This window comes from Bos javanicus, chromosome 21, assembly GCF_032452875.1.
Source record: "Bos javanicus breed banteng chromosome 21, ARS-OSU_banteng_1.0, whole genome shotgun sequence".
NCBI classification, from domain to species: domain Eukaryota; kingdom Metazoa; phylum Chordata; class Mammalia; order Artiodactyla; family Bovidae; genus Bos; species Bos javanicus.
In genome coordinates, this window is record NC_083888.1 from 8852520 (window position 1) to 9140877 (window position 288358).

The window sequence follows — 288358 nt, forward strand, 5'->3', positions numbered from 1 at the left end:
CCTGGGTCGGGAAGATTCCCTGGAGGAGGGCATGATAACCCACTCCAGTGTTCTTGCCTGGAGAATCTCATGGGCAGAGGAGCCTGGTGGGCTACAGTCCATAGGGTTGCAAAGAATCTGACTTGACTGAAGTGAATTAGTATACAGGCATGCACTAGAATATTCTACATCCATAAGCAAAATATGAAGTCTTATTGATATCTCACACTATACGAAAAGTTAACTCAAGTGTATCATAGACCTAAATGTACCACATAACTATGACTTTTCCAGAATATAGGAGAAATTTTTATGGCCTTGAGTTAGGCAAAGATTTCTTAGCAATGACATAAAAAGCATGATGTATAAAAAATAAATTGATAATTGAGATTTCAGCAAAATTTAAACCTTCTGCTCTTCCCAATCTGTGAAGAAAGAAATGATCACAAGTTATATATTTCAAAGACTTTTACCCAGAATACATAGGAAACTCTCAAAAATTCAACAATAGGAAAAAATGCAATAAAATATGGGCATACAATCTGAGCAGACACCTCACTAAATTAGATATGGCTAATAGGCAGAGGAACAGTTACTGCCTATGATTAGTCATTTAGGAAGTGCAAATTAAACCCACAATGAGGCACTAGTGAACATCAATTAGAATGACTAAATTAAAAAAAAATATTAGTCATACATACTCGGTCTTGGAGAGAAAGTGGAGAAGTAGGAATTCTCATATGCTTTCTCATATGCTACTGATCGGAGAAGGCAATGGCATCCCATTCCAGTACTTTTGCCTAGAAAATCCCATGGACGGAGGAGCCTGGTAGGCTGCAGTCCATGGGGTAGCTAGAGTCAGACACGACTGAGTGACTTCACTTTCACTTTTCACTTTCGTGCGTTGGAGAAGGAAATGGCAGCCCGCTCCAGTGTTCTTGCCTGGAGAATCCCAGGAATGGGAAGCCTGGTGGGCTGCCGTCTATAGGGTCACACAGAGTCGGACACGACTGAAGCGACTTAGCAGCAGCAGCAGCATGCTACTGGTAGGACGAGAAAATGGTATAAATACACTGAAAAACACCTAAATCATATGCCTTATGATTATACAGTGGAAGTGACAAATAGATTCAAAGGATTGGATCTGGTAAACAGAGTGCCTGAAGAATTATGGATGGAGAATTGTAACATTGTATAGAAGGCAGTGACCAAAACTATCCCAAAGGAAAAGAAAGGCAAGAAGGCAAAATGGTTACCTGGGGAGGCTTTATAATTAGCTGAGAAAAGAAGTGAAAAGCAAAGAAGAAATGGAAGGATATACTCAACTGAATGCAGAGTACCAAAGAACAGCAAAGAGAGATAGGAAAACCTTAAGTGAACAATGCAAAGAAATAGAGGAAAACAATAGACTAGAGATCTCTTTAAGAAAATTAGAGATACCAAGGGAATGTTTCATGCAAAGATGGGCACAATAAAGGACAGAAATTGTAAGGATCTAACAGAAGCAGAAGAGATTAAGAAGAGGTGGCAAGAATACACAGAAAAACTGTACAAAAAAGGTCTTAATGATCTGGATAACCACGATGGTGTGCTCATTCACCTATAGCCAGACATCCTGGAGTATGAAGTCAAGTTCAGGAAGCATTACTACAAACAAAGCTAGTGGAGGTGATGGAATTCCAGCTGAGCCATTTCAAATCTTAAAAGATGATACTGTTAAAGTGATGCACTCAATATGCAGCAAATTTGGAAAACTCATCAGTGGCCACAGAACTGGAAAAGGTCAGTTTTTATTCCAATGTCAAAAAATGTTCAAACTACCATGCAATATACTCATTTCACAGGCTAGCAATATAACGTTCAAAATCCTTCAAGCTAGCTTAGGCAGTGTGTAAACTGAGAAATTCAAGATGTACAAGCTGGGTTTAGAAAAGGCAGAGGAACCAGAGATCAAATTTTCAACATTTGCTGGATCATAGAGAAAGCAAGGGAATTCCAGAAAAGCATCTTCTTCTGTTTCATTGATTACCCAACAGCTTTTGATTGTGTGGATCACAATAAACTATGAAAGAATCTTAAAAAGCTGGGAATACCAGACCACTTTACCTGCCTGCTGAGAAGCCTGTATAGATGTCAAGAAGCAACAGTTATAGCCTGACGTGGAACAATAGCCTGGTTCAAAATTGGGAAAGCACTACCTCAAGGATATATATTGTCATCCTGCTTATTTAACTTCTATGCAGAGTACATCATGAGAAATGCTAGGCTGGATGAATCACAAGCTGGAATCGAGATTGCCAGAAGAAATATCAGCAACCTCAGATATGCAGATGATACCACTCTAATGGCAGAAAGTGAGGAGGAATTAAAGAGTCTCCTGATGAGGGTGAAAGAGGAGAATGAAAAAACTGGCTTAAAACTCAACATTGAAAAAACTAAGATTATGGTCCCATCACTTCATGGCAAATGGGGAGAATATGGAAATAGTGACAGACTTTATTCTCTTGGGCTCCAAAATCACTGCAGAATTTAAAAGACACTTGTTCCTTGGAAGAAATGCTACAACAAACCTAGACAGGGTATTAAAAAGCAGAGACATCATTTTGCTGACAAAAGTCCATGTAGTCAAAGCTATGGTTTTTCCAGTAGTCATGTATGGATATGAGAGTTGGACCATAAAAAAAGCTCGAATGCCACAATTTGAATGCTCTCAAATTGTGGTGCTGGAGGAGGTTCTTGAGAGTCCCTTGGACTAAAAGATGATCAAACCAGTCCATCCTAAAGGAAATCAGTCCTGAATATTCACTGAAATGACTGATGCTGAAGCTGAAGCTCCAATAGTTTGGCTACCTCCTGCAAAGTGGCCACTTATTGGAAAAGACCCTGAGGCTGGGAAAGACAGAAGGCAGAAGGAGAAGGTGGTGGCAGAGGATGAGATGGTTAGATAGCATCACTGTCTCAATGGACATGAGTTTGAGCAAACTCCGGTAGATAGGGAAGGACAGGGAAGCCTGGCGTGCTGTAACCTATGGTGTGGCAAACAGCTGGACATGCCTTAGTGACTGCACAACAGCAGCAATAAAAAGGAGTGGACTATAGATATATGAAATGAGAGAGCTGGATCTCAGAATAAAAGAGTACCTATTTGTCATTTAATTTATATAAAGCTCTAGAAAATGTAAATTACAGTGACAGAATGCAGCTCAGAGATTGAGTAGGAGAGGAGGATGGAGAGATTAGCAAGGGGCAGGAGAGAACTCTTGGCTGATGTATATGTTTATCATCTTGGTTGTGGTGACCCTTTCATAGGCATGTAGCTGTGTCAAAACATAAAGTGATACCCTTTCAATACGCGCAGTGTACTGTACATCAGTTATGCTTCCCAACAAAGCTGTTAAACTAGCAAAAATGGTAATGATAATAAGGTATAAAATAAAATCTGAACGTGGAGTCAAGGGAGCCAATTCCCCAACGAGGAACTGAACCTGCGCTCTTAGCAGTGAAAGTACAGACTCTTAACCACAGGACCCCTAGTGAATTCTCGAAATGGAGTTCTTGCCTTGGCAAAACGAGTCCAAGGTGATGGCAGTCAGAGTAGTTCCTCCTTTGGGAGGGGGCAGTTGGGGGTTTGGGGGGGCAATGAGTGGGAAGGGACAGGTGGGAAACTTTTCAGGGCACAATGTTTGTATCTTGATCTATATGACGGTTAAAAAAAATAAAAGCATTTAAATGATAATTGAAAAATAAGAAAAAAAATCTTTTAGAAACACTAAGATGTGATACAATAGAATAGAGCACAAAGAATTGGACTTTCCATACTGTTTTCTATGAAAAAGTCAGTGCTTCTTGTCTGCTTTCCCCTCCCTTGGAGATTTTGATGCAGTTAGCATTTTAGAGGCTCTAAGGATTTTGCCGTATAGCAACTGGCTTAAATGTGTTTTAAACCAGAGTTTCTAAGACTTATTGGACCACTGAAACATGTTTTTTTTTTTTTTAATTTTTTTTTTTATTTAACACTTTTAAATATCTAATGGAACACGTGTTCCAAAGGGATATAATTTAGGAAACACTAAACAAACCAATTAAAAATATACTGTTAAAAATCTCTGGCGGTTTAGAGAGGTTAATTGTTTTTGTCAGTGCTCACACAGCCAGCAAAGGGCAGAGGCAGGACTGAAAACACAGGGAAGACTGATTCAAAGGCCAATCCTCTTTCCTCCAATCCTCACTTACCCGCCCCAGGCCTCGGTTTTCTCATCTACGGAATGAGAAGGGAGAGCCCATAGAATGTGAGACAGCAATCAGCAGGTAGCTTCCTTCAGGTGCATTTTGGGTAGCTTGCTTAAACATTCTAAACTTCAGATTCCTCAGCTGGAAAATGAGAATAATAATACTGTCAATGAAATGAGAATTAAAATAACTTCTATAAAGCATCTGTGTTTTTCTTACTTTTTAATCTAAAAAATAACCTGATAAAATAAGAGATATTTTAATATATTGTAAGACCCGGGCCTGTCCCTGCTGGGCTATTCTGTGTGTGAAAGGTCAGCAATTATTCTTCTGCTTTAGGTTTTCATCAATAAATACCAGGCTTGGCATACAGAGATACTTATTAAATATCCCACCTAGCCCATCTGGCTTTTAAAAAGCATAATTTAAATGTTAATATTTGATGCATTTATTAATAAGAAGAACAGACATCATTTATGATGTAATATGCCTAATGATCATCTACTAATATGTTTCTATAAAATATTATTTCATTTAATCATCATAAAACTCTAAGAGAACAGTATTATGCCCATTTACACACTGGAAAATTAAATTCCAGGGTAGTCAATCAAAGGCCAGAACTTTGAAGGTATTGAGAAGTGGAACCCCAGTTTCATTCAGATCCCTCTGCCTCTCACCTCTGTTTCGCTCTAGGATATCACTGGTCTGAGTGCTTCATTGTGGTGGATCAGGTATCTGTTTGGAACTTATTGCTCTATTTTATTCTTTATATCACAGAGAACAGAACTCATTTAAGGCACCTCTGTACTTTAAGATGGAAAATGCAGTGTTTTTCAATATACTTGTCATTAATCAAGTTCTCATGCTGTCTCCAAATTTCTCTTTGAGAAAAATAACAATCAGTTTTGATATGGAAATGGATTAATAAAAAGAGTATAGAAACATGCCCCCACCTCAAAAAAAAAGAACCCAAACCATATAGCCTATTCTTTAAACATAATGGAAAATAATATTATTGTAGCATGTCCTTCCAAAATATCAAGAAATAAAGGTGTGCTTTTAACATTTTAATTTACAGTGAAAAATGCATTATGATGAGAAGGCAATATGTGACAGTTACATCATCTTAACATGTGAATAACCAGATGTTATCAAGTGGAAGATTCTCTAAACATTGCTCTGCCAACACTAAGTTTTTATATAAGCTAAATAATAATATTAGCTAGCCACTTTTCACAAGAAACTCATGCTTTTGAGTATCTACAATATATCTTGTCCTGTGGTAGATGGACCCAGGAAGGTAAAGTCATTCATGATTCTTCACTTACATAAATATTAATATTAAAAAAATTAAAAGCAAATGAGAAAAACAACTTCATTAAATAAAATAAATCTAAAAGGAAAAAAGTAAACTAAAATAATAGAAAGTCAACAGATTCAAACTGCCATGATGCAGATTTCAGCCTATCTGGTCCTTGTGGACTCTTCGAATCTCTCCCATTGCTATTGTTCCCTGCTGTAGCTTTCTCTGCTATTTTATTATGATTAATGTGGTATATTATATTTTAAAGTAAGCATAAATTATAGGCCTTGACCTAAGCATTTGTTGACCTAAGCATTTATTCTCTAAACATTTACTGAGAATCTGACTAGGTGAAGAGGCCAAATGAGGTGTAAGACTAAAGGAGATCTCTCTCTAGTTTAGTAAGTCTGAGGCTTCGTGTCAAAGATCAGCCGTTCTCACCAGCTCCCTTCAAGAGTACACCGATGAACTGATGAATGCCCTTACTTTTAAATATCAGCAAACATCCAGTCTCCTGAGTCATGCCTAGTACTTTGGGAAACCATTACATTTGGCATAGAATGAGTACTTTTAACAGCTACCATGTTGGTTAGAGTGATTGGTGCATTTAAGTCTATAATTATCTCCTTAAGTTTATTCTAACTTCCCAAAGCATACTGCCTCAAGAGTGTTTCTCCCTCCCTCCCTTTTTCCTTTCTTCTTATTCCCTCCTTTCTCCCCTTCCTTCTCTCCTTCTCTTTAATACTGTCTAAGATATACATTATAAGCAAGTAACTTACAATCCAGAGTGGCAAACAGACAATTCCAGAATTATAGCAATTTATGAAAATGTGAGATAAGGCTAAGAAGTAGAGGAATGTCAGTCTAAGCAAAGTTGTGTTCTTAAGATGTGATAGGCTTGTTTTTACGAGTACTATAGGCAATACTTGGCTGGCTACCATAATTTTTACATTCAGGAATCCATGAGTTCTGGTAAGGAGCATAGTTTCCAAGAGGTCATTGGCCCTCAATAACAGAGCAGAGGGAATGCTGACTGACATTAGATATCTAGCTTTTCAAGCAGAACTGACTGGTTGCTGGGCTGAGGATGTTAAGCAACTTATTGATCTAAAGTTCTGATTTCTCAAGCCTTTTCCAAAGAACATGACTAAGACACGATAAAGTGCTAAAACTGAAGGAAGACTTGCTGATGAGAAACAAATGATTCTACCATTAGCATTGATTGTTAATTGATTAAACAGGGAGTAAGTGCAAACCTACACAATCACTTCAGACAAGAGACACATTGACTAGCAGCCACAAAACGTCTGCTTTAATCTTCTTCTACAAGATGTTTCCCAGGAAGGGGTGTTTCCCAGGAAGGGCTGTTCTGGCAGGAGACATGGACCCTTTAGTATAAACAGAGATTCTAAGGAATGTAGACAGAAATACAGAAGAATGTTTCTTAGAGATGCTTCCCAGGTGTCTTAGTGGTAAAGAATCACCTGCCAAAACAGGAGACGGGTTCGATCTCTGGGTTGGGAAGATTCCCTGGAGAAGGAAATGGCAACCCATTCCAGTATTCTTGCCTGGGAAATTTCATGGACAGAGGAGGCTGGCGGGCTACAGTCCATGGGGTAACAAAGAGTCAGATGTGACTGAGTGAGCATGGCATGGCACAGTTCCCTATAGATTATAGGGTGAACTGAGCCTTCTTTGTTGTGGAACGGTATTAAATAGGTCCTTACCAAGCCACTTTCATTTCTGAAAGCTTCACTATGGCCATTACCCAAATCCTTAATGTATTTTTGAAACCGGACATCGGCTTGGACAATGTCATATAGAGCTGAAGAATGACATCTGACTTTTTTGATGTAGAGAGTTTGGCAATGGATTAAAACTAAAAAAGGAGGACCTGACATCTGCTATACATGGTTGCTTTGAGTGGGGAAAAGAAATAAACCAAACATTTGTGGTATGAGACAAGAGTGAAAATTAATATTCTCTTTGGTCTTCAGGAGAGTGAAGGACATAGCTTCTTCCTCATGCCCTAAAATTCAACGAGCTTACTTGTAAAAGACCAATGAAGAAGAGATGCCATCAGCTTTTAGAAAAGAATGTTATTTTTTAAAAAGAGAGTAGAAAAATAACCTTAGTTTCCAACAATAAAAGAATGATTGTATGGTAAAGAGAAAGTGAAATGCTGTAAAGAATGAGATATTTCTGGCAGAAATGAACATATCTACAAAACAGAAACACACTCACAGTCATAGAGTGCAGACTTCTGGTCACCAAGAGCAGGGGATGGATTCAGAGTTTGGGGTTAGCAGATGAAAAACATATACAGAATGAATAAACAACAAGGTCCTACTGTATAGCACAGGGAAATACATTCAATACTTTGTGATCAACCATAATGGAAAATAATCTTTAAAAATGCATATAATTTTGCTATACAAGAAAAATTAACACATTGTATATCAGCTGTGGAGGTGAAGGAATTCCAGTTGAGCTATTTCAAATCCTGAAAGATGATGCTGTGAAAGTGCTACACTCAATATGCCAGCAAATTTGGAAAACTCAGCAGTGGCCACAGGACTGGAAAAGGTCAGTTTTCTTTTTTTTTTTTTTTTGTTCAAGCTGGTTTTATTTATTTATTTATTTATTTTTCTTCCAATTTTATTTTATTTTTAAACTTTACATAATTGTATTAGTTTTGCCAAATATCAAAATGAATCTGCCACAGGTATACATGTGTTCCCCATCCCGAACCCTCCTCCCTCCTCCCTCCCCATACCATCCCTCTGGGCCGTCCCAGTGCACCAGTTTTCATTTCAATCCCAAAGAAAGGCAATGCCAAAGAATGCTCAAACTACCACACTATTGCATTCATCTCACATGCGAGTAAAGTAATGCTCAAAATTCTCCATGACAGGCTTCAGCAATACATGAACCGTGAACTTCCAGATGTTCAAGCTGGTTTTAGAAAAGGCAGAGGAACCAGAGATCAAATTGCCAACATCCGCTGGACCATTGAAAAGCAAGAGAGTTCCAGAAAAACATCTATTTCTGCTTTATTGACTATGCCAAAGCCTTTGACTGTGTGGATCACAATAAACAGTGGAAAATTCTGAAAGAGATGGGAATACCAGACCCCCTGACCTGCCTCTTGAGAAACCTGTATGCAGATCAGGAAGCAACAGTTAGAATTGGTCATGGAACAACAGACTGGTTCCAAATAGGAAAACGAGTATGTCAAGGCTGTATATTGTCACCCTGCTTATTTAACTTATATGCAGAGTACATCATGAGAAATGCTGGACTGGAAGAAGCACAAGCTGGAATCAAGATTTCTGGGAGAAATATCAATAACCTCAGATATGCAGATGACACCACCCTTATGGCAGAAAGTAAAGAGGAACTAGGGAGCCTCTTGATGAAAGTGAAAGAGGAGAGTGAAAAAGTTGGCTTAAAGCTCAACATTCAGAAAACTAGGATCATGGCATCTGGTCCCATCACTTCATGGGAAATAGAAGGGGAAACAGTGGAGACAGTGTCAGACTTTATTTTTCTGGGCTCCAAAATCACTGCAAATGGTGACTGCAGCCATAAAATAAAAGACACTTACTCCTTGGAAGAAAAGTTATGACCGACCTAGATAGCATATTCAAAAGCAGAGACATTACTTTGCCAACAAAGGTCCATCTAGTCAAGGCTATGGTTTTTCCTGTGGTCATGTATGGATGTGAGAGTTGGACTGTGAAGAAAGCTCAGTGCTGAAGAATTGATGCTTTGAACTGTGGTGTTGGAGAAGACTCTTGAGAGTCCCTTGGACTGCAAGGAGATCCAACCAGTCCATTCTGAAGGAGACCAGCCCTGGGATTTCTTTGGAAGGAATGATGCTAAAGCTGAAACTCCAGTACTTTGGCCACCTGATGCAAAGAGTTGACTCATTGGAAAAGACTCTGCTGCTGGGACAGACTGGGGGCAGGAGGAAAAGGGGACGACAGAGGATGAGATGGCTGGATGGCATCACTGACTCGATGAACGTGAGTCTGAGTGAACTCCAGGAGTTGGTGACGGACAGGGAGGCCTGGCGTGCTGCAATTCATGGGGTTGAAAAGAGTCGGACACAACTGAGCAACTGAACTGAACTGATCTTCAATTACAAAAAAAAAAAATGAGATATTTCTATTCTTACTGATATTTAAAGGTATTCAGTACAATTGCAAATGAAGAGGTACTACATAATTCCATTTTATAAAAGAAAAACATGCATACTTATTTGTCTATAAGTATAGACCAACCAACAATTCAGGGGCACCAAACTTAGTAAGGTTGGAAGTAAAGGGTGGAATAATTCCTGTGGACAGGGAATTGTACTTTATAGTTTCTCTGTGTATATGTTTGCGAATGTCCTTTTGTGTGTGTGAATGTGTGAGTGTGTATTTGTGTGTGTGTGTGTCTGCTTCCAAAAAGCTACTAGAAGTAGTTATTCTTTGATTAATAGTATAATTAAATAATTTTACATTTCAGTGTTCTGATATAAGAATAGCAAGGAGATATAAGAAAGCCTTCCTCAGTGATCAGTGCAAAGTAATACAGGAAAACAATGGAATGGGAAAGACTAGAGATCTCTTGAAGAAAATTAGAGATACCAAGGAACATTTCATGCAAAGATGGGCCCAATAAAGGACAGAAAAGGTATGGACCTAAGCAGAAGATATTAAGAAGAGGTGACAAGAATACACAGAGAACTATACAAAAAAGATATTCACAACCCAGATAATCACGATGGTGTGATCACTCACCTAGAGTCAGATATCCTGGAATGCAAAGTCAAGTGGGCTTTAGGAAGCATCACTATGAACAAAGCTAGTGGAAATGATTGAATTCCAGTTGAGCTGTTTCAAATCCTAAAAGATGATGCTGTGAAAGTGCTGCACTCAATAGGCCAGCAAATTTGGAAAACTCAGCAGTGGCCATGGGACTGGAAAAGGTCAGTTTCCATTCCAATCCCAAAGAAAGACATGCCCAAGAATGCTCAAACTACTGCACAATTGCACTCATCTCACATGCTAGTAAAGTGATGCTCAAAATTCTCCAAGCCAGGCTTCAGCAATATGTGAACCGTGAACTTCCAGATGTTCAAACGATTTAGAAAAGGCAGAGGAACCAGAGATCAAATTACCAACATCTGCTGGATCATCGAACAAGCAAGAGAGTTCCAGAAAAACTTCTATCTCTGCATTATTAACTATGCCAAAGCCTTTGACTGTACGGATCATAATAAGGTGTGGAAAATTCTTAGAGAGATGGGAAGACCAGACTGCCTGACCTGCCTCCTGAGAAATCTGTATGCAGGTCAGAAAGCAACAGCTAGAACTGGACATGGAACAACAGACTAGTTCCAAATCGGGAAAGGAGTACGTCAAGGCTATATCGTCACCCAGCTTATTTAATTTATATGCAGAGTACATCATGAGAAATGCTGGACTGGAAGAAACACAAGCTGGAGAGCTCAAGATTTCCAAGAGAAATATTAATAACCTCAGATATGCAGATGATACCACCTTTATGGCAGAAAGTGAAGAAGAACTAAAGAGTCTCTTGATGACAGTGAAAGAGGAGAGTGAAAATGTTGGCTTAAAGCTCAACATTCAGAAAACAAATATCATGGCATCTGGGTCCCATCACTTCATGGGAAATAGATAGGGAAGCAGTGGAAACAGTGGCTGACTATTTTGAGGGACTCCAAAATCACTGCAGATGGTGACTGCAGCCATGAAATTAAAAGACTCTTACTTCTTGGAAGAAAAGTTATGACCAACCTAGAGAGCATATTAAAAAGCAGAGACATTACTTTGCCAACAAAGATCCATCTAGTCAAGGCTATGGTTTTTCCAGTAGTCATGTATGGTTGTGAGAGTTGGACTATAAAGAAAGGTGAGCACTGAAGAATTGATGCTTTTGAACTGTGGTGTTGGAGAATACTCTTGAGAATCCCTTGAACTGCAAGGAGATCCAACCAGTCCATCCTAAAGGAGATCAGTTCTGAATAGGCATTGGAAGGACTGATGTTGAAGCTGAAACTCCAGCACTTTGGCCACCTGATGCAAAGAGCTGACTCATTTGAAAAGACTCTGATCCTGGGAAGATTGAACACTGGAAGAGAAGGGGATGACAGAGGATGAGATGGTTGGACAGTATCAGTGACTCAGTGGGCATGAGTTTGAGTAGACTAAAGGAGTTGGTGATGGACAGGGAGGCCTAGCATGCTGCCATCCATGGGGTCAGAAAGAATCAGACATGACTGAGTAACTGAACTGAAGTGTTCTGATACCACATCACAAGTGAAAATGAACTGCCATGAACTCTCAACTTATATTTGAGTTAACGGAAACTATTATCTGGAAATAAGTTACATCAGACCTAGAAATGTTTTTAATCAACTCTGACGACTGCATAGGATGTCTTCTGGCATCACTGTTGTCACAACAAGATTTCCTCTGTATCAAGACATTCTCTACATTTGTGACCTTAAATCAACTTTTACATACCAAAGTGAAAGCAGCTCTGAAAGGGAATCTAAATTCATTTTGTTTTAGGTAGAAGGTAAAAGGAGTCCTAGATAATATTTGTTAGTCAGATATAACAGAGACCATAGTATTTCGTCCTTTTCAGTTTTGCACCTGTGCAACTTCTGGTGCTGGACAGGATTCCCCACAGTGTGGAACTTTCTAACAGTGTTTGAATAAAATCAATATATAATATTGATTTGTTCCCAATCCCTGAACAATTGGTGCATTTTCCAACTACCTTCACTCCAGTCTGTCCTCTAATTTAACCACCCATTTCCCAGCTCTTCATGTCCACTTCATCCATCCTCCAGCTCACGTGTCTGGTTGTTGTTTAGTCACTCAATCATGTTCAACTCTTTTGCGATCCCATGGACTCCTAACTCATCAGACTCTTCTGTCTGTAAGACTTCCCAGGGAAGAATACCAGAATGGGTTTCCAGTTCCTTCTCCAGAGAATCTTCCCAACCCAGGGAACAAACCTACATCTCCTACACTGGCAGGCAGATTCTTTCCTACTGAGCCATCTTGGGCCCTGTGTCTGGTACTAGCCCTGATGTAGAGAACTTCATCACATGAGACTCTGAAGGCAGAGTAGAATTGGGTATGCATTGTGGTAGTTTTTTTATGGACCAGCTCAGCAGACCTGGAAATATGACTCCCAGAATTGCCTTCCTGTTATGGTTTGAGTTAAGGTTGACCATAGAGAAATTTGTGCATCATGGGGAAGGTGAAATGGAAAAGTCGTTGTGCTCAGAATTTGGAGCAAGGCTCCCAGCACCCCTGAAGCTCCTGTATGTTGTTGCTGTCTCACCTGTCCCTGTGAGGGGTCATCGAGGCCCCTCTCCTCTGCTCCCATTGTATCTCTTCCTTCAGTCTCATCAAGTCTTAGGCCAAGTTCATGGACTGATCTGTGGCCGAGGTTATCAGCTCGTTCTGTAGACCTCCTGTGCCATCGACGCTGCAGGCAGCAAGAAAGACAAACAGGAAGTCGTCATGGGTTCCCAGTCATCATCATGGTTTCCAATTTGTCCCGTGGATTTCAATGTGCCCTTACCTTCTTCCCCTCTAAGTTCAGTTTGCCTTCCCCACCACCAGTTATACTGACCTATGTGACTCCATGTCCATTGCCAGATCCCACAGTTTTGTCAGGTCCAGTGCCCATAATAATTTCCTTACTTTATATCACTCGATGGGGTTCTGTTTCCCTTATTGAAAGCTAAAGAACACAGTGGCATAAGCATTCTTCCTCTTCTTTGGTATATCAGGAAGTTCTGAGCAAAAGAATAGGAGATCTTGGAGCTGATGTTGCTTCATTATTTATGTAACTTATTTTCACTGCATGTGTAAGCATTTGACCCAACTGATGAAGTAACTCAGAGAACCCTTTGTCGGAAATAATTCAGAACACTTAAAAACAAGGCTTCGGACTCTGAGCAAACTTTTCTTTAGTACATCCTGATGAGAAAGAAAAGTTTTGTGTCCCGCCCCCAACCTTGTCATATGGGAAAACATTTGAAGCACCAAAGTGTATATAATAGTCTCATTGTGCTACGGAAGTTCTAACAGTATTTACCTGAAATGTTTCTATCACTCCCAAACTTTGGTTGGGGTTTCTGTTGATGATTGACAAGGAACAGATTGCACTGTCCTGAGCTACTGAAATCTAATGAATGCCACAAAGTGAATATGAACTGGAGACAGTCGAAAAAAAGAAAAAAAAAAAAAAACTCACTTCAAGAAATCTAAGCTTTTTTTTGCTTTCCCCCTCACTTGCAGCCAACTAATCTCCCCACGCATTCTGATCGGCTCCCGCCTGGTGTCTGCGGTGGTGACAACTGATTCATGTGTTCATTTGCATTTCCCCTGGTGCCAGCAGCGGAATACAGAACAGGCCTCCTGCTCTGGCAGCCGACACAGCACTGGCAAATCAGGGGGGCTGTCAGAAACAGCTGTCCATTAACAGAGTTGGTGGAAACAACCAGGAGCTGTTTGAAAATGCTAGGTGGGAGAATTTAATTGGAGTAGCAACTGTTCAAAATTAAGATTAAAAGGACCAGTCAGTCAGTGTGGATTTCATGACACCTTAAAAATAACGTTTCAGGTGTGATTAATGCTGCCTCAAGTTTGCACATTTCTCTCCTATGCCGATAGGGCCTATTTGCTGCTGGGTGATTCCGTGAGTGTCTGTAGCCATGAAAGCGCCGGGGTTCTCAGGGTCGGGATTTTATTCCCCATGCTGAGACCACTGCTGCTTTAAGAAAACAGGATTTTAATAAAAAGGAATCATATGCAGATTAAATAGGATGGAGTCTAGTGGCCCTGGAAGAAGCTAAGTGGCAAGTTTTAGGGACAGACTCTTCTCCTTATCCACTCTGCCGGGGGGCTCAGGCATGAACAGTCCCACCCCACCTACTAGGACCTCTGTGCCAGGAAGGGCACATGTCCTTCCTTCTGGCCCTGAGTTGTGCAGAAAGGGAGTCGGTCTCTATGGCCCATTTCATCTTTGGCTCTTCTGAGTTTGTCAAAAAAGGATATCATATGCGCCAGCATTGAAGTGAAGGTGAAGGGATGGGGTGGGGTTGGAAATGGGGGCCACTAATGGAGCTCTAAAAGCATTTTTTTTTCTCTTGAAAAAAATGTCAACTTCAGCATTTCATTAAGATTAGAAAACATCAATGACTTTAACATTCCAGAAATAGTTCCGTATCATTTGGAACATAATTCACCACTTCAAACTCCGATTTCTAACTATTTTAAATTCATGATTGAACTCTTAAGTACTCCAGTCAATACTCTCTGTTCCACTCTCATGATTCCTATTGTCGTTGGTGAAACTGGACATTGGAACTGGTTGTTTAGTTTATTTCTTTGACGTTCACTATTAAATAGATTGAATATTACATCATTGCCTTACAAGCATCCATTTTAAGTCACTTTGAAAGGGAGCTTATTGAATCTACTTGATAATGAAAGCAAGTGTATAGTATGGTTACATATGAAGTGATTTGTTCTTTTTTGCTGTTGTCTGGTTGTTGTGTTTTTTGTAGACTTACAAACAAACAAACAAATAGAAAACATCCAAGCAGCTATGCCACAGAGTAAGAACAATTGTGAAGCGGCCGTTCTGAATAGGTAGCTCATGGTAGCCAGGAGAGGAAGTGACAGCTGGTGGCTTAGTAAACAGATTTCAGTTTAGGATTTCCTGAATATTTTAATATGCGTCTCCATTGTATCTTTTGTTCTCAATTCGATAACAAAACCATTTTCTTTTTTTTTTTTTTGCCTTGAATTATCAAATCAGAAACCAGATATAGAGAAAGATAAAATAGGTGACACTAAAACATGTTTCTAAATGTTGGACGCAATGTTATAGCAATATTGGGAAGGTGAGGGGAGAGAGAGTTATCCAAAAGGAGAGAGCATGAGAGCATTTCTGGTGGCAAGTCATGTTCAGAACTTCATTCCTCCAAATATGTTTTCCTTAATTTATATTCTCTCTCTCCACATACTGAGCATCTCCCCACTTCGACCAAACTGATCAAGAGGCCAGTTGACTAGTGCTGGTTTGAAGGAAAAATAGAAATTGAGTAGTCGAACTGACCATGGCATGGAAGGCATTGCTCGTTTCAAAGATGTCAGACACTGAAGAGAACTCAGTACGTGCGGCATGCATCGGCTTAGCTACATGAAAGTGCCAATTTGTGTTTGTTGTAAAGATCTGTAAATACGGTCTTATGGCAGCTAGTTTTTAATCGTTGCCAGCCTCGGGGGAAAATGTGATTGAGATCTCTGTGCTGCTCGCACAGTCTGTATGCGCCGTAGTAAGGCAAGTAGAGCTGTTCTTTGAGCGGAAATGTGCCCCTCCGGTGTGAGGGAGGGAGAAGACTGCTTTAGAATTCAACACTCCCCCTTTCTATTTTCAGTTTAGTTAGCTTTATGTCCATGAGACAGGGCTGCTGCATCGGCCCAGAATATGACCAAAGTAAACTGCTAGTATTCCTGTAACTTAGAGACATTCTAAGTGAAGTCACTGTTGGGAAATCCTAGTTTTTAAGTAAAAAGATAACTGAAATCAAGTATTACCCATAGCTTGGAAGTTAACATTTCATTTCACTGCTTTCTACTGAGAATCATGGAAATAATTCATTTTTTGATAGTGTCTTGGTTTCAGTTTTCTCAATTCTAGTTTGAACATACAGGAAAAAAGTGCAGATTTTGTCAATGGATTTATATAAAGTAAGTTGACAAATTATCATCCAGTTATATGTCTATTAATACTATTTTTATTTAATTGCTGTCCCCTTCTAACTCTACACTTCTGGGCACAGTGCCTTTCTTCGGTTGCAGGAAATGAGAATGAGAACTACTCATGCCAACTCTGTTAAAGGGCAGCATATCAGGATTTTACGTCTGTTTTCTTCCACCCTGAATGACTCAACCATCTCTTTATGACTCACTGTAACTCTGGTTTGCAGATAGCTTTTGGTTTGGGTCTATAGCAGGTCATCAACTATTCTATTTCCTTGTCTTTCTACACATAGAGTGCTACTAATTTCTAAGCATCCTCTGCACTTAACGTCTTCTTTAATGGAATCTGAAGGGAAGCAACAGCTTCAAGCCCAAGCTTTTCAGAAGCCTATGTCCTTCATGTGCAATCCCTTTCTCTCTGAGGGATAGCAGGGCCACAAAGTCCTTTTAGCATGATAAAGCACAAGGGGAAGGATCCTAAGTCTTTGAGCCATCACTTGAGGAATGCCGTCTACTGATTAGAAGTGCCTAACATGGATTCTTATAGGAGTGATTCTTTCTTGTGTTTGAGGCACTAACAGTTTTCTCAGATGTTGCGTTCTGTCCAAAGTGAACTAATATCCATGATCCTGATTCTCAGAACACAGTTTCTCTGTAAGTCCAGCTCAGTTCAGTCACTCAGTAGTGTCTGACTCTTTGTGATCCCGTGGACTGCAGCACACCAGGCCTCCCTGTCCATCACCAACTCCCAGAGTTTACTCAAACTCATATCCATTGAGTCAGCGATGCCATCAAATCATCTCATCCTCTGTCATCCCCTTCTCCTACTGCCTTCAATCTTTCCCAGCATCAGCGTCCTTTCTAATGAGTCAGTTCTTCACATCAGCTGGCCAAAGTATTGGAGTTTCAGCTTCAAAATCAGTCCTTCCAATGAATATTCAAGACTGATTTCCTTTAGGATAGACTGGTTGGATCTCCTTGCAGTCCAAAGGATTCTCAAGCCTTCTCCAACACCATAGTTCAAAAGCATCAATTCTTCAGCACTCAGCTTTCTTTATAGTCCAACTCTCACATCCATACATGACTACTGGAAAAATCATAGCCTTGACTAGGCAGACTTTTGTTGGCAAAGTCTCTGGTTTTTAATATGCTCTCTAGGTTGGTCATAGCTTTTCTTCCAAGGAACAAGCATCTTTTAATTTCAGTCACCTTTTGGAGCCCCCCAGAATAAAGTCTTCCACTGTTTCCACTGTTTCCCCAGCCATGAAGTGATGGGACCGGATGCCATGATCTTAGTTTTCTGAATGTTGACCTTTAAGCCAACTTTTGCACTCTCCTCTTTCACTTTCATCAAGAGGCTCTTTAGTTCTTCTTCACTTTCTGCCACAAGGGTTCTGTCATCTGCATATCTGAGGTTATTGATATTTCTCCCAGAAATCTTGATTCCAGCTTGTGCTTCATCCAGCCCAGTGTTTCTCATGATGTACTCTGCATATAAGTTAAATAAGCAGGGTGACAATATACAATCTTGACATACTCCTTTCCTGATTTGGGACCAGTCTGTTGTTCCATGTCCAGTTCTAACTGTCATCTACCACTAATTCCTCTGCCCATCTATTTCTTACTACCACCAATCTCATTAGCCAGCTCGTAGTTGTGATTCAGATCTCATGGATGAGAGGTTTCTGACCAGCTGATACGACAGCTACAGTTGCTGGTCCACACATGGTCCAGTCAGCCCATTATTGTGGACAGCACAAACTGCTGTATCACCTGTGGACGCAGAGAAGGAAAATGGCTCCTGGGTGGAGATGCAGCAGAAATAGTGGAAAGCATAGCAGTAGCCCATCCTTGCTATAACTTTCAGCAAAAAATATCAGTCTTTCTGAAATCAATCTTTCCTAGTTCTGAGTATAAAAACTGAACTCAACACTAGCACTGCACGCATTTAACCTTTCCAAGCTTCATTTTGAACTAAGCCTGCATGTACTCAAATTGTAAATGGAGGACGATTGCTATTATCCTCAATTCTTTCCCTTCCTAATAATGACTCTTCTAAATGAAGGTAGACTTTTCTGAACACTCATTACTTTACATTAGGAATATGATCTTTTCTCTGTCATGCAGGTGTTCATAGTGATGAAGAAGGACATCAGAAGCTGAGCACTAGAGGTACAGAGAAGGGTGACACATCCAGGACTTCCATTCACAAATCTTTGCACAAGTCAGGCACCTACAGGCATGTGTACTCCACAGTCTGTACAAAATACTATGAAATCACATGGTGAGGGGGCAGCCACCTGTAGTTACAACTTATCAGAACCAGCCATGAAGACAAATCAATTCACTTGAACTTACGAATAAGAGGGTAGCAGGATACAAGGATATGGGGGGAAGAGAAGGTCTTAAGGACTTTTAAGCAGAGGGGAATATCAGATATGTTAGATTTTCAGTGATAACAGGAATAGCAAGTTGGTGACTTTTTGTTTTTCAAAAAATGGCACTTGGTACCACCCAAGAGACTATCTTTCAAAAGGATTAATATTTCTTTTTCAATTAATAGCTTCTTCTATTAGAATCTTTGAATTCTCAATAAAATTTACAGATTGGTTTTCATTTACTCTTAAATGAACGTGATTTTAAGACATTTTCAACTGAACCATCTCTACTGAAATACAAGGAACACAGTAGGCTTTTTCTCATGTGAATAGATTGGAACCCACAGATCAAGGAACTGTAAACCCTTATCGCTGAGATTCTTTAATCTGCCCTGTATTGTGTTAGTCCTAGCACTGCTGGAAGGATTTTGACATGTTGCTTTCAACAGCCACTGTTAGGGCTCCCTGTGCCACATCCTTGTATCACGTGTGTGTCAGCAATTGACTGGGAATCTATATTACCTAACTTTCCAGTAAAATCACCTATCTTGAGATTAAAGCTATCTCAAGATAGAATAATAAACTGACATAATTTTTTACATAGAGGATAAGAATACATACATGTTTATATATGGATGTTTACACAATGACATCTAACAATTTTTTTTTTTCAGCTTGTCTAACAGACTGTGACGTGAAAGTCCTACACTCAATATGCCAGCAAATTTGGAAAACTCAGCAGTGGCCACAGGACTGGAAAAGTCAGTTTTCATTCCAGTCCCAAAGAAAGGCAATGCAAAGAATGTTCAAACTACCGCACAATTGCACTCATCTCACACGTGAGTAAAGTAATGCTCAAAATTCTCCAAGCCAGGCTTCAGCAACATGTGAACCATGAACTTCCTGATGTTCAAGCTGGATTTAGAAAAGGCAGAGGAACCAGAGATCAAATTTCCAACATCTGCTAGATCATTGAAAAAGCAAGAGAGTTCCAGAATAACATCTATTTATGCTTTATTGACTATGCCAAAGCCTTTGACTGTGTAGATTACAATCGTGGAAAATTCTGAAAGAGATGGGAATACCAGACCACCTGACCTGCCTCTTGAGAAACCTGTATGCAAGTCAGGAAGCAACAGTTAGAACTGGACATGGAACAACAGACTGGTTCCAAATAGGAAAAGGAGTACGTCAAGGCTGTATATTGTCACCCTGTTTATTTAACTTATATGCAGAATACATCATGAGAAACTCTGGGCTGGATGAAGCACAAGCTGGAATCAAGATTTCTGGGAGAAATATCAATAACCTCAGATATGCAGATGACACCACCCTTATGGCAGAAAGTGAAGAAGAACTAAAGAGCCTCTTAATGAAAGTGAAAGAGGATGGGGAACACATGTACACCTGTGGCGGATTCATTTTGATATTTGGCAAAACTAATACAATTATGTAAAGTTTAAAAATAAAATAAAATTAGAAAAAAATTAAAAAATATATATTAAAAAAAAAAAAAAAAGAAAGTGAAAGAGGAGAGTTAAAAAGTTGGCTTAAAGCTCAACATTCAGAAAACAAAGATCATGGCATCTGGTCCCATCACTTCATGGCAAACAGATGGGAAAACAGAGGAAATAGTGGCAGACTTTATTTTGGGGGGCTCCAAAATCACTGCAGATGGTGACTGCAGCCATGAAATTAAAAGACACTTACTGCTTGGTTATGTGCGGATTTGAGAGTTGGACTATAAAGAAAGCTGAGCACTGAAGAATTGATGCTTTTGAACTGTGGTGTTGGAGAAGACTCTTGAGAGTCCCTTGGACTGCAAGGAGATCCAACCAGTCCATCCTAAAGGAGATCAGTCCTGAGTTTTCATTGAAAGGAATGATGTTGAAGCTGAAACTCCGATACTTTGGCCACCTGATGTAAAGAGATGACTTATTGGAAAAGACCCTGATGTTGGGAAAGATTGAAGATGGAAGAAGAAGGGGACGACAGAGGATGAGATGGTTGGATGGCATCACCGACTCAATGGATCATGAATTTGGGTGAACTCTGGGAGTTGGTGACGGACAGGGAGGCCTGGGGTGATGCGTTCCATGGGGTCACAAAGAGTCAGACACGACTGAGCAACTGAAATGAACTGAACTGATAGTACATAATAAACTTCCTGGAGAAAGTTAGGACTGTCGGGACAACTTGAGTAGCCCTAATCAATTGTATTGTGAACTTCTGAATAGACTGTCTCTGTACTTATTAAGACTGTTCTGACCACAACTATCCCAGAAATAGAGCTGAGAAATTTATCTGGATGGCAGTAGAGACAAATTTTCATTTCTGAGTAATTTTTATTTGTGCTGATCATGACTGTGCAGGCTGGCAAATCAACAGAATATCATGAAACAGATTATTTTTTGACACAAACAAAGAGGAATTTTTAAGTATATACCTTTTCAATGGAGCGAGAACACTTTAAGATTCAGTCAGTTCAGTCGCTCATTCATGTCCGACTCTCTGCAACCCCATGAGCTGCAGCACTCCAGGCTTCCCTGTCCATCACCAACTCCTGGAGCTTGCTCAAACTCATGTCTGTTGAGTTGGTGATGTGTACAAATATGGCATGATTCTTCTGAAATATATTGAGCTAAGTAAGTTTTTCTTTGTTTGTCTCTAACAGGCAGCTGTTTTTCTCAGATACATATCAGTAAAATCTCCCCATAGATTTGGTACTTTACTACTTACTATTTGTCCAACATTATTCTATTTAAAGATACAATGGAGTTTTTAAAATGTGAAGGGCCACAGGGGGAAAAAAACGATATTCATAGTATAAGGAACTAGATAATAGATTAGCTTTCAGATGTGATGTGACCTATTAAAAGCCATGCAAGGCTGAGTCCTGTTTTAATTGTCTGTGTTCAGTTTAATCCATGTAGTAATAATGCCAACCACAGAAAAGTAGGAACATAAAGAAGGGAAGAAAATTAGGAGGAGCAAAATTGTGTAATGTTTGAGAACTCTGACTCAGAAATCAGAGAAATAAAGAGCCGTTAACTGTAAAATCATAATCATGAATTTGGACATTTTGAACTTCCCCTCTGAGCATCAGATTACTCCTTGGTGAACTAAGAAAAATGTGTTTTGTTAGATCAGCAGAGAAGTTATTGCATGCTAAGTGCTACAGGGCACCTGGCATGAAAGTGGTCAGCACATCTTATTTGCTTTCTTATTGTAAACGGGCACCGCTCCTGTCATTTTCATTTCAATCTCCCACCCTCCCAGCTCTTGAAGATACTGAGATTTCTTTCTTTCCCATCCTTTATTCTGTTCTTATTTGTCTTAGATGTTTTTAATGTATCATATATATGTACCCCTTTGGGTGAAGCATTTTAAAGCTAATAGTGCTCCATTAAAAAATAGAAGTTTCTCGTGCTTTGTAAAATGATAATTTGATTACAGGATATATTAAGGAAAATGTAATACCATACAACTTTGTTTCAACACAAAAAATTTAACATATTTTATTATGCTATAGGACTTTGTTCTTATGTTCAGATGGAAAATCATTTGTTGTTGTTTAGTCACTTAGTCGTATCCAGCTCTTTTGCAGACCTAGGGACTGTAGCCCGCCAGGGTCCTCTGTCCATGGAATTTCCCAGGCAAGAATACTGGAGAGGGTTTCCATGCCCCCCTCCAGGAGATTTTCCCAACCCAGGGATGATCCCTTATCTCTTACATCTCCTGCATTGGTAGGCAAGTTCTTTCCCACAATTGCCACTTGGGAAGCCCTTCTTATGACGCACTTGCATTAATACACACGTGCATGCCTTATTCTGGTACAATTACATTAATGCACAAATATGCAACTTTAAAAAAATGATCCATTAAACCTATGCATACCAAACTTTAGGGTAGTTCCTATATCTAAGCTCCAAATTAAAATAAATAAATGATTGAAGATGCCATCTATTACATGGAACTGCATGGGTCGTGTTGCTTATCCTGACAACAAAGATCCTAGCTCGAGCTAAGATGACAATAAATAGAAATCCAAATTTTAAGAAAGAGACAGAAGCGAAAGCATTAGGAGGAGAGACAGGCTGAGAGTGAGCGGGGTTGTGGCTGAAATTGGAAGCTGCAGCAGGTCACATCACCTACTCATCTGTGCGTGCGTTTCGTGATCCTCATTCAGTTCGGCAAGATCCTCAAACAAAGTCCAGTGTCCTAAAAATATTTGGAACTATTACAAAGCATAAATTATAAATGTGTCAGGGAAATGGAAAAAGGTGTCTTGGGCCTACTTCAAGCACAAAATGATCTCAACCATTATTCAACAATGATATGAACATCTTTTATTTCATCTCTCCTTAACAGTTCCTTCTGTTTGCTATCATTTCCTGCTCAGCACCATGTCAATAATTACTAAATTAGTGGGACGCCTGTACAATTTCAGCTCAAGTGTTATTACTGACAAGTCAAACAATGGGGCTGATCGAAAAGATGGGACTCCATCTCCTTATTTAAATGGACTGTGTTCAGAAGGAAAGATTGAATCCCCCTTTTTCTTCAAAAGAGGGAGGGAGGGAATGGTTTACATTTTGTGCCACTCAAGGACATGGAGTCAGAGGAAATGTCTTTTTAATGTAAAGCTCTTTTCATTTCCAAGGGACAAAAATGAAGGTTATTGAAAAGAATCAGGCTTGGTGGAAGAAGTAATTACATTTTTTTTTTCAAATCTCAGAGGAATAATGCTTTTATATTTTCTGAGATGACCCAATTTGCACTGTGATATGCTCCCTTAAATGTAAGTGTGCAGATGTCTTTACCCCGCATTGTTTTTTACCAGTAAGGACACCCACGTCTCACCTCTGATTAATTTGAGTCCTGATTTCCCAAAGAGCAAAGGTGCCTGCACCAGAGTTGTCCCTCCTTACAATGATGACTTAAAAATGAAACACTCCTTGGCCAGTTGTTCCCTCCTCCACTTCCTAAAAGTCAGAGAGTCAAGTAGCTTCAGCTCTAAATCATCTTCTCAAACTTCTCAAACGTACACCTCGGCTTTCTCCTCCCACTTCAAGCAGAGAAGGGGTAGCCTGACATATTATTGTTCTGAAGAACCTAGGATTCTGGGTCCGGCAGCCAGTGAGTGGCTGTGGCTCCTAATGGGCAGGTTTCCTTAGCCCCAGTTTATTTTTCTCCAGCCCTACGTACATACGTGTATATGCAAAGGATAGTTGCTCAGTTGTTCAGTTGTGCCAACTCTTCGTGATCCCATGAACTGTAGCCCACCAGGCTCCTCTGTCCATGGAATTTTGCAGGCAAGAATACTGGAGTGGGTTGCCATTTCCTATGACACAGCATTTCAGGAATATCTTTTCTCTACAAGTAGTGTTTCTTAAACTTTATTGAGTATTTGTTAAAATGTGTATACCTGAAAACATCATTGCTAACAAAGCATTTAAAAAGGTTTAAAGTGAAAGTCGCTCAGTTGTGTCCACTCTTTGTGATCCCATGGACTGTAGCCTGCCAGGTTCATCTGTTCACTGAATTTTCCAGGCATGAATCCTCAAGTGGGTAGCTATTGCTTTCTTAGGGGATCTTCCTGATCCAGGGATTGAACCTGGGTCTTCTGCACTGCAGACAGATTCTTTACCAGCTGAGCTACCAGGGAAGCCCAACAAAGCATTTACATGCCTTTAAACATTCTCTGATTATTTCAGTTAAAATGCCTCAAGCACTTTCTGGAAATTGATTTGCATTTGGTAGAGATATGACCTCACTAGGCATAACAAAGCTTAGTTTTGAAATGTCAAGCAAACTTTCTGGGACCTCTGGCTTGCAGTGAGGTAAATATTTATTTAGGAATCAAATATGCTTGTTCTAGTGAATTCACTGACAAACTCTTGATTTCTGAGGAAGTCATCATTCATGGAGTCATTTTCCAGATCATGAAGCCGTAATCTTAACTCTTTCAACATCCAGGAAAAAATAGTTGGTCACTTCATTAATGTTGATCAGATTTCTGTCTTTCTTAAAGAAAGTTTTAGTTCTTTATTTTTTAAATTTATTTTAAATTGGAGGATAATTGCTTTTCAACATTGTGTTGGTTTCTGCCATACATCAACATGAATCAGCCAGAGTTATACACACATCCCCTCCCTGTTGAACCTCCCTCTCACCTCCCACCCCATCCCATCCCTCTAGGTTGTCACAGAACATTGGATTTGAACTTCTTGCATCATACAACGAATTCTTGTTGGCTCTCTATTTTACATAAGGTGGAAAGAAAGTGATGTGGACAATTTGGGGTGATTTATTTTGAAAGCTGACAGGGAACTGGGGTTTCTATCACCTGCAACAGCTCAAAGGTGTTAACATAAGCACTAAGGTGATCAGAAATTCAACAACCGTGTAGTGAGAGGCTCAGAAAAGAGAAACAGCTTCTGTCTCTCTAGTCTGAACTGGTAACACATTGACCTAAACGATCATAAACTTGGTGTTTAGTGGATAATGAAAGTGTTTATTTCCCTTTAGAAAACATGCAACATTTCATTACTTATGCTCAAGAACTCAATTGTGGTTTTTGGTGATTTTAATAATAATTTATTAATAAATTTGGTAAATTTAATACTAATTAATATTTATTAATATTAGATAATAAATGAAATATTACTATTTTCCTATGTTTGGAGTTTACTGGTGATCTCAGAGCCCTAGGCACTGGTTGAGAAGATTCATAAGGAAAGGGAAGAAGAGAGGAAAATAAGAAAATCTAAGGTTATTATTGGGCTTCCACTGTGGCTTAGCTGGTAAAGAATCCACTTAAAATGCAGAAGACCTGGGTTCAATTCCTGTTTTGAGAAGATCCCCTGGAGGAGGGAAAGGCTACCCACTCTAGTATTCTGGCCTGGAGAATTGCATGGACTGTATAGTCCGTGAGGTCGCAAAGAATCTGATGCAACTTTCACTTTCAAGGTTATTATTTGTAACATTTGAACTTAGTGATTTTATCTGGATTTGTGTACTGGTTGCCCATTCAGTTGAATGTTTTTTCAAAATTTTTTTTAGATTATATTTGATTTGCTACATTATTGTAGTTTCTACTGTACAGAAAATTGTATCAGTTATACATATACATATATACACTATTTTTTAGATTCTCTTTCCCATGTAGATTCTTCTTCCCACATAGAATATTGAGAAAAGTTCCCTGTGCTATACAGTAGGTCCTTATTAGTTGTCATATTGAGTGAAATAAATCAGAGAAAGACAAATATATGATATCACTTGTATGTGGAATCTAAAAAAAATGGTACATGTAAACTTATTTGCAAAGCAGAAATAGAATCACAAATATAGAAAACAAACTTATAGCTACCAAGGGGAGACTGGGATTGACAAATGCACAGTTGAGTGTATTTTTCCTCCCACAGAACTGACTGAGTTCTCTGATTGTTTTCACAAGTATCGACCCTCTGGAATCCTCCAGTGTATATTTTTTGTGTGTGTGCAGGATATGTGAAAACATTTTTTTGAACTATCAGCTATTTGAGTTGTTTTTCCAACTAGGATCTGATTCTTTTATTCGTTCAAATACTAATGTCTTTTGAAAAAAGGCTCTGATTTGTGAAGTGCTGTCTGAGACTTTGGATAGATTTGTAGTTAGAAACTCCATCGGAATATCATAGGGACTTGACTGTAAGAGGTATTTCATTTGCACTAATAGGGATTAGTGGTATTATGAAAATGTAAGTCAGCAGATTCATCAAAACAATGATTTTCAGAGAGCGTAATTGAAGATGCTGCTGTCAGGGACACATAGGAAGACTCATCTCTTTATGTGGGATTCCTCACCATTGAAAGTTTCACACACACACCCCCATTTCCTTCGGTCAGAGCTTGCCAAAAAACGTTTTCAAGTGGTAGCTATTAAATAATAGTTTAATTAGATAGTATTAATTTGGAATTTCCTAGAAGACCACATGTGTAAAACGAAGCATGAGCCTGCCTAGTAAAGTCTAAGTGTCCTGGGATGGTCTCGTGCAAAACCTTTTATTTCACACAATGTGACCAGATTTCCCAGCTCCCCCATGTCCTATCTGATGACTTTGATCCAGTTACTTAACAATCTTTCCTTCTGTAAAATAAGGATGATAACTCAGCAATAATGCCCACCTCATCGGGTGATTATAAGAGTTGGATCATTCTATGAATATAAAGAGCTCAGAATCATGATGAACACGGAGTATGTGCTTACCAATTTAGCGATTATTATTATTATTACCATCATGAGAAGTGATTTGAAAGACTGTCCTGATTACATCATGTTCTCCATGTATGAGTTTGTTCTTTCTAAATCAAGCTGAAATGGGCCTTTATCAGTTGCAGTCTCCACAAAGCAAATGATTTATCTCTAACACAGAAGCTGCAGAAAGTGATCCACTGACATGAACTAACACAGTAATTTATATACCATTCCCTATTCAACCCGTAATTACTTAGTGTTCATTATGTGCAGGACAGTATAGAAATGAGGATGCTCAAGTATTGTCAGCAGCATAAAGAAATGACATTTTAAAAATATGTTTATACACATAAACATATATGTATGTGTGTGTATAAATTACAGTATACATGCATACATATATGTGATTTTGATAGGGGAATGAAAATTTTTGAGGATCTTGTAATTTTCCATTGAAAAGGAAAAGAGACATTAGTTTGTTTGTAAATGTATTGGACATGTTTGTCAAACACCTAGAAGAGGTTAGTAATGGTGTTCTAGATGACAATTAACAACCCATTATCCTGGAAGAATGAAGAACAGACTAATGGTTGATGCAGACTAATGGTTGATGCATGTGCCCATGAGTGCACCATGCGCAAAATCAAAGAAACTTCTTTACAGTCTTTTTAAACTTAATCTTAAAAAGCGTCTATGAAGTGGCATAGGCAGGCAGTTAAACGATGTAGTTTGGAAAGCCTTAGAAGTCAAGGCGTTTCATATTTCCTTTGGTCATGGCAATGTCAGAGGACCCTTCCATATAGCAGCTTGTATCAAAAAGTAGTTTAAATGCATATTAATACTTTGAAGGTTCCTAGCAAGCCACAGGGCTTCCCTGGTGCCTCAGTGGTAAAGAATCTGCCTGTCAATGTAAGAGACACAGAAGACGTGGGTTTGATCCCTGGGTCTAGAGAAGGAAATGGCTGCTGCTACTGCTAAGTCGCTTCAGTCGTGTCCGACTCTGTGCGATCCCACAGACGACAGCCCACCAGGCTCCCCCTTCCCTGGGATTCTCTAAGCAAGAACACTGGAGTGGATTGCCATTTGCTTCTCCAATGAATGAAAGTGAAAAGTGAAAGTGAAGTCGCTCAGTTGTGTCCGACTCTTCGAGATCCCATGGACTGCAGCCTACCAGGCTCCTCCTTCCATGGGATTTTCCAGGCAAGAGTACTGGAGTGGGGTGCCATTGCCTTCTCCAAAGGAAATGGAAACCCACTCCATTATTCTTACCTGGGAAATCCCATGCTCAGAGGAGTTTGGCGGGCTATAGTCCATGGGGTCGCAAAAGAATTGGACACAACTGAATGACAAGACAACACCACAGCAGTCCACGTGTCTAAAACAAAGCGTTCCTGCTTCGCTTCTGACTGTTTCACATAGACACCCTTTTTCACCATTTACTTTCTCTTTTAGGGGCCACTGCGCCATCTCTGAATTTTATCTTTAGTGGTTATTTCTTGACACGTTATAGTTAGCCCTATGTATTAATTTCCTATTATCTTTTCCCATCAATTTTAGAGTAACTCCAGGCTTCCTAATTTGTAACTCCCACTTTTTCCTTGTCACCGCGTCTTACTGCCCAGACTCTATAATCTTATTTTCATTTTAACATTGCCAGGAAGGTTGAGCTTTATACTTTCTTGTGCATTTCTACAATAAAACCTGCTATGATTTCTAAAGATTGATTATGAAAGTTAAAAAACAGTAATAAATAAGATTTTTGACAATGTAAACTTATTCCTAGTGTGTATTCATATTTTTGTATTAATTTTTTTTGGATTTCTATTTGTATTTCTTGGAGATTCCATTTGTCTTTTTCTACCTTTAAAGTGATATGTCTTCTTTCAATATGCCAAGCATAATGTAATCCTGCTCCCCTTCCACTGCCACTGAGATATCAGCCTCTCTCCTGGAGCCATCCATCCTCCTGTTCTGACCTCGGACACTCTGAGGATCATGTTGAGATGTACAAAGGAAGTCAATATCAGCTTCATTAAAATCATTGCTGCTTAAGAAGCCTAATAAAACAACCCAAGAACTCTGTTCTTCCCACCATCTAAGATTTGTATTTGCCCTTTGATCTGACCTTCCATTTGCATGAGAGTAATATGATTAAATTAAAATACTAAAACTATGTGATAAATAAGTTTGACTATTTCAGATCTTTAAAAACAGTTAGGGTCAAACTGGGTACTTGCAGAAACCCTAAGGATGTATTCTAGAGTTCAAACTTTTGCAACACAACCATCTTCTTTCCAAAAACCATCATATCTCAACACACAGTACAGTTATTTGTGATAAGTTTCCATGTTGTCACATGATAATTAGAATACTTTCAAATTTAATAATTTTGTAAACCACATTATTCACTAAGTCACTGATTCAGCTCACTTTTTTTCCCCCAAAAAACACTCTCAAGGATGGAAACAGTGCTTTTTTGAAGTATCTAGTTGGGAAAAGATAGACAATAAAAAGTAATTAAATAAATTGCTAAATACATTAGACAGTAAGTGCAAAGTAAAAAATTAAGCATAGTAAGGTAGTTGGTGGTGTTGAGGCAGGGAATGGTATAGTTATTAACATTTTTATAAGGTAGTCAGGAAAAGCCCCCACTAATATTTCTCTTCATATGCGGGCAAAGGAGTCAAAAGGTGAAGGAAAGAGCCATGAAGCTATTTGAGGGAAGAATACAAAATATTTGGGGCAGAAAGGAGCTTGATATGTTTGAGGAGTAACAGGGAACCTAGCTTCAAGGCAGTGAGCTAGGGCGGGAGTAGTGTGGCCTTGGTAGGAGTGAGGTCAAAGAGGCAGAGCCCAAGCCTAGGCTCCAGCTGTGGACAGTTTGAATCAATAGATAGATGGTAGGAGGTCCCATGGATTTTATTTCTAAAGAGTTCACAGGGGATATCAGTGCTGCCAGTAAGAAACCACACTTTGAGAAACAGAGTATTAGTTTGTACAATCTAGGCTGTATAAATAAGATGTGTTCTCTTCTCATAGAACTTAAATGTAGTGACAGAGAATGAAACATTAATAGATAAATAGGTACATATATTCATCACTATAATATATTCAGAGTGATATCCTAGTGGTGAAAATTATGCAGAGTAAATTGAAATAGAATTGGAGAATATTTTTCATAGAGTGGTTAGTGAAGTTTTCTCTAGGGGGTTGGTATGTAATGTGAAACTGAGATATGAAAAGAAAGAAAGGGGTGTGGAGAAAGTAGCAGGTCATTCATAATAGGAAATATTCAGTGCACAGGCTATGGATGGGGAAAAGCTGGATATGTTGCAGATTGGAGAGTAGGCCAGTGAACTGGAGGGGAACATGAGAAATGAAGTCAGAGAAGGCAGGGGCAAATCAGTCTTGACTATTTTAGGGTTTGGAATGTGTTCCGAGTATGTTGGAGGACTGTAAGAAGAGTAACATAAACTTACTTTTATGTTTAAATGAACTTCTAGGTGTTATGAAGAACTAACCGTGGGGACAGAAGACAAAATAAAGGTGGGTTTTGTTTTCACATGTATTGAAATATGCAGGAGGTGTTTCAAATGTGGGGATCAGTCATGCTAAAACCACTTTGGAGCATCTTGTACCAACAGCTGTGAGTCACTTTATCACTTCGCATCTAGATCATAAGACTGTGACTCATCAGTGTTGTAATTTCTTCTCTGTAGAATATATTCCTTCTGTAATTGGATTTCATATCTAACTGACCTGTTTCTAATAAGAGCATCTTCCATTGATGCATTAGGGATAGTTTCTGTGTTGGCTGAAAATAGCGTCTTTGCTAGTTAAGACATTTTCTTTTTGGTGCTGACTTTCACATTCATTACTGGAGTTCAGCAACTATAATATTTCTAGTAGAAAGAAAAATCATGGCCAAGTTTTTGGTAAGTCAATGATTTAACCTGTTTGCTGCCTCTATGTCAGATAATTTAACAAGTACAAGGGGATGCAGTTTTTTTGTTGGAAATACAAACCCTGAAATTAGTTTCCAGCCTTCTATTCAGAACAAGGAAGCTAATGCAGGATGATAACGGGGCACAGGGTTTCAGCAGTAGAATGAAAAGGGCCAAGCTTCAGGCCACATCCACAGTTTTCATGTTTTAGTTTGATTCTGATTTAAAGTCAAAGAATACAAAGAATTAAGTCCTAAAAAATGACTTCACTTGTTTTAAAGAATGGAAAACTAAGAAGGGCCTCAAGTGCTCTTAGGATCAGAAAATTCAGATGATCTTTCACCTCTTTCACTTACTAATTGAGTTTTTTTGAGAAATTTATTTATCCTCTCTGCATCTAATTTTATCTTCTAGAAAATGGAGAAAAAAATTGTTCCTAAAATGTTACCAAAAATTAAACATATTAAAGAAAGAGTGAAGTAAGCTAGAAGGAAAAACATAAATACAGTATACTAACGCATATATATGGAATTTAGAAAGATGGTAACAATAACCCGGTGTACGAGACAGCAAAAGAGACACTGATGTATAGAACAGTCTTATGGACTCTGTGGGAGAGGGAGAGGGTGGGAAGATTTGGGAGAATGGCATTGAAACATGTAAAATATCATGTAGGAAACGAGTTGCCAGTCCAGGTTCGATGCATGACGCTGGATGCTTGGGGCTGATGCACTGGGACGGCCCAGAGGGATGGTATGGGGAGGGAGGAGGGAGGAGGGTTCGGGATGGGGAACACATGTATACCTGTGGCGGATTCATTTTGATATTTGGCAAAACTAATACAATTATGTAAAGTTTAAAAATAAAATAAAATTGGAAGAAAAAAAAAAAAAAGAAAGTAAATGCGAAAGTGCTTTATTAACAGGACACTTTATAGGGATATACTAATGATATACTTGTTATTCAAGTACAAGTATTTATAATCTTGAATGAATTTTAAAGTTCATATTTTGGGATTTGTTTCTCAGTTTAGTTCAGTTCAGTCACTCTGTTGTGTCCGACTCTTTGCAACCCCATGAATCGCAGCACACCAGGCCTCCCTGTCCATCACCAACTCCCGGAGTTCACTCAGACTCACGTCCATCGAGTCAGTGATGCCGTCCAGGCATCTCATCCTCTGTTGTCCCCTTCTCCTCCTGCCCCCGATCCCTCCCAGCATCAGAGTCTTTTCCAATGAGTCAACTCTTCACGTGAGGTGGCCAAAGTACTGGAGTTTCAGCTTTAGCATCAGTCCTTCCAAAGAAAAACCAGGGCTGATCTCCTTCAGAATGGACTGGTTGGATCTCCTTGCAGTCCAAGGTACTCTCAAGAGTCTTCTCCAACACCACAGTTGAAAAGCATCAATTCTTTGGCGCTCAGCCTTCTTCACGGTCCAACTCTCACATCCATACATGACCACAGGAAAAACCATAGCCTTGACTAGGCGAACCTTTGTGGCAAAGTAATGTCTCTGCTTTTGAATATGCTATCTAGGTTGGTCATAACTTTCCTTCCAAGGAGTAAGTGTCTTTTAATTTCATGGCTGCAGTCACCATCTACAGTGATTTTGGAGCCCCAAAAAATACAGCCTGACACTGTTTCCACTGTTTCCCCATCTATTTCCCATGAAGTAATGGGACCATGCCATGATCTTCGTTTTCTGAATGCTGAGCTTTAAGCCAACTTTTTCACTCTCCACATGCACTTTCCTCAAGAGGCTTTTTAGTTCCTCTTCACTTTCTGCCATAAGGGTGGTGCCATCTACATACCTGAGGTTATTGATATTTCTCCCAGCAATCTTGATTCCAGCTTGTGTTTCTTCCAGCCCAGCATTTCTCATGATGTACTCTGCATGTAACTTAAATAAGCAGGGTGACAATATACAGCCTTGAGGTACTCCTTTTCCCATTTGGGACCAGTCTGTTGTTCCATGTCCAGTTCTAACTGTTGCTTCCTGACCTGCATATAGGTTTCTCAAGAGGCAGGTCAGGTGGTCTGGTATTTGCATCTCTTTCAGAATTTTCCACAGTTTATTGTGATCCACACAGTCAAAGGCTTTGGTGTAGTCAATAAAGCAGAAATAGATGCTTTTCTGGAACTCTCTTGCTTTTTCTATGATCCAGCGGATGTTGGCAATTTGATCTCTGGTTCCTCTGCCTTTTCTAAAACCAGCTTGAACATCTGGAAGTTCATGGTTCACATATTGCTGAAGCCTGGCTTGGAGAATTTTGAGCATGTGAGATGCTAGCATGTGAGATGAGTGCAATTGTGTGGTAGTTGGAGCATTCTTTGGCATTGCCTTTCTTTGGGATTGGAATGAAAACTGACCTTTTCCAGTCCTGTGGCCACGGCTGAGCTTTCCAAATTTGCTGGCCTATTGAGTGCAGCACTTTCACAGCATCATCTTTCAGGATTTGAAATAGCTCAACTGGAATTCCATCATCTCCACTAGCTTTGTTCGTAGTGATGCTTCCTAAGGCCCACTTGACTTCACATTCTAGGATGTCTGGCTCTAGGTCAGTGATCACACCATCATGATTATCTGGTTTGTGAAGATCTTATTTGTACAGTTCTTCTGTGTATTCTTGCCACCTCTTCTTAATATCTTCTGGTTCTGTTAGGTCCATACCATTTCTGTCCTTTATCCAGCCCATCTTTGCATGAAATGTTCCCTTGGTATCTCTAATTTTCTTGAAGAGATCTCTAGTCTTTCCCATTCTGTTGTTTTCCTCTATTTCTTTGCATTGATCGCTGAAGAAGGCTTTCTTATCTCTTCTTGCTATTCTTTGGAACTCTGCATTCAGTTTCTTACATCTTTCCTTTTCTCCTTTGCTTTTTGCTTCTCTTCTTTTCACAGCTATTTGTAAGGCCTCCCCAGACAGCCATTTTGCTTTTTTGGATTTCTTTTCCATGGGGGTGGTCTTGATCCCTGTCTCCTGTACAATGTCACGAACCTCATTCCATAGTTCATCAGGTACTCTATCTATCAGATCTAGGCCCTTAAATCTATTTCTCACTTTCACTGTATAATAAGGGATTTGATTTAGGTCATACCTGAATGGTCTAGTGGTGTTCCCTACTTTCTTCAATTTAAGTCTGAATTTGGCAATAAGGAGTTCATGATCTGAGCCATATTCAGCTACTGGTTTTGTTTTTGTTGACTGTATAGTGCTTCTCCATCTTTGGCTGCAAAGAATATAATCAATCTGATTTCGGTGTTGACCATCTGGTGATGTCCATGTGTAGAGTCTTCTCTTGCGTTCTTGGAAGAGGATGTTTGTTATGACCAGTGCATTCTATTGGCAAAACTCTATCAGTCTTTGCCCTGCTTCATTCCGTATTCCAAGGCCAAATTTGCCTGTTACTCCAGGTGTTTCTGGACTTCCTACTTTTGCATTCCAGTCCCCTATAATGAAAAGGACATCTTTTTTGGGTGTTAGTTCTAAAAGGTCTTGTAGGTCTTCATAGAACCGTTCAACTTCAGCTTCTTCAGCATTACTGGTTGGGGCATAGACTTGGATTACTGTGATATTGAATGGTTTGCCTTGATAATGAACAGAGATCATTCTGTCATTTTTGAGATTGCATCCAAGTACTGCATTTTGGACTCTTTTGTTGACCATGATGGCTACTCCATTTTCTGAGGATTCCTGCCCACAGTAGTAGATATAATGGTCATCTGAGTTAAATTCACCCATTCCAGTCCATTTTAGTTTGCTGATTCCTAGAATGTCGACGTTCACTCTTGCCATCTCTTGTTTGACCACTTCCAATTTGCCTTGATTCATGGACCTGACATTCCAGGTTCCTATGCAATATCGCTCTTTACAGCATCGGACCTTGCTTCTATCACCAGTCACATCCACAGCTGGGTATTCTTTTTTCTTTGGCTCCATCCCTTCATTCTTTCTGGAGTTATTTCTCCACTGATCTCCAGTAGCATATTGGGCACCTACTGACCTGGGGAGTTCCTCTTTCAGTATCCTATCATTTTGCCTTTTCATACTGTTCATGGCGTTCTCAAGGCAAGAATACTGAAGTGGTTTGCCATTCCCTTCTCCAGTGGACCACATTCTGTCAGATCTCTCCACCATGACCCGCCTATCTTGGGTTGCCCCACGGGCATGGCTTAGTTTCATTGAGTTAGACAAGGCTGTGGTCTTAGTGTGATTAGTCTCTAAGAAAACATAAATCCTTTATTCAACAAAGCATAACTATCACTAAAACTGAGACCATGAATTATGCCAATTTGTTTATCCCTCTAAAGAAGATAGTATAGTATACTAAATATTACCTTTAACAGATCACCAAAAAAAAATAAAGAGTAACCTTTATAAGACTGATCCTTATCAAGTTCTTTAATGTTACAAAATATCTTAAAAAGAGTAGCTCTCAGTAGAAATCAATGTCATGGCATAGCCTACAATTAAAACTTTTTACTGCCCTTTGAATTCTTCATTAGTGGCATTTTGGTATCTTGGGTGAACACATTACTAGACTAAGGGTACTTTGGAGGAATATACTATGTATCTGACAAATACAATATATCTTATATATTTTAAAAGAATAAGTGAGTAAAGAACAATTTTCATGTATTTCTCTATTTGCGGTATGTATCAAGTTCCCTAAATAGATGTGTTCTGATTTTAAAATATCAATTCAATAACTTGGATCCCAAATTATTTCTTTTTGACTCATCACAACACATAATTTGTATTATTCATGGACAAGCTGAGTCATTCATGACACAGTAGCTGTTTTATTAAGACAATGATCTTCTAATTTCAAACATTAATTTTTAAAGAGGAGGCTGCTTTTTCAGAATGGAGGTGAATAAAACGATGAATATTGATGAGCCAGTAATGATTTTTTTCAATGTGAGAACCAAGTTACTTGGCACTGATTTTGGGGGCGAACCATTTTTTTAATACTTTTAAGCTGTATATATTTCTGTCCCTGGCCTCAAGCAAGAATTCTAAAGAGGGAAATGAAGCTGTTTCATATATTCAGTCGGAGGAGATCTCCAATTGGCTCATTTTAGAGTGGGAAAAATGGCATCTCATTCATATTTGACAAGTTTCAGTGCCCTATTTTATTGAGCGTCTACTATGACTCATGTCCTGTTATAGACATTAGAGATTAAAAAAGTAAATAATAAGTCATGAATAATGAGAGCAGTGCTTGGTGGTAAACATGCATGTATTAGTTCAGTTCAGTTCGGTCACATAGTTGTGTCTGATTCTTTGCAACCCCATGAACCGCAGCACACCAGGCCTCCCTGTCCATCACTCACTCCCGGAGTTTACCCAAACTCATGTCCATTGAGTCGCTGATGCCATCTAACCATCTCATCCTCTGTCACCGCCTTCTCCTCTTGCCTTCGATCTTTCTCAGAATAAGGGTCTTTTCAAATGAGTCAGCTCTTCGCATCAGGTGGCCAAAATATTGGAGTTTCAGCTTCAACATCAGTCCTTCCAATGAACACCAGGACTAATCTCCCTTAGGATGCACTGGTTGGGTCTCCTTGCAGCTCAAGGGACTCTCAAGAGTCTTCTCCAACACCACAGTTCAAAAACATCAATTCTTCAGTGCTCAGCTTTCTTTATAGTCCAACTCTCACATCCATGCATGACTACTGGAAAAACCATAGCCTTGACTAGACAGACCTTTGTTGACACAGTAATGTCTTTGCTTTTTAATATGCTGTCTAGGTTGGTCATACTCTTCCTTCCAAGGAGTAAGGGTCTTTTAATTTCATGGCTGCAGTCAACATCTGCAGTGATTTTGGAGCCTAAAAATAAATAAAGTCTGCCACTGTTTCCATCCATTTGTCATGAAGTGATGGGACTAGATGCCATAATCTTAGTTTTCTGAATATTGAACTTTAAGCCAACTTTTTCACTCTCTACTTTCACTTTCATCAAGAGGCTCTTTAGTTCTTCTTCACTTTCTGCCATCTGCATAGTGGAGGTTATTGACATTTCTCCCAGCAATCTTGATTCCAACTTGTGCTTCATCCAGCCTAGCATTTCTCATGATGTACCATGAATATAAATTAAATAATCAGGGTGACAATATACAGCCTTGATGTACTCCTTTTCATATTTGCAACCAGTATGTTGTTCCAAGTCAAGTTCTAACTGTTGCTTCCTGACCTACATACAGGTTTCAAGAGGTAGGTCAGGTGGTCTGGTATTCCCATCTCTTTCAGAATTTTCCACAGTTTATGTGATCCACACAGTCAAAGGTTTTAACATAGTCAATAAAGCAGAAATAGATGTTTTTCTGGAACTCTCTTGCTTTTTCAATGATCCAGCGAATGTTGGCAATTTGATCTCTGGTTCCTCTGCCTTTTCTAAATCCAGCTTGAACATCTGCAAGTTCATGGTTCACATATTTGCCAAGTCTTCATGGTCTTAATTTATTGAGTGTCTGCTATGACTCATGTCCTGTTATAGACATTCAGTTCAGTTCAGTCACTCAGTCTTGTCCGACTGTTTGTTACCCCACGAATTGCAGCACGCCAGGCCTCCCTGTCTATAACCAACTCCCGGAGTTCACTCAAACTCACATCCATTGAGTCGGTGATGCCATCCAACCATCTCATCCTCTGTCATCCCCTTCTCCTCCTGCCCACAATCCCTCCCAGCATCAGAGTCTTTTCGAATGAGTCAACTCTGCATGAGGTGGCCAAAGCATTGGAGTTTCAGCTTTAGCGTCACTCCTTCTAATGAACACCCAGGACTGATCTCCTTTAGGATGGACTAGTTGAATATCCTTGCAGTCCAAGGGACTCTCAAGAGTCTTCTCCAACACCACAGTCCAAAAGCATCAATTCTTTGGTGCTCAGCTTTCTTCACAGTCCAACTCTCACATCCATACATGACCACTGGAAAAATCATAGACTTGACTAGACAGACCTTTGTTGGCAAAGGTCTCTGCTTTTGAATATGCTATCTAGGTTGGTCATAACTTTCCTTCCAAGGAGTAAGTGTCTTTTAATTTCATGGCTGCAGTCACCATCTGCAGTAATTTTGGAGCCCTTCAAAATAAAGTCTGACACTTTTTCTACTGTTTCCCCATCTATTTTCCATGAAGTGATGGGACCAGATGCCATGATCTTCATTTTCTGAATGTTGAGCTTTAAGCCACCTTTTTCACTATCCTCTTTCACTTTCATCAAGAGGCTTTTTAGTTCTTCTTCACTTTCTGCCATAAGAGTGGTGTCATCTGCATATCTGAGGTTATTGATATTTCTCCCGGCAATCTTGATTCCAGCTTGTGCTTCTTCCAGCCCATCATTTCTCATGATGTACTCTGCATATAAATTAAATAAGCAGGGTGACAATATACAAACATTAGAGATTTTTAAAAATTAATTAATTAATAAGTCATGAATCATCTGAGAGCAGTGCTTGGTGCTGAACACACATGTATCGACATGTTCAATTTACTTTCTAAGAGTTCAGGTAAGTGTTATAGGGTGAGTTTCATTCTTGCACTTGGTAATCTGCAGGCTGAATTATAATAGCAATAATAAAAATAATAAACATTTATTAAGTGTTAACTGTGGGTAACTATATAATATATTATTTCTAATACCTAGAGTAATTCTAACTAGAAGGTGTTATTATCCAGTTTTATAGTTTCAGTAACTTAGAGAGATTTAGCAACTTGGTCAAGGTTCTATGAATAGTAAGTCTGAGAGTCAGATCTAACTTCAAAGGCTATTTATTTTCTTTCCTTGTTCTCTAAACATCATACAATCTACTGTTATGAAATGTCTTTTAGGAGTTAGGTAGTTTGGGTGAATATTGCATGTCACAGAAATTAATACAAAGCAATTAATGAAGAAGAAAAATATTCTCCCTCATGTGTTTAACTTAGTTTCCATTTTGTTCCCCTCAAAAACCATGTTTTATTTTCTACCTCATGTTACAGTTCTATCATACTGCTCCTAAAGTACTGAAGAAGAAAGTAAGGGCCAGGAAGATAATGTACCCTACTTGCCTAACTTCATACAACTAGAAATTTTCAGACCTAGGGATGATATTTTCCTTTTCACTCTTTCTGTTGCACCTCACATGTTGGATTATGATATTCTCCGCTCAGTTAAGGTGGGAAATACATATGAAAGCATCACTTTGTATAGTTCTCTGGATGGTTTTGTTGTCCAGAAGAGGAACTTGCTGAACTTAGAAGATAGAAGTGAAGTAAAAGGTTACACACAGCAGAAACAACTTCCCAATAATATTTTTTGTTAGCTCTCCCTGTATGATTCTAATTGGGTACTCCACATATGTGGCAACTCTGATTTTCCTTTCAGCTCCAATTTTTCACCCGTGCCAGCACTTCAGACAAATTGGTTAGTGACCCTCTGGTCTCTGACTATCCCTTCCAGCCATTCTTACCCCCGTTATTCCCTCACTTGTGTAAGCAAGGTGTAGTCCTATAACCAATCCATTACTCCTCGAATATTCTCCATGGCTCTACTTCCCTGAGTAAACTCTGGCTAGCACAGTTACTGTTCTTAGAAATGCTCCCATAGAAACAGAACCTTAAAGATGAGTTTGGTTCTCTGATCTAACTAAATTAAAAAAAAAAAAAAAGGCTTTGATGTCACCTGTAAATGGGACAGGGGTGGTTTATGGCTTGCAGTGGCTAAATATAGGTTATCATCTAACTTATCTAGAGTCAACTGCCCATAGAAGCAAAGCTTTCAGGAAGTAGCTGATAACAAATAGCATTTTAATAAAAATAAAGGGTATATGGCATTTGGACCTGTTATTTACAACAGATAATTTCAATAAGAAAATTCTAAGTTCAAGGCTTTAAATTCCGAACTTAAGATGTGGATAAGGAACCAAAAAATATTTATGACAAACCTACAAAAGGCCCTTGTCTCCTGTAGCCACAGATTTAAGATTCCTGAAAAGCAAACATCAAAGCTAATCCTGAAGGGGACTGAATAATATGGCAAATTTAATTCGTACTTTTTCAGGGCCTTTTACTAGGAAGAAGGGGGAACCTCAAAATTAGGAAATCAATCAGAAAATGTTGGACTTAAACCCTAATTAAATCAAATGTCCAACATACATAAAAAGGACACTCCATTCAACAGCAGCAGAATGAACATTCTTCTCAGGTGACCCACGAGCACCCACTCACGTTTATGCTCAGTGTTTAAGTCGTGTCTGACTCTCTGCAACTCCATGGAGCCCGCCAGGCTCCTCTGTCCATGGGATTTTCCAAGCAAGAATTTTGGGGTGGGGTGTCATTTCCTTTTCCAGGGGAATCTTCCTGAAGCAGGGATCAAACCTACATCTCTTACATTTGGCAGGCAGATTCTTTACTGCTGAGCCACCTACACAAGTCTTTAAAAATTCAGAAGATTTAAATCATACCAAGTATTTCTTCCCTGGTGGCTCAAACAGTAAAGAATCTGCCTGAAATGCAGGAGTCCCAGGTTCAATCCTTGGGTTGTTAAATCCCCTGGAGAAAGGAATGGCTACTCACTCCAGTATTCCTGCATGGAGAATTCCATGGACAGAGAAGCCTGGTGGGCTATAGTCCTTGGGGTTGCAAATACCTGGACCAGACTGAATGACAAATTGCACACAAGTATTTCTTATGTCCACAGTGGTATAAACTAGAACAATATACAGGAGGTAAGCTGGAAAACTCACAAATATATGCAAATTAAACAACACTCTCCTGAATAATCAATGGGTCATAAAGATGATCGAAAGAGAAATTTTTAAAATTCTGAAACTAGAAAAAATGGAAACAACTATATCAAAACTCATGGGATGCTGGAAAGCAGTTCTAAGAAGGAAGGTAATAGAGATGAATATCAACATTAAGAAAAAGAGAACCTTAAATAAATAAATAAAATTTTTACCTTAAGAAAATAGAAAATAAAGACCAAACTAAGCCCATTGTGAGAAGGCATACATTTAAAATATCAGAGCAGAAAAAAGTTAGAAACCAAGAAACAACAGAAAAATTTAGAAAAGCTAAAAGCTGGTGTTTTGAAAATATAAATGTGAAGTATCATAAGAGATTACTATGAAGAATTATACACTGATAAATTGAGTAACTTAGATGAAATGTATACAGTCCAAGAAATATGCAACATACAAAGACTGAATTAAGAAGAAACAGAAAATTTCAAGAGAACAATGAGTGAGGAGATGGAATCAGTAATCAAAACACTTCCCAGCACAGAGAATCCCAGGATCAGATAATTTCACTGGTGAATTCTACCAAATATTTAATGAAGAATTAATTTTTAATTTTTTTTTCCAAAAAGTGGAAGAGGATGAACATTGCCAAATTTATTTTACAAGGCCAGCATGACCCTGATACCAAAGCCAGCTAAAGATCCTACAGTTCTGTTCAGTTGCTCAATCGTGTCAACTCTTTGTGACCCCATGAACCGCAGCACGCCAGGTTTCCCTCTCCATCACCAACTCCTGGAGCTTGCTCAAACTCATGTCCATTGAGTTGGTGATGCCATTCAACCATCTCATCCTCTGTTGCCCCCTTCTCCTCCTGCCTTTAATCTTTCCCAGCATTAGGGTCTTCTCCAATGAGTCGGCTCTTTGCTGATGGTGGCCAAAGTACTGGAGCTTCAGCTTCAACATCAGTCCTTCCAATGAATATTCAGGGCTCATTTCCTTTAGGATTGACTGGTTTGATCTCCTTACAGTCCATGGAGCTCTCAAGAGTCTTCTCTAGCCCCACAGTTCAAAAGTATCAATTCTTTGGTGCTCAGCTTTCTTTATGATCCAACTCTTGCATCTGTACATGGCTACTGGAAAAATCGTAGCTTTGACTATATGGGCCTTTTCTGGCAAAGTAATGTCTCTGCTTTTTAATATGCTGTCTAGGTTTGTCTTAGCTTTTCTTCCAAGAAGCAAGGATACTGCAAGAAAAGGAAACTATAGGCCAACACCAGTGATAACAATAGATGCAAAAATTCTTAACAGAGTATTAGCAAACTGAATTTAACAGCATACTAAGATGATCATACATTATGGTCAAGTGGGATTTAACCCTGGCATGCAAGGATGGCTCAAAGCCACAAATCAATACATATGATGCTGCTGCTGCTAACTCACTTCAGTCATGTCTGATTCTGTGTGACACTATAGATGGCAGCCCACCAGGCTCCTCTGTCCTTGGGATTCTCCATGTTAATAGACAGAGAGATAAAATTAATATGACCATCTCAATATATTTAGAAAAAAATGACAAATATAACATCTTTCCATGAAAAAAATGGTCAAAAAGTAGGTATAAAAGGAATATACTTTAGCTTAATAAAGGTCATATACAAAAAGCCAATCAATGGTAAAATGCTGTAAGCTTTTCCTCAAAGATCAGGAACAAGACAAGGGTGCCTACTCAGACCACTCTGATTCTATGTAGTGCTGGAAGTCATAATCAGAGCATATGGCCAGGAAAAAAAAATAGAAGTAATCCAAATTTAAAGGTAAGAATTAAAATTTTCATTATTTGCAGAAAATATGATCTTACATACAGAATAACCTAAAGACCACCAAAAATCTATCAGAACTGATAAACTATGCAAAGTTGTAGGATACAAAGTAAACATAGAGATATAAGTCATATTTCTGCACACTAATAAAAAATACCTGAAAAAGAAACAAAAAAATTCCAATCACTATAACATCAAAAACAAACAAACAAAAATACTTAGGAATGAATTTAATCAAGGAGGTTTCACTGAAAATTATGACCATGAGGGAAGAAATTAAAGAAGACAAACAAATGGAAAGGTATCCTGGTTTCATGGGTTGAAGGAGTTAATATTGGTAAAATGTCTAGAAAATTAAAAGTCATTATTCAATTCACTCTATGTCAAATTTCCAGTGATAATTTTCACAGAAGTAGAAAAATTATTTTAAAATTTGTATGGAACCTGCAAAGAACCTGAATAGCCAAAGCAATTTAAATGCAGAGTATATCATGTGACATGCCAGGCTGCATGAAGGACAAACTGGAATCAAGGTTTCCAGGAGAAATATCAATAACCTCAGATGTATGGATGACACCATCCTTATGATAGAAAGTGAAGAGGAACTAAAGAGCCTCTTGAGGAAGGTGAAAAAGGAGAGTGAAAATCTTGCTTAAAACTCAACCTTCAAAAAACTAAGATCATGGCATCCAGTCCCATCACTTCAGGGCAAATAGATGGAGAAACAATAGACACAGTGACATACTTAATTTTCTTGGGCTCCAAAATCACTGCAGATGGTGACTGCAGCCATGAAATTAAAAGATGCTTGCTCCTTGGAAGGAAAGCTAGACAGCATATTAAACAAACCTGACAGCATGCAAATGCAGACAGTGTACTAAAACCCAGGGACATTACTTTGCCAACAAGGGCTGTATAGTCAAAGCTATGGTTTTTCCAGTAATCATGTACAGATATGAAAGTTGGACCATAAAGAAGGCTGAGCGCCAAAGAATTGATTCTTTCAAAATGTGGTGCTGGAGAAGACTCTTGAGCATTCCTTGGACTGCAAGGGGATCAAACTAATCAATCTTAAAGGAAGTTAACCCAGAATATTCATTTGAGGGACTGAGGCTGGGGCTGAAGCTCCAATCTTTTGGCTACCTGATGCGAAGAGTCAACTTGTTGGAAAAGACCCTGACGTTGGGAAAGAGTGAAAGCAGAAGAAGGAGATGACAAAGGACGATATGGTTGGATGACATCACCGACTCAATGGAGATAAGGTTGAGAAAGTTCTGGGAGATGGTGAAGAATAGGTAAACCTGGCATGCTGCACTTCATGGGGTCTCAAAGATTCGGACAGGAGTGAGTGACCAAACAACAACAAAAACAAGCAAAAGCAATCATGAAAAAGAAGACCAAAGCTGAAAATATGACATTACCTAATTTCCAACTACACTACACAGATACAGTAATCAAAAGCAGTGTGTTATTGGCATAGAAATAGACATATACATATTGGCATGCTGCAGTCCAAAGGGTGGCAAAGAGTCAGACATGACTGGGTGACTGAACAAAGAACATAAACATAACACCAATGGGACTGAACTGAGTTCCTAGAAATAAACCTTGTGCATACAGTTGACCAATATTTGGCAAGAAAGACATGACTACTAAATGGGGAAAGGATAGTCTCTTCAATAAATAGTGTAGTGAAAACTGGATTATCACATACAGACCAATTAAACTGGACCTGTGTTTTACACCACTCACAAATGTGAACTCAAAATGGATTAAAGATTTATACATAAAAAATGGAAACTGTAAAACTCCTAGATGAAAACTTAAGGAAAAAGCTCCTTGATATGGAATGATTTGGGTCTAGAAATGAGTTTTTATATATAACACCAAAAGAATAAACAACAGAAATAAAAATAAATATGTGGGACAACATAAAACTAAAAAACTTCTGCATAGCAAAGGAATCAATGAAATGAAACCTATGAAATGGGAGAAAATATGTGCAAATCATATATCTGATAAGTAAGTAATAAATAAATAATTCATATAACTTCAAAATCAATAAATAATTCATATGACTCAATTGAAAAAACAATCATTTAAAATGGGAAGAGGAACTGAATAGAAATTTTTCTAAAGAAGATATGTGGTGACATCTCATTACACTTTTGATTTGCACTGCCTTGGTGATTAGTGATATCAAGCACCTTTTCGTGTCCCAATTGGCCATTGGTATATCTTCTTTCAGAGAAGTACTGGAGTGGGGTGCCATTGCCTTCTCTGAAGGAAGATATACCAATGGCCAATTGGGACATGAAAAGGTGCTTGATATCATTAATCATCAAGGCGGTGCAAATCAAAAGTGTAATGAGATGTCACCACATACCTTTGAAATGGGTAATTTCAAAAAGTAATAATAAAGCACAGAATAGAAGCTAGCAAGTGTTGGTGAGAATATGGAGAAAAAGTTACCAGAGCCACTATGGAAAACAATATGGAGGGTTCTTAAAAAATTAAAAATAGAACTATTTTTTGATTTTGAAATCTCATTACTGTGTGTATATCTAAAGGCAAGGCAAATAGGATCTCCAAGCAGTATATGCATTCACATGTCCATTTCAGCATCACTTACACACCCAGATGTGGAAACAACCCAGGTCTCCATTAACAGATGGATGGATAAAGAAGCTGTCACTCACACACACAGAGGAATGTTATTCAGTCATGAGAGAAAAAAAAGAAAGTCTGACATTTGCAACAACATGGATAAACCTTGAAGGGATTTTGCTAAGTGAAATAAGTCAGACATAAGACAAATACTGTATGATATCACATATGTGCATTCTAAAAAAGCTGAACTCTTAGAAACAGAATGTAGAATGGTGGTTTCTAGGGATTAGTAGTTAGAGGAGGTGGAGATATATTGGTCAAAGGGTACACACTCCAGCTTAAGATGAATAAATTCTGGGGATCTAAGATAGAGTACAGTGTTGTATACATGAAAGTTGCAGTGAAAGTAGATCTTCAATGTTTTTACCACAAAAAAGAAGTGGTAATTATATAACAGAAGTGTTAGCTAATGCTATGGTGGTAATCATTTCACAATATCATATATACATATTGTATACCTTATATTTACACAATGTTATATGTCAATTTTATCTCAGTAAAGCTGGGAAAAAGGAAAAGATATAATAAAAATTAAACATTAACTAAACAGACAAATAAATTGATGGTTTATTCTAGGCCTGTTATTCAGCTTTCTTCCCCTGTCTTTGCCCGATGGTCTTATGATTTTTAGAGAAGTATTTGTGATTTTTCATGGGTTCATCTACATGGGAGTAAACCCACCAAGCCCAGTATAATTGTAGTTACTCTAGAGTTCCTAACTTGCCCCAAGAGTAACAGTAAGTGCTTGTTAATCCTCTGTTTTCTGAATGAAACTACGGTTTTTTTCTTTTGCACAGAATATTCTTCCAATGTTAATGACTGGAAAATATTATTTTGCATCTCTTAACCCTTCCAAGTTTTGGAAAATTAATTTATCTTAAATAATTACAAGTATTTTGAACTTACCAAAATGGAAGTAATTTTTAGTAGAAAGAGTGATAGGAAGTAATTTTTATCATTTATGTAACTACAACAGATAATTTTCCTACATAGTAATGCAAAGAGTACCATCAAATAATAGAAGTGTTCCTTCAATATCTGATGTTTTGGCCAATATACTATGGGGAACAGAAAGTAAGCAAGACTAGCTGATTTAAAGCTCTCCAGGGTCTAGAGACTGTCTTGCTAATCCTCAGGTATAATATTTATTCCCCTCGCCCATCATGATTTACTCTATAATTTATAATCACACTTGAACTGCCAGTGTTAAATCAAAGAGCATTTTTGAGATGGTAACACAATCCTAAATCTCTCCCTTAAGCATACTTGAACTTTCCGATACTCCTTGGGGAAGACTCATAAGATGCTGCACCATGGTATGTCATCTACTCATGTGAAAATATTATGATTTTTGCTAATTGGACCATTAAAATATAGGTTTCGATAAAATGTGAACTATTCCTTAAATAGGCTCAAGTGTGATCACGCTTTCCATATACCAGTCTCTGCAGAGTCAAACAGAGCAACTCATTCAGCTAAACAATAAACATACATTGGGTGGTCAAATATGACTGCCTTGTCTGGTCAAGCCAAACAGAAATGAATTCTCTGAGCACCAAACTGACTGGAACAATCAACAAACTAAGTAAATATACATTTGAAATTTCTGGACAAATTTAATGACATTGAGTAAAAAGGAAATTGGAACTATGTTTCTGAGATGAAGCCAATTGAATTTATCATCACTAGGTGTGGGGATATCAGGAAGAAGGAGCTGAGGATGACATCACTGCCTGTGTCATTCTCCATGAACTGATTGCACCTTTGGGATGCTTTCATGGCGAACTTTCTTTCTAGTTAGATCAACCTGCCTGGTCAGAATTTCAGCTACTTTAATTTGTGGAGGAAGAAGAAAAGGAGTCAGACATCTGCAAGCCTCCCCTTATTCTTTTCAACATCAATTTCCTTTTGAAACTTGGGAAACCCATGCTCAGGGTTGAAAAGCGAAGGTGCTGACAAGTATATCTAAATTGAAAATAATTGGATGCTTGTGGGTCAAAGCAGTAGGCACAGAAAGTCAAATATCTGAACATCAATGGAAAGGCAAGTGGGTCAGAAGATAACCTGTATCTTCTATATCTCTCTATATCTCTTCTAAAGGCTCACTTTGGGATTCATGGTGTTCTCTTGTAACCCAATGAAGTTAAAGCCTCTATAGTATGTTAATAGTGCTGGACAATTTAGCTAAAACCCTTGGAATGGGAAGCCTTTTAAGGCTCAGAGAATGAAAATAAACCTGAAATAAACTTGACAAATCCCCACATTATAAAATATTTGAAAATATTCCTAAACCATAAGGAGAATAAGGAACTTTTCTAAGCTATTAAGGTGGGAATTATTTTGAACAAGTTCAAATCAGTTACTTTCGTGTGGTGATTAAACAACAAAATTATGTGTGTAGTTCTCACAGAAGAGGGGAAAAAAAACAGTTAAATTTCACTCAAGACTTATTCTTCAAAAGATATCGAAGTAAAAGACTCATCCACTTCTTGACACACTTTAGTTTTTTATAGTTCTTTAGTTCTTTATAAGTAAATGTTATATACATTTTGACTGGAGTGTAATATTTTGACTTAAGAAATTCCTCTCAATAGGTGTTAGTCGCTGAGTTGTGTCTGACTCTTTGTGACCCCATGGACTGTAGCCCATGAGGCTTCTCTGTCTATGGATTTCCCAGGCAAGAATACTGGAGTGGGTAGCCTTTCCCTTCTGCAGGGGATCTTTCTGACCCAGGTATTGAACCCAGGCTTCCTGAATTGCAGGCAGATTTTTTACTGTTTGAACCACCAGGAAAGCCCTCAAGGGATAAATATATGTGATATTAACAGTCTTCACTTTTATTTCAAGTTTTTGATGACAACGAAGTCTGGTATGAAACATTACAGATCTTCAGTTCAGTTCAGTCATTCAGTCTTATCTGACTCTTTGTGACCCCATGGACTGCAGCACGCCAGGCTTCCCTGTCCATCAACAACTCCTGGAGCTTACTCAAACTCATGTCCATCGAGTCGGTGATGCCATCCAATCATCTCATCCTCTGTCGTCCCCTTCTCCTCCTGCCTTCAGTCTTTCCCAGCATCAGGGTCTTTTCCAATGAGTTGGCTGTTCACATCAGATGGCCAAAGGATTGGAGTTTCAGCTTCAACATCAGTCCTTCCAGTAGACATTGAGTTGATTTCGTTTAGGATAGACTGGTCTGATTTCCTTGGAGTCCAAGGGACTCTCAGGAGTCTTCTCCAGCACCACAAATCAAAAGCCTCTATTCTTTGGTACTCAGCCTTATTTATGTTCCAACTCTTATATCCGTACATGACTACTGGAAAAACCGTAGCTTTGACTATATGGATATTTGTTGGCAAAGTGATATCTCTGCTTTTTAATACACTGTCTAGGTTTGTCATAGCTTTTCTTCCAAGTGGCAAGTGTCTTTTAATTTCATGACTGCAGCCACCATCCACAGTGATTTTGGAGCCCAAGAAAATAAAATCTGTCACTGTTTCCACTTTTTCCCCTTCTATTTGCTAGTAAGTGATGGAACCAGATGCCATAATCTTAGTTTTTTTTAATGTTTAATTTTAAGCCAGCTTTTTCATTCTCCTCTTTCACCCTCATCAAGAGGCTTTTTAGTCCCTCTTCACTTTCTGCCGTTAGAGTGATATCAACCACATATCTGAGGTTGTTGATATTTCTCTCAGCATTTAAGCTTGAGCTTCATCCAGCTTGGCATTTTGTATGATGTACTCTGCATAGAAGTTAAATAAGCAGGGTGACAATATACAGCCTTGTCATACTCCTTTCACAATTTTTAATCAGTCCATTGTTCCATGTTCAGTTCTAACTGTTGCTTCTTGACTACATTCAGGTTTCTCAGGAGATGGGTAAGGTGGTCTGGTATTCCCTTATCTTAAAGAATTTTCTACAGTTTGTTGTGAACTACACAGTGAAAGGCTTCAGTGTAGTTGATGAAGCAGAAGTAGATGTTTTTCTGGAATTCCCTTGCTTTCCCTATGATTCAGTGAATTATGGCAATTTGATTTTGGTTCCTCTGTCTTTTCTAAACTCAGGTTGAACATCTGGAAGTTCTTGATTCACATACTGCTGAAACCTAGCTTGAAGGATTTTGAGCATTACCTTAGGAACACGTGAAATTGGCACCACTGTATGGTAATTTGAACATTTTTTGGCATTGCCTTTCTTTGGGATTGGAATGAAAACTGACATTTTTGTGTCCTGTGGCCACTGCTGAGTTTTCCAAATTTGCTGGCATATTGAGTGCAGCACTTTCACAGCATCATCGTTTAGGATTTGAAATAGCTCAACTGGAATCCCATCACCTTTGCTATTTGTAGTGATGATTCCTAGGCTCCATTTAACTTCACTACACCATCATGGTTATCTGAGTCATTAAAACCATTTTTGCATAGCTCTTCTGTGTATTCTTGCCACCTGTTTTTAATATCTTCTGTTTCTGATAGGTCCTTAACATTTCTGTCCTTTATTGCACCCTCTTTGCATGAATATTCCTTTGATATTTCAATTTTCTTGAAGAGATCTCTACTCTTTCCCATTCTATTGTTTTCCTCTATTTCTTTGCATTAATCACTTCAGAAGGCCTTCTGATCTCTCCTTGCTCTTCTCTGGAACTTTGCATTCAGTTGGGTCTATCTTTCCCTTTCTTCTTTGCCTTTTGGTTCTCTCTTTCTCAGCTATTGATAAAGCCTCCTCAGGCAACCACTTTGCCTTCTTGCATTTCTTTTTCTTTAGCACAGTTTTGATCACTGCCTCCTGCACAGCATTACAAACTTCCCTCCATAGTTCTTTAGGCACTCTATCTACCAGATCTATTCCCTTGAACCTACTTGTCACCTCCACTGTATAAATTGTAAGGGATTTGATTTAGGTTATACCTGAATGGTCTAGTGGTTTTCCCTGCTTTCTTCAAATAAGACTGAGTTTTGCAATAAAAAACTCATTATCTGAGTCACAGTCATCGTCAGGTCTTGTTTTTGCTGACTCATAGAGATTCTCCATCTTTGACTGCAAAGAATACAGTCAATCTGAGTCTGGTATTGACCAGTGGTGATGTTCATGTGTACAGCATTTCTTGTACTGTTGGAAAAGAATGTTTTCTATGTCCAGTGTGTTCTCTTAACAAAACTGTTAGCCTTTGCCCTGCTTCATTCTGTACTTGACAGCAAACTTGCCTATTACTCCAGGTATCTCTTGACTTCCTAGTTTTGCATTCCAATCACCTATGATAAAAAGGATGTCTTTTTTGTGTGTTAGTACTAGAAGGTCTTTAAGTCTTCATGGAACAGGTCAGCTTTAGCTTCTTCAGAATTAGTGATTGGGGCATAGACTTAGATTACCTGTGATGTTGAATTATTTGCCTTGGAAACAAACCCAGATCATTCTTTCATTTTTGAGATTGCACCCAAGTACTGCATTGCAGACTCTTGTTGACAATGAGGGCTATTCCATTTCTTCTAAGGCATTCTTGCCCACAGTAGTAGATATATGCCCATTCCTGTCCATTTTAGTTTACTGATTCCTAAGATGTAGATCTTCAGTCTTGATTCCACAATTATATGAACCAAATCATTATAAAAATGTATCTATATCTATATATCCATATCCAATCCATATCAATATTTTTAATCCATCTATACCTATCTATCTACCTATCTGTCTATCTAACTTGGGAAATATAGCTTCTCTCTATTGGTCATATATTCAACTAGAAATAGAATTTTTAATATATATATATATTTTTAATTTTATAAAAAATAGAGAACAGATATGATGGAAATTTCTACTCTCATATATTTCTCTCCCTCATTTCACATTCACCACCTGAATGGAGTCAAACATTTCAACTATGGAGCTATAATAAATATTTATTTCAAGAAGTACAGTTTATTTCTATAAAACCAAAGTATTCCTTCATGCAATGTTCTATGTGGAGTGGAAGATTGAATGAATCCATTGACTTGGCATTTTAAAGAGTAAATTCAATTGAAATTATGCCCTTTATTAATAATCCAAGGAGTTGATGACTTTATTTGTGTCTACATTGGCCCTATCTGCTGAGAAACTTAGAAAATAATGAAGAGATATCATTATAAATTCATATCTAGAGATATCAACTTTATAATAATAATAAAAGCTTTATTTTTAGAAGAATGAGTTGAGATTTTAATAAACAAACATCACCTTTTCACACATTTCCTCCAAATGAAAAAGAAAAAGCAAGATATGTCTTTGCACTAAGAATCTAATTAACAGATGAAAACCACCAACTAAATCATTTTTCTGCTTTCATAGGAAGAGAATTTCTGGATAACTGATTTAACTGTATGTAAGTGGGCTTGAAGGAAGTAAAAATAAATTTGGCAGGAATATATTTTATTCAGGGGTTTAGGTATGTAAGTTAGAGAAATAATGCTGTTTTGAAATGAAATTATACATACTTAAGAGTATGAATGTAAAAGGTTTGCATTTGGCTGAAAACTTGGAAATTTCATCTTCTTTGTCGTTACAGTACCTGGCATTTGACTCTTTGGCTTCAGCTTTAACAGGCTTGGATTAGCAGGAGTGGGTTCTAGGCTGGATCTTTCTCCAAAGAACTTGGCCTTGGAGACTTCCCTGTGAAATGACGAAAGAGTAGATTATTTCAAGACAGCTCTTTCTAGCTCTAGGATTCTTTGTGACTTTATGATTTGAATTTCCCAACAATTTACCCACTGTTTGGGGTAGGATAGAAGACTTTTATCCAAGGTGACACAGAGTCCTGTGGCATCTCTGCTTGGCGCAATCCTTCTAGCGTTTGAAAACCTGTCTGTCTCCTGTGCAGTGTTACTTTGAATTTGCAGGATTTCCCACAGCTACTATTTAAATGACAACAGCAAGTTCAAGTGATTTGCAAACTGTAATAAAAATGACCTCAGACACCCCCATCATTTTAAGCGACTGTAGATACACCCTTAGGCTAAAGCCACAGCAGAATTTTAAATAATGCAAGATAAATCCAAGCTAACTTCCTGACTTCTGACACTTCCAACAGTAAAGGTCCCATCAATCCCGCTCTAGTTGCTCCTCTGTTAGAAATGCCATGTGACCTGTGGAGGGACACCCAAGAATTTCCACCTTCTAAGGAGAAAAATGTATTAAAGTCTAGACTTTAAATTTTGATTATTAATCTTCATTCCTAGATATCTGACAGGAAGATATCCTCTTCCTGTCAGCTGTCCCCAAATATACTTAGGATATTACCAACATACTTAACAATTCTAAGTGGTTTAATTATTCTTTCTTTTTAAAATCTGACTTCCCTATGTTATAGAGTAGAACGTGTTGTTTATCCATCCTATATGTACTAGTTTGGGCTTCTCTGATGGCTCAGAGGTTAAAGAATCCACCTGCAATGCACGAGGTCTGGATTGGGAAGATTCCCTGGAGAAGGATATGGCAACCCACTTCAGTATTCTTGCCTGGAGAATCCCCATGGACAAGGTGGGCTACAGTCCATGGGGTCACAAAGAGTCAGATGCAACTGAAAGACTAAGCACAGCACAGTACATCTGCTCATTTGCATCTGCTAACCCCAGCCTCTCAGAGAAGTATATTCAATATCCTTTGATAAACTGTAATGGAAAATAATATGAAAAAGAATGTGTGTATATATATATATATATATATATATATATATATATATATATATACCTGAATCACTCTGCTATATAGCAGAAATTAATGCAACATAGTTAATCAACTGTACATCAATAAAACAAATGTTAAAAATCTGACTTTCCTACTAAAATTTCATCTTTCTAAAGGCCCATACCAAGATATCATTTGACCATACTTGCATTGATTCCTAAAACATAAACCATCTAGCCCATATAGATGGTCAATAAATATATGTTGAATCAATCAATCAGTACAAATTCAGAAGGAATGGCTTATGTAAAAGCCTGAGAAATAGCACAGTTAAGGTTAACAATCTATTTGATCAGTGTTACTGCATCATTCTGACATAGCCATGACCTTCTACCAAGCTGTGCAAATTTCTGCTCACAATTAAGTTCTCTTGTTTAATTTGGTTTCAAAGCACATCATTTTTCTCTCTGTGGTGTTATACTTTTTATTGCGCTATAGATTTTCTAAATGTATGCAAATGTAACCAAGATGGCTCATTTTGTCATCAATTCCCCAACTGCTGACTCCCTAATCATTAACTAATTGTCTCTGTGCTCTATTGACAACTCAGCCACCTTCTTACTAATTTTTGCTGACACGATGGAGGCCCCAAGAACTGGGCTAACCTTTGCCTGTTCACTGAAGAGCCACAGGTGGGATGATGATCGATAGGCCTGGCTTTTGTGTTCGAGAAAACCTCATCAGCGTTCCAAGTGATTTGTCTAATGAGGCATCGTTCATTGGCAATGAGAAGGTAGATGAAGAAGTTCCTTTACTCTGATAATAATTTTTCTAGAAAGGACCAGAGCTTACAGAGACAGAAGCATGTGTGAGAGTGGAATGAACAATGGGCTAAAGACTACATTTTTGGCTAAGGTAAGAAACAGGGGCAGCTTCCTCAAATTTCTGGTCGCACATGAAGTTTATACAAGATGGAGACAGAATACATCATAAGCACACCACCACAAGGATTTCACAGTTATAGTTTGTGAGGTGGCAGCACAGAATTAGGGATGTGGATGATTGTCTATTTCCTTAAAAATATCTTGGAGTTATATAGGCCTATAGCTTTGAAGTTACTAATAAGAGCTCATAGTGGACTTGGAAATGATACAGACCTTTGGACTAAGCAGCCAATTGTACTTTCACTTACATATCATCTTTTCTCATTATCCTGCTTTCCTAGTTGTTTAAAGATTTGGATGCAGTTAAACAATAAACCAATAAGCAAAGAGGCTCAGATGGTAAAGAATCCACCTGCAATGTGGGAGACCTGGATTTGATCCTTGGGTTGGGAAGATCCCCTGGAGAAGGAAATGGCTACCCACTCTAGTATTCTGGCCTGGAGAATTCCATGGACAGCGGAGCCTGGCGGGCTACAGTCCAAGGGATGGCAAAGAGTCAGACATGACTGATTGACTTTCACTTTCAGTCAGTTCATGAGATCGTTCTTTTCCTGACCTGTGCTGTCTTTTGGGCAGCCCCGGTACAGACTGATTAATACATATTAATAAATTCCCTTAAAATTTGGCTTTATTAAGTGCCTGAACTTGAAAGATAATTTAGTTTATATCTGAGAAAGAAAATGTGTAAATAGCTACTATTAATATTGTGGTTATAGACATTTATGTAACTGGAATTCAAATCCATAATCTTGCTATTTTCCAGTCAAGAGAAGGTATACTTCATTCAATAGAGAGAAAATAAACAAGAATAGATCTACCAAATAATGTAATATTCTGAAATTCAAGATTATTCTGAAACCACCAAAGCAAATAACAGAAAAATTGTTGACATAATATTATTGCTGATTGTTTTATATAGAAATTAAATCTATGTCTTTGTAACCACTTTCAGCTTAGACTCCTCACTGGAGTTTGACATTACGACAAAGGGTTATTCTAATTTTTATTTTTAACTTACTGTTAAGGACTCAAATCAGTTTCTGATCCTTATATGCCAACCCTGTGTAAATGACATTTTCTTTTCCTTTATTATTATTTCTCATTTTGCCAAAAGATAATTTTTACCTCTCCTTTAACAATTTTTTTTCTAATACCCTGATAACTCTCAATCACAGTTGGGATGATTTAGTTTTAAAATGTTTACAATGCAGTATCTTGACCAAAACATTGACAAGAAACTTCCACTGCAGTCCCCTTTATGTTGAGATGACTTCTATTTGGTTCTGTCCCTGGGTTTCCATGGAAATAATTTATTTTTGTCAACAATGGACAGTTCACATACATTTTAAACAAGGATAATGTAGAAATTTTCATATTAAAAAAAAATAGTTTGTCATGATCTTGAGAACCTAGCTCTGTGAAGCAGTTCATGACATTGGAGTTTAATTATGGGCACCATTAGCATGAAATTTTGTAAATATTTTCAAGGATATTTTAAAACATAATTCATCTTTTTGAAATCTTCTGCTTTTCTATTGCTTCTCTAACCAATTCAAGATGGAAAAAAGATAGAAGACTGAACCTATTTATATCTTATTTGCATTACATACTGCGTAACTCTGGGAGGTGGTGAAGGACAGTGAAGCCTGGTGTGCTGCAGTCCATAGGGTCCCTAAGAGTTGGGCATGACTCGCTGACTGAACAACAAACTATATAGATCAGACCATAGCCAAACACACACTCACATGTGTATTTAAATTAGATAATCAGCTGATTTCTCTTCTGGATAATATCTGGCTAGTAAAATATGGGACAGAACACAACCTGTTGTCTTACAAATGGACTACCAATAAGTGCCTATTTGTTATACGGTTCCTTCAGCAGTAAATATGTGTATCCATCTGTGATCACAAATTTTTAAGTGTGTTTGGTAACTTTAATTTCCTTATTGTGTGACCTTTTGAGGGTCTCTAAAACTGACTCATGCTTATACTTTACGTTGCCATTAAAATTGTTTCTCAGATATGCAGAATCTCAATAAACTGGCAACTGTACAAAACAATGCACATGGCAAGGGATGAATTTCCTTCTCTCTGGTTTTCCTGATCAAATGGTAGAGACCAAATGTTGCACAAGTCCCTACCAAGAGGATGTTATGGTCACAAAAAAAAGTTGTTCTCTGTTTTTTATAGTAAAAAGTAGGCAAAACAATTTGCTACTGATGGTCTTCCAAGCCCTCTCCATAATTAATATAAACTGAATTTTAAAATATCACTTCCCTGGAAAGGTGATAACACAGAAAGGTGACCAGTTCAACTCAGTTTGCCAGGACTATGCTGTTTCTAAAACTGAGAATTTCGTATACCAGGAACCCATCAATTCTAATAAACCAAGGTGGTTGGTCTCCATATAGCATAGTTGGAGATTTAATTATTTACCTGTATGTCAATCTATCTATTGCCTAATCTTTACTATGTGTAGTACGATTGCCTTAATACTTCTATTTATTATTATTATTTTTTAATGATGCCATATGACACTGTGATTCAATCAAGACTGCTTGTTTGTTTTGGAAAGAGCCTTTGAATTTAGATCTCCTCCTTTCAGAATTCTGGAGAGGCCAGTGCGGGTGGCCAGCATGGGGAAGCAGCACACAGAACAGGGTCCCTGTGGCCTGAAGCTGGCCTGCCGTTCTTCCACCCCAGAACCCTGTAGGTGGAGCCCTGTGCTAATTCCTGGGGTCTCTCCATGCAGACTGACTTCCTTTGGGTTGATGATGATTGATTATGGTGCTTTCTTCATTACTTTAAACCTAATCAGTGCTTGGAGTAATTTGAGTAATGATTGCTCATTATTGGCAATTGTGAAGTTTAAGTCTTTCTTTATTTTGCTCCACAAGGCAGCCAGTCAGGAAACACTGTGAAGCATCCTGGTTCACACACACTTTCAAGGAAAGAGTGGGAATAAATGATTCAGAAAGGTCAGTGATGGACCGGAAGCCACAGAGGTTTTGCAGAAGTCATATTACATATTTTCTTGGCAGGGAACAGTGACAGTTCCCACTAGATCAAATGTGATAATCAAAGAGACAGTTTTTACTGGATTTGAAAGCAATTCAGCCTCTTACTGAAATTCCCAAGTTCAATAAATCATGCTATTTCATATAATATTGTTATATCCCTCTGTCTTATAAATGAAGATCTATGATTTTCCAACCAATCTGTTATTGTTAAAAAAAAGATAATGAATGACACTAGATTATAAACTAATGAAGTTTTACCTTACAACTTATTAGATAGCCTATTTTTAAGATGCTTTCCCCACCCACCTCAGGTAAATCAAGTTTTTAAAGTAAGTTTTCTTATATTAGTTGATTGATTTACAGCCTTAAAATTAGCTACACAAGAGAGACATTTTAGGTTGTTCAGCAAATAAATAATTAGCAAAGTCATTAGATACCTAAAGTTATTACATGTAGTAGGTTTATTAAATTATGTTCCAATAATGCTAGAAGGCCCACAAATTCCCAAAAGAAACAAAACTTTGAGATACTACATTCACAATCTGAAATGGAAGGTGATGTTGCCAGTTTGTTGTGAACGAGGATGACGAAAAGCATCTTGTGGCATTGTAAAGGCATTTATAGTTTTAGACCACCATAAACAAAGTGATTATCCACTAGAAAGGTTTCCAGTTTGATACTTACATTTAAAGCATTTCTGTTTTAGAATCTAAGAAATGATTCAAAAATTCTTTAAACATATAAATATGTAATATAATATAATATAGCTATTTACACTTATTTATTTAGCAAGAACAGTTAACTATGAGATGTCCCCTCTTAACAATTTTATGTGTACATTACTGTTGCCTATAGGTATGATGTTGTACAGCAGACCTCTAGAGCTTATTCAGTTTGCTTAACTGAAGCTTTGTGTCCAGATAAGATATTCATAAAGATGTCAGCTCCTCATAACTTGAATTAGAAATTTAATACTATTTCAATTAAAAACATCATAGATTTTGTAGTGCTGGATTTGTTGTAAATTTTAATTAAAGAAGAGCTGAGCAAAAAAAAAAAAAAAGAAAGGAGGATGACTTCCCAGGCATTAAAGCGTATTATACACATTTTGTACCATAGTAGTATAGAATTGCTATACTGACAGGCAATCGAAGTAAGAGAATAGACAATGGAGAGCTAATTGTATATGGAAATTTATTGCACAATAAAATGTGACACCAAAATTAAGTAGAAAAAGGTTTTTTTTTTAATGATGTCATGGAATGTCTGGCAAACCTCTAGGATTAGATCTATTTGTCAGAACTTATGACAGGATAAATTCTACATGAATAATGTACTTGAGGATTACATGGTTGAATTACTTCATAACATATAAGATGGGAAAATTTTCATAACTAGGAATTTAAATCTAGAACCGATGAAGAAAAGCATTAGTATATGTACATTCATATTATATGCATATTATGTAAATATATATTAAATTATAATATGCAATACATTATATAATACTGTTGTTAGTATATATTACCATATAACATTGTTATATTAAACATTATATTTTATTATGATTACATATTATATAATATATATAATGCATCTCTAAATTCAGTTTGATAAAATATAATAGTAATTTTTTTAGTGTTTAGCATTTTGCAAGTCATTGGCTTCTTTTATTAACCCAGGTGGCTTAGTTGGTAAAGAAACCACCTGCAATGCAGGAGACCTGGGTTCGACACCTGGGTCGGGAAGATCCCCTGGAGAAAGAAATGACAACTCACTCCAGTAATATTGCCTGGGAAATCCCATGGACAGAGGAGCCTGGTGGTCTACAGTCCATGGGGTTGCAAGAGTCAGGCACATCTTAGCAACTAAATCACTACCACCTACCCCACCACTAAACCCAAATGTATGCAGTTACAGATCAAAGAACCACATTCTGTCAGTGGTTGGAAACTATTATCCTGAATTTTAAAAATGTTATGTTAAAACTATGGACTTTAAAAATCGTTCATAAATCAAATGTTTAAAATACAAAACACTGAGGAAACCAGAAGGGAAAGAGACACATGTACCCCAATGTTCATCGCAGCACTGTTTATAATAGCCAGGACATGGAAGCAACCTAGATGTCCATCAGCAGATGAATGGATAAGAAAGCTGTGGTACATATACACAATGGAGTATTACTCAGCCATTAAAAAGAATACATTTGAATCAGTTCTAATGAGGTGGATGAAACTGGAGCCTATTATACAGAGTGAAGTAAGCCAGAAGGAAAAACATAAATACAGTATACTAACGCATATATATGGAATTTAGAAAGATGGTAACAATAACTCTGTATACGAGACAGCAAAAGAGACACTGATGTATAGAACAGTCTTATGGACTCTGTGGGAGAGGGAGAGGGTGGGAAGATTTGGGAGACTGGCATTGAAACGTGTAAAATATCATGTAGGAAACGAGTTGCCAGTCCAGGTTCGATGCACGATGCTGGATGCTTGGGGCTGGTGCACTGGACGGCCCAGAGGGATGGTATGGGGAGGGAGGAGGGAGGAGGGTTCGGGATGGGGAACACATGTATACCTGTGGCGGATTCATTATGATATTTGGCAAAACTAATACAATTATGTAAAGTTTAAAAAAAAAAAAATCACTCAAAGAAAGTTTAAAAAAAAAAAATACAAAACACTGTGATGGGCTTTAAAGGGATTTTTGTTACTCATTTATACTTATATGAAAACCATTTAGGTAAATATAGATCAAAATAATTCACAGAGCGATTACATATTAAACTTTAAAAATAATCTTACAATTAAAGTTTCAGTGCATTTTATATTGAGACTAACTTGTTTTTAAATGTCCAACAATAAATGAACTGAATGGCTCCACAAATTGCTTAATGAACTTATTTATACCTTTTAAAAATAATAATTACATCCATATTGTCCATCAGTGGATGAATGGATAAAGAAGTTGTGAGATATAGAAATGTGTGTGTGTGTGTGTGTGTGTATAAAATCCAGCCAAAAAATGAGGAAATCCCACAATTTGCAACAACGTGGGTGGACATTGAAGGTATTATGTTAAATGAAATAAGTCCACCAGAGAAAGACAAATATTGTATTATCTGATTTACATGTGGAATCTCCAAAAATAAAAACCAAATAGAACCACCAAACTTATAGAAAAAGAGATCAGATTTATGGATACTAGAGGCAGGGAGTCGGGGGAGGGGAGTCAAGTGAAGGTACTCAAAAAGCACAAACTTCCATTCATAAGACAAATAAGGATTAGGAAAGTAACGTACTTGATGACCATAGTTAACACTGCTGTATGCGTACATGGAACTTGTTAAAACAGTAGATCCTAAGAGTCCTCATCACAAGGATAAGGTTTTTTTGTATATGCATGAAATAGTGGATGTTAAACTAAACCTATTGTGGTAATCACTTCACAATATATTTAAATCAAATCATTATGCTGTAAATCTTATACAGTTTTGTAGGTCAATTATTTCTTAATGAAACTGGAAAAATGTAATAATCATTAACATAGTAAACGTTTACAATGTGACAAATTTTTTTAAAAAACAAAATATAGTATAGTCAACATAATTATATAAATTTATAAGTATATTAAAAAACTAAGAATATATAAAAGAAAAACAAATTTTTCTACTATTTGGTAAATTGTAGCTACTTTTTGTGTTTCTTTCTCAAACTTGATTTAGTATTTGCTGTAGATTGAATGTTATGTTATGCAAATAACGTTTGCATCTTCACTATGTCAGTGTATTTCAATCTCCAGCACAGCCCTGGCTAGGTGGTTTAATCTGTCCCACTTGTGCTTCAAGAAACTAACCCACGTAAAATCTAACACAGAGTTCCTGAGCCCTCATATTTAGAGGTTCAGCACTCTCTTACCTTTACAGCTTGAGAAACACTATTTAAAACCACAGAAATGATGGTGGTTAACATCTTTTGTCATTGTCATTATCCGTTTACTATGATTATTCCTCAAAGAAAAATGTGGGGAGTAAGCGCACCCTAAGTAATAGAATCCTCCTGCAAATGAATATCCTGTTGTGACAACTGAAATTTGAAAATCAATTCACTCCAACAATTGTGGCTAGAGGTCTCATTGGGCATTATCACCTGTAACAAAGTTACAAGTGAGAGAAGATACTTCTTGTTCAGAGAGCAGATGTATATCCATTTCTCCCTCCAACATAAAAAAGAGCCTTTTCTAAGTTATACTCAATATAAATGTTTTAGCACTATAAAATCATCCTAAAGGGGGAAAGGTCTTTTAACTCAGCAGTCATGTTAGTTCATGCCCACATCCTTATCCAGGGAGGGGCCTGTGGAAGGACGTTTGCATTTCTGGGCAAGTAGAAGACAGTGGACTAAAGACTGGGTCCTAGTCATGCTATGTGAGACCTGAGTCAAGCCTTATTCTACTCATTCCTCATTCTGTTCTGTTTTTCCTTAGGCAAGAATATGGGGCACCAAATCAATGTCAGGTAGTAATGGCTCTTCTGATATTTGCAAGAAAAGAATCCTAATAGAAATAAGCATAGGAAATACACTGTAAGGAATATACCAGCCTGAGACCCAAAGTTACCTCAGTTCAGTTCAGTTGCTCAGTCGTGTCCGACTCTTTGTGACCCCATGGACTGCACCATGCCAGGCTTCCCTATCCATCACCAACTCCCAGAGCTTACTCAAACTCATGTCCATAGAGTCGGTGATACCATCCAACCATCTTATCCTCTGTCATCCCCTTCTCCTGCTTTCAATCTTTCCCAGCCTTAAGGTCTTTTCTAGTGAGTCAGTTCCTGGCATCACGTGGTCAAAGTACTGGAGCTTCAGCTTCAGCATCAGTCCTTCCAGTGAATATTCATGACAGATTTCCTTTAGAATGGACAGGTTGTATCTCTTTGCAGTCCAAGGGACTCTGAAGAGTCTTCTCCAAAACCACAGTTCAAAAGCATTAATTCTTAGGTGCTCAGCTTTCTTTATAGTCCAACTCTCACATCTGTACAAGACTACTGGAGAAACCATAGCTTTGATTAGACAGACCTTTGTTGGCGAGTAATGTCTCTGCTTTTTAATAGCTGTCTAGGTTGGTCATAGCTTTTCTTGCAAGGAGCAAGCATGTTTTAATATCATAACTGTAGTCACCATCTGCAGTGATTTTGGAGCCCCCCAGAATAAAGTTTGCCACTGTTTCCACTGTTTCCCCATCTATTTGCCATGAAGTGATGGGACCAGATGTCATGATCTTAGTTTTCTGAATGTTGAATTTTAAGCCAACTTTTTCACTCTCCTCTTTCACTTTCATCAAGAGGCTCTTTAGTTCTTCTTCACTTTCTGCCATAAGGGTGGTGTCATCCACCTGTCTGAGGTAATTGATATTTCTCCCAGCAATCTTGATTCCAGCTTGTGCTTCATCCAGCCCAGCATTTTGAATGATGTATTCTGCATATAATTTAAATAAGCGGGTGATAATGTACAGCCTCAACATACTCCTTTCTGGATTGGGAACCAGTCTATTGTTCCATGTACAGTTCTGTTTCTTCCTGACCTGCATACAGATTTTTCAGGAGGCAGATCAGGTGGTCTGGTATTCCCATCTCTTTCAGAATTTTCCATAGTCTGTTGTTATCCACACAGTCAAAGGCTTCGGCGTAGTCAATAAAGCAAAAGTAGATGTTTTTCTGGAACTCTCTTGCTTTTTTGATGATCCAGCGAAAGTTGGCAAATTGATCTCTGGTTCCTCTGCCTTTTCTAAATTCAGCTTGAACATCTGGAAGATCACAGTTCACGTACTGTTGAAGCCTGGCTTGGAGAATTTTGAGCATTACTTTACTAGTGTGTGAGATGAGTGAAATTGTACAGTAGTTTAAACATTCTTTGGCATTGCCTTTCTTTGGGATTGGAATAAAAACTGACCTTTTCCAGTCCTGTGGCCACTGCTGAGTTTTCTAAATTTCCTGGCATATTGAATGCAGCACTTTCACAGCATCATTTTTTAGGATTTTTAAATAAAATCCAAAGTTAGTTAGCTTGGTATTTTTCTATTTTTCCTTAGCTATTCAATTTATTACTATAACTGTGAATGTTTTTATTATTATAACTATAGTAATTATAGTCCATGAATTATGATGTAATTATTAAGATTAATTTTTCAAACACATCAAAGTCCTTTAAAGTCACAACCTAAGGAGCTTTGTTTCTGAAGCCGGAACCAGAGTTCCAGGGTTACCTGACAGGCCATTCTCCAGTTTTCAAATCTGAACTACACGAACAGATATTATAAAATCATTCTATTGAGGAGAGGGAAAACCTTTGATCCAACAGTTTGGGGGCTTCCCAGGTGGCTCAATTGGTAAAATACCTGTCTGCCAGTTCAAGAGACAAAGGATGTGCAGGTTTAGCCCCTGGATTGGGAAGATCCCCTGGAGAAGGAAATGGCAAACCACTCCAGTATTCTTGCCTGAGAAATGCCATGAACAAAGGAACTGGCAGGCTGCAGTGCATGGGGTCACAAAGAGTCAGACATGACTTAGTAACTAAGCACATATGCAGTATTTAAACTTCTTTTTCCTTAAAATCAACATTTCCATTTTCCCTGTAACTTCTTTTTTTGCGTTTATAATATACAGAAAATATTAAACAACTAAAATAGTAACTCATGTGCTATGAATTCAAAAGTTAATTGACTAATGCTAAATAAATCCATGTGCAAAATACAAAATGACTTAGTCACAATATTTCCTTTGCCAGCATGCATATCAGGGAATTTGAATATTCTCTCCTCCCTTTCCTTTGCAATCCCACACAATATGTAAACAAACTAGCAAATAAGTAACTTGCACAGAAGTTAAATTTTGATTCCTGCTCTAAACAAATTAAAGCTTCAAACTGTTGAACGTTTGTCTATCTCCCATAAGAATAAACTGTGGAAAGCAAGTTTTTTACCACCATATTTGACTATAGTGACTTAAGTCGTTTCTAGCACTATCTTTCTCAGCTTTAGCTGAAATTAGCTATTAGGTTGTGCTTCCTGTCAAGTCAAGGCAATCAGCCTCTAAGAATGACACAATATTACAGAGCAAGTCAGTAAAATTCTAGCCTAGAACTAGTTTGCAGTGATATCAAAATGGCAACAAAATTCTACAAGGTTCAAAAATTGTTCGGATTAGTAGAACTGTTATACAGTCTACCTTCTTGATTCCTAGTTGATTGACGGAGAGATCAAGTTTAATCCTGGAAACACTCAGAAACCTCAGGCACACTGGTTACTTCCCCCCTGAGAAAACAGGCATTTTTGCAAACTATTTCCAAATGGTGCACCTCAGTTAAACCTGCTTAAAATAATAACTGATTTTAGCAGGTGGGAGTGGTTTAGCACCACTGACCTTTGCTGTCAAGTGCCAGAAACATGATTTTGAAATTTAAGTGCCACAAGACACAGTGAACGTCACCCATTAGGGATTAAAATAGCATTCAGCAGAAGTCTAAGTGTTTGTTCAACAAGGACCCAGAACTTTACCTGAGAGGAAGTTTCAGTTTAATCTCTTCACTCTGGCCAAATAAAGTATATCCCAGCTTCAACAGAATGAGTGTTCAGGTTCTTCAGATTTCTGCCCTATTCCAACAATATTGCTTTCCCATATTTGCCAGGATGTAAGATTATTTACTGGAGAAGGCAATGGAACCCCACTCCAGTCCTCTTGCCTGGAAAATCCCATAGATGGAGAAGCCTGGTAGGCTGTAGTCCATGGGGTCGCTAAGAGTCAGACACGACTGAGCGACTTCATTTTTCACTTTCATGCATTGGAGAAGGAAATGGCAACCCACTCCAGTGTTCTTGCTTGGAGAATCCCAGGGACGGAGGAGCCTGGTGGGCTGCCATCGTCTATGGGGTCGCACAGAGTCGGACGCGACTGAAGCGACTTAGCAGCAGCAGCAAGATTATTTACATGGGACACTTGTGAATAAAAAGCAATTTCTCTGGATTTCTTGATTGAGAACTTCTAAGAGATGGACCAGAGAATCAGAATTCCAGTAGTCTCAGAAGGCACATTTGGGAAAGCTGCCCCTCCAAACTCAACACATAATTCCCCAAGGATTCCTAAGTAAAAGATAATGACTGTAATTCTAATCTAATCCTAGTAACAAGAAAGGAATTTTAAATTGTAGCAAAAGAAAAAGAAAAGTAACAAGGAGGTGAGAAAGAATGCCTTTAACATTATTTTTTTAAAAAAACAAAACATTGCATTTTTTAAATGAATAAGATAATCATTTCAATATGAACATTTTACATAATAGATGTCAGATCTTCAAACTCTAAGCTCATCAAACACAATGATAGATTTATCATAAAATGAAAACGATTTATTTAAAATGCAAAGGTATAGAAAGTCCTATGTCCTACCCACTGCCTTCAAAAAATGGCAAATACCAAAATAATGACAAAATCAAAACATCAAACACTGATAAATAAAAAAGGTAATCACAAGTATAGGGGGAAAATGCAACAAGTAGAACAACTTATGCTTAATAGTCTCAGAAAAATGGTAAAATAAGAATTTAGAGTAGGAATGCATCAAGAAATGCAAAATATTTTCCTATAAAATCACAAGAATTAATTTCAGAAATGAAAAAGTGAGCACTGAGATAAACACAACAATCTCAGAATTATTCCATAGTTAAAAGATAGTTGTTTAGTTGCTAAGTCATGTCTGACTCTTTTGGGACTTGATGGACTGCAGCCTGCCAAGCTCCTCTGTCCATGGGATTTCCCAGGCAAGAATACTGCAGTGAGTCTCCCTTTCCTTCTCCAAGAGATCTTCCTGACCCAAGGGTCTAACGTATGTTGCCTGCATTGGCAGTCAAAATCTTTACCACTGAGCCAACTGGGAAGACCAGTGAAAAGACAGAAGTGAATTAATTCTCCTAAAAAGCAGTAAACAAAAGCTTAAAAAATGGAAAATACAAAACAAATTGGGAGTTCATGAGGACATTTCTGACTTCCATATAACAAGAATTGCACAAAGAGAAGCTAGAGAATGAAGGTAAGGGAATGGTAAGATAATGATAGAAAAACTGACTCAGAACAGAAGCAATGTATGAATTTCCAGTTTAAAAAAGGGCATTGAGTACCAATGCAAATGAGTAAGCAGTTCCCTTTGACACAAACAAAAACATCCATGTGCTTAAATATATTTGGTAAAATTTTAGAGTACTAATTAAAAGAAAAGAGCTAAAAGTTTCAAAATGACAAAAGCTTATTAGCATCTTTTTTTTTTCAATTTATTTTAGTTGGAGGCTACTTACTTTGCAATATTGTGGTGGTTTTTGCCATACATTGATATGAATCAGCCATGGGTGTACATGTGTTCCCCATCCTGACCCTCCCTCCCACCTGCCTCCCCATCCCATCCCTCAGGGTCATTCCAGTGTACCAGCCCTGAGTGCCCTGTCTCATGCATCAAACCTGGACTGGCGATCTAAGAGAATTTGCTTGACATCAGACTTTAATCAGAATCACTAAATACAAGAAAGGAATGGATAGATATATTCAAAGTCCACAAGAAATGTAACTTGGAGCTTATTATTCTATATCCTGATGAGCAATGTATCAAATATGAGGGCAAAGTAAAAGAAAACAACCTGAGAAAATTATACAATCCAAAGAAACATTCATAGATGCTCTCTGAAGAAACAGTAGAAAATATAATCAATAAGAAGTAAATGGAGAGGAACTAGATGGCAGAGGAGTAGGTGGACGTGGAGTACATTTCTCTCCACAGATATATCAGGAACACACCTTCAGACACAGAAGTGCATGCCGCACACCAGCTGAGAACAGACAGGAGTCCCTGACCAGCAGAAAAGAGTATATAGAACCACATAAAACTCGATAAGACGAAGGAACTAGGGGGAAAAACAGGAGTGTTAGTAGGACTGGACCTGCCCTCGGCGGGTGGGGAAACTGAAGCAGGGGTCTGATGCCCACATCGGGGCAATTGTCTGAGTCAGAGGAGAGACATTTAAGGCTGAGAGCGAAACAGCTGATCTGTGGTAGCCTACATGAAATGAGAATCAGACAGTCCTTGCTGCAGCCATACATACACTGGACAGGGACGCAGGTCCCCTGGAAGGTGCAGTGGCTGGGAGCTGGAGTTTAGGGATTGTAGAGCAATCCCAGGGAAAAGGCTGCTGTTGACTGTGGAGAGATGGATCGAGGGGATGTGAGGGAGGAGACTGGTGGCAAATGCCTGTGGAGGAAAGCCAGGCAGCCATGGGAGCAAGGCGATACTGCTGAGTCACACGTAGGGGATAGATCCATCACCATAGGCTCTCTCTCCCCACCTGCCACAATCGGCAGCTGAACAACAGAGAGGCTGGCCCATCAAACACCTGACACACTGAACTAGAGTAGGACCCCACCCAGGGTGCTTCTATAAGTGACTGATGCCTCAAACTATATGGTAGGACCCCACCATGGGTGCCCCTTTAAATGACTGATGCACCAAACTACAGAGTACGATCCCAGGAAAGGGGGCCCCCTCTATGTGCCTGACACACAACAACAGAGAAGGACCCCAGGCAAAGGAGCCCTCTAAGTGCCTGAATGGGCGGAGCTAAGAGAAAGACTGGCCAAAGAGGCCTTCTGATTGCCAGCTACAAGAGGCTCAAAGAAAGGCTCTGATAGGGCCATAACTCCTGCAGCGGAGGCTGTCCATGTCCCTACACACTTGGCGTTGCCAGGGTCCCCGCAAGCCAAGCAGCTGTGCAGCCTTCACACTCAACCCTCACTGGGGCAGAGCTGCCAGAGGGGAAAAAAATCTTGTGTCTATGCACACAGGATTGCTTCAGTGCCTGCCAGGCTTCTCTGTCAGGGAGGGGGTTCTCCAGGCAAGAATACTGGAGTGTATTGACCAATACTGGTTGCAATACCCTTCTAAAGCGCTATATTTCTTGCTGCCCTAGCTGCCAACCCCCCTGAGTACCTGGTGCTGCCAGAACCCCTGCAACCCAAGCAGCTGCACCACCTCCACACCTGGCCCTCACAGGGGAAAACCCAAGTCCTCCAGGACAGCCTCAGGAGCAAAGCCCAGTGTAAGACCCACATATAGAGGTGGAAATAAAACCACAATTGAAACCCAGGGGCAATGTGGCTAAGGAAGAAGACCCAAAACCTTCCTACCAGCTGTACAAGCTACAGATTAAATCCACATGATCAACTAGGCAGACTCTGCGTCTATGGATTATATATAAAAGGTCGTTGAGAGCCCCTACAAAAGAAGACACACTAGGTCTGATAGCTGTGGGCATTGGAGGCAAAAACACACAGGAGTAGGGCCAGATCAGAATCTGAGCTGCCCCCACAGCAGGTCCAGAGATCAGCACAGTGTTGGAGGATGTGCTAGGGAGTTGAGGTGGACTGTGACTCCCAGAGAGGGAAAGGACTCTGACAGCAGTGACTTAAGAGAAACATTTATTATTCTTATGTGTTGACTTATTCTGTAGATTCTTTTGAATTTTTTTCTTTCTTTTTTCTGTTTCTCCCCAACTCTATTGTAGTTGTTGATTTTATTGGCACTATGAAACCTAACTAAGCTTTTGAACTGGTTTCCCCACCACCACCACCGCAGTCACATTTTTTATTGTTGTTACAAACCTCTGTTTCTACATTGGTTCTGTGGAATTTTCCTTTTTTTTTTAATTTTAATTTTTTAAACCTATTATTATTTTTTCTACAATTATTTTTTTGTTTGCCTTTCCTATTTTCTTTTCCTCTTGCAGTTAATTTTAATGTATATAAATCTTCTTCATCTACCTCTATTTAACTTTGCATATCTATTGTTTCTTTCTTTTGTTTCTTTCCTTTCCTCTCAACGTATTTGTTAGTTTTGCTTTCATTGCTTTATTCCCCACTTGGCACCTTGCTTTAGTTTTGTTTTCCAGTTTGTGTTTTAGTTTTGTTCTTAACTGGTAAATATAAGTTTTGATTTACTTTGTTCACCAGGTCAATCCACTGTACTTTATTTTTGTTGGGCTTCTTTGACTTTGCTCATGGGTATATATGTATATCAGAGAAGGTGATGGCACCCCACTCCAGTACTCTTGCCTGGAAAATCCCATGGACGGAGGAGCCTGGTAGGCTGCAGTCCATGGGGTTGCTAAGAGTCAGACACGACTGAGTGACTTCATTTTTCACTTTCATGCATTGGAGAAGGAAATGGCAGCCCATTCCAGTGTTCTTGCCTGGAGAATCCCAGGAGCGGGGGAGCCTGGTGGGCTGCCGTCTATGGGGTCGCACAGGCTCGGACACGACGGAAGTGATTTAGCAGCAGCAGCATATATGTATATGTGTGTATTACATTATTTTAATTATTATTTGCTTGATTTTGTAACTGCCATTTGTCTGGGGTTCATCTTTGATTTCTCATTTTTGAATATTTGTTTTAATCTCACTTAATGCCAGAACAAACCACTTGTGGTTTGTTTTTTCATTCCTGACCAGAGGTCAATCCCTGAGCCTTTGGAGTAGGAACACTGACTCCAAGACCCTAGACTACCAGAGAGCTAACCCTAGGGGGTATCAAATAGTGAGAACTCACACAAAGGAAACCACTGGAATACAAGACCCAGCATCACCCAACCACCACTAGCACCCTGTGCAGGATGCCTCATCTAAACAACAAACAAAGCAAAAATACAAACCCAATCCTCAGCAGAGAGTATAACCACCTCACTCAGCCTTGCCCATCAGAGGAAAAACAAACAAACAACACGCAAACAAAAACTCAGCACAAATCTCAAGCTTACGCAAACCACTGTACCAACCTTAGGAGGGCAGAAACCAAAAAGAAGAAAGAATTCAACCTTGAAGCCTGGGAAAAGGAGCCCTCAAACACAGTAAATTAAAAAATAATAATAATGAAAAGGCAGAGAAATACTACACAAGTGAAGGAACAAACTAGAAATACAGAAGTCCACATAAATGAAGGGGAAATAGGCCAACTACCTAAAAAAAGAATTCAGAATAATGATAGTAAAGATGATAAAAAACTTTGAAAACAAAATGGAGAAAAATGCAAGAATCAATTAACAAAGACCTAGAAGAAATGGCAACCCACTCCAGTGTTCTTGCCTGGGGAATCCCAGGGATGGGGGAGCCTGGTGGGCTGCTGTCTATGGGGTCACACAGAGTTGGACATGACTGAAGTGACTTAGCAGCAGCAGCAGAAGAAGAATTAAAGAATAAACATACACAGACAAACAACACAATTGCTGAAATTAAAAAATATTCTAGAAGGAATCAATAGCAGAATATCTGAAGCAGAAGAACAAATCAGTGAGCTGGAAAGTAAAATGGTGGAAATAACTTCTGAAGAGAAGAATAAAGTAAAAAGAATGAAAAGAACTGAGGATAGTCTCAGAGACCTCCGGGATAATATCAATTGCACCAACATTCGAATTACAGGGTCCCAGAAGAAGAAGAGAAAAATGTTATGAGAAAATTTTTGAAGAGATTATAGTTGAAAATTTCCCCAACATGGAAAAGGAAATAGTCAATCAAGTCCAAGAGGCACAAAGAGTCCCATACAGGATAAACCAAAGGAGAAACACACAAAGACTGATACTAATCAAACTAACAAAGACTAAACACAAAGAAAGAATATTAAAAGCAGCTAGGGAGAAGCAGCAAGTAGCATACAAGGGAAACCCCATATGCTTAACAGCTGATCCTTCAGCAGAAACTCTGCAGGCCAGAATGGAATGGCAGGATGTATATAAAGTACTGAAAGGGAAAAATCTACAACCAAGATTACTGCACCTGGCAAGAATCTCATCCAAAATTGATGGAGAAATAAAAAGCTTTTCAGAAAAGCAAAAGTAAAGAAAATTCAGTATCACCAAACCATCTTTGCAACAAATGTTAAAGGGAATTATATAGTCAAAAAATACAAGAGAAGAAAAAACATCTACAAAATCAACCCCAAACAATTCAGTAAATGGCAAGAGGAACATACATATCAATAATTACTTTAAATGTAAATGGATTAAATGCTCCAACCAAAAGACACAGACTGGCCAAATGGATATGAAAACAAGACCCATATATATTCTGTCTACAAGAAACCCACTTCAGACCTAAACACACATATAGACTGCAAGTGAGAAGATGGAAAAATATTTTCCATGCAAATGGGAGGCAAAATGGAGCTGGAATAGCAACCCTCATATCAGACAAAATAGACCTTAAAATAAAGAAGATTACAAGAGATAAGGAAGGAGGCTACATAATGATCAAGAGATCAATCCAAGAGGAAGACATAACAATTGTAAATATCTATGCATCCAGCATAGAAGCACCTCAAAACATAAGACAAACACTAACAGACATAAAAGGAGAAATTATTACTGGAGAAATTACTTTAATGTATCTCATCCACACAATAATAGTAGGAGACTTTAACACCCCACTCACACCAACGGACAGATCATCACAACAGAAAATTAATAAGAAAACATGAGTCTTAAATGATACATTAAATGAGATGGATCTCATTGATATCTTCAGGACATTCCATCCAAATGCAGAAGAATACACCTTCTTTTCAAGTGCACATGAAACATTCCACAAATCAAACCTCCATAAATTTAAGAAAATTTAAATTGTATCAAGCATCTTCTCCAACCACAGTGCTATGAGCTTAGATATCAATTACAAGATAAAACTCTAAGGAACACAAATACATGGAGATTAAACAACACATTTCTAAATGACCAACAGGTTATTGAAGAAATCAAAAGGGAAATAAAAAAATTTCTAGAAACAAATGACAATGAAAATACAACAAATCAAAACCTATGGGATGCAGCAAAAGCAGTTCTAAGAGGAACGTTTATAGCAATACAATCTTACCTCAAGAAATAAGAACAACATCAAATAGACAACCTAACTTTACACCTAAAACAACTGGGGGGAAAAAAAGGAAGGAAAAAACCCTCGAATTACTGTAAGGAAATAAATCATAAAGATCCAAGCAGAAATAAATAAAAAGAAATAAAAGAGACAATAGTAAAGGTTAATAAAACTAAAAGCTGGTTCTTTGAGAAGATAAACAAAATTGACAAGACTTTAGCCAAACTTATCAAGAAAAAAAGATAAAAATCGAATCAACAAAATTAGAAATGAAAAAGGAGAGGTTACAACAGACAATGCGGAAATAGAAAGAATTGTGCTGCCTTATGATCCAGCAATCCCACTGCTGGGCATACACACTGAGGAAACCAGAAGGGAAACAGACACGTGTACCCCAATGTTCATTGCAGCACTGTTTATAATAGCCAGGACATGGAAGCAACCTAGATGCCCATCAGGAGATGAATGGATAAGAAAGCTGTGGTACATATACACAATGGAGTATTACTCAGCCATTAAAAAGAATACATTTGAATCAGTTCTAATGAGGTGGATGAAACTGGAGCCTATTATACAGAGTGAAGTAAGCCAGAAGGAAAAACATAAATACAGTATACTAACGCATATATATGGAATTTAGAAAGATGGTAACAATAACCCTGTGTACGAGACAGCAAAAGAGACACTGATGTATAGAACAGTCTTATGGACTCTGTGGGAGAGGGAGAGGGTGGGAAGATTTGGGAGAATGACATTGAAACATGTAAAATATCATGTAAGAAACGAGTTGCCAGTCCAGGTTTGATGCACGATACTGGATGCTTGGGGCTAGTGCACTGGGACGACCCAGAGGGATGGTATGGGGAGGGAGGAGGGAGGAGGGTTCGGGATGGGGAACACATGTATACCTGTGGTGGATTCATTTCGATATTTGGCAAAACTAATACAATTATGTAAAGTTTAAAAAAAAATTGTAAGAGACTATTATGAGCAACTTTATGTCAATAAAATGGATAACCAGGAAGAAATGCAGATTCTTAGAAAAGTTCAATCTTCCAAGACTGAACCAAGAAGAAATAGAAATTATGAACAACCCAATTACAAGCACTGAAATTGAACCTGAGATCAAAAATCTCCCCAGAAACAAAAACCCAGGACCAGATGGCTTCATAGGAGAATTCTATCAAACATTTAGAGAAGAGTTAATCACTATCCTTCTAAAATTCTTTCAAAATTGCAGAGGAAGGAACACTTCCAAACTCATTTTACAAGGTCACCATCACCCTGATACCAAAACCAGACAAAGACAATACACACAAAAAAGAAAACTACAGGCCAATATCACTGATGAACATAGATGCAAAAATCCTCAACAAAATTTTAGCAAACAGACTTCATCAACACATCAAAAAGCTCATACACCATGATCAATTTGGGCTTATTCCAGGAATTCTAGGACTCCTCAATATACACAAATTAATTAGTGTGATATACCATATTAACAAATTGAAAGATAAAAATCATATTATAATCTCAATAGATGTAGAGAAATACTCTGACAAAATTCAGCACCCATTTATGATTAAAACTCTTCAAAAAAGGGGCATAGAAGAAACCTACCTCAACATCAAAAAAGCCATATATGATAAGCCTACAGCAAACATTATTCTCAATGGTGAAAAACTGAAAGCATTCCCCCTAAGATCAGGAACAAGATAGGGGTGTACACTTTCACCACTATCATTCAACATAGTTCTGAAAGTCCTAGCTACAGTAATCAGAGAAGAAAAAGAAATAAAAATAATCCAGATCAGAAAATCAGTAAAGCTTTCACTGTTTGAAGATGACACAATACTGCACATAGAAACCCCAAATATAGTGTCAGAAAATTCTAGATCTAATGAACTTAGCAAAGTTGCAGGATACAAAATCTACACACAGAAATCACTTGATTTTTATATACTAACAATGAAAACTTCACAAAGAGAAATTAATGAATCAATCCCAATCATCATTTCAACAAAAAGAATTAAGTATCTAGGAATAAACTGACCACATGGACATCACCAGATGGTCAGCACTGAAATCAGATTGATTATATTCTTTGCAGCCAAAGATGGAGAAGCTCTATACAGTCAGCAAAAACAAGACCAGGAGCTGACTGTGGCTCAGATCATGAACTCCTTATTGCCAAAGTCAGACTTAAATTGAAGAAAGTAGGGGAAACCACTAGACCATTCAGGTTATGACCTAAATCAAATCCCTTATGATTATACAGTGGAAGTGAGAAATAGATTTAAGGGACTAGATCTGATAGAGTGTCTGATGAACTATGGACGGAGGTTTGTGACATTGTACAGGAGACAGGGATCAAGCCATCCCCATGGAAAAGAAATGCAAAAAAGCAAAATGGCTGTCTGGGGAGGTCTTACAAATAGCTGTGAAAAGAAGAGAAGCAAAAAGCAAAGGAAAAAAGGAAAGATAGAAGCATCTGAATGTGCAGAGTTCCAAAGAATAGCAAAGAGAGATAAGAAAGCCTTCCTCAGAGAATGATGCAAAGAAATAGAGGAAATCAACTGAATGGGAAAGACTAGAGATCTCTTCAAGAAAATTAGAGATACCAAGGGAATATTTCATGCAAAGATGGGCTCGATAAAGGACAGAAATGGTATGGACCTAACAGAAGCAGAAGATATTAAGAAGAGATGGCAAGGATGCACAGAACTGTACAAAAAATATCTTCATGACCCAAATAATCACAATGGCGTGATCACTCTCCTACAGCCAGACATCCTGGAATGTGAAGTCAAGTGGGCCTTAGAAAGTATCACTATGAACAAAGCTAGTGGAGGTGATGGAATTCCAGTTAGCTATTTCAAATCCTGAAAGATGATGCTGTGAAAGTGCTGCACTCAATATGCCAGCAAATTTGGAAAACTCAGCAGTGGTCACAGGACTGGAAAAGGTCAGTTTTCATTCCAATCCCAAAGAAAGCTCAAGCTACTGCACAATTGCACTCATCTCACACACTAGTAAAGTAATGCTCAAAATTCTCCAAGCCAGGCTTCAGCAATACGTGAACCATGAACTTCCAGATGTTGAAGCTGATTTTAGAAAAGGCAGAGGAGCCAGAGATCAAATTGCCAACATCTGCTGGATCATCGAAAAAGCAAGAAGTTCCAGAAAAACATCTACTTCTGCTTTATTGACTACAACAAAGCCTTTGACTGTGTGGATCACAATAAACTGTGGAAAATTCTGAAAGAGATGGGATTACCAGACCACCTGACCTGCCTCTTCAGAAACCTGTATGCAGGTCAGAAAGCAACAGTTAGAACTGGACATGGAACAACAAACTGGTTCCAAATAGGAAAAGGAGTATGTCAAGGTTGTATATTATTTAACTTATATGCAGAGTACATCATGAGAAACACTGGGCTGGAAGAAACACAAGCTGGAAACAAGACTGTTGGGCGAAATAATCTCAGATATGCAGATGACACCACCCTTATGGCAGAAAGTGAAGAGCAACTAAAAAGCCTCTTGATGAAAGTGAAACAGGAGAGTGGAAAAGTTGGCTTAAAGCTCAACATTCAGAAAACGAAGATCATGGCTTCTGATCCCATCACTTCATGGGAAATATGGGGAAACACTGGAAACAGTGTCAGACTGTTTTGGGGGGCTCCAAAATCAGTGCAGATGGTGATTGCAGCCGTGAAATTAAAAGACGCTTACTCCTTGGAAGGAAAGTTATGACCAACCTAAATAGCATATTCAAAAGCAGAGACATTACTTTGCTAACAAAGGTCCATCTAGTCAAGGCTATGGTTTTTCCAGTGGTCATGTATGGATGTGAGAGTTAGACTGTGAAGAAAGCTGAGCACCGAAGAATTGATGCTTTGAACTGCGGTGTTGGAGAAGACTCATGAGAGTCCCTTGGACTGCAAGGAGATCCAACCAGTGCATCCGAAAGGAGATCAGTCCTGGGTGTTCATTGGAAGGACTGATGCTGAAGTTGAAACTCCAATACTTTGCCACCTCATGCGAAAAGTTGACTCATTGGAAAAGACCCTGATGCTGGGAGGGATTGAGGGCAGGAGGAGAAGGGGACGACAGAGGATGGGATGGCTGGATGGCATCACCAACTCGATGGACATGAGTTTGGGTAAACTCTGGGAGTTGGTTATGGAAAGGGAGGCCTGGTGTCCTGTGATTAATGGGATTGCAAAGAGTTGGACATGACTGAGTGGCTGAAGTGAACTGAACTGAAGGAGACAAAAGAACTGTAGACAGGAAATTATAAGACACTAATGAAAGAAATCAAAGATGACATAAACAGAGAGATATTCCATCTTCCTGGGTAAGAAGGATCAATATTGTGAAAGTGACTATACTACCAAACACAATCTACAGATTCAATATGATCCCTATCAAATTTCCAACGGCATTTTTCATAGAACTAGGAAAAAATTTCACACTAACATGGAAACTCAAAAGACCCTGAATAGCCAAAGCAGGGAAAGAAGAATGGAACTGGAGAGATCACCCATCCTGACTTCAGATTATACTACAAAGCTACAGTCATCAAGACCATATGGTACTGGCACAAAAACAGAAATATAGATGAATGAAACAAGATAGAAAGCCCAGAAATGAACTCATGCACTTATGGTACTTTACTTTTGACAAAGGAGGCAAGAGTATACAAAGGGGGCAAAGATAGCCTCTTCAATAAAAGGTGCTGGGAAAACTGGACAGCTACATGTAACAGAATGAAACTAGAATATTTCCTAACAGCATACATATAGATAAACTCAAAGTGGACTAAAGACCTAAGTTTAAGACCAGAAACTATTAAACACTTAGAGGTAAACATGGGCAGAACACTCGATGACATAAATCAAAGCAAGATCCTCTATGACCCACCTCCTAGTGTAATGGAAATAAAAACACAAGTAAACAAGTGGGACCCGATTAAACTTAAAAGCTTTTGCACAGCAAAGGAAACTATAAGCAAAGTGAAAAGACAACCCTCAGAATGGGAGAAAATAATAGCAAATGACACAACTGACACAGGATTAATTTCTAAAATATGCAAGCAGCACATACAACTCAATACCAGAGAAACAAACAACCCAATCAAAAAGTGGGAAGAGGACCTAAACAGACATTTCTCCAAAGACATACAGATGGCTAAAAAACACATGAAAAATGCTCAACATTGCTTATTATTAGAGAAATGTAAATCAAAACCACAATGAGATACCACCTCACACAGGTCAGAATAGCCATCGTTAAAAAGTCTACAAACAATAAATGCTGGAGAGGGTGTGGAGAAAAGGGAATGCTCTTGCACTGTTGGTGGGAATGTAAATTGATACAGCCACTATGGAAAATGATATGGAGATTCCTTAAAAAACTAGGAATAAAACCAGCATATTACCCAGCAATCCCACTCCTAGGCATATACAAATTGAAGAAGACACATGTATCCCATAGTTCATTGCAGCATTATTTACAATAGCTAGAATATGGAAGTGACCTAGGTGTCAATCAACAGATGAATGGATAAAGAAATGTGGTACATATACACAATGGAATATTATTCAGCCATAAAAAGGAACACATGTGCATCAGTTCTGATGAGGTGGATGAACCCAGAACCTGTTACACAGAGTGAAGTGAGTCAGAAAGAGAAAGATAAATATCATATTCTAACACATATATATATATATAATCTGGAAAAATGGTACTGAGGAACTTATTTACAGGGCAGCAACGGAGAAAAAGACATAGAGAATAGACTTATGGACATGGGGAGAAGGGATGAGAGGATGAGATGTACGGAAAGAGTAACATGGAAACTTACATTACCATATGTAAAATAGATAGCCAATGAAAATTTGCTGTGTAGCTCAGGAAACTCAAACAAGGACTCTGTATCAATCTAGAGGGGTGGGATGGGGTGGGAGATGAGAGGGAAGTTCAAAAGGGAGGGGATATATGTATACTTATGGCTGATTCATGTTGAGGTTTGACAGAAAACAACAAAATTCTGTAAAGCAATTATCCTTCAATAAAAAAAAAAGGAAGAATGGAGCTCAAATGACCTGATATGTGGGAAATGATGGGCATTAAAAATATAACTGTAAATAAACAGTAATTTTTGAAGAAGTAATAATTTCCTACAACTAAAAAGAGAACATCAGTAGGATAGGTGAGTAGAAATAAAAATCCAGCATATAAATTGGGGGTGGGGGGATTCTCTGCTGGCTCAGATGGTAAAGAATCTGCTTGTAGTGTGGGAGACCCAGCTTCAATCCCTGGGTCAAGAAGATCCCCTGGAGAAGGGAATGGCTTCCCACTGCATTATTCTTGCCTGGAGAATTCCATGGACAGAGGAGCCTGGCGGTCTACAGTCCACAGGGTCACAAAAATCAGACATGACTGAGTGACTAACACCACTGTAAATTTGTACTTAGAGTCTTGATTGATTCAGGGAGAATATTTGGCTAGATTACCTCTTAAGTTTGTGTAAAAATATATTTTCTTCTTAATCTCTGTAGTTACTAAAATAGAATTAAAATATTTCAAGATCAGCACTCATAAAATGAGAGAATAGGCTACATTCACCTACTTGAAAGGAGAGATTAAGATTATATCATGAAAAAATCCAACTACACAACAAACAGCTATTTACTATACATATAAGCAAAGTAAGGGGAGGGAAACACATATCGAAGACACCAAGCAGTCTAGAAAATAGCACTGCTTACCTCATAAAAAGTTAGAAGTAAAGATTTTGAAAGGGTGAAAGTGTAATATTTTAAAACTGGTGAAAAAGAAATATGCAGGAAGAAAACATCTTCATCAACAAAAATGTGGAAGAAGGGAATTTCAATCCCATGCATGTAAAGATATTCAATTCTAAATAACTATTGGATTAAAGACTATATCTTAAATGTAACTTAGAATTGCTTCAGGAATAAATGAAAGCACTCTCTGACACAAGTCTTTGGAATGAGGCCAAATTGTTACTCAGAGGAAAAGTTATAATCTTTCATATGTTTTTCACAGAAAGATAGACATTGGATGAATACCATATAGGAATGAAAACGAAAGAAAACTACACAGATGGATGACTCTCACAAACACAGTGTTGAGAGGAAAAACCCATATATTATGGTTCCATTTATGTTCTTCAGTAAACCAATTAAAAACAACTAAGTTACTAAAAGTCTGAATCCTGATTGCACACTGGCATGTGTAGGCATTGGGGAGAGAGTTATTAATGACTGGAATAGAGAAGAGGTAGGTAACATTTGGTTTCTCCAAGTTTGGACTGGTTAGACAGGTGTGTTCAGTTTTAAAGCAAGATCAAGCTGTGCACATAAGTCATGATGATCTTCTTCATATGTATTTTACTACGTATATTTTGTTTTTTAGTGATGTTGACATATCTTTATACACATACATATCATTAAAAAGTAATTAAGCTGTAAATCTAATTACTTTTCAGTTCTTGAGGCCAGGTAAAAATACAAGAAAGTATAAATTAGTGTTATGATCCAGGAGGACAGAAAGCAAAACCTGTAAAATTGAAGAAAAAAGTGTCCATTGTCATCATCCTAGTCATTCCATTTTTTGATATCTACTCTAAAATGCACTCACATACTTAAATAAGAAGTAGACCACAGATAAAATACAGTTCAGTTCAGTTCAGTTACTCAGTCGTGTCTGACTCTTTGTGACCCCATGAATCACAGCACGCCAGGACTCCCTGTCCTTCACCAACTCCCGGAGTTCACTCTAACTCTTGTCCATCCAGCCACCCAGCCATTTCATCCTCTACTGTCCCCTTCTCCTCCTTCCCCCAATCCCTCCCAGCATCAGAGTCTTTTCCAATGAGTCAACTCTTCACATCAGGTGGCCAAAGTATTGGAGTTTCAGCTTTAGCACCAGTCCTTCCAATGAATACCCAGGACTGATCCCCTTTAGGATGGACTGGTTGGATCTCCTTGCAGTCCAAGGGACTTTCAAGAGTCTTCTCCAACACCACAGCTCAAAGCATCAATTCTCCAGTGCTCACAGTCTTCACATTCGAACTCTCACATCCATACATGACCACTGGAAAAACCATTGCCTTGACTAGATGGACCTTTGTTGGCAAAGTAATGTCTCTGCTTTTGAATATGCTATCTAGGTTGGTCATAACTCTCTTTCCAAGGAGTAAGCATCTTTTAATTTCATGACTGCAATCACCATCTACATGATTTTGGATCCCTGCAAAAATAAAGTCTGACACTTTCCCCATCTATTTCCCATGAAGTGATGGGACTGGATGCCACGATCTTAGTTTTCTGAATGTTGAGCTATAAGCCAACTTTTTCACTTTCATCAAGAGGCTTTTTAGTTCTTCACTTTTTGCCATAAGGGTGGTGTCATCTGCATATCTGAGGTTATTGATATTTCTCCCAGCAATCTTGATTCCAGCTTGTGCTTCATCCAGCCCAGCATTTCTTATGATGTACTCTGCATATAAGTTATGTAAGCAGGGTGACAGTATACAGCCTTGACATACTCCTTCCTATTTGGAACCAGTCTGTTTTTCCATGTCCAGTTTTAACTGTTGCTTCCTGACCTGCATATAGGTTTCTTAAGAGGCAGGTCAGGTGGTCTGGTATTCCCATCTCTTTCAGAATTTTCCATAGTTTATTGTGATCCATGCCGTCAAAGGCTTTGGCATAGTCAATAAAGCTGAAATAGATGTTTTTCTGGAACTCTCTTGCTTTTTCAATGATCCAGCGGATGCTGGCACTCTCTAGTTCCTCTGCCTTTTCTAAAACCAGCTTGAACATCTGGAAGTTCACGGTTCACATATTGCTGAAGCCTGGCTTGGAGAATTTTCAACATTACTTTACTAGCGTATGAGATGAGTCCAATTGTGCGGTAGTTTGAGCTTTCTTTGGCATTGCCTTTCTTCAGGATTGGAATGAAACCTGACCGTTTCCAGTCCTGTGGCCACTACTGAGTTTTCCAAATTGGCTGGCATATTCAGTGCAACACTTTCACAGCATCATCTTCCAGGATTTCAAATAGCTCAACTTGAATTCCATCACTAGCTTTGTTCGTAGTGATGCTTTCTAAGGCCCACTTGACTTCACATTCTAGGATGTCTGGCTTGAGGTCAGTGATCACACCATCGTGATTATCTGGGTGGTGAAGATCTTTTTTGTACAATTCTTCTGTGTATTCTTGCCACCTCTTCTTAATATCTTCTGCTTGTGTTAGGTCCATACCATTTCTGTCCTTTATCGAGCCCATCTTTGCATGAAATGTTCCCTTGGTATCTCTAATTTTCTTGAAGAGATGTCTAGTTTTTCCCATTCTGTTGTTTTCCTCTGTTTCTTTGCGTTGATCACTCAGGAAGGCTTTCTTATCTCTCCTTGCTATTCTTTGGAACTTTGCATTCAGAAGCTTATATCTTTCCTTTTATCCTGTGCTTTTTTGCTTCTCTTCTTTTCACAGCTATTTGTAAGACCTCCCCAGACAGCCATTTTGCTTTTTTGCATTTCTTTTCCATGAGGATGGTCTTGATCCCTGTCTCCTGACAATGTCACGAACTTCCGTCCATAGTTCATCAGGCACTCTATCTATCAGATCCAGTCCCTTAAATCTATTTCTCACTTCCACTGTATAATCATAAGGGATTTGATTTAGGTCATACCTGAATGGTCTATTGGTTTTCCCTACTTTCTTCAATTTAAGTCTGACTTTGGCAATAAGGAGTTCATGATCTGAGCCACAGTCAGCTCCTGGTCTGACTGTATAGAGCTCCTGCATCTTTGGCTGCAAAGATTATAATCAATCTGATTTCGGTGTTGACCATCTGGTGATGTCCATGTGTAGAGTCTTCTCTTGTGTTGTTGGAAGAGGGTGTTTGCTATGACCAGTGTGTTCTGTCGGGAAAACTCTATTAGCCTTTGTCCTGCTTCACTCCGTATTCCAAGGCCAAATTTCTCTGTTACCCCAGATGTTTCTTGGCTTCCTACTTTTGCATTCCAGTCCCCCATAACGAAAAGGACATCTTTTTTGGGTGTTAGTTCTAAAAGGTCTTGTAGGTCTTCATAGAACCATTCAACTTCAGCTTCTTCAGCGTTACTGGTTGGGGCATAGGGCTGGATTACTGTGATATTGAATGGTTTGCCTTGGAAACCAATCATTCTTTCGTTTTTGAGATTGCATCCAAGTACTGCATTTCAGACTCTTTTGTTGACCATGATGGCTACTCTGTTTCTTCTAAGGGATTCCTGCCCAAGGTAGTAGATATAATGGTTATGAGTTAAATTCACCCATTCCAGTCCATTTCAGTTCACTGATTCCTAGAATGTCAATGTTCACTCTTGCCATCTCCTGTTTGACCACTTTCAATTTGCCTTGTTTCATGAACCTAACATTCCAGGTTCCTATGCAATATTGCTCTTTACAGCATCGGACCTTGCCTCTGTCACCAGTCACACCCACAACTGGGTATTGTTTTTGCCTTGGCTCTATCCCTTCATTCTTTCTGGAGTTATTTTTCCACTGATCTTCAGTAGCAAATTGGGCACCTACTGACCTGGTGAGTTCCTCTTTCAGTATCCTATCATTTTGCCTTTTCATACTGTTCATGGGGTTCTCGAGGCAAGAATACTGAAGAGGTTTGCCATTCCCTTCTCCAGTGGACTACATTCCGTCAGACCTCTCCACCATGACCCATCTGTCTTGGGTGGCCCCACACTGCATAGCTTAGATTCATTGAGTTAGACAAGGCTGTGGTCCCAGTGTGATCAGATTGACTAGTTTTCTGTGATTATGGTTTCAGTGTTTCTGGCCTCTGATGCCCTCTCGCAACACTTACCATCTTACTTGGGTTTCTCTTATCTTGGACGTGGGGTATCTCTTCACGGCTGCTCCAGCAAAGTGCAGCCACTGCTCCTTACGTTGAAGGAGGGATATCTCCTCACTGCTGCCCCTCCTGACGTTGAACATGGAGTAGCTCCGCTCAGCCCTCCTGTGCCCACACAGCCCATTAAATATGAGTTTTGGATACAATAATATTGTTTTAGTATAGGTATTTCCTTTCTATATCTTTATTTGCTAAACTTGGTGACTCTAAAGCCATTATGCATGAACATTCATTGTAGAGTTATTGGTAATAATGGAAATGAAATGACTCTAAGTGTCAGTAGCTGGATGATTATCTGGTATAGATGACATATCTATACCAGGAAATATTATGAAGTGATTAAGAAGATGAAATTGTACCATGGGCACCACCATGGACAAGATCATCCAGATATTTTTTAAGTAAAAACAAATTTAGAATAAATGCCAGAAGACAATCTATTTTGCATAAATTGGGGTTTATTGACCACATGTACATAGAAAAGAAAAAGTCTTGAAGGATATACACACTCCATTAGCATCAGTGCTCCTCCAGAAGGAACAGTGCCTGGGGGGAGGTGGCTGTGGGTGTCATAGAAAGAGTTCTCGGGCATTATTTGTAGTTTTTTTTTAATATTTTTTATATAAAGAGATGATATTCATATATTATTTGTGAACAAATGAATTACATATTGTTATTAACAGAAATAAACTATGACAGCCAGTACGGTATTCTCATCCAGTATTTCCATATTTGCACTTCATGTTTTATATTAAGAAAACTCAAAGCTAATAAAAGAAATGTGCTACTTTGAATGTGACTTAACTCATCAGGGAGAGTTCAATCTGCTAAAGCACCTTGTATCTTTGTTTAAGCTAATTTTGTTTTCAAAAAACTTTTATTGGGGTAGAGTTGACTTGCAATGTTGTGTTAGTTTCAGGTGTATAGCAAAGCAGAGTATTGTGTAGAATTCCCTGTGCTATACAGTAGGTCCTTATTAGTTACCAGTTTTATATATAGTAGTGTGTATATTTCAATCCCAATCTTCCAATATATCCTCCCCTCCATATCCCCTGGTAACCATAAGTTTATTTTCTACATCTGCAACTCTATTTCTGTTTTGTAGATAAGTTCATTTGTAACCTCTTTTTAGATTCCACATATAAGCAGTATCATATGATATTTAACTTTCTCTGACCTCACTCAATATGACAATCTCTAGGCCCATCCATGTTGCTACAAATGGCGCCTGGCATTGTAAATAGTGCTGTGATGAATACTGGTGTGCGTGTATCTTTTCAAATTGTGACTTTCTTCAGATGTATGCCTGGGAGTGGGATTGCTGGATCATATGGTAGCTCTATTTTTAATTTTTAAAGAAACCTCCATACTGTTCTCCGTAGTGGCTATGCCAATTTACATTCCCACCGAAAATGTAAGGGAGTTCCCTTTCCTTCACACCCTCTCCAGCATTTATTGTTCGTAAGGATTTTTTTGATGACGGCCGTTATGATTGGTGTGAGGTGCTACCTCCTTATAGTTTTGATATGCATTTCTCTAATAGTTAGTGATGCTGAACATCTTTTCATGTTCCTTTTAGCCATCTGTATGTCTTCTTTGGAGAAATGTCTGTTTAGATCTTCCATTTATGTTTTGATTGAGTTGTTTGTTTTTTTTTGATATTGAGCTGCATGAGCTATTTGTATATTTTGAAGATTAATCCCTTGGTGGTGGTAAAGCATTTTGTATGTTTTCCACATATTTGGGTAGTTATAAATGTTAGAAGAATCAGAAGTCTGGTAAGAATGAATTATCACCACTCAAAAGTAAAACATCAAATGGGGAGAAGATTTATGCAGTAGGTCGACTAGAGAAAACAAGAAGAATGCAAATTATATATTGAGAAACTACCTTGATTCAGTGCCAATGTTGTAAATAAGCAGGAAAGAAAAGTCTCCAGATTTGAAGGAACAAATTTGATGCCTGAAGGAACCATCATTTTCAAGTTGGGTTACGAACATGTGCAGGTTCAGTCTCTTATCCTTTCTTTTAGGAACAGTTTACCGTCAGTTCACAGCTGAGTGCTAGCAATTCTCTCTGTGCTATGGATTCAGCAAGGCACCAGTCAAGTGTATGTTTCCTACCTTGCTGAAACTACTGGTGATGATGCTTTTCAAGTAAATATTAAATGTGAATAATTTTTGTAAAAGTCTCACAACCTATCAGGCTGATTTCCCACAAAGAGAAAAACAAAAACCCCTATAGTTGAAAATACTATTCATGCTCCAATTGCTGGAATCAGTTAGGCGAGTCAGGATATCAGAGGAGTTAAGCAGAGATTTTTTAAATCCAAACTACTGTTCATGTGGTCTTGGCTTAATGCTATGGCAGAAATCAGTGGTCTTAAAAACAGATTATATTCAAACTGTCAATTTACTTCTCTTGACTTACTATCTGAGTAATATCTGACTTGGAAGGGATATTGTGAAGCCTGAAGTGTGATAATATAAATCAAATTACCTTAAAACAAAGAAAGAATATGGGTGTTGCAGTATTTTGAATATGTGAATTTTCTTCTTACTCTTTTTCCTATTGCAATCTCATGCTTTAATTCCTCTATGGGCTGTGCACATAGCTGTACCCATTACAGAAAAGATTTATAGAAGGAAAGGGTTAATTTTTAAACTTACCAGTTATAGCAAGAATTCTCTTAAGATGTAGTATCTTTTAAACTCCAGCTGTGAATTTATATTTAAAAGAAATCTGCCATGAGGATTGTGGTTACACAAGACATCCCATGTTTAATGCTTATTATAGTAAAGTCGCTCACTCATGTCCGACTCTAGCGGACTCTAGTCCCTCACTCTAGCGACCCCATGGACTGTAGCCCGCCAGGCTGCTCCATCCATGGGATTTTCCAGGCAAGAATACTGGAGTGGGTTGCCATTTCCTTCTCCAGGAGATCTTCCCAACCCAGGGATTGAACCCGGGTCTCCCGCATTGTAGGCAGAATGCTTTACCATCTGAGCCATCAGGGAAGTCCCAATATTTATTATAGGGTCTCGGCAAATTCTCATGGTGGTGGTGGTGGTTTAGTCTCTAAGTCGTGTCCAACTCTTGCAATCCCGTGGACTGTAGCCTGTCAGGCTCCTCTGTCCATGGGATTCTCCAGGCAAGAATACTGAAGTGGGTTGCCATTTCCTTCTCCAGGGGATCTTCCCGACCCAGGAATCGAACCCAGGTCTCCTTCATTGCAGGTAGATGATTTACCAACTGAGCTATGAGGGAAACAAATTCTCATAGAACCATTTTAATGCCAGTTCAAAATTGTTGAACCAAACGTTCATGAGGTCCTTAACATGGACAAATTGCATAACTCATTGGCATGAACAAGAAAATGTCCTTTCCAATTAAGTTATTTTAGGATGAAGTATGTATTTTTAAACCTCTAAAGCACCTGGCTGATTTTGTAAAGAACATTAATACTTCCTCTCACAAAAACATTACCAAACACATTTCCCATTGATTCAGGGTCCTAAAAATCCATTTATAAGAAAACATACCTAGGCAAGGGCAATTACTAGGTGGCAGAAGTATCCAAAGAGCGACCAATTTTTCATATTTAGCCCTGCTTTCTTTTTCTTCCCCTTCCCAGGAATGCCTGGGTATTATGAATTAAAGGAGGTAGGCGTCGCTTCTGGGTGACAGATCAGGTGTTTCCCCGCGGAGCCAGGGTGCCATGCAACACTCCTCAGCTGTGTAAGGGCAAGTTTGGAATTGTAGCATTTACTTTCTTGCAATACACTAGCTGCTCTTCAAAATTACTTTTCGACAAGGAGCCCAAGCTTCATAAAAGTTAAAGTGGAATGAAAGACTGAGGGTAATTTTGAAACTTGGTATTCACAAAATTAATAAAATTTAATATGGTTTCTTCCTGAATTCACCCAGTACCTGCTACATAAAAGGTGCTGAATATGCAACAGATGAACTTAGTGACTTGATGGTTTATTTAATACATATTGAATGCCTACTAAGTGCTATGGAGTAGGTCTTAAAGGATTTAAAGATGAATAGAAATGTTTAAGTATGAAATAGTGACTCTAACAAGAAGCATCGATAAAAACATGGCACTGGAATGTAACATGAATGATTTCAATTTAATTATGACATTAAGTGACTTTCAAAATGTTTTTTGCTTCTAACATCATACATTCCTACCTTAAGAAAGTGCTTTAAGGATTGGAGGAGACTTTCAAGTGTGCATGCAGGTGCAGACTCTGAAAGCAGAGATGATATTTCTGCTTCAGAAAGGCATGGCAGACCTCCTGCAAGTCAGTTGCAGGAGACACACTTGTTGCCTTCCCAGTATTACATAGGCAAAGCCTAATTTGTTTGAAACTTCAATTAATATTTGTCTTGATGAGTATTTGACATACTATTACTTAAACTAATTCCCCTGCCAGGTCTTTGGGAGAACTCTACTCAGTGCCAAGCAGTCTGTTAAAATCTTGCTTCACAAGCCTGCACTTCCAAACTGGGCAATGTGAGCAGCTGCTCTCCATGGCTCAGGAAAAAGAGCTGCCTTCTGTGTCCTGGCTGGAATTGCATGTTGTTTGCATGGACCTCCAGGCCCTCCTATCGGACCTGTCTACTTGTAACTTCATAAACCCTTACCTATCTGTAGAATCTTAACAGCACCTTAATCCTTATAACATAAATTCTCTCATTGGACTATCCAGCAAAAGTAAGGAAAACAGGTATTTTTATCTCCATTTAACAGTGGAAAAAAAACTGAGGTTAATGGACACTGACATTTTGCCCTGAAAACTGAGCTAAAACTCGAGCCCTGTTTCAGGGGTTGGAATCCAGGACCATTCCATTATACTACATAGCCTCTGCCTTTAAATTCAAGTTAGATTTTCTATAATACTTTGAGACTTGAGATGGAGTGCCAAGGTGATAAGACTTCAGACTGTGATTTGAATCGTTGTAATATCACAAAAATTTCCAGATCTTGTTTCATGTTGGAACAACCTTTAGTACATATACACCACTGCCGCACAGTCTGTCAGTCGTGTCCAACTCTTTGTGACCCCATGGACCGTAGCCCACCAGGCTCCTCTGTCCATGGGATTCTCCAGGTAAGAATACTGGAGTGAGTTGCCATTTCCTCCTCCAGGGCCTCTTCCCAACCCAGGGATCAAACCTATGTCTCCTGTGTCTCCTACATGGGCGGTGGAGCCTTTACCACTGTGCTACCTGAAACAGTATGTATATACATATATATGCAGTTTTATATATAAAATTTTAATAATTGATAATTATGGTACTAGTGATGGTAATTGCTGTATTTCTTTTTGATCTACTTTCTCTTTGCCTCTTGTATCTGTTAGTGATTTTGACAAAACAAAAAACCTTTCAGTAGTCCTGGAACAGAGAGAAATATCCTTGAAATGCTCCCTCCTCCTAAAGGAGCCATCTTGCTCTGAGTCAGGAAGATCAAATTTAACTGAAAGTTTGAAATCCATTGTGATCTGTTAGCTAATGGTTGCTTTGTGAATCACATTTTAATCAGAACTTTACTACTCATATGTATGTAAATTTCAACAATTAAAACTTTAATCTCTCCTGGTCCCAGTTCTGTTATTGTGATGGAACTCTGCCTTGAGTTTCTTATCTGCAAAAGGAAAAGACTGAGTTCGGGTTGGTAAGGCCTCTCCAATTGTTGCTTGCCTATGACTTTTGTGGTAGACACTGCTGCTCTACCATGGAGTATCCACAGCATACTGCGTTATAGACGAGCAAACACTATGCAATGTCCAGTAATGCCAAAAATGAGCTATCCAGGAAATCTTGTTTAATAGACAACATCTAAAACCTATGTGACTTGAAAGAACAGAGTCAGCTCTATTTAGGTTACCACAAATAACTCTAATAAATTCTAACTTGCATCTAAGCCCTACAGACACATAGATATTTATACAGCCATTATCATCTTCTACAATTTAGCTTATGTCAAGCTAAATAGCTCTTTGTTAACTAAGTAACCTCTATTAAAAAAAATATTGATTCAGGGTTAAAAATTGCCTTTCTGCTAAAACATTTATGATATATAGATTTAATGTATATTAATCTGTTCTATTGCTCATGTACTTAATACTATTCAAAGATGTAAAAATTTTTATACTTCTTGGCTTTCAAATCTTCAAAAGAAGGGGCCATATTTACTATGGATATTTTTCTATATTATGCTACAATTGAGTCCTATCCAATAGGGGAAACATACTCATGATACTACATAAGAAATAAATCTTAACTTGCAAAAAATACCATAACTGGTAGAACAAATATTTTTATAATCTCAATTCCCCACCAACAAAAATAACCCAGTATAATACGTTGATTTTGAACACAACAAAGTCTATAAGCGGGGTAGAGGGGTGGGGGTGGGGCTGGGTGGGTAAACAGACAGACAGACACCAGTGTGTAGTCACGTGGGTTGTCTTTTTCCTTTTTTATTTTAATAAAAGAAAGTAATCTATAATAAAATCTAAGGACATATTATCTCCAAAAATAATTTTGAATGTAGTATCTAGAAAGAATTGCAGTTAATATAGGAGAATACTAAGTAAAGATACATTTTATTGTGCAATTATTCTAAGTCCTAAATAGTGAAGTTATATGTGAAAGGAATATGCTAAGTTGATGGCAGGTAAAAAGACACATCAAGAAAATTCAGTGCTTTATTATGGAAAATAACCCTGCAAATATGGCAAAGTATATACCACCATTATATTTTAATTTCAAGGCTTCTTATTTATATTTCCAGGTAAGTATGACTTGCAGTAATGGGTCAAGGCTGCCAACCAGGACTTGAATTGTGAAAGATGCCTTCACCATAAATTTGTAAAGAATGGTTTCAAGACTGCACATACCTCTTTTGGGAAATAGAATTGGAAGTATCGGATGTGTTGTATTTATACCACCAGGCTTCTCTTTAATATTGTTAGCAATTCAGCATAGCATTTTTTTTCTACTTCACCACATTTATCAACCATAGTGCATTTTGGTGCCAGGTGTGAGGGAATTCCAACTCTAAGATCCAAGTCGATTTTTTTCCCCCCTGGCCAGTCCAAGAAACTAAATAAACATAATAATTCAAGAAGCTGGTCTTTTGGATCAATTTTCTTTAAGAGTGTAGTATATATATTACATAGGATAATGACTTCATTGTCATCAAATAGAATACAATTAATTTTATTTTTTAGTATGTTATCAGCAAGCAAACCACCAGTATTAGCTCGATACCATCTGGGAATGACAGTTTCCTTATTACAAAATATGTAAAAATATGGATTCCCTTAAGGAATCTGTTGCATTGCATCTGCTCAGATTTTTGTTATATGCTAATGGTTTTAACCCAGCATATGAAGCATGCAAAAAAAAAAAAAAAAAACCTGAAAAATTTCAGCTAAATTACTCGTTTCACATTTAAAGTATCTCAAAGATGGGGAAAGCTGCATATGCGGTTTTGCCTACAGAGGATTGAGCAGAAACAAAGAAGGAAGGAGCAAGCATCACTTCTTACCTGATGTTTAGTCATCCTCATCTTTGTCTCCAGAGAGTGTCTGACTGCCCACATAATTAAGGCCACTTGATATGTGAGGGAAATCTAGAGACTGGAGCTATACAATGCTAAATCCCAAATGAGCACTGGTTATAACAAAGAGATTGTGACTGATAAGACAATTATTATCCTTATAGCTCTGTGTTCATAATATATTAAACAATCACAGTGATTAAAATGAGCTATTATAATTATGAAACCATTCTCTGGGATAGGGTTTCTTTTATTTCAGTCCCTGGCCTTTCTGTATTTTCTCACCTTTACTTTACTTGGATGGGGAAAATTCATTTGAATGAATTCTGCCTATTGACTAAAAAGAGTGCTTGAGTTTGAGCCAAAAACATGTAGCAGATTTTAAATGCTGGCATCTGAGTATCAACCATTTAGGGAAAAGACTCATTTGTGAAGAAGACCATAGTAGCAAACAGAATTAGGTTTACAGAATAATTCCGGGGCAGAAGTTTTATGTTGGGGTGTTGCTTCTCCTGTGTGATTGTGAAGAGCTATTGCTTTAGGCTAACAGAATTTTCACACTTGTAAAACAATTTGGTATGAATTGCTTTTCCATGCATATATGTCCTCAGGCTCCTGGATGTGAAATATTGTAGGCATTATTTTTTTATTAGCTTCATTTCAGGATGTATCTAAGGATTAAGTTCTAAAATTATTATAAGTGGTTTGTAATGTATCTATATTCATTATAATCAGTATTTTTCTTTTCCAATAATAAGAATGGCCCCAAATCTTTTTGTAAGGAGCATAATGTATCTAAATTTTTTAGCCTATGGTAACTCTCCAGTTTCTTGATAATGTTGGTTTCCTATATATAAAATACTCTTCAAAAAGTTGGGAGGATTTGAAAGAGAGGCTTATATCATTAAACAAGTTATCATATATTGTAATATATGTAATAACTTCTTCTCAGTGAATAAGTTACCATATATTGTGAAATGCATCTTTTGCAATCCTTCCAGGCTCTGTGGAATGTCTTTTGAAAACTGCACCGATGGCAATGTTCGAAGCACCTTCATCAAGTAAATATCTCCAGCCTGAAAAAGATTCCCAAAATGTCTACTGCTGTAGTTTTATACATTAAAAAACACTTGCATAAAACAAAATACAAATGCATTTCTTCCTTAGCTGGCCATCATGGAAACTTTTTCTTTTTTTTTTTTTTTTTGATCCCTCATTCACCAGAACTGCTTTTCCTTCTGCCTGCTTTTCAGTCTTGTTTTACTGGGTTATATAGATTGACCTAGGTTAATCAGTGCTTTCATAAACACATGTGTCATAACAGGAAATCAGGAAATAATGCTTTATGGTATATTTGTAGATTAGTAACTACCAATATGCTCCCCCCAATAAGAAGGTGTTTCTGGTTTGTGCAGAGAAAAAATATCTGCTAAAATGATAAGGGATGCTGTTTAGTTGCCACTGAAATGAAGAATTTTCAGCCCTTCAGATAAAATAGCACTGAATCATCTAGAAGGAGTTCAGGGCAAATTAAAAAAAAAAACAAAAACATAGCCCAGAAAAAAGAAAAGAGAAATGGTGTGAATTCACCAAACATAGATTACTTTGGCTTTTTTGAATTAGTACACATGAAGAGCTGAGCCTTCCTTTCTCCCAAATAAACATATAGTCAGCTACTCATCTCCCAAGGAAGAATGAACTTATAAATATTTCATGTATAGCAACCTTGCAACCTATGTCTATTCTTTCTTTAGTATCTCTGATTTAACAAGAACTTGAACAGCATCAGGCTCCATGATAAATGCTTTAATTACATGTTCCCATTCAATTCTTGCAGTTATTCTTCCAGATAATATCATTTTCATCCCATTCTGCTGACCAGAAACAGAGTTGGAGAGTTGGAAAAAAAAAAGTTCCCTGGTTCAGTTAGAGTTTGTTTTTGCTGTTCAGTCATCCAGTCTTGTTCGACTCTTTGTGACCCCACGGACTGCAGCATGCTAGGCCTGTCTGTCCCTCGCTGTCTCTCAAAGTTTGCTGAAGTTCATGTCCATTGCATCAGTGATGCCATCCAGCCATCTCATCCTCTGGCACCCTCTTCTCCTTTTATCCTTAGTCTTTCCCAGCATCAGAGACTTTTCCAAAGAGTTGGCTGTTCGTATCAGGTGACCGAAATACTGGAGCTTCAGCATCAGTCCTTCCAAAGAGTATTCAGGGTTGATTTCCTTTAAGATTGACTGATTTAATCTCCTTGCTGCCCAAGGTAGTCTCAGAAATCTTCTCCACACCACAGCTAGAGTTGAAGGCTAGGAATTTACATGAGCTTCATTCAAGCTTTTAACCATGGCACGGTACAGAGGACCAGTTGAGAGTTTTTACTCACTTTTTCTGCTGGGAAGAATTGAGTATTCTAAAATGTTTGTTATAAAGTGTAGACCAATTCAAGACCTATTACTGAATGATAAAAATTCCATATGGAGAAGATTTCCTAGTAGTATTCATTTTGTGCTACACCTAGAGGAGTTACTACAGGGATACTTAAATCTTTGCTTAAACCAACTTCATACCAAATGTCAGTTCTCCAATGTGAATATCCTTTCAGGAGCATCTGTCTTAGAAATTTCCTTGCATTTCCTTGAGCCATGTCTTGTAAGTTTATGACAAGGAGCTAGGCAGAGTCAGCTTTATACTGCAGTACTACTCTGTTAATAATCTGTTGATTTTAGATGTGCATGCTAATTGGTAGGAACCAGAAAGGATAACTGTTTGTTATCTTAAAAATGAAGAATTTTGCATGAGACGGCTGCTTGAAAATAGGGCCATAGGGGAGTTTGTAATAATGGATCGCAGTGAAGTCAGAGTTAGATTGTCCTGCCAGTATATTCTTGATGAGGTATTCAGTAACAGATTTAAATGGTATTTAATGTTTCTTCACTGTCTGCTGTCTGTAGACTTTAAATAAAATCGACCTGGAATGTAGCTTTGAACTTGGTGAGCCAGGGGAGCTTAGTAGAACTTTACTGATGAGCTTGCAAAAGGTAGTTCAAGTTTGTGAAGCTATAATTAAAAACAGGGCTGTACGATGGTTGATAGGTCCACTTTGCAAATAATTCAAGAGATGAAATGTTACTTTTTTCCCTACCTATGGATGGTATATTCCTACAGATACTAAAGCCATTTGTGTATTTTACTGTCCTTAGAAAGCAAATGTATTCATACACTATTACAATATTATATTAAAAAGGATATTCTAGTGAGAACAAGCAGAATGAGTTTTGAAGAAAGTTAAAAAGTCCAAAAATTAACCTGTTTTGAAATGGTGTATGATGGACATGTGAAAATTCAGACAAATAATTTATTTGATTCTCAGTATCTGTAAGAGCACTTCATATTTTGTTTGAAAACTACCGCACCTCCTGTGCAGTGGTTCTGGAGAGGCAGGGTGCTGGTTTTATTCCCCATCTGGCCTGGCTCTCAGGGTTTGACCCTTGTCTGACCCAATGGTGGCTAGTGATGGGGACACCACCCATCACTGGTCCGGCAAAAGCCCGTTCTCAGGCTTCTGAGTAAACAACTGTAAGGAGCAAAAGACAGACTCCCTTTATCTGAGGTTACAGATTTGGTAGGATATCAGCTTGACGCCAATATCCAATCCAAGAATGAAGCCAATATGAAAGAAGGCAGAATCAGATGTTAGAGATGGAATCCAAATTGTCTTGATTGCTTGAAAACAGCCATATCTGAAACGTGTTCCTTAGGTTTTTTTTAGCTATGTGACTCCCCCCCTCAAAAAAAAAAACAAAAACAAAAAACCACAACCTATTTGTTACTTAAGCCAAGTTGGTTTGCGACCAAATAAATTCTGTCTACCAAAGCCATTCCTTTCACCCTTCTAGCTCTAGTTTCAGGATGAAATCTAGTCCATTCTGCTTGTATGGCTCTGCCGACCTCTTGCTCTATCCTACTCAGCCCCGTTCTTTCAGTGAGGGCCCTTACAGAGCGTGCAACTCATTTGACTGTTGCTCATGGGTACTTCCTCCATGGCAGGTTCATCATTCACAGGATCCATGGATCATCCCACCTCCTTTTGAGCACCTTCTCTGTGACTCTAATTAAAATGTATTCCTTCATTTCTCTAAGTGTTTCACACCATATTATTAGCAAGTAATTATCTACTGTCATTCTCTTAGTGATAATGATGATTTCATTGATAATGTTCCTCTTTCACTGAAGAGGCTCTTGTTACACCTGGGTTGAAGCATCCCACACTCACCAAAATGGTTCCACTTACATCGGTTTTACACATGAAAGAAAGTGAAAGTGAAGTCACTCAGTCGTGCCCGACTCTCCGACCCCACTGTAGCCTACCATGCTCCTCCGTCCATGGGATTTTCCAGGCAAGAATACTGGAGTGGGTTGCCATTTCCTTCTCCAGGAGATCTTCCTGACCCAGGGATTGAACCTGGGTCTCCTGCATTGTAAACAGATGCTTTACCATCTGAGTCACCAGGGAAGTTCTTTACACATGAAAATCATATATAAATGCCACTTGAATAAAACGTTTACAGCTTCTATGTGTAAAGGAAAAGTAGGAAATCCTTAGAACTAATTGTGTGGTTCTGTATTCTCAGGTCTTTATGACCTAAAGTGAAGTGAAAAACTCTTTGTGACTCCATGGAATAGTCCATGGAATTCTCCAGGCCAGAATACTGGAATGGGCAGCCTTTCCCTTCTCCAGGGAATCTTCTAAACCCAGGAATTGAACCCAGGTCTCCTGCATTGTGGGCGTATTCTTTACCAGCTGAGCCACAAGGGAAGCCCTTTTGACCTGAAGACTTTTGCAAAACACTAGACACATAGCAAGCAGATATTTATACTAATTAAACATTTGTCCATTATTTGTATAATTTCGGAATAAAAGTCAAAGTCCTCAAAAAAAAAAAATAAATAAAAGTCAAAGTCCTCGTAAGAACCACAAGTCCTTAATCTTCCACTCCTATTACCTTTCTGCTCTCGCTCCTTACCGACTATTCTCTCCATATTCAGCCAACTCAGCTGCCCTGGCCTTCTTGCTGCAGGGGGAACATGCCAGCTGTGCTTTTGTCTTGGGACCTTTGCACATGCTGTTTCCTCAGCCCAGTGTGCTCCTCAGATTCCTCTATCTGTCCCCTTTTCAAATTGTGTGCTCCAATATCACTTTCCTTCCTACTTAACATGGCATACTGCCTCCCTCCCTCCCAGTTCACCTAATCTTATTTATCCTGTTTTGCTTTCCCCCAAAGCACTTGTTACTTTTTGCATATCGTACAATTTAGTTTTATTGTATTCACTGCCACACTAACATGTAGGAGTAAGAGTTCTGTTCTCTGTCTTTTTTTTCAATTGCTGTAGCCCCATTCTTATAAAAGTGCCTGGTACATTGGGGGCACCTGATAAATTTATGTTGAATGAATAAAAAATGCTAATACCCTCAAGCTAATTTTTAGAGTTATCTTTATTCCACTTATCTTTCAAGGCAAATTGATCATTCCCTGGTCTTTCACATCTTGAGTGGCCTGTTTCCGTTCTACCATCCATACAGTTCCTCTTGCTTGGGAGGTCCTTCTACTTGCCTTTACTTAACTGTTTTAAAACTTTATGATCTACCACCATCCAAAAGTATGAAGGCATTTTCCTTCCTCTGAGTTGTACAATGTTTATGTTTTTTTTTCTTGAACACAGTAAAAGACAATTTGTCCTTAAGGTACTAAGGCCCTTCATAATTATGTTCTGGTCATTTAGCCATTCATTGATTTATTTAGCACGTGATCGTCAAGTACTTGCTATAAAGCAAATACTGTGTTAAGACTAAGTGAATACAGATCTTTGTCCTTAAGAGCCTATAGACTGATGGTGAGGAAAGACAGAAAAAACAGGCAAGTACAAATTACTGATGCAAGAACAGGGAGAATCAACAGAGCAAGAAGAGAGGGACTGTGCCAAAATTTGAGAGAATTCTTAGGAAAGGGATAAGTCAGTAAAGTCTTGTGAGAGTGGAAATGAGCATTAAGAGTAGAGATAATGAGAAGTATGTAACAGAGAAAAGGAATAGTATGTGCAAAAGTAGAGATAGTGTAGTTTATTTTTGTAGGGGGATGATAGAAGGGGAAAATGAGCACATGAGTTAGGTAAGCAAAGTAACCAGGAACTAATCCTCTCTCTTTATTGGGCTTCTGTTGTGGCTCAGCTGGTAAAGAATCCACCTGCAATGAGGGAGACCCAGGTTCAATCCCTGGGTTGGGAAGATCCCCTGGAGAAGGGAAAGGCTACCCATTCCAGTATTCTTGCCTAGAGAATTCCATGGACTACAGTCCATGGGGTCACAGACTCAGACATGACTGAGCGACTTTCACTTTAACATATTATGTATATGTATGTCTTTGTGTGTATACATGTAGGTATACATATATATATATATACACAAATGGACATTATATATAATTATATATAATTTGTAATATATATAAATATGACCTATAAGCTAAGACTGAATTGCATTGCAAAGCAACCTAAATGCCCATCAGCAGAGGCACAGATAAATATCAGATAAACCTAGAAACTGTCATGCAGAATGAAGTAAGTCAGAAAGAGAAAAAGAAATATTATACAACATCGCTTGTATGTGGAATCTAGAAATACAGTAGAAATGAACATATTTGCAAAACAGAAATAAAGACAGAGAAAAAGAGAACAAATGTATGGGTATCGAGGGAAAGGGGGAGTGTAGGATAAATTGGGATATTGAGATTGACATATATACATTACTATGTGGAACATGGATAACTAAAGAGAACCTATTGTATCACACAGGGAACTGTACTCAGTGCTCTGTGGTGACCTATACAGGAAGGAAATCTAAAAAAGAGTGGACATATTAATATGTATATGTATAACTGAATCACTTTGCTGTACAGCAGAAACTAGCACAGCAATGTCAAGCAATGATACGCCAACAAAGTAAGAAAAAAAAAAATCCCTATACATAGCAAAAAGTTTGGCTCAGCCATTATTAGGACCTAGGCTTCTCTTGGCTTTCTACTCTACCATCCTCTGTTTTCACCCTCAGGTTTTTCTCTTTAAAGTTGCAAGATGACTTGCAGCTCTGAGCATCACTGCTCCTGCTGCTGCTAAGTCGCGTCAGTCGTGTCCGACTCTGTGTGACCCCACAGACGGCAGCCCACCAGGCTCCCCCGTCCCTGGGATTCTCCAGGCAAGAACACTGGAGTGGGTTGCCGTTTCCTTCTCCAATGCATGAAAGTGAAGAGTGAAAGTGAAGTCACTTAGTCGTGTCCGACTCAGAGATCCCATGGGCTGCAGCCTACCAGGCTCCTTTGTCCATGGGATTTTCCAGGCAAGAGTACTAGAGTGGGGTGCCATTGCCTTCTCCGCTGAACATCACATTCTCACACTTTCAAGGGAGCTAGAAAGGAATGCTTAACGGCATTTTCTTCCACGAGGAAGAAAAATCCTTCCCGAAGCGCTTTCCTCCCAGCTTATGAAATCCTGTTGGCCAGAACTGTGTCACGTGTCTATTCCTAACCCAATCACAGGTGAAGAGAAAGGAGGTTACCATGCTTAGACAGATAGAATTTTAGAGTTTGATAGAAATATAAGAAATAGCTGCCAGCGACTTCCCAGTCACTCCAGTGGTTAAGACTCTGCACTTCCACTGCAGGGGTGGGTTAGACCCCTGGTCAGGGAACTAAGATGATCCCGCATGCTGACTGGTACAGCAAAGACAGAGCTACATCCATGTTATGGTTTCCATGTCTTTCTTTCTTTCTTTCTTTCTTTCTTTTAAGAAATAGCTGATGGATAGAAAATTGAAGTATCTGCCAAAAGTATATTCTAGGTTTTTCGATGAATAACAATTAACCTTCTTACACAGCCCTGAGAACAGCAAGGAAAGAAAGCTCAACATATATGCTTTTAGTTTTTTCCTAGCAACATCTCTTCAGAGAAGCTAATTTGCGTCATCATCCTCTCCATAACAAGAGAGGGTTGTGGACTATGAAAAGAGTGACCACTCAGTGCCTTAGTCCCAGATTTAAAGCACAGCTCACTAAATAAATAATTCTAGCCTAGTTACTGGTTCTCCTTCAAAGTTATTTTTTTCACCTCCAAAATCAAGGTGATGATAAATCTATCAGATTAATTTATTCTGCTTTGTGGTTTAGTTTATTTTATTGCTGTTATTGAGGTAGCCATTACTAACATTATATAATTTTCATGTGTACACACACTCTATTTCTACTTCTGTATGGCCTATAAGATACTCACCACCACAAGTTTATTTTTTATCCATTTGCAGTTGATTCCCTGTACTCATTTTATCCTTCTTCCACTTTTCCTCAGGCAACCACTGCTCTGTCCTCTGTATCTATGTGTTTTTGTTCACTTTGGTTTACCCACTTACTTTGTTTTTTTCTTGTTTATATTAAGCATGAGTGAAATCATATGGTATTTGTCTTTTTCCATCTAATATATTTCACTCATTACAATGCTCTCAAGGTCCGTCCATGTTGTTGTTATAAATGTCAAGGTTTCATCTTTTTATGGCTGAGTACTATTCATTGTACATATACATGTATGTATACCACTCTTCTTTATCCAATTATCCATTGATAAGAACTTAGATTTTTTTCCATGTCTTGGCTATTGTCAATAAACCACTATGAACATAGGAGTGAAGGTATCTTTGAGCGTTACTGTTTTCACATTCTTTCGATACCCAGAAGTGGAGTTGCTGGATTATACAGTAGTTCTGTTCTTTACTTTTTGAGAAATCTCCATACTGACTTCCATAGTTACTACACCAAACTCCATTCCCATCAACAGTGCATGAGGGTTCCCTTTTCTCTACATTCTTCCCAGCACTAGTTACATATTGTCTTTTTTTTTTAAATTTTATTTTATTTTTAAACTTTACATAATTGTATTAGTTTTGCCAAATATCAAAATGAATCCACCACAGGTATACATGTGTTCCCCATCCTGAACCCTCTTCCCTCCTCCCTCCCCATACCATCCCTCTGGGTCATCCCAGTGCACTAGTCCCAAGCATCCAGTATCGTGCATTGAACCTGGACAAAAAGCTGTTCTGACAGAGATCAAAGCAGTCAAATCCTTAAAGAAATCAACTCCGAATATTAATTGGTAGCACTAATGATGAAGCTCAAACTCCAAATACTTTGCAATCTGATGCTCACTGCTAATTCACTGGAAAAGACTCTGATGCTGGAAAAGAACGAAGGCAAAAGGAGAAGGGGCTGGCAGAAGATGAGATGATTAGATAGGATGGCTTCTCAGTGGACATGAATCTGAGCAAGCTTCAGAAGATAGTGCAGGACAGGGAAGCCTAGTGTGCTGCAGTCCATGGGGTGGCAAAGAGTTGGACGTGATTTGGCCAGTGAACAACAACAAATTCCGACAGATGTGAGGTGCTGTCTCACTGTTGTTTCGATTTTCATTTCCCTAATGATTAGTGATTTTGCACATTTTTTATGTGCCTAGTGGCCATCTATATGTTTTATTGGGGGAAAAATGTCTATTCAGCACCTCTGCCCATTTTTAAATCAGGCTGCTCTGTTGTTGTTGAGTTGTATGGGTTCTTATGTATTTTGCATCTTAACCTCCCATTGGATATACCATCTACAAATATCTTCTCTCATTTATTAGGTTACATTTTCACTTTATTGAGGTTTTTTGTTTGTTTGTTTTTTGTGTTTTGTTATATTTTTTGCTGTGCAGGTTTTTAGTGTGATGTAATCCACTTTGTTTAGTTCTGCTTTTGTTTTCGATGCCTGAAGAAACGTATCTTGAAAGATATTGCCAAGACTGATGCCAGTGAGCAAGAGCACACCATGTCTATGTTTTCTCCTAGGAGTTTTATTGTTTCAAGTCTTACATTCAAATCTTTAATATATTTTGATTCTGTGTTTGGTGTGAGATTTTTATTTTCTTTCTTCCTTCCTTCCTTCCTTCATTTCTTTCTCCTTTCCTTCCTTCCTTCTTTTCTTTCTTTTTTTGTATATTTTTCCTAACACCAATTTTTGAAGAGACTTTCCTTTCTCTGTCGTATGTTCTTTGTTCCTTTGTTGGTATCATAGTGATATTAGCCCTGTCAAATGTTAGGAAACTTTCCCTTCTTATCAATTTTTGGAAATAGTTTGAAAAGGATAGACATTAAATAATCCTTGAGTGTTTGGTATAATTCACCTGTGAAGCTATATGGTCCTGGATTTTTTTTTTTTTAAGAGTTTTTAAATTACTTCTTCAATCTCTGTTAGCAATAGGTCTATTTGAAAATTTTCTTTCCTTATGATTCAGTCTTAGAAAGTTGTAGGATTCTAATAACTTGGTCATTCTTCTAGGCTGCCCAATGTTTTGGTATGCAGCTTTTCATAACATTCTCTTATAATCCTCTGTTTTTCTATGGCATCTGTTCTCCTCTTTCACATCCGATTTTATTTATCAGGACCTTCTCTCCTTTTTCTAAGTGAATCTAGATAAGTTTATTAATTTTATTAATATTAATCTTTTCAAAGAACCAGCTTTAACTTTCATTGATCTATTTTCTTTTTAGTCTCAATTTAATTTATTTCTGGTCTGATATTTAATTTTCTTTGTTTTACTAACTTTGAGTTTTGTTCTTCTTTTTCTGGTTCCTTTAGGGGTAAGTTTAGATTGTCTGATTTTTTTTTTTTTCTCGAAGTAGGCTTGCATTGCTACATATTTCCCTCTTAATACTGATTTTGCCACATTCCATAGATTTTGGTATGCCATGTTTTTATTTTCAGTTGTCTTCAGGTAATTTTTTATTTCTCCTTTGATTTCTTCATTGACCCCATCGTTGTCCAGTAGCATGTTGCTCAGTCTACACATGCTTGTGAATTTTCTAGTTGTTTTGTTATGTTTGATTTCCACTTTCATTTCACTGTGATTGGAAAAGAGGTTGGAAATGATTTTGAACTCCCTAAATTTACTAAAACTTGTTTTGTGTACTAATATTTGGAATATTCTTGAGAGAGGCTCATGAGTACTTGAGAAGAATGTATATTCTGCTTCATTTGGATGGGACATTCTGTACAAACCTATCAAATCCATCTAGTCTAATGTTTCATTTAAGGCTGCTTTTTTCTTGCAGACTTTCTATATGGATGATATGTTCATTGATATAAGTGGGGTGTTAAAGTCCTCTACTATTATTGTGTTGCTATCAATTTCTCCCTTTAGGTCTGTTAATAATTATTTTATGTATTTTGGTGTTCCTTTGTAAGGCCACATGTATTAATCACTACTATGTCTTCTTGAAAAATTATTCACTTTGTTGCTATATGTCATTTTTGTCTCTTGCTACCTTTTATGGCTTGAAATCTATCTTGTCTAATATCAGTATGATTACATTTGCTTTCTTTAGGCTACTTTTTTCTTGGAGTATCATCTTCCATCCCTTCGCTTTTAGCCTCTTTTGTCTTTAGAGGTGCTGTGTGTGTCCTAGAGGCAGATTATTAGTTGAGTCTTTTAAACTCCATCCACCCAATCTATTTCTTGATTGGTGAATTCAGTCCATCTACATTTAGGCTGATTAATGATAGACGAGAACTCGGTACTTCCATTTTTTCTTTTGCTTTCTGGTTGCTCTGTATATTCATTGTTTCTTATTTCTTGTGTTTCTGTCTGACATTTTTGTTTGATGATTTTCTTTGATTTTTTTTTTTTTCTGTTTTCTGCTTTCTTTGTTTCATGTTTCTAGTCTGCATTTATGTTACTTGGTTATTCTGAGGTTTGCATATCAGTCACTTTGGTGATAGCATCTCATCTTCATTTTCCTACATGAATTCTATTGTTTTCCTCTTCCCCTTTTTAGTTTTTATTGTCTCAAATTATTTCCTTTTATGTAGTCATTTTGTTACCAAACTGAGATAGCTACAGTTATTTTTCTGCTCCCTTATTCTCTCCCTTTAACCTTTATACTATAAGAAAGTGTTTTAAAACCTATTCTAATAGTTGCAATTTTCTGGTTCTAATTATTAAGTTACTCAAAGTTTTATGTATGTTTGTCATTTTGTTTCTGGTAGAAGAGGTTCTTAGAATTGATGCTTTTGAACTGTGGTGTTGGAGAAGACTGGACTGCAGGGAGATCCAACCAGTCTATCCTAAAGGAGATCAATCCTGGGTGTTCACTGGAAGGACTGATGCTAAAGCTGAAACTCCAATACTTTGGCCACCTCATGCGAAGAGTTGACTCATTGGAAAAGACTCTGATGCTGGGAGGGATTGGGGGCAGGAGGAGAAGGGGACGACAGAGGATGAGATGGCTGGATGGCATCATTGACTCGATGGACATGAGTCTGAGTGAACTCCGGGAGTTGGTGATGGACAGGGAGGCCTGGTGTGCTGTGATTCATGGGGTCGCAAAGAGACGGACATGACTGAGCAACTGAACTGAACTGAACTGAGTGCTGATCAACTCCTTCAGCTTATGTTTTCTTGAGAAAATATTTATGTATTTTTCATACCTTAATGATAACTTTGTTAGATAAACTGTTCTTGGATGACAGTGTTTAGTCTATTAGTATTTTGAAAATGTCATTCCACTCCCTCATGTCCTGTAGGGTTGCTGTTGATAGCTTATGGGCATTTCTTTGTAGGTTATCATTCTTTTTTTTCTTTTTTTTTTTTCCTGTCTTTAAAATTCTGTCTTTGTCATTGAATTTTGAAATTTTTAATATAATTTCTTTGATAAGATCATTTTGCATTGAAGTAATTAGGTGTTCTCTTAGCTTCATGGACTTGTATATTCAATTCCTTCTGCAGGTTTAGGAAGTTCTCAGCTATTAGTTCTTTAAATAATCCCTCTGCTCCCTTTTCCCCCTCTTCTCCTTCTGGGAAGCCCTTTATACCAATAATACTCTTTCTAAGAGTCAAATAGATTTCATAAAAATTTTTAATTTTTAAATATTTTTCTTTCCCTTTCTCCTTGTACCATTTCTAAATTTCTACATTTAAGTTCACTAATTCTTTTATCCATGTGATCTTTTCTTTTGTCAATGCTTTCTACTGCTTTCTTCATCTCATTTATTGAGTACCTCAGCTCCAGAATTTCCTTTGGTTTCTTTCTCACTGTTTCATTCTCTTTGGTAAAGCATTCCTTTTGTTCATTACTTTTATTCCTGAGCTCACTAAACTATCTTTCTGAGCTTTTTCTTTTATCACATTGACTCTCTTCATAACAGCTATTTTGGATTCTCTATCAGAAGATCACAATAATCTGTGATTTAAAGTTTGGTTTCTGGTGAATTGTCACTTTCTTTTTGTGTTACTGTGGTTCTTCATGTTGCTTGATGAGTTGTTCCTCTGTCAATGCATTTGAAATTAAATAATAGGTTAGAAATTAGAATTCTTTCTTTTTTGTTCCAGTGGGTGTGATAGATAACATAAGCTTTTGGTTCCCCTTACTTGAGCCATCTCTGGTTATATTTGAGAATTGGCTCTTCCAGCCTCCACTCTCTCTGCAAGAGCTATGTCTCAGTGTGCTCATTGTTGCTTCTTATGTCTCTGGGGTCTTTTCTGCCTTGCTTCTACCAGAGCTACTCTCATCACTGGGTTGGTGGATTTTCCCTTGCATCTGGGGCTTCCTAAGACATAGGGTCCACTCTGGGTGGAGGGAGGTAGTGGGGAGCACAACCAAGTTCCCACAGGCACCTCTACTGTGTCCAATGTTGTGAAGTTCTAAGGCTCCAGAGCGAGCCTGGGGTTGCTGTGCCTTCATGACTGCAGGGACAGGATCCCGGGCCCTACTGATGCTGCTGCCCAGTTACCTGTGGTCATGGGTGTCAGTCAGGTTGAGAAGCCAGAGATGTGTGTTCTGCTTCCCTGGCTGCTACTGGATTCTGAAGCTGTGGGTTCAGATACCACTGCCAGAGGTCCAGAATTGCAGACACTGACTCTGCTTTTCCCTCAGTTATACCCACTCTGTGTGTTTTAGTCCACCCACCGTTAGGTGTACAGATGTCTGTTCAGGATTATACTGGCATCCTATTATGCTGGGGATGTTTTACTGGCTATGGATTGAAGAGGAGAGACAGAAGTAGCTTTTCATGCTACCATATTTCTGTATGACATAAATCCTAGTTCAGATTTTAAATATTGATGGTAATGGTTATGAAACTGTAAAACATTTTACAGTGTACTTGGTAATAGGTATTCAATTTAGAATATATTATTATTATTTAATTTTTTGTTGAAGGTTTTGGGAACTAACCTGAGTACTAACACTAAATATAAATAACCTGCTAAATCAAAATAACCCACCACTTCAAAGACTTAGAAAGGACAGGTTGATTTGTGTACTTATGGGCACTAAATTTTCAACCAGAAGAACTGCCTATATCATTAGCTGAGAAGCTATAGTCTTACTACAGTGTTTCTGACACTTTCTTGCATGAGGCCATATATTGTTCATTTCCTTCAAACTTGTTTTTATTTCACTGTATTATTTTTAAAAGTTTGATTATATTGTATCTACTTTGCTTAAAGGCACAAGGACCTGTAGCATGCACCAATTTTCACATATCATCACTACAGTGAAAAACCTTTTCAATATTGAGCACATGTTCATTTCCAATTTCTGCAAGTTGTCATGCATAGTTAGTGAGATCCGTATTTTTATTTACGTCTCTCTCAAAGCAAGGCAACTTGTGTATTCTTTTCACAGGATATGGTCTAACTCTAGCTACTATCTCCCTCAGGTACCTGGAACTTATATTGAGCATATAAGCATAGAAGGAAATCACAGCAAAGGAGACAGGAGAAAGCAACCCAAAGAAAGAAGGTGACTCCTCTTATGTGATGGTATAATAAAATTTCCAAGGAACAGAAAAGGCATTTTCACACGTGGGAAGTTATCTTTGGGACGGAGAAAAAGGAAGTGAGTAAATATCATTAGATGTCATCTGGTAGGTGAAAGACAAGCCTTAGAGAGTGTAGGGGAAATTCTGTGACTCAAGACTCCATGACTGCAAGCTTTAGTTGGCTTGAATTTTCTGAAAATCCTGCACCAAGCCAGAAACAGCCCTTTTTCTCAACTTCATTGTAGACTTCTGCCTCTGACTTTTAGAAATCATTTTTTATTTTAATCCTCAACTATCACTAGAATGTAAGACACTTTTCTCAAGAGAAAAGTTACTTCAGGGTGATATTTCTACCTTTAACTCTGGTTTAAAAGGACTTTAAGTCATATCTTTATTTAATTTACAGTATGGAAGTTCAATAGCAAAGAATTCTTACTATTGATTTAAAGCTTTTCCAGGTAATCCTCATGATGAAAGGAGTTCAATCAATGACTGTTTTAGAAAGGTGAGCAGCTTTAAGTTGTTTCTTAAAGGAAAAACGGGGACAATATAGATCTCAAAGAGTTGTTAAAAACATGTAGAAGCACCAATATACTACAAAATTGAGATTGATAATGTAACTCATAAAGTATATAAAAATAAGGTATCAGATAAGAAACAGAATGTTAAAATTTAAAGAGTTGATGTAGTACACATTTTTCTATGTGTAGAATTATTTATTATGATTTTTATTTATTTATTTTTATTTTTTTAATTTAAATTTATTTATTTTAATTGGGGGCTAATTACTTTGCAATATTGTATTGGTTCTGCCACACATCAACATGAAACCGCCACAGGCGTACACATGTTCCCCATCCTGAACCCCCTCCCACCTCCCTTCCGGTACCATCCCTCTGGGTCATCCCAGTGCACCAGCCCCAACCATCCTGTATAGAACCTGGACTGGCGATTCGTTTCTTAAATGATATTATACATGTTTCAGTGCCATTCCCCTAAATCGTCCCACCCTCTCCCTCTCCCACAGAGTCCAAAAGACTGTTCTATACATCTGTGTCTCTTTTGCTGTCTCACATACACGGTTATCGTTACCATCTTTCTCAATTCCATATATTTTTTAAAAGTTGAAATTTGACCTGAAAAAATTCCAAAAGACCTTATCTCCCTATTTCCTACAAAGATCAAAATTAACAAATTTAAAAAATAGTTCTGTCCACAGAATATCAACATATATTTGCTAAGAACATTATTCTTTTTTATTCCTAACACCAAGTGCTTCATATGAGCTCAATAAATAAATCTATTGAAGAAATCAATTAAAAGTACCTTGACGAAATAATCATTTGATGAGCTGAGGCATACATGACTTGGAAGGTGTGGAGGGGGTGCAAAGGATGATAGAAATAAATTCAGAGAATCAGATTACAACTATGCCTGTTTGTATGATCATGGGCATATCCATTAAAATCTCTGTGGCTCAGGTAAGCCCACTTGGTCATTATTTCTATACTATCACAGATCAGATTGGCTTCTTGGCTTCACCTTAAATTTATCTTCAAATGTCTCTTAGTAGTGCATAGAATATCTACTATGATCTCCTGGTAAGCTCCGTTTTCCACTTTAATATTATTCTTTCATAACTTATTCTGTCTTCTCAAGTCTTCGTTGCCCTCCGCACATTGCACTATAACCCAAGTCAAAGCATGCCATTGCTCAGTCTTGTAATTAACCTGCCTTGAAAGCAAAAACAACACCCAGTTGTGGATGTGATGGGTGATGGCAGTAAAGTCTTATGCTATAAAGAGCAATATTGCTTAGGAATCTGGAATATTAAGTCCATGAATCAAGGCAAATTGGAAGTGGTCAAACAGGAGATGGCAAGAGTGAACATCAACAATTTAGGAATCAGCGAACTAAAATGGGTTGGAATCGGTGAATTTAACTCAGATGACCATTATATCTACTACTGTAGGCAAGAATCCCTTAGAAGAAATGGAGTAGCCATCATAGTCAACAAAACAGTCCAAAATGCAGTACTTGGATGCGATCTCAAAAACGACAGAATGATCAGTTTGTTTCCAGGCAAACCATTCAATATCACAATCAGATCAGATCAGTTGCTCAGTCATGTCCGACTCTTTGCGACCCCATGAATCACAGCACGCCAGGCCTCCCTGTCCATCACCAACTCCCGGAGTTCACTGAGACTCAGGTCCATCGAGTCGGTGATGCCATCCAGCCATCTCATCCTCTGTCATCCCCTTCTCCTCTTGCCCCCAATCCCTCCCAGCATCAGAGTCTTTTCCAGTGAGTCAACTCTTCACATGAGGTGGCCAAAGTACTAGAGTTTCAGCTTCAGCATAATTACTTCCAAAGAAATCCCAGGGCTGATCTCCTTCAGAATGGACTGGTTGGATCTCCTTGCAGTCCAAGGGACTCTCAAGAGTCTTCTCCAACACCGCGGTTCAAAAGCATCAATTCTTCGGCACTCAGCCTTCTTTACAGTCCAACTCTCACATCCATACGTGACCACAGGAAAAACCATAGCCTTGACTAGACGGACCTTTGTTGGCAAAGTAATATCTCTGCTTTTGAATATGCTATCTAGGTTGGTCATAACTTTCCTTCCAAGGAGTAAGCGTCTTTTAATTTCATGGCTGCAGTCACCATCTGCAGTGATTTTGGAGCCCAGAAAAATAAAGTCTGACTGTCTCCACTGTTTCCCATCTATTTCCCATGAAGTGATGAGACTGGATGCCATGATCTTCATTTTCCGAATGTTGAGCTTTAAGCCAACTTTTTCACTCTCCACTTTCACTTTCATCAAGAGGCTTTTTAGTTCCTTTTCACTTTCTGCCATAAAGGTGGTGTCATCTGCATATCTGAGGTTATTGATATTTCTCCTGGCAATCTTGATTCCAGCTTGTGTTTCTTCCAGTCCAGTGTTTTTCATGATGTACTCTGCATATAAGTTTAATAAACAGGGTGACAATATACAGCCTTGACGTACTCCTTTTCCTATTTGGAACCAGTCTGTTGTTCCATGTTCAGTTCTAACTATTGCTTCCTGACCTGCATACAAATCTCTCAAGAGGCAGATCAGGTGGTCTGGTATTCCCATCTCTTTCAGAATTTTCCACAGTTTATTGTGATTCAAGTCTATTCCTCAACCAGTAATACTGAAAAAGCTGAAGTTGAACCATTCTATGAAGACCTACAAGACCTTCTAGAACTAACATCCAAAAGGTGTCCTTTTCATTATAGGGGACTGGAATGCAAAAGTAGGAAGTCAAGAGCTACCTGGAGTAACAGGCAAATTTGGCCTTGGAGTATAAACTGAAGCAGGTCAAAGTCTAACAGAGTTTTGTCAAGAGAATGCACTAGTCATACCAAACACCTTCTTCCAAGAACACAAGAGAAGACTCTACATATGGAATCACCAGATGGTCAATACAGAAATGAGATTGATTATATTCTTTGCAGCCAAAGATGAGAAGATCTAAACAGTCGGCAAAAACAAGACTGGGAGTCAACAGTGGCTCAGATCGTGAACTTATTGCCAAATTCAGACTTAAATTGAAGAAAGTAGGGAAAACCACTAGACCATTCAGGTATGACCTAAATCAAATCCCTTATGATTATACAGTGGAAGTGAAAAAGAGTTTCAAGGGATTATATCTGATAGACAGAGTGCCTGAAGATCTATGGACAGAGGTTTGTGACATTATAGAGGAGGCAGTGATCAAGAACATCCCCAAGAAGAAGAGATGCAAAAAGCCAAAATGGTTCTCTGACAAGGCCTTACAAATGGCTGAGAAAAGAAGAGAAGCTAAAGGCAAAGGAGAAAAGGAAAGATATACCCATTTGAATGCAGAGTTCCAAAGACTAGCAAAGAGAGATAAGAAAGCCTTCCTCAGTGATCAATGCAGAGAAATAGAGGAAAATAATAGAATGGGAAAGACTAGAGAATTCTTCAAGAAAATTAAAGATACCAAGGGAACATTTCATGCAAAGATGAGCACAATAAAGGAGAGAAATGGTGGGGACCTAACAGGAGCAGAAGATATTAAGAAGAGGTGGCAAGAATACACAGAAGAACTATCCAAAAATATCTTCAGGACCCAGATAACCATTATGGTGTGATTACTCACCTAGAGCCAGACGTCCTGGAATGTGAAGTCAACTGGGCCTTAGGAAGCATCACTAGGAACAAAGCTAGTGGAGGTGATGGGATTCCAGTTGAGCTATTTCTAATCCTAAAAGATGATGCTGTCAAAGTGATGCACTCAATATGCCAGCAAATCTGGAAAACTCAGCAGTGGCCACAGGACTGGAAAAGGTCAGTTTTCATCCCAATTCCAAAGAGAAGCAATGCCAAAGAATGTTCACAATTGCACTCATCTCATACGTTAGCAAAATAATGTTCAAAATTCTCCAAGCCAGGCTTCAACAGTACGTGAACTGTGAACTTCAAATGTTCAAGTTGGATTTAGAAAAGGCAGAGGAACTAGAGATCAAATTGCCAACATATGTTGGATCATCAAAAAAGCAAGAGAGTTCCAAAAATATCTACTTTTACTTTATTGACTACACCAAAGACTTTGACTGTGTGGATCACAACAAACTGTGGAAAATTCTTAAAGAAATGGGAATACCAGAACACCTGACCTGCCTCCTGGGAAATCTGTATGCAGGTCAAGAAGCAACAGTTAGAACTGGACATGGAACAACAGACTGGTTACAAATTTCGAAAGGATGATGGTATACGGTTATCCTGCTTGTTTAACCTATATGCAGAGTACATCATGAGAAGTGCGGACTGGATGAAGCACAAGCTGGAATCAAGATTGCTGGGAGAAATATCAATAACTTCAGATATGCAGATGATACCACCCTTATGGCAGAAAGTGAAGAACTAAAGAGACTCTTTAAGAAAGTGAAAGAGGAGAGTGAAAAAGTTGGCTTATAACTCAACATTTAGAAAACTAAGATCATGGCCCTGGTCATGATCACAGGTCCCATCACTTCATGGCAAATAGATGGGGAAACAATGGAAACAGTGATAGACTTTATTTTGGGGGCTCCAAAATTACTGCAGATGGTGAGTGCAGCCATGAAATTAAAAGATGCTTGCTCCTTGGAAGAAAAGCTATCACCAACCTAGACAGCATATTAAAAAGCAGAGACATTACTTTGTCAACAAAGTTCCGTCTAGTCAAAGCTATTTTTTTTCCAGTAGTCATGTGTGTATGGATGTGAGAGTTGGACTATAAGGAAAGGTGAGCACTGAAGAATTGATGTTTTTGAACTGTGGTGTTGGAGAAGACTCCTGAGAGTCCCTTAGACTGCAAGAAGATCCAACCTGTCCATCCTAAAGGAAATCAGTTCTGATTATTCATTGGAAAGACTGATGCTGAAGCTGAAACTCCAATACTTTGGCCACCTGATGCAAAGAGCCGACTCATTTGAAAAGTCCCTGATGCTGGGAAAGATTGAAGGTGGGAGGAGAAGGGGACAACAGAGGATGAGCTGGTTGGATGGCATCACGATGCAATGGACATGAGTTTGAGTAGGCTCTGGGAGTTGGTGATGGACAGGGAAGCCTGGTGTGTTGCAGTCCATTAGGTCACAAAGAGTCGGACACGACTGAACGACTGAACTGAACTGAGTATGTTTCCATCTTTTTCCTGTGATAGTACAGGGTGTGTCCCACTCTTATCTGCCCACTTATTTCCATGATCTTCTCAAATGCTGAGGAACTTTGCCTTTCCCCTCTCACTTTTGGGTGGTTGGTCAATCTCTCCTTCTCTCCCTAGTGTCCCATCAAAACCAAATAGGCCCTAGAAGTTCCTGTATTGAAAGTAGCTTTTCCTGACCACATATGCAGTTACTGTCTTCCCTTTGGGCAACAGATTTATATGCATATGTGCAATGTGCCATTCCCACTTGAACATCACAGTGTTGTCCTTATTAATATGCACACAGATATTTCTCCATCCTTCCCACCTCTGAATTATTGCCCTCCTCTCAGCTTTACCACAGCCTCCATAAGCATCATCATGCAAGCATTTAAGCCAGAAGTCATGGAATGATTATGAATTCTTCCCTTTCCCACATCTTCTTGACTTGTTATCCAAGAAGTACCTTTAATTTTCACAGCCAAAATGTATTTCTTATCCTTTGTCTTTCTTTCCATCCTACCAATATCATAATTCAAATTACCCTTTTATATGAGTGACTAAAATAACCTTTTAATGGGTCTCTCCACCTTTTTGATTGCCCTCAATCATATTATGTGTTCAACAGAAATTACTGAGAGCCAACAGTAGTTAGTAAAGAATCTGCCTGCCAATGCAGGAAACACAAGAGATGTGGGTTCCATCCCTGGGTTAGGAAGATTCCCTGGAGTAGGAAATGTCAACTCACTCCAGTATTCTTGCCTGGAGAATCCCATGGTCAGAGAAGCCTGTTGGGCTAGAGTCCATGGGGTCTCAAAGAGTTGGACATGACTGAACATGCACTCAAATAATATAAGACACTTCTAGAAGCTTTGGATAACCAGTGAAGAAAACAGCCAGAGCAATCTTATCCTCATGGACCTTACATTTCAGTTGGGAGTACATGGAGGGTATTATGCTAAGTGAAATAAGTAGGGCAAAGAGAAATAAATACTATCTGATATCACATATATATGGGAAATAAAAATTTAAACAAACTAGTGAATATAACAAAAAAGAAATGGACTCACATATAGAGAACAAACTAGTGGTTACCAGTGGGGAGAGGGAGTGGGGAAGGGGCAATATAAACGGTGAGGAATTAAGAGGTATAAACTATTAAGTATGAAATGAGTTACAAGGAAATATTGTACAATACAGGAGATATTTTATTATAACTATATATGGAGTATAAGCTTTAAAAGTATGAATGACTGTATTATACACCTATAACACATAATATTGCACATCAACTATACTTTAGCAAAAAAAATTAATCATAATAAAGAATCATACTAGAAGGGAATTAATTCTATGGCTAAAACAAACAGAAAGCTAGAGAGGGATGATGTGAAACCAAGATTTCTAAATGAAGACTATGTGGGGACTTTACAATTTTAAATATGGTGGTCAGGGCAGGCCTGGTTCAAAAAGTGAAATGTGACCAAAACTTGAGGAGGCAAAGTACTGAAGAACAACAAGGAGTCTACTGAGGCTGAAACAGAAGGACTGAAGGGAGATATGCTAGAAAGTAAAAGCAGAGAAAGGCAGAGGGAGTTGGAGAGCAATGACACCAGGTATGAAGTGCCAGAATCGTCGTTAGCTTTTTGTCTGATTAAGATGGAGAGTGATGGAAGGTTTTCAGTGGAAGAGTGTCCTTATCTAATATAACTTTAAATGTTCACTTTGGCTGCTATTTTGGAGTAGATTATAAGAAGAAAATTTCTAGAAGTAACACACATCACTCCTCAGATCATATACTGTCTTGAGGGCTGACTCAGGTCTTACGGTTTCACCCAGAATTAAGGGAAGCCATTGAAGGGATTTTTACCAGAATATTGACCTGATCAGATTGTAGTAAAAACAGTTTTCATGTAGTAGCTCATTTAATCTTCTCACCTGTGTGTGTATGTGGCGGCAGGTGGGGTGCCATTATTCTTCATTTCCAGAGCTAAAGAATCTGAGGGACAGCAATGTGAGGGAATGAGCAATGGCCTCCAAGCTAGCAAACTGTGGGTCCAAGATTGGAATCCAGGCAAATTGCCTGTAGGATCCCCTGGAGAAGGGAATGACTACCTACTCAAGTATTCTTGCCTGGAGAATTCAATGGACAGAGGAGCCTGGAGGGCTATAGTCCACGGAGTTACAAAGAGTTGGACATGACTGAGTGACTGACACTTTTTCCATCATTTTGAACATGTTGAATATGAAGGGCATGGGTCTCTGTGGAGACTTCTGCCTCAGGAGACCCTAATGGTTCTTTGCCAATTGGAAGTGAAGCTTCGAATGAAGTCACAGGCTTAGATTTAGGAGTCATCAATATATTGACGGTGGTTAAATAATTTTAACATGTGACAGTATCAAGATGGAATGTATAAAAGGATATGAGAGAGTTTGAAGCCAGAGCCATGAGGGATGCCAATTCAATCTGAGGAGGGTAAAATATGCCCACAAAGCTGAGGGAGAAAACTGGTCAGAGTTAGTCAGGAAAGCTGGAGATGATGGAGTCAGAACGTAAAAAAGAGAATTTTGCAAATTCTCCTAATCTTGAGTGCTTCTGAGAGGTAAGGTAAAATGAAATCAAAACTGCTCATTGGGTTTGACAACATGCAGTTTAGTAGTGTTCTTAGTAAGCGTCTTTTGGTGAAATGGAGGGAATTGAAGCTCAGTTAAAAGATTTCTTTATAGTTCTAAAAAATTCTGTGATTTTTGAATTTTAATTCTGTCCCCCACCTGAAGAAACAAGGTATGATAATCCAGGGTGCTAATTTAAATCACAGGGCCAAAGTGACTTAAGTTTGGTTAAATTTTGAGTAGAAAATCCTATAGTATCTCCAGATGAGCAGAAATAGTATTTTGTTCACTCTTCTGTCAACACTACCAATCTATATGCTGCCTGCCTTTACCTAGAAAATGCCAATGAGCATCTTGGAGGGTATAATGAGAAAGACTGGAGGTGTGGATGTCTAGGCCTCTAAAGGAGGAAGATTTTGAAAGATCTATTTTTCATACTTATGAAATAAATTTTTCAGATTATATCTGACCCTCTATCAATAAATGCACATTTATCAAACATGGTACCAGGAGCTTATAGAGCAGGACTTCTTTCAAAACAGGTGTATTCATGAAAATACACGTATAACTAAACACCTTTCATTAAATTGTTTTTTTCTTGAAGCAGTTTCCACATTCAGGGTGCTTTCAGTTGCTTCTGAAGTATTTCACAAATATCTTTTATCAAACTAATCAAAAATGTGAGACAAAATATTGAATATGAAACAAACAAAAGTATGAAACAAAATAATATTTATATTGAAATAAAATAATATTTTAATTGGTTATTATTTTCTGCCTATGTGGATAAAAACACTCTAATACCTTTATTAGAATTATTTTTTACTTAATTGACTTTTTTGGACAAATATCTGATAAAATAAAATTAATTTATGTCTATATAAATTCCTTTCATAGACATAAGTTGCTGTAACAGAAGATAAGAATAAGTATCATATTTACACAAATGGTTTTCATTGAAGAACTTCTTTACAAATGACTTATGTAATGATTTTCAAAATATTCTGTATATACAAGTTTTTTTGTGGGACCAAGTTTAATGTACTAATGGCTATCTTCAGAGGGATAGGTGATAGTTTTGGCTAATATTTTTACTTGTATTAGTTATAACAAGTCTAGCTTTTGTTTTTACTTGTTTTCTTCTTTTCTGTTTGTGTTGTTCATTAAGCTCACTTCTAAATCAATCAGGTGAAATGTGAGATGGCAAAGTGATTTCAGGAAACACAAGGGCACGCATTCCAAGGTGTTAAACTTCAAGAATTTCACAAACGTTAGTATTACCATATTAATTTCCTAGTATCAAATATAGTAAATGTTTAGACTGTTTGACAACAAGCTTAGCTTCTCTTCTTTTGATTCTTCTTCTTTTTTTCTTTTAATTTGTATTGTAATTTTCCATCAACATCTGGTCCATTATCTTGGGGAAACCAGAAACCTCCGAGTCTGGTTGATTGCACATAGGAATCTTCCCCCATCTTCCTCAATGAACCTTTTCAGCATCAGTGACTGCAATGACACTCTTACTCTTTGGGGACTTTTAAAAACGGGACAATCACGACACATTCCTTTTCATCTTTGCCTCCCATAATTTTCTTTGGCACAGGTCTTGTCAAAAATGCTTGATTTTTTTCTTCTCCAATTAGAATTCTTCAAAGGAGAGAAAATGAGAGTTGGAGCCCAGATTTTGTATCAAATGCTTCTAGGACCACGGCTGCTCCCGCTTTTGAAGTCCCTTCTGCCTACCTCTTGATGCTGCAACCCTCTTAATAACACCATTAGCCATTTCAGCTCCATTTTTCTGACAGGATTGGTGGAAAGCAAGGGAGAGCCTTTCATGTAAGACTTTGCTACTCTGCTGCTATGCCTTAAAGATAAAAATTACTTTGATTCATCTGGTCCTAGTGTATACATGTAGCTTACCCTCTTTGCTTAGATAGCAGTAATGGCTATCACTGGGTTTTTCCTGATTCCCTGTTAATTAATGGAGATTAGAACTCTATACAACTAATTTAAAAGAATTACTCAAAGATGTCTCTTCAAAGCAATGTAGACATAAGATACAGATTAAGCTCTGAATATTTGAAATAACAAATTCTATTTCTAGTCAGCTAATGACAGAGAGAAAAATATCTTAAAATAACTTCCTCTCATAGCTAGAGAGGAGAATAGTAGAATATAGTATATATTTATCTTAAAAATTAAAATAAGAAAAAAATGTATCATAGAATCAACCCTTTCCATTAGAAGAAGGCGATTTTAATGCTTATAATTTTTGCTGCATGTACCTTCTTCTTCAGAACAGACGAATAGACAAGCTCCACTTCTTGGTGAAACAGAAGTGGGTGAACTGGCTGAATAATATATTTGCATCCATGGACTTGAATGTGAGAATTTGAGAAAGAACTATGTTTAAGCACATGGCTTTGGCATATACTGAACACTGACCTATTCTATGAAGCTATTAAATACTTTTACCCTTTGCAATCATCTGACTTTCATACTTGACTATACCTTTTTTCTTCTAGAGGAAATTAGCATGCTTGTGCATAGAATAAAAGTAAAGCACTTTGCAGTCATGTTAATTGAGTGCATCTTTTAGCAAACCTATCTTTCTGCCGATTGCTTCTGGTAAAAATAAGATTTATAAGCATGCTTTTCAATCAGAGTTTGCACTTGTCCTTTGAGAGTTAAATAATATTTTTATTTTGAGATGTGTGTTATTATCTGAATGGTTGTAGCTGGACCTTCGGAGCAAGGTACTGGAGCAGTAGAAACTGAAAAAAAGAAATGAGTTGGGACTGGTATATGATAACCTCATCTTCTGTTGATGTCCCACTCATGGTGCTATTTGACACCCTAGGCAACTTACTATCTTAGGCAATATTTCTCCTTGTGGTTGATAGGGTTTGCTCTGAAGATTGTGAGAAAACTCAGTGTTAATCTACTGGGACTTGATGCATTGATGATAGGTAGGTTTAAGGGGAAAAAATTCCTCCCGTTTGTGAAAATCAGGAATTAGTTGCTGTATTCCAAGGTACTTGGAGTTCTCAAAGCTCTTCCAATGGTGGTGGATACGCTGTTCCTTGCTCATATCATATCCGGAAGTGTTCTGATACTGCCAGCAGAATTTCTGTAGGCTTTCTCTATCTTTTGGTGATCTTGTCTGACCATAAAGAAAAGTGTGTTGAACAGAGTTCTCCTACACCATTCTCACTGCCTACCCTCCACCTGCACATCAGATCAGGGGTGACAATGGGAAGGTGCAGAGAGCTCTGCTCAGTGGAGCAAATTTCCTTGGGAGTCTCAGTTTGGCTGCAGGGTGGCATGGTAAAGAGCACCCTGCATGTTGGCTGGATCCTGGGGAACCTAGACCTGGCAGTCCTCTAGGAATCTCTCAGAAACTGCTGCGGACCATCGGAGAAGAGCGTGAAAACATAGACACTCTAGGAATCTCTTAGAAACTGCTGCAGACCATCGGAGAAGAGCGTGAAAACATAGACATGATCACTGCCAGGTAAAAACTGCAGAGCAAAACTCATTCCCCAAGTCTCTCTGCTGGAATATCACAAAAATAAAATGGCAAATATGAAAACTATTTGCCAGCAAGAACTAATTAGAGCCCTTAATTGAACCCCCTTTTCCAAGAAGTGGCACTAGAGAGATAAATGAGTCAACAAAATTCTTTATTATTTATTAATATTCTGTGTTAAGTCTTTTCAGTCATGTTCAACTCTTTGTGACCCTATGGACTATAGCCCTCCAGGCTCCTCTGTTCATGGGATTCTCCAGGCAAGAATACTAGATTAGGCTGCCATACCCTCCTCCAGGGGATCTTCCTGACCCAGGAATTGAACCCATGTCTCCTGTGGCTCCTGCATTGCAGGTAGAATCTTTGTCACTGAGCAACCAGGGAAGCCCTTATTATTATTAATACCGCACAATTTGGAGGCAATCTAATTAATAATTAACATTTAATTGTAGGTAAAATAAGGAATAATTCTAGGTATCATAAGATATTGGTGAAGACTGAAGGGGTTTATTTGTATTTCCAGATCTGTGGTCAATTAGGGAATTAATCTGAATTCTGCTAGAATTTCTCCATAAAACTGTAGCAGCCACACAAAGAGGAGTGAACCTGGGAGAGGACATTAAATCATGTCTTAGATTTGGAGGTCAGCCAAACTTTGCTCTGTGGGCCTGTCATTTAACTTTGTGAGTAAAGTTTTGTTGAAACAAAGCTGTGGCCATTTATTTATGTGTAGTCCGTGACTGCCTTCCATCTAGAACTGCAGAGCTGAATGTTTGCAACAGAGACCGTAGGCTCACAACATTAAAAATGTTTTCTCTTTGGTTCTTTGCAGATAACATTTGCCCAGTATTGTCTTAGACAAAAGTAGGGTTTGGGGGCTTGCCAACAAAGAAAATCATTCTCAGATAAGATGGAGAGTGACAAGGAGACTTTACCAACTGCATTATAAAATATACAAACAACCTAAATAAAGACAACAGCACTAAGTAGAAACAAGATGAGGGGAAACACCATATTGCCTATGTAAATAAGACACATACATGCAACACACATATATGTACACACACACAAACACACACACACAAACACACAAATAAGGAAAGGACTATAAAAACTGTGGAATAAAATGTAACTGAAGGAAAACTAGAAATGTAGTCTCATAGTCAAAAACTAATGACTAATACTAATACTAAATACTAATGGCTAATACAAAATACTAATGAGAGTATGAATTAAGTAAATACTTCAGAGAAAAGATGATAAGCCAAGCTAAAGTGATGGACATTTCAGAGTTAGAAAACAAAACACACAAAAAAGCAGCAAACATCCTTACAGTGTTATTCAGTTCAGTTCAGTCACTCAGTCGTGTCTGACTCTTTGTGACCCCATGGACCACAGCATACCAGGCCTCTCTGTCCATCACCAACTCTCGGAGTTTAGCCAAACTCATGTCCACTGAGTCGGTGATGCCATCCAACCATCTCATCCTCTGTCATCCCCTTCTCTTCCTGCCCTCAATCTTTCCCAGCATCAGGGTATTTTCAAATAAGTCAGCTGTTCACATCAGGTGGCCAAAGTATTGGAGTTTCAGCTTCAACATCAGTCCTTCCAATGAACACCAGGACTGATCTCCCTTAGGATGGACTGGTTGGATCTCCTTTGCAGTCCGAGACTCTCAAGAGTCTTCTCTAACACCACAGTTCAAAAGCATCAGTTCTTTGGTGCTTAGCTTCCTTTATAGCCCAACATGACTACTGGAAAAACCATCAGATCAGATCAGATCAGATCAGTCACTCAGTCGTGTCCAACTCTGTGTGACCCCACAAATCGCAGAACGCCAGGCCTCCCTGTCCATCACAAACCCCTGGAGTTCACTGAGACTCACATCCATCGAGTCAGTGATGCCATCCAGCAATCTCATCCTCTGTCGTCCCCTTCTCCTCCTGCCCCTAATCCCTCGCAGCATCAGAGTCTTTTCCAATGAGTCAACTCTTCGCATGAGGTGGCCAAAGTACTGGAGTTTCAGCTTTAGCATCATTCCTTCCAAAGAAATCCCAGGGCTGATCTCCTTTAGAATGGACTGGTTGGATCTCCTTGCAGTCCAAGGGACTGTTAAGAGTCTTCTCCAACACCACAGTTCAAAAGCATCAATTCTTCGGTGCTCAGCCTTCTTCACAGTCCAACTCTCACATCCATACATGACCACAGGAAGAACCATAGCCTTGACTAGACGAATGTTTGTTGGCAAAGTAATGTCTCTGCTTTTGAATATGCTATCTAGGTTGGTCATAACTCTCCTTCCAAGGAGTAAGCGTCTTTTAATTTCATGGCTGCAGTCACCATCTGCAGTGATTTTGGAGCCCAGAAAAATAAAGTCTGACACTGTTTCCACTCTTTCCCCATTTATTTCCCATGAAGTGATGGGACCGGATGCCATGATCTTAGTTTCCATACATGACCACAGGAAAAACCATAGCCTTGACTAAATGGACCTTTGTTGACAAATAATGTCTCTGCTTTTTAAAATGCTGTCTAGGTTGGTCATAACTTTCCTTCCAAAGAGTAAGTGCAGATGCAGTCACCAAAAATAAAGTCGGCCACTGTTTCCACTGTTTCCCCATCTATCTGCCATGCAGTGATGGGACCAGATGCCATGATCTTAGTTTTCTGAATGTTGAACTTTAAGCCAACTTTTTCACTCTCCTCTTTCATTAAGAGGCTCTTTATAGTGTTATTAAATAAATTCAAAAAAACCAGGGACAAAATGGATATAGCTAAAAATCAAATTGTTGACATGGATAAAAAGCATGAGATAATTATAAATGAAAAAAATTAAGGGGTTTTAAGAATTAAAGAAAAGTGAACAAATATGTAAAACAGAGGAAGATAGTCTGATGATATGAATATTTACTATTCTTAAAGCAGATAACAAAATGCAGGGTACAGAAAAGAAAATTGATATAAAGGAAGAAATAACATTGCCAGCTAAATGAGTAGGCCACCTTCAAGGAAAACTTGAAACAGAGCAACAGGCATCTTATTTAAATTAATTATCAAACTTCTAGAATAAATCCGAAAAAATAAACCATTTGAAGTCATTTATAATATGGAAAAATTTGAGTTAGTCTCCGAATTATCCACAGTAACCTTTGCTGCCAGAAGACAACGGGAGACTAATTGATATTAATAATGCTGAAGCAGATAAATGGTACCTCTGTCAATGTGATCCTTAACAAGCTGTCCTTCATCAATGAGGGTGTTAGATAAATAACCTAAACGAATCATGAAAGAATGTACAAAGACCCACATAAACTTAATGAAATTCAGAAGAAAGAAGAAGCCCTAGCGAAACGCTGAGTGAAGCATTAGATGACAGACGGCAAGGGGGCGGCGTCTACAGGCGCCGAGGGAAGATGTGGGGGCGCACGTGTGATACGCTGGCCGTCCTGGAGCAACAGGCATCACACGCTCTCAGACACATGAGAATTCCAGAACTACCCTTTCCAGGTTAAAGCACAAACAAAATAAACGCTTAAGAATCAAAAAAAGAGAAAAATAAGAGCAATAACAACATGTAGCCAGTCAAGAATGAACAGAGAAGTAACTAAAAATAAAAAACTAAAAATAGATTAGCCATAAAAAAATAACTAGCGATAGCATTTGTAGCAATCATTAAAAAATAACACGGAGTTGTAGAAAATAATATATAAGCATCATCAACTTGGAAAGGGTGAAAATAGATGTTGAAACAAGAATTAGTGGTGGAATGCTAATTTTAAAACTTTTCATGGTTTGGGGTCAATAGACATTTTGTTTCAGAAAATCAGTATATCTATTTCTATCATCTTTAATATCTAACTAATGGTTCTTGAGTTGATAAAAATGTTTATCTAAAGTTGAGTGAATTAATAAGTTTTATCACAATTTCCATTTATTTTATGAACTTCAAATACTCTCAAACTTAAAAATGGCACAAATGCAATTTATGACAGTTTTGATATTCATCCATCTATACACACTGACCCGTTTTCCACCCATTTAGTCCCCCTTTCCTTCTTTCTCTTTGTGTGTTTACTCTTTTAATACTCTTTCTATTTAGAAATGTGTACACAAGAATTGATGTTTATACAAGAATTAAAATGAGAGAAGTGACATATACTAATATCAACAATAGCTATTTCTATGTAGCTATTTTATTAAATTATTTTATTAAATTATTTTATTAAATTAAAATTTTTTTGTTTCCTTATTTTCTTGTTATATGTTTCTTTATTGCTCTGTTAAAATAATAAATAAGTTATTATTCAAACAAAAATATAAATTAACTCATTATTCAAAGCCCTAAGAGCATTTGAATTATATATCTGAAAATTCTGAAAGATATATCAGGATCTTTTTTACAAACAGAATTCTGAACCAGGAAGCAAAGTAACTTTGAAACAAAATGTAGTAGTCTTATTTCAGTTCAGTTCAGTTAAGTTCAGTCGCTTAGTCGTGTCTGACTCTTTGTGACTCTTTGCAGCTCCAGGCCTTCCTGTCCGTCACCAACCCCTGAAGTTCACTCAAACTCATGTCCATCGAGTCAGTGATGCCATCCAGCAATCTCATCCTCTGTCGTCCCCTTCTCCTCCTGCCCCCAATCCCTCCCAGCATCAGAGTCTTTTCCAGTGAGTCAACTCTTCACATGAGGTGGCCAAAGTACTAGAGTTTCAGCTTTAGCATCATTCCTTCCAAAGAAATCCCAGGGCTGATCTCCTTCAGAATGGACTGGTTGGACCTCCTTGCAGTCCAAGGGACTCTCAAGAGTCTTCTCCAACACCACAGGTCAAAAGCATCAATTCTTCAGCACTCAGCTTTCTTCACAGTCCAACTCTCACATCCATACATGACCACAGGAAAAACTATAGCCTTGACTAGACGGACCTTTGTTAGCAAAGTAATGTCTTCTGCTTTTCAATATGCTCTCTAGGTTGATCATAACTTTTCTTCCAAGGAGTAAGCGTCTTTTAATTTCATGGCTGCAGTCACCATCTGCAGTGATTTTGGAGCCCAGAAAAATAAAGTCTGACAGTGTTTCCACTCTTTCCCCATCTATTTCCCATGAAGTGATGGGACCAGATGCCATGATCTTCATTTTCTTAATGTTGAGCTTTAAGCCAACTTTTCCACTCTCCTCTTTCACTTTCATCAAGAGGCTTTTTAGTTCCTCTTCACTTTCTGCCATAAGGGTGATAGTCTTATTTGGCTTAGCTAAAATTATAAAATTGACAAAGCTCCCCACCACCCTCCCATATGCATTCTTTCTTATGTTATGACTCTGAACCTAGAAATGGTAGAATTTTTTTTTTTTTCAAATCTATTATAATCTGTAAGAATCCCACCTGGGCACTACCCTTTGTGGTTTCCTTGAACAAAAATGTTTCTTTCTCGGTCTGGCCTATGTTCATATTCTAAGATATTTTTGCCAAGGCATTATTATCTAACTTATTGCCTATTATTTTACAATTTCTAGAAAACACTTGTGTTACAACACCATTCAAAAGAGTAATAACTACACAGAAAATGAGAATTGTTATGGACATGAATATGCTGAAGATCTCATCAAATTCTGCATCTTTTTCACCAACACAAAAGGAAGAGTTTGGACTACTACTTTAACAACCAGTATTAAGATCTTCTAATTTTTCCGTGAGACCTAAAGAGTCCTTGAATCACATGTTATTTACTTAGAGAGTCAATGAGTAAAGATCAAACTGCAAGCAGCTTAGAAAATATCCACTGACTTAGAAACTCTAAAGAAACTGAGAATTATTAATAAAGTCCATTGTTTTAGTCTTGGCAAAATATGATTGAGTTTTCTGATTAACCACAGCCCTAGAAATTAGATTTATATCTATTCTCTCTAGAATGTTGCCACATTTCTTAATGATAATCCAAACAGATAATCATCAGTACCGCAACGATAATGCAATCCTGAAAAGGCTGAAGGCTAGGACAATGAGGAGAGCACGGTTTGGGTCCCAGCTGTGTTTACTTTCAAAGGACCATGTGTTTCTTGTTAGACCATCTTCTCGCTCCTTCGCCTTTTTCCCTCCCCTCCACAGTTCAAAACAGGAGCCAATTAGGGGTCCCAGAGTGAGTTCTTTCGCTCCCCTCACCTTTACCCTAATCTTTCTTGCATGCTCTCAGCAAAGTCAGACAACTGTGACAACAAGCTTGAGGCTTTTTTTTTGTTTTTAATTGACCCACTAGCAGAGGCTTAAAACCAGCCTACAGCAGTTATATGTATGTAGAGGTTAAGTTTAAAAATACAATCCAGGGAAAGAGACTCGAATCTATTTCATCAGAGATTTGAAAGTCATTTTCAGGTAGGTTTTAAACCCGATCAGAATAAAAGTGCACATCGAGAAGCCAGCCCTCGGGTGTAGCCTTCTTCTACCCTGCACCTGTGAATCTCCAGGCTGGGGAGGTGTGGGCCATGTGGATGGATCCCTGTGACCTGAGCCGGCCTTTCCCCACCAGTGGAGGAAAGGCTAATCCTTCACTCCTCCTCCTCTGTTTCCTTTCCCCTCATCCTTACTGCCCCTGTCCCTCCAAAAGCCACAAGTGTGTGAAATACATTCATTTGCCAGGGGCTGTTTATTCTGTTTAATAGACACCTATTGCCCCCTCATCCTTTCTTTTTAGATTGTCTGGACAGGCACAAAGCAAATTAGTGCAAAATGCTTTCAGTCAAGTGTCGGGTGGAATCATGGTGATGAATGCTCCACTCTTGGGCTTTCAGATTCTCCCAGCACTTGTACTGACAGCATTGTCTCCCTCGATTACAGCCTTGCCCGTGTGTTCCCTGGAGCGCCAAAAACAATCTTGTAACTTTGGAAGGTTCTGTTCCAGTGAAGACATTTTGAACTCACTGTGAAAAAAGAAACTGAAAGGATTTGACATCAAAAGTTTAGTAAAGTCTCAAACATATTTCCCTTAATGGAGCATTTCCAGTCTTTGCTGCTTCTAGTAAAGATTAGGAAGTTACAAAATAGTGACACACAAAGATGCTAGGATATAGCCCTTGACGTGAGACTCATTAATGATCTTGGCTTCAAACAAAATGCTGGAATGATGCACTTGATTTCCTTACATCAAATGTGTATATTCAGTCCTTCTTGATATTTAAAGAGGCTCCTGGGTCTTCAACAAACATTCAACTACTGTTGCTGCTGCTCAGTCAAATCAGCCACGTCCAAATCTTTGCGACTCTATGGATTGTAGCCCACCAGGCTCCTCTTTCTCTGGGATTCTCTAGGCAACAATACTGGAATAGGTTGCCATGGCCTCCTCCAGGGGATCTTCCCAACCCAGGGATCGAATCCCGGTCTCTTATGTCTCCTGCATTGCAGGTGGATTCTTTACTGCTGAGCCACCATGGTAGCCCCCACTACTCTTACCCATCCCTAATGTTTGCAGTTCCAGCCCAGCCTAGAAATAAGTTAAATTGGAACAAGCACAATCATCTTCCAGGTCAGTCTCTGAATTCTCAATATTTAAAATAATTCCGCCCCCCTCTGCCTTTTTTTTTTTTCCAGAAAAACTTTATCTTTTGTTTTTTATTCCCTGCCCCCCACTTTGTCTTTTTGCTTGTTGTTTTGTTGTTGCTTAGTTGCTAAGTTATGTCCAGCTCTTTTGTGACCCCTTAGACTATGGCCCACTAGGCTCCTCTCTCCATGGGATTTCCCAGGCAAGAATGCTGGAGTGGGTAACCTTTTCCTTCTCCAGGGGATCTTCCTGAGCAGGGATCAAGCCTGCATCTCCTGCATTGGCAGGCAGGTTCTTTACCACTGAGCCACCGAGAAAGCCCTTTCTGTTTGTTAGAAGCAGATTAATTTTTCTCTGCTATCATCTGGAGCCTAAACTACCAGTTATTACCATTGCAACTATGATGGTCAGCCACTCATTTAACAAAACTTGCGGAAAATAATCCTCTTGGTAACTCAAAATGTGGAAAATACAGTAGTAAGTTCTCATCTACTACAATATTTAGGATATTGAAAAAAAAAATGTCCTATTACATTTTTCTCCAAATACCAATTTAGAATAGGTGACACCTCGTGAGTTGGCTTTCCAACATAATATCTCTGGTATCTCTAACTCCACCAACAAAATGGGTTTTTAAAAACAATTTGCTGTTTTGAGACCTTGATTCTTGGCAAATTGGCCCCAGGTTAGACACCAGGATACATAGCTTAATCTGAGCGAATCAGAACCTAGCAGAGCCAGGGATCTGAAAATCAGCCAGCTGTCCCTGGCAGACAGAAAAAACAACCATGAGGACCTGCCATTGAGGTTCCTGGGATTTCTCTGCATCTTCAATGTGCTGAAGTTGGCTTGTTCAACTTTTCCTCTAATTTCGTGCAAAGCTTTTCTTAAAATCTCTTGAAAACAAACTACCAGAGTAACTTGCAATGAACATAATTTAAATGTACGTAAGAAGATTTGGATGGCAAACTTCAAAAATGAGGGATTGGGTGCAAATCTGCACCAGTCTTTTACTCTCAGCAGAATCTCTAAGGCTTGACATGCGAGGTTATCCTTCGTTGGTTTTGAGAATGGCTGATGGTAGTAAGAGTGTGATTTCCCTTCTTTATCATTGATTCCTCTCTATTTATTTTTATTCTTTTAACAAAATTTAAAATACAGATGAAATAAACTGAATGCATTGGGGATATAGACAATTGATTCCTGATTATGGTTCATTTAAATGATTAGAAAACACAGTCAAATGAGGAAAAATATATTCATCCAGATATCTGCCAAACACTCAAAATGAAATACTGGAAAAGCTAAAATGTGTATTTCAGTGTATTGCTTGGCAGTTTGTCAGTTTTCATTTGGTTGTTCCATTCTATAACATACCTGCTTTTCATATTTAAAATGAGGTTACTTCACAGTTCTTTCAAAAATTTCGGAATCTGCAATTATATGACTACTTTAATTTTTATTCAACTATTCTCTTGCCTATTCCAATCCACAAAGTGTAATGAATTCTATATTATTACATCAGGTAATCCATAGCTTTATATTTACTTTCACCTGAATGATAGATATATGTTTAGTCACATAAACCTTGTATATAAAAGATGCAATATTATGAGGCAAGGTTATATTCCTGGAAACCCATCTCTTATTATAAAAATAAAGAAAATAAAATGCTAACACATACTTTAAGTTTTTAATAAGCATGTGATAATTCAACTTATAATGAACTGAAACTTCTTTTGGGAGAACATTTCAGCAATACCTGAACTTCCTGAAGACGTGCGAGGGAGAAGTACAGGGAAACTGACTTAAAGGTACAATTCTTTTTTTTCAGGAAGATTTCCTACAGCAAGTAGGTTTTATTGTTTTGAAAAGTTCTGGTAGCATTCAAAAGTAATATCAGCTGTTGCATATGTACACAGGGCACAAAATTCTATGTAGAATGTCCGTGTTTATGAATGATCTCTTGCTCTGTTTGTCTGATATGCTCTTCATTGCTGAACTCCTATGAATGGGAGTCTATAAATTCCATCACTTATTCAGAATACAATCTGAAACTAATCACTCTACCTCAAAAGTACCTGGGGACAAATAGAATATAGATAGGCATATATTAACATTCAAATGATGTATTTTACCTGCCTGCAAACAAATGAAGTGCCACATTTATTATTCCAAATGCAGATAAAGCAGATTTTAGTAAAGGCGGGGGGGGGGGGGGAAACAGTTGTCTTTATCTTTTTTAAATCAATAGAATAAAATATTTTCAAACCTTTTAACTATTACCATAAAAAATATATATGTAAGTAGATGGAATATATAATTTTAAAAGTAAAACTTCTAGGAAAAATAAAGCTAGCAGTTTTGAGGACATGTTACATGTCAAATCATTTTTATATATTATTTTACCTAATTTTTCCAAGTTTACCTACTCTTTACAATATCCAAGTGTAAGTATTATAATACTCATTTTGCAAAAGCTCAGAAACATTAAATACATTTTTAAATGCAATATCTAATAGGGAGAAAAGCCAGGAATTTGAACTCTGATTTGTCTGATTCTAAAGCTCTTAGCTACGTCCATTACAAGCTGCTTTTATTATTAAAGTCACATAGTAAGAAGAGAAAATGAGATAATTAAAATGTATCTTTTCTTGAACTTAGCAAATCCAAGCCATCTAATTTCTTCAATATGTGTTGAGAGTAATGCAGTTATTAATATAGAAAATAGCCTCATTTTCTTACTCTCATTAGCTAATAAGTATGTTTTTGCTAAAGCACTAACCTTAGTCTGAAATGAGAAAAATGAAAGTAGGAAGCGATTAAGAATAGGAAATGATATTCTCCTACAGTTCATGACAAAAGAGGTAGTGTATTTTGACTATATCACAAACTAACAGAACTCAATGAATGTTTATGCAGTGGACATACAGGCATTTATGACACCTTAAATCGTTTGTCCCAAAATCTTACATTTTCATGGAATATAAGGGAATACAAGCAGAGGCCCCCAAAGATGTCCAGATCTTAATTCATGCAGCCAAATAAGTTACCATCCAGGGCAGAAGGGCCTTTGCAAATGTGATGAAGGACACTGAGATGGGGCAGTTGTCCTGGATTATCTGAGTGGGTCCAGCGTAATCAAGAGTCAGAGAAGACGTGACAAGGGAAGCAGAGTTAGAGCAAGACCTGAAGAAGCTGCTGCCTTTGGAGATGCAGGGTGTGGCCATGAGTCAAGAACAACTGGAAGCTGGAAGAGGTAAGGGAATAAATTTCCGTCTTGAGCCTGCAGAATGAACACAGACTAGCAGTCACCTGGATTTTTATTTGCATGCTTAGTTGCTCAGATGTGTCCAATTCTTTACGACCCCATGAACTATAGCCCCCCAGATTCCTCTGTCCCTGGGATTCTCCAAGGGGTAGCCATTCCTTTCTCCAGGGGATCTTCCTGGTCCAAGAATCAAACCTAGGTCTCCTGCATTGCAGGTAGATTTGTTACCATCTGAGGCACCAGGGAAGCCCTAGACTTTTACTTAGTAAAACCAGTTTTGGGTTTCTGACCGCAAGAAGTTTAAGATAAGAACTACATGTTGCTTTAAGTCCTGTGTTTATGATAATTTGTTACAACGATAAGAAGCTAACACAATACGTGAATTGGAAAGACAAAAATTTTGTTCATAATGCTTCTAGTTAAAATAGTAAGGCTCTCAGTATAAGTAAAGGCATAATACAGGGTATTGTTAAATTATTTTTCAGGGCACTCAGGCAGTGCATCCTGAGACTGTATTTCAGTAATGTATTCAGGGATAAAAATTCATTTTGTGAATACTTGAAGTTTGAAATTAAAAAAAAATAATAACACAAACAAGCCTTTTTATTAATGACTCTGGTGTCTTAAGTTTCTGCTAAATACATGTAAAACTCCTTATGCTTGAGATAATATCTATCCCATTTTTTAAAAGCCCTGTTTTCTGTTTTTGAGAATCTCTTTTCCTGGACTCTGCTTCCTAATTTCATATGCTGATGTTGTTCTTTATGATATGAGCATCTTTGTCAACATTTCTAATATTGGGGATGCCACAAGTACTTTTCGAAAGCATGGTAATTAAAAGAGGAAGCTGTCATTTTCCTTTCCTACTGAATGAAGCATAGTCATGGTTTAAAAGTTAAGAGGAAATGAGAGTCAGAACAATGTTGTAAACCTGGCATTTCCATTCACTTTAGTTAAACTGTAAAAGTAACAGAAACACTTTGAAAAGCAGTTTGACACCATGTACAAGATCTTTAAAAATTATATGTCTTTTGTCCTGGTAATCTCATTTCAGAGAATCTAAGAATAATAATCAGTTTTGGTGGTGGTGGTGATTTAATTGCTAAGTTTTCTCCAGCTCTTGTGATCCCATGGACTGCAGCCCGCCAGGCTCCTCTGTCCTTGGGATTTCCCAGGCAAGAATACTGGAGTGGTTTGCCATTTCCTTCTCCAGGGGATCTTCCCCACTCAGGGACTGACCCCAGGTCTCCTGCATTGCAGGTGGATTCTTTTACTGCTGAGCTATCAGGGAAGCCCCCAAAATCAGTTATACACCAGAAAAATTGTGAGTGTGAATTTTGTGGAGCATGATAACAGTTATTTATTCTCCTCATTAAACTTTTATCAAAATTCTGAAGTATACACGATTTCTTGTATCTGTTTGAAGAGAGAAATTGGTATAAAATTTACTTATTTTGTATATTCCCAAAGTAAGAGGAAAAAAAAAAAACAAATTCATTCACTAAGAGCTGAAACAAGCACATTTGTTTTGATGTTAGAATCGTACTGATGGTTGACCAACACGAAACAAATTTTGTGTGTGATTTCTGTTTACTAAATGCTCCTGTGTAATGATAGCCAGAGGCATGCTGTGGCACAGGGGCAGGCTTACACTCCAAGCATCCACATGTAAATGGATATATATGACACGGTATGTCTGGGCCACTAGTCTGAATATATTTAAATGAATTGACTCATGCTTAAGTCAAGCAACAGATTTATTGTATTTCTCTACAAAATATATTTGCCTAACATGGCTAAATCAACAGTTATCACCACAGATAACAGCTTTTCTTTAGCAATCAAATTTCAGAAAGTGATACGGCTTTAGAATGGTGCCCCAGAGCCTAGCTTGGAAACTAGTTCATTCTGCTTCCTAATAGATATCTATTGAATAAATACATTTCTGGGTTTATTAATGTATATCAAACACTTGTCACTTTTTTTTAGTACTTTGACTTTTAAACAAGTACCTCCAGTGCATTAAAATTCCTTAGTCTCTTCTGCTATTATATTATACTGTGTGATAAACTCCCAGCTTTGTTCAGACTAATTTGTTATTATAATGGAAGAGAAATTATTGGAACCCAAGGTTGAAACCCTGCATATTGTTTGAACTACATTTACTCACAGGTTTCCATTTCCCTTCAAAGACCCTGTCTATGTAGACTTCAAGGCGAAACTGAAGGAAGAATGATATCTTCCTAACTGTCTTCAATACCATACAATAGTCAGCGCTTATTTTTCAGTAAGCCCCGAGTGCGTTGTGCTGTGGAGGCCGCATCACACAGGATCCTTCAGAGCAGACAAATACCTTCAAAGCAGCTAGAATGCAGTGCTCCAAGTCACGAGAGCATTAATAACTGCTGTGACTTATGGAAACCTTTGAAAGAGGAACTGCTCTGGGTAATAAATACCTCTAACTGCGGTAGATTTGCCTGAACACGAATCATTCCCCTTCTTTTGGAAACAGTGCCTCGTTCTCTTTGGGAAAACTATGTAACGCATGTGCTTTGGAGCCACATTGGCTCGCTTGAATGCTGACTCTGCAGCTTATTAGCTGTGTGGCCCTAGACAAGTTACGTACCATCTCTATGCGTATAGCTAATCATCTGTACAATGGGGATAATATTATAGTTCCAACATTATAAGGACATTATGTGGATCACTTGAGCCGCTACTACAATTGCAAATGCAATCAGAACAGTATTTGGCATGGAAAAGTGAAAGTGTTAGTCATTCAGTTGTGTCTGACTCTGAGACCCCATGGACTGTAACCCGCCAGGCTCCTCTGCCCATGGAATTCTCCAGGCAAGAATACTGGAGTGTGTTGCCACCCCTTCTCCAAAAGAGCTTCCTGATCCGGGGATCAAACCCAGGTCTCCTGCATTGCAGGCAGATTCTTTACCATCTGAGCAAAATAAATAAGCGCTATTTATTTGTTAGATTACTTGGTAAATAAACAGACAGCATCTTTCCTTTGCATTCCAATTTTGTGAGACTCTTACATATTCCCTTGGCCAAGGAGTAGCACTGTATCTAAGCCAAAGAAAACTGGCTCACTGTTAATAAACATTGATGTCATAGTTATCTTGTTAAATAAACCTATGGTTCTTTAGGGTGGCTTCTCTGAAATGAATTTGTACTGTAATGTTAAACTCCCTTTCAGAGAGTTTGTTACTTTCGTTTTATTTTTTCTTCCTTTTTTTGTTTTTTAACTTCAGAGACAAATTTACCCCATGCTGTAGTGAATTCAAAAATCATCTTTATCATTTCCTTGATGCTCTCCATTCTTTCCCTCCCTTTTTATAACTTTTGAAGCTCAATCGAAGTGCATTGAAAGGGATTCATTCTGGCAAGTAACCCTAGAAATATTCTTCACTAGCTGGAGACAGTCCAGCTTCTGCTACAGAGTCCTCTCTGGAAACCACAGAGTCGCTCAGGCTCCTAGTGGTAATCGGTATTTCCCTCATAATGACAAGGTTGATCCATTTGTGTGTCTTGTGTATCTTTCTTTACAATAACTTTTTATGTTTTTTAAACCTTTTGACCATTCTCTATTGGACTGTGAATCTTTACCTTACCAGGATCTATAAGTTGTTTATATATTAGACAGATTAGTCTTTTGGTCTATTATATAAAATCAACACACTCATGTGTAGAAGTCTTAAAATTTCTACACAGTCAAATTTATCGATATTTTATTTTATGGCTTTTGAATTTTGAGTCATTTTTAAGAAATCCATTCACACTCTAGAGATGTAATGCAAATTTCTCATATTTACTTAGGGTTTCATTTTTTTACATTTAGATATTGAGCCATTTGAGTCTTATGGGTTATGATGCCTGTCCATTTGGAGATACTTGTGAAAGAACTTTCTCCTATTTTCTTTTAGTGCTTTGATGTTTTCACATTTTCAGTCCAATCAGTGATCCACTTTTGATCCATTTTGCTGCACATCCCTATGCAGTAGACCTACCCCATTAGCTGAATAGTACAGGAGGCATAACTCAAAGATCCACAGTTCTGAATGACAAACCTTTTAATTACTTTGTTGAGGTATAACATACCATAAACTTAACTCATTGTAAATGTACAATTCAATGACTTTAGAATTGTTCAACCACCTTTATATCTTTTAAAAACTTTTCCATTTATTCAGTGATATTACTTTCTTTTAAATTATCATTCACTGAAATGGATTAATTTTGGTGTACATTCTCATCTATTTCAAAGTATGTATAGAGGTGTGGGGGCTTGCCAGGTGGCGCTAGTGGTAAAGAATGCTCCTGCCACTGCAGGAGATGAAAGAGACCCTGGTTCAATCCTGGGTCAGGAAGGTCCCCTGGAGAAGGACACAAGCCACCCACTCTAGTATTCTTGCCTGGAGAATTCCATGGACAGAGGTGCCCGGCGGGCTACAGTCCATAGGGTTGCAAAGAGTCAGACACAACTGAAGCGATTTAAAATGCACACAAACATAGTTATGTAACCTTCTCTGCAATCAGGACTCAGAATATAAAAAGATAAAAACATAAAAAGAGAGAGTAAAAGAATTTCAATTTTGGTAAATTTTCTATATCCTAAGCAGGCTATGCAAAGTTAAGTATACAAATGTCTATCAATAGATCAATCAATAAAATCTCTGCAAAGTAGTAATCAAAATAGATAAAATAGAATCAGAAACTAAAAATTGTTCAAACAATGTCCCTCCAAAAAAGAGGAGCACTATAGTCTAAATGTTTGTGTAACCCTCACATACATATGTGGAAAATCTAATGACTAGTGTAATGGTATTAGGAGACAGAGACTTTGGAAGGAGATTAATTTTTGAGGGTAGGTAGAAACCCCAGGAGTGGAACTAATGCTTTCGTAAAAGAGATCTCAGAGGGTGCTCTCATCCCTTATGGGGTCATAATCAGATCCTGACCCTGTCAGCACCCCAGTCTTGGTCTTCTAGCCTCCCAAATTATGAGAAATAAATGTACCACCCAATCCATGGTATTTTGTTATGGCAGCTCCCCTAAGACAGGTAGGAAAAGGGAAATAGTAATCAAAAGCAGAGGCAACAAAATAAATGAGAAAGTGGGCCTAAATCCAAGCCCGTCAACTGTTACATTTCATGCAAATGATTTTAAACACACTACTTAAACACAAATATTGTTAAAATGAGGAAAATAGCATGAATCAACTAGGCTTTCTACAAGAAACTTACTTCAAATATATAAACAGGTAGATTAAAAGTAAAAGGATAGAAGTACATGTACCTTGTCAACATAATCAAAAGAAAATTGGAACAGCTTTATCAGTATTGGATAAAATAGACTTCATGCGCACGTGTGCATGCTAAGTCTCTTCAGTACTGTCCGACTTTCTGTGACCCCATGGACTATACCCCATCAGGCTCCTCTGTCCATGGGGATTCTCCAGGCAAGAATACTGGAGTGGGTTGCCATTTTCTTCTCCAAAATAGACTTCATAGAGAAAGAAACTACCAAGGAAAGGAAGGGATGTGTGTGTGTGTGTGTGTGTGTGTGTGTGCGCATGTTCAGTCATGTCTGACTTTTTGTGACCCCATGGACTGTAGGCCACCAGGCTCCTCTGTCCATGAAATTTTCCAAGCAAGAATACTGGTGGGTTTCCGTTTCCTACTCCAGGGGATCTTCTTGACCCAGGGATCAAACCTATGTTTCTTGCCTCTCCTGCATTGGCAGGCAGATTCCTTACCACTGTACCACTGATAAGGCCTTAGAAAGGGATATTATCTATTAATAAATGGGTGAATTAACCAAGAATATATAGTATCCTTAATGTCTACATATCTATCAATACAGCTTTAAAATGGGCAAAGCAAAATCTGATAGGAAAGGAGAAATAGGTTCCTGTACATGTAGAGTTGAGAACCTCGATACTTATTTCTCAGTAACAGAACTCGTGGACAGAAAATAAGTAGACATATTGAAGGACTAAACACCATCATCAATGAACTAGATGTAACATTAATAGATATTCTACTGAAGAACAGTAGAATACATAATCTTTTCAGGTAAACATGGAACATACCCTGAGTCATCAAATGAACCTTTACAAATTAAAATAACGAAATCATATAAAAATATTTTCTCTGGCAATTCATTCTTAGAACATTTTCGTAATCCTATAAATTCTGAGAGTTCCATATGCGGTCACTTTCTTCTTCAAAACTCGAGCCAAAAAAAAAATCAATTATTTTTCTGTATCTCAATAAACTTGTCTTTTCTGAACATTTAACATAAGTGGAATCATACAAAATGTAGACATTTTTGTTTAGTTTCTTTCACTTAGCAAAATGCTTTTGAGGTTCTCTCATGTTGTAGCATGTTTTAGGATTATTTTTCTGTACTTTCATTGCATAGATATACTATATTTTTCATCCTCTCATTATGTGAAGTACTTTAAAACTATCTTCATCTTTTTTGTTATGAATAATACTGCTGTGAACATTCACATATACGTCTTCCAGGAACATATGTTTTTATTTTCTTTGTGTAAATTCATAGAAATAGAAGTGTTAGGTCATCTAAAAACTTCTGTTTCATTTTAAAACATATTCCAAATTGTTTTCCAAAGTGACTTCACAATATAGCATTCCCACTAGCAACATATGAAGGTTCCAGTTTCCCTGCGTCCTTGTCAACCCTTCATTTTCCCACTTTCGGATTATAGCATCTCAGTGGATGGATAGGGATAGGAAACTGTGTTTTAACTTGCATTTCACTAATACTTTATGGGATTGGGTTTCTTTCTAAGTGGTTTGTACATATTGTAAAATGTTTACATCTTTATCTATTTTAAAAATCGGGTTGACTTCATATTTTTGTTTTAAGAATTCTGTACATATAGACACAAGTGCTTTGTCAGACACATGATTTGCAAATATTTTCTGGTAGTCTGTGACTTAGCTTTGCATCCTCTTAATAGTGCTTTACGAAGCACAAAATGTTTAATTTTACTGATGTCTATCTGATTATTTTTATGGTTGTATTTTGATGTTGTTTGCCTAAGAACACAAGGTCATGGAGATGTTCTCTTATGTTCATTTTAGATATTCTATAGGGTTAGCTTTGTGTCTGTGGTTCCTTTTAAAGTTAACGTTTGTATATAGTATGAGATGGGCTTCCCTTGGGGCTCAGACAGTAAAGAATCTGCCTGCAGTGCGGAAGACCCAGTTTCGATCCCTGGGTCAGAAAAACCTCTGGAGAAGGGAATGGCTACCCACTCCAGTATTCTTGCCTGGAGAATTCTATGGACAGGCGAGCCTCGAGGGCTGCAGTCCATGGGGTCGCGAAGAGTCAAACACGACTGCGTGACTAACACTTTCACTTTCAGACTTTATCGTATGGGGTAAAGATTCACATTGACTTTTTTTGGTGCATATGGATATTCATGTTCCATCACTATTTAATGAAGTGGTTGTCCTTTCATCGTTAAATTATCAGGGCATTTTTCCTAAAATGTATTGACTCTAAACATAAATGCTAATTTGCAGTCTCTCAATTGTTTTCCGTGTATTTATATCACTAATTTTTAAATATTTTACATTTATTTTTAATTGAGGGAAGTTTCTTTACAATGTTGTGTTGTGTCTGTCGTATAACAACGTAAATCAGCCATAATTATATACACATCACCTTCATCGGGAGCCTCCCTCCCCTCCCCTCTCCCATCCCTCTAAGGCATCACAGAGGGCGAGGCTGGGTTCCGTGTGCTATAAAACAACTTCTCGTCAGCTATCTATTCTGTACATGGTAATGCATGTATGCCAATGACACTTTCCCATTTGTCCACTATTTTTATGCTAAAACCACTCTGTTTACTGTTGATTCAGGGAAGTCTTCAAACCACATATCATAAGCCATTCCATATTTTCTTCTCCTTCAAAAAAAAAATATTACGCTCTCTTGAGTCATTTCTATTTTCACATAAATGTTAGAATCAACTTATCAGTTTCTGCAAGATTTTTTCTAGTATTTTTACGGGAGCTGAATTAAATTTGTAGAACAATTTGGAAAGAATTGCCATTCAACCAATATTTACTCTTTCAATCTATGGGTAGGAGAGATCTCTATTTATTTTGATCTCTAATGTCTCCAAGCAATATTGCATTATTTTGTTAAGCTTATCCTAAGTATTTTATTTGTTGCTGATTTGGAATGGAACTATTTATTAATTTCAACTTAAAATTGTTTATTGCTGCATATAAAAGCACAATTGGTTTTTGCCTATCGATATTTTTTGTGTCTTTTGACTTTGTTAAACTTGCCTATTAGCTTTTCTGATCTAACCATGTATTTCATAAGATTTTCCAAACATAAAATAGTGCTATTTGTAAACAAAGACAGTCTTATTTCATCCTTACCTATCTGGATTCCTTTCAGTAATTGTATTTGGCGTAGAAACTCTATTACAACATTGAAAGGAAGAGGGAGAGTAGATATTTTGCTTTGTTCCCAGTTTTAAGGAGAAAGTATTCAATCTTTCACCATTAAATTTGATATCAACCAGAGGATTTTCATAGATTCTTTTTATCAAGTTGAGAAAATTTTTATTTTTAGGTTCCTGAGACTTATTGTCATGAATACCTCTTGTGCTTTATCAAATGCTTTTCCTATGTCTACAAAAAGAATGCTCTTCATCCTTTATCTTATTAATATGATATAAATAACATATAACAATGGCATAAAATGATTTTAGGTGTTGCTGAGTTCAGTTTGCTAAATTTTTAAACAAAATTCTTATTACAAATCAGTTATACTACAGACAGTGAGATTACAACCTTGTGGTATGTTTCCACAGTATTGAATTCTACTGAATAATTGTAGAGTCTTTACTTCCATCTCTGAGATAATAATTGTGTACACTTAAAAAATATCAGGTTTATTATTAATTATACACTAACAGCAGTCCATTTTATGCTACCATGAAGGAAGCGTACAGCTCACGTATGTGAAAATGGGTCCATTGACATAAACCATCCTCTTTCACTGCCTTAAATATATTAGAATAAGCTTAGATCATTATTTTGTTCTCCAACAAGGTGAAACTCCCATCCTTCTAACACTGAAACACTTAGTTCAATCTTATTTTTCCCTTGTGGAAAAAAAGTGTAGATTTTACTACCTACTCCATCACTCACCCAGTTTATAGCTTGCATAATTTTTCTGCTTTTCCTCAATACCTCATGATAGTCAGTTTAAAGATCTCATCACCTGATGTATTCTATGTTTGCAGCTTGTTAAAAATCTACTCAATAAACCACAAGTGGGCATAGAAGCCAGGGATATGCACGTTTAAAGATTAAACAACACCAACAAAATGTCTTGCTGACATGATTCCTTCCTGTTACCCTATTCTCCTATTTTTTCCTCCGTAAACTATATTTTGATGTCTGCCAAAATCTGAATAATCCCTAATTTTGGTTATCACTCTTAAGTTCAAACCAAATAGCTACCTAGGGTGTAGTTATCTGAATATTAAAAATGGATTATAATTCAGAATCTAGACTACGACTTAGAATTTTGAGAAGCACTGCAGTGTTATCCTGGAAAAATGACACTGCATCTTGTAGTAGGCCATAAGGGGATAAGGGGAGTATTGGCAGAAAGCCAGAGTTTTGTGTTCACTTCAAGAGCAGAGGTGATTTTTAATGCTTCAACATCATTCATGAAATATTATGTATATAATTTGTGCTCACAATAACAAGCATGCTCTCCAAGGAAACATTAAAATAAATAGCTTCTTTAACTCTTTTGTACCTTGGTCATATCTTATTTTGATGAACCCATAAAAAGGGAAGGTAAGATTGATGTTGGACAGATCAGTAGGGCAATCATGTAGTTTATTACATATTTATGACTCTGAAAGATCAAAGGATGTTTTTATGCATATAACTTGGCAAATGTATTTTGCCACGTTCAGATATGTTCCAAGTGACTTCAGTGGGGAAGTGAAAAGATCTGGCGCTCTGCCTGTAATGCTATTTGGCAAGACATTGAATGATGGTGGGATTTGAGAACACAGTAACATACTGTATCACATGTATATGTACACACACTCTATATATGTATGCATACATTTACTGGTATATAGGAAATGTGTGACTGTGTACACACTCTATATAAATATGTTAAGCTACATAATCAGAGTAATTAGATGAAATATTGGTATCAGTATGTACCAATAAACTATACGTTTGGAAGGACTCCATTATTCTTCGTGATTATAATATTTTCAAGGAAACTGTAAGAAAATGTTATCATTAATACCCTACAGATTTTAAAATGTGTATTTATTAACAAAGTTCTCTGTGCTTTTAGTTAGCAGTCTAACATTTTGAAGGATGTGCAACTTGAGTCCCTTTACACTGTAGGGGTAAGGGTGAGCCAAAGTAACACGTGGCTCCCGCCCCACAGAACAGAAACTCCCAACCTCTCAGAAACCAGTGACCTCCACCCACTCCCACTCCTGTCCAACATGATTTTCCACATGTGTGATGTGTGTGTTGCTCGTGTCTTTGTTATGGGTTGAGTCCGAGTGGATGTTCCTTTGTCATTATAAAGTCAATTATGGACCTGGGAGTATCATACTAAGTCAGACAGAGAAAGACAAATAGATGATATCACAGACACAGATTCTAAAACTATGGACACAAATGAATTTTTCTACAAAACAGAAACAGACTCAGAGAATGAACTTATGGTTATCAGGGGGAGGTTAGTGAAAGGGATAGATTGGGAGTTTGGGACTGACATGTACACGCTACTATATTTAAAACAGATAATCAACAAGGACCTGAATCTTCCCAACCCAGGGATCGAACCCAGGTCTCCTGAGATGCAGGTAGATTCTTTACCATTGAGCCACTGGGGAAGCCCCAACAAGAACCTACTATATCAGTTCAGTTCAGTTCAGTTCAGTCACCCACCCATGTCCGAATCTTTGCGACCCTATGGATCGCAGCACGCCAGGCCTCCCTGTCCATCACCAACTCCCGGAGTTCACTCAAACTCATGTCCATCGAGTCAGTGATGCCATCCAGCCATCTCATCCTCTGTCGTCCCCTTCTCCTCCTGCCCCCAATCCCTCCCAGCATCAGAGTCTTTCCAATGAGTCAACTCTTCGCATGAGGTGGCCAAAGTACTGGAGTTTTAGCTTTAGCATCAGTCCTTCCAATGAACACCCAGGGCTGATCTCCTTTAGGATGGACTGGTTGGATCTCCTTTCAGTCCAAGGGACTCTCAAGAGTCTTCTCCAACACCACAGTTCAAAAGCATCAATTCTTCGGCGCTCAGCTTTCTTCACAGTCCAACTCTCACATCCATATATGACCACAGGAAAAACCATAGCCTTGACCAGATGGACCTTTGTTGGCAAAGTAATGTCTCTGCTTTTTAATATGCTGTCTAGGTTGGTCATAACTTTCTTTCCAAGGACTAATCATCTTTTAATTTCATGGCTGTAATCACCATCTGCAGTGATTTTGGAGCCTCCATAAATAAAGTCAGCCACTGTTTCCACTGTTTCCCCATCTATTTCCCATGAAGTGATGGGACCAGATACCATGATCTTTGTTTTCTGAATGTTGAGCTTTAAGCCAACTTTTTCACTCTCCTCTTTCACTTTCATCAAGAGGCTTTTTAGTTGCTCTTCACTTTCTGCCATCAGGGTGGTGTCATCTGCATGTCTAAGGTTATTGATATTTCTCCCGGCAATCTTGATTCCAGCTTGTGCTTCTTCCAGCCCAGCATTTCTCATGATGTACTCTGAATATAAGTTAAATAAGCAGGGTAACAATATACAGCCTTGACGTACTCCTTTTTCTATTTGGAACCAGTCTGTTGTTCCATGTTCAGTTTTAAATGTTGCTTCCTCACCTGCATATGGCAGGTAATAATAATTAAAATGTCTGACAGCTTCTCCACTAAACAAAAACAAATAAATAAATTATTAGAGTTATCAAAGAAGTCTAATATCCCATTAACAAAGATACTTTTAATTTAAAATTAGAATAAAAAAATAACCTTTAAGTAATTTTTCTTATATTCAAATCTTCTTAGGTATCAACAAATCATTAAAATTATGTGATCCCAGGTTTTCTCAAAGTATGGGGCAAAGAACCCATGAATCTTTAGTTTACTCTGGGGGTCACTTTAGCAAGAGTGCCTCAAAGATATATTTGAGAAACACTGGGTTAAACATCTTTGAGTGGCTTTCTACAGTACAGACTGTATCACCCTTTAAAGCATCAGGAGATTGCTTTAGCTTTTCCTCCAAATGATCAGAGTCGGTGATTCCTTTACGCATTGCATCAGGGGCACTGTGCAGAACAGACCCTGGTGAGCATGATTATCTGACTGGGCTGCCATTGCAATAATTTATAGTTAATTTACCATTGATGTTGAGTGCTCACAGCCCTAGTTATTTTACTTAGTACTCATCTAAATACTCTTACAGTGGTCTATAGATGAGGAAGGTAAAACTCAAAGAAGTTGAACAAATTGAAGTTAAAGGTTATAGGAGCACATGGCTAATTACAAAATCAAAATTTGGCCCAGGTCTGTCTAGATCTGTCATATCTTACAAGTCTTTAACTCAAGAAGAAATACTGTAGCTGTGTATGGTGGTGGATGTTTCCTAGTTCATTCACAGTATATAAAAGTATCAAATAATTATGTTCTACATCTAAAACTAATGTAATGTTATATGACATATATTCCTCAATGGAGAAAGAAAAAATAATAAAATAAAATCATACCAAAGTTTATCATACTGAAATATTTTTATCAATGTCTGAGTAGTCACTAGATCAGGTATGATGAGAAAGCATCATTCCATCTACTGTCATATTCTATACCAAATCATACATTATTTGTTGTCAGTTGCCAAGTATTTCACTTCCAGATGTATTGTTTTTACAATTCATGCTCCAAGTATTGGCTTACATTTGCAAAACATTAATGCTCAAATAATTAAAGGGCAAACATTAAATACTGATCAAGAGTAAGAAATTTTACCTTTAGACCCTGTGACTGCAGGCTATTAGTACCTATTTGTGGATCTAAATTTCACTAAAGCAAAGTGACTTGGTCACATTAATCTTGACTTTTCCCACTGAGTAAGTTAGAGAATAGTTGAGAAGAAAATGTGGCGTGGCAACTGAGCACTGATATTTCTTGTCTTGTTTGTGAAAGTCACTCAGTCGTGCCTGACTCTTCGTGACCCCATGGATTACACAGTCCGTGGAATTCTGCTGTCCAGAATTCTGGAGTTGGCAGCCTTTTCCTTCTCCAAGGGATCTTCCCAACCGAGGGATTGAACCCAGGTCTCCTGCATTGCAGGCCAGTTCTTCACCAGCTGAGCCATAAGGGAAGCCCAAGAATACAGGAGTGGGTAGCCTATCCCTTCTCCAGGGGATCTTCCTGACCCAGGAATCAAACCCCGGTCTCCTGCATTGCAGGCAGATTCTTTACCAACTGTACTATGAAAGAAGCCTCCTTTGTGAGAGGTTTGTAAATCAGGTTGCCCCAAAGCATTTATCAAAGCTCCTCTCCTTTCCCCACTGTGTGTTCTTGGCACCTATGTCAAAGTTCTAGTTGATCATAAATGCATGGATTTATTTCTGGGCTATCTATTCTGTTCCATTGGTCTGCGTGTCTATTTTTATGCCAGTACCATGTTGTTTTGACTGAAAGCCAAATGAGAGGAGGGCAGCAGAAGATGACCTGGTTATACAGCATCACTGACTCAATGGACATGGATTTGAGCAAACTCCAGGAGACAATGAAGGACAGGGAACCCTGGCATGCTGCAGTCCATAGGGTCACAATGAGTCAGACACAAGTTAACAACAGAAAAACAAGATCTCTAGAGACAATTTTACTTCTTCCTTTTGATTTGTATGCCTTTTTTTTTTTTCTTATCCAATTGCTGTGGATAGGACTTTGAGTACTACATTGAATAAAAATGATGAGAGTGCACATTATCATTTTGTTTCTGATCTTAGAGAAAAAGTTTTTAGCTTTTCACAAGTATGTTGTTACTTGTGGGTTTATCATACATGGCCTTTATTATATTGAGGTGTATTCCTTCTACACCTAACTAGTTGAGAGGTTTTTTTATCATGAAAGGATGCCAAATTTTGTCAAATGCTTTTTCTCCATCTACTGAGACAATCACACAACTTTTATCACTCATTTTGTTAATGTTGTGTATCAGGTATATTGATCTGTGTATATTGAAGCATTCTTGAACCTCAGGGATAAATCCCACTTGGTCATGATGTGTAACCCTTTTAAAGTGTTTTTGAATTTGTTTCACTAGTATTCTGTTAAGGATTTTTGCATCTGTATTAATCAGGCTCGGAGAAGGCAATGGCACCCCACTACAGTACTCTTGCCTGGAAATCCCCATGGACAGAGGAGCCTGGTAGGCTGCAGTCCATGGGGTTGCTAAGAGTCTGACACGACTGAGCGACTTCACTTTCACTTTTCACTTTCCTGCATTGGAGGAGGAAATGGCAACCCACTCCAGTGTTCTTGCCTGGAGAATCCCAGGGACAGGGAAGCCTGGTGGGCTGCCATCTATGGGGTCACACAGAGTTGGACACGACTGAAGTGAATTAGCAGCAGTATTAATCAGGCTATTGATATAAAATTTTCTTTTCTTGTAATGTCCTTATCTAACTTTGTTATGAAGGTAATGCTAGCCTCCTAAAGTGAGTTTGGAAGTGTTTCTTTCTCTTCAACTTTTTGGAAGAGTTTGATAAGGATTTGTATTAATTCTTTTTAATGTTTGATTGAAGTCAACAATGAAGCTATCATGTCTAGACTTTGGGACCGTCACTGGTAGGTTTTTGATTACTGACTCTATCTTCTTACTTGTTATTGGTCTACTCAAATTCTCTATTTATTATAATTCAGTCTTGATAGATTGTATGCATCTAAGAATTTCCCTAGTTTGTCCAAATCTGTTGGTATATAATTGCTAACAATAGTCTCTTATTTGTATTTCTGTAGTATCAATTATAATGTCTCCTCCTTTTCACAATTTTACTTATTTAAGCTTTTTCTTTTTTTTTTCCTTAGTTATTCTAGGTAAAAGTTTGTCAATTTTATTATTTTTTTTATCTGCCATTCCAAAAAAAGAAAACTCTTAGTTTCACTGATCTTTCCTTTTGGTATTCTAATCTCTATTTTAATGAAACAATACCCTTACCTCATTCCATATATCAAATCAACTCAAAGTGGAATAAAACCTTACTGTAAGTTCTGAAACTATGAGACTATTAGAAAACAAAAAGAAAACAGGAAAAAAAGTTTGACATTTCTCTGTGCAAAGAATTTTGGATGCAATCCCAGAAGCACAGCAATAAAAGAGAAAATAAACAAATGGGATTGCATAACTTTGAAACACTGCTGCACAGCAAAGGAAACTTCACTAGAGTGAATGGACACCTTAGAGTGAATAGACAACCTAGGAGGAAATAATTGCAAACTTTATATGATAAGGAGTTAATATTCAAAATATATATGAAACTGAAACAGCTAAATAGCAATAAAACAACAATTTAAAAGTGGGTAAAGGATCTGAATAGACATGTCTTCAAATAAGACATATAAATGGCCAATAAGTATGTAAAACAATGCTCAACATCATTAACGATGAGGGAAATGCAAATAAAAATCACAGTCCCATACCTGTTAGAAATGCTATCACCCAAAAGACAAAAATTAGTCAGAGTTGGCAAACATGGAGAAAAGGGAAATCTTATACACTATTGGGAAGCACATAAATGAGCATGGTCATTATGGAAAACAATATAGAGAGTCCTTAAAAAAATAAAAATAGTCCTCAAAAAAATAAAAATTAAATTTAAAAAACATAATAAAATAAAATAAAAATAGTCTTCAAAAATAAAAATAAAATAAAAAAACATAATCCAACAATCTATTTCTGGGTATATATTTAAAAAATGAAACCAGTATCTAAAAGAGACATCTGTACTTCCACATTCATTGCTATATTATTCACAATAGCCCAGATATGTAAACAATGCATGTATCTGTTGATGGATAAAGAAGTAGAATGGATAAAGAGAAGATATATTACATTATAATTCTATTATATTACATATTTCATCGTATATTTTTGAAATGGAATATTTTCCAGTCTTGAGAAGGAAGGAAACCCTATCTTTTGTGACAATGTAGATGAGGCTTGAGGACATTTTACTGCTTGAAAGACAAATATTATACTATCTCACTTACATGTGGAATCTAAAAACAAATAAAATAACTCCATTCATAGAAGCAGAGAGTAGAATGGTGGTTACGAGAACATGGGGGATGGGTAGGGGAAATGGAGAGGTGCTGGTCAAAGGTACAAGGTTACACTGAAATAGGATGAATGTCTAGAGAGCTAGTACATAGCAGAATGACTATACTTAATAATATTATGTTCAGTGAACACCAGAAATATGCTATGAGAGTAGATTTCAAGTGCACTTGTCACTGACCTGCCTCTTGAGAAATCTGTATGCAGGTCAGGAAGCAACAGTTAGAACTGGACATGGAAAACAGACTGGTTCCAAATAGGAAAAGGAGTACGTCAAGGCTGTATATTGTCACCCTGCTTATTTAACTTCTATGCAGAGTACATCACGAGAAACGCTGGGCTGGAAGAAGCACAAGCTGGAATCAATATTGCCAGGAGAAATATCAATAACCTTAGACATGCAGATAAAACCACCCTGATGGCAGAAAGTGAAGAGTAACTAAAAACCCTCTTGATGAAAGTGAAAGAGGAGAGTGAAAAAGTTGGCTTAATGCTTAACATTCAGAAAACAAAGATCATGGTATCTGGTCCCATCACTTCATGGGAAATAGATGGGGAAACAGTGGAAACAGTGTCCGACTTTATTTTTTTGGACTCCAAAATCACTGCAGATGGTGACTGCAACCATGAAATTAAAAGATGCTTACTCCTTGGAAGGAAAGTTATGACCTACCTAGATAGCATATTCAAAAGCAGAGACATTACTTGGCCAACAAAGGTCCATCTAGTCAAGGCTATGGTTTTTCCTGTGGTCATGTATGGATGTGAGAGTTGGACTGTAAAGAAGGCTGAGCCCTGAAGAACTGATGCTTTTGAACTGTGGTGTTGGAGAAGACTCTTGAGAGTCCCTTGGACTGCAAGGAGATCCAACCAGTCCATTCTGAAGGAGATCAGCCCTGGAATTTCTTTGGAAGGAATGATGCTAAAGCTGAAACTCCAGTACTTTGGCCACCTCATGCGAAGAGTTGACTCATTGGAAAAGACTCTGATGCTGTGAGGGATTGGAGGCAGGAGGAGAAGGGGACGCCAGAGGATGAGATGGCTGGATGGCATCACTGACTCAATGGACGTGAGTCTGAGTGAACTCTGGGAGTTGGTGATGGAAAGAGAGGCCTGGCGTGCTGCGATTCATGGGGTCACAAAGAGTCGGACACGACTGAGCGACTGAACTGACTAATTGAAGCAGATGATATGTTAATTAGCTTGACTGTAGTAGCTATTTATACTTATATCAAAGCATTATGTAGTACACCTTGAATAAATACAATTTAATATATATATAAATAAAAAAGAGACTAGTATGATATTTCAAACTACACATAATTATATGCATAGATCTGAAGACTAAGACTTTTTTTTTATAAACTCATTGTCAAAATTTGTCACTTGACATGCTCAGTTGCTCAGTCATGCCCAACTCTTTGTGATGCTATGAACTCTAGCCTGCTAGACTCCTCTGTACATGAAATATTCCAGGCAAGAATAATGGAGTAGGTTGCCATTTTCTACTCCAGAAGTGATCCAGGGATCAAACCCACATCTCTTGCATCTCCTGCGCTGGCAGGCAGATTCTTTACCACTGAACCATCTGGTGAGTACTTGCAAGTTATTGTGTGATTAAATGATAATGGCAAGTCCATGTTTGAAATAAAAATACATTCTTCAAATAAGATAAGTAAGTATCAATATTTATACTTATATTTGAGCTTCACAAGCTTGAAAAGGATGAGTAAATTTCTGATTAGGATTTTCTACAACTTTATTGACCCATAAAGCTGAAGAAAGGGGATACCAAAATGTGCTAATATATATAGAAGCTGCCAACACTGTGGAGGGAAATATCAGTATTATTGCCTGGAGTCCAGGCAATTTGGAGTTTATCGCTGCATGAATGTTGCTACCATATATGTATATACACATGATATATTTAATGGATGTGTGTGTGTGTGTGTGTGTATGGTATGTGGATAATATGTGCTTCATACTCTATTTGTAGAATTATTGAATTATAAGAAAGAAGGCCTAGAAAAAACTTTCACTATTTGATATTTGAATGTGTGTTTTTCTGAAAAAATATTAATAAATATAAATTTGTGGCCGAAGGTTTATCCAATATGTATACAGGAACAGTGTGGTCCAAAATGTATGAAACACGTTTCTGTGTCTTCACAAAATTAATGTGGCATTCCTATAAGCAAAAGTTTGAACTAGAAAACTGCTGGATACTTTTAAATTCATATGAATTAAAATCATATTTTTAAGTAATTTTTTTCTTATGAATCTTTCCTAATTTTTTAAGGCTTACCTGATCTCAAGTTTGTCAGATTCCAATCAGATTTATCCACTGGGCACCACTAATGGATCTTTTAAAAGAAGATAGAAGCCTAGGCTTCAATCAGGAAACCTTGATAAATGCTTCATGTAGACATATTTTATCTAAACGGTCTTCAGCAGTTGAGGGAGCATAGCACTTACCAAAAATCCAAATCTTAATTCTGTGTTCATGTCTTTTGTGCAGTAGAGTACTCACTCCTGTAAGAGGGCATCTCTTAATAAAGATTTAAGAGTCTTTCCAAATCTTTCTAATAAAGATTTAGAGTCTTTCCAAGAGAGATCAGTTCAGGCCAGGTATTCCTGACTTCAACAAGAGCAGTGGGGATATTGCAATGTTTAAGAGGTTGAACTCTGGGATCAGACTGCCTGGGTTTAAATCCTAACTACTTTTCAGGTTTGCTTGGGTGACTTATGTAACCTCTCTGTGTCTTAGTTTCCTTATCTGTAAAATAAAAACAATAATACTTCTTACCTACACTGATTGTTATGAGGAGTTAATGAATACTAAATGTCAATACCTAGACCAGTGTCTGGAAAACTGTATTATAATTATGTCAAATGAATATAAAAATTAATTGCAAAGTTCTCAAGAGAGTGACACTCCTGGTCACTTCTCTCCCATGGGCCCATTAAACATTCGTTACTGCCGCTGCTAAGTCACTTCAGTCGTGCCTGACTCTGTGCGACCCCATAGACGGCAGCCCACCAGGCTCCTCCGTCCATGGGATTCTACAGGCAAGAGTAGTGGAGTGGGGTGCCACGGCCTTCTCCAAACATTCATTGAGTGCCTTCTATATGCTACATTCCATGTTAGATGATTTCCCTGCCTACAGACAAGCAGGAACCTTATACTCAGGAATGCTGTTGTGTTATACACTTTGTCTGAAATCTGAAACTTTTGATTACTGGTGAACCTATTTGCCAGACAGCCAAGGAGATGGACACAGTGGGAGAACGAGAGGGCTAGATGAATTGAGAGAGTACATTAAAACATATACATTTCCAGATGTGAAACAGATAGCCAGTGGGAATTTGCTCTATGACGCAGGAAGCTCAAACCCAGCGCTCTATGACAACCTAGAGGGGTGGGATGGGGTGGGAGATGGGACGGAGATTCAAGAGGGAGGGGACATATGTATACATATGGCCAACTCATGTTGATGTATGGCAGAAAGCACAACACAGTATTAGAATGCAATTATCCTCCAATTAAAAATAAATAAATTTTAAAAAGTGGAGAAAAGAGAAAAGAAAAAAAAAAGCACAGTGGAAAAACTAAGGAAATCTGAATAAACTGTAGACTACATTTGGCTAATTAATCTAGTCAGTAATAATTTGTCAATATTGATTCACTAATTTTGACAATGTGGACATACTAATTTAAGATTTTAATAGTAGAGGAAATTGGGTGTATAGTATGTGAGCACTTCCTTTACTGTTTTCACAATTTTTCTGTAAATCTGAAACATTTACATGTAAATGTTTATTTTAAAAAGTGCCCTTTCTACCTGAAAGTCATAGTCATGAAAATTATCTCAATTTCCCAGGGCCTCAGAATGGTCAAACTCCTAAACAAGCAAATAATTACTTTTTGTTCCAGGACTTTTCAGATAGAACAGAATAATCCAAACAAAAATCATAGTCATTGATACCATTTTAACATTCTCCTCTGAATTTTTAATGGATATGTAAATGAAACTAGATATTGCTTTAAAATTTTAAGAGCTGACATTCACTAAGACCATATTAAATGGTTGACTGTGCTAAATCCTTTCCAAGGATTAGCTCTTGAGGACTATTCAAAAACCTATGTGGTACATATTTTTATTGCTTATTGCTCCTATATGAGAAAACCATTTTCATTTGTGTCTGCAATGAGCTTGCCTTGGGATGGTCCAGCTTTGATTCAATGATATGCATGTAGAGTGCTTCCTGCTCTCCTTGAAATGAATGAGTAAATGACTGTCCAATAAAGTGCCTCCACTGCTTCCTGGCAAACTGGGTGGTCATAGTAACCAGGGATGCTACACCTATGATAGGGAATCGGTACAGTCATTCATAAAGGAAAGAGTGCACAATGCCATTGGCACTGCTCACATACCACAGGCATTTATCTAATGTCTGGGGTGTGCAAAGAGACAGCAGGGTAGGGTCTACTTATTTCTGAAATTTTTAAAGTGTGGTAAATAATCTGCAGACCAATGCAGGAGACACAGGAGACTGGATTCAATCCCTGGGTCAGGAAGTTCCCCTGGAATAGGAAATGGAAACCCGCTCCAGTGTTCTTGCCTGGGAAATCTCATGGAAGAGGAGCCTGGCGGGCTACTCCCACAGTCCATGGAGTCACACAGAGTTGGACACAGCTGACCATGCATGCACAAACAAAAGCAAAATAAAAGAGGCAAATCACTCGACTCGTTTTTATCAATCAATTTTATAGTCAGTCTTAGTTGGGTCTTCAGAAAACACAAGGGAGAAATGACCCCATTTAATAAATTCATAGATGTGTTAGAAGCAGGGCAACAGCACAGGGTCCCATGTTCATAAAGATCCTGTGACCAGCCTAATGTTCTGCTGCCACCATCTTTAAATTCTTATTGTTTTTTTGAATAACGAGCTCTGTCTTATCATTTTCACTGGGCACCACCAGTTATGTAGCCAGTCCTGTCATCAGTTTTATGTATGCTTTGCTTGAATGAAATCTCAGGTGCTGCTTTTGAAACTGCATCCCTCAGTGTAGCCTCACAACTTTACACTGGCTAAGTCTTCCTTAGGAAGACACAGTCATTCTTAGGAAAGTAGGTTTACCCCAGTTCCCTATATAAAATGTTGCAAATCAAGTGGGTTAAGTAAAAGATTTTGTGCTAATTTTTCTTTCTATTGCCTCTTTAGAAACCCTGAATCCAGTGCCCTGGACAAGCAGAAGCACTGGATGTGCAGTGACATTTTAATTGTAGATACAGATACTGTCACACACACACACAAAAAAACCACACACACAGGATAAAGTTATCAATGCTCTGCTACAGTACCACTTACCTACTCTAGAAACTGAAGACCCAAACAGTTGACCTATGATCACAGTGCATAATTCTGGAAATGAAAACCTTCTGAGAGAAAGGATATTATTGAACTATGTGGTAGAAACACTCTAAGGCCATTTATTTACCCCTGACTTAATACTCACCAGAGCCAGGCAATCTCTAATCTCTGAATTTAAAAACTGATGAAAAGAAAATGCCATTTACTTAAGAAACATGATAGCCAAACATTGATGAGGAACTAATAAAGGTCCCTTACACACAGCTTTACACACTCCAGGGGAGTCTGATCATAGTAGTTTTGAATTAAGTTAAGCAAATTCTCATTATGCTAATGAAAATGTTATTGTTCCTCCTTTTTATTTCCTACTGAAAACCTAAGATCTTTAACTTAAAGGGCTATTTTTCCCCCAGTCTGTTTGTAGTTCCTACTCATTATGTCCTAACATAAGAGAAATCTACTGAGAAACCCACAAGAGGAAATATCTTCCTTAAATGTGGATATTTTTTGAATGATGCTGGTAACTCAAAGCACCTGAAAAACTCACCCATTTGGATCCACCTGCTAAATCAGGGAGATTAGGAGGAGGGTTGAAATCTCTATTTTCAACTGGACCAGAGGAGAACTCCTCACTTTATAGAAGGCTTTAATTATTCTCTGTTTCTTCAAATATCCCTACTGCCTTCTTGGGTCTTCTCCCCTCCTTCATAATATGTCTTTTGAGATCCTGCTTCCATCTGGGAAATCCATGTCCCAAGTCTTGCTCTGATAGCTGAAGGTCCCTAATGAGGGTGGCAGTGACCTTCCAACCTCCCTAGAGATTGCCTTGACCACATGGATACCCCCAGAGCATCCTGACGTGGGTATCTTCTCACCTCTGTCAAGCTCTTTTGTTAAGTTCAACACCTTACAACAATTAGAGAGGAAAAGCCTCACTGAGTTGTTTAGATGTTATCTTTGCCACAGAGAAATTTTCTGCAATATAGGCTAGACAATTTTTCTCTAAACTAAAATTAATTGGCAGAGAATCTGCTGGTGTTTGAAAGAAAATAATGGGACAGTGTAAAAAGATTTTCTTGGGGATTACAATGGAGTAATTAAAAAATCTGTCCTCTCTTTTTCCCTCTCCTCTATTTACCATAATTCCACCTATATGAGATCTTTTTAAAGTGCCAACACAGAATGAAAACCAATTTAATTCATTAGTAAGAAATATCCAGAAAGTATCAGGTGCTGTTTGTATCAGTTTGTCTGTTGAGCTTAGCTTTTATTTCTGGTTTAAACTGCCAAATTCACTCCTAGACAGAGAATCTCCTGGGCTGCTCTTTGCAAGTGGATGGCCACTGGTAAGGTCACAGGTTTGAAGAGAAATCTCATTAATAAGCTGGAAAAAGCCCAGGATATGAGTTCTTTACTAGAGGTGATGAGCAATGTCAATCAGATTTGTTTTATTGAAAGTTTGAATTAAAAGATGCAAAAGGAAACAGATTTGGGGGTATCTGAGAGGTTCCTATAGAGAACTAGGCCTGGTGGCCAAACGTATTCAGGAAAAGGGAAAGGATGGACAGCTGTGGGAAGAGTATCAGACACGCAAATGAACCTCAGAGACCAGAGGAGAGCAGTAGCTCTTACCATTACAACTGCGTGGTGCAACAGGGCCATCAGCCCTTTATGTTCCTCCATTCACGAAAACCTCTAAAGAAATAATGTAGAAGAAGCTCTTGTAATACTCTATCCTTCTTACATGAGCTTGTGAACCTTTGCTTTTAAATATTTGAATATTTAACCAGGGCACCAAGAAATAAGATGGGAGTGGAATCCTTGTCCACATTTCCTCTTGAGAAATACAGAAGGAAAATAGATACAAACCTATTGATTTCCTACTGGAAACATGGCATGTATCACACTATCAGCAAATTTGATTTTTAAACAACCTCAGAAAATAAGTATAATTACAAGCATATCAGAGGTAAGACAACTAGGAGCAAGAATGTCAAACAATTTGTCCAAAGTAATTGGGAGTCTAACATTTAAACTAATTTTTTTCTTTTTCCAAATCCCATATTCTTTCCAGTATACAGTGTTGTTTAACTATAACAACGTGGGCAAAACAAAAGAAAAGAAGGAAAGGAGGAAGGAAGGAAGGGAGGAAGGAAGAAACAGAGAGCAGCAGTTTTAATATCGACTACCTCTGGACACTTTTACATGAAATCATTCGGTCCTCACGAGCATGAAGAAAAACAGAACTTATATGTAAGTATATGTATAAAATATAATATGTGTGTATATGTATGTGTATTTTATATGTACATGTATGTATGTACATATATACATATATGCATGTATATATACATGTATATATATTTTATATGTATGTATTTTATACACAAGAAAATGAAGGTCATCAAAATCACACAGCAAGGAATGGAACCGGGATTTAAGCAGAGCCAAAGTGATTCTGGTGGAGAGGTCTGACAGAATGTGGTTCACCAGAGAAGGGAATGGCAAACCACCTCAGTATTCTTGCCTTGAGAACCCCATGAACAGTGTGAAAAGGCAAAATGATAGGATACTGAAAGAGGAACTCACCAGGTCAGTAGGTGCCCAATATGCTACTGGAGATCAGTGGAGAAATAACTCCAGAAAGAATGAAGGGATGGAGCCAAAGCAAAAACAATAGCCAGTGGTGGATGTGACTGGTGATAAAGCAAGGTCCGATGCTATAAAGAGCAATATTGCATAGGAACCTGGAATGTCAGGTCCATGAATCAAGGCAAATTGGAAGTGGTCAAACAGGAGATGACAAGAGTGGACGTCGACATTCTAGGAATCAGCGAACTGAAATGGACTGGAATGGGTGAATTTAACTCAGATGACCATTATATCTACTACTGTGGGCAGGAATCCCTTAGAAGAAATGGAGTAGCCTTCACGGTCAACAAAAGAGTCTGAAATGCAATACTTGGATGCAATCTCAAAAATGACAGAATGATCTCTGTTCATTTCCAAGGAAAACCATTCAATATCATGATAATCCAAACCTATGCTCCAATCAGTAACGCTGAAGAAGCTGAAGTTGAACGGTTCTGTGAGGACCTACAAGACCTTTTAGAACTAACACCCAAAAAAGATGTCCTTTTCATTAGAGGGGACTGGAATGCAAAAGTAGAAAGTCAAGAAACACCTGGAGTAACAGGCAAATTTGGCCTTGGAATATGGAATGAAGCAGGGCAAAGGCTGATAGAGTTTTGCCAAGAGAACTCACTGGTCATAGCAAACACCCTTTTCCAACAACACAAGAGAAGACTCTATACATGGACATCACCAGATGGTCAACACTGAAATCAGATTGATTGTATTCTTTGCAATCAAAGATGGAGAAGCTCTATACAGTCAGCAAAAACAAGACCAGGAGCTGACTGTGGCTCAGATCATGAACTCCTTATTGCCAAATTCAGACTTAAATTGAGGAAAGTAGGGAACACCACTAGACTATTCAGGTATGATCTAAATCAAATCCCTTATGATTATACAGTGGAAGTGAGAAATAGATTTAAGGGACTAGATCTGATAGAGTACCTGATGAACTATGGAAGGAGGTTCATGCCATTGTACAATAGACAGGGATCAAGACCATCCCCATGGAAAAGAAATGCAAAAAGCAAAACGGCTGTCTGAGGAGGCCTTATAATTAGCTGTGGAAAGAAGAGAAGTGAAAAGCAAAGGAGAAAAGGAAAGATATTCCCATTTGAATGCAGAGTTCCAAAGAATAGGAAGGAGAGATAAGAAAGCCTTCTTCAGCGATCAATGCAAAGCAATACAGGAAAACAACAGAATGAGAAAGACTAGAGATCTCTTCAAAATAGAGATACCAAGGGAACGTTTCATGCAAAGACGGGCTAGATTAAGGACAGAAATGGTATGGACCTAACAGAAGCAGAAGATATTAAGAAGAGGTGGCAAGGATACACAGAAGAACTGTACAAAAAATATCTTCACCACCCAGATAATCACGATGGTGTGATCACTCATCAAGAGCCAGACATCTTGGAATGTGAAATCAAGTGGGCCTTAGAAAGAATCACTATGAACAAAGCTAGTGGAGGTGATGGAATTCCAGTTGAGCTCTTTCAAATCCTGAAATATGATGCTGTGAAAGTGCTACACTCAATATGCCAGCAAATTTGGAAAACTCAGCAGTGGCCACAGGACTGGAAAAGGTCAGTTTTTATTCCAATCCCAAAGAAAGACAATGCCAAAGAATGCTCAAACTACTTCATAATTGCACTCATCTCACACGCTAGTAAAGTAATGCTCAAAATTCTCCAAGCCAGGCTTCAGCATTACATGAACTGTGAACTTCCAGATGTTCAAGCTGGTTTTAGAAAAGGCAGAGGAACCAGAAATCAAATTGCCAACATCCGCTGGATCATGGAAAAAGCAAGAGAGTTCCAGAAAAACATCTATTTCTGCTTTATTGACTATGCCAAAGCCTTTGACTGTGTGGATCACAATAAACTGTGGAAAATTCTGAAAGAGATGGGAATCCCAGACCACCTGACCTGCCTCTTGAGAAATTTGTATGCAGGTCAGGAAGCAACAGTTAGAACTGGACATGGAACAACAGAGTGGTTCCAAATAGGAAAAGGAGTACGTCAAGGCTGTATATTGTCACCCTGCTTATTTAACTTCTATGCAGAGTGCATCATGAGAAACGCTGGGCTGGAAGAAGCACATACTGGAATCAAGATTTCCGGGAGAAATATCAATAACCTCAGACATGCAGATGACACCACCCTTATGGCAGAAAGTGAAGAGCAACTAAAAAGCCTCTTGATGAAAGTGAAACAGGAGAGTGAAAAAGTTAGCTTAAAGCTCAACATTCAGAAAACGAAGATCATGGCTTCTGATCCCATCACTTCATGGGAAATATGGGGAAACACTGGAAACAGTGTCAGACTGTTTTGGGGGGCTCCAAAATCAGTGCAAATGGTGATTGCAGCCGTGAAATTAAAAGACGCTTACTCCTTGGAAGGAAAGTTATGACCAACCTAGACAGCATATTTAAAAGCAAAGACATTACTTTGCCAGCAAAGGTCCGTCTAGTCAAGGCTATGGCTTTTCCAGTGGTCATGTATGGATGTGAGAGTTGGACTATGAAGAAAGCTGAGGGCCGAAGAATTGATTCTTTTGAACTGTGGTGTTGGATAAGACTCTCGAGAGTCCCTTGGACTGCAAGGAGAGCCAATCAGTCCATCCTAAAGGAGATCAGCCCTGGGTGTTCTTTAGAAGGAATGATGCTAAAGCTGAAACTCCAGTACTTTGGCCACCTCATGGGAAGAGTTGACTCATTGGAAAAGACTCTGCTGCTGGGAGGGATTGGGGGCAGAAGGAGAAGGGGACGACAGAGGATGAGATGATGGCTAGATGGCATCACTGACTCAATGGACATGAGTTTGAGTGAACTCCGGGAGTTGGTGATGGACAGGGAGGCCTGGCACGCTGCAATTCATAGGGTCACAAAGAGTCGGACACGAGTGAGCAACTGAACTGAACTGACTGAGCGACTGAACTGAACTGAACTGAATGTAATTGCATTACTTTACCTTCCACTAAACTGACGGTTTTCCTGGAGAACCACACACATCAGAACAATTATAGCTGATAATTAAGTAGAAAATCAAGAATAGTGTAGACTTTTATATATATGAAGATCCAGATTCAAAAGGTTAGATTTTGATTCAAGAATTTGCATTCAATCTTATCTAATCCCTCCTTCTGGGATCTCGATAATGATAGCGATAAACATATTGATCTATAGGAATGCATGCACAGCTATGTAGTAACACAGATAGGGTTACATATAAAATGTAGATTTGGATTGGGCCATCAGAAGAGAATTTCAGCACACTTATGGAATCTGAAAGCACTGAGAAGGGTTGATCAGGAAATGATGGAGGAAACTGTGGCTGATGCTCAGAGGGGCCTGCAGGACACAAAGAGCCAGTCTCCCTAGCAGGATCCCCAAGATGCTGCAATATGGAGACAACAGGAACAGCACAGACTAAGTTAAAATTTGCTTAGTACTTTTACATGATATGGTGCATGAGTGCTAAGTCACTTCAGTTGTCTCTGACTTTTTGCAACCCTAAGGACTGTAGCCCCCCAGGCTCCTCTGTCCCCAGGATTTCCTAACCTAGAATACTAGAGTGGGTGGCCATTTCCTTCTCCAGGAGATCTTCCCAAACAAGGGACTGAACCTGGGTCTCCTGCACTGCGGGCAAATTCTTTACCATCTGAGTCACCAGGGAAGCCCACATGATATGGTACATTTTCCCCAATTTTCTATAAAATGGGCATGTTTGACCATGTTTAATCCAATGTGTATTTGAGGCTATCAAGGTCTGTTTCCACTCACAAATAAAGTTATAATGACCAAATAAATGAGGATTCGATGTTTTCTATTTGCCTAACTCTTTAAGCCTGATATTCATGGAATCCATCTGCAATTGTACATAGTGAAATATGTACCCTCATTTAGTTCACTAACTTTTATATACATGAAGCTATCTCTCATTAAGTCTCAGCAGGAACTTCTGTTGTTAATATAATGTCTTTAAGTGTAATATTCTTTTAAATTATAATGTATCTTTTTTTCCTATTTCTGAATGGATATGGATTTTTACTGAAATAATCCTTCAGAAAAAAGCTAAAAATGCTTTTGTAAAATTTGCAACCCTCTCATGGTCAACCAAATTGGGGAAACACTGAGGATACATTTATTTACAGGAAAAAGGTCTCCCAGGTGGCCCAGTGTTAAAGAATCCACCTGCCAATGCAGGAATGTGGGTTCAATACCTGGACTGGGAAGATCTCATGGAGAAGGAAATGGCAACCCACTCCAGTATTCTTGCCTGGGAAATCCCATGGATAGAGCAATCTGTTGAGCTATAGTCCATGGGGTCCCAAAGAGTCAGGTACAACTTAGCAACTAAACAACAATTCTTTAAGTACTTAATTGGCACTTGCTGCTGCTGCTGCTGCTAAGTCGCTTCAGTCGTGTCCGACTCTGTGCAACCCCATAGACGGCAGCCCACCAGGCTCCCCCGTCCCTGGGATTCTCCAGGCAAGAACACTGGAGTGGGTTGCCATTTCCTTCTCCAATGCATGAAAGTGAAAAGTGAAAGTGAAGTCACTCAGTCGTGTCCGACTCTTCGTGACCCCATGAACTGCAGCCCACCAGGCTCCTCCATCCATGGGATTCTCCAGGCAAGAGTACAGGAGTGGGGTGCCATTGCCTTCTCCTGGCACTTGCTACAATCCACTAACATTGGTATTATCTCTACTTTTTAGAAGGGAAAACTGAGGTTCGAGGGGGTTAGGGAAACAAAAACACATACCTAATATGAAGAGAGTCAGGATTCCAGTGTGATCAAATCAGACTCCCAATGCAGTACTCTTTCTATTGAACTATTGTTACTGCTACTAAGCCCTAACCTTATGATGGAAGTTTCCACTTCCTGATGTTCAGTGTAGAAACTAAACAATGAGATGAGGAGTCAGTTTGGTAGTTTTGCATTTCTAGGTTTATACTAAGATTGAAAACCATAGTGTTGTTCTACCATAACTAAGTAAATAAAAGAACGTGTGTTTATAACTTCTCACTCCCCACCAAAATTTCAGCTGCTGGACCAGTGCTTGGCACACAGTAGGGACATTATAATTACTTACTGAATAAATGCATGAACAATTCAGAGAACTGTTGATTGAATCTTTTCTTTCTATTCTTTTACTTGCCTATTTAGCATAATCAGGCAGATTTTGAGCCAATTATTAATGTCAGAAATGGAAGTTCATTCTAGAGAACAATGCTTTTGAAAATAAAGAATCATGTCACTTTGGTGTGAGTGGCAGAGCCTTTTGTCCCTTTGCAGCCAGTTTACTACTAAGCTTACTGATTAGCTGATCAGTGATTCATTTAATTATTAATGCTATTTACATATTTGGATTATTACAGCCACTAAGCAGTCCTGCTACCCTTCTGCTTCCTCTGCACTTTAAAGTAAAGTAAGAGGGTTAAGAAGTGAGAAGATAAGTAGCAAATTAAGCTAAGAGATGCACAAGGCAAACCAACCAGAAGGACTTGTAATGAGAGACTGCGCATGGGGTGAAAGAAATTACAAAGTAGTGAGCGAAAGGTGGGCCACTTCTCTGCAAGGACCCTCTAAACTTTGCAGTAGAGTCTATGTATAAATGCTCATCTATACACCATTTATAACAAATCATGGGAGCTTGGAGACCTGATCATACATTCAGTGACTGCAGCAGCTGGAGGAAGCTCACATGTCCCCATACCTCCCATGGAAGCTGCTGGCAGGAGGGGAGGAATGACAAAAGAAGTTTTAGCATCTTTCATCTCCGTGAGTGTTGTTTAACTGAATTTCGACAGAAAATGCTGCACTTCCCCTAAAAATTAGCATGCACTCTCCAGAAGGAATAAAAAAAGGTATAAATTATGTCTGATTGAACAAACACAACTCCAGCGTTGAACAGCCAGTCAATGGAGAGGGCAGGGAAAGGCAATGGAGCAGGGTAATGTGTAATCTCACCAGTCAATGGACTGTGGGCAGGCCCCCGTGGCCCAGCCCTGGAGGTGTCAGGGAGATAAATAGCAGAGTGTCCTCCTCAAAAATATGATTAATACCCTCCTCGGTCCACTGCTGAAGATGTAGTGGGTGCAGCTGGTCTGGACAGCAGTCGCATAGAGGGAAAACCCAGGACAATCGCAACGGAGCAGAGAGGGCAGAGGAGGACAAATAGCCACTGGAGAGGGCGTGCTGGGCCTGACAGCAGGGAGGGCATTGAGCCGGCCAGACACTTCTTAACCTGCAGCTTAAGTAACACTCAGGGCCTTCGAGGGACTTCCCTGCAGGTCCAGTGGCTAAGGCTTCCCCTTCCAAGGCAGGGGGTGTGGGTTTGATCCCTGGTTGGGGGGCTAAGGTCCACATGCTTTGTGGCCAAAAAACAAAAGCATAAAACAGAAAGGATATTATAACACATTCAATAAAGACTTTTAAAATGGTTCACATAAAAAAAAATCTTAAAAAGGAATAATCAGGGTCTTCTAGGCACGTGGACCTGAGTGCCAGAGGCTATGATCTCAAGGAGAAAAGACAAACCAAAACTGAATCTTTGAGGACATTTTGTGCCTTTCCACAAACAGTGAGTAACCTTGAAGAATTGTGGTACTTATGGAATAACTACTATGTGACTAACACTCCCTTCAGAACTTTAATTCTCACAGATTAGTACGAGGACATGGGGTTAATGTCTTCTTCTTCAGATGGGAAGACTGATGGCCTGGAAGTTAAGTTACTTTCTCAAAGTTACATAATTAACAGATGGTAAAAGGGTGCCATTCTCAGAGACTTCCATTTGCTTCACCAAACTAAACTGACACTCTAGAGGAAAAAAATTTAAGGGAAACTTGGTACGTTGTTCATCTCTGGTTGTTCACTCCAGTTTCATCCAACATCTCTTTTGTCCCTTATGTCAAAGGGTTTGGGCCAGACTTTTATTTTAGTGACGTTTCTCTTTCCTTGTATACACGGATGTCAACAGAAGACTCTCAAACATTCACAGTTATATTACTGCTGCTTACACACCTCACATACACGCACACATACAATGAGTAACCACAGTGATAAGCAAATTGTTATGCTCTAACATCTCTAATTTTACTGGTAGAAGTCAAGGGACCTTTCTTCCCTTGGGCAAATATGACTCTCACATTTTCTTTATTAGATGATTCTTTTTGTCTCAATGGTAAAGAATCTTCCTGCCAAGGCAAGGGTCACAGGCCACACAGGTTTGATCCCTGGTTGAGGAAGATCCCGTGGAAGAGGAACTGGCAACCCAACCCAGTATTCTTACCTGGGAAATCTCATGAATAGAGGAGCCTGGTGAGCTGCAGTCTGCAGGATGGCAAAGAGTCAGATATGACTTAACAACTGAGCATGCATACATGCACTCCCTCATGGTCAAGATATTGCAATGTTTATAAAATCACCAAAGAAGTCTTCCTAGCATACTATAGCATTAGAATATTGTTACATAAAAGGAGTAAACTCCTTATTGCAAAATTCAGACTTAAACTGATGAAAGTAGGGAAAACCACTAGACCATGCATGTATGACCTATATCAAATCCCTTATGCTTATACAGTGGAAGTGACAAATAGATTCAAGGGATTACATCTGATAGACAGAGTGTCTGAAGAACTATGGATAGAGGTTTGTGACATTGTACAAGAGGCAGTGATCAAGACCATCCTGAAGGAAAAGAAATGTAAAAAGACCTGAGTAGGCCTTACAAATAGCTGAGAAAAGAAGAGATGTGAAAGGCAAGTTGGAATCAAGATGGCTGGGATAAATATCAGTAACCTCAAATATGCAGATGACACCACTCGTATGGCAGAAAGTGAAGAAGAACTAAAGAGCCTCTTGAAGAAAGTGAAAGAGGAGAGTGAAAAAAAAATGGCTTAAGATTCATTCAGAAAACTAAGATCATGGCATCCCGTCCCATCACTTCATGGCAAATAGATGGGGATACGTTGGAAACAGTGAGAGACTTTATTTTAGGGAGCTCCAAAATCATTGCAGATGGTGACTGCAGTCATGAAATTAAAAGACGCTTGCTCCTTGGAAGAAAAGCTATGACCAACCTAGACAGCATATTAAAAAGCAGAGACAGTACTTTGCTAGCAAAGGTCCATTTAGTTAAAGCTATTGTTTTTCCAGTAGTCATGTATGGATGTGAGAATTGGACCATAAAGAAAGCTGAGCGCTGAAGAATTGGTATTTTTTGAACTTTGGTGTTGGAGAAGATTTGTGAGAGTCCCTTGGACTGCAAGGAGATCCAATCAGTCCATCCTAAAGGAAATCAGTCCTGAATATTCATTGGAAGGACTGAGGCTGAAGCTGAAACTCCAATTCATTGGCCACCTGATGTGAAGAATTGACTCAATGGAAAAGACCCTGACGCTGGGAAAGATTGAAGGCTGGAGGAGAAGGGGATACAGAGGATAAGATGGTTGGATTGCATCACCGACTCTATTGACATGAATTTTAGTAGTAAATTATATCCACTTACTATTTTCTGACGAATAAATACATGGATATATAGATCTTTCATCATCAAATTAGCTAAAGTGTTATGAACCCTATTCGCTTCTTGAAAATTCACAAAGGTCTGAAGACTCTTTTTTTTTTTTTCTCTCCAATTTTATTTTATTTTTAAACTTTACATAATTGTATTAGTTTTGCCAAATATCAAAATGAATCCGCCACAGGTATACATGTGTTCCCCATCCCGAACCCTCCTCCCTCCTCCCTCCCCATACCATCCCTCTGGGCCGTCCCAGTGCACCAGCCCCAAGCATCCAGCATCATGCATCGAACCTGGACTGGCAACTCGTTTCCCACATGATACTTTACATGTTTCATTGCCATTCTCCCAAATCTTCCCACCCTCTCCCTCTCCCACAGAGTCCATAAGACTGTTCTATACATCAGTGTCTCTTTTGCTGTCTCGTACACCGGGTTGTTGTTACCATCTTTCTAAATTCCATATATATGCGTTAGTATACTGTATTTATGTTTTTCCTTCTGGCTTACTTCACTCTGTATAATAGGCTCCAGTTTCATCCACCTCATTAGAACTGATTCAAATGTATTCTTTTTAATGGCTGAGTAATACTCCATTGTGTATATGTACCACTGCTTTCTTATCCATTCATCTGCTGATGGACATCTAGGTTGCTTCCATGTCTTGGCTATTATAAACAGTGCTGCGATGAACATTGGGGTACACGTGTCTCTTTCCCTTCTGGTTTCCTCAGTGTGTATGCCCAGCAGTGGGGTTGCTGGATCATAAGGCAGTTCTATTTCCAGTTTTTTAAGGAATCTCCACACTGTTCTCCATAGTGGCTGTACTAGTTTGCATTCCCACCAACAGTGTAAGAGGGTTCCCTTTTCTCCACACCCTCTCCAGCATTTATTATTTGTAGACTTTTGGATCGCAGCCATTCTGACTGGTGTGAAATGGTACCTCATAGTGGTTTTGATTTGCATTTCTCTGATAATGAGTGATGTTGAGCATCTTTTCATGTGTTTGTTAGCCATCTGTATGTCTTTTTTGGAGAAATGTCTATTTAGTTCTTTGGCCCATTTTTTGATTGGGTCGTTTATTTTTCTGGAGTTGAGCTGTAGGAGTTGCTTGTATATTTTTGAGATTAGTTGTTTGTCGGTTGCTTCATTTGCTATTATTTTCTCCCATTCTGAAGGCTGTCTTTTCACCTTGCTAATAGTTTCCTTTGATGTGCAGAAGCTTTTAAGGTTAATTAGGTCCCATTTGTTTATTTTTGCTTTTATTTCCAATATTCTGGGAGGTGGGTCATAGAGGATCCTGCTGTGATGTATGTCAGAGAGTGTTTTGCCTATGTTCTCCTCTAGGAGTTTTATAGTTTCTGGTCTTACGTTTAGATCTTTAATCCATTTTGAGTTTATTTTTGTGTATGGTGTTAGAAAGTGGTCCAGTTTCATTCTTTTACAAGTGGTTGACCAGATTTCCCAGCACCACTTGTTAAAGAGATTGTCTTTAATCCATTGTATATTCTTGCCTCCTTTGTCAAAGATAAGGTGTCCATATGTGCGTGGATTTATCTCTGGGCTTTCTATTTTATTCCATTGATCAATATTTCTGTCTTTGTGCCAGTACCATACTGTCTTGATAACTGTGGCTTTGTAGTAGAGCCTGAAGTCAGGTAGGTTGATTCCTCCAGTTCCATTCTTCTTTCTCAAGATCGCTTTGGCTATCCGAGGTTTTTTGTATTTCCATACAAATTGTGAAATTATTTGTTCTAGCTCTGTGAAGAATACTGTTGGTAGCTTGATAGGGATTGCAAATTTATTTAACTTGGCATTTCTACCAGTCATTTGAGTTTGTTTGTTTTTAATGTGTACTTCTAAAAACCCCACAAAATAGCATTCTATAGGCCATTGCTTAAGGAATAGGTCTTATGTCTTTGGGTCTAGTTCCAACTTAGAGTGGATATAATGCAGGACAGTAGACACACTTGAATCTGCTTTTCCTAATTCCTAATCTTTTAGATTATTGCAGCAACAAAGCATTTTATTTGCAGGAGTATGAAATAAAATGCAAAATAAATGTGCGTTAATCACTTAGTTCCTTTAAGAAATATCTAAAGTGTTTAAGAGGCATTTTAATTAAAGAGTAAGTCAACTTAGTTTCTGGGAATTGAGGCTTTATGTGTCCCATATATACACATACACACCACACAGATAAAGATGCTTTTTCAAAATGATATAAAAATGAATTATCACTTTAGAGCTTATAGGGAGAATTTATTTATTATGATACAATATTTCATATGAGAAATTTACGGAAACATTATCAAAACCATTCAGTGGATCTGTCTTCTTAACCAAGTGATAATTTAACCTGGGCTTTTAATTTATGAATGTCCTAAGAGCCTAGAAGTGACAGACTCAAAGTTATACAGCTGATGGGTGAAACAACTTTGGCCTAAACCCTTACTCTGATGCCTAAAGTTACCTTAGTTTCTTGTCTTATCTTTAGGCACTGATAACATAAGGCGCCCACATTGACTGGTTTCTGAAGCTCCTCAAAGCATATTTCTAAAGACATTGCTCTGTTTGCTTAATGTGTTCTTATGACCCAGAAGTACTGGTTGAAAAGTGTGTTAGCTGCTCAGTTGTATCCAACTCTTTGTGATCCCATTGACTGTAGCACACTAGACTCATCTGTCTGTGAAATTCTCCAGACAAGAATGCTGGAGTGGGAAGCCATTCCCCTCTCCAGGGGATCTTCCCGACCCAAGAATCGAACCTGGGTCTCCTGCATTGCAGGCCTATTCTTTACTGTCTGATCAACCAGGGAAGCCCTGGTTGAAAAGTTAATCTTAAATCATCCCCTAGTATTTTGATGGGACAAGATGTATATGGTTCCCAAAGACCAATTTAACATTTTTGCAGAAGCTTTACATAATTAAGTGAGGTGGAAAGGCCTACTATCTGAGTTATTAAAATAGAAACAAAAATAGATACTTTAAGGCCAGTTAATAAAAAGGGACCCATTATTTGACTTTTGCAAATGATTTTCTTGATCTTCTGTCTAAATAACCCACATGTATTAAAATGGCTTTCAGTATAGTTTTAATATTATGTATTTAGGACTCTAGGAGGGGTTCAGTATATGGAGCCATCACCGTTTTGTTAAGGAGATACTTCATGCTATATTGGAAATGAAGAAAACAAAGAAAATATGACATCATTCTTGTACTTTCTTCTCCTGAATACATAATCTCTTTTTAAGTAAAACACTAAATAAATTCATAGGCTCAGGACCCACGTAAAAACTAAATGCTTTCAAAGGCCTTGGTTAATGAGGAATCTTTTAAATGTCACATCTACAGTGCAAATTAACCAATACTGCATAGCAAAAATCCCTCACAAGAAATCTGGTCAATGGTTTATGACAAAAAAATTAATGCTTTCTGTCAAGAATAAGGGTTAAGTTTAGTATTAATCATAAAATGACCTTTAATTGCCAAACAAAAGCACTTTGTTATTTCACTACAATCCTGAACTCACCCTGAGCATTGAAAAAAACAGTCATAATTTGCTTAGTATAAATGTATTAAAGTATTAAGCCCGCTCTGCTACTCAATTAGTAAACATGTCAAGGGGTGGGTGAGTTATTCATGGTTCAGAGGGCCAGCCCCTTTTCACAGGGAACTTTTTTCACTCTAATGAAATGATGGATAATCTGGAAGTAGGTGCTTTAAGAAGATATTAATCATTCTCTGTGGTGATGTTAATCATGCGTCCCATCGTCTCCAGATGCTGTGGATCACCTTCCTTGGAGACAAAGGGCGCCTAAGCCAGGAAAGTCCTTTTGATCACCTTTCCGCAGAGACCCTCACTTGCAGCTGACATTAAAGACAGCTTTAGATTTCAGGCCATCCTTAATATAAAATGGCAAGTAGAGCACAAAACTCCATCAGCTGATTTCTGAGAAACCATGAGCTGGAGTCTCTCTCTAGTCCTAATTATTTACATTTTCATGTTGCTCATATGAGAGGGGGAAATGACTTACCTATAGGAGAAGATTCAGGCCAATCAAGTAAAATCTATAAACATACGTCCTGGAAAACTGCTTTTACAGGCTAGGTTTCTAATCTCACAAAATGTTAGCATTCCTTAGGTCAGATTTAGCTCTTAAAATGTCTCTGATGTCTCCTGGAGTTAATGAAACACTGAGCCTCCAGAGAGACTTCTAGCCAATTAAACATTTTTATGGCCAGTGTTTTTCAAAGGGAAAAAACGTTGAGTAAAATCCGAGGGCACATCTGATGAGGCTAAAATAGCTCCCATCACAGACTAATTTCAAATGCCTCATAGACCCTAGTGCCTGAGGAACAACGCTGGAAGCGTTCCTAGAGCTAAAAGGCTGTTCCATGTATTAATAAATTGCTTCAGAAAAATAAAACCAAGAGGAACAACTAAAGCTCCTGTCATTGTGCAAAAGTATTAAGAACAATAGGGATTGGATTGTATCTTCATGTAACGAGGCACCATTTTCTTAAATGGACATGTGCTGGGCAAGGTCTACAAATGGACATGAAGATTACTAATGAGGTTATGTGATCTCTATTTGGGGTAAAATTCTACTTAGAGACAAGTGCTCTCCTGATGTTGGCTAGTAATACTCAGATCACATCACTAAATGTTTTATATCCACATGTGAGTACAAAAGGCCTAGAACCTCACTTCAGGTCTTCTAAAGAAAACTAGCTGTTTCGTTATTCACCCAAATTTAGCCCTCTAATCACCCTCCTAGATGTAGTCGTTCAAACAGAGTGATGTATCTCAACAGCCACCAAATTAGCAAAACATCACCATGAAGGTGTGTCTGTCAGTGACCCAATGATTTACTTATTTATTGGGCTTCCTAACTCCGAATACACCCACCACCATTTTACGGCACTTCCCCTTCCTCTCTGCTCCACTCGGCCACATTTAAATTCTGTTATTCCCTACAGCACATTCATCTCAGACCTTCAAATTTTCAATAGCTAGTTGTTAAGACAAACAACTAATCTCAAAAATATACAAGCAACTCCTTCAGCTCAATTCCAGAAAAATAAACGACCCAATCAAAAAATGCGCCAAAGAACTAAATAGACATTTCTCCAAAGAAGACATACAGATGGCTAAAAAGCAAAAGATTTGGATGATAAGAGATGAATGTCATTTCTCATAACCTTATTTCCACTCATTTTTTTCACTGGATTCAGCAAGTGAAATCTATCTCTATTTTTGCTCTTGGAAAATATCCCTGTCTAGTCCACATACCTGGTCAGCACCCTCTACCTCTGTCCGCCCTTCCTTTGATGTCCAATGCAATGAGCTTTCAAACAAGGAGTGTTGTTAAAGTATGCCTTTATGTACTTTCCCTGGCTTGCACTGGGTTATTAAAACAAATTATCCACTCTGCAGCTTGGAGCGCTCTAAACATATGGTCTTGGATGTCAGCTGGTCTCACTAACATTCCCACTTCTTGGTCAACTCCTCCACATTCTTGCACAAAGCTTTTCCACCTCTTGATTTCATTCCCCCTTTGCTCAGCCTCTTTATTGAAAAGAGAAAGGCCCTCAAAAACATGCTCCATTTGTACTGCCTTCATCCACCAACAAATTTGTCCTTTGCCATGTCCTTCGCTTTTGTCTTCTCAAATGATGAAGTGTTTTTCTCTCCCTATTAAAAACTCACTTGTTTGAGCTCTTGATTTTATTCTCTGCCTTTTCTTCTGTGACTGCCCTCCTGTACTCAAGCTCTCTTGATCCAGAATCTTTAAATTATCTCAGACTATAAATAATTCCAAAGCTCTCCCTCCCTAAAATAAAAATGCTTAATTTATGTCAAGCCCTCTCAATGTCTCTCTCTTCCAATTACCATCTAAAATTCTTGAAAAAAGAGTCTATACTACTAGAGCCTTTACTGCTTCACCATCTGGCATTTGACCTCACTGCTATATTGAAATTTTCATTCCTAGAGCCATCAGTGACCCTCTAATAAATATTGAGAGCTTACTGGTATTGACCTAGGCACTTGGGATATGGCAATGAAAAAAGCACTTAGGAAGAGACTAGTATTGCAACACTTTGTATTTTATACTGTAATATGGTTAAGTGTAATTAATATTTTAAATAACTTTCCAGATATCTTGAGTTTCTGCTTCTTCCATTTGCATCATATTTGCAAACCTTTCTCTATTCCACCTTTGTGTGTTAGCCTGAAACACTGATGTTCTCTGGAGTAGGAAATGGCAACCCACTCCAGTATTCCTGTCTGTAGAATCCCATGGACAGAGGAGCCTGGCAGGCTACAGTCCATGGGGCTGCAAAGAATCAGACATGACTGAAGTGACTGAGCACAAAAGCACAGAGTTCTTGATTTATTCCACTGCTTTTTACACCCATGCATTTATCAAGTTAACTTTATCTATTTTTAAGTGTCCAGTGACCATCTACAATATATGCTGATTTCTCCCAAGTCTATCGCAGTAGTCTAAGCTCTTCCCTTCAACATCTTTAGACCTATGCAGTTCCCCAGGTCTGGATTTCTTCCTGAGATAGACCTCAGTTTTAGTGTTCCCAAACTTATCATGTCACTTTCTCAAAATCAGCTCTTCCTTCTTTTCCTAACTTAACTCTGGAACATCAGAAGCTACTATCATTTAAGCTAAAACCTGAAGGATCATCCTTGATTATTCTTTCCTTCTCTTGAAAGTGAAAGTGAAAGTCACTCAGTCCTGTCCGACTCTTTGCGACCACATGGAATCCTCCAAGCCAGAATACTGGAGTAGGGAGCCTTTCTCTTCTCCGGGGAATCTTCCCAACCCAGGGATGGAGCCCAGGTCTCCCCATTGCAGGTAGATTCTTTACCAGCTGAGCCACAAGGGAAGCCCTTCCTTCTCTTAGGGCTACCTAATAACTAGTTCTCAAATATTTATATTATTTCTTTATATTTTTCACTCTGCACTAGAATTTCATATCCTTCTGCTCTACTTTACACCCTTAAATAAATTTACTATTGATATATCAAGTCACTGTTTAGAAGTTAGTGAATGAGTGAATAAGCCAAATTCAATATAACATAAAACAAGCTTTGTGATAGCGATGCTATTAACCTTGCCAGCATTATCTTTTATCACTGCATGACTCTTTATATTTCAGCCAAAAAGAACTATTTTCCTGTACATACACATGATACTTTTGGTTGTTTTTCACCTTCGTGTTTTTGCTTACTCTTTCCTGTCTGCCTCTGTACTATGCAAGAAGCACAGAGGCAGTGTTTCTTTTTCAGTAGGTGGGGGAAAGAATCAAACAGGAGGTCATATTTGAGCAAAACCTTGAAGGGTCATTAAAAGTTGAACATACAATAATTAGGGAAAAAGTATTCTGGAAAATACTCAGTTGTATCTGACTCTTTGTGACCCCATCTGTAGCCCATCAGACTCCTCTGTCCATGGAATTCTCCAGGCAAGAATACTGGAGTGGGTAGTCAATCCCTTCTCCAGGCAATCTTCCTGACCCAAGGATTGAACCTGGGTCTCCTGCATTGCAGGCAGATTCTTTACCATCTGAGCCACCAAGGAAGCCCCATTCTGGAAAAGTCTACATACAGGAAAGGAAATATGAGAACATCAGAGGTAATTCAGAAAGTTTTATATGAATATACAGGGATTTATGGGAGATATCAACTAGATCTTTCTTTTTTTCTGAAAAGTTTCAAAAAAGTTGGTGTCAGAAGGGAGGGATAAATTAGGAGTTTGGATTTAACAGATACACACTACTGTATATAAAATAGTTTAACAGATACATACTACTGTATATAAAATAGATAACCTACAAGGACCTATTGTATGGGACAGGGTCAGGTGGTGTTGGCAGGCACACAATTTCCCCGGGTTAATCTCCCCCTAGCAACTACTCAGGCGTACTTAGTGTTGGGACACTGGTGAACCAAACAACTACATAGGCATTCTCCCTTATTTTTCTTTTGCCTGAAATATCCACCCTTGAACAGTCCATCTCCCCAGAAGGTCTAATGATGATATTACTGACAGCTCAGTTGTAGCCTTTTCCTTGTATGGCAGGGCATGTTCAGAACCGAAACTACCCCTGCTGGGGCCCTTTGGACTCCTGCAGTTATTTAGAAGCAAGGGCTGGGGTCCACCTTTCACTAACTTTTTTTTAGATGACCCCTACATGTAGCACACAAGCATTAGCTGTTCTCATTCTATGCTCTGGGTAAACACATTTGCCACATGCCATTTCCCAGGTAGTATCTCTCCGAAGAATCCCTGAACTAAAACAAACAGCTCATTTTCCCCACAGTGGAGAGTATCCAGCCGCAGTGGGCCGCCCATCACACCTCCTTTAAGGTCTTCTCACAGGAGCAAGCATCTCATTACTCTTTCTAGTCACAGTCAGTAACCACCAGAAACGCAAAAACACACCTGTCACAGGGGTAAATTTTAATATTTGGATCCGCTTTAAATGCATAAGGAGAAAAAAAAATCCAAAGGACCTCACAATTTGCAAAACTATCTCATTCACAATGGAGTCAGCGCTTCTGTTTTTTCACTTGAGCCATTGTATTTTCACAGCATAAAAATGCTATAGATTATCAATACACCATCAACGAAAAGCAGCAAATAAATACTACCACATTAAACACCCCTTTATCATTAAATGCTTCTTTTTATTGAAATTAAACATTTATTTTTAAAATATAAAATAACAAAAAAGCCTATCTTTGGACATCCCTGGTGGCTTAGTGGTAAGAATCTGCCTGGCAATGCAGGGGACACAGGTTCAATACCTGGGAAGGGAGGATTCCAGATGTTGCCACAGAGCAACTAAGCCCATGCACCACAACTATCGAGCCTCTTGCTCAATAGGTGCAGCCTACGAGCTGCAACTACTGAGCCCTTGTGTCACAATTACTGAAGCTCTCATGCCCTAGAGTCCATGCTTGCAGCAAGAGAAGCCACTGCAGTGAGAAGCCCTCACACCGCAATGAAGAGCACCCACATACCACAACTAGAGAAACCAGCGCACAAAGATCCAAAGCAGTGGGGAAAAAAAAAAGTGTAAACATTTGTAAAGAAGCCTATCTTAGAATTGTATTTTTTTAATACACAGGCAGAAAATTAAGTAAAAGAGGCATTCTCAAGTTAGCAAAGTTCTAACTCTTATAGTTTCCCTATAATGACTTGGCCTAAAGACTCACCATATTTTTCAGACGTTACTTTTCAGAGTTGAAATAATTTCATCATACCTTGATTTTTTTTAAATTTATTTGAAATTGAGCAGTCATTGGCAGGAATATTGGAATCCAGACACAACACAGGATCATACTATCTAAGAACTTAATTTTCTCCTGCTATAATCAATTATGTTTGCATTTTTAGGTCAAGATAAGTCAGTGGAAATAATTATTTGTTGCACAGATATTCATCAAAATATAGACTATCAAAACAAATTGTATAATACTGAGGATATGGAAAACAGTATTTTCTGAAATTGCAAATATAATTTGAAACAAAACCCCAAATTTACTAGTTTGTATTCATCCTTGTAAGTAAAGTAGATATGAAAAAGGTTCACTGGTTGACTAGAATTCACTGTAGCACAACTTATTACCCTAAAGATTTGGATAGGTCACAGGTCAAAGGATGTCCTGCAAAATTCCTTAAACAAAGATGTTACTTAAAATTTTCACATAATTTGCTTAAAACTGGGGATGCCTCTGCTCCCTTATACCAATGGTAAAATAATATTCTATTTAATTTTTTTCTTTGTATATTAAGGAATAGGTTTATCTTGTATCACCATTGAATAATGGAGGTGCCATCTAAGGATACCCTCTGAGGTCAAATTTTCAAGGACAAATTGCAAGATGCTGAAGGATCCACAACTGGCAAAGGTCCGTCTAGTCAAGACTATGGTGTTTCCAATGGTCATGTATGTATTTGAAAGCTAGACCATAAAGAAAGCTGAGAGCTGAAGAATTGATGCTTTTGAACTGTGGTGTTGGAGAAGACTCTTGAGAGTCCCTTGGACTGCAAGGAGATCCAACCAGTCCATCCTAAAGGAAATCAGTCCTGAATATTCATTGGAAGGACTGATGCTGAAGCTGAAACTCCAATATTTGGGCACCTGATGCTAAGAACTGACTCACTGGAAGAGACCCTGATGCTGAGAAAGATTGAAGGTGGGAGGAGAAGGGGACGACAGAGGATAAGATGACTGGACGGCATCACCGACTCGGTGGACATGAGTTTGAGCAAGCTCCAGGAGTTGGTGATGGACAGGGAGGCCTGGCGTGCTGCAGTCCATGGGGTCACAAAGAGTCAGACATGCTGAGCAACTGAACTGAACTGAACTGAACTGAACTGAAGGATCTACAAGTCTATTGTGAATCATGCTGGCCTTGTCAAAGGACACCAGGCACTACTTGGAACCATTTTTGTAGCAAAAGGAAAATAGCCTGATAAAACAATTGCCTATATTTTTTACATATTTTTTGAAATCAAAATATTTTAGTTGCTTAACTGGCAATAGCATACCTGCCCAATTTCCTCTTAGAACCAACCTCCCAACTCAATGTTTAAGTTCAATGCTCTTCTTGACACTGTTGTTTTTGTTAAATCTCTGAGTCATGTCCAACACTTTGTGACCCCATGGACTACATCCTGCCAGGCTCCTCTGTCCATGGGATTCCCAAGCCAAGAATATAGGAGTATGTTGCTATTTCCTTCTCCATCTCTTGACATTACCATGTCCTATAAGCTATTAGTATAATTTTTATTTGGCATGACTGCTTACATCCAAGGATTACTTACAAATTCAAACTTAAGTTAGATAAACTAGACTGAGAAAGTGATTACAGTTTTGCACTGGTATTTGAAATATATACTCTTAGATGTATCCATATTCATTGTCCAGCGACCTGCTGATTGAGCTTGGTAAGTAAAGGAAAGCTAGCATGGCATGATGAAAAGAGGCAGGCTTTGCAGTGAGATTTACTTAAATTTTACTCCATCACTTGCTATGTGGTTGAGTTTAGGCCAGTTATACGGCCTCTCTGACATGCAGTTTCCTCATTGTTAAAACAGAGATAATCATTCTTATAAATGACTGATTTATGCCTGTCCTGGGGTGTCTGCTCAATAATTTATAGCTTTTGAGTTTTTACAGAAATATAGAACAGGGGATGGGGAGTGTTAGTTACATTATACTGTCTTCCATTAGGTCACAACTAGATTTTTTATTCTTCATTTTTAGGGCCCACTTTTTAAGGAAAGGGGTTTTGATGGATGAGTAAATGCACAAGAAGAGAGCAGGAAATCTAAATTATGCATTGTGAACAGCAGCATGGAGAAGAGAATACATCACAGAGATAGGCAGTTTTGTAAAATAACTGCAGATCTATAATGTGAGAAATTTAGAACTATCTGTGTGATCCCAGAGAGCAAGACTAGATGGGAGAACTACTTAGGCAGATTTAGCTCAACATAAGAGAGAAGTGAAATTCCAGCCTCTGAACTAGGTGGGCTATGAGATACATCTGTTCTAATACAAGCTGGCTAAGTATCTGGTCAGGGCATTATCATCTCTATAGTGTGACTCGAATGGACTTCTGAGGTGATGTAGTGATAAAGAGTCTGCCTGCCAATGCAGGAGACACAGGTTCAATCCCTGGGTTGGGAGGATTCTCTGGAGTAGAAAAGTGCAAGCCACACCAGTATTCTTGCCTGGAAAATTCCACGCACAGAGGAGCTGGTGGGCTGCAAACCACAGGGTTGTAAAGAGTCACGTGTCTGAGCGACTGAGCATGCATGCATGTGGCTGGAATAGTAGTAAAGTGAATTATTTGATAGCTAAGGAGCTGTCTTATCCTAAGAATCTATTTTAATGCATAAAACATTATATAACTTAAAATGATGACTGTTTTCACACCAAGAAATAGAGTTCTGCCAAGTATAATGAGATAATAACCACAAGACCATTATCATATCCTCATTCTCTAGTTTCCCCAAGGTCCTTTTGTCACTTAGTACTCTCTCTTCCATCACCAAGCCAGTTTATACTCACATAATCTGGTTCCAATCTGCTTTTTCAGTCTCATATTTTGCTTCCTGCTCATCCTGGGTGTAACCACATCAGGCCACCTATTCATATATAAATGGGCCATGTCTCTCTATTCTCCATTCCTCTGTCCATGCATCCTGTGTCTCAAAGTTTCCTCTCCTCCTTACAATCTCTCTTCTCCTCATACCCTAGCAGTGATTTTAGGAACATGACTCTTTATTTAGAAATACCAACAGGCCTTTAAGGCCAGGACCATGTCTGCCAATATCTTGAAAGACTGTATGTAAGGTCTTTTGATAATTACACAATGTTGATTTATCCCAAGCATTTTTATTCAAAATAAAGAAAAACTGAAAAAAAATCTTTGTTCTTTGTAGGGATTTCCAGTCATTGTCACTTGGGCTACTATACAACTTGATATTGTACAGCAAAGTTTAAAGACACAAAAGAGATAAAAGATGCAAACCTATTTTTTTAATAAAATATAGACAATATAAAGACATTTCAGGCAGCAGATTTACTGTAGATGATAATTTTCAACATTTCCCAGAAAACTGTGACCACAGGCCACTCTGATTGATGGGGTCAGGCTCTGACAGAGAATCTGATTGGAGTTCCTCTTGGCTTTGACAAGGATGCCTGCACTCTTCCAAATTAGACGAGGCCTCTGCTCCCTGTTGGACACAGTCAAAGCCCACCCTGCCTGTTTAAAGAGACAGTGATTTTAGTTAAGATCCAGGACACAGACTTTGAGGATATGAACAAATCACTTTTCCCCACATCCTTCCCCCTTCATCTCTGCATTAGGAAACAAAGGTTTGGGGAAAGTTGAATATATTCAGTGTAGTCCTTGCTTTCTGACAATCTACTCATTGACGATGACATGAATATCTGGCAAGCTATACCAATTGTTTCCAGGTTATTCCATTTCTAAATTACCTTTCTCAATGAATTGAAGGCAAAATTTCCTTGAAGGTCATAGCTGCAATTTACAAATACTTCCTAAAACCGTCAAATCAACCAGCTGATCTTAACTTTATGGAGTGATTTAAACTGCAAGCTTGATCCTGCCTTGACCTTCACCTCCTCCAGGGGGGATGTAGGATCCTGCTTGTCGCATGCTGTTCACTGAGATGCCATCTTCCTTTCTCCTCCCAGAATCGTTTCTTTTCAGCATCTGAAACCAATCATATTTGGTTGCTGCCCTGATTTTGGTAGCTCCCTCCTCTTGGGTTCCAATCCCAGATGCTAGCCAAATTTCTCTTATGAACGGTCTCTACTGGAAATGCCCACCTGCCTTTGAGAGTTGATACTAATCAGTGTTGTCTTTTGACAAAGCATGGGTTCATTCTTGCCAGGGCTCTACTTCACCAAAGTACATGGATGATTCTAAGGTTGTGCCATCTTTCTCTTCACCCAATCATTAGAATGTAATTTTGGGCGATCATAAGGGAGTTGAGTGAAGTCAACATTAATTAATCAACATTAATCAATAGCATATTAATGAAAATACTGGATGTGAGTCTACTATATAATAGATACTATACTAAGCACTGAGAAGATAGTGATAGACACTCAGCTCTATAGAGTGCCCCTAGAATAAGATAAAGCTGTGTTTCCCCTTGCATTTATTTAAATGTTAATATACCCTTAGTGAAAGTAGTTGTCATTCAGTCATGTTCAACTCTGCAACCCCATGGTGTGTATGTAGCCCACAGGCTCCTCTGTCCATGGAATCCTCCAGGCCAGAATACTGCAGTGGGTTGCCATTCCCCTTTCCAGGGGATCTTACAAACCTAGGGATCAAACCCAGGTCTCTAGCACTGTAGGTGGGTTCTTTACCATCTAAGCCACACAGGGAAACCTGGTGAAGATGGTATCATTGCATAAATTTCCTCTTTTCTTTAGGCAAAAAAAAAAAAATGTAAGGACTGCTCATTGGTGTCATTATCTCCACCTGGATATGCCTTGTATCCCTGCTCCAGTGCTCTGGTTCAAGACAATTAATCCTAATATCCAGCCCTCCTGTGGTAATTTCTCATCTTGGCAGGTCTCTTTCTGTAATGACTAAAGGGGAGTGGCCGAGTTCCCAAAGCTTGCACTGAGCCAGATGTATGCTTCCTTCCAGACGTGAACAGCCTGTTCTGGTCTCTCCCTGGCTTTCGTCTTTCTCCTTCTTGTCCTTCCTTCCTTCCTATCACTTGGCCCATAAGTAATTTCCTGAAGCTGTTGGTAAGAAAAATTGAAAGGAACTTGACTCAGTGGTAAAGAACCCGCTTGCCAATGCAGGAAAGACGCAGATGTGATCCCTGGGTTGGAAAGGTCCCCTGGACGAGGGCATGGCAACCCCCTCCAGTATTCTTGCCTGGAGAATCCCATGGACAGGGGAGTCAAGGGGTGAAGTCTAGGGGTATCTCAAAGAGTCAGACACAACTGAGCACACAGACAGGCAAACACCTCAAGGCTCAAGTCTTTCCTTCTTCCTGTCCTCCCTCCTCTGTTCTTCCTGCTTGCCTGCCTGTCTTCCTTCCTTCCTCGCTTCCTCATTTCCTTCCTCAGTTCCCTGAAAACAGTTTGACTTCAAAAAACAAAATGAAAACAAAGCAAATGAGTCACACAGAAGCCTCCTCCAGGTTTTGCACAGTGAAGAGCTTTGGCTGGAGCCCCCTCTAACCAAGTGTAATTAGGTGCCTGACAAATGGCAGGTAGCAGCAGAGATGGAAATCATCTCTATTATCACACTTTCCTTACTCAGAGAACGAGCTTCAGTGCCCTAATTTTTTAACCCAATTCCAATTTCATGTTTATGAAAAGCTAGCCTCTGCCACTCCCCAGCAATCTGCTTATTGAGCATACTTTTCTGCAAGCATAATTATATCCCATCCCTTGATATGGCATCCTTTTATTTCATTTTCCTCTCCATCTCCTGCTGTGGGGACTGCCATCACAACACTTCCTGCTCTGACCAAGAGAATAGGTCATTGATTTTTTTTTTCCCTAAAGCCAGTACCACTCTGTGAATTGGTCTTGATCCCCGGAGACAGTGAGTGTAAGAGAGAGAAATGGTGAGAGCATGATAACACAGCCATAGGACCCTGGGTCAAAGGTCCCCATCCTCTCCAACAGAGCTACATTGTTTCCTCCCTCCCCTGAAGCCGTCTCGTCTAATGACAGATGCTGCTGTGTGAGTGCTTATACTAGAAATTGGATGTCATTTATGTGCGGGCATATGATTATCATATGTACACATGAGCTTTAGCCAAGATCTGCATTTGGAAAGCAGTAAGCAACAAGGACAATATCCATTAGTCTATAATTTTGGATTTTTTTTTTCACTAGCTTAGACAGACTGTGCATCTTTTGCTCACATAGGAGATAGTGTGGACAGATTGAATATTTACCAATAACTTTGCAAGCCAATACTCTGTGAAGCTATATGGCATTCCTAATCTGAAGGTAACGATTAGGACAGGCTGCTGAGTGTCTGGTAGGCACAGTACTCACCGCCACTCCGCTCTGTCCCCATGATTCCGAGAACTGTACAAGCTTAGAAACAATCAGTGAATTAATTATTGAGTGAGCTGCTATTCCATGTCAAGCTCTCATCTAGGCACAAGGAATATAGTGATAAGGAAAGCAGAGAGCACTATGTTTCCAGTAAAGGAAGAGAGGATGCAAAAAGATGACTTCACTTCACAATTTTAATCTAATTGTATGTGAGCTTGGTTTGGCTGATATCTTCAAATAATCACTGTGGTTTGATTTGAATGTGGAGAACATACTCTGAGTATACTTTGGATTTGTTTTACTATATCTATCTCTCTGACTTTATTTTGGGTATATGCATCTATATACTCTTTTCTTATTTGTAGAAACATTGGAAACTAGGTATTTCTATGATAGAAAGTGGTGAATGCCAAGGGGAACATCGCCAGACGTTTTGTGTAGAAAACATTAGATTTGTGTCCTCCCTTGCCTTGTCTCTATGTGTTTTTCCTTTGTTTTGTTTATTTGGTTTCACTTTTGATCCCCATAAAAATCAGCATCAATCTTCAAGATATTTTTTCTCAAGAATAAACTACATATTCCCCCTATGCATTGGTTTATTTTTAATTAGAAAAATGACATCCGTTCCTCTATGCCTAGAAAGGTATTGTTTGTGAGTTGTCTAAGTCTTCAATACATCAAAGATGCTCTGCACAAAGAAATATAACTGTCATAATTACTCTGACATTATAAACACAAATTATTTCATGTTTATATAACATCCTTTCCTTCCTCTTCAAATTTCCTCATATTTTCTCAAATTTGTCAAACTAAATTTACTTTATTTTCCAGTTTACCTTGAAAAATAGATGACTTTTTCTTCTATATGATTTTTATGACTAGAAAAAAATTTCATTCATAGTATTTTTCCTACTAAACATTTTTAATATAAGTTTTCACCTTTAATTTGAATTATTTTGAAAATGTAAGAATTAATTGCATACTTTCATTTGGCTGTCAATTTTTTTGCACGTATCGATTCAATACTTTATATCTTAAGCTGAAAATCTTAAGCGCTGAAAATCAAACTATGGATTTGGAAACTGCTTACTTAATAGATTACTTAATAGAATATTACAATGGTTATATATGGTAGTGGTGGCTTCCTTGCTAAGTCGTGTCCAATTCATAGGTACACATGATTCAAGATGATATGCTAAAAATGTGATAATGCAAGTCAGAATTAAATAGATGAAAAACTGTACCATTATAATTCATAAATTACCAAAACCTGGAAACAACAAAGACATCTTTCAATTGGTGATGCATAAATAATCTATGTTACATCCATACGATGGGATATTATTTAGCACTGAGAAGAAATGAGTTATCCAGCCATGAGAAGACATGGAGAATGTTAAATGTATATTACGAAGTGCAAGACAACAGACTGAAAAAGCCTACACACTGAATGATTTCAACTATATGAAATTCTGGAAAAGGCAAAACTATGAAGACAGTAGAGATTAGTGGTTGCTGGTGGCTATAGGGGAGCTAGGGAGGAATGAATACGTTTAGTACAAGGTGTATTTAGGGCACAGAAAATATTCTATATGAAACTGTAATAGTGACTACATGTCATTATACATTTGTAAAACCCAAAGAACTATGTACAAGACAGAGTGAACCCTAATACAAACTTTGATAAACACAATAATGTTTAAACATCCCTGCCTCAGTTGCAACAAATGTACCACTCTAAGGGCTTCCCTGGTGGCTCAGCTGGTCAAGAATCCGCCTGCAATGTAGAAGACCTGGGTTCGATCTCTGGGTTGGGAAGATCCCCTGGAGAAGGGAAAGGCTACCCTCTCCAGTATTCTGGCCTGGAGAATTCCATAGACTGTATAGTCATGGGGTCACAAAGAGTCAGACATGCCTGAGTGACGTTCACTCATTCACAAGTCATGAAACAGTAACAGGGGATACTATGAGTTGATGGGGAGGGAGTGCATAAGAAGTCTCTGTACTTTCTGCTCAATCTTGCTATAAACATGTAGCTTTTAAACATAAAGTCTATAGATAAAATGAAAAGCAATTCTTAACATCCGGTAGAAGGAAGCATCACAGTATTGTACTTACTACTTACATAAATTTAGAAAATTTATAAATTGAGGATAAGAATCAACTGATAGAGTTGCTATGATGATAGAATGACATTATCAATGTCAAATCCTTAATGAAATAGGTCATGAGCTACAGTACAATCTCAGTAAATACTAGTTATTTTTATCCTTGAAAGTCATAACTATTCAAATAGCATCAAAAACAGATTTCACCAAAAACAAGTATTCCTCGTAGGTTCACAATGCCTTTTGAACTGTCCAACATTTGGCATTCTACTGCTCTGTCAAATTACCACAGTACATGTACCCTCCACAAAAAAGGATACAGAAGACCAAATTTTTTCTCTGACTTCATTTCAGAAAATACCTTCTTGTCACAAGCTGACTGGACAAAGTCCTTCTCTCTGTCAGCAGCACTGCTTGGGGAAAAAAAAAGAAAGTCTGATGTTCTTTTTAATGTCACAGACTCTATAGACACCTTAATAAGATGTTAATTCCAGTCCCAGCATCTCAGCTAACGTCATTCTCTGTTGAGACGTTCAGGAGCAGTAAGAAGCAAGATGTAATCTACTAGAATCTGGTGCTCAACACAGGTAAAACTGAGCTATTCAAGAGCTATACGGAATCTCTTCACTGAATGTAAGTTTGAAGGGCAGTGTTGAGTTAAATGAATCTGTTACACAAAAAGAATGCCCCATTTCATTTGGATCAAATTTTTACTTTTGTTTCTTTTCAAACTGCATCAGAAACAACAGAGGCTGCCCAGGCAGGTGCTGAAGACCACGTCCTCCCCCTCCACTCTTGACCCACCTTGGCTTACCTGTTTCCTTCTTCTCCATCTCTAACATCAACTCTTTGTTGCTGAGATTTCCCAGTCAGCTCTTTATTTCAAGGACCTTTTGACATCTGCTGGGGCATAAAACTTGGTGTCCAACTCAAAGGTCAGCCATATTCAGCTTATTTCAGCACACTCCACTGGCTTTGTGTCTAGTTCACTAAAAGAGTTTTGCTTTCTCACTTCCTATTAAAAATGGTCCTGAGAGATGTCACCACCAGATCCCTTGCCTAAGAAAGACATTTTTTCCCTTCCCTTTTAAAATAAGTTTTGCTTTATATTTATTTATTTTTCACATGCTTAGATATAAACTCAGTGGTCTTAGACACATGATGATAAAAATTCTCAGGTCTCCAAACTTTCAGTGCTTATGCTCTGGGCAGAGATGCAAGTTTTTAGCTCCTGGTACATCCATTTGTTGTTGCTGTTGTTTAGTTACTAAGTCATGTCTGACTCTTTTGAGCCCCATGGACTGTAGCCTGCAGGGCTCCTCTGTCTATGGGAATTCCCAGGTAAGAATACTAGTGTGGGTGGCCATTTCCTTCTCCAGGGGATATTCCTGACTCTGGGATCAAACCCATGTCTCTTGCATAGGCAGGTGGATTCTTAACTGCTGAAACAGGGAAGCCCAGTATGTCCACTTATGGCCATCCAGTTATGCAACTGTTTTAAGAGCAATTTTGACAAATTATCACCAGGTTTCTTAAGAGAATCTTGCACAATAACAGGGTTTCAAGAATGTCTTTTATTGTTTATCTGTCCAGTGGATTATTCTACTATTCCACTTGGCAATCTGTGACTATATCTAAGAAAGCTTAATAGTAATACTCTCTTCTTGCTCAACTGGACCATATGCAGATCATGAATACAACAGACTTCCCCTCCCGTTCCTATATATCTTTTTCTTAACCTAAGTGTGGATATTTAAGGACCTCTCCTTCCCTTTTTAATTCAATTTCTTTTGGCCCTTGTCTCACCCTAGCTAATGCTTTAGGAATGATTCATGCCCATTTTGACAGTTTGACAGATTATTTTTTTTAGTGTGTGTTAAATAATTTTTTTTTTTTTTTGCTGTGTACTGAAAATTTCTGATACTGGGTAACATCAGTATGAACAATAAACAGAACTGGTTGAAAATGAGAGATGAATTGATATCAGAGAATGTTAAAAATGATTTCTTTCTTTGAACAAAATGAGCCCTTTTGGGGTAGAACTTCACAAATACAGTCCGCAGACTTAGAAAAAAGGCAACATATCCTTGATTATAAGCATTTCTTTCCACTGAGACTTTGAGAGCAGTACTATTACCATCTCAAAAATTTAACCAGGGATGAATTTGCAAGGAGGAAATTGCAGGAGAATCAATTCCGTGGTGTCCCACATAACGCCACATACCACACTTGAAATGAATTACTGTGTTCTCATGATGACTCTTCCTGAAAACCCTCTAACTGTTCTGGTTAAGACAATTAGGTTTAAAGGACTGAAAAACCAACACTTTTGTATCCTCATCCTGACTCTGTCCCCGGGTGACCAGATGAAAAAGGTACACCTTGGCCATTCTGGGACATGAAGATCTTTTTTGTATAGTTCTTCTGTGTATTCTTGCCACGTCTTCTTAATACCTTCTGCTTCTGTTAGATCCATACCATTTCTGTCCTTTATTGAGCCCATCTTTGCATGAAATGTTCCCTTGGTATCTCTAATTTTCTTGAAGAGATCTCTAGTCTTTCTCATTCTGTTGTTTTCCTCTATTTCTTTGCATTGATCACTGAGGAAGGCTTTCTTATCTCTCCTTGCTATTCTTTGGAACTCTGCATTCAAATGGGTATATTTTTCCTTTTCTCCTTTACTTTTCACTTCTCTTCTTTTCACAGCTATTTGTAAGGCCTCCGCAGACAGCCATTTTGCTTTTTTGCATTTCTTTTTCTTGGGGATGGTCTTGATCACTGTCTCCTGTACAATGTAATGAACCTCCATCCATAGTTCATCAGGCACTCTGTCCATCAGATCTAGTCCCTTGCATCTATTTCTCACTTCCACAGTATAATCATAAGGGATTTGATTTAGGTCATACCTAAATTGTCTAGAGGTTTTTCCCACTTTCTTCAATTTCATACTGAATTTGGCAATAAGGAGTTCATGATCTGAGCCACAGTCAGCTCCTGGTCTTGTTTTTGCTGACTGTATAGAGCTTCTCTATCTTTGGCTGCAAAGAATATAATCAATCTGATTTTGGTGTTGACCATCTGGTGATGCCCATGTGTAGAGTCTTCTCTTGTATTGCTGGAAGAAGGTGTTTGCTATGACCAGTGTGTTCTCTTGGCAGAACTCTATTAGCCTTTGCCCTGCTTCATTCTGTACTCCAAGGCCAAATTTGCCTGTTAGTCCAGGTGTTTCTTTATTTCCTACTTTTGCATTCCAGTCCCTAAAATGAAAAGGGCATCTTTTTTGGGTATTAGTTCTACAAAGTCTTGTACGTCTTCATAGAACTGTTCAACTTCAACTTTTTCAGCATTACTGGTCAGGACATAGACTCGGTTATCATGATATTGAATGGTTTGCCTTGGAAACGAACAGAGATCATTCTGTGGTTTTGAGATTGCGTCCAAGTACTGAAAGTCAAGTGGGCCTTAGGAAGCATCACTATGAACAAAGCTAGTGGAGGTGATGGAATTACAGTTGAGCTATTTCAAATCCTGAAAGATGATGCTGTGAAAGTCCTGCACTCATATGTCAGCAAATTTGGAAAACTCAGAAGTGGCCACAGGACTGGAAAAGGTCAGTTTTCATTCCAGTCCCTAAGAAAGGCAATGCCAAAGAATGCTCAAATTACCACACAGTTGCACTCATCTCACATGCTAGTAAAGGAATGCTCAAAATTCTCCAAGCCAGGCTTCAGCAATACGTGAACCATGAACTCCAGATGTTCAAGCTAGATTTAGAAAAGGCAAAGGAACCAGAGATCAAATTGCAAATATTCACTGGATCATTGAAAAGGCAAGAGAGTTCCAGAAAAACATCTATTTCTGCTTTATTGACTATGCCAAAGCCTTTGACTGTGTGGATCACAATAAACTGTGGAAAATTCTGAAAGAGATGGGAATACCAGACTACTTGACCTGCCTTTTGAGAAACCTGCATGCAGGTCAGGAAGCAACAGTTAGAACTGGACATGGAACAACAGACTGGTTCCAAATAGGAAAAGGAGTACATCAAGGCTGTATATTATCACCCTGCTTATTTAACTTCTATACAGAGTACATCATCAGAAATGCTGAACTGGAAGAAACAGAAGGTGGAATCAAGATTTCCGGGAGAAATACCAATAACCTCAGATATGCAGACGACACCACCCTTATGACAGAAAGGGAAGAAGAACTAAAGAGCCTCTTGATGAAAGTGAAAAGGAGAGTGAAAAAGTTGGCTTAAAGCTCAACATTCAGGAAACGAAGATCATGGCATCTGGTCCCATCACTTCATGGCAAATAGATGGGGAAACAGTGGAAACAGTAGCTGACTTTATTTTCTGGGGCCCCAAAATCACTGCAGATGTTGACTGCAGCCATGAAATTAAAAGACGCTTACTCCTTGGAAGGAAAGTTATGACTAACCTAGACAGCATATTAAAAAGCAGAGACATTACTTTGCCAAAAAAGGTTCGTCTAGTCAAGGCTATGGTTTTTCCTGTGGTCATGTATGGATGTGAGAGTTGGACTGTGAAGAAAGCTGAGGGCCGAAGAATTGATGCTTTTGAACTGTGGTGTTGGAGAAGACTCTTGAGAGTCCCTTGGACTGCAAGGAGATCTAACCAGTGTAAAGGAGATCAGTCCAACTGATCTAAAGGAGATCAGTTCTGGTTGTTCACTGGAAGGACTGATGTTGAAGCTGAAACTCCAATACTTTGGCCACCTGATGTGAAGAGCTGACTCATTTGAAAAGACCCTGATGCTGGGAAAGATTGAGGGCAGGAGGAGAAGGGGAGAACAGAGGATGAGATGGTTGGATGGCATCACTGACTCAATGGACATGGGTTTGGGTAGACTCCGGGAGTTGGTGATGGACAGGGATGCCTGGCATGCTGCAGTCCATGGGATCACAAAGAGTTGGACAGTACTGAGTGACTGAACTGAACTGAACTGGCCATTCTTGTGCCAACACTTATGGAAGAGAGTGATGCTCTTCAGGACTCCAGACACAATTTCAACAGGATTGGTTTAGTCCTTTCAAGCCATTTAAGAAGTTATTTTTTTCTGGGTGTTATGAAAACACACCTTACAAAGAGATCCTTTCATATTACACAGAGTGCTTCTCATAATCTCAAAGGCAAAATAAAGACCTAAAAATATCCAAAAACTGTCAGCTATATGCCAAATAAAACCAAGCAAGAAATGAGTTGCCAGTCCAGGTTCGATGCACGATACTGGATGCTTGGGGCTAGTGCACTGGGACAACCCAGAGGGATGGTATGGGGAGGGAGGAGGGAGGAGGGTTCAGGATGGGGAACACATGTATACCTGTGGCGGATTCATTTTGATATTTGGCAAAACTAATACAATTATGTAAAGTTTAAAAATAAAATAAAATTAGGAAAAAAAAGAAAAAAAAACAAAACAATTATACAATTAATAGGAAAAAATCAATAATAATAATAAATAATAAAAACTTGGTCAAGGAAATTAATGATCAGTTCAATCACTTGTTGCACAGTATAAAACTTGGAATGAGGAGGACTGAATTAAATCTAATAGGAATACATTTGATGGCATATATTGTTAAGTGTGCCTTTGGTCCCACAAGGATGGATGTCTTTATTTTCCCAACATTTATTTATGCATGTTTATTAGGTGTAGGTTCCTGCAACAAACAAACAGCCAGTGGGGGGAAATACTAGACTAAGCTTTGGAGAAATAAATGTCAACATTTTATACATGCATGCTAATTATAAATTAATAGATTCCACTTATGGAGTTTACTCATTTTAAAATATGATACTTATTTCCTCCAACAAAATAAAGTGTATTATTATTATTAACTTTTTTTTTAAGATGAAGAAATTAAAGTTCAAAGCTTTAGGTGACTTGTCCAAGAGTTTTCAGTCAATGAGTGGTAGAACTCCAAAGAAAACAATTTTTCTAAAGCTGATGGGCAACCAGTCCCTAAACTATGTCACAGGGACTCTTGCTGCCCAAACGTCCAGGGGCAAAGAGGGCTGCCTGTGGGGTGAGGAGGCGCCCTTTAAGACTAGGCTCTGCTCCCATTCCCTGCATTTGCATACCATGTCAGAAGTGGTGGCATGAACACTGGGCAGGCCCTTGGCAGTGACAGTCTAAGTTGCAGATTACTTGGAGATGGAAAGGACAATGGGAGCTTGAGTTTCTGTACCAGCCTCTCTTCCCCTACTTGCCTCACCTCCACATGGGACAAATCAACCTGGAATCCTACTCCTTGTTTGAGTATTAGTACTTTGTCCAAGAAAACTTTTCCTTAGAGAAATAGGTGACCAATAGTATCGTTACCGACCTTCTCAGATGGACTGGGACAGCAACTGAACCTTTTCTTGCCTGGTGCCACATGCGCCAATTGAATGAAACCAGGTTCAGGAAAGTGGACCAGAAACTTTACTTGTAACTGGCTGATGGGGAAGGGAAGGCTAGTCCTGTACAGACCCCTTCTCCCGAAGGAAGGAAGTGACAGACATTCTATTTGTAGCTCGAGGATGGAGAAAGGAGAGCTAGTCCTTTAAAGACCCCTCCCCCCTGAAAGAAGGAAGCGGGAAACTTGTAAGAAGAGGTGAGTATGCCACCAGCATTCTGGCAAGGGGGTTGAAATTTCCAGAAACAACCAGAACATGCACAGCACTTTGTACTCCTTTGCACACAGCACTAGTCGTGTCTAGGAAAGTGCAAGTCTTCCATTTGGGCAGCGATCTTAGCATGGTAATGAGGCAAAAATGCAGCTTCTGAACATTGAGTCTCATCTGCACAGGTGCTGGCCTCCTGGTCGGACTGGAACTGGTTCAGAGCAGTTAACTGTCGCCATGTTGGGCTTTTCTAACTCATGTTGGTTCTCTGATTTTGCGTCTGTGGCTTTTGTCTTGATTTCTGTTAAGCCAGCACAGCTGTGGGCATATTTAAGGGATTGTGATGTAGGGAATAAAAGAGAAAATAGGTTAGCCTTTGCACAGGTGTGGGTCTGTTCCCGGTGACACTAAGACCAGCTTATACACTCACCTAGATTGGAATAAACATGCTGACCACCTTGGACACTCGGACCAAGTCTCTTCCAGATTTACACATAGTACCTCCGCCTCAGCATGCCTGGGTCACCATGGTGGGTGCATAGAAGGGGACCAGAGTGAGACTGGTGGGCACCTCGTGTGCTCTACCTTCCAGCTTCTTCTTCTGTGTATATAGTAAATCCCTGAGGGTTAGCAGAGTCCAGTTGCTTTCGTGATAACTGTAGCATGAGGGTGCATCAGCATTTAGTGCTGACATGGAAATCAAGAATTTAATTTATAAGTATAGACACTGATTGATAATTGGTGTATGGTAGGTAGGTATTTTTAAATTTTTTTAGAATCATGCTTTTAATACCTTTATTTAAAAAATTTAAAGTAAATCTGTATATCACTTGGAGCATTAAATACATATCAACTATTGTAGATTTAATAAAACACATAAATGTGTTTAAAAAATGAGTGCATACCTCAGTTTGATACACAGACAACTTTTTGGCAGAATCTGCTTATATCTTTAAAACTGGTGTTTAATAAAAACCGTCCGCTGCATGTTGCTCTCTTGTGGATTTGGTCTGTTCTTACTGTTAGGAAGGGTTGTATTTGACAAGAATGAGGTTATAATTGTGTTCACAAATAGATGAACAAATAAGAGAATAATAAGTTGCTGTTCAGTTGCTAAGTTGTGTTTGACTCTTTGTGATCCCATGGACTGCTGCACACCAGGCTCCTCTGTCCTCCAGTATCTCCCAAAGTGTGCTCAAATTCATGTCCATTGGGTCAGTGATGCTATCTAATCATCTCATCCTCTGCCAGCCCTTCCCTCCTGCCTTCAATCTTTCCCAGCAACAGGGTCTTTTCCAGTGAGTCCGTTCTTTGCATCACGTGGCCAAAGTACTGGAGCTTCAGCTTCAGCATCAGTCCTTCCAATGAATATTCAGGGTTAATTTCCTTTATGATTGAATAATAAGCATAAAATTTTTATTAAACATGCTAGATCTATAAGAAAATATTATACCCCAGGTACAATGAGTTAGCATCAAAGCTCCATCATTAAGCAAAATATGAATTCCATCTATAAAACTGTGAAATAACCAGTTGAAAGATGAAAATATATAGAATTAAAATCTTACTTCTCCCATTATTTAATTTACCCTTGAAACAACTTCCAAATCTTAGATTATTCCCATCTCTGAGCATACAAATCTTCAACTTTTCTCCATTCCTTCTCCAAGACTTCAATAACTTGGGAGGGGATGCGTGCAAATATTAGAAGAGCCCAACATATTTTGAAAAGTTATGACACTCAAATGAAATTACATATACAAAGTAGTAAGTTGTAAAGTGTCATATAGGTATAGACTAATTCCATTGCTAAATTATCCTAACTGCAATTTAAAAAACAGATTAAGTAGACATAATAAAATAGTAATTATCTATGAAAGGAAAATATTCCAGAAAGTCTGCTTAGAATTAAAGTTCTAGACAAATAAAGTTGTGTTTACTTTATCTAGAACAAATAGAAACTCATCTAGCATCTTGTAGATCCTCATTATGAATGATAATGTTGTCACTAAAGGTTTTGCTCTACAAGACTCCACCACCCCTGAGGGGCAATTGCATAGAGATAGTATTGACATTTCTCAAAAGTCCACATTGATTATACAAGGCAATTGATCAGTAATAGCACCTTTTAAGGCCCCACTACTCTGCCCTCCAGCAAAGTAGCAGGCTCTGTGCTGATAGTCCTTCCAGATAGACTATCAATAAAAACAGTTGCCTTTGATTTTAGAAGCACACATTCCATTTTCTGAAGCTCAGAGAGATGTCCAAAGGTATATTTTACTCCTTTTAAGTCTCCTGATACAGCCTTAATCAGAAACATAACTCTCAGATACTAACTCTAAATATATGACACAGCTTCACTCAACTTTTCAAATATTTCCTCTTTTCCGCCATACAGTTTTATTGTATTTTAATGGTGATGAAAGATATATTGTCATAAGAGAATATATTTTCATCTTGCGTCATATGAAACCCTGGCTCTAGTATCTAAATGTTAAACACATCTGCTAATAGACTAAAGATTGACTCCTTCTCTCCCTCTCTCTTGCCCTCTCTCTCTCTACTTTAAATCTGTCACTTGACACCTTTTAAAAACAAAAATGTACTCAAATGTATTATTGGTTTGATTTTCTTCTCCCATCCACACAGGTAACAGTTCACACAAATATATACACTGGTACATACACAGTCCTGCTATAAATAAATGTATACCTCTGTGGAAGGAGGGAAGGAATCTAGCTTGTTCATTGTTAAGAAGACCAAGTGAGAAGCAGAAGGTTCTTCTGTTTAGTGGGACCTTGCCATCTTGCTTTGATCTATGTGGCTACAGCTGGTGAACTGATGCTTCTACTCCTGGTACTTCCCCTGTACTTTTTTTTTTTTTTTTTCCCCAAGGAGCATCCCTAACAGATTTTAGTAGGATTGCCTCCATTCAATTTTAGTGGTGCCATTCCCACTCTGTCAGATACAGAGCAGCCTTATTAATCACACTCAGGTCTACTAATACCAACAATCCGTCACCACAGTCGACCCAATGCATCATCCACGGTAACTAGAAAATTCACTCTGAGACCTGATGACTTGTCCTGACCGCGTCCTGGAGCACAAAGCAAACAGAAGCCACTAGTTATGCCTTGTTGTCTTTTACTCTTCTTCTTCTTTCATTTTCTTGGGGGGTAGGGAGTGACAGAGCAAAGCTTATTGGGTGTAAAAGGCATTTTCCCTTTAAAGAAGGATGGGGTGAAGGGAAAGTTAGGGAGTTTGGGATAGAAATATGCACACTGCTGTATTTAAAATGGATAACCAACAAGGACTTACTGTCTAGCACATGGAACTCTGCTCAATGTTATGTGGCAGCCTGGGTGGGAGGGGAGTTTGGGAGAAAATGGATACTTCTATGTGTATGGCTGAGTCCCTTCACTGTTTACCTGAAACGACCACAACACAGCCTCGCCCAACTTTTCAAATATTTCCTCTTTTCAGTCTCACAGTTTTATTGTATTTTAAGGGTTATACCTCAATACAAAATGAATTTTAAAAAATTAAAAAGTTTTTACTCCCAGTTACCTCCTTCTTGCTCTGGATTGAGCTCATCTGGCAAAGGCTCATACTTGAGCCCTTGATGATAATGTCAGTGAGTCAATATGAATTGGAAATTCTTGTTTCTAGATGAATTTTGACAACATGCTTTTGACTTTTAAAATAATATTTAATCAAATAATATGAATGATGTCCTCTGTTTACCTGCCAAGGTGAATTTTCCATTTCATTGCAGTTTTTCCTTTGTATGTGGAAAAATGTTGTAGCAAGATAGATGAGCAGTAGAGTTAGCTTGATCCAAACACAACATCTCATTAGAATATGTGGACCTGACAGGTTGACCATGGGGATATCAATCAATGCGACACCGGTGTTAATAATGGGTTTGGCGCAACAACTTACTTTAATAATGGTGGATATGCTAAATAAACAATACTATCGAGCACCTCCTTTTTTTCAGGTACTGTACTTACTATGTTGCTTGTTTTATTTGTACTTTTCTGTTTTATACATGTTGCAAACATGTATGGTTGGTGTGATCATTTTCATTTTACAATTGAGAAGACTGAGAGACCAGAAGGGACTAAGGAACTTAGTCAGAAATACACGTCTCAAAATTATAGAGCCAGAGTGGCACCCAGGTCCGTCTGCCACCAAAACGGGTGTTGACGCCAACTTTCCCCAACAGGTTACTTACACACAGAGTGAGAATCTGGCAAAAGATAAATGGTATTTTTGCTATTACTTCCCCCATACCATCCAAAGAACCAAAGAATTTAATAAAATAATTTGAGTAGATATTCTCAAGATGTCTTTCTAGATCTCTGACCACTGCACGATATTTTCAAGATGTCTTTCTAGATCTCTGACCACTGCAAGATATTTTTCAAGATGTCTTTCTAGATCTCTGACCACTGCAATATATTTTCAAGATGTCTTTCTAGATCTCTGACCACTGCAAATGCTCTGCTCCCTCTGACTGTCTGACATGTGTGTGAACTCACAGTTTTATGTATGTAATTCCACCTTACTCTACAGGCACTAGGCCAGTGCTGACTAGTTCAGGGGGTTTCCACCAGGGCCAACTTGGCTGAACTAATCAGTTAAATTCTCTGAATTGGGGGCATAGACTGCAGAGAAGATGACTTAGTCCTTTGTCTTGTGGTGAGAAACGTGCAATTTAGACATAGTCATCTTCTACCCTGAAGGCTGAGAAGTGAGAAGCAGAGACATTCAGTTTGCCTTGACAAAAGAAAAAAGTCGATGCAGACAACTGAGAGACAAGTAATAGGAAGAAAATGTTGTCTGGGTTTGCTGGTTCCCCATGGCAATCCCTTCTGAGGTCATATAGCACACAGCTTTGGGATTCTTTGAGATGTTTGAGTTCTGCGCTCAATATTCAAAGGTCATACCCACAATTGTTACTTTTATTAATGCTAGTTTAAGTTGTTTCCCAATTCTTAAAACCCAAAGAAGTTCAGCTAATACATGAAGTGTCTTGGTCTCCCTCATCCGCTCAGCTTACACTCTATGAGATGCTGGCACCTGCGGTGGTAAGGCTACCTGGGCTGCCCACGTCCATATTTCCCCGATAGAAGAGAAAAATCACCTCCTACTCTACACACCGTGCTCACAGCTAGGAGAGGGATACTCTAACCCTTAGAGAAACAGAAAGCTACCTCCTGGTCTTCAAAGACTGACTTACACTGAGCACAGCAGCAGATGAGTTCATTACTCTACAATCTCACCATCCTGAGGGACAAAGCTCTAGATTCAGTATCCCATATCTTCCATGAAGTGACATTGCCCACAGGCTTTAAGGTTCTGTCTGCTTGTTAACTCTCTCTGTGATCTCAAAATATCAAATCAGAAATGCCATATTCTGTCTTTCAGAAAACACAATTTTTTTGGAAAAGAAATATTTCACACAGAATGTCTACCTAAAGCTGTCTTTTTCATTCCTTAATAACAGGGGAAAGAATTATCTTTTAAAAGAGTTAAAATAATATTTCTCTCCTCAGGCATCAGAAATTTAACTTTTCAGTAGATTTTACTGCCTCCTGTCATCATTCTTTGCTTTGGTCACTCCACTTGGCATGCCTTGAACATGTCAAATATGTTACAGCCCTTGAGATCAAAAGTACCCTCTTCTACGTTTTTGCTTAATAAAATCCGAGTCACCTTTCAAACCTTGGGACAAATATCTTCTCTTTCCAGTAGCCCTCCCGGATAAGTTCTCATGTCCAAACTTTAGAGTTTGTGTTTCCACTGAACAATCAGACAATGTGCTTCATATCACAGATGAAAGCTGATGTGTTTCTCTCCTCCAGTATTACTTCTTATCTGCACACACGGACTATATCTATTACTGCATGTTAAAATGCCTAATAAATCGGTCAGTATGTGGAATAGAATTTTAACAATATTTGGTTGAGTTTAAATAAACACAAATCTACATTGTCTTGGCAGAAAACTTTGCAGACAGGTATGTTTTGAATTTAGAATATTTCGATTTTAGAAAGGAAAAACAGTGCATCTAAACTCTACTGTCCCTTGTATTGAATACATTAATATTTCAGGCCATGGAATATAATAGTGTTATTTCTAAGCAGAATAATTAAAGACAAAAAGTTGTCCAGGTTAAGTTCACAGTTTTATGAAAAACAAAAGAAAGTAATCAACAAGCTTTCACAACTTTTGGGGTTCAGAGCTGTTTAGATTTCAGAATTACAGAAGCAACTGTAGACTTGGAAATCCATAAAGACTTTCTAGGTAAGTTCATTAAAAATTATTCAAAATTATATTAGGCCCTTTGTGATGAACTTTTTCAGGCCATGATTTTGTTTTGTGAAAATTGTTCAGTCGTTTTCAACTCTGTGATTCATGGACTATAGCCTGCCAGGCTCCTCTTTCCATGATATTCTCCAGGCAAGGATACTGCAGTGGGTTGTCATTCCTTTCTTCAGGGGATCTTTCCAACCCAGGTATCAAACCGGGGTCTCCTGCTTTGCAGGTGGATTCTTGATCAACTGAACCATCAGGGAAGCTCATAGAACTATTAACATTTCCGTTATCCTATGCTTCAGTTTACCCCAGACATTTAGATTATATCATCCAGGTTAATTAAAGCAGTTTCATCCACTTTTACAGTTGAAAGTAACTTATATCATCACTCCAATAATATTAAATATCAAAGCTTAATCCAAGCTGGACACTGTCCTTAAGTGATTTACATGTTCTTACTCATTTAAACCACACCATCCAATGAGACAGCTATTATTTCCATATTTATGAAAATGGGAATTGAGGCATAGAGAGGTTAATTAACTTATTCAAGTTCTCATGGCTAAAATTGGGGAGCACATATTTCCATTCCCATAGGAGGGTTCTAGAGTCTCCCGAGTCCCCCAGTATCACAGCTACACAGTGCAGAAATCCCCTCAGCTGAGTTGGCTGCCTGTCTTTAATACAGAGTGTTAAGTATGGAATATTGGATATTTTGTATTAAATCCCATTGCTCTACGAATTATCATTCCAAATTTGTAAACCTGTGCTTTAATTGATTTCCTGATAATTTCCAAATTCCTAAGTGACATCAAGACTTACAAAATGGAAATGTGGCTTGTCTGAGTGTACAAATTATACTTCAGCCATATTTAATAAAAGACATTATTATATAGAATCAAGAACAGTAACGTCGTCTATTAGATTTTAGTTATTAGAGACAAATAAGAAATTGAAGACCATTGATATTTTCAGTTTTCAAGATTTTTCCCACAAAGAATAAGGAAAAATTTTGATGTCTTAAATGAGTACATTAGTTTCCCAGGGCCACCCACAAAAGTACCGCAAACGTGATGACCTAAAACAACAGAAATGTATTCTCTCACAGCTTAGGAGGCTAGACGTTCAGGATCAAGGTATGCACAGGTTGGTTCCTCCTAGAGGCTTGGAGGAGAATCTGTCCCACCCCTTTCTCCTGACTTCTGGTGGCCCTGCAATCCTTGGGTTCCCTGGCACATCCACACCCCCCATCATCCTTGCATGGCAATGCGCCCCATGTTCCCCAGTGAGGCAGGACATGCAGGTCACCAGACTCCTTCATTTCTCACAATTCCTGTATTTCATAGTTTTAAAAATATTTACTCTTCATAAACTGGTTTCTTTTCAGAGTCTATAGACTTGAAAAATAGTCTTCAAATAAACAAGGGTTCACTAAAGTACTTTGCTCATGGAAAATTATTTCCTTTGAGTAAAATGAGGGAAAGCTCTAATGGTTAAATTGAGGACTTGTAGTATTGCATTTATAATAGCAATTTCTTTAATACAAAATAAAGAGGCCTCACTCTTTCAGGGCCTTCGGCAAAGTTTTTGGCCTCAGAAGACTGCCTTCTTAGGCTAACTGTTTTCCAGGCAAAAGGCTTTGCTCTATTCAAGGCAGAAGGGAATAGAGTAACGGAAATCTCTTCATTTTTGTCAGACAATGCAAAAGGGAAAGAAAAAAAAAAGCTTTGGATGAACACCCTGGCTATTTTATTTAATAGTCTCAATAGAAATTTAATAAACTATTTAACTGGTTATTCTAGTTATAAAATTCTTTTATTTACATGAATAATGCAATCAAGTTTTCCAGGATTATTGGAAATAATGCTCTATTTACGGTAAGTAATTCCTGTTTCTGGGCATTGAAATGTCAAGTCCTATGACTTTCTAGGTACATGACATTGGCCAAGTCATTAATTGTTTCAATTTTCAAGTTTATAAAGCTAACGCTATATACACAACCTAAAAATACATTATATATATATGCATACACACAAACATGTATATAAAAAATATATATCTATACAGTGAACATTATGACCATCAAAACACAACACCAGCATCTACAGCATATGTGCTCTCTTCCTGCATCAGAACTGGTCTTTGCTCGCAGTGCGTACCTGGCCTGGACATGGAGGTGAAGGTATCGTAGGCTTTGGGGGTCAGAGACAAAATCTGTTTGGTAACATAAATAAATGAAATGTACCATCATGATTGTGTAATTTGTCATCATCCTTTAAATGAACCTATTTTCACATTTTTCCTTGATTTTCCCTTTAATATTTTATTTCAAAATCCCACATAGGATGTTTTACAGGTAGTAACACATTAAAAAAAAAAAAAACCTGACTCCCTTGCTTCATATAAATGGAGGTCAATTATATAGAGTACTACAAATAACACTGAACTTTCTTTACTTCTCTGAACTATATTTAATGAGCATAACTTAAGGTGAGGATTAGCTTTTAGGATTAACTTAATACCTAAGTGTTATTATTTCCCAAGACTCATATCCTTCAAATAGTTCTTTTAATGTGACATTGAAAATAGGGCTTGATTGTGTGACATAATTCTAATATGTTTAAAGTTCATTAATTAAAAATAAGAAATGTTGAAATCAGCACTAAGCCCAATGTTTGTACCAACGTATTCCTCCAGCAAGCACTAGAACACTACTTGAGCCTGAAAAATGATTTGTTGTCATTTATCTTTCTCTATTTATCTTAATTTGTGAGTGCATCCCAGTACTGCACCCACAGTGGAGGAACGCTGGGACTCATCTTGGACTCCTTTATTTAGACAGTTTCATTCAGGACTTGTAGAGGAGCTGGGGCTTCTCAGCTGGTGGCTGAGATGATTAAGATTTTGCTTGCAATGCAGGAGATCTGAGTTTTATATCTGGGTTCAGAAGATCCTCTGGAGGAGAATGGTTACCCACTCTTGTATTCTTGCCTGGAAAATCCTAAGGACAGAGGAACTTGGCAGATTCTAGTCCATGGGATCCCAAAGAGTTGGACACTACTGAGTGACTAATATTTTCACTTACTTCACTGTTACAGGATCTAAGGTCTCAAAAATAATGTGACTCTTGTCCTATGGCAAGTGGACATTTATGTTCCTTCTTTGGATGGAGATATGAACCTGAGACATTACTTTGCCAACAAAGGTCCGTCTAGTCAAGGCTGTGGTTTTTCCAGTAGTCATGTTTGGATGTGAGAGTTGGACTGTGAAGGAAACTGAGCACCTAAGAACTGATACTTTTTAACTGTGGTGTTGGAGAAGACTCTTGAGAGTCCCTTGGACTGCAAGGAGATCCAACCAGTCCATCCTGAAGGAGATCAGCCCTGGGATTTCCTTGGAAGGAATGATGCTAAAGCTGAAACTCCAGTACTTTGGCCACCTCATGCGAAGAGTTGACTCATCAGAAAAGACTCTGATGCTGGGAGGGATTGGGGGCAGGAGGAGAAGGGGACGACAGAGGATGAGATGGCTGGATGGCATCACTGACTTGATGGACGTGAGTCTCAGTGAACTTGGGGAGTTGGTGATGGACAGGGAGGCCTGGCGTGCTGCGATTCATGGGGTTGCAAAGAGTCGGACACGACTGAGCGACTGAACTGAACTGAACTGATGAACCTGAGAGGCAGCTGAGTCATTTGGTAAATGTAATTACATGTGGGATGTAGAATTCCAGGAATAATTTTTGAACTACTAGACTGAACTGGTGATTAGCTATGAGACAATTTACAGTGACTTCTGAAATAGAATTTTCTGCCCCAAATGGAAAATTTTACTATATTAAACAGATGCATATTTTTAAATTAATTAATATAGCAACAATCTTGTGAAAAAATGCCACTAACTCTATTCTTATATATGAGTAACTAAGGCACAAATATGTTTTAAAAAATGTCCAAGGCCAGCCAAGCCTTAGTAGAACCAGGATTCTAACCTGAGCTGTTAGACACCCAAGTCTATTCTCTTAACCTCTACACTGCTCACATAATGCAACCAATCATATTGCCACACTTGAGATCTTAAACCTTTGCAAAGGAATGATCAGGTTTATGAAATACCAGATTTATGAGCCACCAATAAAGCTATAATAATATAACAAAGATGTTAATACATAGTGTGTACAAAAAGGCAAGCTAGATCCTGAAGAATTTTAAAGTAAGGAGAAAAGTTTGATTGAACAGCATCAACAACACTAAATTACACAGAATGAAGCCCAATCCTTATCAGTTGCTGTAATTTTTTTTAACTACATTTTATGCTGTAATTTTTTTTAACTACTACTCATTTTTTTAAATGAGAAAACTACTTGTGTGGTTATATATATATATAATATATGTAATACTTACCTTACAGAGTTGTTGCATGAATAAAACTATATTAAGAAAATTTTGTGATATTGCATGTTTCCACTTACTTGTGAAATCTAAAAAAAAAAAAACAAAAAACTCACAGAAATAGAGTAGATTGATGGTTGCCAGGAGGTGGGAGGGTGGGAGAATTGGAGAAATACTGGTCAAAGTGTACAAATTTCCAGTGATAAGTAAATTCTGGGCATCTAAATGCATAGCTTGAGGACTATAATTAATAGCACTGCATTATATACTGAAAGTTTTTTAAAAGGTAGATCTTAAATATTATCACCACACACATATAAGTGATAATAATATAGGAAATGGAGGTTAACTAACCTTATTGTGGTAATCATTTCCCAGAATAGATATATCAGTTCAGTTCAATTCGGTGACTCAGTTGTGTCTGACTCTTCGGACATATATATACAATCAACTCTTCGTGGTTCTGCATTCATGATTTAATCAACCAAAGATCAAAAATAATTCCAGAAAGGTTCAAAAAGCAAAACTTGAATTTGCCACACATAGACAACATTTGTATTTGCAACTATTTACATAGCATTTAGATTTTTTCATTATTATTTTCAATCTAGAGATGATTTAGAGTATAAGGGGGAATGTTCTTAAGTTATATGCAAATAATGTGTCATTTTAAATAAGGGCTCTTTGCGGCCCCATGGACTGGAGCCTGCCAGGCTCCTCTGTCCATGGAATTCTCCAGGCGAGAATACTGGGGTGGGTAGCCATTCCCTTCTCCAGGGGATCTTTCCAATTCAGGGATCAAGCCCAGGTCTCCTGTATTGCAGGCGGATTCTTTACTGTCTGAGCCACCAAGGTGGCTCATATAAGGGATGGAGTCTCTTTGAATTTTGGTGTCTTTAGTGGGTCCTTAAACCAGTCCCCTGAGAATACCAAGGGACAACTGTAGATGTATCAGATCACTCCGTTGTACACTTTAAGTTATATGCCGATATGTCTCAATAAAGTTGGGGAGAAAAAGTAGAAAATTTTGTAGCATATTTTATGAATTGGCAAGCATAACAGTTTGTATAATACTTACATTTTATATATTTTCAAAGTGAATAACATATATATGATAGGATACTAAAACAGAGTCTTTACAAAGACTGATAAAATTGAGAATTTTTATAAAATAGCTCTAAGCATGAGCCTTATTTTGTTTAAAAACAAGTTATATATACTGTGTATTGTTTTAATGTCTCAGCCAAAGGCACAGGGAATATACCTGTAGTCCAAGTTGTATTAACTCTTTGGAGCACAGAGAAGCACACACAAGGCATTTCTTAGTGAGGGGGTGTTGAGCTAGGCTTGGGATAAGGTCTATGCTTCTGTTGGATATTGGAAAGGGATTAGGAAAGTGAGGGTCTTGATCTTGCATGCTGTCTTGAAACAGGGTCATTAGGGCATTGAATATTTTATTGGATTTTCTTAGGAGATGGAAGAAATGAAGCTGTGTTTCTTTCCTTGTCACTGATATTAACCAATAGAGGAAGATATTTGATTATTTTTGTGGCTGTATGATATCCTTGACTTTGCCATATATTCAGGCATAATTGGAGTGACCTTGCTTTGTCAAATTGCATCACAGTCTCATAGTGACCTTGTTTAATTATTACTGACACACAGCCCAGCTGTTAGCTACTAGTTTCCAGCGTCTTTTGGTTTGTTTGCTTGCTTATCAATATGTAGTGAAGAAAACAGCTGATTTAGTAGTTTTCTTCATAGGCATTCAATTTTCCAAAATCTCTATGATAATAGCTAATATTTTAATATTTACAAATCACTATTTTATACAATTATTTAAATAATATATAATTTAATATAATATTTATATACATACATATATGTATATATAGAGAGAGAGAAAGAGAGAGACTGTTCTTATCTTACTCATTGAATACATGCATCTGCTCCACAACAGGAACAGATTAGAATTTCTAACTCAGGTACCTAACTCAGTAATCGTTCTACTATTCAACGCCTTTAAGACTGGAGCTTTATATACTCCATTTTTTTCTAACTTTGGCCTTATTGCTATCTGCCTTGAGAAGGCAATGAGTCATTTCCCAAGAAATAGCTATACATTCTTTTTGACCTCTGACAAAATTACATTTACCTGAATTTGGGTAACATATTACTCATTGGCTTGCAACCAGGAAAATAACTTGTTGTAGGCAGGATTCCTAACTGCAAAGTAATTCTAAAGTCCTGGAGTTCAGGGCCATGATTCACATATTTCCATGTAATGCTTACCAATATGCCTGGCCAAAATCATATGTTCTCAGAAATGGCTGCTGGTAAGTAGATCTCTCTCTCTCTCTCTCTCTCTCTCTCTCTCACACACACACACACACACACACACACACTGGTTTCTCATTGATCTTGACATTTTCATTTAAAAGCATTTTTTGAGAACTTCTCAGAATATTCTAGATTCCTGTGTGTGAAATCATAATGAACTTAATTATCATGGAGGATTATAAAAGAGAGAGAAAGCTGCTCCGTCTCTCCCATCGATTGCTTCGAATACACATTCCAGGGAATATGGAATGGCTTCGGGTGTCAGTGAAGCTCTGAAGAGACAGTGAGAAGACTTTCAGGTGAAGGTTTCCATTCAAATGGGGGAGGGGATGCCCTGTGCTTCAGCAAGACAGAGGAAGCCATCAGTACGGACCAGGGAGACCTGTGGCTTCAGGCGCACAGGGTCCCACTGGCCCTTGACACTTTGCTGAGAATATAGGTAGAATAGATGCCAAGTGCAGGGTCTGTTTTAATGGACTAGGCGTAATCAGTGACTAGGGGACTGAAAGTTATGCAATTTCTGGCAAACAGAGAAGAGACATAAATACTTTTGTGTTTTTGAAGCAAAAACCTCAGAAACTGATGTTCTCCGGAGAGCAACTGGCAATACAGAAACCTTGTGCATTGAATGAAATATGAGAAAAATGAAACCATGCAAAGATGGTCCATTAGCCAGCTAATAAGCCCTGCAAGATGAAGCAAAGACACTGAGCTCCTTATTTTGAAATCAAGAGAAAAGAGAGATGACTTTACGTGGTAAACTAAGAGGTCCTTAGTCCATTTCTGTTGCAAATATCAAAGTGTTGCTGAATGTTAGTGCCCTGAACTTACCCTGGGTCCGATTTCATAATTTTCCTTGACTCTTGTATATAAAGAAATCCCACTGCTGTCAATTTAAATTGTGCGGTTAGGATTCCATGACTGTGTTCACTATCTACTAAGTATATTATTTTAATACATTTTTTATTTTTATAAAACCTCATTGTGAACCAAAAGGGAGAACTGAGGTAGAGACTAGGGAATCAAGCCTGGCTTCTCCGTTAAATCATTCTCTACATTTGCAAATGCAGAGAATACTGAATACTGTTTCCTGTAAGTGAAAAATGAAAGTAGGGTACCTACATCACAGTAAACATATTAGAGAATTAAATATGCACAGTCTTCGGGGATGGACTTAAATGAACATCTACACAGAAAGAAAAAGAACATGGCTTAATCCTGACAGATGAGTGCATTTTACTCTGAATTCAAAAACAGAACCAAACAACCAAATTAAACTAGGAAAGGAAATGCAGACCTCAAAACATAGGAAGTAAATTATTAAAATCTGGGATAGTCTACTTTCTAACTCATCTCCCTTTAGGAATCCCAGAGAAGATTGTTTCCCTTTTATAGGAAATCTAAAAGTCATTTGTCAATATCATTGGGCTGGCAAGAATCACCATGACAGCTACACCATATCAATCTAGGGTGGGATTTTTTTCTCAGCACTGAGTCTTGGAAAATTGGACATGCTGATTTCAGTAAGTTGTTACAAGGTAGCAATGTCTTTTTTTCCTTTCCTTTAACATTTACTAATTATTATAATTCTGACAGTCATTATTTCTTTGTGTAGAGCACTTTTAATGTATTGAGGACTCGTAAAATGTAGCAGCCATCTCCACCAACAGGTCAGCATGGGTTGTTGAGGTGTCTGAGTGTGCATATGTGTGACCATCTGACAGTGGATAGTGTTAATGTTTGCTCTATAAATACATTTAAATCAATAGCTTTTGAGTAAAAATGCTGGGATTTACCAATTTAACTCCGAATTGACATATAAACTCATAGGAAGATGTTAATTCTTGGAAAGGCAGTTGTACTTTTCCAGGGCTTTGTCAGATGGGCTTACCATAATTCAGAGTATCTGATGGGGCCAAGATGAAAGACGAGTCTAGGGTAAAAAGAGAAAAAAAAAAACTAGGACAGAGGTAGAAACAGGAATGAAAAATAGTATTCCCTTCCAATTCAACATTGACGCAGTCTCATTTCTCTCACAGATCTGTATAATGAAGTCCAGATATTCAATCTATGGTATACACATTTTTAATTGCAAGAAAAGGAAAGCCTTTAAATGCCATGGAAAAACACTAAATTTGTTCACTTGCAATGTCTGAATTGGTCCTAAGGGGGATTGAATGGAGATGGGGGTGGATGGGGTAGAATGTTATTTTCTCTTAATCAGTATAAAGTTATTAAACATAAATGGCTTCTCAGTGACCCAGGGACAGTAACCCTAGGGGGGAAATCACCCAAGAAAGCTCATCCCTTGCTTTATGTCTGGGTCAGTTTCTTAATCAGTTGCAAGGCATTTCTCTTGAAATGGCCATGAAAGCCTTTTTTTCGAGGAATAGCTCACTGTTCTAGGGTTACAGTGAAGCAAAATATGTAGAGTGTGATGCTCCTTGAGTTCAGGTGGGAGCCTTTCAACTTCCCCCTTGTTATGTGGGAAAGATGCCGTGATGAATAGAAACGTTCTTTTCGATTCAAAAGTTCTTCATGAAGGGCGGTCTCTTTGTGGGGCTGGTTCTACACAAGGCAGCTCCAGGTGACCTTTCCTGGGATCCCATGGTGGTTTTGTCTTGATCAAAATGGTTCTATTCACAGGAGGGGAAAGGCTGTGACATCATCCTGCAAAAGAAAATCCTGTAAAGAACAAGGTCGAAAAAAGATAACACCTTCTTTTGGGAAGGTGGGAGAACAGAGAGAAGAGAAGGCAGACGAAGATGAGAGATGCCACTGGCAAGAGGGAAGGTCAAACAAAGGAAATGCCAGAGAAAAGCTAGAGGCAAGAGAGAGAGCCAGGCCAGGAAGCCAACATCCTCCCGCTAGATTCGGTGTTCGGTTTCGTTCCACAACAAAGCCAGTGGGGGGCGCTCTCGATCCCATTTTTCAGTTTAGGAAACTGAGCTGCAAGATGAAGCATCTGGTCCATTCCCATGCAGTCCGCAACCAAACGAAGATTTAGTCTCAGGTCGACCTCATTTTGGCTCTAACCTCTCCCCAAGAGAATGCAAACCTGTGTTTCATTTTGATTAATTCTCACAATACCTTTTAAAGCAAATAGCTCATGTGCCACTCCTTGACCTAAAAGAGGGGCTCCTTTGCACTTTAGCCCTCAGATCTCCCAAAGAAACACCACGAGTATTATATCTCTGCTAACTGAACCCATTCATCTGTTTTCCCAACAATATCAAGATTCTTTACACTTTGAGAGGAAGGATAAAGGCGAGGGAGAATGATGGTGGGAATAAAACCAAGGTAATTCAATGCTGCCTCTGGGATTGATTGATTGATTGTTGATCGTGGCCAGGGAGTTCTTTGTACCTTACATATGTGCAGAGTTATGAGGGTCAGAGTGCCTATGCCAAAAGCGAGCTTGGAGAGAGGGAAGGCTGATGAATAAGAAAGAGAATTCCAGAGAACAGGATCGATGGGGTAGAGGGGGAATGTAGCATCATAGCAAAGAAATTGGAAGCTCCCAGAGAAATCTATAGCTATATAATCTGCACCCAAGGGGGGTGGGGGGTCTATGGAACACTCCTTGCCATAAAAATGTATTAGGTGGTAATGGTCCGTAATCGTGCTATGTTCGCTGCCTGAGCATGACACATCATAGTTTGAAAGAAGCAGAAGAAAGAGGAGGAGTGAGTCCTTGTAGAAAGTGCTCCCTGTGCAGCTGTTCAGGCAGTTCACTGTACTTTGGCACCCAGCTAAGGAGGAGGTGGGGCTAGAATCCAGCCTGAGTTCAGCTCACCAAGCTCTCAGCCCTAAAGAGGGCTGGGCTGGGCTCTCCTGGAAGAAGTGATGCCTTATCTATAAAGTTGTTTCAGCCCAGGAGATGTATCTTTTTCTAATTTGCATAAAGTGGACTAGGGTCTTCAGCCAAGGAACCCAGAAGTGTCAGGGATAGCGAGTTTGAAGGTAACATTTTCTTCCCTGTGATCACTTGCTATGTCAGATATTTTTCTCATTTACTGTCTCTTCTTGAAATGTATAAATGGTCAGACTCTGCCAATTTATAAGACTTTGATATGAATATTCTCTAAAATATCTGTTGTAAAAGAAAATTTTTCCCTTTGAGAACAGGATATTGTTGTATGCTTGTCTATTTGTGTTTTAATCTTATAGATTATGTTATTTTATATGGAATAATGATGTGTTTGTGAAAAATTAGAGCTGGTCATTGCTACTGATTTGGAGAACACTTGATTCCCTGCATCTGAAGAAGTTGCTATCAAGCTGAAGATATGTTCTTAAGCCCCCTCTCTTCAGAAGGCTCTCACTTTCAATTACCAACTGGTATGGAAGCTGGGAAGCAACTCCATTTCTTTACAGCATCTCAATTCCTTTTCAATGCCATCTTCTTTCTATGATTGCCTTACTTTCAAACAATATTTTGACCAAATTGAACAGACAGATGACTGCTAGAGAATTCAGAGTCAATATGGCATGGCATAGACTCTGAACTGAGAACCCAGAGGCCGGCATAGTGGAATCACTAATTAAGTTGCATGATCACGTGATTTTGAGCAAATAACTTACCTCCCAAGATTATTTAAGTTAGACAAACTCTTCATAGTCTGCATGCCTTTAATATTGGCAACATTTATTAGCATATTAAAGGCCTTGAGAAGTCCTACAGTAAAGAGCACTGTTTGCTAACTAGGGAATGTAAAAAAAAAATTTATTTCCCCCCATAACATAAATATTAATATACTAAGAATACTTCAGGCAGTGAGGAGAATGTCAGAGAAGACCTAGAAGAAAAAAAAAAGAAAGAAAGAAACACACAAACAAATAAAACTTATCATAGTAGTTTGATTTAGCAGAACATGAAACGATATACACAAAGCCTTGACTGGGCAGCTGACCTGTACAAGCTGCACAATTTTGCAAGCCACATTATGAGTTTGGTATACCTCCAAAAAACAGACTGCTAATGCGGAATGAGCATTAGTCTCTATTCTTGCTCAACTGTGTGGAGCTAGGCAAACTATTTGGCCTCTTTAATTGTCAGTCTCCATATTTATTTAACACAGGAATTCTCTGCATATGTTACATAGATTGAGCATCAATTAAGTAAAAGCTTGTGAAAGTGTTCTGTAATCTATCTTGAACTCTATAAAGATAAGAAGTACTCAAAAATATCTCAAGGATAACATTCTAGTGAATGGCATATTTTTCACATATCTACTTTAATCAAACATCAAAATGATGCATTTAATATTTCAATGCAATCTATTTGTTAGAAATAAATACACTAATTGACTCTGTACTATTAAATGGCACAATTGAACATTGGTTACTGCCAGAATCCACTGAAATTCATGATCTCTGGCTGATGGCTTTCAGAATCCCTCTTCTTGACAGATGGAGAAATTTGAAAATAATCTAAAACACATAAGCTTACTTACCACAATCAATTTGAACATACTTACCGGATTGTTTTAGCTTGAATAAAAATAAGTCAAACCTAAAGACTTTACCAATCACTATAAAAGTTTTGTTATGAGTTTGACTGAGGATGAAAACTTATATAAGAGCTAAGGGATATAGAATTTGAACCTTAAAAGAGAAAAGTTTTATAAGATCATTTAGAGACCTCAAGTGTTTTGCAGCTGGAGCCAGAAGATACTTTTCTTCCAACAGGAACAAGAAACATCTGAGAAATGACTGAAATGTTTTAGTGTGTCTTACACATATACAGCCCCCTTAAAAAAAAAAATTCCCTCACTACCCATTAGACATGCCAAGGGCATCTCGTTAGATGTCCTGACTTTAGAAACAGATTTGCAAGCCAGAATGTTCCAACTCTGCAGTTGGATTGTGGGTTTTTAACCTTCACAAGTTCGCCCTTTGAGCAGAACTTGAGAAAGGAAGAAAGAAAAGAGGTAAAGAATGAAGAAGAAAAGCAAAATAAATCAAAAGCAGCTTTCTTGGTAACACAGACATCTCCAAGGGCACATGAGAAAGGACTGGAGCTCTAATGATATCAATTAGGCCTGACCCATTGGGACACTGGAAATATATTGTACTCATGGACTCTGCTCAACTCCATATGTAAAAGGTCATTAACCGGGTACAAAATATTGCCAATTATTGGCCAAGGATGACTCCTTATCCCAAATACTTTTGAAATTCTGAAATAAATTATAACCAGTAATGCTTTCATGTTGACAAGCTAATTCTATTTAGATTTTCCTTCCTAAATCAAGGAAATTAGTATTTTTAAAAAACAGCATTACATGTTGAATGTGGATTCACACACACACACACACACACACACAGACTCACAACTACCTGTTTCTCCCAGCTTTGTTTCCCAGTTGAGATAGGGGTTGCAGAAGAGGTTGACTTCTCCCCTGGAATGAAGATTCCCCAAAACATTCTCTTCTTTGGCTAACCTTTTCATATCACTTTAAAGGCATGATGGGTATCTTCTCAGCGGTGGGCTGAATTTGCTGAAGCAGGAACTGTAAGCTATTTAATAAAAGCTCAGACTTCCATATTTATGTGGGAATATTTTGGCAGCCCTTCCAGGAGATGTCAGCTCTCCCAGGGCTGTGTTTAGGACGCAGTGGCCACCTGAAGGCGTTCTCACGGGCTGACGACCAGCGGCTCTTGCCTACCACCCTCCCTCTGACAGCAGGCCTCCTGCTGGAGCTGCAGAGATTTCCCAGTCCTCACAGAGAAACTTTGCCAACTTGGACAAACAAAGCAGAATCCTGTTACATAAAGCAACGTGAGCTATAATCCAACTGTGTCTTAGTTTTTTGTGGGAAAAAAATGGCAAATTGTCCAAGAGGGGGCTTCCTCTGGTAAGACTGCATCTCACCACTGCACCTCAACAAAACTGGGCTCAGAAGGGACTGACCTAGGGGGATGAGTCTTTCCTGTTTCCCAGGCATTAGGTTCTTGTCTAGTAAAAGGAAGTGGAGGAGGGAGGAGATTAAGAAGGCAGAGTAGGAAAACATGGAGCTCACCTCCCACTGTTCACACATCAAAAAACCATGTACATGTGCAGCAATCCTCACGGAAAACAAATAGAAGACTGGCAGAAAAGTATATCTACAACCAAAGGTGTAAAGAAAGATCCATGCCAAGTAGGGTAGGAGGGGGAGAGAAGCAATCAAGTTGGGGCCCAAGCTCCTAGCAGGGGGCACAGAAGAGGAAGGGGATATTATGGGCTTGGAGATCTTCCCTGGGGAGTGAGAGGTTCAAGCCATTTATGAGGCACCACAATCCTGGAGTCTGACAACAGGACTATGAGTCCTCTTGATTGGTTTGAAAACCAGTTGGACTTAGAGTTGTAAGAAACCTGAACTGTCCTCATGAAGAGGGTACCCACAGGCTTCCTTACTCCTCTTCTGAAGGTGGAGGGAGTAGACAAAGTTGCCCTGGGCCTTGCTCAGTTTCCCATGAACATCCCAGTGGGCATCCCTGCCCCTTTAGCTCTGGAAGAGCTCCCCATGAGGGTGAGGGCTGCTGTTGCTGAGGAGAGCACATACTTAGTGGGGATAGAGGCTGCTCAGACCTGTCACTACATCTTACTGGGTTAAAGGTTCCCACTGCTGCACTCACAGAGATGACAGATGAGGAGCTGTTTGGAGCTCTGTTTTCCTAGGACCATCCCGGTGTATGCTCCAGCCCACACAAGGTGCCCACTATGTGTCCACTTGCTCTAGCACTGATCCCCTCTGGGGCAAACAGCCATTGCCGGTGGGTAGAGAGCACAACCGTAGAGGCAATTAAATCAGCTTGGAACCACACCTCAGGGCTTCGGATCCAGCAACTTGGGACCTGACCACACCCAAATTATAGCAGTGATGACCGCTGAGCCTGGGAGAAGCCCCAGGTCACACTTGGCTCTGATACTAGCCCCTCTATCTCCAGCTTCACTTCTCACCAATGTGCTAGATGCCAGCACATCCTGGGGGAGATGTAAGCTGTGTACATGTCAGATTCAGGTCTCCAACCAAAACCAGCCCAGGAACACATGGGGACACTGCCTAGGGACACCCCCATACAAAGAGAACTCTTTGAGGGTTGTCAAAACAGCTAACTATTTCATCTAATTTCATAGAGAGAGAGGCAATTAAAGAAAATGAGAAGAAAGAGGAATTTCTTTCCAACAAAGAACAAGAAAAACACTTGAAAAACAATGAATGGAGTAGAGATAAGTTTCCAGATGAAGAGCTCAAAGCATTAGTAATAAGAATGGTAACTGAAATTGGGATAAGAATATATGAAAACAGAATTTTAACAAGAAATTGAAAACTAAAAACAGCAAGTCAGCACTGAAAAAAAGTGAAATAACTGAAATAAAATATACACTAGAGAAGGAATTAACAGGTAACTAGGTGATACAGAGAGGTGATACATTTGGAGAAGGAAATGGCAACCCACTCCAGTGTTCTCGCCTGGAGAATCCCAGGGATAGCAGAGCCTGGTGGGCTGCCATCTATGGGGTCACACAGAGTCGGACACGACTGAAGTGACTTAGCAGTAGCAGCAGGTGATACAGAAGAAAGCATAGTGATCTGGAAGATAGAATAATGGAAAGCAACCAGAAAAGCAAAAATAAAAGCAAACTTCAAAAATGAAAGCAGTTTAGGGGACTCTGACACAACGTCTAGCATTGCTGTCTAGTCACTAAGTTGTGTCTGACTCTTTGTGATCCCAAAGATTTTAGCCTGCAAGGCTCCATTGTCCATGGAATTTACCAGGCAAGAATACTGGAGTGGGTTGCCATTTGCTTCTCCAGAGGATCTTCCTAACCCCGGGATCAAACCTACATCTCCTGCATTGGCAGGTGGATTCTTTACCACTGAGTCACCGAGGAATTCCATACTAACATTCAAATTATAGGTGTTCCAGAAAAAAGAGAGAGAGAGAGAAAATGGTCAGAAATAGATTTGATGAAATCATGGCTGATCACATCCAGAACCTGAAAAAGGAAATAGAAATCCAGGTACAGGGATGAAAGAGAGTCCAACAAGCTTAACCAACAAAAGACCACACAAAGGCATATTATATTAAAATAGCAAAAGTTAAAGACAACAAGAGTATTTTAAAGGCAGCAAAAAAAAAAAAAAAAAAGTCACACACAAGGGAACTCCCAATGACAAAGAAGGCCATGTATAATGATAAAGGGATCAAGAATATATAAGGGCTTCCCAGGTGGTGTAGTGATAACGAATCACCTGCCAATGCAGGAAACACAGATTTGATCCCTGTGTCAGAAAGGTCCCCTGGAGAAGGAAATGGAAATGTGCTCCAGTGTTCTTACCTGGAGAGTCTGATGGCAAGAGGAGCCTAGCTGGCTACAGACAATAGGGTGACAAAGTTTTGGACATGCTTCAGCAACTGAGTACACATGCACAAAAAGATATACTATCCATTAGCATACATATGTACCAAATGCAGAACCACCTAAGTATATAAAGCAAATATTAAAATGCAAAAAGGGAGAAATTACCAATAATATAATAATAATAGGGGATTTTAACACCTTCCTTACAGTAAAGGACAGATCATCCAGATACATAATCAATAAGGAAATGGTGGTTTTAAATGATACATTAAAGTAGTTGAACTTACTAGATATTCACATGACATTCTAATCAAAACTAGCAGAATGCATGTTCTTTTAAAGTGCACATAGAATATTCTCTGAAATAGATGACATACTAAGGCACAAAACAATCCTCAACAAATTTAAGAGGAAAGAAATTATCTCAAACTTTTTTTACTAACTAAAACAGTATGTTGCTGCTGCTGCTAAGTCGCTTCAGTCGTGTCCGACTCTGTGCGACCCCATAGACGGCAGCCCAACAGGCCCTGCTGTCCCTGGGATTCTCCAGGCAAGAACACTGGAGTGGGTTGCCATTTCCTTCTCCAATGCATGAAAGTCAAAAGTGAAAGTGAAGTCACTCAGTCATATCCAACTCTTAGCGATCCCATGGACTGCAGCCTACCAGGCTCCTCCATCCATGGGATTTTCCAGGCAAGAGTACTGGAGTGGGTTGCCATTGCCTTCTCCTCTAAAACAGTATAATTTTATACTAAAAAAGAATTACATAAAGAAGAATGGGGAAACACAAAACCATTGAGAGTAAACAACATGCTACTAGGAAACCAATGTGTCAATGAAGAAACCAAACAGAAAATATAAAAATACCATGACACAAATGAAAACTTTCCAAAATCTATAGGATACTGCAAAAGCGTTTTTAAGAGGGAAGCATATAGAGATAGAAACCTACCTCAAGAAATTAGAAAAATCTCAAGCAAACAACCTGGACCACAATTTAAAAGAATTAGAAAAAGAACAAGGATCAAAGTCAACAGAAGGAAGGAAACAATAAAGTGAAGAGAGGAAATAAAGACCAAAAAAACATATAAAAGGCCAATAAAATCGAGTCATCTTTTTAAAAGATAAATGAAGCTGATAAACTTTTAGCAAGGCTCATTAAGAAAGAAAAGAGAGAGGGCGCAAATAAAATAGAAAATGAAAAAGGAAAAATAATAACCAATATCTAGAGATATAAAATATTATAACAGAATAAAACAGTTATATGCCAACAAAATGGATAATGTGGAAGAAATGGATAGAAGTATACAATCTTCCAAGATTGGATCAGCAAGAAATAGACAATTGGAACAGAGGAATCACTACTAATGAAACTGAATTAACAACAATAACAAAAAAAAGGATGGATTCACAGGACAATTTCAGCAAAAGTATCAAAAAGAGTTGTTGCCTATCCTTCTTAAAATATTAAAAATATTTGAAGAGTAGGGGATACTTCAAAATTTATTCTATAGGACTACCACTACCAACACCAGAAAAAGATTTTGCAAAAAAATGCCAGGCCAATATCTCTGATGACAATAGATGCAAAAATCTTGAACAAAATATTAACGAACTGATTTCAACAAGGTATGAAAAAGTTCATACATCTTGGACAGGAGGGAATTATTACAAGAGTGCAATGATGGTTCAACATATGCAAATCAATCAAAGTGATACACCCCATTAACAAAAAGAATAAAACTACATGATTCTCTCAATAAATACAGAAGATGCAGTTGACATAATTCAGTATCCCTTTATGATAAAATTCTCACCAAAGTTGGTGTAAAGGGGACATAGCTAAACATAAGAATGACCATTTATTGCAAACCCACAGCTACCACCATACTTAACAGTGAAAAACTGGAAAATTTTCCTCTAAAATGAGAAACAAGACAAGGCTTTCCACTCTTGCCACTTTCTATATATCATGGTATTGGAAATCTTATTCGTAGCAATCAGACAAGAGAAAGAAAGAAATAGCATCCAATTTGGAAAAGAAGAAGTAAAATTGCCACTATTTGCAGAGAACATGATACTGTATATAGAAAACCCAGAGGTTTCCACCAAAAAACGATTAGAACAAATCAATGAATTCAGTAAAGTTGTAAAATATAAGATTAATATACAGAAATCTATTGTTTTTCACTAAGATGATAATGAAGTATCAGAAAGAGAAGTTAAAGAAACAATTTTGTTTACAATAACATTAGGAAGAAGAAAAATCTAAAACACCTAGAAAAAATCTAAACCAGGAAGGCAAAATCCTAAACTCTGAAACCCATAAAATATTGATAAAGGAATTTCAAGGTGAGTCAAAGAAATAGGAAGATATTCTTGGATTGGAAGAATTAACATTCTTAAGATGTCTTTACTGCCCAAAGCAATCTGCAGATTTAATACAATCTCTATCAAAATACTCATGATATTTTTCACAAAACAATAATAAAATAATCACTGATTTTATACAGAATCACAACAAAAACCAGAATTACAAAGCAATCCTGAGGAAAAAGAACAAAACTGGGGGTATTATTTTCCCAGATTTCACACTATACTACAATAGAATTGAGTAGAGAGCCCAGAAATAAACCCACACACATATGGTCAATTAATCTAATTAGTTAGTTAATTATTATTCATACATGATTACACAGAAGAACTATACTGAAAAGATTCTTAATGACCCGGATAACCATGATTGTGTGATCACTCACCTAGAGCCAGACATCCTGGAATGTGAACTCAAGTGGGTCTCGGGAAGCATTACTACCAAAAAGGTAGTGGAGGTGCTGGAATTCCAGCTGAGCTATTTCAAATCCTAAAATGGCTGTTAAAGTGCTGCACTCAATATGCCAGCAAATTTGGAAAACTCAGCAGTGCCCACTGGATTGGAAAATGTCAGTTTTCATTTCAGTTTCAAAGAACAGCAATTCCAAAGAACGTTCAAACTACTGTACAATGACACTCACTTCATACGCTAGTAAAGTGAAAGTGAAGTCACTCAGTTTTGTCCGACTCTGTGAGCCCTTGGACTGTAGCCTGCCTGGCTCCTCCATCCATGGGATTTTCCAGGCAAGAATACCGGCAATACTGGCGTGGGTTGCTGTTTCCTTCTCCAGGGGATCTTCCCAACCCAGGGATCAAACCTGGGTCTCCCTCACTGCAGGGAGAATATTTACCATCTGAGCTCAAAACCCTTCAGGCTTGGCTTCAGCAGTACATGAACTGAGGACTTTCAGATTTACAAACTGGATTTAGAAAAGGCAGAGAAACAAGAGATCTTACTGCCAACATTCCTTGCATCATAGAGAAGGCAAGGGAATTCCAGAAAAACATCTACTTCTGCTCATTGCCTATGCTAAAACACTTGACTGTGTGGATCACAACAAACTGGAAAGTTCTTTAACAGATGGTAATGCTAGACTTTACCTGCCTGAGAAACCTGAATGTGGTCAAGAAGCAACAGTTAGAATCAGACATGGAACAATGGACTGGTTCAAAACTGGGAAAGGACCGCAATGATTCTGTGCGTTGTCGCTCTGTTTATTTAACTTCTAAGCAGAGTACATCATGTGAAATGTCAGGCTGGATGAAGCACAACCAGGAAACAAGACTTCCAGGAGAAATACGAACAATCTCATGCAGATGATGCCACTCTAATGATGGAAAGTAAAGAGGAGCTAAGATAAGCAAAGAGGAGAGTGAGAAAGCTGGCTTAAAACACAGCATTCAAAAAAATATGATCTTGGCATCTGGGCCCATCATTATATAACAAATAAAAGGGGAAAAGGTAGAAATAGTGACAGATTTTATTTTCTTGGGCTGCATAATCACTGCAGATGAGGACTGCAGCCATGCAATTAAAAATGCTTCCTCCTTGGAAGGAAAGCTCTGACAAATCTAAACAGCATATTAAAAATCAGAGACATCACTTTGCTAACAAAGGTCCATATAGTCAAAGCTATGATTTTTCCAGCAGTCATGTATGGATGTGAAAGCTGGACCATAAAGAAGGCTAAGTGCCAAAGAATTAATACTTTTGAATTGTGGTGCTGGAGAAGTCTCTTGAGAGTCCCTTGGACAGTAAGGAGATCAAACCAGTCCATCCTAAAGGAAATCAGTCCTGAATATTCATTGGAAGGAATGATGTTGAAGCTGAAATTCCAATACTTTGGCCACCTGACACGAAGAGCTGACTCGCTGGAAAGACCCTGATGCTGGGAAAGATTGAGGCAAAAGGAGAACAGGGTGTAGAGGATGAAATGGTCAGATAAAATCACCAATTCGAGGGACATGAGTTTGAGCAAGCTTCAGGAGATAGGGGAGGACAGGAAAGCCTGACATGCTGCAGGCCATGGGGTCACAAAGAGTTAGACAGGACATAGTAACTAAAGAACAGCAACATGAAATAAAAATCTAAAGACAAAAACACAGACAAAGTTCGTTGGTGTCCCACATAAAGCCTTCCATAATATCCTCAATACTAAATTCCCCAGCTTCCACATTTAGTAGAGCCATATTTTACCACAGGTCTTAACCTACCTTTCTATCCTACCATGTACACACTCTTTAGAGAACAAGTGTCCACACACCGTATTGCTGCACCAGTAATTCTCAACTGACTGTTGTGGTGGTGGAGATTTACAATGTGTGGAGACATTTTTGGTCATAAAAATTTTTGGTCACCCTGTCATAACTGGGGAAGGGTGGGGGCTGCTACTAGAAGCTAGTGGGTAGAAGGAAGGAATGCCGCTAAACATCCTGCAATGTACAAATTCAGTTCAGTTCAGTCTCTCATTCACATCCAATTCTTTGTGACCTCACGGACTGCAGCACACCAGGCTTCCCTGAATATCAAAACTCCTGGAGCTTGCTCAAATTCAAGTCCATCAAGTTGGTGATGCCATCCAACCATCTCACCCTCTGTCATCCCCTTCTCCTCCTGCCTTCAATCTTTCCCAGCACCAGGGTATTTTCCAATGAGACAGTTTTTCTCATCGGATGGCTAAAGTATTAGAGTTTCAGTCTCAGCACCAGTCCTTCCAATGAATATTAGGGCTGATTTCCTTTAGGATAGACTGGTTGGACCTCCTTGTAGTCCAAGGGACTCTCAAGAGTCTTTTCCAACACCACAGTTAAAAAGCATCAACTCTTCGGTGCTCAGCTTTCTTTATGGTACAACTCTCACATATGCAACTACTGGAAAAACCATAGCTTTGACTAGATGGACCTTTGCTGGCAAAGTAATGTCTCTGTTTTTTAATATGCTGTCTAACTTAGTCATAGCTTTAATCCAAGGAGGAAGCATCTTTTAATTCCATGTCTGTAGTGACCAAATGCAGTGATTTTGGAGCCCATGAAAAAAAAGTCTGCCCATATTTCCATCTATTTGCCATGAAGTGATGGGACTGGATGCTGTGATATTAGTTTTTTGAATGTTGAGTTTTAAGCCAACTTTTTCACCCTCCTCTCTTTCATCAAGAGCCTCTTTAGTCTTCTTCGCTTTCTGCCATAAGGGTGGTGTCATCTGCATGTCTGAGTTTACTGATATTTCTCCTGACAATCTTGATTCCAGCTTGTGCTTCATCCAGCCTGGCATGTCTCATGATGTACTCTGCATATAAGCTAAATAAGCAGGGTGACAATATAGAGCCTTGACATACTTCTTTCCCATTTTGGAAACCAGTCTGTTGTTCCATGTCCAGTTCTAACTGTTGCTTCTTGAACTGCATTCAGATTTCTCAGGAGGCAGGTAAGGTGGTTTGGCAATCCCATATCTTGAAGAATTTTACACAGTTTGATGTGGTCTACATAGTCAAAAGGTTTAGTGTAGTCAATAAATATAGTAGAAATTTTTCTGGAACTCTCTTGCTTTTTCAATGAGGAAATTTGATCTCTGGTTCCTCTGCCTCTTCTAAATCCAGCTTGTACATCTGGAAGTTATCGATTCACATACTGTTGAAGCCTCGCTTGGAGAATTTTGAGTGTTACTTTGCTAGTGTAAGGGATTTGATTTAGGTCATATCTGAATGGTCTAGTGGTTTTCCCTACTTTCTTCAATTTAAGTCTGAATTTTGCTCCAGTGGAAGTGAAAAATAGATTCAAGGGACTAGATCAGATAGAGTGAGTGAAGAACTATGGACAGAGGTTCATGACATTGAACAGGAGGGAGTGATAAAGACCATCCCCAAGAAAAAGAAATGCAAAGAGAAAAGAAAAGACACAAAGGCAAAGGTGAAAAGACACAAAGGCAAAGAAAAGACACAAAGGCAAAGGGGAAAAGGAAAGATATACCCATTTGAATGCAGAGTTCCAAAGAATAGCAAGGATAGAAAAGAAAGTCTTCCTCAGTGATCAATGCAAAGAAATAGAGGAAAACAACAGAATGGAAAGACTAGAGATCTCTTCAAGGAAATTAGAGCTACCAAGGGAATATTTCATGCAAAGATGAGCTCACTAAAGGACAGAAATGGTATGGACCTAACAGAAGCAGAAGATGCTAAGAAGAGGTGGCAAGAATACACAGAAAAACTACGCAAAAAAGATCTTCATGAACCAGATAATCATGATGGTGTGATCACTCACCTACAAGCAGATATCCTGGAATGCGAAGTCAAATCGGCCTTAGGAAGCATCACTACAAACAAAGCTAGAGGAGGTGATGGAATTCAGGCTGAGATAATTCAAATACTGAAAGATGATGCTGTGAAAGTGCTGCACTCAATATGCCAGCAAATTTGGAAAACTCAGCAGTGGCCACAGGACTGGAAAAGGTCAGTTTTCATTTTGATCCCAAAGAAAGGCAATGACAAAGAATGTTCAAACTACCGCACAATTGCACTCGTCTCATATGCTAGCAAAGTAATGCTCAAAATTCTCCAAGTCAGGCTTCAACAGTACATAAACTGTGAACTTCTAGATGTTCAAATTGGATTTAGAAAAGGGGGAGGAACCAGAGGTCAAATTGCCAATATCCAATGGATCATCAAAAAAGCAAGATAGTTCCAGAAAAAGATCTACTTCTGTTTACTGAAAACGTCAAAGTCTTTGACTCTGTGCATAACACCAAACTAGAAAATTCTGAAAGAGATGGGAATACCAGACCACCTGGCCTGCCTTCTGAGAAATCTATATGCAGGTCAAGAAGCAACAGTTAGAACTGAACATGGAACAGACTGATTCCAAATTGGTAAAAGAATATGTCAAGGCTTTATATTGTCACCCTACTTATTTAACTTTCATGCAGAGTACATGATGAGAAATGCCGGGCAGGATGAAGCACAAGCTGGAATCAAGACTGCTGGGAGAAACATCAATAACCTTAGATAAGCAGATGACACCATCTTTATGACAGAAAGTGAAGAACTAAAGAGCCTCTTGATGAAAGTGAAAGAGAGTGAAAAAGTTGGCTTATAACTCAAAATTCAGAAAACTAAGATCACAGCATCCGGCCCCATCACTTCATGGCAAATAGATGGGGAAACAATGGAAACAGTGAAAGACTTTATTTTGGGGGGCTCCAAAATCACTGCAGATGGTGACTGCAGCCATGAAATTAAAAGATGCTTGCTCCTTAGAAGAAAATCTATGACCAACCTAGAAAGCATATTAAAAAGCAGAGACATTACTTTGCCAACAAAGGCCCATCTAGTCAAAGCTTTAGTTTTTCCAGTAGTCATGTATGGTTGTGAGAGTTGGACTATAAAGAAAGCTGAGGGCTGAGGAACTGATGCTTTTGAACTATGGTATTGGAGAAGACTCTTGACAGTCCCTTGGACTGCAAGGAGATCCAACCAGTCCATCCTAAAGGAGATCGGTCCTGAATATTCATTGGAAAGACTGATGCTGAAGCCACAACTCCAATAATTTGGCCACCTGATGCAAAGAACTGTCTCACTTGAAAAGACCCTGATGCTTGGAAAGATTAAAGGTAGGAGGAGAAGGGGACAATAGAGGATGAGATGGTTGGATGGCATCACTGACTCTATGGACACGAGTTTGAGTAAACTTCAGGAGTTTGTGATGGGCAAGGAAGCCTGGCGTACTGCAGTTCATGGGCTCACAAAGAGTTGGACGCAACGAAACTACTGAACTGAACTTGCTAGTGTATGAGATTAATGATGCTGCTGCTGTTAAGTCACTTCAGTTGTGTCCGACTCTGTGCTACCCCATAGACGGCAGCCCATCAGGCTTCACCATCCCTGGGATTCTCCAGGCAAGAACACTGGAGTGGGTTGCCATTTCCTTCTCCAACGCATGAAAGTGAAAAGTGAAAGTGAAGTCGCTCAGTTGTGTCCGACTCTTAGCGACCCCATGGACTGTAGCCTACCAGGCTCCTCCGTCCATGGGATTTTCCAGGCAAGAGTACTGGAGTGGGGTGCCATTGCCTTCTCCTTGAGATTAATGCAGTTGTGCAGTAATTTGAATATTCTTTGGAACTGCCTTTCTTTGGGGATGGAATGAAAACTGACCTTTTCCTGTCTTGTGGCCACTGCTGAGTTTTCCAAATTTGATGACATATTGAGTGCAGCATTTTCACAGCATCATCTTTTAGGATTTGAGTTATCTCAGTTGGAATTCCATCACCTTCACTAGCTTTGTTCATAGTGATTCTTCAAAGCACCCAGTTGACTTTGCATTCCAAGATGTTTGGCTCTAGGTGAGTGTGATCACACCATCATGGTTATCTGGGTCAGTAGATCATTTTTGTATAGTTCTTCTATACAAAATTCTCTATAAAATTCAAATTATTGCAAGAATTGGACTCAAATTGAAGAAAGCAGGAAAACCACTAGACCATTTAGATATGACCTAAATCAAATCCCTTACAATTATACAGTGGAAGTGACAAATAGATGCAAGGGATTAGATTTGATAGAGTGTCTGAAGAATGATGGACAGAGGTTCGTGACATTGTACAGGAGGCAGTAATCAAGACCATCCCCAAGAAAAAGAAATGCAAAAAGGCAAAATGGCTGTCTGAGGAGGCCTTACAAATATCTGAGAAAAGAAGAGACACTAAAGGCAAAGAAGGAAAGGAAAGATATACCCATCTGAATGCAGAATTCCAAAGAATAGCAAGGAGAGATAAGAAAGCCTTCCTCAGTGATCAATGAAAAGAAATAGAGGAAAACAATAGAATGAGAAAGACTAGAGATCTCAAGAAAATCAGAGATCCCAAGGGAATATTTCATGCAAAGATGGGCTCAATAAAGGATAGAAATGGTATGGACCTAATAGAAGCAATGAACCAGGCACCCCATCAAAAAATTTACTGAACTCAAAATGTCAAAATTGCTGAATTTGGAAACACCTTCTCTGGACCCTGAGCACCTATCATAATAATTTGACATGAAATTTATTTTTAATTGATTGACACAGGCTGAATACTCCCTTTTTCTCGCCTTCCCCTTCCTCTCTCTCTCTTTAAGAATTTGTACTGTAAGTAGCATAACTGACTGCAGGTTTAGGTTTTTGTTTTTTAACCACTTTCATACCCTTGCCTCCGTGGATCATCAAACTTCACTGTACCAAGAGGGGAAGTAAAGTGTAATAACAGAAATATTACTAGGCTTAAGGTCTAGGTTGAATCTGAATTCACTTATCAACTGTATAACCATGGAAAATGCAAAAACCACACTGAGTCTTAGTGATTTTTTTATTGCAAAAATTATAGTATAAGATTGTACTTTTTCTTACCTCAGTTCGAACTCTAGTACTTGGGCTCAAACAGAATGGCAGCATTCCCATGTTACACACCAGGAGACTGCAACTCAAATAAATTAATTCAATTTCCCACTGTAATATGATCTATAATATCCACAGAAGAGGACACTGATCTCAGAGGCACTCAGTAAGATGAGACTTCAGTCTATTGAAGAACTTTTTGCTTCATTATTATTATCATTAATTCGTAGGTTCATCTCAATGTGAATGCAAATATTACATACAGATAACAGAAACTCAAATGGACCATTCACTTTTTCCCCTTTTTAAGTTGACAAATGGCCTTACCCAGGTGTGGAGGTGAGCCTGTATTCACATCATGACCCTGAAAATATAGTTCTTTCATTTTCTTGGCTGTAAAATGTGGTTTTTCCTTCCTTACACCTTCACTTTCTGAGCTGCTTCAGAAACACATCTGTTTTGTATCTGGTGAGAGAGGAAAATATGAACGCTTTATTATCCCCTATATAATCTAATGCATTATATCGCCTATGGACTGTGAGTTTTGTAAAAAAAAAAAAAAAAAAGAAGAAGAAGTCAGAAATCTCTAGAGGTACAAAGACAGATCTAGAACAGACAGCTTCCATGAACAAGCAGATGCCAGGGACATCCCTCAGATCTTCCAGTGGTCAGGCTCAGGGGTCCAATCTGCTCTTTTCAAGACTGACAGGTGATGACTTAATCCCCTAACAAATTTAATTTATAGAGGAGCATTTGAGATTGCAGGCCACCTGCACACATCTGTTTGGAAGAGCCAGTAAGGTCTGGATAGCAGCCTCATTCTGTAATCAGTGAGAGAAGTCAAAATAAGTAATGGCTGGATTCAGGCCCTTCAGAGTATCTTCCCTGGACACAGCCAAGGCTCTCTCCATTGTTATATCAGGCTGCTCTCTAGACAAGAAGACCACCATGAGAAAGGCCACCCCTCTAATGTTATTGTGCTGAAAGAAAAGCCTTCTCAATGCCCAACTTGTCATTTAATGAGATCCCAAATACTCTTATGTCCAGTGATGAACTTTAGTCTTTTTTGTTATTATCCTTTCAAAGAATAAAAATATCCAGTGGTCAAGTCCAAGTTGATATCACATATTTTATTTTATTCAATGAAAATGCATCTTTTGAAGTATTTCCTTTTGGATGGATCTCTAGGAAAATAATATTCTAAAGAAGAAAGAAAAAAACCTTATATGAAATTGGGCAAAATATTTGGGCAAGTAATTCATAGAGAAAGACATATGAATGGACAATATATAAATATTCTCAATCCTTTTGATAAAAAGGGAAATAAAATTAAAATTCAGTAAGATCTATCTTTCCTCCCATCAGATTGGAAAACATTAAGAAGTTTGAAAATGTTAACTTTGGGCAAGACTGTGAAGAAAAGGAACTCGTGTCTGTTGTTGGTGATATAACTGATTTAAGCTCTTTGAAACAGATAGATCAATAGCCAGCCAAGCATTTTGTCACCTAGTGGTAAGATTCCTCAGTGTGCATCCTATCAGTGTTGTTCTGTTTAGATCTATGGTAAATATCAGTGGATAAAAGAGCATTATTCCAACGTTTCTGGAGAAGATCCCTGGGGAGTCAGTAGGGGATAGGAAGTAGAGCTTATTTGAGAAGCTCAGACCCCAAAAGAAGACACAGCTCTTCCATCATAATAGGAGAGGGGGAGAATGGCTACAAGAAGATTGTGGGTTTTGAGGAAGGTCTCATCTAATGGCTTTTATTTGGTCTACAAATTGTAGAACAGGTTGAGGAGAGGATGTGCTAAGGGTTTGACAAGAACCCTGGTATTGTCTATTTCTACTTGAGAGCAGGAAAACTGCTTATTAGAAAAACAATATAGTAAAATTGTGAAGCAGTATTGTGGGGATAGTGTAAAGATCAAGGAGGTTCATAAACTGGTGAGCTGAGACTGAGCTCTGTCTGATCCTAAGGCTGATAGCACTTCTTGCCTTCCTCCCAAGGCTAATGGCTTCTTTCATGACACCCACACTGGCACTTCAAAGCTGCTGGCACTTGCTTTCAGTTCATTTCTTCTTCCTAATCCCTGCCCATAACTCTCCATTCTCTGTCCCCATGCACATCTTAGTACACATTCCAGAATTCTCAGTAAACGACTGGGAAACTCCTGAAGTCACAGCTGTGCAAGTTGGCATAGGGGATTTAAATTGCACAGAATGACATCTTGAAGTGTGATTGGGCTTCCAGTTTTATGTTTTTGTTATTGGTGCACACTTCTAAAAACAAAGGTGAATGGTTTATTTTACAGCACAGTTTCCCTAGAGGGAATCAAACACTATACACTGCAGATGGGAGATAATGCCATATACTTTTACACAGCTACTCATTATGTTTATCCTATATTTTATAGGGAGGTGATACATAATATGTGCATTTACATAAACATGTACATATGCATGTGATGTATATACATACATATGCTCTGGAGAGTAAATAGAGGCGCATAACATACATATATACACATACTAATGTATCTATACATGTGTATGTATAGGTATGTGTGTATTTTATCACCTTCCCATAAAATACAGAAGAAATACACTGTGTCAGTATACAAAAATACACACTTATCTGCCGTCTACAGTGTATTCCATTCCCTTTTGTGAAAATAGGTGCTCTAAGATAAAATATCTTTGTGATAAGGAAAGAAAGAGAGAGAGAAAGGATATTACAAAATATTTACCATCTAGCAAGGAATGGGCACTGACAGAATAGATGGTAGCTAAATCATTGCTTTACCATACTGGGCACACTGCTGAATGTCAGCCCTGCCTGTGTGTTCCCAGGACCACACAATGCATAATGCTGGATCCAAAATAAGATACAGACTTCCTATCAAGAAACTAAAGATCTTGATAATGCAAATAATGGAGATCACCATTTCTGCATTAAAATGAATCACCTATGAGGGCTGTATGCTTTGGGTTTTTCAGGGCAGTTCTGATTCTAATTAAGACACAACTCTCTTAGTCATCAGACTATTCTGAAATCCCATCATTTCATTTTGTTACCTATACTTCACATACATCCTTTTACACCCAGCAGTGGCACAGAAAACTTTGTCAGCATTTTGATTTGTAGTTCAGGAGGTAGATTCCCGTAGGATGGATAATGGTGATCTACCTTTTATCTGAACATGCACATATGTGTTTCTTTTTTTTTTTTTTTCCCAGAGAAACACACTTATGCATAGGCAATAAATTCTAAGTAAAGACATGATTTCAAGTCTCACAAACTATTCTCTGGACCTCTCCTGGACTTGAACCAGTCGATGGACATGAATAGCTCCCAATGCAACACTAACTGCTGAGAACTCTCCTGACTAGCAGATAAAAGACCAGATAGGTTGATGAATGCAAATAGGCAAAATAAAGATAATGCATCTCTAAGACCTTCAGATTCTCTTGATTCACCTCTCCATTGGAGGAACATAAAAATTTACCTGAAAAGTATTTCAAATATCATCATGATATAGGGGGAAAAACAAATTAATGAACAGTAAAGCAATGGTATGGAATTCTGATGACTCTGATCTTGACATGCTGATGATTCAGATCAGTCCAAAAGAATGCAGGGTAACTATCTTCAATGCATAAAAGCATCAGAACCCTTTGAAAGTTATTATAAAGCTCAGTTTTCATTTTTGGATGAAAATCTTATGGCCTTTAATGCAATCAGTTGCTTCATCAGAAACATAAGTTCAGTACATTTTATAATGAATTATAAATCACATAACGAGCACAGTAGCAGCATTAATTCATGTACTAAGCATTCCCATACAACAACGGCAGGCTGAACAATGCAACACGAAGTGCATGAATCCCTGACAATGCTTCTTTAGTTTACTCAAGGAAAAAAAATTATTAATATAGATTGTGATGAAACAGAATTTGGGGATGGGTAGCATCTGGTAAGTAGAAAGGAGAGAAGAGGATATCTGAGGAAATTAAAATATAGAGAAGATGAGTGAGCATCAGCAAAGACTCAGGGCAGTAATGATCAAGCACACTTAGAAGTCTTCCATGCTGTCAGGATGACAAGGGTAACACCGGTTTTGTTCCTAGCTGTTCAGTTCAGTTCAGTCACTCAGTCCTGTCCAACTCTTTGCAACCCCATGGATTGCAGTATGCCAGGCTTCCCTGTCCATCACCAACTCCCAGAGCTTGCTCAAACTCATGTCCATTGAGTCAGTGATGACATCCAACCATCTCATCCTCTGTCGTCCCCTTCTCCTCCTGCCTTCAATCTTTCCCAGCATCAGGGTGTTTTCCAATGAGTCAGTTCTTTGCATCTGGTAACCAAAGTATTGGAGTTTCAGCTTTAGCATCAGTCTTTCCAATGAATATTCAGGACTGACTTCTTTTAGGATGGACTGGTTAGATCTCCTTGCAGTCCAAGGGACTCTGGGGAGTCTTCTCCAACACAATAGCTCAAAAGCATAAATTCTTCAGCACTCAGATTTATTTGTAGTCCAACTGTCAAATCCATACATGACGACTGGAAAAACCAAAGCTTTGACTAGATGGACCGTTTTTGGCAAAATAATGTCTCTGCTTTTGAATATGTTATTTAGGTTGTTCATAACTTTTCTTCCAAGGAGCAAGCATCTTTTAATTTCATGGCTGCAGTAACCATCTACAGTGATTTTGGAGCCCCCCAAAATAGTCTGTCACTATTTCCATTGCTTCCCCGTCTATTTGCCATGAAGTGATGAGACCAGTTTCTACAGCATTACTGTTTGGTGCATAGGCATGGGTTACTGTGATATTGAATGGTTTTCCTTGGAAACGAACAGAGATCAATCAATTGTTTTTGAGATTGCATCCAAGTACTGCATTTCAGACTCTTTTGTTGACCATGATGGCCACTCCATTTCTTCTAAGGGATTCCTGCCCATAGTAGTAGATATAATGGTCATCTGAGTTAAACTCACCCATTCCAGTCCATTTTAGTTTGCTGATTCCTAGAATGTCAACGTTCACTCTTGCCATCTCCTGTTTGATCACTTCCAATTTGCCTTGATTCATGGACCTGACATTCCAGGTTCCTGTGCAATATTGCTCTTTACAGCATTGGACCTTGCTTCTATCACCAGTCTCATCCACAACTGGGTATTTTTTTTTGCTTTGGCTCCATCCCTTCATTCCTTCTGGAGTTATTTCTCCATTAATCTCCAGTAGCATATTGGGCACTTACCAACCTGGGGAGTTCCTCTTTCCACATCCTATCATTTTGCCTTTTCATACTGTGCATGGGGTTCTAAAGGCAAGAATACTGAAGTGGTTTGCCATTCCCTTCTCCAGTGGTCCACATTCTGTCAGACCTCTCCACCATGACCTGTTTGTCTTGGGCGGCCCCACACAGCATGGCTTACTTTCACTGAGTTAGACAAGGTTGTGGTTCGTGTGGTCAGACTGGCTAGTTTTCTGTGATTATGGTTTCAGTGTGTCTGCCCTCTGATGCCCTCTTGCAACACCTACCATCTTACTTGGGTTTCTCTTACCTTGGATGTGAGGTATCTCTTCACAGCTGCTCCAGCAAAGCACAGCTACTGCTCCTTACCTTGGACGAGGTTGGCCCTCATCCTTACAAGACCTTTTAGAACTAACACCCAAAAAAAGATGTCCTTTTCATTATAATAAACTGGAATGCAAAAGTAGGAAGTCAAGAAACACCTGGAGTAACAGGTAAATTTGGCCTTGGAGTACTGAATGAAGCAGGGCAAAGGCTAATAGAGTTTTGCCAAGAGAACGCACTGGTTATAGCAAACACCTTATTCCAACAACACAAGAGAAGACTCTACACATGGACATCATCAGATGGTCAGCACCAAAATCAGATTGATTATATTCTTTGCAGCCAAAGATGGAGAAGCTCTATACAGTCAACAAAAACAAGATTGGTAGCTGACTGTGGCTCAGATTATGAGCTCCTTATTGCCAAAGTCAGACTTAAATTGACAAAAGTAGGGAAAACCACTAGACCATTCAGGTATGACCTAAATCAAATCCATTATTATTATACAGTGAAAGTGATAAATAAATTTAAGGGACTAGATTTGATAGACAGAGTGCCTGATGAACTATGGATGGAGGTTCGTGACATTGTACAGGAGACAGGGATCAAGATCATCCCCATGGAAAAGAAATGCACAGAAGCAAAATGGGTGTCTGGGGAGTCTGTACAAATACCTGTGAAAAGAAGAAAAGTGAAAAGGAAATATATTCCTATTTGAATGCAGAGTTCCAAAGAATAGCAAGGAGAGATAAGAAAGCCTTCCTCAGTGATCAATGCAAAGAAATAGAGGAAAACAACAGAATGGGAAAGACTAGAGATCTCTTCAAGAAAATTAGAGATATCAAGGGAACATTTCATGCAAAGATGGGCTCGATAAAGGACAGAAATGGTATGGACCTAATAGAAGCAGAAGATATTAAGAAGAGGTGGCAAGAATACATAGAAGAACTGTATAAAAAAGATCTTCACAACCCAGATAATCACGATGGTATGATCACTCACCTAGAGCCAGACATCCTGGAATGTGAAGTCAAGTGGGCCTTAGAAAGCATCACTATGAACAAAGCTAGTGGAGGTGATAGAATTCCAGTTGAGCTCTTTCAAATACTGAAAGATGATGCTGTGAAAGTGCTGCACTCAATGTGCCAGCAAATTTGGAAAACTCAGCAGTGGCCACAGGACTGGAAAAGGTCAGTTTTCATTCTAATCCCAAAAAAGGCAATGCCAAAGAATGTTCAAACTACCGCACAATTGCACTCATCTCACATGCTAGGACAGTAATGCTCAAAATTCTCCAAGCCAGGCTTCAGTAATACATGAATCATGAACTTCAAGATGTTCAAGCTGATTTTAGGAATGGCAGAGGAACCAGAGATCAAATTTCCAACATCCACTGGATCACCGAAAAAGCAAGAAAGTTCCAGAAAAACATCTATTTCTGTTTGATTGACTATGCCAAAGCCTTTGACTGTGTGGGTCACAATAAACCGTGGAAAATTCTGAAAGAGATGGGAATACCAGACCACCTGACCTGCCCCTTGAGAAACCTATATGCAGGTCAGGAAGCAAGAGTTAGAACTGGACATGGAACAACAGACTGGTTCCAAATAGGAAAAGGAGTACATCAAGGTTGTATATTGTCACCCTGCTTATTTAACTTCTATGCAGAGTACATCATGAGAAACGCTGGACTGGAAGAAGCACAAGCTGGAATCAAGATTGCCGGGAGAAGAGACACGTGTACCCCAATTTCATCGCAGCACTGTTTATAATAGCCAGGACATGGAAGCAACCTAGATGCCCATTAGTAGATGAATGGATAAGAAAGCTGTGGTACATATACACAATGGAGTATTACTCAGCCATTAAAAAGAATACATTTGAATCAGTTCTAATGAGGTGGATGAAACTGGAGCCTATTATACAGAGTGAAGTAAGCCAGAAAGAAAAACACCAATACAGTATACTAACGCATATATATGGAATTTAGAAAGATGCTAACAATAACCCTGTGTACGAGACAGCAAAAGAGACAATGATGTATAGAACAGTCTTATGGAGTCTGTGGGAGAGGGAGAGGGTGGGAAGATTTGGGAGAATGGCATTGAAACATGTATAATATCATGTATGAAACAAGTTGCCAGTCCAGGTTCGATGCACGATACTGGATGCTTGGGGCTAGTGCACTGGGATGACCCAGAGGGATGGTATGGGGAGGGAGGAGGGAGGAGGGTTCAGGATGGGGAACACATGTATACCTGTGGCGGATTCATTTTGATATTTGGCAAAACTAACACAATTTGTAAAGTTTAAAAAAAAAAAAAAAAGATTGCTGGGAGAAATATCAATAACCTCAGATATGCAGATGAAATGACCCTTATGGCAGAAATTGAAGAGGAACTAAAAAGCCTCTTGATGAAAGTGAAAGAGAGTGAAAAAGTTGGCTTAAATTCAACATTCCAAAAACTAAGATCATGGCATCTGGTCCCATCACTTCATGGGAAATAGATGGGGAAACAGTGGAAACAGTGTCAGACTTTATTTTGGGGGGTTCCAAAATCACTGCAGATGGTGACTGCAGCCATGAAATTAAAAAACACTTACTCCTTGGAAGGAAAGTTATGACCAACCTAGATAGCATATTCAAAAGCAGAGACATTACTTTGCCAACAAAGGTCCATTTAGTCAAGGCTATGGTTTTTCCAGTCGTCATGTATGGATGTGAGAGTTGGATTGTGAATAAAGCTGAGCACTGAAGAATTGATGCTTTTGAACTGTGATGTTGGAGAAGACTCTTGAGAGTCCCTTGGACTGCAAGGAGATCCAACCAGTCCATCCTAAAGGAGATCAGTTCTGGTTGTTCACTGGAAGGACTGATGCTGAAGCTGAAACTCCAATATTTTGGTTGCCAGATGTGAAGAACTGACTCATTGGAAAACACCCTGATGCTGGGAAAGATTGAAGGCAGGAGGAGAAGGGGACGACAGAGGATGAGATTGCTGGATGGCATCACGGACTCGATGGACATGAGTTTTTGTTAACTCCTGGAGTTGGTGATGGACAGGGAGACCTGGCCTGCTGCAGTTCATGGGTTGCAAAGAATCAGACATGACTGAGTGACTGAACTGAACTGAGGGGACCAGATGCCATGATCTTAGTTTTCTGAATGTTGAGTTTTAAGCCAACTTTTTCATTGTCTTTTTTCACTTTCATCAATAGGTTCTTTATTTCTTTTATTCCTAGCTGCCTGATATATAGGAGGTACCCAAAAAATCTCTTGTTCAATTTATTGATTCTATACAATGTGTATTGAATTCCAGACTAAGCAATGTAGCCATTATCTTATATGCAAGTAATGGAGGTGGGTGGATGGGAATTGCTTTCAATAATAGCAGATAGCTCCTATTGGACAAACTTCTACAAGAAAGCAACCATAAACTCTGGACAAAATAAAAAATTCAACCACACAAAGGCTCCAAGAAGGGAATAGGAGAGAAAATGGAGTAGGAATTGATACTTCAAAGAAGGGCATGGCTTTTGTGATGATTAGTTTTATGTATCAACTGAGTCATAGAATTCTCAGCTGAAGATTATCTCTGGGTGGATGCTAAAAGGGTGTTTCCAGGTAAGATTAGCTTTTGAATCCATGTATTCTGTAAAGTCTTTCAGATGGCTCAGTGGTAAAGAATTTGCCTGCAATGCACGAGACTTCCACGAGGCACAGGTCCAATCCCTGGGTTAGGAAGATCCCCCGAAGAAGGAAATGGCCACCCACTCCAGTATTCTTGCCTGGAAAAATCCCATAGACAGAGGAGTCTGGTGGACTGCCATCCATAAGGTTTCAAAAGAGCCGGGCACAACTGAGCAGCTAAACAACAACTCAGTAGAGTAGATTGCTGTCTGCAGTATGGATTGCATCATCAAATCTGATGAGAAAATGGATAGAACGAAAGGAAGAGTAGGAAGCAATTCAACCCTTTTTCCTCCTACTTGCCTACATGTGCTGGGATATCAGTCTTCTCCTGACCTTTGACTGGAATATATATCATTGGTTTTCCTGAGTCTCAAGCCTTTGAACTGGCACTAGAATTACCCCACCATCCTTACTGGTCTCAAGCTTATAGACGACTGATCACAGGACTTCTCAGCCTCCATAATCATGTTAATCATGTACACCAATTCCTCATATGTGTATATCTACCTATCTACTTACGTGTTTCTCTTTCTCCAAGAATGCTAAATCAGTTCTGGGTGAATACTCTGTTTCTATAAGTTATCTGAAGGAGATAGGTCCCCTTGTGCATGCTACAAATAGGCAAAGCTTCAACAGGAATTCTACAGTCTTACTGGACTGAAAAAACAACAACAACAACAGTAAATGAAAAAACATTTAAGCAACTAAAGTGGGGGAAAAAATCCTGGAAAGGAGAAAGCAAGAGATGGAAAGCCCCCAGTACTGTACAACAACTCTTCCCAGATCTCTGGATGACTCTTGAGCCAGGTGTATACAAAGTGTATTTCAAGTAGTGCCTCTACAACTAAAGGAACAGGCCTGAGAACAGATGGCCAACCAAGGAGAAGACAGTTTTCAGTTGAATTCAGCTAAGTTAACTTCCAGCTTAAAAATTTCTCAATACTCTTTGAAAGAATATGACAAAATCCATAATCCTAAAACACTGAAGTGAAATGGCTAGGATAAGAGCTAATTTTTTTAGCATACAAAGAAAGAAGTACATTCTTTTAAAGGAAAAAGAAGATAATCTTGAGATGATCTAATGTTTGAATTAGTAGACAAATTTTAAAGCACTTTGTATAATTATGCTTAAGGAAGGAAAAATGCGCTCATAAGGAGCTAAATATCATAAATCTCAGCATGAAAATTATACAAACATAAAATAGGTATCTGAAATATACAAGGAAAATCACTGGAGAAAAATGGGCTTAAAAAAATGGAGATAACAGAAGGAAGTCCTGATGAGGACAGACCACTAGACATAAATCTGAAGGATAGAGATAATAAAGACTGAAAAAAAAAATGAACAGAACCTCAGAAACCTGTGGGGGCAATATAAAAATGTCTAACAGATGCACAATTGGATTCCCAGAAGGAAAAGATAGGCAGAATTGAACAGTGAAAAATATATTAGAAGAAATAGTGACCAAAATTTCCCAAAGTCATACAATTATAAGTTCTACAAGTTCAGTGATCTATGTGTATAATAAATACATATACTACCATATCATTTCACATTAGCACCAAACTACAGAAAACCAAAAAAAGAGAAAATTTTAAATATGGATGGGAAAAATTACATGCCATTTAGTTTTTATTGGTTTTCCATTAGATAAAATGGAGGCCAGGAAAGAAATGAAATAATGTCTTAAAAGTTTTAAAAGAAAAAAGAAATATGCATATGCACACAGAGAAATCTATCATCAGTGAAAATATTCCTTCAGAGTAAAAGTAAAATAAAAGCATTATATTTTTTAAAAAAAGAACATTAAGGAAATTGTGCAATTAGAAATGCTAACATCTTCAGGCAGAAGTGAAATTACGCCAAATTAAATTTGATTTTAAAAAATCAAATATTTCAGATTGGAAAAAAAAAGAGCAGACATTGGAAATGTTTAATGGAAATGGCAAATGTATGGAATGAAGATCAATGAGGGTCTTCAGGCATGAGCTTGAATTTCTCTGTGAGTTTGTAATCCATTCATTAATCTGTGAAGTGTTCCAAGGAAATGTAAAGAAAATTTCAAAGATCCATGTTTATAGCATAATAGAATACCTGGAAAATGAAAAATAAGAGAAGGCTAGTATAGAAAGTTAGAGCAAACATATAGTTTGTTTGGGTTTCCCTGATATCTCAACTGGTAAAGAATCCACCTGCAATGCAAGAGACCCCAGTTTGATTCCTGGGTTGGGAAATACCCCTGGAGAAGGGATAGGTTACCCACTCCAGTATTCTTGGGCTTCCCTGGTGGCTCAGACAGTAAAGAATCCACCTACAATGCAGGAGACCTGGGTTCAATCCCTGGGTCGGGAAGATCCCCTGGAGGAGAGCATGGCATCCCACTCCAGTATTCTTGCCTGGAGAATCCCATGGACAGAGGAGCCTAGTGGGCTACAATCCTTGAGGTCACAAAGAGTCCGACACGAAACTGAGCAATAAGTACAGCACACAGTTTATACATAGCATATCAATAAGGTCTTACAAAATTTTCAGAATTTAGGAAATTTAAGTTTCAGTGCAAGAGAATTAAAAGACATTGTTCACTTTTAGGTCTTCAGCATTCTCTGGTAAAGAAGTTAAAGGCAGGCATCTGAGAATCCCAAAAAGAGAAAACTTGGCATCAAAGTGCAGGCTACTGTTGGGGGAAGAGATGCTCCATCCCCTAGCAGAACTACAGGTTCTGTAGGCAAGGACAGCACAGGGTCACAGGAGACAAGAGCCAGCTCTGATGCTAATGACAGTGAAACGCAGGATTTCTAGTTGGTAGAGATTTCAGAGACATCATGGTTCTAATTACTATTTTTAGGAGGGAAACTAAGGCCCAAAGATGTTTCATGACATCAGATGTCAGCAAACATTTTTGACACCAAAACTAGGATAAGAACCAAGAAAAAAGAATAAAATTTGGCAACAAATAAATTATCATTAGGCATATAGAGGACAATTTATACTTTATTTGCCTAGAAGAAGAGTGGTCTAGAAAAGATGTAGCATACCTTCATTTAACTTCCTGTAAATTCTGTAATACATAACTGTTATTTTATTTGTATCCACCCTTTCTCTTTCTCTTTGATAAAATAAATAAATAAAAATACAATGGATTATGCACTCTACTGTGTACTGAATTTTACCATGTACATTATCTTACATTCTCTCTCTCTCTCTTTATGTATCATATAAATGTTCTATATCGAAAGGAAAGAAAGAAATTGTATCTTGTTGGAGCCACTACATTTTTGTATATTTTTTACAGCACCTTAGCCATGATTTAACTAATAGAGAAATTGTAACAAGTAAGCTGTGCACTGCCATAACAAAAACTTCAAACCATTTGTTTTTTTCTTAATGGTCTGGTGTTGTGTTGGGAGCAGCGTTAGGCATTCCTGACAAAATGGAGGCACGGCCCCAACCCCCTCTCCTCATCCCGCAGGCACGGTCCCAGGATGAAGGAGTTAAGTTTTGTGATTCTGACTTGTTCTTTCCTCTCTTCGGTTGAGTTGGCTGGAAAGAATGTTAAGGTGCTTATTGTTCTTGAGAGAAGCATGAGAAAGCACAAAGCCTTCTGCAGTTGTGCCCAGAAAATAATCTATATAGTAACCATTGACATTTGTTCAAGGATATTTACAAAGAATGTCCCAGGATGAGCACGTAGGCCACAGCTTGAGGCTATGGGAAGGATTGTTATCTGAGACCTGTTTGTGAGGGAAATGTTTATGGCAAAGGAAGTTTGCTGAGTTTAGGGTTTAGGAATAATTAAAAATAGTTAGAAGCCTTTTTAGGAGATAGTGAGCTTAGGATACTAGGGGCAAGCAGGATTTAGAAAGATAAGAAATAAACTGAGGAATGTCCTATGCAGCCCAGACATTAGCCATGAGTTACAATGCAATCACAAGTAAACATGATTCTGAGAGAATCACTGAAGCAGGAACTCTATTTGAAGGGCAACAATGAGACAATAAATCTGGGGGAGGGGGAACTGAAAATGTCAAACCTCTGACCTAATGCTTTTGTCAAAGTATAAAAGAAGACCTGATGCTTGAAATAAACATGTAGTCCCGTACCTCGGGTCAGAGGCTACATCATTCTTCGCCAACACTGTTCATCCCTTAAGGCTGATTCCCTGGCTGCTGGAGCTGGACTCTAGCAGTATTGGGTGGCAAAAACACAGATAGCACAGCAAGCAAGTTATAACTTTCAAAGAAAGACTGTTTGTTTTTCAAGACTTACTCCAAAAATACTTGTTTGAAAACCAAGGAATGAGTTTGTGTGTTGGATGCTACCTGCTGCTTCTGGCAAAATCTTATAGGAGGAAAACCTTGAGCAAGAACAAGCCCAGGAGCAGGCAAAGTGGAATAAAACTGAGTTCTGGGTACGAAGATATTCCTTAAATTTAAACCAAATGGATATCCAGATATTGGGGAGCTTTAGGGTGGAACAGCTTTACTGCTGCTGCAGCCAAAACAGCAAGTGACAAGATTCCAGACCTTCCTCCAGCATTTCTCATTACAATTTGTCAACCAGAAAATAGAAGTCAGTCCAAATAAAGACAGTATGATGGTGCCTTTTCCCCCAAGCTTGCTGATTCAATGAACCTAAGGAATCACCACAAAAATGAAGGGGAGAGAGAGAGAAAACAAGCACAGGGGTCAGAACATAAAACTGGTTGCAGAGGCCTCAGATTTCTGTCTAGAAGAGAGTTTCAAGTCTAGTTTGTTGCACGTGGTACTGATAGAAGCAAATAAACTGACTACTACAGCTGAGGAAGTTGTATTGCTAAAGAGACTAGAAGCCAAGTTGACAAATGCCTGTGATTTTTCACTCCTTGAAGCAATGCTTGTCCTATATCCCTGTGTGCATGCCCAGTCACTTCAGTTGTGTCCAAGTCTTTGTGACCCCATGGATTGTAGCCCAACCAGGCTTCCCTATCCATAGGATTCTCCAGGCAAGAATACTGGACCGGGTTGTCATTTCCTTCCTCCAGAGGATCTTACATCTCCTGCATTGACAGGCTGATTCTTTACCACTAGCACCACCTGGGGAGCCCAAACAATTACAAAATTATGCACTTCCAAGAGCTTAATATGTTCCCTCATCAGTTTCTGTTGCATCCCAAAGGTAATGAAAAAGAAGAATCTCTCAGATTGTGAAGTCAGAACACCTGGAACATAATCGACAAGAGAGCTCCTCTCAGAGAGAAAGAGAACTTTGCTAACAGGTTGAGAGTAGTTGCCATGCCTGCCTGGAAGGATTTGGTAACTACAGTGAATCACTGACTACTGTGTGCTTTCCATTTTTTCCTTTTCCTCAATGGGAATTGAGTTAAGGTATATCATTGCCATGATATACTGGGATTGAGGGAAGGCAGATAACTTGCTCAGAAGTTTATAAGCTGCTAGACTGCAAGGATCCAGAGCTGAGCTTGATGAAAGAAGAATCCATATCATGCACAGACATGGACTTTGAACTGGTTTCAGTAGGTGGATGAGACCCTGAGTTTTTCCATTCGAGTTGAGTAAGTTTTGAGAGGGTAATGCATGATTTGGTTGGCTATGAAAGGCAGACAGGGATAGAAACTTGATTTTCTCTCAAACGTTGTCCCCTCTTCTTCAACAGAAACAGAACCTAAGAACATAGATATTCATTGGGTCCTCTATCTCTTTACCAGAGAAGGCAATGGCACCCCACTCCAGTACTCTTGCCTGGAAAATCCCATGGACAGAAGAGCCTGGTAGGCTGCAGTCCATGGGGTTGCTGAGAGTTGGACACGACTCAGTGACTTCACTTTCACTTTTCCCTTTCATGCATTGGAGAAGGAAATGGCAACCCACTCCGGTGTTCTTGCCTGGAGAATCCCAGGGACGGTGGAGCCTGGTGGGCTGCCGCCTATGGGGTCGCACATCATCGGACACGACTGAAGCGACTTAGCAGCAGCAGCAGCAGCTATCTCTTTATGGTGGCAAAGGCCAGTCATCTAGAGGCTATATTTCTGGTCATCCCTTGCAGATCTGTGCAGCCATGAGACCAGTTTCTCATCAGTGATGTGTGAGTTGAAGTGATAGAAAAAAAGGGCATATCCCTGAGTGAACTCTTGTAGCAGAGCTGCCAGCCTGTCCTGTTCTACCTGTCCCCAAATCTGTTCCTTGAGAGAATCACTGTTTTATTATTTCTTTTTAACATCATCTTAGTGCATTCTTGCCTGGAAAATGTCATGAACAGAGGAGCCTGGTGGGCTATACAGTCCATGGGGTCGCAAAGAATCAGATGTGACTGGGCGACTAACATTTTCATGTTTTTAAGTGTATACTCTAAGCCACACAAGGAATCACTTTGATTACACAGTTTTCAAACTTAGACACTTAGTTTAGAAGCAACCCACACAAAGTTCAGTGTCTCTGTATTGTGAGCCTTAAGCAAGAGGTTGTTGGCCAAATTATCCTTACAGTTCATCTCTTTCCACTCCTCCTTACCCACTTCTTAAGAGGAGAACAACTGAGGACTTGCCAAATTCAAGAATATTGGGTCATGTGACCAATGAACTGGTTCTTGGAAAGTTAATGATTCAAGGTATTTAATTTCCACCTTTCTTTCTAGATCTTCCATTGGAAGATTCAATGGATAATAGAACTGGAAGGGGAGGAGGCTTGGTTTGCCCTCCTCCTCCCCACCCTTCTAACAGCCCAGCCACTTAAGAGGCAGGAACTGCAAGTCTTCTTTCTTTGATTCTCATTTCGTTCTCATTTTACACACTTTTCCTCCCACTTATCTAAGTTGGTTTTGGTTATCTAGCTTTCTTTATCTTCTCTTTTCCTCACCTTGACTTCTATTTGGGTGTTAAATCAAATTCTGTGTTTTCTTCTCTTTCTCCTGTTTTATGTTGGAGAATGTGAATAAGTTCTCTGCCAATGACTTTGAATATTATATCTGCTCACTGCTGTTTAGTCTCTGCATGACTTATTATGTGCAACCACAGGTACAGCCCCCTCTCTCTCAAGGATTGATTTCTTCTGGGTAGCTGACCATTTTCTCCAGAATTTTCTTTACAAAAGAGGGAAGCAAACTTCCAGGCTCCAGGCATTCCTAGCCTGTCCTGTACCACTGCTGGATTTTGTCTAACTCAAGAGAAGATATTGCTATTGATTTAGCTCTTGATTTGCAGATTATAACGTAGAAGTGTAAATCTCTTCCCACATTGTCGTATTTCTCTCCTGAGATGGTTACTCTGTATATGTCTATTGTGGATAGACCAGTCTTTTCCACGTTCCTGAATATTATATGGCATTTGAAAACTTTTCTTTCTGCCATACTCTCCCCTACTTACCACCTGTCCAAATTAAGCCCATCATTCTCTCCTTTCTTTTTTAGAGACTTTGACTTAAATTTTACAAATGGTGAAAAACACATTTTAAAAAAACTTTCCTTGCTAAAAACTTTCTCTTTCTTACTCAACAGTATATTATGTATACTTATTCATTTAACTCATTGTTTTATCCATCTGTACAATATTATACAGCATTAATAGACAATAAATTCAGCCCATCTGTCTTGATCCAATTTAAGTACTATCTCCTTCCCAAAGTCTCCTTCAATCCTTTTGGCCCATGTGGATTTTCACATCAGACATCTTTTACACACACAAGCCAGAGCAATGTTCAATACTGGGCTCTGTTCTACACATTTGTAAGAAATCATAATCCTTTGAAAGTAGGTACTATACCTTAATTCTCCTTTTATCTTTGCAGTATCTAAGGCAACAAGTACTAGGTATTAAATATCATAATCCCTTTGGTTGCAAGAAGTGTCTTAAACTGTTTTAAACATCTACATCTTCCCAGTATCAAATATAGAGAATGCTCAGTATATACTCATTCATGTGAATGAATACAGGAATAAATGACTCAATTAAGCTTCATCCTCTTATTTTGGGAATATTTTAATCTTTCTCAACTCCAATATTTGAATTAAAATGTGATATCTATTAATCTCCTTTCTCTAATAAGACTGTACTTACAGAAGAGATGATAACATGTATGATTTTTGACAATAGTGTCTATTAATAGAACATAAAGCAAAAAAATGAAAGCAAAGTGAAAATCCTATAAGCGATTTTTTTTGAAAGTTGGAAAACTACTTTAAAGCTGAAAGCAATCTTGCAAATTAATTCTCAGGTGAAAGTAAAAAGGAAGACATTCTCTCAGAGTTCAAAACTAGCCCAGAAGCAGGAGGGAGGTGGGGGCAGAGGCCACACTTCAAGAATACTAGAAAAGATTTTATAACAAATTAGGCTCCAGATGAAACTGCTCCTGATGTTACAAGATATCATTATGCACAGCTACAGAATGCTGGTATGCATTAATAATAAAGATCAGTGTCGCCTTCTAAGGAAAGATAGAGTCTTCTTTTAATTAACTTACATTTTTTTAATCAAATTGATTGAAAAGTTCTTATCCTTTTTATTTCTTTTTGACTTTCAAGCATTTTGTGCATGAACCAAGAGTACATTTATTCTTACCTGTTGGTGATTTTTTTAATGACATGCCACAAACCAGAAACAAACCAGGAAATAGAATGAGAAAATGTTTTGCCAGAAGTTTTCATTTTTGTCTTGGTTCAAGGGATTTGTTAACAAAATAAGCCACTTGCTATATACAAATAAATAATACAAATATTTATTAGAGAATTATCTAGCTTACTTTCAGCATACTTACATTAAAAGAAAAGAGAAATAGAAAGAGCAGAAGATACACCATCAAATTGGGTTTTGACCAAAATCCAGACTCAAAAAGTACTGGGAAGTCCCGTGACACAGCACATCTGGAGTCCCAGTTGGGAAAGAGTCTAGGCAGCGTGTCCACTCGGTGGCTGACACTTCAAAGATTGCAGTGTGGGGGGGAACTTATAATCCCAAAGTGAAAGTCACTCAGTAGTGTCCAACTCTTTGTGACCCCATGGACTATAGAGTCCATGGAATTTTCCAGGCCAGAATACTGGAGTGGGTAGTCGTTCCCTTCTCCAGGGGATCTTCCCAACCCAGGGATCAAACCCAAGTCTCCCACATTGCAGGTAGATTCTTTACCAGCTGAACCACAAGGGAAGCCCAAGAATATCGGAGTTGGTAGTCTATCCCTTCTCCATCAGATCTTCCCGACCCAGGAATTGAACTGGTCTCCTCCATTGCTGGTGGATTCTTTGCCAACTGAGCTATCAGGGAAGAAGAGTTATAATCCCAGGATGGATGCAGACTGACAGTATTATCAATCTGTGTCCAAACTGCAAGCCTGGTTTCATGTTAATGCCAATGGCTTTGTCACATAAAACTTGGAATGTTGCTAAGCCTGTGTCTTGGCTAGTCAGGCCCCTTCCAGAGGCTCAACAATCTCAAGATTCCTCCCCCATCTTATCTATGATGCTACAAGTCTTGCACTCACAGCAGGCACTCACTCCAAGTCAGGGCAGTGTCCAGGCAGGTTAGAAGCAAGGTCAGAGGCCTGCTCTGCTTTGTCTCTGAAGCCTAAACAAGATTATTTATTCAATTTCCCTAACAGAAAACCTACATAGTTCATTGCAAGAAAAAACAAATCTTATTTTTTTACAGGCAAAGTGCATGCTAAGTCATTTCAGTCAGGTCCTACTGTTTGAGGCCTATGGCCTGTAGCCAACCAGGCTCGCCTGTCCATAGAATTCTCCAGGCAAGGATACTGGAGTGGGTTGCCATGCCCTCCTCCAGGGGATCTTCCTGACCCAGGGATCATACCCATGTCTCTTATGTCTCCTGAATTGGCAGGCAACTGCTTTACCACTGGAGCCACCTGTGAAGCCCTACAGGAAAAGTAGAAACATAGTATTCCTTACACTAAGTTACTGCAGGGCAATTGTATGCTAAAAGAGGACTTGGGTCCCTTCCCCTATGCAGTGCATCTAACACCGGTACTTCATAGGCCAGGAGAACTGCCCTGGAGGCCTCAGGGAAGACAGTTCCTGCCAGCTCTTCATGTGTATGTGTACATATCTATGATGGCTTATTTTCCGACTGTGGCTCCTTGTGAAGAGTCCACCTCTTTCAGCACAAATCTTAAGTCTCTGGAATTCACCTGTCAGGGGACATCAGTGAAATTTTTTCATGAGCCTGAACATATATGTTGGGGCCACTTGCATTTGAGCTGTAGTTGAATCCACTGAGGTGAATGAACTCATCTAAAGAAGGTATCAAGGCAAGAAAAGTTCTGCTTGTATTTTATCTGTATTTTTCTACAGATCTAGGATAGACTTGATCCATTTTCCTCTATGTTCTTATGCATTACATTAATACTAGTAGCTCTTTAATGGGCTTAAATTATTTACATAGCTTTGGGTTAAAAATAAGAATCATATTCTTTGTTTCTTTTTACTTTTTGTCTGCATTTCACAGCATATGGGAATTTAGTTTCAGGACCAGGGATCAAACCTGTGCCCTCTGCAGAGGAAGCAGGGTCTTAACCAAGGAACCTCCAGGGAAATTCTTATACTCATTTTAATAACAATGATGGTGGAAATGTTTAAAATCATTTATAACTGAAGCCATGAGCATTAGTTATTTAGGATTAGTTACATAAGAGTTAATCAATCAGATCAGATCAGATCAGTCGCTCAGTCGTGTCCGACTCTTTGCGACCCCATGAATCGCAGCACGCCAGGCCTCCCTGTCCATCACCAACTCCCAGAGTTCACTGAGACTCACGTCCATTGAGTCAGTGATGCCATCCAGCCGTCTCATCCTCTGTTGTCCCCTTCTCCTCCTGCCCCCAATCCCTCCCAGCATCAGAGTCTTTTCCAATGAGTCAACTCTTCGCATGAGGTGGCCAATGTATTGGAGTTTCCACTTTAGCATCATTCCCTCCAAAGAAATCCCAGGGCTGATCTCCTTCAGAATGGACTGGTTGGATCTCCTTGCAGTCCAAGGGACTCTCAAGAGTCTTCTCCAATACCACAGTTCAAAAGCATCAGTTCTTCGGTGCTCAGCCTTCTTCACAGTCCAACTCTCACATCCATACATGACCACAGGAAAAACCATAGCCTTGACTAGACGAACCTTTGTTGGCAAAGTAATGTCTCTGCTTTTGAATATGCTATAGTTAACCAATAGTTAACTATCTGAGCTTCCCTGGTGATTCAGATGGTAAAGCGTCTCCTACAATGCAGGAGATCCGGGTTCAATCCCTGGGTCGGGAAGATCTTCTGGAGAAGGAAATGGCAACCCACTCCAGTATTCTTGACTGGAAAATCCCATGGATGGAGGAACCTGGTAGGTTACAGTCCATGGGGTCGCAAAGAGTCAGACACAACTGAGCTACTTCACACTCTTCACACTCACACTCACACTAACCAATAAATAGTTAAATAATTAATTTCTTAGTATTATATCTTAGTTCTAGGACCCACAACAGATTTCCCAACCTGGGGATCTGGCAAAGGGACTGAGAACCCCCAGGGAATTTCACTTTGGAGGCCAGTGGGATTTGATTAGAGAACTTACACAGGACTGGGGAAACAGACTCTTGGAGAAAACAGCAGTGACCCCACAAGAGACTGACCCAGACTTGCCTGTGAGTGTCCAGGAGTCACCACAGAGGCGTGGGTCAGCGGTGACTGCTGCAGGGTCGGGGGCACTGAGGGAGGCAGTGTGTGTGGGACCTTCTAAAGGAGGTAGCCATTATCTTCTTTACCTCCAGTTTGGTCTCAGGTCAAACAACAGGAAGGGAACACAGCCCCACCCATCAGTAGAAAATTGGATTAAAGATTTATTAAGCATGGCCCCGTCCATCAGAACAAGACCCAGTTTCCTCCATCAGGAAGTTCCCATAAACCTCTTATCCTTATGTCAGAGGGCAGACAGAATGAAAACCACAATCACAGAAAACTAATCACACTGATCATATGGACCACAGCCTCGTCTAACTCAGACTCTTTTGAGTCATTTGGTAAGTACTTTAGAATAGCACACCAAAATAAGATATGTATTTCTTCCAAAATTAAAAAAAAATGTCTATTATGTAGGGACAAAGCATAGTAGACTTTTTGAATCTCATTTTGAATCTCATTTTTGTGTGCTATTCTAAAGTACTTACCAAGTGACTCAAAAGATACTGAGTGACGCCCAGGAAAAAAAGAAGGTCTGCAACAGATCCAGGCTGCAATGAAAACTGCTCTGCATGAAGATTAAATGTACAAGATTTAAAGGAGGGGACTTTCCTGGTGATTCAGTGGTTAAGACTGCACTCCCAAGGCAGGGGGCCCAGGTTCAGTTCCTTGCCAGGGAACTTATTCCTGTATTTATTTTCTGTATTGCCCCTACATAGTAGACTATTTTTAATTTTGGAAGAAACACATATATCATTTTGGTATACTATTCTAAATTACTTACCAAGTAACTAGACAGATGCAAACACTTGTTCTTTAGCTTGTAAATAGTCATTCAACAAGTCTCAAACAGTAGAATTCTACATGTTTCACTGATCACTCAGGCTCTTGAATTCTTGTAGGATTTTGGCATTCCTATGTCATACCAAATTGTCTAGATATTTGTGACTTCCTAGTCATCAACTTAATCAGCATATCAGTGTAACAGAATGATATAATGTCCTATGGAATGGAAGGATGGTCAAGATGCCTGATGATTAGACTAGAACAAAGAACTGAAGAGCTGATATAGCCCTGAATTGAGGCAGTGTCTCAGCACAGATCAAATGTGTAAGTTGAAAGGGGTGATTAAAGAATTTACTTCCTATGTTTTTTTTTTTTTTTCCAGCACCTTGCACATTTCAGGCTCTTGATATGATCAAGTAATCTCTGCAATCACTCCAGAAATATGTTTGTTTATTTATGTTTGCTACTTTAATAGGTAAAGGCATCTCTACTGCCTTCTATGTGGCCCTTTCTATCATAATCACCTTCACTCCGCAAATCAGAGACCCAATATAAGAATTTTGCCAGTTACTAAGTATGTCTGTGGAAATAACCACAGGGTAGACCCAAGTATCTATTGAGCTCTCCTGTTACATGGACATGAGCCAAAATTCCACTGATCACCTAATCTCAGTATGCTTCCATTCTCTAAAGAAGGTGTGGTACATTTACACAATGGAATACTATTCAGCCACAAAAGGGAACACATTTGAGTGAGTCCTAATGAGGTGGATGAACCCAGAGCCTATTATACAGAACAAAGTAAGTCATAAATAGAAAAGAAAATATTGTATATTAACATGTATATATATGGAATCTAGAGAGATGGTATTGATGATCCTCTTTGCAAGGCAACAAGGGAGATGCAGACATAGGGAAGAGGCTTTTCATCACAGTGGGGGACAGAGAGAGTGGGATGCCTTGAGAGAGTAGTATTGAAACATATGCATTACCATATGTAAAATATATAGCCAGTGGGGATTTGCTGTATGATGCAGGGAACCCAAAGCTGGTGATCTGTGACAACCTAGAGGGGTGGGATGGGAAGGGAGACGGGAGGGAGGTTTGCGAGGGAGAGGACACACGTGCCAGTGGCTGGTTCATGCTGATGTATGGCAGAAATCTCACAATATTGTAAAGTAATTGTCCTCCAATTAAAAATAAAATTTAAAATAATAAGCTCCCCTTCTGGTTGGTAGACCACAATGGTTAACTCAGCAATTAGTGTTGATTCAGAGCCAGTAGCTAGTTTACTCTGAAAGGTGGGTTGTTTCTTCTTTCTTCATTCATGTTATTCTGATCAATAGCTGCAGGTCCCTCCAGAGAAGGCTGCTGCTGCTGCTGCTAAGTCGCTTCAGTCGTGTCCGACTCTGTGTGACCCCATAGATGGCAGTCCACTAGGCTCCTCTGTCCCTGGGATTCTCCAGGCAAGAATACTGGAGTGGGTTGCCATTTCCTTCTCCAATGCATGAAAGTGAAAAGTGAAAGTGAAGTCACTCAGTGGTGCCTGACTCTTAGCGACCCCATGGACTGCAGCCTACTCCTCCGTCCATGGGATTTTCCAGGCAAGAGTACTGGAGTGGGGTGCCATGGCTAGGAGAATAAATTATGGTATAAAATTTTGGTGGTATGGTGAGATTGTTCCTAAAATTGACTTGATTCCCTCCTCCCCACATTTATACAAGTTTACCCTGGGACTGTTCACTGGCTCAAGCCTGGGAAATTGTTGAGGACTCATGTCTATAGTGTGTTGATTTATTCATATATGTTTTCACTAGAAATAAGAGATTTTCAACTCAAGCACATGAGGTGATACAGTGGTAGGATGCACACCTATTTAATGTAGAAGGACACCATGATTAATTAGCCAATGCCAAAGATCTCTGTGGGTCAAATCCTTTTGATTACTACTCTGGTTTGACTTTCTTTCTGGTTACCACACCAATCCTGTCTCTGTGATTAAGTGCGTTCACTTGATACCTCTAACCTCATGTTTCCATCATTTTGATTGAATTCAGATAACTCAGTTTGATGGCACTATTTGCTACTCTTACTTTTCTCCTGTAGGGAATAATCACCACAGAATTCTTTAGGATAATGGGGTTCTGCTCTTAAAAGTAATTCTCAATCTTTAATGAGGGGAGTATTCTCTGACCTCTTTTGGAAGACATAGTTAGGAGCTGAGTAAGCAGTTCTTGCATACCAATCTCACATACCAACTAGTATTTCAACTTCATTCAGTGTAGCCTATGATAACACATTTCAACCAATCAAGGAACCAATTTTCAGTCACTCCCAGCCACTCTGCTTATTGTAATCACATCTACTAATTTGACTCAATCCAACACTATTTTCCTTTCATTCTTATCCAACATCCTTAGGCTCCATTTCCATATACATACCCCAGTGTCTGTTGCTGTAAGTTGGAAAACCAGGCAATTTATTTGTTCCCCTAGTATATTCCAAACCTTGTCTGGTTATAGGACTAGAGGCAACAAGAGGCGACTGGGTTAGGCCCTGAGAAGTTCAGTAATTCTCTGTAAGTTATTTGCCACAGAAGAGGGCCCTACAATCTCTTCGAGAAAGAGGAGAATGATCTTAGGCAGGAGAAAATTGCTTATAGTGGGACAAAATATTTTTCAGAGTTTAGAGATTCAAAGTGAAAGTCAGTTGTATCCAACTCTTTGCGACCCCATGGACTGTAGCCCACCAGGCTCCTCTGTCCATGGAATTGTCCAGGCAAGAATACTGGAGTGGGTAGCCACTCCCTTCTCCAGGGGATCTTCCTGACCCAGGGATCACATCTGCCTTGCAGGCAGATTCTTTACCATCTGAGTCACCATGGAAGCCCAATCAATGGCCTAATGAGAGCATAGAAGACTTTGCTTGGGTATTAATTCCATTTGAAGTCTAATTCAGCAGCCCATAGAAAGAGACCTCAGCTTTCTTTTAATGAATCTGGTTTTTGTGAATCCTCAAGCTCTCTACTGCACTTAAGTACTCAAACAAACCCTTACCCTACTAATTTTAAAGGAAAGATACAACAGTAGCAGCTAATTTATAACCCCAGGTTGTGCCTTCCACAGTCACTTACTTTTAGGTGTGCATAGGTGATAATTTAAGAATTTTGCCACTTCTAGGTATGAACAATCAGAGGTTCTTTTAGTACTAGAAAACTTTATCTTCGATTTCTTTAAATTGCATCAAAACATAGAACTATTTGTAGATCTCTGAACCCATTTGGAAAGCCTATACTGCAACATCTTCTAATACCAGGAGAGTAAAATTATAATGAGTCACTTGGAGAATGGGATTTATTATAGAAATTAGAAATTATACAATTTTGGAAGGAGCTGAGAAAGCATAAAGTTCTGAAAGAATTTGTGTAGTTGGAGGATAAGAGAGAAGTCACTAATAAGAAATCATGAAGAGAGGCTGGTAAAGAGATCTAAGGAATACTTTGTCTCTGTTCCTGGTGGTTCTGAAATCACTGACAATCATCAGGGCAGAAGACTGGAAGACTGGGGAAAAGCCAGATGTGAAGCAAGAGGAATCTGAAACCTGTGAGAACAAAGCAGAACCCAGGAAAGCAGGGTGGACCCTGTTTCTATCACTCACTGCAACTTAACCTGACAAGGCGGGTGACCCACAGGATGTACTCTTCCTCTTTTCCATAGGAAAAAAATGCCTGTTCCAGGAAACTGAAGCCGCTGAATGTTACCCCACAGCCTGAGGTTAACAGTAGACTCGGGACAGTGCCTGGTCGTGCAGAGGCCTCCTGCATTTAGTTGCATGTATTGGATGATCCTTCACTCTCACTGTATAAATCTCATGCAAAAATCTCTTAAGAGCAACTCTAGGCCAGGCCCACATCAGGAAAAATATACTGGAAAATCCTTTCCCCAATATCCTTGTATTTTAGAGATCTCCTGAACTTACAAATGAGAAAAGTAAAACTCACAGAAACCAAATAACTTGTGCAAATACCCTCTCAATCCCAAAGCCATTTATCGAAAAGGTATTATGTATCAGGAATTTAGATGAGTCCTAAATAAAAATGATCTCTACTATAGTCTTGTATTTTTCTGTTATTCTTTGGACAAATTATTTCATTACTCTTCAAAGCTAAAAGCAAATCATTTGTACCACTGTCAGAAGATCTTTCTACCTGTTGAGTTTGAGGATATAAATAACCTAATGATCTTTCCTTCCTATGCACAGTGAGTCTGCCAGATGGAGAAGTAAAATTTCTCATGGTATGGCTAACCTACACTTTGGGATTGTTGTTGGGGTTTTAAAGTCATATTTAAAGTGCATGTGTTTTTATTTCAGTGGAAGATATTGATAGAATACTGATTTTATCTTTTCAATGTGTTTCTCGGTATGAAGTCAGTGTTCATAATACACTTGTCAATGGTGTGTCTGCCCTTGAGGAGGTCTACTGCCTACATCCATGATACGCTAAAAATGTAAGTGTTAGTTGCTCAGTCATGTCCGACTCTTTGCAACCCTATGGACTGTAGCCCGCCAGGCTCCTCTGTCCATGGGATTCTCCAGGCAAGAATACTGGAGTGGGTTGCCATTTCCTTCTCCAGGGGATCTTCCTGACCCAGGGATCAAACCCAGGCCTCCTGCATTGCAGGCCAATTCTTTACTTTCTGAGCCACTAAGGAAGTGCTACTGGAGCAAACAGCAAGGGAAGAGTGAAACCGGCATTGAAATATCAAATGATGTGGATCACATAAGCATGTCTGTTTGTTCCCAGGGTCCCGTCACAACACTGTGATCGAAGGCACTGACTACATGGTCAGAGTTTCACTCCCTTTAGTCTCTTTTATTAAACAAAACGAAGAATTAAATTATGTGTGTGAGAGTGAAGCCAGAAAAAGATGTCAGTACAATAGGATAAAGATGCTGAAGGAAAAATAAAGTGTAAATAGGGGTGATACCTTAATTTTTATCACACAAATTGAAATCGTGTTTTTGGTCTACGATCTACTGGAAGAATGTTTTCTATTGAGCCATTTGTAAGTCACTCCCATAAGTCTATCCAGATCACTGCTTGCTGCCATTCCCATTGCCTCCAGTAGTCCCTGTTCAAGCCCTTTAATGTAAAAAGACATGCAGAATGCAGCCAGGCAAGATTAAAGGTCTTCCCTGACGAGGAATGAAGAGGAATTACACAATTTACAAGAGAAGAGATAATAAAGGAGTGAGTCTATAGAAATACTTTGATGAATTATATAGAGGCAATTTTCTGACATCAGCAATGTAGAGCAGAAGACAATGTTTCTGATATATAGATGTAAATTCATCATCCAGACTCCATTAAAGAGAACTACAAAAGATGAGTTGATTTGAGCATTGCTTACAAGAGCTATTGGGTGATGTTAGCAGGCCCCTACCATGAAACTTGGACACTGTAATAAGTGAAGGCTCATAAATAGCAAGAAACTATATAATTGAGCCACCTGAATCTATGACTGTAATGCCAATCCCGGGGTTTGACATTACATGTAAAAGTGCATATTTCATAAATATTACCCCTGACCACTGAATAATCTTGTGCTACAGTGAAAGGCAGTAATTGTGTCTTTTAAAAATGGTCATTGAAAACTTTCCTTTAAGAAGCTGTGAGTCTCCTCCTCCCATTCTAGAAAACTCCCAACTCTAGAAAAATAATAATTCTAGATAGAAATTATATTCTACAGTTGTAATGCCAATGATTTAATAGAATAACTGTAGCACTTTCACTTTTAGTAGCAGGAAAAAAAAAGGGGGGGCAGGGGGCTTCCCAGGGGACTCAGACAGTAAAGAATCTGCCTCCAATGCAGGAGACCCAAGTTCAATCTCTGGGTTGGGAAGATCTCGTGGAGGAAGACATGGCAACCCACTCTAGTATTCTTGCTTGGAGAACCCCAAGGACAGAGGAGCCTGGCAGGCCACAGTCCATGGGGGGGGCAAAGAGTCAGATAGGACTGAGCAACTCACACACACAACACACACAGCAGGAAAAAAAAAAAAAAAGGAGCATCATCTGTGAGATTCCCTGATCTTTTGTTGTATCCTGTAAACCTCCCATCTGATTTTGCATGAAATAATGAGAAGAGATCCTTCTTCTAGGTCCAGATGTTTATTTTTTAAGAGTCCAGTACACTTTCCTTCTTCTAATTCCACCTGTGTTGCAGTCATTTTGATGCTTGTCTATTTAAAAAAAACAAAAGCACATGAGTCTGGGCAAGGCCATCAGATGTAGTCATTTTTTTCTGCATAGAAGGTTGAAAACTGTGTGTCTTAATTAGGTAAGTTGTTAACTTGTAAATTTTGTAAACTGATTATATATATATATATATATATATATATATATATATATACACATACATATATTATATTTAAGTTGCTTACAGATGGAAACAGGGGCTTCCCTGGCTCAGATCACCAGGTAAAGAATCTATCTGCAATGCAGGAGAGCCAGTTTCGATTCCTGGGTAGAGAAGATCCCCTGAAGAAGGGAATGGCTACCCACTCCAGTATTCTTGCTTTGAGCATTCACAGACCGAAGGGCTTGGTGGGCTACAGTCCATGGGGTTGAAAGAGTTGGACATGACTGAGTGACTAAGCATGAACACACACATTTTATATTACCTTTTGCTTATCCTTGTTTATCCACTCATCCATTGATGGGCACTTGGGTTGCTTCTACAATTTGTCTACTGTGAATAATTATGTTAATAAAATTGGCATCCACATGTGCCTTTGTTTGAAATTCTTTTGGTTATATGCCCAGAAATGAAACTGCTGGATAATAGAGTAATTTTATCTCTAACTTTTGAGGGACTGCCATGCTGTTTTTCATAGTGGTTTCTCCATTTTATATTACAACCAGCAACGCACAGTGGTTCCAGTTTCTCTACAACTTTACCGGTGCTGCTTCTTATCTGGGATTTTTTTCTTATTTGCTTGTTTTGCTAATAGTCACCCTAACAAGATACATGTGAAGCAGCGACTCCTTTTGGTTTTAATTTGTATTGCCCTCATGCTTAGTGATATTAAATATCTTTTCTTATGTTTTTTGTCCATTTGTATCTCTTCTGTGGAGAAATGTCTATCTAAGCCTTTTGCCCACAAAGATCAACTTAAAATGGACCAAAGACTTAAATGTAAGAGCTAAAATTCTAATACTCTTAGAAGAAAGTATAAAGGAAAAGAGCTTCATCACATTAGATTTGGCAATGGTTTTTTGGATATGATACCAAAGGCACAAGCCGCAGAAGAAAAGTAGGCAAATTGACTTCACCCCACTGTAAAACTTTTGTGCATCAAAGGACACAACCAACAGAGTTGAAAGAATCATCCACAGAATGGGAGAAAATGTGTGCAAAATTCATATCTGAAAAAGAATTGAAATCCAGAATATATAGAGAACTCCTAAAACTCAACAATAAAATTTTAAATGTTGGACCAAGGGTAATCATGAGAGTATTTGAATATTATCCTTCATAGCAGCTATCATTTTTCTTTTCTTTCTTTCTTTTTTTTTTTTACTAAATTTGTGCTAGGAAGCCTGAACTGGTGGGATCTAAATTCTGAAGGGTAGAAGTATTGAAGGCATGCTAGAGTAAAAAACTTCATTTCCTTTGAGTTTTTTCCCAACATTTTCTTTCTAGTATTACATATTAGAAGATAAATGAAACATTTATGACATGTTTATGGAATGAAACATATCTGCATATAGAAGTAGAGCAGGCACTTGTTATTAGCAAAATGTATTGGGAAGTTAGAGCAAATAATTAAGAAGAAAAGCAGACAATGCCAGACAAAAGCTACTGAAGGCAGGGAGCCATTTTATCTGGTGGTGGTGTGGTTGGGTAGGACTGAAATCTTGATTCCAAGTCACTTGCTCTTGCAGTCACTGTGACTGAAGACTGTCAAATTGTAACCAAAGGTATCAATCAGGAAAGGGGGAAGGAGAAAATTAGCCCAACTGTGGATGGAAATTACTGCCCAACTTTGGATGGAAATTGCTACTCAACTTTGTAGGACAGCCGGGAAGGGAGCTCATTGGGAGTGAGAGCTGGCGTAAGGAGAATGGTAAATCATGTAAGAACAATGCTGACACATGGTTCTACATTCAGCAAGATGGACTCAGATCTGCATAGGATTACCTTTAATCTTATCATGATTGAACTGTAAAAAGACAGCCCTAGTCACATATCTACCCTTTTCCTCATCTTTATTTTTAATCCAACTCATAGCTCTCACCCCCCTTCTACTAAAGGAAACCTAGTGAAATTTCTTCTACACCAGCAGCACTTGCTCATCTGTTAAGCTAAGGGGTGTCCATACTGTATTATCTATTGAGTGAATTGTTAAGCAAGATTGGGAGGGAAACTAATGAAGCACTGGAAAACCTGAAACTTAGAGGAATAATCTCCTTCCTCCATGAAAAGGATGTAATGCGGTTGACAGATCAAGCATGTTCACACTTTGATCCTTTATCTTGTGGGTTCTTTTCCAGTTTGAATCCCAGAATAGTGGCATATGGTAACTTCTACAAATAAAAATGTACTGCCTGTAGAATTAACTATGTGGGCATAATAACAAATAGCTAGAATTTCAGAAATATGCCATATATTTTCTTATTTTATGTATAGGAAATTAAGAATGTTAAATATTTATCTAATATTGGTAATAATTTAACCTTTTAATGTTTAAACCAAATGTCCATTCAAATGAGTTAATGAAAGGTTCAAAAATTTCTTACTCTTTCTTTATTATCCCCTTACTTTTGAGTTATTCGTAACCAAAGTTAGCATGAAATGACATAGGCATCCAATCTTTTTAAAATAATTACAGTGATGACACTTGTGATTATTCTCTCATAACAAGAAAACTCAAGGCTGTGCTAGTGCAAAAGATGTGACCTTTTTTCTTCCAAGAAGGAATAACGAAGATGCGAGTTTCCTTGTGAAAGAAGATTCTTTTTGCCACCAAGCTGATATTAATTTCCTGTTCAAAAGAGGCTAGATTGTCAATGTGACACTTTAATCAGCCACCAATGTGACTGGGAAACACCGACTTCACAATCGATGTCAATGTATTTCATGTCTTCTCAACACTGCTTAGTCATTTCACTTCAGAAGTGCTCGAGGAGGGTCAATACATTTCATTAGTTTGTTTCATCTAAAAGCAAGCACAACATGAGAAGTTTGATTATATTATAAGAATTGCCTTAATGTGACACCGATTCCTTGATTGTGCAATACCAGACATACAAGGGCTGGAGGGTAACCAAATTATCCTTCACCGAAACATTTATTTAGCCTACACCAGTCAAATGTGCTGCAGATGAAAGAAGAAAAGAGGAATCCAACTCAATTTACATAGTAGAGATGAGATTACATTGTCATAAATGCATTATAAAATAGGATCACGCAGAAAAACTTGGAAGAATGTCAGGGAAAAGTATCAATTCTTTTCCACTGTCTAACTGTGGTAATAAAAATGCTTATGACTCTAAAATTTAGTAGTTATTTTAACTGTATTGCCATATAATTAACATCATTTTTTTCTCAATGGAATTTATAAGTTCATGACTATGAAGTAAAAAAAAAAGTGAATGTGTTAGTCTATTCTAATTCTTTCCTTTAGAAATCTTCAATGGTACTTTAATCCCACAACTCTTCTTTAATTTACTTTTCCTCCTGACCACTTACTAAGGTGAAAAGATTACCACCTTTTTATTTTTTTAATGGAGTGGATTTTAGGAAATATCTATGCATTTTGACTTTTATTATATATGATTTGGTACAAAGCTTCTTGTGGCTTGCTTTGTTTCATTTCATTTGAGGCAACAGTATACAGTTAGGGTCTGAAGAACTGTCAATAAGAACATTTCTTTTTTACAAGTCGATTTCTGAATATAAGTTTCCTATCTGCTGAAATCGTCTGCTGTTAGTGAAGTCATCAGAGTTGTGCACTCTATGTCCCTTTCTAATTTTTGTTGCTTCTATTTGTTTTTGTTTTTTTTCTTTGTTTTACTTTTTAGCTCTCTATTTTTCTTTTTTTTTAATTTTATTTTATTTTTAAACTTTACAAAATTGTATTAGTTTTGCCAAATATCGAAATGAATCCGCCACAGGTATACATGTGTTCCCCATCCTGAACCTTCCTCCCTCCTCCCTCCCCATATCATCCCTCTGGGTCGTCCCAAGACACCAGCCCCAAGCATCCAGTATCGTGCTGAATCCTTTACCCCAAAAACTTTCCTTGAAGTTTGCCATGTTAGCAATTCCTTGTTTTAAATTATTATGTGAGAGAGCATTTAACAAAAACTTTTGGTGCACCCCACCACTGAGTAGCTTTACTAGGACCTCTGTGTCTTCAGGAGGATATATACTTTTATATATCTGAAATCACACTTTTCTTACTATCTTCATTCTATTTCTTGAGAAAAAAATTGTATAAAATATATTCAATTTTTTTCTTTATATAAATCAGATGATATTATTGGCTTGTCATGAGTGTTATTTCTCCAAAATCTTAAAATAAATGCATTTTATATTGCACTGACTAATGCACTAGCATTAAAAACACAATTTTAAAGAAATCATACATCATTAATTTATTTTTATACATTCATTTTATTTCATGAATGAAATCAGCAAATTTTTTTTGGCCAGGAAATAAAGATTATATAAAAGTGATAGTTTATGCAGTAATATAGTATACTCTTCCAAAAATATATTTATGAATTTTAAAATCCATTATGAAAAAGTAATTTGTACTATTGCTTGCTATTAGTCACTAAGTCATGCGTGACTCTTTGGAACCCCATGGACTGCAACACACCAGGCTTTTCTGTCCTTCACCATCTCCTGGAGTTTGCTCAAACTTATGTCCACTGAGTCAAGTGATGCTATTCAACCATCTCATCCTGGGTCACTCCCTTCTCTTCCTGCCTTCAATCTTTCCCATCATCTTTTCCAGTGGGTCAGCTCTTTGCTTCAGGTGGCCAAAGTACTGGAGCTTCGGCATCAATCCTTCCAATGAATATTCAGGGTTGTTTTCCTTTAGCAATGACTGGTTTGATCTCTTTGCTGCCCAAGGGACTCTCAAGAGTATTTTCTAGCACCACAACTCAAAAGCATCAATTTTTCAGTGCTCAGCCTTCTTTATGGTCCAACTCTCACATCTGAACATGACCATGGGAAAAACCATAGCTTTGATATACAGACCTTTGTTAGCAAAGTAAAGTCTCTGCTTTTTAATATGCTGTTTAGGTTTGTCATAGTTTTTCTTCCAAGTTGCAAGTGTCTTTCAATTTCATGGCTGCAGTCACCATCTGCAGTGATTTTGGAGCCCAAGAAAATAAAATCTGTCACTGTTTACATTTTTTCCCCACTTATTTGTTATCAAGTGATGGGACCAGATGCCATATACTATTACTACTGACCATTATCTCCACTATACCACAGTCTGAAAATATATACAGCTTGATAGTGGTCACAATCTAAGATGACAAAAAAATATATATTTTTAGCATAGATTCTGGTGAAGATCTGTGTCAGTCAACAAACAAAAACTGAAGACATTGATACTGTTTTAGAACTGAGGACAGAGGGAATGGAAAATGCCCATCAAATGGAGAAGGCATCTTAACACTAATAAAACAAGGCAGGCAGCTCCATATAATGAATGGGTCAGTTTATTATACAGTAATTTATTCACAGGATGGGATTGAGATTGGGTGGGCAGTGATCTGGAAGCATTCACAGCTGCAGTCTATATGCTGGAGGAGCCAGTGGGACAATTTTATAGTTAACCTAGGGTATGGAGGTAGGTGCTCAGACATGCGTAAGATATGATTTATGAATGGATTACTAGTATCCTGGGTGTCAAGAATGTATTAGGGAAAATTTTTGTCATTGTTTGGAGACTAACAGAAAATAAAGGCTACTTGGTCTTCAGTTCAGTCGCTCAGTCGTGTCCAACTTTTCCCAACCCCATGAATCGCAGCACGTCAGGCCTCCCTGTCCATCACCAACTCCTGCAGTCCACCCAAACCCATGTCCATTGAGCTGGTGATGCCATCCAACCATCTCATCCTTCGTCATGCCCTTCTCCTCCTGCCCTCAATATTTCCCAGCATCAGGGTCTTTTTCAATGTGTCAGCTCTTCGCATGAGGTGGCTAAAGAATTGGAGTTTCAGCTTCAACATCAGTCCTTCCAATGAACACCCAGGACTGATCTCCTTTAGGATGGACTGGTTCGATATCCTTGCAGTCCAAGGGACTCTCAAGAGTCTTCTCCAACACCATAGTTCAAAAGCATCAATTCTTCAGCGCTCAGCTTTCTTTATAGTCCAACTCTCACACCCATACATGACCAATGGAAAAACCATAGCCTTGACTAGACAAACCTTTGTTGACAAAGTAATGTCTCTGCTTTTTAATATGCTGTCTAGGTTAGTCATAACTCTCCTTCCAAGGAGTAAGTGTCGTTTAATTTCATGGCTGCAGTCACCATCTGCAGTGATTTTTGGAGCCCAGAAAAATAAAGTCTGACACTCCTCTGTTTCCCCATCTATTTCCCACGAAGTGATGGGACCAGATGCCATGATGTTAGTTTTCTGAATGTTGAGTTTTAAGCCAACTTTTTCACTGCAGAGGCTCTTTAGTTCTTCTTCACTTTGTGCCATAAGGGTGGTGACATCTGCATATCTGAGGTTATTGATATTTCTCCCGGAAATCTTGATTCCAGCTTGTGCTTCCTCCAGCCCAGCATTTCTCATGATGTAGTGTGCATAGAAGTTAAATAAGCAGGGTGACAATATACAGCCTTGAGGTACTCCTTTTCCTATTTGGAACCAGTCTGTTGTTCCATGTCCAGTTCTAACTGTTGCTTCCTGACCTGCATACAAATTTCTCAAGGGGCAAGTCAGGTGGTCTGGTATTCCCATCTCTTGAAGAATTTTCCACAGTTTATTGTGATCCACACATTCAGAGGCTTTGGCATAGTCAATCAAGCAGAAATAGATGTTTTTCTGGAACTCTCTTGCTTTTTGATGATCCAGCGGATGTTGGCAATTTGATCTCTGGTTCCTCCACCTGGTCTTAATGATTATTAAACAAATCTATGAACTACAAAGCCCTTGATAATAGAGAATTATTTCACTGCACAGTACACTTCCAGGTAGGGTCTGGTGAAGGACAAGAGGAACTGTCAGGGGCCAAGATGGCCTCAGTTATGCTACCAGCCATACAGATACAAAAAGAGATAATGTCTGTCTTACACATGGGGCACAGAGGGTATCTACTTGCTTTTGGATGCTGGGTGCCTGGCAATATGGTGGAGTCTCTGTGAGTTCTAATGTCTTTGGCTTTGAGTGACAAAACATTTAAACAAAACTCATGTAAAGATTACCCTGGAGAAAGGATAGGCTACCCACTGCAGTATTCTTGGGCTTCCCTGGTGGCTCAGATGGTAAAGATTCTGCCCACAGTGTGGGAGATGGGGTTCTATCCTGGGTTGGGAAGACCCCCTGGAGGAGGGCATGGCAACACACTCCAGTATTCTTGTCTGGAAAATTCCCATGGACACAGGAGCCTGCTGGGCTACAGTCCATGTGATCACAAAGAGTCGGTCATGACTGAGTGACTAAGCACAGCGTGTAAAGGTAAAAGCTATTCTTCACACATAGAAAGAAATCTGGAGGTTAGTGGACTGGATGTGGGACTGTGGCTCAAATACATCTTTTCCCCTTTGACCTATCAACCCTCAGCCATTCTGTCCATAACCTCATTATGTCAATAATTCAAGGCGGCTCCAATCATTTTAGCCTTACACAGCCATGTTGCAATGGAAGATGATCAACATGGGGCTCCCTCATGCACACCACCCCTTCTTTTTGGAAAGATACTTTCCCTAAACACCCCTGGTGGACATTCATGCATAAGAATTGTGTCACATAACTAATCTCACCAAGGGAAGATGGAAGGGGAGTAGTTATAAATGTCTGCTTCTATAATGAGATATAGGAAAAGGAAGATGGTCAAAAGTAGATAATCAATAGTGTGTTCTACAGCATGAGGGATATTCATCAGTAATAAGCAATAAGTAATAAAGTTCAGATCTAAGAAGAAAACTGTAATTCTCAGTTCATCATAAAGTTTGGGGAACTGATTTTTATAATTTCAAATAAAAATATAATATTAATTTTTAAAGGTTGAATTTAAGGTACAGATAATTAAATGAGAAAAATGAGTTCTATAAAACAAAAAGAACTTCTTATACAATGAAATGCTATGCCAACTTTGAAAAGGATGAGACAAATCTCTAGATTCTTGTAAGGAACTCTCTGAAATATACCTTTATGGTTAAGCAAACATAAGTACACAAATATATTACTGAAAACTGTAAAGTGCTTGCCAGCATAAAATATGCACACACAGCAAATATACCCACAGACAATTTATGCTTGCAAATGCATTGAAAGTCCCTCAAAAGTTACTAAATAAATTTGTAACAGTGCTTGAATCTAGAAACCTTTGATGCCTAGGGGTTAAGGAGAGAAAGAGACTAATTTTTCAATAAATAGTTTTTTCATCTTTTGAATTTTATTCCACATTGATATCTGTTACTTATTAAATGCATTTTATTTATTGTTATACACAGGTATGTATCTGTGTTTATCTGTGCTGGGCTCAGTCATGTCTGACTCTTTGCTACCCCATGTACTATAGCCCTCCAGGCTCCTCTGTACATGGAATGCTCTGGGCAAGAATAGTGAAGTGACTTGCTGTTTCCTACTCCAGGAGATTTTCCCAACCCCTGGATCGAACCACATCTCTTGCTTCTCCTGCATTGGCAGGTGGACTGTTTATCACTAGAGCATAGGTGTGTATATGTGTATGTGTAAAAATAAATACTAATATCATAAATACATAAATAGAATCATAATTAAATAAAATATTTATTTTCAAGGTGAGGGTGAGGAAAAGAGAAGAGATTTATCACAGCAAAGAGACCATGAGACTTTCCTATGGTGCAAGTTCAGAGCCAGGGCCAGCTGAAACCACAGCTTAATCTGAATGGTGGAAATACAGTATCGCCCCATATGTGAGTTTATAGGAATAAATTGGCCTAAAGTAGACTAATGAGAAATTTCAGAATGATGTCTTCATATGCAGTATTAACTAATCCATGTCACCAGTTACAAAATGATGATGACAATGATAAAACTTCAGGCATAGGAGGGATGATTTGACAGAATAGCATTCATTGGAACATGTATATTACCATATGTGAGACAGATGACCAGTGCTAGTTGGATGAATGAAACAGGGCACTCAAAGCCAGTGTTCTGAGACAATCCAGAGGGATGGGATGGGGACAGAGGTGGGAAAGGGGTTCAGGATGGGGGACACATGTATATCCACAGCTGATGCATGGTCAGTTCGGTCAGTTCAATCAGTTCAGTCGCTCAGTCGTGTCGGACTCTTTGCGACCCCATGAATCACAGCACACCAGACCTCCCTGTCCATCACCAACTCCCGGAGTTCACCCAGACTCACGTCCATCGAGTCAGTGATGCCATCCAGCCATCTCATCCTCTGTCGTCCCCTTCTCCTCCTGCCCCCAATCCCTCCCAGCATCAGAGTCTTTTCCAATGAGGCAACACTTCGCATGAGGTGGCCAAAGTACTGGAGTTTCAGCTTTAGCATCATTCCTTCCAAAGAAATCCCAGGGCTGATCTCCTTCAGAATGGACTGGTTGGATCTCCTTGCAGTCCAAGGGACTCTCAAGAGTCTTCTCCAACACCACAGTTCAAAAGCATCAATTCTTCGGTACTCAGCCTTCTTCACAGTCCAACTCTCACATCTATACATGACCACTGGAAAAACCATAGCCTTGGCTAGATGGACCTTTGTTGGCAAAGTAATGTCTCTGCTTTTGAATATGCTATCTAAGTTGGTCATAACTTTCCTTTCAAGGAGTAAGCGTCTTTTAATTTCATGGCTGCAGTCACCATCTGCAGTGATTTTGGAGCCCCTAAAATAAAGTCTGACACTGTTTCCACTGTTTCCCCATCTATTTCCCATGAAGTGATGGGACCAGATGCCATGATCTTCGTTTTCTGAATGTTGAGCGTTAAGCCAAGTTTTTCACTCCCGTTTTTCACTTTCATCAAGAGGCTTTTTAGTTCCTCTTCACTTTCTGCCATAAGGGTGGTGTCATCTGCATATCTGAGGTTATTGATATTTCTCCCGGAAATCTTGATTCCAGCTTGTGTTTCTTCCAGTCCAGCGTTTCTCATGATATACTCTGCATAGGAGTTAAATAAGCAGGGTGACAATATACAACCTTGACGTACTCCTTTTCCTATTTGGAACCAGTCTGTTGTTCCATGTCCAGTTCTAACTGTTGCTTCCTGACCTGCATACAAATTTCTCAAGAGGCAGGTCAGGTGGTCTGGTATTCCCATCTCTTGAAGAATTTTCCAGTTTATTTTGAGCCACACAGTCAAAGGCTTTGGCAGAGTCAATAAAGCAGAAATAGATGTTATTCTGGAACTCTCTTGCTTTTTCCATGATCCAGCGGATGTTGGCAATTTGATCTCTGGTTCCTCTGCCTCTTCTAAAACCAGCTTGAACATCAGGAAGTTCACGGTTCACATATTGCTGAAGCCTGGCTTGGAGAATTTTGAGCATTCCTTTACTAGCGTGTGAGATGAGTGCAACTGTGCAGGAGTTTGAGCATTCTTTGGCATTGCCTTTCTTTGGGATTGGAATGAAAACTGACCTTTTCCAGTCCTGTGGCCACTGCTGAGTTTTCCTAATTTGCTGGCATATTGATGCATGGTGATATATGGCAAAAACCAAAACAATTTTGTAAAGTAATTAGCTGCCAATTAAAATAAATTCAAAAAAACTTCACTGTTTATAAATCAATATTTCTTGGAAATATAGAAAAGTCCTTTGAATTAAAATAAAATAATAAATTTAAACTAGGAAGGTAAAGATTGAGCCTATTAACTGTACTTCAAGGAAAAGAATTTTCTTCACTCCTAATTGGTTTTTAATATTTCAGGGAAGCTGTTAAGAGAGAGAATCACATTTATGAGTGAATTTCTGGTTTAAGGTTCTTTTTTCTCTTTCTCTCCCTTCCCTTTCTTCCTTTTGCCTGCTTTTCTGCTTAATAATTAAAGCAGAGGGAAATTTTAAACAAACTCATCTTGAAATTCGTCATAAATGAGGATTTTTTATGACTTTCAGGTCTTTCTATTTCCAAAAGTTAGCCTCTTTATAAACTTGCTATATCCTGATATTATTGTTATTAGCAACAATAACTCTTAGCAGATATATCTCAAACCCTTCAGTTATAAGATCATTTCCAATTTTCACCATCAAGGGAGCGTCCAAGGCATATTCCAGTTAAAGACTATTGCTGAGAAGTTTAGCTCTGTTCAATGTTTGAACCATCATTTCTTCAAGGAATTCTGGAATTTTAACAGTTTAAACAAAAAGTGTTTAACATTCTCATTTCCCATTGGGATACACTTCCTAAGCCTCAGAATCCAATAATATAAAATATCATAGGGGCCTACATTCAATTTTATTTCATGCATGTTACATGTTTAAATGTCTATACATGCTTTCCACGTGGCACATATTTTTTTATAACAAAAATACATTCAGTGAGAGTCATAAAACAGAATGAAATAAGAACGTAAAATGGCCATGCTATTTTATTTTTTAATTGTTGCTTGAATGCCTGATTATCCAGTTGCATATCTCACTCATATCCCCACCTCCAACTCTCAATTTGTTATTGTTAATATGACTTACTTTCCATTTAGCTACTCAATAGTCAGCAGTATCTTGAATCTTGAGAAAAATTCCTAAACTTTCTGTGACTTTTCAAAAGTAATTTAATTGACTCAGAACTTGACCTTCAAACTAGAGCAGGGAGATTAAATTGATGTGAAGCATAAACCACTGAAAAATTCTCAAAGCTCCCACAGAGGCCAGGTTTCCTGGTGCCCATAGTCTACTATGAGCCAAGTTTGGGGTGAGTTCCTTCCTGCATGATGAATGTAAAGGATTGTTCACTTGATTGAGAAAGTTGATGGACGCAATGTGCTTTTAGGGTCTTCCATAGCAGTCAAAGGGTCTGTGTCTCCAACTGAGGGGAGGATTGGAACCTCCCCTTGGAAAGACTTGAAAGATAAGTCATATTCTCTGGGGCAAAGTAGGTTTGTCATTTATTAATAGGCATTAACTTATGAAGAATTGGAGTAATTAATATGCCCCCTTGCTCAGAATTGGGGGGCAAGGAAAATTAATTTAGGGCTTTTTTTTTTTTAACTTTACATAATTGTATTAGTTTTGCCAAATATCAAAATGAATCCGCCACAGGTATACATGTGTTCCCCATCCTGAACCCTCCTCCCTCCTCCTTCCCCATATCATCCCTCTGGGTCGTCCCAGTGCTCTAACCCCAAGCTCCAGTATCATGCATTGAACCTGGACTGGCATCTCGTTTCATACATGATATTTTACATGTTTCAATGCCATTCTCCCAAATCTTCCCACCCTCTCCCTCTCCCACAGAGTCCATAAGACTGTTCTATACATCAGTGTCTCTTTTGCTGTCTCATATACAGGGTTATTGTTACCATCTTTCTAAATTCCATATATATGCGTTAGTATACTGTAATGGTGTTTTTCCTTCTGGCTTACTTCACTCTGTATAATAGGCTCCAGTTTCATCCACCTCATTAAAACTGATTCAAATGTATTCTTTTTAATGGCTGAGTAATACTCCATTGTGTATATGTACCATAGCTTTCTTATCCATTCATCTGCTGATGGACATCTAGGTTGCTTATAATTTAGGGCTTTAAAAATGCTTATGTGCATTTAGTGTCTTAGGGAGCAAGGTAACCTTAATAAGTTAAGGATTTTGATCTCTAAATATCATTTTCTAGCTAAAGCATTCCAAACTAACTTTTATATAACAAACACCAAGGATATTCTTGCTATTTACAATACATCAGTGGGGAGATGAGGCTTCATATAAGGTTTCTATACTTCCTTTTATGAAATAGCTTTTACAGCAGAAGATATAGCTAGACTACCAAATGAATTACATGCATTAAGATGAAGGTTTGTGTTGAGTACAGAGCAAATGCACTTCAATTCAGATTCATTAATTAACTTAACTTTAAGTCAATAGCAAGTCCAGCAAACTCTGAATAGCAGTTATGACAAACTCTTCCAGGCCCATCACAAGCTTGTGGAATCATCTTCATTATGGCATTTAGAGCTCTGGAAAAGGAAAGGCACTGTGAAAATTCCAGGTTGGGTTTTATTACAGTTGGTGTTATTATAAAAACCCAATCAGCCAGAATAGGTTAGTTTAATTAAATTTTCAGTTTAACTGAGGCTGATCCAAAATGCTTTCTTATTTTAACAACTATAGCTTAAGGCTGCCGTATAGGTATTAATTCCTTTTCTTGTCATAGATAGTGCAGACAAAAAGCAAAGTTTTAACTTTGCATTTTTGCAAAAAAGTGGTTTTTCTTTCTGAATGAAATAACATTAAGTACAGGAAAGGAAAAGTAATAGAAGACACATCTTTGTTACTGGCTTGCCGTGTGTCTTGAGCATTTCCCATCTTGTAACTCAGCTTCCACCTTTTTACAACTTGGAGAGTAACACTTGACAGCCCACCCTCCAGAGCTGTCAGGAGGTTCACATTTGCAAAGAAATGTGCATACACTTTGGTTATCATATAACATTATAGAAATATTAAAAGTTCTGTGGTTAGAGAAATCACACTGAGCCGAATATATATGAATGCTAGAATTTTACCCTAAGAGGTTTTCTGCTTAGTTCACATTCAGTAGTTCTTTGCTACAGCATTAAATTTTTAATAAGCTGCATCTGTTACCTAAAAGGATAACTTGAAAATTATGTCTGTCAGTAATCAGGATTTAACTTAGGTTCTCATTTTTAAAAGATTTTCTTGGCTGCCATGAAATGAGTACATGTTGTCTCCCAGATACATGTTACACAAACTATCTGTAACCTCACCTCCACCCAAGGAAGAACAAGAATCCTAATTTCCTGCTTATCAATGATTTAGAACTTTCCCCTATTCTTTGTTTGTAAAGGAGGTGGACAGTGTGAGACTTTTTAAAGGTACTATGCACATCCCTTTACTCTTCCAACAACCATTCTAGCCTTTCAATTTTTTTAATGTATTTTAATTGAAGGTTAATTACAATATTGTTATTAGAATTTATAATAAATGAAGAAGAAGAAGTGAAGTGTCTCAGTCATGTCCAACTCTGGGACCCCATGGACTGTAGCCCACCAGGTTCTCCGTCCATGGGATTTTCCAGGCAACCATACTGGAATGGTTTGCCATTTCCTTCTCCAGGGGCTCTTCTCAAACCTGAGATCGAACCCCAGTCTCCATGACTGCCTGCAGACTTTACCATCTGAGCCAACAGGGAAGCCAATAAATAAAAATGAAATTTATTTTTTTTAAAAAGAACTCTAATTGAGAGTCTGCTCATTGCCAGACACTATGTCAGTTGCAGAAGACGAAAAGAACCTCACATCAGTTGGGTAGCTGATTTTCTCAATGAGGGGAAAGATGACCGAAAAATAAATACCGTACAATGAAATAAGAACCATGGTGGAGTTATGAATGTCGTACTAGCAGGACATACATGAGGAAGTGACAAGGGCAGCCTACAGTAGTTGAGAGAGTTCTCACATTTCGTGGTTAAGTAATATTTGACAATTGGAGAAAGTGGAACATTAAGGATCCATGGAAGCATGGACATGCAGATATGAATGTCTTCTTCAGGAGAATGGTTTCAGTTGGTATTGGAGCTGGAGTTGAGGGCCTGGAGGTATATGATGAAAACAGCTTAGAGCCATATTGTGAAGAACCTTCTACACTGTTCTCAGAAATACGGATTAATACATTTAATGCAATGGGAAAACATACATTTTAGAAATGTGTTATGCAGTATGGAATCGGTCAATGTAGGGAGACTAGGAATTAATCTGTATTTTGAGACAAAGAAAGGGGGGTCTAAATTAAGGCAGTTTTGAGACCTTTCAGTGGGCCATAAATAGAGCATGGTGATCTCTTTGCACCAAGAGATGAGGGGCAGCAAGAAGTTCAGGTGCCAAAGGGCAACAGCTTAAGAGAGTGATGAATAATGATACTAACACTAATAACAAAGCAAGTGGGGGAGAAAATGTTTCTTTGGGACATAGTATCAGTAATGCTTAGAACATCATGTGGAAATGTCCGGGAAGCAACTAGAGATCTTGGTCTATAGCTCAGAAGTGGTGGATGAAGCAGAATCGCTCTAAAGCATGCTCCTTTAGCCTTTAGTTTGAAGAGACTAAAAATGCTCCTTTAGCCTAGAATCAATGGTTTCCCTAACACAATAACACTTACTTTCTTTCTCAATTGGTATGATGTGAAATATTTTCTTTGCATGTGTCAACTAATACTAAGGTGACAATAAAACCTACTGTATAAATAAAGTTGAGGAGGGTATTAATATGGCAAGGAAATTGGTATAGACTGAGACTGTCCTTGGCACACTGAAACATATGATCACATTAATTATTAGCCCCCAATTATTTACAACTTGATCTTTCTCAGTGATCATAGGCATACCATCATTATCTTGGATTACAGTTTTCCCACCTATATGCATTGCACTTTTACAGACATATTTTCCTCTTTATTTTTCCTGATAAAACTATTTTGTTTCCACTGCATAATTCTAAGGTTTGGATAAATTCTTTGCAAACTGTGCCTTAAATTTTATGGTCTTTGTCAAGAAATTATTCATTAATAAATATGGAAAGCATATATATATATGTGTGTGTGTGTGTATATATATATATATATATATAATGTGTGAAGTTAATTTAAAATTAACTTCATATTATATTAGGATTATTACAGATGATTACTGCTTTAAAGTTATGCTTAATGTATGAACATTTATGGAAAGTCCTCAACATAATTTATAGCTGGACTTCTGATTTCTGGTTTGACACTCGATTGTGTGACAATTAGAAACTGTCACCCAATTCTAACAACAAATACAAATCTGAACAAACTGAAAAATTAACAATCTTAGATCCATCAGAGAAGTGAGGTCACAGGGCAAACGACTGCCCCACAGATTGTAGAGACAGGCAGACATAAAAATTAAGGTTTACCAGAAACATCTGTAGAAATTAGTCTGGTATAAGAAAACCAAAAACTGTAATTGAATAATTGCTGGAGTCTTATAGTGGACAAGTCTGAGAATTTAAAACTCCAGGAGACACAGTCATAGGGAAAACCATAATTTTATCAACTTTACCTCTAAGCTCTACTACATGCTGCTGCTGCTGCTGCTGCATCACTGAAGTTGTGTCTGACTCTGCGCGACCCCATAGACAGCAGCCAACCGTCCCTGGGATTCTCCAGGCAAGAACACTGGGTTGCCATTTCCTTCTCCAATGAATGAAAATGAAAAGTCAAAATGAAGTCGGTCAGTCGTGTCCGACTCCTAACGACCCCATGGACTGCAGCCTACCAGGCCCCTCCGTCCATGGGATTTGCCAGGCAAGAGTACTGGAGTAGGTCACCATTGCCTTCTCCGTTCTACTAGATACTCACAATGAATATCAGAGAAAAATTCCCTTGTGTTTCCAGTAGGGGGAGGGAAAGAGGAGACATTTTGAAATACACTGGATCATTCCATTCTTCTTAATAATGCTTCACATTAAAAGAAACTATTTTATTAGTGCTAACCTGCTGGGTCTTTATTACAGCCTAATGTATCAGAGGGAAGGGAAACACCCAGCTAGAGCTCTCTCTAGTCTTCCTCTAGAGGAAGAGAAATACATAATTCTAGCCCACTCTGAGCACCCTGTCACACACAAGGACAGGAAATACCTGAGAAGTTTTACTAATGTTCACAGTCCAGGACCAGAAGCTCACCAAAAGTCTGAAAATTAATATAGGACAATAGGATGACTACCTTCACACTTAGCATTACAAGGCCTATTTATTGCAATTCTCTTTACTAGGGCTTCTCTGGTGGTTCAACTGGTAAAGAATCCACTTGCAATAATGGGAGACCTGGGTTTGATCCCTGGGTTGGGAAGATCCCTGGAGAAGGGAAAGGCTTCCCACTCCAGTATTCTGGCCTGGAGAATTCCATGGACTGTATAGTCCATGGGGTGGCAAAGAGTCGGACATGACTGAGCAATTTTCACTTCACTTCTTTACCTAGTACAGAATGATCAACATTCAACAAAAAATAACAAGGTTCACAGAAAGACAAAAAACAGTTTGAAGAGACTAAACAAGTATCAGAAAAAGATTCAGACATGGCAGGAATGTTGGAATTATCAGGTTTAGGCATTTTTTAAAACTTTGATGATTTTGCTACAAATTTTCTATTAATTTGTAATAGAAAAAGTAGAAAGTATGTGAAAACACATGAGAAATATGAGCAGAGAAATTAAAAAATTCTAATAATCAAAATGAAATACTTGAAATAAAAAAATCTATTTAACATAAAGAATGCCTTAGATAGCTTTATTAGTAACCTAGACACAGCTGAGGAAAGAATCTTTGAGTCTAAAGTTATGATAGTGGAAATTTCCAAAACTAAAAAGTGGAGAGAAAAAAAGACTGAAAAAAAAAAAAAAACAGAACAGAATATCAAAGGACTGTAGGACAACCTCAAAAGTTGTAACATATGCATAATGGGAAACCCAGAAAGAGACGAAACAGAAAATAATAGAAGGAAAATTTGAAGCAACAATAACTAAAATTTTCTATGAAATAATATCAAACTGCAAACCACAGATGAAGGAAATTTGTAAAATATGGAACAGGATAAATAAAAAAAAATTACACTTCAGTCCATTATATTCTAACTACCTAAATCAAAGATGAAGAAAAAAAATCTTGAAAGAGAACAGGGGATGGAATCCTACCTATGAAAGAGCAAAGAATTACATCCAAATTCCAAACTATATCCATGCAAGTAAGAAGAGAGTTGAGTGAAATACTTAAAATGTTGAAAGAATAAAACCACCAAACTAGAAAGTTGAACCTTACAAAATTATCATTCAAAATGAAGGACAGCTAAAGACTTTTCAGATAAACAAGAAGAGGAAAATTTTTCCAGTAGAATAACACTGCATGAAATATTAAAAGAAATTTCACAGAGAGAAGGAAAATGATATGTCACATATTGGATCTTCCCATGGAACAGACTGGTTCCAAATCGGGAAAGGCATATGTCAAGGTTGTATATTGCCACTCTGTTTATTTAACTTATATGCAGAGTACATCATGAGAAATGCTGCCTGAAAGAAGCACAAGCTAGAATCAAGATTGCTGGGAGAAATATCAATAACCCCAGATATGCAGATGGCAGACACCACCCTTATGGCAGAAAGTGAAGAAGAACTAAAGAGCCTCTTGATGAAAGTGAAAGAGGAGAGTGAAAAAGTTGGTTTAAAACTCAACATTCAAAAAATGAAGATCATGGCATCCGGTCCCATCACTTTATGGCAAATAGACGGGGAAACAATGGAAACAGGGACAGACTTTCTTTTCTTGGGCTCCAAAATCTCTGCAGATGGTGACTGCAGCCATGAAATTAAAAGATGCCTGCTCCTTGGAAGAAAAGTTATGACTAACCTAGACAGCATATTCAAAAGCAGAGACATTACTTTGCCAAAAAACGTCCATCTAGTCAAAGCTATGGTTTTTCCAGTAGTCATGTATGGATGGGAGTTGGACTATAAAGAAAGCTGAGAGCAGAAGAATTGATGCTTTTGAACTGTGTTGGTCAAGAAGACTCTTGAGAGTCCCTTGGACTGCAAGGAGATCCAACCCGTCCATCCTAAAGGAGATCAGTCCTGGGTGTTCATTGGAAGGACTGATGTTGAAGCTGAAACTCCAATACTTTGGCCACCTGATGCAAAGAGCTGACTCATTTGAAAATACCCTGATTTGGGGAAAGATTGAAAGCAGGAGGAGAAAGGTATGACAGAGGATGAGATGGTTGGATGGCATCACCGACTCAAAGGACATGAGTTTGAGTGAATTCAGGGAGTTGGTGATGGACAGGAAAGTCTGGCATGCTGCAGTCCATGGGGTTGCAAAGAGTCAGACATGACTGAGTGACTAAACTGAACTGAAAGAAAGGAAGAGTATTAGAAAATAAATAAGTGAAAGTAAAATTAAAACACTGTTTTCTTATCTTTGAGAAAATAATAAAAATGTGTTCAAAATAATAATGGCAACAATTATGTATTCTTATGCATTTGTATGCTTTTATATGCATAAACACATAAGTTAAATGAATGATAGCAATAATACAATGGATAGGAGGGAGGAATTTAAAATATTTTGTTACTATGAAGCATCTGTATTACCTGTAAAATGGTATAGTATTATATGAAAGTGGACGTGGAGTTCATGAAATGCTTATGGCAAATTCTAAGCCAACCACTAAAAGAAGGTTAAAACACACACACACACACACATACACACACACACAAAAGATGTACAATTGACAGGTTAAGAAAGAAGACAAATGGAACTATTTAAAAGGCTCATTTTAAACTACAAAAGGAAAAAAAAATGTATGGAAGACAAAAACAGAAATAATAACAAGAGCAAAAAGTAGAAAATAGTGACAAATATGGTAGGTGTTAATTTTTCCAGCAGTCATGTATGGATGTGCTACTTGGACCATAAAGAAGGCTGGGTGCCAAAGAATTGATGCTTTCAAATCATGGTGCTGGAGAAGACTCTTAAGAGTCCTTTGGACTGCAAGGAAATCAAACCAATCAATCCTGAAGGAAATTGACCCCAAATATTCATTGGAAGGACTGTTGTCGAAGCTGAAGCTTCAATACTTTGGCTACCTGATGCAAAGAGCTAACTCAGTGGAAAATACCCCAATTCTGAGAAAGACTGAAGGCAAAAGTAGCAGCAGCCGGCAGAGGATGTGATGGTTAGATAGCATCACTAATTCAATGAACACGAATTTGAGCAAACTCTGGGAGATATTGGAGAACAGAGGAGCCTGGCATGCTCCAGTCCATGGGGTCACAAAGAGTTGGACACAATTTAGCAACTGATTAATAACAACAATTAATCCAGTTATGTTAATAATCATTTAAATATCAATGGTCTAAATACACTTATTAAAAGAGAGATTACCAAAGAGATTACTTTGATCTACCAAAGTATATCAAAAAACAAGACCCAACTGTATGTCAATCGACAGGAAACTTACCTTAAATATAAAAATACATATATATTATGGAGATAAAGATATATGGTTCAAACTCTGATCAGATAAAGTGGGAGTAGCTATATTAATTTCAGGCAGTGCAAACTTCAGAGCAAAGAAAGTTACCTGTGATAAAGAGGGGCATTACAAAGTGATAAAAGGTCAATACTTCAGGAAGATTTAATGACCTTTAATGTGAACTTAAAAGTAAAATATCAAAATATGTGAGGCAAATACTGCAAGTTGAAATAGATGAATCTATTATTATATTAGGTTTAATATTTCGAAAATTAATCCATTTAAACCATCACATCAGCAGATTAAAGAAAAATCACATGATCACACTCAATACATACAGAAAAAAAATTTTTTTTTACTTTATAGTCTTTCATTATTTTGACATCAACCAGAGTTGTACAATTTGATCATCTACCTCATTCAATAAACTTAGCTCCTAGAGATTTCAGACTATGACTAAAACTCAAATCTAACATCAAAGTTTGAAGAATTGACAAAGTTGAAGGTACACCAAATATTTCTTAACATATAGCATATAACCACTTAGATGAGAGTAGACCCAGTCATGTCTGATCACTCCATCTTGGATGGTACCTTTCTTTATTTTCTATTACTTTTCCCTTCATAGTTTTTCTTTTAATTTTAAAATACAAAATAAATCATATTCCTATATATCAGGAATGAACAAGTGAAATTTAAAATTGAAATACATTACCATTTAAAATAGCACCAGGACATGGAAGCAACCTAGATGTCCATCAGCAGATGAATGGATAAGAAAGCTGTGGTACATATACACAATGGAGTATTGCTCAGCCATTAAAAAGAATACATTTGAATCAGTTCTAATGAGGTGGATGAAACTGGAGCCTATTATACAGAGTGAAGTAAGCCAGAAGGAAAAACACCAATACAGTATACTAACGCATATATATGGAAGTTAGAAAGATGGTAACAATAACCCTGTGTACGAGACAGCAAAAGAGACACTGATGTATAGAACAGTCTTATGGACTCTGTGGGAGAGGGAGAGGGTGGGAGGATTGGGGAGAATGGCATTGAAACATGTAAAATATCATGTATGAAACGAGATGCCAGTCCAGGTTCGATGCACGATACTGGATGCTTGGGGCTAGTGCGCTGGGACGACCCAGAGGGATGGTATGGGGAGGGAGGAGGGAAGAGGGTTCAGGATGGGGAACACATGTATACCTGTGGTGGATTCATTTAGATATTTGGCAAAACTAATACAATTATGTAAAGTTTAAAAATTAAATAAAATTAAAAAAAATAGCAACCACCAAAGTGAAATATATATATATATATATATAATATGTACATGATCTATATGAGAAAAATTACAAAATGTTGAGAAACAAAATCAAAGAAGTAAACAAATGAAGAGATAGTCCATGTTCATGGTCAGAAAGATTCAATAATGTCAGTTCTTTCCAACTTGATCTGTAGTGTCAACGAAATCAAAATCCCAACAAGTTACTTTCTATATATCAACAAAATGATTCTAAAGTCTATTTGGAAAAACAAAGCACCCACAATAGCCCTATCAGTACTGAAGGAGAAGAATAGTTGGGAGAACTGACATGCCCAACTTTAAGACTCACTAAAAACTACTGTGATAAAGGTAGTACAGTATTAGTAAAAGAATAGATAAATAGAAGCGAGTAGAAAGCCCAGAAATAGGGTCACATAAATATACTCAACAGATCATTAGCAAAGGAACAAATGCAATAGAGTGGATCATAAATGATCTTCTGAACAAATGATGCTGGAACAATTGGACATCCACAGGCAAGACACAGATTTTACATCTTTCATAAGAACTAACACAAAATGGATCACAGACACAATTATGAAATGAAAAACTATACACAAAACAGAAACATAGATCAACAGAACAGGATAGACAGTCCAGAGGAAAGCCCCTGCACCTATGGTCACCTCATCTATGATAAAAGTGGCAGGAATATACAATGGAATCAAGACCATCTCATCAATAAGAGGCACTGGGAAAATTGAACAAGCTACATGTGAAAGAATGAAATTAGAACACATCCTAACAACATACAAAAAATAAACACGAAAAGAATTGAAGATCCAAATTGCGGGGAGTGAGCTCCGCCCATGGCAAAGGTCATGAGGAAGGAGGCTTGGCATACGCAAAGGCGGGATCAAGCCTCAGGAGTCTCCCTGGAAATTCTCGAGCATCTACCCCCAAAACCAGAGTCTGCCTACTTTCTGCTTTGTGCTTTCACCTACACCTCTGACTTTACGAGGGGCTGTCCCCCACTACCTCTCTCTGAAAAAAGAGTTAGCTTACAGCTCCAGTTAATAATTTCTGGGTGTGACAGTGTTTAACCTACAAACTCCTTTGGAAATCCTCTAGCCTGCCTGAATAGGTTTTTCTGGCCACATGTGATTGTTCAGAGCCTCCCAATTGTGAGAGGCAGGAGATGTTCTAAACTGTCTAAACACAGATTCCTTTGAGTAGTTAAAAGATTGATTAGAAACTGTATTGGTGAAGGGTTTTTCACTTATTGGGCCAATGTTTGCTGCTAAGTCCCCATACTCCTTACCTACTGTGTCCTTGGCAGTGTATTGATTGATATAATGGGTGTATAGAAATGTAAGTAGTAGCCTCAATGTTTGTAACCTTGGACCCTTGAGTTAATTCTTTTCTTGATTGAGCCCACCTCACCTTTGCCCTATAGGAATGCAGCTTTGTCCAATGCTTTTTTGGAGGCTGGTGCCTGACTTTGGAATAATCACCTTTAGAGAAAGATAAGTTTCTTAAAATGTTAACAGGCCTCCTGGCCAGAAGATGATGTAAATCACCTAAGCTTTTGCATATGATAAGTTTGCAGGAAGAAAGCCTGGCTTGCTGCATGACTCTACCCCTTCCCCCATTATCCTCTATGCATAACTTAAGGTATAAAAACTACTTTGGAAAATAAAGTGCGGGCCTTGTTCACCGAAACTTGGTCTCCCCATGTCGCTCTCTCTCCAAAATTCTGGCTGAGTCTCCATCTGGAGTGCGGAACCCGCCATGCTTGCTAATTATGCCTGGGCTTCTAAGATCCGAGCGGGGAGGCCTCAGTGTCTCCTCTCCTTCAGGAAAACGGAAGGACGCCTGCGGCCTACATAAGTGGTGCAAACTTCTTGTCTTGAAGTTTTATTGGTCTCCCGCGTAAACCAAGCTACTCAGCCTCTTTTCTCCACTGAATTTTCCTACTGAGCTATCCTCATCCTATTACTCTTTATATCTTTGATAAAATATTTAAATAAATAGGTCGCCGACGCCGTCCCCGCTTCGGATACCCTGGATCAGCCGGGGCTGGACCCTGGCACCAAATGTAAGACTGGACACAATAAAACTCTTGGAGAAAAACATAGGCAGAACACTCTCGGACATAAATTGCAGCAACATCTTTTTTATTCCACTTCCTCAGTTCAGTTCAATCGCTCAGTCATGTCCAACTCTTTGTGACCCCATGGACTGCAGCATGTCAGGTGTCCCTGTCCATCACCAACTCCCAGAGCTTGCTCAAACTCATGTCCATCGAGTCAGTGATGCCATCCAACCATCTCATCCTCTGTCATACCCTTCTCTTCCTGCCTTCAATCTTTCCCAACATCAGGGTCTTTTCCAATAAGTCAGCTCTTCGCATCAGATGGCCAAAGTATTAGAGTTTCAGCTTCAGCGTCAGTCCTTCCAATAAATATTCAGGACTAATTTACTTTAGGATGGACTGGTTTCATTTCCTTGCAGTCCAAGGGACTATCAAGAGTCTTCTTACACCACAGTTCAAAAGCATTGATTCTTCAGCTCTCAGCTTTCTTTACAGTCCAACTCTGACATCCATTCATGACTACTTGAAAAGCCATAGCTTTCACTAGATGGACCTTTGTTGGCAAAGTAATGTCTCTGCTTTTTAATATGCTGTCTAGGTTCTTCCAGAGAAGGCAATGGCACCCCACTCCAGTACTCTTGCCTGGAAAATCCCATGGACGGAGAAGCCTGGTAGGCTGCAGTCCATGGGGTCGCGAAGAATCGGACAGGACTGAGCGACTTCACTTTCACTGTTCACTTTCATGCATTGGAGAAGGAAATGGCAACCCACTCCAGTGTTCTTGCCTGGAGAATCCCAGGGACGGTGGAGCCTGGTGGGCTGCCATCTGTGGGGTCGCACAGAGTCGAACACAACTGAAGCAACTTAGCAGCAGCAGCAGCAGCAGCAGGTTCTTCCAAAGAGCAAGCATCTTTTAATTTCATGGCTGCAGTGATTTTGGAGCCCCCAAAATAAAGTCTGTCACTGTTTCCATTGTTTCCCCATCTATTTGCCATGAAGTGATGAGACTGGTGCCATAATCTTAGTTTGCTGAATGTTGAGTTTTAAGCCAACTTTTTTCACTCGCTTCTTTCACTTTCATCAAGAGGCTCTTTAGTTCTTTGCTTTCTGCCATGAGGGTGGTGTCATCTGTGTATCTGAGGTTACTGATGTTTCTCCTTGCAATCTTGATTCCAGCTTGTGCTTCATCCAGCCCCACATTCCACGTGATGTACTCTGCAAATAAGTTAAATAAGCAAGGTGACAATATACAGCCTTGATGTACTCCTTTCCTGATTTGGAACCAGTGTATTGTTCCAAGTTCAGTTCTAACTGGCACTTCTTGACCTGCATACAGGTTTCTCAAAAGGCAGGTCAGGTGGTCTGGTATTCCCATCTCTTTAGGAATTTTCCACAGTCTGTTGTGATCCACATAGTCACAGTCTTTTGCATAGTCAATAAAGCAGAAGTAGATGTTTTTCTGGAATTCTCTTGCTTTTTCAGTGATCCAACGGATGTTGGCAATTTGATCTCTGGTTCCTCTGCCTTTTCTAAATCCAGCTTGAACATCTGGAAGTTCACCATTCATGTACTGCTGAAGCCTGGCTTGGAGAATTTCGATCATGACTTTGCTAGGATGTGAGATGAGTGCAATTGTGCAGTAGTCTGAACATTCTTTGGCATTGCCTTTCTTTGGGATTGGAATGAAAACTGACCTTTTCCAGTCCTGTGGCCACTGCTGAGTTTTCCAAATTTGCTGGCATATTGAGTGCAGCACTTTCACAGCATCATCTTTTAAGATTTTAAATAGCTCAACTGGTCATGCTTAGTAAATCTTCAATCCAATTTTATGATGATGGGTGGGCTGTGTGTCATCCCTGTAGTTTGGCCTGAGGCCAAACTGTGGTAGGGGCAATGGTGACCTCCTTCAAAATGACTTATGTCAGCACAGCTCTCAGGACTCTTATAGTTAGTGTCCCTGACCCTGTAGCAGATCACTGTCGACCTCCACCTCCACCAGAGACTCCCAGGCACTCTCAGGCAAGTCTGGTTCAATCTCCTGTGGGGTCACTGCTCCTTTCTCCTGGGTTCTGGTGCACAAAAGGTTTTGTTGTGCCCTCCAAGACTCTGTTTCCCTGGGGTTCTCAGTGCTTTTGCCAGATTTCCAGGTTGGGAAATATGTTGTAGGCCCTAGAACTTTTGCAACAGTGTGAGAACTTCTTTGGTATAATTCTCTCCAGCTTGTGAGTTGCCTCCTCGGTCACTCTATAGTGGTGCTAATGGCTACCTCCTTCAGGAGAACTCGTGTCGCATGCCATGCCTCCCAGAGCCCCTGTCCTTGTGGCAGGTCACTAGTGACCTGTGCCTCCACAGGAGACACTCAAACACTCAAAGGCAGGTCTGGCTCAGTCTCTTGTGGGGGTCACTGCTCCATTCTGGGTCACTGGGTCACTGCACCAGGACCCAGTTGATCCTGGTGTGCACAAGGTTTTGTTTGCACCTTCTGAGTGTCTGGCAGGTCTGTGATTTGATTTTAAACCAGATTGCACCCTTCCTACTACCTTGTTGGGGCTTCTCCTTTGCCGCTGGACGTGGAGTATACTTTTTGAGTAGGATCCAACATTTTCCTGTTGATGGTTGTCCAGCAGCTAGTTGTGGTTTTGGTGTTCCTGCAGGAGAAGATGAGCACATATCCTTCTACTCTGCAATCTTGGGTGACATACATACATTTAGTGTTGCAACAATTTTTCATTAACTGTTATGAGTTGCTTGTCTTGAGTTTGGTCCTGTGCCAACCTCCATGTGGAAGTGCTTAATGATGTGCTATTATTCTCTCTTCCACTCTGCTGTTTTCTTCAACATGCCAGGCACTGATTCACTGTAGGGTCTTTGCACTATGAAAAGGCAAAATGATATGACACTGAAAGATGAACTCCCCAGGTCAGTAGGTGCTCAATATGCTACTGGAGAAGAGCAGAGAAATAGCTCCAGAAGGAATGAAGAAGCTGAGCCAAAGTGGAAGCAAAGCCCAGTTGTGGACATGTCTGGTGTTGGAAGTAAAGTCTGATGCTGTAAAGAACAATATTGCATAGGAACCTGGAATGCTAAGTTCATGAATTAATGTAAATTGGAAGTGGTCAAATAGGAGATGGCAAGAATGAACATCGACATTTTAGGAAACAGCGAACTAAAATGGACCAGAAGGGGTGAATGTAATTCAGATGATCATTATATCTACTACTGTGGGCAAGAATCCCTTATAAGAAATTGAGTAGCCCTCATAGTCAACAAAAGAATCTGAAATGTGGTACTTGGGTGCAATCTCAAAAACGACAGGATGATCTCTGATGTTTCTAAGAAAAATCATTTATTACCATAGTAATCCAAGTCTATGCCCCAGCCATTAATGCTTAAGAAACTGGATTTGAATGGTTCTATGAAGGCCTACAAGACCCTTTAGAACTCACACCAAAAAGAGATGTCCTTTTCATCATAGGGGACTGGAATGCAAAAATAGGAAGAGATACCTAAAGTAACAGGCAAGTTTGGCCTTGGGAGTACAAAATGAAGCCGGGCAAGGCTAACAGAGTTTTTCCAAGAGAATGTACTGGTCATAGCTAACACCCTCTTTCAACAACACAAGAGACAATTCTAGACAAGGACATCACCAGATGGCCAATACTGAAATCAGCTTGATTATATTCTTTGCAGTCAAAGATGGAGAAGCTCTATACAGTCAGCAAAAACAAGACTGGGAGTTGACTGTGGCTCAGATCATGAAAACCTTGTTGCAAAGTTCAGACTTAAATTGAAGAGAGTATGGAAAACCACTAGACCATTCAGGTATGACCTAAATCAAATCCCTTATGATTATACACTGGAAGTGACAAATAGATTTAAGGGGTTAGATCTGATAGAAAGAGTGCCTGAAGAGCTATGGATGGAGGTTCATGACATTGTACAGGAGGTAGTGATCAAAACCATCCCCAAGAAAAAGAAATGCAAAAAGGCAAAATGGCTGTCTGAGGAGGGCTTACAAATAGCTGAGAAAAAAAGAGAAGTGAAAGACAAAGGAGAAATGAAAAGATACCTGTCTGAATGCAGAGTTCCAAAGAATAGCAAGGAGAGATAGGAAAGCCTTCCTGAGTGAGCAATGCAAAGAAATAGAAGAAAACAATGGAATGGGAAAGACTAGTTATCGCTTCAAGAAAATTAGAGATACCAAGGGAACATTTCATGCAAATATAGGCACAATAAAGGACAGAAATAGTATGAACCTAACAGAAGCAGAAGAGATTAAGAAGAGGTGACAAGAATACACAGAACTGTACAAAAAAGATCTTAATGACCCAGATAACCACAATGATGTGATCACTCATCTAGAGTGAAATATCTTGGAGAGCAAAGTAGAGTGGGCCTTAGGAAGCATCACTACAAACAAAGCTGGTGGAGGTGAAGGAATTTCAGCTGAGCTATTTCAAATCCTAAAAGATGCTGCTGTGAAAGTGCTGCACTCAAGATGCCAGTAAATATGGAAAACTCAGCAGGGGCCACAGGACTGGAAAAGGCCAGTTTGTTTTCATTCCAATATCAAAGAAGGGCAATGACAAAGACAATTCAGACTACCTCACAATTGCACTCATTTCACATGCCAGCAAAGTCGTGCTCAAAATTCTCCAAGCAAGGCTTCAACATTAAGTGAAGCAAGAACTTCCAGATATTCAAGCTGGAGTTAGAAAAGGCAGAGGAACCAGAGATCAAATTCCCAATATCTGTTGGATCATAGAAAAAACAACAGAATTCCAGAAAAACATGTACCTCTGCTTCACTGACCATGCTAAAGTCTTTGACTGTGTGGATCACACAACAAGCTGTGGAAAATTCTGAAAGAGATGGGAATACCAGGCCACCTGACCTGCCTCCTGAGAAACTTGTATGCAGGTCAAGAAGCACCAGTCAGAACTGGGCATGGAACAATGGACTGGTTCAAAATTGGGAGAGGACTATGTCAAGGGTGTATCTGTCATTCTGCTTATTTAACTCATACACAGAGTACATCATGTGGAATGCAGGGCTGGATGAAGTACAAGCTGGAATCAACACTGCCGGAAGAAATATCAATGACTTCAGATATGTAGATGACACCTTCCTTATGGAGGAAAGTGAAGAGGAACTAAAGAGCCTCTTGATGAAGATGTAAGAGGAGAGTAGAAAAGCTGGCTTAAAATCAACATCCAAAAATTGAAGATCATGGCATCTTGTCCCATCACTTCATGGCAAATAGATGGAGAAACAATGGAAATAGTGACAGACTTTATTCTGGGGGCTCCAAAATCAGTGCAGATGGTGACTACAGCCATGACGATCAAAGATGCTTGCTCCTTGGAAGAAACACTATGACCAACCTAGACAGCATATTAAAAAGCAGAGACATTACTTTGCCAACAAAGGTATGACTAGTCAAAGCTATGGTTTTTCCAGTAGTCATGTACTGATGTGAGTGTTGGACTATACAAAAGGCTCAGTGCTGAAGAACTGATGCTTTTGAGCTGTGGTGTTGAAAAAGACTCTTTAGAGTCCCTTGGACTGCAAGGAGATCAAACCAGTCAGTCATAAAGGAAATAAATCCTGAATATCCATTAAAAGGACTCATGCTGATGCTGAAGCTATAGTGCTTTGACCACTGATGGGAAGAGCTGACTGATTGTTAAAATCCCTGATGCTGGAAAAAATTGATGGCAGGAGGAGAAGAGGAAGACAGAGGATGAGATGTTTGGATGGCATCGCTGACTCAATGGACATGAGTTTGAGTAAGCTCTGGGAGATGGTGAAGGATAGGGAAACCTGGTGTGCTGCAGTCCATGGGTTCTCAAAGAGTCAGACACAACTGAACAAAAACAACACTTAAACTTGCATGTGTTTGCATAGGAAATAAAACCATAAACAAAACAAAAGGACTACAATCAGAATGGGAGAAAATATTTGCAAATGAAGCAACCAACAAGGGATTAATCTACAAAATATGCAAACCGCTCATGGAGCACAGTATCAAAAAACACACACAAAAAAACAGTCAAAAAATGGGGAGAATATCTAAATACACATTCTTCCAAAGAAGATCTACAGGTGGTTATAAAGCATATTAAAAGATGCTCAACTTACTAATTATTAGGGAAATGCAACTCAAAACTATAATGAAGTACCACCTCACATCAATCAGAATGGCCATCATCAAAAAATATACAAACAATAAATGTTGGAGAGGTTGTGGAGAAAAGGGAACCCTCTTATACTGTTGCTGGAAATTTAAACAGATATAGACACTGTTGAAAATACTCTATGCAGTTTCCTTAAGAAGCTAAAAATAGAGCTACCATATGATCCAGCACTCCCACTCCAGGGCATGTATCTGGAGAAAATCATAATTCAAAAAGATTCATGCACCCCAGGGTTCATTGCAGCAGTATTTACAATAGCCAGGGCATGGAAGCAACATAAATGCCCAAATGTCTATCAACAGAGTAATGGATAAAGAAGATCCAGACTTTATCCAGAAGATAAAGAAGATACACACATACATACATATAATGGAATATTACTCAGCCATAAAAAAAGAACAAAATCATGCCATTTGCTACAACATGGATGGACCTAGAGACTGTTATACTGACAATCAGAAGTAAGTCAGACAGAGGAAAACAAATATCATATGACATTGCTTTTATGTGGAATCTAAAAAAGGGCTACGAATGACTTTATCTATAAAATGGAAATAGAGTTACAGATTAGAAAATAAACTTGTGCTTACCAGGGCATAAGGGAGGGGAGGCATAAATTGGAAGATTGGGCTTGACACATACACACTGATATATTGATATATATAAAGCAGATGTCTAAGAAGGGCCTACTAATATATATATATATATATATATATATATATATATATATATATATATATAGTACAGGGAACGCTACTCAATACTCTGTAATGTCCTGTATAGGAAAAGAATCTAAAAAAGAGTGGGCATTTGTTTATGTATAATGGATTCACTTTGCTATATACCTGAAACTAATATAACATTGTAAATCTACTATAACTCAATAAAAAATTTAAAACATAAAAAATAAAACACCCAGAAAATAACATAGGAAAAAATATACGTGACCTTGGACATAGCAATGACTTTTTAGATGCAGCACCAAAATACAATACATAGGGAAAAAAATTCAAAATTTGGACTTCATTAAATTTGAAAACTTCTGCTTTGTGAAGTACAGTGTCAAGTGAATGAGAAGACAGGGAGAAAATGTTCATCTGATGAAAGATTGTTGTCCAAAGCATACAAAGAACCCTTAAAACCCAACAATAAGAAAATGAGCAACCATTTACAAAATGGGCAAAAGACTTGAACAGACATTTTACCCAACAAGATATACAGATGACATATAAGCAGCCTCATATGTCATTCAGTTCAGTTCAGTTCAGTTCAGTCGCTCAGTTGTGTCTGACTTTTTGTGACCCCATGCAGCACGCCAGGCCTCCCTGTCCATCACCATCCATCTCCCAGAGTTCTCTCAAACCCCATTGAGTCGGTGATGCCATCCAGCCATCTCATCCTCTGTCATCCCCTTCTGCTCCTGCCTCCAATCCCTCCCAGCATCAGAGTCTTTTCCAATGAGTCAACTCTTCGCATGAGGTGGCCAAAGTACTGGAGTTTCAGCTTCAGCATCATTCATTCCAAAGAACACCCAGGGCTGATCTCCTTTAGAATGGACTGGTTGGATCTCCTTGCAGTCCAAGGGACTCTCAAGAGTCTTCTCCAACACCACAGTTCAAAAGCATCAATTCTTTGGCACTCAGCTTTCTTCATAGTTCAACTCTCACATCCATACATGACCACTGGAAAAACCATAGCCTTGACTAGACGGGCCTTAATTGCCAAAGTAATGTCTCTGCTTTTGAATGTGCTATCTAGGTTGGTCATAACTTTCTTCCAAGGAGTCATATGTCATTAGGGCATTACAAATTAAAACAATGATGCCTCTACATACATATTTAGCTCAGTTCAGTTCAGTCACTCAGTTGTGTCCAACTCTGCGACGCCATGAATCGCAGCACTCCAGGCCTCCCTGTCCATCACCAACTCCCAGAGTTCACTCAAACTCATGTCCATCAAGTCAGTGATGCCATCCAGCCATCTCATCCTCTGTCGTCCCCTTCTCTTCCTGCCCCCAATCCCTCCCGGCATCAGAGTCTTTTCCAATGAGTCAACTCTTCACATGAGGTGGCCAAAGTACTGGAGTTTCAGCTTTAGCATCATTCCTTCCAATGAACACCCAGGACTGATCTCCTTTAGAATGGTAGAATGACGAAAATCCAAATCACTGAAAAGAGGAATTCCCCTTTATTGCTGGTGGGAATTCAAAATATGATATAACTACTTTCGAAGACAGTTTGGCGCTTTCTGACAAAACTAACATATTCTTAACCATGCAATCCAGCAACTGTAGTCCTCACATTTACCCAAATGAATTGAAAACTTGTGCCCAATAAAAACCTACATTTGGAAGTCAGTCATAATCACCAAAACAGGAAAACAACCAAGACATTCTTCAGTTGTGATTGGATAAGTAAACTGTGGTATATCCTGAGGATCAAATATTATTCAACACTAAACAATGAGCTAATAAGCCATGACAACACATGGGGGTAATTTAAATGCACACTACAAAGTGAAAGAAGCCAATTTAAGAGACTACATACTGTATGATCCAACTACACAACATTTTTGGAAAGACAAAACTGTAAAAACAGCAAAAAGATTAGTAGTTGCATGGTTAGAGAGGAGAATGGTATGAATATGTAGAGCATAGACAATTTTTAGGGCAGTAAATGGTGAAACATGAAATTATACATGTGTCAAAACTCATATAATATACAAAGCCAAGAGTGAACCCTAATGTAAAGTAAGGACTTTGGCTGATGTGTCAACTGTAAATTCATCAATTGCAACAAACATACCACTGTTGTGCAGGATGTTGCTAGAGGGGGACATTGTGTACATGCAACCATAAGGGGTATATGAAACTCTTTGTACTTCCTCAATTTTACTGTGAGCCTAAAACTGCTCTAAAAATAAGGTTTATTTATTAAGATATTTAAAAAATTGAAAGAAAACAAAAGAAAAAAATTCATGGAGGTTGCTTTGTATATGTTATGATGAGTGTCATTTCACTTTAGCAAATGCCATCAATAAAGACTAAATACAGTGAAACCACCTTCATGCACAGCTTCTAACATTTTGCCTCTGAGCTAAGCCCCTAACAGGAATGATACTTAAATAATGGATCGATACCTATTTATTTTCAAACTCTTCAAATTAGCACCCTTCTCCAATTATGGGCCTCCAAGACAATCTGTTCCCCAAAGAAACTGTATACATAGTCAACATGGGTTCAACAGACTGTAACATGTGTGTCCCAAATTGCTGGATTTAGGTCATTATATTTTTCCAGGCAGCTAATTTTCTCCTTTGAAATGCTCACAGAAGGTCAGAAGCAGTTGAAGCATCAAAGCTTTATGAATTAAACAGTTTCATTGTGAATGGAGGGAAGGCGACTGGCCTGCAGAAAGACAATTGTGAGTATCCCTGGCTAACCTTCAACTAGGACACATTCCACGGTAGGAGATCAATAGCCTACAGTCACCCAGAACGGACTTCAAGTCTCCGAGCACAGCTGACCCTTTACAAAGAAAATACTCACATCTCTAAGTTGGTAATGCTGGTGATTCTATATCTTTTCTACTTACTGATTAATTTACAGGAAAATATGGTTGTAGAGGAGATCAAGGCAAGTGTGTTTCATAAGCCCTGGACAATTTTCTCAAATAACAACCCAGACACTGTAAAATCTTATGAGGTCTATTACGTATGTTCGTTTCCGCAGAGCTGGTTTACCACAGCACATTCCCTTGCTCCCTGGTGCTAAATTCAGTCCTTCACAGGATAGAATACCTTCACTGTGAGCCTTGTTTTTGTTTGTTCCTGGGAGAGAGGATCTCACAGTTTCATTAAACACACTTGGTTGTAATCATATAATGAAAAATGGGAATTGAAATCTAGTATTATTGGTATTTTATTTGGTTAAATGTCTGCATCTCCTGCTGACTAGTGACATTTAATGATGGAGGGCATACAGAACTATCTAAAATGGATCAACTACCTTCATAGTAATATTATTTTTCTTTTTTTTTTTTTTTTACACTTGGAGACTATTATAAATCACTTTCTTAGTTTCTTTTCTAGTTCTCAGTATTTTCCTAGTTCTTCAGTCTGCCATTTGTCATTGTCTTGTTCCATGAAAATTCTCTTCTTGAATCAACTTCTCTTTTTAGTCCCATGTTACAGACACATCCCTGGAGAAGGCAATGGCATCCCACTCCAGTACTCTTGCCTGGAAAATTTCATGGATGGAGGAGCCTGGTGGGCTGCAGTCCATGGAGTCAAGAAGAGTCGGACACGACTGAGTGACTTCACTTTCACTTTTCACTTTCATGCATTGGAGAAGGAAATGGCAACCCACTCCAGTGTTCTTGCCTGGAGAATCCCAGGGACTGGGGAGCCTGGTGGGCTGCCGTCTACGGGGTCGCACAGAGTTGGACACGACTGAAGTGACTTAGCAGCAGCAGCAGCACAGACACATCCCAGAAGACATCTTTGTGGTCCTTGTGGGTGGAAAGGCTGTGAGCTTTGAATTGAGACAGGAATGTCCTCTACTGTGACTGGGTACTTTCTTGGTAGTTTCAGGCAAGTCTTGGGCTCTCATAGGAACTCATTTTTCTTGTCCATTAAGTGGAGGCATTGTGATGATTAAATTAAATGAAGAACATGAAATCGTTCAGTAAAGTTGTCTTTGTTACTGTCAGTTTAACCCTTGTGAGATGCTGTAAACAATTTTTCAAAATCTCTAGCAAGCATTCCTCCAACTACACCTTGATTACCTTGATTATCTCCACTAATGAATCAGCCCTAGACTGCTCAAATTATTTTAAAAAAAGATGTTTTATGGAAATAAAACATGCTTCCTTTTAGTTTCTGCCAATTGTTTCTGTCTTTTCTTTGAAGGAACAAATGAAACAAATCTAATAAATACTTTTCCATTTAGTAGTATTTCATAAGATTTTTAAAAAATATTTAAGTATCTAGACTTTGTTATGGGTAGTTTTAAAATCATAGAAAATTTTCAAGGATACTATAGAGCTTCCATATACAGTACACCCAATTTCTCCTATCATTAACACCTTATATGACTATGGAACATTTGTCACGACTAAGAAATAATATTGTTACAATTAATGAAATGAAAATAACTAATTATTATGAATTACATTATTTTTTTCTAATGACCCTTTTCTATTTCAGTATCCCATCCAGGATACAACATTACATTTAGACAGCATAGCTTCTGAACACCTGAGCTATGATGGTTTCTTAGATGTTCCTTATTTTGGATGACTCTAACAGTTTTGAGGAGTACTGATCAAGTATTTTTGAAGACCGCCCCTCCATTGGGATTTGTTTAATGATTTTCTCTTGGTTAGAGTGGAGTTAAGTGTTTCTGGGAAAAAGACTATAGAAGTAAAGTGCCATGTCAAGAGTATATGCTATCAACATGACTTATGACTGTTGATGTTGCCATTGGGCACCTGGCTGAGATTTGCCAGGTTTTTCCACTGAAAGTTACTTTTGTTTCCTTCCATACTTTGTTTGTGGAGAAGGCAATGGCATCCCACTCCAGTACTCTTGCCTGGAAAATCCCATGGATGCAGGAGCCTGGTAGGCTGCAGTCCATGAGGTCGCTAAGAGTCGGACACGACTGAGCGACTTCACTTTCACTTTTCACTTTTCACTTTCATGCATTGGAGAAGGAAATAGCAACCCACTCCGGTGTTCTTGCCTGGAGAATCCCAGGGACAGGGGAGCCTGGTGGGCTGCTGTCTATGGGGTCGCACAGAGTCGGACACGACTGAAGTGATTTAGCATAACATAGCATACTTTGCTTGGGGCTTTCCAGGTGACTCAGTGGTAAAGAACCTACCTGCCAACGTAGGAGACACAAGAGATGTGGGTTTCATCCCTGGGTTGGGAAGATCTTCTGGAGAAGGAAATGGCAACCCATTCCAGTATTCTTGCCTAGAAAATTTCATGGACCAAAGAGCCTGGCGAGCTACAGTCCATGGGGTCCATGAGGGTCTGACATGACTCAGCCTGCATACCTCACCCTTTGAAAGGAAGTCAGAGGAGCCCACACTTAAGGGGTGGGGAGCTATACTTCATCTTCTTGAGGAAGAGGGATGTTTACATAAATTATATGAAATTTCTGCATGAAAGATTTATCTTTTCTCCTCCATGTATGTATTTATTTGACCATGTAAACAACTTTGCCTTCCCTGTTTTGATTCTGATCCCAGTGTATTTGGCAGCTATTTCTCTTACTCTAGCTGGCAGGAATTTTTACCTAGTTTTATGAGCCATGAGCAATTCTTCTATGTTTTTATTCTTTTCAGTTGGTTCGAGAAGAATGTAGAATAAAAAAACACCTTTACTTCATCATTCTTAACCACATATCTTCTCAAATAATTATATTTTAATAACTCATTGTAAAGATGTATTTTAATTTAACAAATATCTTACTGATGAGCTCTTTAGTTAGCTTCCAAGAGTTTTCAATTACTATCCTGAAAAAAAAAAAAAAAGAAACTTTGTGATCTTTTCATACCAAGATAAATTTATAAGTTTGGAAGCATATGCATATTTAAAATTTTGATTATTTGAAATAGAATTGTATGCATTCACCATCATCAATGAGAGAAATGTCAATTGCCTCACACTTCACCAAATACAGAGTAAAATCATTATAGGCATTTTTATGGAATATATTATACACTGCTATTTTCATTATTATTAACAATGTTGGACATTATTTTTACATGTTTACTGGATATTTGCATTTTTTCTCATGTGAACTATCTGTTAAGAATTATCTGTTCATTTTGTCATTGATCACTGAGCAATCTTGCTTTTCACAGAATGGAACCACATTCATAATCAGGGCAAGCAAGAAAACTTTAGAATAACACAATATACACTACACACTAAATATAGGTCATATATTTTTCTGCATTAAAAATTTAAACACCAAATATTTATAATGCAAAACCATAATGAAATAAATAATAAGATTCTTAGCATAGAAATAACTCATCTGCCTCTGGCCATTTTGGACCCAGTAGAAGCACATAAAAAAGTAGACACAGAGAAATAAATAGCCATTCATGAGATAGACAAAAATTAATATATATGATAGCATACCTTAAAATTATAACTATATCTTATTCTTTTAAAAAATTGATTTTATAATATACTTCAAAGAACATTTCAATAAATTATAAAATGTGGAAATAGTGCAAATCAGATTCAGAACAAAAAAATTTAAAAATAAATTCATAACAGAATTGGAAATTAACAATGATCTTAAATTAAATTCTTAATTTTTTGATAAAGAAGAAATAAAATTCAAAATTATAGAATATACAGAATATAATTAAAATAAAACTGCTAAAATTTAAAACCATAGGATAAATCTAAAGGAAGTTTTATAGCCTTTAAAATGCCTTATGATCCAGCAATCCCACTGCTGGGCATACACACTGAGGAAACCAGAAGGGAAAGAGACACGTGTACCCCAGTGTTCATCGCAGCACTGTTTATAATAGCCAGGACATGGAAGCAACCTAGATGTCCATCAGCAGATGAATGGATAAGAAAGCTGTGGTACATATACACAATGGAGTATTACTCAGCCATTAAAAAGAATTCATTTGAATCAGTTTTAATGAGATGGATGAAACTGGAGCCTATTATACAGAGTGAAGTAAGCCAGAAGGAAAAACACCAATACAGTATACTAACGCATATATATGGAATTTAGAAAGATGATAACAATAACCCTGTGTACAAGACAGCAAAAGAGACACTGATGTATGGAACAGTCTTATGGACTCTGTGGGAGAGGGAGAGGGTGGGAAGATTTGGGAGAATGGCATTGAAACATGTAAAATATCATGTATGAAACGAGATGCCAGTCCAGGTTCGATGCATGATACTGGATGCTTGGGGCTAGTGCACTGGGACGACCCAGAGGGATGGTATGGGGAGGGAAGAGGGAGGAGGGTTCAGGATGGGGAGCATATGTATACCTGTGGTGGATTCATTTTGATATTTGGCAAAACTAATACAATTATGTAAAGTTTAAAAATAAAATAAAATTTTTAAAAAATTAAAAAAATTGCATTTTTAGATAAGCAAGCAAAATAAACAAAACGATTAAATATTTAATTCAATGTTAGAAAATGTAGTAAGATAACCCTAAAGAAAGTACAAGGAAAAATTAGTATGCATAAGTGTCTAAATTAATTAATTAGAAGAGATGAGTAATTCCAAGGAAGTATCTTAAGTAAATCAGCAAAAGAAAAATCATTATCCAAATTTATGACATAAGTTTATTTAGAGTCAAGCAACAGAACTAATGTTAGTTATTTCAGATAGGTAAAACAAGGTTTTTCCAGTGGTCATGTATGGATGTGAGAGTTGGACTATAAAGAAAGCTGAGTGCTGAAGAATTGATGCTTTTGAACTGTGGTATTGGAGAAGACTCTTGAGAGTCCCTTGGACTGCAAGGAGATCCAACCAGTCCGTCCTAAAGGAGATCAGTCCTGGGTGTTCATTGGTAGGACTGATTTTGAAGCTGAAACTCCAATACTTTGGCCACCTGATGCAGAGAGCTGACTCATTTGAAAGACTCTGATGTTGAGAAAGATTGAGGGCAGGAGGAGAAGGGGACGACAGAGGATGAGATGGTTGGATGGCATCACCAACTCAATGGGCATGGGTTTGGGTGGACTCCAGGAGTTGGTGATGGACAGGGAGGTCTGGCATGCTGATTCATGGGGTCATGAAGAGTCGGACACGACTGAGCAACTGAATTGAAAACAGGGACAAGTTTTCACTGCACACTGAAGAACCACAAAATGAAAGATTGGAGGGGAAGAGAAGGCAGCAAGAGTGATCACAGTGACAGGAACTGAAGAGAGCTGCTGGGGCGGCTCTGCCTCAGCCACCACCTGAGCACAGCACATTTCACAGTTTTGCAAGACAGTCTGATTGACCTAGCTTGGGTCACATGCCCACCCCTAACACAAAATCCTGTTAGATGAGGTACGTTTCTGTGATTGATCCAGTCTATCTAGATTAAGTGTTCATTATTCTGACTAGGATGCATGCACACGTATCCTGATCATCACCATCACCAGATCCACAATGGAAAGGAAAAGCATTAAGTATGGGAAGGAAAAGGGATTAAGTCACCAGAAATGCAAAGGATAACTGATGAAGAGGGGCACATGGTTTTTAAATCTACTTCCTTGAGAATCTACCACATGCACATACACACACACACAAACATTGTATCATTCAATTGATTTTATGTCACAAATTAAAAATTGACAATGGCCTAAAACAAGTTATTTTTAACTTATTCAAACAAGCACTTCACGTGTTTACATGCTGGTTGGGTTATTACATTGTGTTATCTTCATCAGGAAACAGGTTGATGGAGCATCCATCATTTGGAACATATCCAATAACCATGATACAAAGAAAGGAAGCTCTCACCAGCTATTTAAGTTTTACCCAAAAATGACCAATCTTACTTTTGCTAACATTTCTATGGCCAGAGAAAGTCAGGTAGCCAAGTCCGGTTTCAAAATGATTGGAATTACTATTCTATGATAAGGTCTACAGGAACACAGAGGATTTTTTGGGCATTGAAACTATTTTGTCTGATACTATGGTGCTGCTGCTGCTGCTGCTAAGTCGCTTCAGTCGTGTCTGATCCTGTGTGACCCCATAGACGGCAGCCCACCAGGCTCCCCCGACCCTGGGATTCTCAAGGCAAGAACACAGGAGTGGGTTGTTACACATTTGTCAAAAACTATAGAATGTGTAACACCAAGAGTGAACCTTTATGTAAATCATGGCCTTTGAGTGATAATGCCATGTCCATATATGTTCATTGACTGTAAAAAAGCACCACTCTGCTTGGTGGGGTGATGTTGGTAGTGAAGGCGGATTGCGGGGAGATAGGACGTGTGTGGGAACACTTTGTACTCTCCGCTCAAAAGGACAAAAGAAAGAAAATAACAGAGCCTCAGGACCAGTGAGGCAAGAATAATAATCTGACAGCAGTGTCAACACAACCCCAGAAAAGGGAGGAAGTAACAGAGATGAAAAATATTAGAGGGAATATCAGCTTCTGAAATATGATGAAAGACAAAACATTAGCAAATTCAAGAAGCGAAGTAAACTCCAAACAGATTAAATTTGAGTAATGTCCATATACAACATAATCAAATTTCTGAAGCCTAAAAATAACTATATATACTTAAAAGTAGTTACTTAAAATATACAAAAATATACTTTAAAAGCGAAATGTTTCTCTTTAAAAGAGAAATATTGTTCACATGTTTATCTGAAGAAAATGAAAACACTAATTCAAAAAGATATATGCACCTCTAGGTTCATTGTAGCCAAGTGTGCAATGAACAGTAACCAAGATGAGGACGCAACAAAATCTACACAAGGTCTTCCAGAAAACAGAAGAGATATATAACTTAATGGGGCCAGCATTGGTTTGATATGCAAACTGAACAAAAATAGTATTTAAAAAGCAAAACATCAACCAATATCTCATGTAACTATAAACTCAAAATCTGAAACAAAATCTGAACAAATTAATATACAATATATAAAAAGAATAATGCATGCCAACCAAGAGATGTTTGCTGCAGAAATGCAAGAGTTGTTCAGTATTTAAAAATCAAACAATATATTCAACCACAACAATAGTTTAAAGAAAAAAAAATCATGTGATCATCTTAATTGATACAGAGAGAATTGTACAACCATACAGAGAAAATATTTATACATTATGAATAGATGGAGAACTTCCTCAACTTCACAAAGAAGATCTCAAAAATCTACAGCTAATATTGCACTTAATGGTGAAAAATCGACTGTTGCCCCCCACCAAAGTTTAAGAACAAGGCAAAAACGTCTACTCTCACTACACCTGGGAATCTTAGCAGGTGCAACAAAGCAAGGAAAGAAAATCATAGATGTACAGATTAGAATAGATAAAACTTGTTTCTCCTTGGAGATGACATGCTTTTCTATGAAAAAAAATCACAAATAATATACCAAAAAACAAATCCTTCTAGAACTAATAAGTAAGTTCAGTAAGTTCACAGGATACAAGATCAACACATACACAAACAATATCAATTTTATTTTTGTATACTAAAAATGAATGTGTAGACACAAAAATAGAAAGGCAGTATATCTTTTATAATAGTTCCAAAATTATGAAATCATTTAATATAAAACTAAACATAAATAGCATGTATATGCTGAAAACTACAAATGGTGATGAAAGAAATGAAATCTAAGTAAATTGAGAGAAAAACTGTATTCATGGTTTTGAAGATTCAATATAGTAAAATGTCAATTTTCCCTAAATCAGTTTAATGCAATTCTTATCTAAAGCACATCATGATTCTTTATAGATTCTTTATAGATATTGTAAAGCTGACTCTAAAGTGTATATGAGAGATAAAGGAATTAGACGAGATAAAGATTGTAAACAGAAATCTATATTTCTCAAAAAAAAGTGGTATTAGTGGAAAGAGAGATGTATAGATCAATGAATGGAAAAGAAGAGACAAACTTTGTCACATAGTGACAAACTTTTGATATTTCACAAAGTTGCAAAAGCAATTCAGTGTAAAAGGAATAGACTTTTCAACATATGCTATTGGAAGAAATGGACATCCATTGGCAAAAAATTTAAACTTGACCTAAACCAAACATCATTTACAACAATTTATTAAAATTGCATCAAAATTTAAACTATAAAACTTTAGAAGAAAACAGAAAATCTTTGTAACTTAGGGACAGATTCTGAGGTATGTATAAAAAATAGAATCTGTAAGAGTATAACATAATTAAATAGGACTACATTGAAATTAAATCGTTTTATTTATTTATTTATGCTACTTAGTGGGGCATATGGATCTTAATTCTCTGACCAGGGATCAAATCTGTATTCCCTACATTGGAAGCATGGAGTCATAACCCCCAGAACACCAGGGAAATCTCTTAAACACATTTATTGTATAGACATTCTAAGACAATCAGTGGATAAGCCACATTCTTGGAAACTATACTTACAATATCTGACAAATGGCTTGTTTCTCAAGTAAACAACTGAGTTCAGTAGTGAGAAATCCCTTCAATTAGAAATTGGTAAAATACTTAGATAGTTCACCAAACAGAACACAAGGATGGCAAATAAGCATATAGAAAAATCTCAACATTAATAATCATTAGGAAAATGTCAGTTAAAGCCATGAATAGATACCACTCACATATGTTAGAGTGATTCAAATAACAAATCAACAATACTATGTGCAGACAAGGATGCAAAGCCAATTGTTATCACATCCATTGATTGTGAGACAATGTTAGAGCCACTGCGGAAAACTGTTGAGCACTTTCTTACAAAGTTAAAAGGACATTTATACTATGGCCCAGAAATTGTCTGAGTATGTACCCTGGAGAAAGCAAAACTTAAATTCACCCCCAAAATTTTGCAAATGAATGTTTCTACTAGCTTTATTTGTAATAACCTCAAACTGGAAACAACACAAATATCTTTGTCTGGGTTTAGAAGGTTGAATAACAACCCTTAAAGATATGAAATATTAATCCCTGGACCTCATAAATATTATTTTATTTGGAAGAGGTTCTTAGTATAAGTGATAAAGAATAGTAACATGAGAAATTATCCTGGATTATCCAAGTGGGTGATAGTTGTATCCACATGCAACCTTATAAAGAGACAGAGACAGATTTGACACACAGATGAAAGGTAAGGGCAGAAATTGAAGTGATGCAGCCACAAGTCAGCTATGCCAGAAGCCAACAGAAACTGAAATAAGCAAAAAGACAAAATGCCAGCTGGAGTACGAAGAGGGTGGGCAGCCTCACTGACGCCTTGATTTCTCTCCAATGATACTGATTTTGTCCATCCAGCCTCTTGAACTATAAGAGAATAAATTTCTGCTGAGTTAAGCCTCCACATTTGTGCTAAATTGTTATAGCTGCTACAGGAAAATAATACACTGGGTGAGTGAAAAACAGTGGTACATCTATTCAAAGGAATATTACTCTGCAAAGAAAAGGGGGACAAACAATTGGAGTGTGTAGTAAATTCCATGGATCTTGAGGGAATTATACTAAATAAAAGACGTCCTTTTCACAATGCTGCACATTGTAAGCCAATTTTTTTTGTTGTTGTTGTTCAGTTTCTGACTCTTTGCAACCCTGTGGACTACAGCACTCCAGGTTCCTCTGTCTTCCACTATCTCCCAGAGTTGACACAAATTCATTTCCATTGAGTCAGTGATGCATAATGTTATCTAACCATCTCATACCCTGCCACCTCTTACTCCTTTCGTCTTCAATATTCCCCAGCATTAGGGTCTTTCCCAATGAGTCAGCTCTTAGCATCAAGTGACCAAAGTACTGGAGCTTCAGCTTCAGT

General features: G+C 38.5%; 1 long non-coding RNA gene across 1 annotated transcript; it reads left to right on the top strand.

Annotated features, from left to right (window-relative positions):
* The first annotated feature begins 198273 nt into the window (after window positions 1–198273).
* LOC133233967 (uncharacterized) lies at window positions 198274–201379 on the top strand. The gene is made up of 2 exons (XR_009731938.1): window positions 198274–198369; window positions 200717–201379. It is a non-coding gene; the product is annotated as an uncharacterized LOC133233967 (long non-coding RNA).
* Window positions 201380–288358: the final 86979 nt, after the last annotated feature.